Source organism: Schistocerca serialis, chromosome 7 (genome assembly GCF_023864345.2).
Source record: "Schistocerca serialis cubense isolate TAMUIC-IGC-003099 chromosome 7, iqSchSeri2.2, whole genome shotgun sequence".
Lineage (NCBI taxonomy): Eukaryota > Metazoa > Arthropoda > Insecta > Orthoptera > Acrididae > Schistocerca > Schistocerca serialis.
In genome coordinates, this window is record NC_064644.1 from 34,169,986 (window position 1) to 34,458,343 (window position 288,358).

The 288,358-nt window shown below is 40.6% G+C and overlaps 2 protein-coding genes across 5 annotated transcripts; both read right to left on the reverse strand.

Annotated features, from left to right (window-relative positions):
• Positions 1 to 7,413: 7,413 nt before the first annotated feature.
• On the reverse strand, positions 7,414 to 8,650 carry LOC126412607 (uncharacterized). Its single transcript, XM_050082275.1, has one exon. It carries the CDS (start codon positions 8,644 to 8,646, stop codon positions 7,414 to 7,416), a length of 1,233 nt encoding a protein of 410 aa, XP_049938232.1. The 5' UTR covers positions 8,647 to 8,650.
• An 82,939-nt stretch (positions 8,651 to 91,589) lies between these two features.
• Positions 91,590 to 217,553, reverse strand: LOC126412476 (glucosamine-6-phosphate isomerase). Of its 4 annotated transcripts, none has more exons than XM_050082092.1 (7): positions 217,535 to 217,553; positions 198,376 to 198,512; positions 185,344 to 185,445; positions 170,652 to 171,019; positions 163,414 to 163,587; positions 133,125 to 133,188; positions 91,590 to 91,856 (listed from the first exon to the last, which is right to left on the reverse strand). In XM_050082092.1, exons 2-7 carry the CDS (start codon positions 198,497 to 198,499, stop codon positions 91,834 to 91,836), a joined length of 855 nt encoding a protein of 284 aa, XP_049938049.1. In that variant the 5' UTR covers positions 198,500 to 198,512; positions 217,535 to 217,553; the 3' UTR covers positions 91,590 to 91,833. The 4 variants fall into 4 exon arrangements, with proteins under 4 accessions (XP_049938049.1, XP_049938048.1, XP_049938047.1 ...); XM_050082091.1 differs by lacking the exon at positions 217,535 to 217,553 and adding an exon at positions 217,130 to 217,331; XM_050082090.1 differs by lacking the exon at positions 217,535 to 217,553 and adding an exon at positions 217,118 to 217,330.
• Between the last annotated feature and the right edge of the window lie 70,805 nt (positions 217,554 to 288,358).

Here is a 288,358-nt window from a genome sequence, read left to right on the forward strand (position 1 = left end):
CGGCTTCTATAAATTTTTCCATTCGTCTGTAAAGAATTTGCGTTAGTATTTTGCAGCTGTGACTTATTAAACTGATAGTTCGGTAATTTTCACATTTGTCAACACTTGCTTTCTTTGGGACTGGAATTATTATATTCTTCTTGAAGTCTGAGTTTTTTAATGACAATAAACTGATGACTAAACCAAAATAAGTAGAGAAACGAGATTTAGTCAGAGACTGGTCTCATGAGAAAATGATATACTTTAATATTTAGTGTTTAGTATTCCAAACGTTTTGTAAGTGTTTAAACAAACCCTGTAATATTTACTTTCAAAGGTACTAATACAGTATTTTACACCAAACTGATCAACATAATTTTTTCTATTTACTACATTGTGCGTTTTCTTCCCTTAATAAAATAATCTGATTGGTGTAAAAATTTGGAGTTATCATTGGTGTCCTGTATTGAAATGTTGTAGAAGTTGGCGATATCAGCGCATAGATTTGTGGGAAACAGACACATGGAAGTTAAGGTGGGAAGTATTTGATCATTTGTATATATGGCTATGTTATTGAATATATAAAAATTAATTATAAGACGTCTAGTGGCGAATTTTTCATGTTGATCAGAAGTAAATCTACGAGATCAGACGTCAACTTATGAAGCTCGTGTGAATATCCGTTATTAGCGTTGATACCAGGACGCAGACTAACTTATAATCGTCCTTATTACATATACAAGCAGATTCGTATTGAACCAACGTGAATGAGTTGTGGTTTCTCTAGAATAAACAGACTTTGATTTGTGAATTACGTCAATTTGAGAGTTAACATAGTAATACAATGTGTTGTTGTTGTTGTTGTGGTCTTCAGTCCGAAGACTGGTTTGATGCAGCTCTCCATGATACTATGTCCTGTGCAAGCCTCTTCATCTCCGAGTAACTACTGCAACCTACATTCCTCTGAGTCTGCTTACTGTATTCTTCCCTTGGTCTCCCTCTCTACGATTTTTATCCCCCCACCCCCCCCCCCCACCACCCAATATCCCCATGCAGTACTAAACTGGTAATCCTCAGATTTCTCAGAATGTGTCCTATCAACTGATCCCTTCTTTTGAACCGGCCGAAGGGGCCGAGTGGTTCTAGTCGCTACAGTCTGGAACCGCTATGGTCGCAGGTTCGAATCCTGCCTCGGGCATTGATGTGTGTGACGTCCTTAGGTTAGTTAGGTTTAAGTAGTTCTAAGCTCTAGGGAACTGATGACCTCAGAAGTTAAGTCTCATAGTGCTCAGAGCCATTTGAACCACCTTCTTTTGATCAGTTTTTGTCACAAATTTATTTTCTCCCAACTTCTATTCAGTACCTCCTCATTGGTTGTGTGATCGACCCATCTAATCTTCAGCATTCTTCTGTAGCACTACATTTCAAAAGCTTCGATTCTCTTCTTGTTTAAACTGTTTATCGTCCATGTTTCAGTTCTACACATGACTACATTCCACACAAATAGTTTCAGAAAGGAAGTCCTGACACTTAAATCTCTACTCGAAGTTAACAAACTTCTCTTCTTCAAAAAGACTTTTCTTCCCATTGCCTGTCTGCATTTTATAGCCCCACTCTTTCGGCCATCAACCGTTATGTTGCTTCCTAAATAGCAAAACTTATTTACTACTTTCAGTGTCTCATTCCTAATCTAATCTAATTCAATTCGACTAGAGTCCATTATCCTTGTTTTGCTTTAGTTTATGTTCATCTCATATCCTCCTTTCAAGACACTGTCCATTCCATTCCACAGCTCTTCCAAGTTTTTTGCTGTCTATGACAGAATTTCTATGTCACCGGCAAATGTCAAGGTTTTTATTTCTTCTCTATGGATTTTAATTCCTACTCCTAATTTTTCTTTTGTTTCCTTTACTACTTGCTCAATATAGAGAGTGAATAACGTCAGGAATAGGCTACGACCCGGTTTCACTCCCCTCTCAACCACTGCTTCCCTTTCATGTCCCTCGGCTCTTATAACTGTCATCTGATTTCTGTACAAATTGTAAATAGCCTTTCGCTCGCTGTATTTTACCCTTTCCGCCCTTAGAATTTGAAAGAGGGTGTTCCAGTTAACATTGTCTTCTCTAAGCTTTCTCTAAGTCTACAAATGCTATAAACGTGGGTTTGCCTGTCCTTAACCTATCTTCTATGAGAAGTCGTCAGGTCAGTATCGCCTCATGTGTTCCTACATTTGTCCGGAATCCAAATAGACCTTCCCCGAGGTCATCTTCTAACAGTTTTTCGATTCTTCGGTAAAGAATTCGTGTTAGTATCTTGCAGCAGTGACTTATTAAACTGATAGATCGGTAATTTTGACATCTGCCAGGACCTGATTTCTTTGGAACTGAGATTATTATATTTTTCTTAAAGTCTGAGATTATTTCGCCTGTCTCATACATTTTGCTCACCAGATGGAAGAGTTTTGTCATGGCTGGCTCTCCCAAGGCTATCAGTAGCTGAATGGAACGTTATCTACTCCCAGGGACTTGTTTTGCCTTAAGTCTTTCAGTGCTTTGTCAAATTCTTTACGCAATATCATATGTCCCTTCTCATCTTCCTCTACGCCCGCCTTCATTTCCGCAATATTGCCCTCAAGTACATCTCCCTTGTGCAGACCCTCTATATACTCCTTCCACCTTTCTGCTTTCCCTTCTTTGCTTAGGACTGGTTTACCATCTGAGCTGTTGATATTAGCACAGGTGATTCTCTTTTCTCTGACAGTCTCTTTAATTTTCCAGTAGGCGTTATCTGTTTTACCCCTAGTCATATAAGCTTCTACATCTTTACAAGCCATTCCCGCTTAGTCATTTTGCACTTCTTGTCGATGTCATTTTTTAGAAGTTTGTATTTCCTTTCGCCCACTTCCTTTACTGTGTTTTTTGTATTTTCTCCTTTCATCGATTAAATTCAATATCTCTTGTGTTATCTGCTTGATCCTCTGGTGCCTTCACTATTTCATCTCTCAAAGCACCCCATTCCTCTTCTATTGTATTCTTTTCCCCTGTTCTTGTCAACCGCTCCCTGATGCTCCCTCTGAAATCCTCTTCAACCTCTGGTTCTTTCAGTTTATCCAGGTCCCATTTCCTCAAATTCCTACCTTTTTGCAGTTTCTTCAGTTTTAATCTGCAGTTCATTACCAATAAATTGTGGTCAGAGTCCACATCTCACCATGGAATTGTCTTACAATTTATAATCTGGCTCGTAAATTTCTGTCTAACCATTATACACTCCTGGAAATTGAAATAAGAACACCGTGAATTCATTGTCCCAGGAAGAGGAAACTTTTTTGACACATTCCTGGGGTCAGATACATCACATGATCACACTGACAGAACCACAGGCACATAGACACAGGCAACAGAGCATGCACAATGTCAGCACTAGTACAGTGTATATCCACCTTTCGCAGCAATGCAGGCTGCTATTCTCCCATGGAGACGATCGTAGAGATGCTGGATGTAGTCCTGTGGAACGGCTTGCCATGCCATTTCCACCTGGCGCCTCAGTTGGACCAGCGTTCGTGCTGGACGTGCAGACCGCGTGAGACGACGCTTCATCCAGTCCCAAACATGCTCAATGGGGGACAGATCCTGAGATCTTGCTGGCCAGGGTAGTTGACTTACACCTTCTAGAGCACGTTGGGTGGCACGGGATACATGCGGACGTGCATTGTCCTGTTGGAACAGCAAGTTCCCTTGCCAGTCTAGGAATGGTAGAACGATGGGTTCGATGACGGTTTGGATGTACCGTGCACTATTCAGTGCCCCTCGACGATCACCAGTGGTGTACGGCCAGTGTAGGAGATCGCTCCCCACACCATGATGCCGGGTGTTGGCCCTGTGTGCCTCGGTCGTATGCAGTCCTGATTGTGGCGCTCACCTGCACGGCGCCAAACACGCATACTACCATCATTGGCACCAAGGCAGATGCGACTCTCATCGCTGAAGACGACACGTCTCCATTCGTCCCTCCATTCACGCCTGTCGCGACACCACTGGAGGCGGGCTGCACGATGTTGGGGCGTGAGCGGAAGACGGCCTAACGGTGTGCGGGACCGTAGCCCAGCTTCATGGAGACGGTTGCGAATGGTCCTCGCCGATACCCCAGGAGCAACAGTGTCCCTAATTTGCTGGGAAGTGGCGGTGCGGTCCCCTACGGCACTGCGTAGGATCCTACGGTCTTGGCGTGCATCCGTGCGTCGCTGCGGTCCGGTCCCAGGTCGACGGGCACGTGCACCTTCCGCCGACCACTGGCGACAACATCGATGTACTGTGGAGACCTCACGCCCCACGTGTTGAGCAATTCGGCGGTACGTCCACCCGGCCTCCCGCATGCCCACTATACGCCCTCGCTCAAAGTCCGTCAACTGCACATACGGTTCACGTCCACGCTGTCGCGGCATGCTACCAGTGTTAAAGACTGCGATGGAGCTCCGTATGCCACGGCAAACTGGCTGACACTGACGGCGGCGGTGCACAAATGCTGCGCAGCTAGCGCCATTCGACGGCCAACACCGCGGTTCCTGGTGTGTCCGCTGTGCCGCGCGTGTGATCATTGCTTGTACAGCCCTCTCGCAGTATCCGGAGCAAGTATGGTGGGTCTGACACACCGGTGTCAATGTGTTCTTTTTTCCATTTCCAGGAGTGTATAACCAATCTGAAACCTTCCAGTGTCTCCAGGTCTCTCCCATGCAATCAAACATTCTCTCGTGATTCCTAAGCCAAGTGTTAGCTATGATTAAATTATACTTTGTGAAAATTCTATCAGGTGGCTTCCTCTTTCCCCTAGTCCATATTCACCTACTACTTTTCTTTCTCTTCCTTTTCCTCCTATCGAAATCCAGTCCCCCATGACTATTAAATTTTCAGCTCCCTTAGCTATCTGAATAGTTTCTTTCATCTCATCGTACATTTCCTCAATATCCTCCTTACCTGCGTATCTAGTTGGTACGTAAACTTGTACTACTGTGGTGGGTGTGGGTGTCGTGTCTATCTTGACTACATAATGCGTTCACCATGCTGTTCATAGTCGCTTACCCGTGCTCCTACTTTTTTACTCGTCATTAAGCCTACTCCTGCATTATCCTCCTGCCACCAAACTTCACTAATTCAAACTACACTCCTGGAAATGGAAAAAAGAACACATTGACACCGGTGTGTCAGACCCACCATACTTGCTCCGGACACTGCGAGAGGGCTGTACAATCAATGATCACACGCACGGCACAGCGGACACACCAGGAACCGCGGTGTAGGCCGTCGAATGGCGCTAGCTGCGCAGCATTTGTGCACCGCCGCCGTCAGTGTCAGCCAGTTTGCCGTGGCATACGGAGCTCCATCGCAGTCTTTAACACTGGTAGCATGCCGCGACAGCGTGGACGTGAACCGTATGTGCAGTTGACGGACTTTGAGCGAGGGCGTATAGTGGGCATGCGGGAGGCCGGGTGGACGTACCGCCGAATTGCTCAACACGTGGGGCGTGAGGTCTCCACAGTACATCGATGTTGTCGCCAGTGGTCGGCGGAAGGTGTACGTGCCCGTCGACCTGGGACCGGACCGCAGCGACGCACGGATGCACGCCAAGACCGTAGGATCCTACGCAGTGCCGTAGGGGACCGCACCGCCACTTCCCAGCAAATTAGGGACACTGTTGCTCCTGGGGTATCGGCGAGGACCATTCGCAACCGTCTCCATGAAGCTGGGCTACGGTCCCGCACACCGTTAGGCCGTCTTCCGCTCACGCCCCAACATCGTGCAGCCCGCCTCCAGTGGTGTCGCGACAGGCGTGAATGGAGGGACGAATGGAGACGTGTCGTCTTCAGCGATGAGAGTCGCTTCTGCCTTGGTGCCAATGATGGTCGTATGAGTGTTTGGCGCCGTGCAGGTGAGCGCCACAATCAGGACTGCATACGACCGAGGCACACAGGGCCAACACCCGGCATCATGGTGTGGGGAGCGATCTCCTACACTGGCCGTACACCACTGGTGATCGTCGAGGGGACACTGAATAGTGCACGGTACATCCAAACCGTCATCGAACCCATCGTTCTACCATTCCTAGACCGGCAAGGGAACTTGCTGTTCCAACAGGACAATGCACGTCCGCATGTATCCCGTGCCACCCAACGTGCTCTAGAAGGTGTAAGTCAGCTACCCTGGCCAGCAAGATCTCCGGATCTGTCCCCCATTGAGCATGTTTGGGACTGGATGAAGCGTCGTCTCACGCGGTCTGCACGTCCAGCACGAACGCTGGTCCAACTGAGGCGCCAGGTGGAAATGGCATGGCAAGCCGTTCCACAGGACTACATCCAGCATCTCTACGATCGTCTCCATGGGAGAACAGCAGCCTGCATTGCTGCGAAAGGTGGATATACACTGTACTAGTGCCGACATTGTGCATGCTCTGTTGCCTGTGTCTATGTGCCTGTGGTTCTGTCAGTGTGATCATGTGATGTATCCGACCCCAGGAATGTGTCAATAAACTTTCCCCTTCCTGGGACAATGAATTCACGGTGTTCTAATTTCAATTTCCAGGAGTGTATATCTAACTTTAACCTATCCATTTCCGTTTTTAAATTTTCTAACCTACCTGCCCAATTAAGGGATCTGACATTCCACGCTACAATTCATAGACCGCCAGTTTTGTTCCTCCTGATCACGACGGCCTCCTGTGTAGTCCCCGCCCAGAGACCCAAATGGGGGACGATTTTGTCTCCGGAATAATTTACCCAAGAGGATGCCACCATCATTTAACCATACAGTAGAGCTGCATGGCCTCGGCAAAAATTACAGCTGTAGTTTCCCCTTTGCAGTACCAGCACAGCATGGCCTTTTTGGTTTATGTTACAAGGCCAGATCAGTCAGTCATCCACACTGTTGCCCCTGCAACTACTGAAAAGGCTGCTGCCCCTCTTCAGGACCCAAGCGTTTGTCTATCCTCTCAACAGATACCCCTCTGTTGTGGTTGCGCCTACGTTATGCCTATCTGTATCGCTGAGGCAGGGAAGCCTCCCCACCAACGGCAAGGTCCGTGGTTCATGGTTCAAGTACATCATTTACTGCAGTGAATGCTTGTTTACACTGGCTATTAATTTTGTGAGTCAGTTAATTACAGCCATGTCGCGGGCAGTAGGCACACGGGTTCACCTATCACCTGGCATAAACTGTTTGCAAGTCGTCTTCGTTCGAAATATCCGATTGCATTCAAATTAAACGAGTTGTAATACTTCGATGATAGGATGAGGAGCGAACGAGATTGTGAATTATATTCAGATAAGAGGAACGGTAAACGAATAAAACATATGCGCTTCTCGTGAACATGTGGAAGATATTTTATTTGTTTATAGAATTGTAGGAGAACATGAACATCCAGTCTCAAGATAAGTAGAAGTCCACGCTAGCTAGTATAATTATCTTGTAACCAACCCCTTGCATCATAATCTTGGAGGGTAATTAATAGTTTTTTTCGATACATTTCACTCGAAGAAAACGTAGGACCAGAATTCTGCATGTCATGTGCAGAAAACTTCTCATGGTCCTCGGCACAAATTACATTCAGTATCATCAGTATGTGTATAATCTCTGTCGGGGCGACCCTGTCGATTTCCTTCCTAAATTCTGCTTCCGTGAAGTCTTTCGTGTTGCACCCCAGTTTCTTCAGCCAGGTCACAAAGGTCTCATAGTAAGCACCTGTTAGTTGATCGACACTGTTTCCAACCAGATCGTATCGTAGGCTGGTATACAGGAAAAATACGAGGTCCCTTACAGGTGAAGAGTAGGTCAGAGTCTGGAAGTCAAAAAATTTGACGTCCGTTGGCTCCTCACTGTCCTCGTACCGGAAGACCATGTTGTTAACCCACAGGTCATTGTGCGATAGCGAAACAAATGGTTCCACAACTTCTGCCCAAAGTTTCTCGAAGTCGCTCATGTGTTCGCAAGCAATTTTCACTTTATCACAGTACGGAGCGACCTCTGGAAAACGGCTGATGTGTTCCACTATAGCGTCGATGATACGCTTCCCTTCATCTGGCGGTATGCTGTCGAATTTACACTTGCCTTCGATAACGTCTTTAAATACTTGTGGTTTGAGGATCCTGAGAGCGACAGCTGACGCATGGAACTGGGCGATCTTCCTGACCAGCATCCTGGCGTGCGGAAGGTCGAGTCCGGTCATCTGGTCTGCCATCCGGTAGCCGCTGGAGGTCAGGTTCTCCAGCAGGAGCACCGCGTTGTCATCGGCCGCCGCCGAGTCGTCGCCGGCGCTGTTTACCTGCGATCCGTAATACCGCGGCAAAGGGTCGCACACTTCCTCAGCCGGAACGCCCCTCTCACGCTGCAACTTAATTAGTTCGACATTTACGGAGCGGTACGCGTTTATTTCTTTTAAAAATGTCGTCGCGCTACCGAAAACTTTTTTCTGCATTTCTGTTGGAGGCATGAATTTGCCGACAAGGTCCAGCGTTTCACCATCTCGCAGATGCACCTGAATACTCAGTAGCGTGCTTCCGTAATTCTGGCCGACCTTCGTCAGACGTTTCACAGATAAAGTTCGCACGGTGCCTTGTGGCAGGCCGAGCAGGTGATCAAACTTCGCAGCGGTCACAGCCTCCGTCCACGGAATGTCCTCCATCGGAAACCTGAAATAATATTTGCAAATGTTTACCTTCGTGATTTTGACAGAATTTCAGAGGAAATACATTCTTCAACATACTTTATAAACATTTATCAAGTTTTTTTCTATGTTTGTTTTCGTGGCTATTTCACTCCCTTCGCCCTGCCGTGGTGGTAAACAGGCTGTCAGCAGTAGCAGTTTTGCTCTTCGGCCAGTGTGGGTTAAAGTATGTAAAAGTGTTTTACGAAATTTTAATAATATCTTAAATTACATATGGTTTATTGTTGATGTGGTAGCCATCAGTCCAGGAATACAATAGGTGTGCATATGCTCATGAAACACAACGGCTGTAGTTTCGTCCCGCGTTTAGCCGTTTACAGTACCGACACCGCAAGGTCAGGTTGGCTATAGCTATTAAGCCAGTCGTCCATATTGCTGCCTCTGCAGCTGCTGAAAAGGATGCTGCCTGCTTTAGGAGCCACTGTTAGATTGGCTACTCTGCTGATACCCCTCCGATGCTGTTAAAATATCAAAGACCTTCTTTGAATTTTTCTGGTTAAGCTGACGCTGACTCTTGTACAAGTACGATTTGTGATGGCAAGCCGCGCGGGATTAGCCGAGCGGTCTCGGGCGCTGCAGTCATGGACTGTGCGGCTGCTCCCGGCGGAGGTTCGAGTCCTCCCTAGAGCATGGGTGTGTGTGTTTGTCCTTAGGATACTTTAGGTTAAGTAGCGTGTAAGCTTAGGGACTGATGACCTTAGCAGTTAAGTCCCATAAGATTTCACACACATTTGAACATTTCTTTTGTAATGGCAAAGCGGATGGAGGAGGACGACAGCAGTAAAATCAGACGAGGACAGGGGATACTGCAAACAAACTGATAAGGGCTGCATGAATTGTCGCATATTGGAGAGCGATACGGAAATGTTGGAAAAAGTTATACGGGTTGAGTCTTTCACAGAAGAAAGCTACCAGCCACTACTGACCACGCTGTTTATTTACGCAAATAGCGCCGCAACAGGTCTAGAACCGACAGCTTTATCTTCACATGGCTGGCCATATCAAAATGCACATTTTTTTGGAGTTTACTTAAGTTTGTGGGTCTTTATTGCCCCTTGCTGGGAAGGATTCTTGGGAAGGCGCTGCCGTACGGTGAAAAGCGATGTTAGAAACGATCTATTTAAACGTAACTATCCTTCATAACGATCGGACATATTGTAAAAAAATTTTAAGACTGTGTAGTTCCAGTTATATTTACGTAGGTCAAAAATCCCGCGTTATTCTGCTGGAGTGTTGTTGTCTTGCATTCATGAAATACTGTAGAGAGCGTGCAGTACTTACGTGATTTGTATACAACCACATTGCGTAAAACACCACATACTGCCAGCAAAAAGTTTTTGCCACATGGGAAATGCACACAAAGATGGAGATATCGCAGGTAAAACAGTGCCAAGTAATTCTCTCTCAGGGATATTACGATATAAACATTCATTTGACAGTAGCAAATTAACAAGGAATAAATGTTTCATTATATGCATTTAACATTCAATGAACATTAATTACAAACAAAGTCAACAGATGTAGCAACCAGTTTGTTAGAAGTGTTACTTACAAGATATAATGTGAATATTCAGATATACACAGGGAACGAACTAAGAGATGAAAAATTAGTAAACATTACGACAGTAAAATTATGTTAACGTATAACGGCAAGTTGACAGTATAAATTAATTTAACAGTTGTATTAATGTGTGTCTGAATATTCTGCTATATTTTAATGTTGCATTTATATTCGATTACTTACTGCATCTTGTTATAAAAAAGGTTTAACGTTTATCTTTGTTTTGAATTGGAATGCATGTGAGTGAAACTTTACAGAAAAGCCTCTGTGTATCACAGTACTTACATATAGTTAACTATCATTTCGTGAGAACTGGTACTACACCTGTTGATTTTATTTGTAATTAATGCTCCTTGAATCTCAAATGAACATAATGTAGCGTTTATTCTTTGTAAATTTTCTGCTGTAAAATCAATGAATGTATTGTAATATCTCTGAATGAGAATATTTTGACGCTGTTGTATTCGTGATATCGCCATATTCACATTCATTTTCCAAGTGGCAAAAGAGTTTTGGTGTGTGTGTGTGTATGTGTGTGTGTGTGTGTGTGTGTGTGTGTGTTTTACTTTACGCAAATGATTATATACAAATCGTATAAGTGCCGCAGATATTCTACAGTATTTCGTGAGTACAAGCCAACGTTCCAACAAAATAACGCGGGATTTTCGACGTAAGTAAAATATAACTACAACTTCTCAGTCTTACATATATGTTTACTCCAGTCGCTGTAGTGGATAATTACTTTTAAAAAGGTCGCTTCTAAATGTGCTTTTGTACTGTATGACGCCACCGTCCGAAAAATCTTTCACCACAATGTGAAATAAAGAGCTGTCTGAAGAAAAAAAACTTGTTGGTTCGAAACTGGCCACGGCGGTATTTTAGTCAGGTAAATGAGAACGCACAAAAAATGCAATGTAAAAAATGCCTTGATGTCAGGTGAAAGGGCGTGTGAAGTAAGAGCAATGTGTACCTTGATCTTCGATGAAATGTGAATAAAAGGTGTAACATTAGTTTTGGAATTAACTTGATCTGTTAGCAATTGTATGGCTGTGTAGTTGTTAACTTTACAGTATGTTTTATAGTTGTGTTAAACTCAAACGTTCAATATCATATTAAAGCGAACTGTGGATGAATAAAAAAACTTACTAATCTGACACAACTAACAAATTAAATAAATTTCAGACTGTTTCTGGGGACATGCAGCAAAATCTAAAACAAAAGAAAACAAGACCATATTACTTGAGTACTGCAGGGCTGTGCTCTCTCTTTCTTGTATCCTGGTAAAGATGAGTACTGGAATGGAGTGAGAAGCAGAGGAGAAGAAATCACATCTCTGTGCATGTGAAAGATGTTGCGAGATTCTATAAATTACACAATGTAGTTATTTATAAATATCTAGAAATACAAACTCGCATTGTGTAAAATGGACAGAAACGTCAGGAAGGAGAAACAGTTTTATATACGGACCACGGCAATTCAGCCCGGAAGTTTTAATTAATGAAGACGCCGGCCGTGAAAGCATACATGTTACGATCTGTAAACAAAGTTTCATAATATTCTTTATGGATATCCAAAAGCTACAACAAAGGCAGTGGCTGGAACAAGTCTTTCAAGGTTAAAAATTTCCATCGATAACAAAGTGATAAAAGAGATAACAGACTTTATGTGTTTGTGCTGCCATGTTTTGTAGTTCACAAACCAAACAGACATAGAGAAGAACTTAACAAAGTATGATAAATTAACAGTGTGTTAAAAAGAAACTATGATAAACAAATGAGACAAGAAATAAACATCTAATTTACAAATCAATCAACGTTTTTAAATGCTGTCTTTGACGTAATGGCGCATTGTCATCGTACTCGTTACTAATCGATGGCTTCTGGAACCTTCGGAGGAGCGTGCATTTTCTCTGCGGAAGTCTTGTCCTGTAGTTTAACGACAACAATGCCCTGTCGCTAGTGGTCACGCACGCGCTGTCTTGGCCTAGGCAGAAGAGACCGTGTTGAACTTTTCATTCGTAGCGCTCACGCACTGCCGAGACGCGGATAAATAATGTGCAGAATTTGTTACAAAAGTGGGATAAATAGTTAAAAGTGTTTCGTCGGTTCGTAGAGAAAGGTATTTCAGTTATTTCTCGGAAAGGTGGTAAGGGGGAGGGGGGCGGGTGGATTAAGAGGTTGATACTGTGTCGTGTTTGAGAATCAGTATTTGTCATGGAGGAACATATTCATTGGAGAACATGAGTGAAAAAGGCGGCCATGATCAGACATTACTTTACAATGAAATGAACACCCTTAGCTGCTTACAGGCTTTGACATACGTCGGGCACTGTTTGTGCATTCGCACAGAAGAAGAAGATGGTCAAGTGGCCGGTGAGCCTTAAGTATATATGTACGAAGATGGTATCTGTTCTTTCGGACATGTCAGAAAGAACAGATACCATCTTAGTATATATATATAGTTAAGGCTCATCGGCCACTTGACCATCTTCTTCTTTTGTGCGAATGCACAAACAGTGCCAGAACTCTTACGGGAATCGGCAACGTCCCGCGAGTAATGAGTATAATGGGCGGGGGCACTACGAATGTAGTGCGGGACAATACGTTGAGAATGTGGGTTTCGCGGGAGGCGTGCCAGAGATAAATCCCTGCGGTCGCGCTATCCTCTGTGTCCTCGGTGGCTCACATGGATGCCGGCACGGTAGCTCAGCGTGTTTGGTCAGAGGCTCAGCTGCCATCTGCAATAAAAAAACTGAGTTAATCGATCAGCAACGAACTTAAACGGATGTCTTACGACGTCCGCCCCGAGCAGATGCAACGAACAAAATGAACCCGGTCGGGGGCATATACACTCCTGGAAATGGAAAAAAGAACACATTGACACCGGTGTGTCAGACCCACCATACTTGCTCCGGACACTGCGAGAGGGCTGTACAAGCAATGATCACACGCACGGCACAGCGGACAGACCAGGAACCGCGGTGTTGGCCGTCGAATGGCGCTAGCTGCGCAGCATTTGTGCACCGCCGCCGTCAGTGTCAGCCAGTTTGCCGTGGCATACGGAGCTCCATCGCAGTCTTTAACACTGGTAGCATGCCGCGACAGCGTGGACGTGAACCGTATGTGCAGTTGACGGACTTTGAGCGAGGGCGTATAGTGGGCATGCGGGAGGCCGGGTGGACGTACCGCCGAATTGCTCAACACGTGGGGCGTGAGGTCTCCACAGTACATCGATGTTGTCGCCAGTGGTCGGCGGAAGGTGCACGTGCCCGTCGACCTGGGACCGGACCGCAACGACGCACGGATGCACGCCAAGACCGTAGGATCCTACGCAGTGCCGTAGGGGACCGCACCGCCACTTCCCAGCAAATTAGGGACACTGTTGCTCCTGGGGTATCGGCGAGGACCATTCGCAACCGTCTCCATGAAGTTGGGCTGCGGTCCCGCACACCGTTAGGCCGTCTTCCGCTCACGGCCCAACATCGTGCAGCCCGCCTCCAGTGGTGTCGCGACAGGCGTGAATGAAGGGACGAATGGAGACGTGTCGTCTTCAGCGATGAGAGTCGCTTCTGCCTTGGTGCCAATAATGGTCGTATGCGTGTTTGGCGCCGTGCAGGTGAGCGCCACAATCAGGACTGCATACGACCGAGGCACACAGGGCCAACACTCGGCATCATGGTGTGGGGAGCGATCTCCTACACTGGCCGTAAACCACTGGTTATCGTCGAGGGGACACTGAATAGTGCACGGTACATCCAAACCGTCATCGAACCCATCGTTCTACCAATCCTAGACCGGCAAGGGAACTTGCTGTTCCAACAGGACAATGCACGTCCGCATGTATCCCGTGCCACCCAACGTGCTCTAGAAGGTGTAAGTCAACTACCCTGGCCAGCAAGATCTCCGGATCTGTCCCCCATTGAGCATGTTTGGGACTGGATGAAGCGTCGTCTCACGCGGTCTGCACGTCCAGCACGAACGCTGGTCCAACTGAGGCGCCAGGTGGAAATGGCATGGCAAGCCGTTCCACAGGACTACATCCAGCATCTCTACGATCGTCTCCATGGGAGAATAGCAGCCTGCATTGCTGCGAAAGGTGGATATACACTGTACTAGTGCCGACATTGTGCATGCTCTGTTGCCTGTGTCTATGTGCCTGTGGGTCTGTCAGTGTGATCACGTGATGTATCTGACCCCAGGAATGTGTCAATAAAGTTTCCCCTTCCTGGGACAATGAATTCACGGTGTTCTTATTTCAATTTCCAGGAGTGTATTTTCATCTGTCTCCGTTGACGTATGTCAACGCTTGTAAGCAGCTTAGGGTGTTCATTTCATTGTAATTTCATTCTAACGAGCTGCGTGGTCACCGAAGGTATCTGTCCGAAAGAACAGAGAGGCATTGTTAGCGAAGTGTAACTTTAAGGCGACCTGGACGCCATGAGGTCCAAAAAAAACATTGGATTTTTTTTATTTAATAAAATTCTGTGACTCTTCCTGACTATAGAAGTACGTGTTTTATGTGTAGTGCCTCATGATGTGGCCGTGTATTTAACCACTCCACATCGTTAACAGGCCAGAAAATGTAGTTTAACTGCAGCCGTAAATTTTTGCAATAAGCACGTTGTTGAAAATGAATAACTTACGCCGCAGCGAAGAGTGGTTGGGCTTGTAAGTTCGCCAGGCAGCGCTTAAACAAGCAAGTTGAAACATCTTACTTAAACGAATGAAATATTAGTTGTAAATAGTGAAAATCTGTTCGCCCTTTTTCCACGAGGATCGTTGGTTGTCTCGGAGTGTGTGTGTGGCACACGGCGCCGCCGCCGTAGTCTCTACCTTCTGCCGGGGCAAGGGAGACAGCCGGGGCGAGGAGGCGGCGCGGTGGCCGCAGTAGTGCTGGGACCTGCGTTAGCGGAGACTGGCCACCGCGCCACCTCCTCCGCCGGCTGTCACCCTTGCCCCGGCAGCAGCAGGACGCTGACGTGGAGCGCGCGGGGCACAAGCGCTACGTAGCCTAGCTCTTCTTCTCACAGCAAAACCCATTAAGTACCAGTGTCCTATTTTGAGAACAGAGCACATATTTATTTATAAATACACAATAAATTATTAATTTGCAACTATTACAGTTCTACGTCTTTTGTTGATGCTTTTTATAACAAATGTATGCTTACAGGAAATTAAAAGCAATAAATCCTACCAGTAATTGATTATTGAATACTAAGGCACACTTTTCGTTATTACAGGTATTCACTTTATCGACAATTTAGTAATATTTGAAATATGTGGCAAAGATCTTTTTGCGATTATTTATAGTCAACACTGTGTCTTTTAAACTACTTGCATTGTTAGCTCAGAGCTATCTATCTATATTCATTGTTTTCCATTGGTATAAAATTTGGTGTACTCGAAATAGGACACTGGGACTTGGTGTTATCATTTCAGTTATCTGTATTGCTGCACGTTAGAATATGAAACTCTGTTAATGCTGATGTATTTTCTTTTTATAACGTGGTAATTTTACCAAATTTTGTTGCTGAGGTAAGAAACGACCCCTCTTATATATATATATATATATATATATATATATATATATATATATATATATATATATATAGTTACTTTGAAATTTACAATGTATTATGTAATTATATTAATGAATATGTTACCCATTAGTAAATAATACAGTTCCAGGTGGACAGTTTATCCGAGGCAAGCCTATTAGATTTGGCTATAAGTTGTTGTCTCTTTGTGGAGCAAGTGGCTACTGTTTCAAATTTGATATATACTGTGGAAAGGATCCAGAAGATACTGCAAGGGATGACCTACTATTGGGATCAAGAGTAGTCCTAAACATGTTGGACTGCATTGAAAAACCTGAGAATCATTGTGTGTACTTTGACAATTTCTTCACTAGCAGAGATCTTCTGATGCATCTGAGAAATTTGGGTTTTCGAGCAACTGGGACTGTCAGAGAGAATCGAGTCGATGACTGTCCACTACTGAGCAGCAACGAACTGAAAAAGACAGTTCGAGGAAACAATGACTATCAGTTCGACAAGGATGGTGAAGTCTTATTTGTTCGATCGCACAACAACAGATGCGTTACAATTGGTACCTATTTTGACCAAGTTGAAACCTTTGGGAGCAGCTACGCGGTACACTAAAACAAGCAAGTAAGAAGACACAAGTGCAACAATCTGCCATTTTGAAGTCGTATAACGTGTACATGGGAGGTGTTGACCACCATGGCTGGTTAGTTGGAAAATATGCGACGGTAATCAGAGGGAAAAAATGGCACTGGGTCCTATTACACGTTTGCCCTCGTAAATGCCTGACTCTTCTACAGACTAGTACATGGGAAAAATGCACAGGATTTACTGGATTTCAGACGTGCTGTTACAGTTACATACCTGAAATTGGACACTGGAAGACCGAATATTGGACGTCCAATGGAATACTCATCAAGTCAGTTGAGAGTGATACCAGACATCAGGTTTGATGGAATTGGTCATATGATTGACAAAAGAAGCACGCAAAGAAGATGTGTAAGAGCTAAATGCAACGGGAAACCAAAAACATATTGTGTTAAATGCCGTGTAACACTGTGTGTGAAGTGTTTTGTACAAGAAATAAGCAGTTAAGATCTGAATACTGTTTAGTATGGTATACGATACTGTTAGATACCAGTGTCCTACTTTGAGGACGGCCATTATATCAGCATTTATAAATATTCTTTGGCTATTTTTGTACTTATTGTGGTTCATACACTATGTACATTATAATTAAGGAATAAAAAAATTAATTTGGGACTTAATGGGTTAAAATCGTTTTCTATTACTGGACATCATCACACCTTTTCGTGCAAATTTGGCAATGTTCCTACCTTTTTCAAGTATCTGTAAGAGAACTTTTCAGCTTTCTCAGCTTTGTATCCCAGTGGCACACTGCACCTGCAAAAATTTAACGCACAGTAACCAACCTATTTATCAGTTTTAAATGGCGAAAAGAAGAAATAATCTTTCCGTTCATAACTAAAGGAATGTGTAGATTGCTTATTTTAACTTTGCCACACCCACTGAGACGTCTTCGTGCACCTTGGGATGGAGTTACCCTCTGTCGTAATACCACTTCATCTAATGTGTGGAACCACAACCCCAGGGCATCACAGTTGGCAACGGAATGGCAAGTTCCTTCCTGCTTGACGCTGAAATCAGTCAGGAGGGGTCTGGCAAACCCAATGGTGCATGTCCACTGAGCCCTGCCTCCAGCGACTCTGGACTTCGAGCGCCCTCTGCCGTCGTAGTACAGGGTGTACATAAAATCCGGGAACACTTTCAATTGCAACAAATTCGTTACGACAGGTTGCTTGTGCCCGGCAAAGAGAAGCGGACGCCCCAGTGTGAGTGAAGTGAATGTGGAGCGCATACGAGAGACATTCATGAGGATGTTCCTATTTGGACATGTTGCAGCAGTGGCAGATGCCTCAAATGCAGTCGGACTCTCCGTTCATCTTTCAGCAGGTTGGGGCTCCACCCCATTTTCATCGTGAAGTTGGTGGGTACCTGAACACGGAGCTGCCACACTGGACTCGCATTCGGGAGGACGACGGTTCAATCCCGCGTCCGGCCATCCTGATTTAGGTTCTCCGTGATTTCCCTGAATCGCTCCAGGCAGATGCCGGGATGGTTGCATTTAAAGGGCACGGCCGACTTCCTTCCACTTCCTTCCCTTATCCGATGAGACCGATGACCTCGCTGTCTGGTCTCCTGCCCCCAGAAACAACCCAACAACCAATGGAGCTGCCGCATCGATGGATCGGCCATGCTACAGAAGGGGACAGCTGTTTCATGAAATGGCCTCCCCGATCACCAGATCTCACTCCGTGTGACTTTTTTCTGTGAGGACACATTAAAGATATGGTGTATGCGCCGCCTCTAGGACGTGAAGTAACATAGCTCCGGGAGAGAATACGGGAAGCGACTGCCACAGTCGACGATGCCATGCTGGGGCGGGTATGGCAAGAATTCGATTACCATATTGATGTCTGCCGCATATCGAATGTTTGTAAAAAGAACTTTCAGAGTTTCTCTTCAAAATGCAATATGTATGACATCTGTACGTGTTTAGTTCTTGTACAATAAATAATTGAAAGTGTTCCCGGACCTTGTGTACACATTGTATACAGGATGTTACAAAAAGGTACGGCCAAACTTTCAGGAAACATTCCTCACACACAAAGAAAGAAAATATGTTACGTGGACATGTGTCCGGAAACGCTCACTTTCCATGTTAGAGCTCATTTTATTACTCCTCTTCAAATCACATTAATCATGGAATGGAAACACACAGCAACAGAACGTACCAGCGTGACTTCAAACACCTTGTTACAGGAAATGTTCGGACTGTGCGGCTGGTCCCGGCGGAGGTTCGAGTCCTCCCTCGGGCATGGGTGTATGTGTTTGTCCTTAGGCTAATTTAGGTTAAGTAGTGTGTAAGCTTAGGGACTGATGACCTTAGCAGTTAAGTCCCATAAGATTTCACACACATTTGAACAGTTTGAACAGGAAATGTTCAAAATGTCCTTCGTTAGCGAGGATACATGCATCCACCCTCCGTCGCATGGAATCCCTGATGCGCTGATGCAGCCCTGGAGAATGGCGTATTGTATCACAGCCGTCCACAATTCGAGGACGAAGAGTCTCTACATTTGGTACCGGGGTTGCGTAGACAAGAGCTTTCAAATGCCCCCATAAATGAAAGTCAAGAGGGTTGAGGTCAGGAGAGCGTGGAGGCCATGGAATTGGTCCGCCTCTACCAATCCATCGGTCACCGAATCTGTTGTTGAGAAGCGTACGAACACTTCGACTGAAATGTGCAGGAGCTCCATCGTGCATGAACCACATGTTGTGTCGTACTTTTAAAGGCACATGTTCTAGCAGCACAGGTACAGTATCCCGTATGAAATCATGATAACGTGCTCCATTGAGCGTAGGTGGAAGAACATGGGGCCCAATCAAGACATCACCAACAATGCGTGCAGATTCTCGTCAGCCCACATATTTCATCACGTTGGAATAAAGCCTCATCCGTAAAGAGAACATTTGCACTGAAATGAGGATTGACACATTGTCGGATGAACCATTCGCAGAAGTGTACCCGTGGAGGCCAATCAGCTGCTGATAGTGCCTGCACACGCTGTACATGGTACGGAAACAACTGGTTTTCCCGTAGCACTCCCCATACAGTGACGTGGTCAACGTTACCTTTGACGCTGATTCTAGGGTTATCGTCAACTGCACGAAGAATTGCCTCGTCCATTGCAGGTGTCCTCGTCGTTCTAGGTCTTCCCCAGTCGCGAGTCATAGGCTGGAATGTTCCGTGCTCCCTAAGACGCCGATCAATTGCTTCGAACGTCTTCCTCTCGGTACACCTTCGTTCTGGAAATCTGTCTCGATACAAACGTACCGCGCCACGGTTTTAATAAGCGAGTTCGCGAGTATCAAAATAGATACATAAATGGTCATTTTTTGTTGCATTGAGTTAGAAGGTTCAATTTTTTACACCGCCAAGGGACCTTGGTATATGACAAATTTCAACTTTATACGTGTATATGAGTCCTGAGAAAATAGCGAACAGTGGGACAGACAGACCAAAACAAACGATAGTTATGTGCCGCATAGTAAATAATTAATGGCGAAGTCAAATAAATAGAGATAGACCACATAGCAAAAACAGTTAAAATTTACTCACAGGTAAGTCTTGGTTATCATCTCTAGTTTCAAAATTTTGTCATCGTCATTTTGTGATAAGATTATCGCAAGAAGTAATAAGATCCTCGACACGAACGTGGTTTTGCAGTCAGTGCAATGTTTACAAATGCGGAGTTGGCAGATGCCCATTTGATGTATGGATTTGCGCGAGGCAATAGCCGTGATGAACACTAACCTGTTGATGCTACGTACTGATGTACTTGATGCTAGTACTGTAGAGCAATGAGTCGCATGTCAACACAAGCACCGAAGTCAACGTTACCTTCCTTCAATTGGGCCAACTGGCGGTGAATCGAGGAAGTACAGTACATACTGACGAATGAATGAATAACAATCCAGCCGAAACGCAAAACTATTGTTTCCATTCAGTTGCTTCCATAGATTGTTTCACTGAAGTGAATGAATGAATAATTCAAATGAAATGTAAAGCTACAACTGAATGAATTTGTGTTTTTATTTGGTTGTCCTCATCATAAATCCCTGGATAAAGCACCTCTGTCTTCGATGTTCATAACGGCGTGCAGTTGAATATGAAAGGAAAGGAAGTTGGAGTTTGACGTCTCATTGACGGCAAAGTCATTAAAGACGCAATACTAGCTTGGAATGTGCCGAGATGGGGAAGAAAATGTGAGGTGTGTTCAGCCTGAGGACTGCCACTCCAGTGAGACACTTTACGTTATGCATAATGTGCAGGCTGCAAGGTTACTGTTGTCCGAACATCGATATGTTCATACGCACCTAGCAATAGCATCGGTGAGTTGCGAGAATATATACCACGACGTCTTTGGCCTCAAGAATAGTTGTATTTTGCCCAGCGTTTAGCACTGCACGCATATAAGACTTAAGAGTCGGTCGGCCCAGTCGTTGGCGAGCTGTTGTAGTGAGTGTACGAGTCAGTCACAAGCTTTTGACTTTGAGATAATTCGCTAGGCTAGGATAAGAAAGTTGGTTGTGTGAAGCAATTGACAGATTAACTAAAATGCTAATAAAGTAGCTCAGTTGAGAGCTATCGCATATTCAGTGAAGTTTGATTGTAGTAAAAAGAACTGATAATAAAAGGTCACTCTGAAGCGGAGACATCGTGTAAGACAATGAAATCTATTTTTCAGATCGTACTGTCATCATGCTTTTTAGTTGGTTGGTTGGTTGATTCGGGGGAGGGGACCAAACAGCGAGGTCATCGGTCACATCGGATTTTTTTTTTTTTTTTTTTTTCAGCCGGCACGGTATCTCAGCGTGTTCGGTCAGAGGGTTACGTGCCCTCTGTAATAAAAAAACTGAGTTAATCGATCAACAACGAACTTTAATGAATGTCTTACGAACAAAATGAGATTTTAAAAAAAATAAAATAAAAAAAGATTAGGGAAGGACGGGGAAGGAAATCGGCCATGCCCTTTCAGAGGAACCATCCCGGTATTTGCCTGGAGTGATTTAGGGAAATCACGAAAAACCTGAATCACGATGGCCGGACGCGGGTTTGAACCGTCGTCTTCCTAAATGCGAGTCAAGTGTGCTAACCACTGCGCCGCCTTGCTCCATCCTGCTTTAATACAAGAGAACCAACAGGAATACAATGGCAGGAACGTTATAAGGTATATTATTTAAATGTCAGAAGTCTCATCTTAAGAGTACGTTCCTGGACTGTGTTTATTCCTCCGCGTGCGTTTCTGGCTGAGATCACAAAATGATGGAGGTTATGCCAAAAAAAAAAAAAAAAAAACCGCACCAGATGGCAATATCCCAGCACTTCATTCGTAATGGAAACTGCAAGTATCTGTGTTAGAAAATCCGTTATGGCATCTTTTAAAAAAACCTATACGTTTGCGCTTCTGTTGTTATTCATGTTGTCATCAGTCTGAAGACTGGTTTGGTTCAGTTCTCCACGCTAGTCCATCTTGTACAAGTCTTTTCATATGTATCTACAAACTGCTGCATTCTACACCTATTTAAACTGGTTAACTGTGCTTAAGCCTTGATCTCGCTCAACATGTTTTACCCTCCACTTTCATACCCTCTTTACGTTTCTCGTCGCTAGGTATTTTTCTGCCCAAACAGCCAAGTTTGTCTACTATTGTCAATGTCTCATTTCCCAATCTAAGTCCCTGAGCATAGCCCAACTTAATTAGACTACTCTCCAGTTCTTTTTTTTGTTTTTTTTTGGGAGGGGGGGGGGAGGCGTTCACCTTATAACATTTCCAGGCAGAGCCCATTCAGGTTCAGTGTAACCGCTCTTGCATGCACTTTTATCAGAAGCAGTACCGTATAAGCAAATGTTATGCAAGGAAAGTTTTGGACTGGATCTACTTCAACAATCGATTAGATAGCAGATGAGCCAAATTTAAATAAGTGGTTGGTCTCAACGTTCAATAAAGACCGCTGTAGATCTGTTCTGGGAAAAACTGTCGAAGCACATGGGAGCTATGCTTTTCTTTGATGAAATGCTTTCTCTCTCCCCGTGACCTAGTTGGAATGCAGGGAGCGCCAGATTTTGACTGCCCACATTGCTTCTCCTGAGTATGAGCTTGTTTTAAGGCACTTTGGTATTTTATAACTGAATAGCATGACTTACGTATTTCCTTAGGACTGTTCCACATAATCGACAACCCTACAGAATTAGAAATACTATTTCTTATGTGACGGTCTTCTGTGAGACCTCAACGACGAAGTTTATTGTTACTGCAGTACAGCGAATAGACTGTCCTTTGGCATCAGTGTGACGTAACTCGTACTTAAATGAATAGTCGGAAACCAAACGGAATGTAAACATTAAGAAAATGAACAGAAAATGCCAAAAGCTGTTCGCATTTTAACGAAATAAAAGTCGTTCAACATTTGTGCCTGGTTGCTGTTATTGCTGTTATCTGAGGCGACTTTCTTTTTATATTTACATCAACACAAACTGCTACTCCAAGATAACTGCAGAGTCTATGGCGGACGGTACATCGTCCTTGTTCCATGCGCGAACTGAGCAAGGGTAAATTCGTTGTTCATGTGCCTCTGTACGCCGCTAATCTCTCTTACGTCAGTCTCTCGGTTCCTACTCGAAACGTACAGTCGCACAGTCTTGTTCGAATACAGGTTATCTGAAGTTACCCAACAGGGTTTCACGACAACTACGTCGTCTTCCTTCCGAGGATTCTGATTCAATTTCCCCGACTGTAACACTCTGGTATGGGCTATACGACCTGTTACGATGCTAGCAGTGGGTTATCAAATTCGTTCGACTTCTGTAGTCATGTCTATTCGATAAGAACTACAAATACCGGAATCTGGCACCGTTTCCAGTGACTTGGTTGTCTGCGGGACGTTAAATCACAGTCTACCTTCCTTCCTTTCCTTCAGTTTGCTCCAACAGTTTATCGTGTGTTGCTGGGGCAACGAAGCGTACAAACGCAACAGAATAAAAGATAGGCAAATTCCGTGATGTAGGTATGTAACCCCATCCACAACGATATAATTTTGCAGATGCGCACAGTGTTGTATAGGGATACTGTCTGCAAAATACATTTCGAATAGAGTTGTTAGTAAAGAAGTACTAAATTAAAACGTCACATCTGATGCTGAAGTTTTGAGGAGGGGGATGAGGAGATTAGTGTTTAGTACCCCGTCGACAACCAGGTCACTAGAGACGGAGCGCGAGCTCGGAATGGGGAAGGACGGAGAAGGAAATCGGTCGCCCCCTTTCACAGGAACCATACTCTGCCTTAAGCGATTCAGGGAACTCACGGAAAACCTAAATCTGGATGACCGGAAGCGGGTTTAACCATCGTCTTCCCGAGTGCGAGTCTAGTGTGCTAACCACTGCGCCACCTCGCTTGTTGCTAAACTTTTACTGCAGTATCAGAGAAAATGAGAAAATGTAGTAAGTGATAAACTTTTTTCTTTCGTTATTGTGTCAGTGAGAAAAATTTTTGTTGGAGGTTGTTAATTGCTCTGTCTCTCTAAACTAGGTCATGGGGTGTATCGGAAGACTACGCACACTGATCTGTATTTGCACGCAGACAGCTGCCACCACCCTTCACAGAGGAATGGGGTACTGTAAACTCTAGTACATAGGGCGCGCACTATCTCTGACGCAGAGAGTCTACCCCAGGAATTGGAACATCTGAGAACTGTATTTCGAAAAAATGGGTACTCAGAGTGGCAGATTCAACGTGCTCTCCGCCCAACCACTGCAGCACAACCTGTTGAGATGGATGAAGTCACGAGGGAGGAGGTAGGCACTGCATTTATTCCATACACAGGCGCACTCTCGGGGAAAATCGCCCGCATTCTGAAGAAACACCGTGTCGGAACTGTGTTTTGTCCTCCAAATAAAACTCGTGCACTGGTGGGGAGCGCCAAAGATGACCTCGGTTTGAGGAAGGCCGGCGTGTACCAGATTCCGTGTCAATGTGGCAAGTCGTATATTGGTCAGACGATGCGTACCGTCGAGGATCGATGCCGTGAACACCAGAGGCACACTCGACTGATGTATCCGAGCAAGTCGGCGGTCGCTGAACATTGTTTGTCGGAAAATCACGCCATGGAGTATGACCGCACGAGGATTCTGGTACAGACGTCGAGATACTGGGACAGCGTTGTTAGAGAGGCCATCGAAATACGCACCAATGACGACCTCATAAACCGTGACTGTGGCTATAATCTTAGCAAGGCTTGGGAACCAGCGATCGTGTTAATCAAGAGTAAATCGAGCAAACGTATAGTTGTGACGACCACGGCGGACAGAGCCATGACACCGGCGTCATCTCAGACGCCGTCGCAATCTGTTCCACCGCGCGACCGTGGGCGGGGCGCGGACGGCGGAGGGAGCGCGCCGCGGGCGGAGGGTATTTAAATCGGCCGCCGTCGGGACCGAACCCAGTTCCCTCTGAGCATCCATAGCGTACGGATCTCCGTGCCGGCACGTTCACAGGAGCTCAGTCCGTCAGTTCACCTGATGATGGCGACATGTATGATCGCCGAAATATTGTGCCCGTTGGACACTATAGACCGGCAGCATACCCGTGGATATTTTGATTAGATGAATATAGTCTGGGTGATTTGTGCGCTGTGGGTCACGCTGCGTCAAGATACACTCATTTTCTAAGTTTAGTATTTGACTTAATGTTTGTAGTTGACGCTGTCGTTCACCGTCTAATAAAGTCATCAGATGATCAAAACCAATTGCAAAATGACTTAGGCATCATATCTGAATTATACAAAAAATGGAAAATTACTCTAAATAACGAAAAGTGTGAGATCATCCACATGAGTACTAAAAGGAATCCGTTAAATTTCGGTCACACGGTAAATCAGACAAATCTAAAGGCCGTCAGCTCAATTAAATAGCTAGGAACTACAATTACAAGCAACCTAAATTGGAACAATCACATACCATAGATAATGTTTTGTGAAGACTAATCAAACACTGCGTTTCATTGGCAGAACACTTAGAGGATGAACTAAGTCAGCTAAAGAGGCAACCTACACTACATTTGTATGTCCTCGTCCGGACTATTCATAGAAGTGTAGATCGTTTTATATTGTCGCGAAATTGGTGCTTCACGTACATAATACGTGAGTTGAGATGGTAATCATTGAAACAAAGGCGTTTTTCGTTGTGGCGAGATATTTTCACGAAATTTCAATCTCCAACGTTGTCCTCCGAATGCGAAATATTTTGTTGACACCCCCCTACATAGGGAGAAATGATCACTGTAATAAAATAAGAGAACTCAGAGTTCGCACTGAAAGATTTAAGTGATCGTTTTTCCTGTGCGCTGCTAGAGACTCGAACAGCAGAGAAATAGTGGGAAGGTGTTTCGATGAACTCTCTGCCAAGCACTTAAGTGTGAATTGTAAAGTAGTCATGAAGATGTAAATATAGATTGAGTTAAGCTTTGAACTGAAGTTGTACCTCTTGAAGAGTCGATTTGACAGCATTTTAAATATTTAAATTCGGTCAGTAAGTATACGAAACATTAAAAATCAATTTTTTGTTGCCCCAGGAAGCTGTTAGGTAGGCAACCTGCAGCTAGTACTGCTCACAGTGGAACATACTGGCTTTTGATAATATAGGTACGGACATAATATGCACCAAAATCCTCGTCGGAATCGTGCCCATTAACTAATGCAGCTTTCCCGAATATGTCTTGCAGCTTGACAAAGTACATTAAATTTGACAACGAGCATTGAACGTGGCGCGAACGTTACGATTAGTCAACGCTACAAATTAATCTGTTAGCAAAACCTTTAATTAGCATTCACATTCGGTGGCCTCACCATCTCACAACCAAATTTACAACTGTGAACCTCACCTACATCTCAGACCACACTCGTGGTCAGTCTGTCACCAGAACCAAGATTTCACACACTAGACACTCCTGTTTTCAAGAACGGGCGCCCGACAGATGCACCGACGTGGGGCATTCGGTAAGCAGTGCAACACATTTTTCTTTTCTGAAAGCAGGTTGGTTTTATTCAGGATTCCAACGCATCATATTATTCCTCACTCTTTTGGCTACAAAACCCTATTTTCAACATAATATCCGTTCAATGAAATGGCCATACGTCACTTTGCTGGTAGCCCGTACTTTACCACTCTACTGGTCTACGTCAGAGCCAACGTCTCGCTGCACCAATAACCTCCCCATCATTCGCGTACTACTTCACGTCGAGTCCATCCTTCATTGGGCCCAAAAATTGTCACGACCAGTCTCGTAAAATGCACTTTTTATGGTCTTTGAGTATCCCAACTGGTGAACGAGTGTGTCAGCAACAGGGTCGTTCAGGTGTGTAGCGAGGTGATCGACTGTGATCCATCGATCACGTCGAACGAGACTGGCCGCACGTTCCAACACTGCAGGAGTCACAGCTGTCTGCGGCCGGCAGCAGCCTGCGGGAGATCAGATGCCTAGCCCAACGACTCACCGTGCTTTTGTTCACTGCCAGTTCTGCAAGCGCCTATGAATATCTGCCACGCTCTGGTTTTGCAGCAAAAGAAGCTCAATGATAGCTCTCTGCTTGGAACGCGCTTCCGCTACAGACGACATTTTAAAGTTTACTTGCAGCGCCGCCACCGATCGGAACTCCACGGAACTATAGGGGCTGAAGCGAGAATATTCCACAATGTCGCACAAGAAATTACCCAAGTTTTCAACCGATTCTGGCCGAGAAAAAAATGTGTTGCATTACTTACTCAGCGCCCCTTCCATTCATTAATTTCCCTATGGCGGTAACAGAGCTGTGGAACACGTTTTGTGCTCATCCATATTCTTTTTGGAGAAAGAAAATCGCCTTACTGGGACGCATGGATTCGCAAACGGAGATCTTGTGCACTCGGATCTCTCCGTTCGTCCCTGAGTGCCAAAGGGTAGTGGGCAACGGCTGCCTGACGGAGGCGGTGTTACTTCATTTCCGGAAGGCAGTCGGTACAGATCCGCACTGTTGCCGAAGGGACAAAATGCGAGTTTACCGAAATTCATACCAGCTTTACCACTGGATTCTAGACTTCCTAGCAGGTAGGACTTAAGTCTTTCTAAACCGGACTAAATTTTCGAATGTAAAAGTAACTTTTGGAGTATTCTAAGGGGCATCACTATTTACAATATACATATCTTATAAAGTGTACTGGTTCCCCAACTATCTTCCTTACCAGAGTCCCTGTTACGTTAGAATTTTTCCACGACGCCCTAAGCTGAAACAGTGGACTACTTGATGCACGTATTTTAAATTATCAAACGGTTAACTAAACATATTTTCATTAATAATAACGGGTAGAATGGTTGACCTTGTTACTCGCTGTACAATCTTTGTGATCTCAGAACCAAACTGGTTACATCTACCTTCTTTTCCTGGTCCACATTAATCTATGCAGCAGAGAAAACACGGCTCCGTAGAAATAGCTTGTGTCAAATGGAATCAACGTTCGTTGCGCTTTACCACTGAGCAGCGCATATTCACCTCTTACTGGCGCAGAAAATTAATCAAATTCCATGTTGTCAACTTTTGTTTTCAATGAATAAGAATTCTGTCTTCTAAAGAACTAAATTGAGATGGAACATTGCCTCTCAACGAGGCTCGAAGCCAACCGAATTTGTCCAGTATTACCCGCTTGGAAATATTCCGGTGAGTTGTGACAGCTGATCATCAAAAAGAACTTTTGTAGTGGAAGACTAATCTACTTTACTGGAGATTCCAAACTCGTGCAAGTTGGGCAAACAATCAGCTATACTGTCTCGTCTACATTAATATTTATCCATAATAAAGTTGTGTGTTTTCCGAAATATGGAATCTTCCATGTCAATTTTAAAATGTGATTGTTGCGTTCTTTCAGAGAGAGATCCTGCAAATTTAAAATTTCAAGGACACCACCACACTCATAACTGCAATCAGGTCTTCGAAGAAGCACTTGGGATACAGTTTAGAATTTACGACGTCCAGGAGCATATGGCCCAGTATGCCAGTATCGTTCATTTTTTAAAGATACGTTGGTTGTTGTTGTTGGTTGTTTTTTGGGGAAGGAGACCAGACAGCGAGGTCATCAGTCTCATCGGATTAGGGAAGGACGGGGAAGGAAGTCGGCCGTGCCATTTGAAAGGAACCATCCCGGCATTTGCCTGGAGCGATTTAGGGAAATCACGGAAAACCTAAATCAGGATGGCTGGACGCGGGATTGAACCGTCGTCCTCCCGAATGCGAGTCCAGTGTTTAACCACAGCGCCACCTCGCTCGGTAGAGATACGTATATGCCCTGAAGATGGCATAATGGAATGCCGAAACTGGTAGTAAAAATAAAATAACATCTCAACTGAACGGCTGTTGGCGAATTTCATTGTTAAATCATACAATTCTGTTTTGTTCTGTCATTACAGGTTATCCGTCATGAGCTACTTCAATCTAATGAAAAAGAATTACAGCAGACGTGTTTCACTTTATTTATAAAGCATCTTCCGTGGTTATTCTGTAAATTGGATACATACGTTTGTATATTTTTGGTTGTTTTATCGCTAGGGGTAAGATAGATACTGCCTACAGGAGAATTAAAGATGCCTTTGGAGAAAAGAGAACGACTTGTATGAATATCAAGAGCTCAGATGGAAACCCAGTTCTAAGCAAAGAAGGGAAAGCAGAAAGATGGAAGGAGTATATAGAGGGTCTATACAAGGGCAATGTACTTGAGGACAATATTATGGAAATGGAAGAGGATGTAGATGAAGATGAAATGAGAGATACGATACTGCGTGAAGAGTTTGACAGAGCACTGAAAGACCTAAGTCGAAACAAGGACCCGGGAGTAGACAACATTCCATTAGAACTACTGACAGCCTTGGGAGAGCCAGTCCTGACAAAACTGTACCATCTGGTGAGCAAGATGTATGAGGCAGGCGAAATTCCCTCAGACTTCAAGAAGAATATAACAATTCCAATCCCAAAGAAAGCAGGTGCTGACAGATGTGAAAATTACCGAACTATCAGTTTAGTAAGTCACAGCTGCAAAATACTAACGCGAATTCTTCACAGACGAATGGAAGAACTGGTAGGAGCGGACCTCGGGGAAGATCAGTTTGAATTACGTAGTAATATTGGAACATGTGAGGCAATACCGAACATAAGACTCGCCTTAGAAGAAAGATTAAGGAAAGGCAAACCAACGTTCTTAGCATTTGTAGACTTAGAGAAAGCTTTTGACGATTTTGACTGGAATACCCTCTTTCAAATTCTAAAGGTGGCATGGGGCGAAAGGCTATTTACAATTTGCACAGAAACCAGATGTCAGTTATAAGAGTCGAAGGGCATGAAAGGGAAGCAGTGGTTTGGAAGGGATTGAGACAGGGTTGTAGCCTCTCCCCGATGTTATTCAATCTGCATATTGAGCAAGCAGTAAAGGAAACAAAAGAAAAATTCGGAGTAGGTATTAAAGTCCATGGAGAAGAAATAAAAACTTTGAGGTTCTGTCAGAGACAGCAAAGCACTTGGAAGAGCAGCTGAACGGAATGGACAGTGTCTTGAAAGAAGGGTATAAGATTAACATCAACAAAAACAAAACGAGGATAATGGAATGTAGTCGAATTAAGTCGGGTGATGCTGAGGGAATTAGATTAGGAAATGAGACGCTGAAAGTAGTAAAGGAGTTTTGCTATTTGGTGAGGAAAATAACTGATGATGGTCGAAGTAGATAAGATATAAAATGTGTACTGGCAAGGGTAAGGAAAGCGTTTCTGAAGAAGAGTAATTTGTTAACATCGAGTATAGATTTAAGTGTCAGGAAGTCGTTTCTGAAGGTATTTGCATGGAGTGTAGCCATGTATGGAAGTGAAACATGGACGATGAATAGTTTGGACAAGAAGAGAATAGAAGCTTTCGAAATGTGGTGCTACAGAAGAATACTGAAGATTAGATGGATAGATCACATAACTAATGAGGAGATATTGAATCGGATTGGGAAGAAGAAGAGTTTGTGGCACAACTTGACTAGAAGAAGGGATCGGTTGGTAGGACATGTTCTGAGGCATCAAGGGATCACCAATTTAGTATTGGAGGGCAGCGTGGAGGGTAAAAATCGTAGAGGGAGACCAAGAGATGAATACACTAAGCAGATTCAGAAGGATGTAGGTTGCAGTAGGTAATGGGAGATGAAGAAGCTTGCACAGAATAGAGTAGCATGAAGAACTGCATCAAACCAGTCTCAGGACTGAAGACCACAACAACAACAATGTTAAAAACAGCGTTTTCTTTATAAACTTGGTCTGCAAGTTAGTTACGGTGTTTCTTTGTGTATTCTGCTCCTTTCCTCTATGCTAGCAGCGGTTGGTGTAGAAAGGCTTTATTTCACATCTGCACTAGGCGGTTTCTGGCATTCTGTAGTATTTTCTCCGCTGCACTATTTACAATTCACTTTCTTGAACTGTTTATCATTCTGCACTGTCTGTTCGTTTGTTTTCGTTCACGTTGTGAGTGTCAAGCGATTTGTGTGTGTGTGTGTGTGTGTGTGTGTGAGAGAGAGAGAGAGAGAGAGAGAGAGACAGAGAGAGAGAGAGAGAGAGAGAGAGATTGTGTCGTATGTAGGTTTTTTTTTTCATTAGGGAGGCCACGCAAACAAAGGTATTAATTCTGTTTTTATTTGTGAGGCACTCCAGCCCGTCAAATGAAAATGCTTAATAACTGTACAAAAATCGGTTTTCTCCATTTTCAGTCGCAGTTGCGCACTGGCCAATTCAGACGGCTGCCAACAATGAACTGTATGTTGCACATTACTGAAATTCTTTGTACGATACTTGGAGCAATCAAGGTTACCAACCATGAAGGCGCAACAAAAACGTTCTATTCTTTCATGGATATTTTTAGACTTATCAAACCACCGTCGTATGTATATTTCTGGCTACTGACGACGCCTTTGAAATAACAAAGGTGAAGCGCTTATGAAATGAAAAATTAGTTTTATTTAATTATAATCAGGCAACCATAAGTCATAACTATCAACATAATATAAGCTATTGTTTTTAATTAATGGAGAGATACATTGTTGTTCATTTACACTAATGGCAATAATTCACTGAAAACTGTAACAGCCGCAAATACCTAGCAGTAACCGTTCGAAGCAACCTAAAGAGGGGCGAACACTAGTTACAAGAGGTGCGGATACCGGGGTGAGAATCATTGCAGGAATCATAAGAAATATAATTCATCCACGAAAGAATTGGCTTACAATACACTCCACCGATTTATTTTCAGGACTGCTCATCAATGTGGTAGGTGGGATTAATAGAAAAAAAAGTGAAGAAGTAACGAAATGCAGCACGTTCCGTTAAACATTCATTCAACAAGAGCGACAGCATCGCGGAGATGCCTATTAAACTCCATTGGCAGACATTACAAGAAAATGGGTTTACCGTTAAAATTCCGAGAGCATACGTTCCGAGAAAGGATAAGCACCGTATTACTTCCTCCGATATGTACACTACTGGCCATTAAAATTGCTACACCAAGAAGAAATGCAGATGATAAACGGGGTATTCATTGGACAAATATATTATACTAGAACTGACATGTGATTACATTTTCACGCAATTTGGGTGCATGGATCCTGAGAAATCAGTACCCGTAATAACGGCCTTGATACGCCTGGGCATTCAGTCAAACACAGCTTGGATGGCGTGTACAGGTACAGTTGCCCATGCAGCTTCAACACGATACCACAGTTCATCAAGAGTAGTGACTGGCGTATTGTGGCGAGCCATTGACCAGACGTTTTCAGTTGGTGAGAGATCTCGAGAATGTGCTGGCCAGGGCAGTAGTCGAACATTTTCTGTATCCAGAAAGGCCCGTACAGGACCTGCAACAAGCGGTCGTGCATTATCCTGCTGAAATGTAGGGTTTCGCAGGAATCGAACGAAGGGTAGAGCCACGGGTGGTAACTCATCTGAAATGTAACGTCCGCTGTTCAAAGTGCCGTCAATGCGAACAAGGAGTGACCGAGACGTGTAACCAATGGCATCCCATACCATCACGCCGGGTGATACGCCAGTATGGCGATGACGAATACACGCTTCCTAGGTGCGTTCACCGCGATGTCGCCAAACACGGATGCGACCATCGTGATGCTGCAAACAGAACCTGGATTTATCCGAAAAAATGACGTTTTGCCATTCGTAAATCCAGGTTCGTCGTTGAGTACACCATCGCAGGCGCTCCTGTCTGTGATGCAGCGTCAAGGGTAACCGCAGCCATGGTCTCCGAGCTGATAGTCCATGCTGCTGCAAACGTCGTCGAACTGTTCGTGCAGATGGTTGTTGTCTTGTAAACGCCCCCATCTGTTGACTCAGGAATCGAGACGTGGCTGCACGATCCGTTACAGCCATGCGGATAAGATGTCCGTCATCTCGACTGCTAGTGATACGAGGCCGTTGGGATCCAGCACGGCGTTCCGTATTACCGTCCTGAACCCACAGATTCCATATTCTGCTAACAGTCATTGGATCTCGACCAACGCGAGCAGCAATGTCGCGATACGATAAACCGCAATCGCGACAGGCTACAATCCGCCCTTTATCAAAGTCGGGAACGTGATGGTACGCATCTCTCCTCCTTACACGAGGCATCACAACAACGTTTCACCAGGCAACGCCGGTCAACTGCTGTTTGTGTATGAGAAATCGGTTGGAAACTTTCCTCATGTCAGCACGTTGTAGGCGTCGCCACCGGCGCCAACTTTGTGTGAATGCTCTGAAAAGCTAATCATTTGCATATCACAGCATCTTCTTCCTGTCGGTTAAATTCCGCGTCTGCAGCACATCATCTTCATGGTGTAGCAATTTTAATGGCCAGTAGTGTGTATGTCGCGAAATGACCGTGATGGGAAAATCAAGGTAATGAGAGGTCATTTTTAGGTGTGCCGACAAGAGTTCTTGTCACACACCATTCGCTTATGGAACAGGAAAGGCGGGAAATGCAACTTGTACTAGAGGTACTCCTCCCCCACGAAACACAGTAAAGTCGTTGGTAGACATAGATGTAGAAGTAAGCAAGAGCTAATAGTGACGCCAACAGTACCTATTTTCATTTAGTTAGCAACGTACCTTTTTCAACGCCTTGTGAGAATAGTGCAGTCGGCAGCGGTTGCTGTGGCTGACTGAGGTCAAACTCAGGCACAGGGCTAGCTATCTCGCTCCGGCGAAGACACGAGTTGACGGCTGGAGCCTATTGTGGCGTAACCTGACATAAACCTCTCCTAAAACAGTGGCAGCGTACGTCACAAGTTGACTCATACAGTTCGCTCGGCAGCACTAAAAAAAGAGGCTGATACAGTCGTCTTCACACTGCTCTGTAAACAATGCGGTGGTACAATTTATGTTTTAAATAAAGATAATTCTCATTTATTGTTCAGTCTCAGTTGCACATTTTTAATTAGATGACATGTTTCGATCACTGTGACTCATCTTCACATCTAAGTAGTAGCGTCAGCAACCCGTCTTGTCTACTCGGAATCACGTGTCACAGTACTGTACTCTGATATGTGTTTCTGAGAAGACGACACTGGTTGCTGACGCAACTACTTAGATGTGAAGATGGTCCAGAGTGATCTAAACATGTAGTCTGATTTTTAAATATGTGCAACTGAGACAGAATAATAAATGAGAATTCTTAATTATCTAAGCAGTTACTGAATCTCTCAAGACGATTATGTTGACTATAGTGAAAACTTATCTTTATTTAATTTTGCTTGCAAAATCTCCCGTGAGTTAGGACCAGGGGGACGTATTCAAACTGCTGTCACTTTCCCGGCTCGCACTTGGCTGTCGCCACTTCTTCAGCGAAACTGAGCCAGGAGGAGCACTGGTGCCATACTGACTCCCATTGGGGAGGCCGACGGTTCAACTCCGCGTCTGGCCATCCAGAATCAGTTTCTCCTCCATGGTTTTCCTAAATCCTTCAAGGCAATTTCCAGGATGGTTCCCGTGACAAGCAGATGGCCGTTGTCCTTCCCCATTTACAGCTTGTGCCCAGTCTCTAATGAGCTCATCTTCTTCAGCCGGTAGTACCAGATTTGACCTCAGGGGCTGAGTGGAAAGCCTTCCAGGCCATCCAAAAAGGAAATGAGACTAGGTTTGCCACTCAGGCAAGAACGGAACAGACAAAGTTAGCAGACATGGACTGTAACATCAGATGCACGAGGTACTGGGTCATTCAGCAACAGATACCACACCAACCTTGGTTTCCCAACCCGACGCCCACAGGAAGATAAATAAATACTATTAAGAGATGAAGAGCAGTTCAAACGAATACGAATAAAAAAGCATTTATTACACTTAATTCCCTCTCCAGGCTGTAATTCCTGCCACATCAATGACGAAAATGTACAAAGGCATGCTGAAAAGTAATGCCTCCCATTTTTCATTCTGTTATCAATCTTGGTTGAGGTATTCCATGCTATGCATATTACTTGGTCGACTTTCCCGCTTCGCTGACGCAAGTTGCAACACTCTTTAGCTAGAGGGCTCCGAATTGTAGCGTGTAACATGAAGGTGTGTAACGTAATTACGTCGGTCCGTGGGAAACAGCGTGCTGTAATCTAGCTTCTAACCGCAGAAAACTTGCCTCCAATTCAAATCCGTAGAAGAATGAAAGCTGTGTACTATTAGGGGTTCCTGTCTCAGCTGATTAAACGGCTGTACATATTACTAAATAAGATGTTTTGGAAACATAATAAATGTAAAATATTACTGACCAAAGTATTTCTCGTCTCTCTTGTCTCGACTACATATTTTAAGAACCGGTCTGCAGCTTCAAACCAAGCAAGGCTGGGTTTATAAATACCGTCTGTAGACGCACCACTCTTAAGTGATTTCAGTACTTTTTTATGTTCACTCATGTAAGCATTTCGAATGCTTCGAATTTTTAATTTTGTTGCAGCTACATCAATTCCAGGTACATATTCACGCATACTGTTTACTATTTCAATTAATGCAGCATCTCTCAAATTTCTGTCTTTGTATGATTCGCTTTTGTGGTTCCAAAGGCATTCTCTTTCTTGATACACCCCCAAGAATCTCATAATTGTCGCTGTTGACCACTTTTTCGACGTATTAATAACAAACGCACAAACAAAAGCACTATCTGCGAACGAATACGCACTAGAAAGGTTTGAATCCAGCCGCGAGGTAGCAATCGAATGACGTTATTCGATTGTGAAGAAGGCAAAATGGCGCAACAAAGTAGAACCAAGTTCAACTTATTGTGGCGTGACAAAAGTTGCGCTTCTTAAATGGCGCCACCGAAAACTAGGAGTTCACACATGCAACTACAAAGCAACTGCAGTTCGCCATTAGCAGTGGCCATACTTTTGTTGCCTGTGTGAACCCGGCTTTAGGCGCCAGCTCATCTCGGCATAGTGGCGTCGGCGTAACGCCCAGCGCCACCGAGGCGCCGTCCCTCGAAGGCCTGCCTTGATGTCCGGCGGCCGTCTCCCCCAGTGGGACGCTTTCGCATGCCGACTCGTAATGGTCGGTTGTAAACTTCCGCACCCCTCTGCCCTGCCTTTGAGCGGTGCCGCTCGTCCGCTCCAGCAAAACTCTGTGAAAATATCACCTGAACCCCGACTTCATGCATCATGCGAATTTCTTAAAGTTAATACGTGTCTTATGCCGTCTGATACTCCCTACATTAATTTCAATAGGCTGAGTGCCTCATAAATAACATAATAACCGATATCTAACTCGTCTTTTCAACAATTATTATATTGCAGTAAGGTGCAAAATACTGCTACCTTACACCTTTCTTGGCCCCATCCGATTTTCATCTGTTTCCATAATTTAATTAACACCTTCGATGACTTCACTTTCATAAAGATTAAGCAGTGCAAGCAGAGGTGAGGTTGTGGCTCTGTCAACAGTCAAATATTCTACAGTGACGGTAGTAAAAAACTGGTCTCTCGTTGCGAGAAATGTGTTCGTCGCCAGTGTAACTAATTGTGGTGCTGTGTGTCCTTGGTAGCACTGGATGATTTGAAGACTCGTTTTGTGAAACAGGTTGGACTTTTAACCCAACAGGCCAATGATGGACTTGACAGCGATGAATTAGACTTGAGATTACTTCTCATTTATTAGCGTCAAAGCACATTTTGGCAAGGTATCAATTATTTTTATATTTCCAATTAACCATGTTAATAACTACACTGGATAAACTGTAGACAATGGCAATTTCTTTAGTGCAAATTTACACAATCTGAAACAAAACTGATAGTCATAAATAGTTCTCCGACTAAGTCACTGAATCTTTACTAACACATATACAAAGAGAGGTGATGTTACACTGACTACCTGCAACAAACAGATCTGCACATATTAACGACGCTGACATTCAAATGTCGATCAGGTTAGAGCAACCCATGAGTTTTTACGTCGAGCCACGAACATGAAAATTGCTAATCATGGACTGCATCATGTAGATATTAACCACGAAAGTGATTAAGGCAGACTTCCGAAACTATTTTTCGGTGGTTCTATATATAGAAGAGCGTAAGGATAATTGGTGAAACCAGTAAATACATTTTACTTTATAATGAAGTGAAAATCAAAATTAGAAGTGATGGCATTCTAGTGAACCGAGTAGTAATTCAGTTTAACTGTATCTTAGGTAAAGTTCGATGTACTATTTTGTTGATACAGTGTATACCTCCGCGAGGATTCACCAAGTTTCGTGTTAACTTTCACACGATCGTAATTTTGGTAGTATGTTTAATTAATTAAATAATACGTAATTATTATTTCTTATTGGATTCACCCACCGACGAACGTACGAAATAATTAATGTCTTCTCTCTTTTCTCCTTACTTTCCAGCAGTTATTCATCTTTTCCGTATGTTGTTCTCTTCTTTCTACTGTCTGTATTGCGCCTGGAAGCTCTTGAAACTTTTCCTTTTGCTCTGCACTTTTCTCAGTCTCCTCTTTCTTCCTTAGTTATTTCCATTTCCCTCATGTCTGCTTAAACGTCTTTGATCCATAACATTGATGTTCTTCGGTTCCCGTCAAAAAAATTAAAAATTCTTTTTTTTATCGTTACTTTCGTATTCACCAGCTGGGATCACATAACAACTTCAATTCCTCTCCTTTGTTTGTTGTTTCCTATTTTTCCAATGATCCCTCATTTTCTCCCTGTGATGTCTTTTCTTTTCATCTGTGTGCGTCTTTGAAGAGGCCTACAATTTGGCACACCCAAGCATTCGTCCAAGCACTCGGCCTAGTGACAGACAGGTTTGGATGGCCTAACGTAAATAAGGACTGTAAACTCTGTACCTGTCAGAAGAGGAAAGTCTCACGTCACATGCAATCACCCACAGGCCGTTTCGAGATCCCTGAATGGTGCTTTCAACACGTACATATTGATTTCCTCAGCGAACTACCTGCCTCTGACGGCTACCGCTATGCTCTCTCGGTGAAAGATCGGGGTCATATGTTGAGCTGAAACAACGCCACTAAAAGATATAACCGCCGAATAAATCCCCAAAACATTTATTGAAATGTGGATCTTATGCTTCGGCTGCCCCACTTCTATCACGACAGACCTGGGCAGACAGTTCGAATCTGCACTCTTCCTCGAACTATGCAGTATGTCAGGCAATAAGTGATTCAGCAGCACATCATACCAACTTCAGAGGAACGGTTTAGTCGAACGGTGGCACCGCACGTTAATGGAGGCACTCGTGTGCCATGGAGGACTATTGACTGAGGTGCCCCTTTGTGTTCGCCTGGAAGTTCGCACTGCTCAGAAACACAACCTCGGAGCCTCACCGCCGATCATCTCGGCGTTGAGCGCCCGTAAGCTCCTTCTTCGGAGCCTCACTGTCCGAAATTTTATGCGGCGGGACATTATCTCCGCCAGCATATTTCGTGCTCCAAGAACCTTCACCTATGCCCCAACACCAACCGGATTTAGTTGCACATCTCAAGAAGCACACCTCCATATAACACACTTTCTCCCACACTCGGCGAATAGAGTCTTTGTTCGCAAAGCACTCACAGATTGTGACTTCAAAGTGTTAAGAGATGACGCGATATGACCTGTCCTACACGCTCCCTACTCGGGCCTCCACAAGGTGCTCCAAAGGGATGATCGAACATTCCACATATTATTAAATGGAAAATGTACAACGTGTTCATCGACCAACTCAAACGTGTAGACACTACAAGACGCCTCAATGGACGACAATACGTACCAAGCATCCATCTCCCCGACTGTTACCAATTCACTTGTATCAACGCCATACCGCTGACTTTCAAATTACGACTGGACGTCCTCGACTTCCTCCCCTAAGACATCAATGTCCATCTCATAGGCAACAACATACTCATCGAAGGTCAGCAAACCGATCGGCAGACTGCAGATGGCTCCATCACGTGGCACTTCCCTAAGATCATTAAACTGTCACATGACATCGATACCATCGCCCTCACATCTAGCATTTCCAGGGAAGGTTTCCCAATCACGGTGCCACACTTAAAGTGCGATTAAAACTACTTTGTACTTGACATCTAGCCGAGCGCGTGACCGTGAGTCAGTGCGGGCCAATAATCGCACGCTGACGTTCAGCACCTCCCCCCCCCCCCCCCCTGCATAGTTGCCAATGCTTACGCGTCATGGTTCAGCCCCCCCCCCCCCCCCCCTCCGCATAGTTGCCAATGCTTATGCGTCATGGTTCAGTAACTGCTAACACCTGATCTTGTGCGCGTCGTGTTGTGTGAACTGCATTATCTCAGTGTCTGCGTCTCCTTTGTTTCCACTACGAGTGTGTGATAAATTACTGTAGTGACTTCTGTGTACAAAATGTCCGAAAATAAAAAGCGTGGTCGTCCTAGAGTTCGTAGTCCGAAATCATCTTCGAAGAAAGTTGGGCAAGGAATAGTCGAGAGGACAATCGCGAGAACACGTCTGCAACGTTAAGACAATATTTTGAGATGGAAAGGGAGAAGGGAGGGCCTCTTCTTTCCGTTAATAAGGTAGTCGAGAGGACTGCGGCAGCATTAAGAATAAGCAGAACAACCGTTATAAACATAGGCAAAGAGCAAAATGGAAAACTGAATACACATTCCGGGCCATCAAATCTTAACTCCGAACCACCAAGTCTGGAAACTCCGGGGAAAAAAACGACGCGTCGAGAAACGTGTGACGAATGTTGATTCTTTAGAACAGGATGCGATTCGCAGACATTTGTATGGATATTATCGCCTTAGAGAGCATTCAACGTTACAAAAACTGCATGTAACGCTTAAAGAAACTGGTCTTTTTGTTGGCAGTAAGTCATCTCTTCGGCTGGTTTTATTAAACCTGAGATTTAATTACGAAAAATTAAGTGGCCGTACAGTTCTCTTGAAACGGCAAGATATTGCTGCTTGGCGATGCTGATTTTTGCGGCAGGTAAGCCCGCATCTCGTGGTCGTGCGGTAGCGTTCTCGCTTCCCACGCCCGGGTTCCCGGGTTCGATTCCCGACGGGGTCAGGGATTTTCTCTGCCTCGTGATGGCTGGGTGTTGTGTGATGTCCTTAGGTTAGTTAGGTTTAAGTAGTTCTAAGTTCTAGGGGACTGATGACCATTGATGTTAAGTCCCGTAGTGCTCAGAGCCATTTTGCGGCAGGTAAAGGACATTGAATTCGATGATTTAGTGCGGCTAGATGAAACATGGGTGAATTCTGGTCATACACTGAAGACAGGTTGGACTGACGGATTACAAGAGGAAATGGCAATACCTGTTGGCAAAGGAAGCAGAATTATTGTTGTTCATGCAGGTACCGCCCGTGGGTTTGTTCCTGGCTGTTTACATGTTTTTAGGTCAAAGAAAACCTCAGATTTTCACGAGGAAATGAACCACGCCACCTTTTTACGATGGTTTGAAAATTCACTGTTACCGGATTTGGAGAAACCGTCATACATCATTATTGACAATGCGCCATACCACACTGTTGTAAAGGACAAAGCCCCAACGCTATCTTCTAGAAAAGACGAAATTATTCAGTGGTTACGGCGAAATAATATACAATTCGATGACGAAATGAAGAAAGTGGAACTATTGTATCTTGTGTCACAACATAAGCCACGACACCCGACATACGTTGTACATGAAGTTGCCAACAAACATGGACATTCTGTAATTAGATTACCTCCCTATCGTTGTCACTTTAATGCTATAGAGCTAATATGGGCCGAAATCAAGGGGTACATAGCGCGTGAAAACAAGACATTCAGGCTTTCAGAAGTGGAAAGACTTTTACATGAAGCTGTTTCTAAAGTAACTGCGGAAAACTGGAGTAATGTTGTAGTACATACAAAATCTGTCATTCAGGAGGCATGGAAGAACTAATCCTTATTGGAAGATAGTGTTTATGAATTAATTATTGTCTTTTGGTGGTGTTGGTCTCGTCTTGGTATTTTGAGTTTTGTGTTTCGTTGCGAAATTCATGGCACAAGTAACTAATGGCGGTGTATGTGCTGCTTTCTCCCACCCCGCGTACGTTATATGTAGGGTGACCAGACGTCCGGATTAATCCGGATATGTTCTTTTTAGCTCTTTGTCCGGGGTCCGGGCGGATTTTTACAGTGTCCGACTTTTTCGCAAAGTTGAGCTTAATACAGTTAAATTTACAATTCGTCTCGTTCTATTGCTCTTTTCTTAAATACTTTAACTATTGGCACAGCCTTCGTGATAAACTTGCATGAAGGCGGCGTTAGCAGGTGGCACCAGGACCGTCGATGTTGTCGTTGATCTACCTATAAGCGAATGCAAATATCGATTATTTAAAATTTTCGTTTCGTATCTTCACTTTGTAGTGGCTTGGCTTTCTGTAGTGCACGTGTGATTTGTGAGTGTAATTTTTAACCGAGTGAGTTACGTAAAATATTTGGCTATGCCTAAACGAAAGTGTACATTTTCTTATGTCCTTTCCTGCAAATATCCGGCTTTAAGAAATGGAGAAGTGAATTTGAAGCGGAATGTAAGATATGTGGAACTGGAACGTACGTCTCAGTGGCCAATAAAGGTAAGAAATAACTCGACAGATTAACTGTCATGGCTTTATTTTATTGTTTCATAGTCATTCAATTCATTTGTATTCAGAAGGTTAAAGTGCAGTTTACATGTCGTCAGGTGCTACTTGAATTGTAGATGTTGGTAACGGTGCGTCGAATGAAGGGACGTGAATGGTCTACGTTTTTCGCTTTGTGAACAATTCCGTGTTGTTGGTTGGTTTGGGGGATTAAAGGGACCAGACTGCCATGGTCATCGGTCCCTCCGTGTTGTTGACATAACAAAACAATTGACGCCACCCTGTCACCACAATCAATGTTCTTAATTTTTTTATATTGCTCAGTTAACCACCACCCGACCATCAGTAAAAATTAACAACTAGTTTTACCGGTAATTACCGGCAGTCACGTGACTTGTCCAAAGCTGACAGGTGGTAACCTCATCTGCAGTTGACCTGTTTGATGTGTACTATTTTTTCATTCTTTGTCCTCCTTTTTGAAGCTATTTGTCCTCCTTTTTAAACAGTTGCATCTGGTCACCCTAGTTATATCAGTACTTCAACGGTACGCACAATACTATTCTCGTCTTGGCGAAACTGTAGCACCCACCCACTTCCAACAAGCTCTAAAAATAAATTCAAACCTTTCCGAAACTTTTTCTCGCTTTGACCTCCCACGAAAAATGTAAAGGGAAAAAGTTTGTCGCTTACTACATTTCTGATGTTGATTTGGAAAAAGTTCCGCGTCAGACGTGAGATTTTAATTTATTACTTCACTATTACTGGCTGTATTGCTCAGAAAGTTTGCAAACATTATCGAAATATGCCACTGAAGACAACATTAAAATTTTGTTGTTGTACGACACATGGTTTAGGAGATAGGGTATGATTAATATTGAGTAGCGTGAAAATTCAACTTTTCGTAAAAAGTTAAATATTTCTCTATTTCAGTAGCACAAAATTTTCACTGAGTTAAAAAAAAAGTGTCAGAAGGCAGTCCTCGTATCACCCTACCATGTACAGTTGCCGAATTATAAACTGCAGCTGGCAACATTGCACGGCCGCTCAGCGAACTGTCAAGTACAAAGTAGGTTTTAATCGCACTATACTTCCGATGAACCCCTTACCATCGCCAATGCCTCCCCGCAGGTTGGGGCTCTATGGGAACACTGCACTGACAAGTAGCATCGTCGGCAGTCAATTGTAAACCTGCGCAGAAACTCTTTGACAGTCAGTCTTTCTTATGGCTTTGTTGTGTTCGGTTGCTTGTCTTGTGTATTCTCTGTGTGATAAAGAAAGTGTTCTACACTGTATTCACGGTGCGTGATTATTCTCCACCATCATCGCCTGTACCCTGTAGAACTATACACCCAGTTGTCTGACTTAAACGAAAGGCACTCTGAAGCATAAAGGGATTCTTGTCTAGTGAGAGAGTTGTGCTGCCAGAATTTTTCATTTTTGGAATAAGTGTTGTTGTTCCACATGCTTTTTGTTAATTGAAAAGTAACTTCCATTTTCCTTGTCCTTGCTAAGTTAGCATAATTGTCCAAAGCATCTGGTTGTTCATAAAGTGAGACAACATTGTGTACAATCGTGGTATCACGTGAACAACCAAGGAGCCATCGGCACCAGCCATAGGGGGCCTAAAACATCTGAGGATGGCTTTAACATAAACCGAAACCGGTAATAATAAACAAATGTCATTGTGATCTTGATTGTTGTTTTAATCATAAACATCTTTCATAATCAGTTTCCGTGTATTTTGGTACCACTTTTGTAGCTGTCTCTTTGTAGGAGATTAAACTGCATTGTTCGATCTTCCATAGATTCGGCTAAGGTGGCAAGAACGTCTGCAAAAGACAGTGAATTCCCACATTATCACCTTTTATAATTTTTTAAATGCCTTCTCCTTCTTTTCTTTTCCTCCATTCCCTGACTACCTTTCTAGTACACAATTGAGCAGCAGCTGGATCAGTCCATCTCTTTGTCTTACACCAGTTTTGATCTCAAGAGCTTTGGAAGTTACACTTAAAAATTTGATTTGGCATTTTGTATTTCTTAGTGTGATTTTTATGATTGTCGCTGATTTGTTGTCATCTCCAAACTCAATGTGTTGATTAATGTCTCCCTGTCAATTGAACCGTAAGATTTTTTGAAGTCTGCAAATATTGCATAAATTCCTTTTGCTCTCAGTCTTCTATACTTGATTATAAATTTCAGTTTTAAAATTTATTCCGCATACGATCGACATTTTCTAAACCGTCTTTGACATTTCTCCTAACTGCTGATCCAGTTTGTTTTCCAGCTTGTATTGTAATACTTTTGAAAGAATTTTGTAAGTCACTAGAAACAGGGAAATCCATCTATAGTAATTCTTCAAGCTTTCCCGGCTACCTGTTGATATCTTTGAGTTGTCCTGAATTAGGCGCTATCTGAGACTACTCTTCGAGTGGAACGGGTCCATTATTTATATCTGCAGCCTTCGCCCTCCATGATCGGTACGCAACAGCCAAGTACTTGAAGAAAATGCTGTTCCCATATGTGGGGAAGTGTGCTCGCCATATCTGCAGCTCAGAGGACTTCTTGCAACGTCTCAGGCAACTACATATCACGGTATCTGATACTATGGTCAGTTTTGATATGGTACCCTTGTTCACCAGGTGTAGCCGTGGGCAACCCTTTGACTCCAGTGGTTGCCAATATCTTCGTGGAAGGATTTGAGGAGGTAGAATTAGGGACAGTTAGATATGAACCCACATACTTCTTCTGGTACGTGAATAATACATTTACGATATGGTCAAATGGTAAGGAGAGGCTTAACGAGTTTCTTGAACATCTGAACCCAAGCCACCCAAACATTAAGTTTACTATGGAACAGGAAAGGGCTGGTCAGCTTCCTTTCTGGATATACTTGTCAAAAGGAGAGCTGATGGGTCGTTTGGCAACAGTGTGTATTGCAAACCCCCACCCACTGACTCACACCTCAAGCCAGCAGCTGCCACCACCCAGAACTGAAAAATTGGCTATCACTACCCAGTACAGAAAAATGAAGTTCTGAAGACATTGGTCCACAGGACACACACATTGTTAGAACTAGATAGTTAAACAGCAGAAATAGAACATCTGTGGTCAGTGTTCTGCAAGAATGATTACAAGACCAAAGAGATTCAAAAGGCGCTTCTGCCCATCATTCTGCTACATGACACGAAAGAAGATCAAAATGATCTGCCCTATGTAGGGTCTGTTGTTGTTGTTGTGGTCTTCAGTTCTGAGACTGGTTTGATGCAGCTCTCAATGCTACTCTATCCTGTGCAAGATGCTTCGTCTCCCAGTACCTACTGCAGCCTACATCCTTCTGAATCTGCTTAGTGTATTCATCTCTAGGTCTCCCTCTACGATTTTTACCCACCACGCTGCCCTCCAGAACATGTCCTACCAACCGATCCCTTCTTCTAGTCAAGTTGTGCTACAAACTCCTCTTCTCCCCAATTCTATTCAATACCTCCTCATCAGTTATGTGATCTACCCACCTAATCTTCAGCATTCTTCTGTAGCACCCACATTTCGAAAGCTTCTATTCTCTTCTTGTCCAAACTATTTACCGTCCATGTTTCACTTCCATACATGGCTACACTCCATATAAATACTTTCAGAAACGACTTCCTGACATTTAAATCTATACTCGATGTTAACAAATTTCTCTTCTTCAGAAACGCTTTCCTTGCCATTGCCAGTCTACATTTTATATCCTCTCTACTTCGACCGTCATTAGGTATTTTGCTCCCCAAATAGCAAAACTCCTTTACTACTTCAAGTGTCTCATTTCCAAATCCCCTCAGCATCACCCGATTTAATTCAACTACATTCCATTATCCTCGTTTTGCTTTTGTTGAATGTCAGCTTATACCCTCCTTTCACGACACTGTCAATTCCGTTCAACTGCTCTTCCAAGTCCATTGCTGTCTCTGACAGAATTACAATGTCATCGGCGAACCTCAGAGTCTTTATTTCTTCTCCATGGATTTTAATACCTACTCCGAATTTTTCTTTTGTTTTCTTTACTGCTTGCTCAATTCTGCCAAAATCGGCAGGATTCTGAAGATGCACAACATCAAATGTGTGTTCTGTCCACTTGCCAAGATCAGAGGAGTATTGGAGAATGTGAAAGGTGACCTAGTACTGAGAAAACCCGGAATTTATCACATACCTTGCCAATGTGGCATGCCATACATTGGCCAAACAACCACAGCAGCGGATGTCAGATGTGAAGAACATCAGAGACACACATGACTAATACAGGTATTTAAGTCAGCCATTGCCAAGCAATGTCTGGAATGCAGTCATTCTATGAATTACGATGAAACAAGAATTTTGGCTCAGATCCCCAGATACTGGTGCTGTGCTACGAGAGAAACAAAAGAGATAAAGGTGACAGGAAACCTCACGAACTGTGACATTGGGTATCAGCTTAGTAGAACCTGTGATCCACAACTGGATTCCTGAAAATGCAACCAGGGCAGCAGCACTCCACAAGAACAATAATTGAGGTTGTGTACATGGAAAATGAACACCAGACAGAGCACCAGGTTCACCAGACCAAAGACGCTTCTAGTGGGCGCAGATCGCAGGGGGAACGCCTGGGATCGACTGTGGAGGGGGAAGCTGCAGATATAAATACTGAACCTGTTGTGGTGTTCCTCGGTGTACTGAAGGGAACTACATCTAGTGATATAGGCATAAAGTGCCTAAATAACGACGATCTTCTCAAAGTGCAAGGCGAATCCTGGAGCGATTATGAGGTTCTCTCACTTCTCCTGGTCAAGTACATTGTCTTCACATCAGAGTCCTTGGTGCAGAAGAAGAAGACGACGGCGGCCAAGGTTGTCCTCTGAGGGTTACCTTAGATATGCAGTGAGGACATGGCTCGCCAAGGATTGCTGAAGGCTGGATTCGCAGATATGGCAGTCCAGCTGCAAACCAAGACAAAAAAAGAAGCCCTGCTGTTCATCGTTGTGGCTGACATAGCGGAGAACCAGCGACGTAAGAAGGCAGATGACACCATCTTCGAGATGTACCAGCGGCTCGACTTCCAAGTGCAAGTCGAACATCTCTTAGTGGGACTAGACATCAAGCCACAATGCTTTAGTTGACAAGAAGAGGGACATGAGGCAAAATATTGCTGCAGTCAGCCGAAATGTGCTGCCAGATGCGTCAGTCCCAAGTGCCTAATGAAGAAGAACCATCAGCGACATGTGCCGCAGGCCTTGTGTCGCCAACTGGCGCTGCAGCGAAGAAGGCGCCCAGTTATAACAAGGTGAAATCGGCGTAAGCCGGCCGAGCCAGTAGAAAACCCACACCACTCAGGATGAAAACGTCATATAGCCTCGGCCTCGGCCCAGGTGACGAGCTGTGGCTGACGAGAGCCAGCAGCGGCCTCCCCTCCAGTGCGGCTGGGGCAGCCCCCATCGCCATTGAGAGTGGTTGGCGGGGGGAAGTGGGGGGGGGGGGGGGGGGGAAATTGGGCGGAAGCTGGCTGCCAGGTACAATCATCCCTGACACGCCGCGAGGATCAAGACGTCACAGTGACAGTGGGCGGCGCAACAACCACCGAGAAAGGAGACTGGCACGTAAGGGGCAGAGTCCCGCTCCAGGACGGCGCTCCACACGGAGATGGAGACTGCCTGCCTTCTGCCGAGGGAGGCGCACCACCGTCGGCCGCAAACGGCGTTACGAGCGTGCCAAACCGGCGCTCGCCTGCTCGTCTCATCGTCCTCCCAAACAGAGGGCCGCCTTCAGCGCCACTAGAGACAAACAACAACTGACGCCCACGAGGGACGACGTACAGTGAAGACGACCACAACAGACCTATCAGTTGTTCAGCAGGTTTAATGCCCTGATGAGCCCTCAAGAAATGAAATATTTCAACCACAAGGACGCATATTATTGCCGGAAGCAGCCCTGGCACAGTACTTAAGGTATCAAAGCCAGCAGCTCAACCCAGGGTTTCTGGAGGTTTGCCCTCGGCCGTAAGGCGAATACCAGAGCTGTTCCCCCCAATGCCCTCTGCAAAATTCTTAATTAGAAGACATGCCGTCCCAGGCCAGTCCCCTTTACATAATAAATAGAGCCACAACAGAAGAAACTTAGAACAATGGCCGGAAATAGTCTGAGAACTCTAGCTCGACCCATCCTTCTCCCTCAGGGTTGAGAATGAAAGGATTTTTTTTAAAAAGAAAGACTCGAAGAGAAGACTAAGGTAGCACCAGATGAGGATATGTCTCTATAGGCCCCTGGCTCAGCGGCTGTTGTAGCTGAGCACCTGAAAGATAATTTGGAAAATATTTCGAGTAGATTTCCCCACTATGTTATAGTTCTGGGTGGAGATTTTAATTTGCCGCATATAGACTGGGAGACTCAAACGTTCATAACGGGTGGCAGAGACAAAGAATCCAGTGAAATTTTTTTAAGTGCTTTATCTGAAAACTACCTTGAGCAGTTAAACAGAGAACCGACTCGTGGCGATAACATATTAGACCTTCTGGTGACAAACAGACCCGAACTATTTGAAACAGTTAACGCAGAACAGGGAATCAGCGATCATAAAGCGGTTACTGCATCGATGATTTCAGCCGTAAATAGAAACATTAAAAAAGGTAGGAAGATTTTTCTGTTTAGCAAAAGTGACAAAAAGCAGGTTTCAGAGTACCTGACAGCTCAACACAAAAGGTTTGTCTCAAGTACAGATAGTGTTGAGGATCACTGGACAAAGTTCAAAACCATAGTACAATATGCGTTAGATGAGTATGTGCCTAGCAAGATCGTAAGAGATGGAAAAGAGCCACCGTGGTACAACAACCGAGTTAGAAAACTGCTGCCGAAGCAAAGGGAACTTCACAGGAAACATAAACATAGCCAAAGCCTTGCAGGCAAACAAAACTACGCGAAGCGAAATGTAGTGTGAGGAGGGCTATGCGAGAGGCGTTCAATGAATTCGAAAGTAAGGTTCTATGTACTGACTTGGCAAAAGCCTAAGAAATTTTGGTCTTATGTCAAAGCGGTAGGTGGATCAAAACAAAATGTCCAGACACTCTGTGACCAAAATGGTACTGAAACAGAGGATGACAGACTAAAGGCCGAAATAATAAATGTCTTTCTCCAAACCTGTTTCACAGAGGAACACTGTACTGTAGTTCCTTCTCTAGATTGTCGCACAGATGACAAAATGGTAGATATCGAAATAGACGACAGAGGGATAGAGAAACAATTAACATCGCTCAAAAGCAGAAAGGCCGCTGGACCTGATGGGATACCAGTTCGATTTTACACAGAGTACGCAAAGGAACTTGCAGCGTTGTACCGTAGGTCTCTAGAAGAGCGTAGCGTTCCAAAGGATTGGAAAAGGGCACAGGTCATCCCCGTTTTCAAGAAGGGACGTCGAACAGATGTGCAGAACTATAGACCTATATCTCTAACGTCTATCAGTTGTAGAATTTTGGAACACGTATAATGTTCGAGTATAATGACTTTTCTGGAGACTAGAAATCTTCTCTGTAGGTATCAGCATGGGTTTCGAAAAAGACGATCGTGTGAAACCCAGCTCGCGCTTTTCGTCCACGAGACTCAGAGGCCCATAGACACGGGTTCCCAGGTAGATGTCGTGTTTCTTGACTTCCGCAAGGCGTTCAATACAATTCCCCAAAATCGTTTAATGAACAAAGTAAGAGCATATGGACTATCAGACCAATTGTGTGATTGGATTGAAGAGTTCCTAGATAACAGAACGCAGCATGTCATTCTCAATGGAGAGAAGTCTTCCGAAGTAAGAGTGATTTCAGGTGTGACGCAGGGGAGTGTCGTAGGAACGTTGCTATTCACAATATACATAAATGACCTTGTGGATGACATCGGAAGTTCACTGAGGCTTTTTGCGGATGATGCTGTAGTATATCGAGAGGTTGTAACAATGGAAAATTGTATTGAAATGCAGGAGGATCTGCAGCGAATTGACGCAAGGTGCAGGGAATGGCAATCGAATCTCAATGTAGACCAGTGTAATGTGCTGCGAATACATAGAAAGAAAGATCCCATATCATCTAGCTACAATATAGCAGGTCAGCAACTGGAAGCAGTTAATTCCATAAAGTATCTGGGAGTACGCTTTAGGAGTGATTTAAAATGGCATGACCATATAAAATTAATCGTCGGTAAAGCGGATGCCAGACGGAGATTCATTGGAAGAATCCTAAGGAAATGCAGTCCGAAAACAAAGGAAGTAGGTTATAGTACACTTGTTCGCCCACTGCTTGAATACTGCTCACCGGCGTGGGATCGGTGTCGGGTAGGGTTGATAGAAGAGGTAGAGAAGATCCAACGGAGAGCAGCGAGCTTCGTTACAGGATCAATTAGTAATCGTGAAAGCGTTACGGAGACGATAGATAAACTCCAGTGGAAGACTCTGCAGGAGAGACGCTCAGTAGCTCGGTACGGGCTTTTGTTGGTTTCGAGAACATACCTTCACCGAGTAGTCGTGCAGTATATTGCTCCCTCCTACGTATATCTCGCGAAGAGACCGTGAGGATAAAATCAGAGAGATTAGAGCCCACACAGAGGCATACCGACAATCCTTCTTTCCACGAACAATACGAGACTGGAATAGAAGGGAGAACCGATGGAGGTACTCAAGGTACCCTCCGCCACACACCGTCAGGTGTCTTGAGGAGTATGGATGTAGATGTAGATGTAGAAGATAGTTAAATTCTCGAAATATCGAACAAGAATGGCGCTGATATCCAGCAGACTACCCCACACCTCAAAGAAGTCATATATAGTTGTTGAGGTCAGTTTTATATTCTTCTTTAGTTTAAACCGTTTTTAAGATGGACTAAAAAGTATAAAGAATTTATCCTAGCTCCATACAGATTCCTAACGCCATACAGATAGTCCTTGCTGTGATTTTTGCTTGTGATCTTTTAACAACTATGAAAATACCTGAAGCATTCAAAATGTAAAATATGAGGCGCACGCAGTACACAATTGATGCATGAATAGTTCACCTCCTTACTATTATCTATTGCATATGCCTCACATTTTCGTTTTAAATTCTACAAGTACTTTCATACCTATTAAAAATTCACAAGCACAAATTTTCAGGACTACCGGCGATGGGTACATCATCAGTAAAAGCAAGACACTCCACTATGATTCCCTTCGACTTAGTTCCAACTCTCATCAGGCTACAGTCGATTTCCATCAGTGTCGTTCGCCATATCCCGACGATTTTTTCAGGAATATACTTGGAGAGCATCTGAGACAGTCCATCGCCTTGTTTGAAACAAATGTATTTTCGAGGTTAAAAAAATTAGGGCAACAAAATTATAACGTCAGTTTTTAGAATCAAACATGTTTGTGGATACCTCACCATCGATAACACAAGTATGACATAATAAGATTCTTTGGTCAGTGGCTGAACTCTTGCGTGGAGAATATACTTGACGTTTACAGTCTGCCTTATGGTGTTGTACCGTGTAAACGTGTCTTCTTGTATCTCCATATCAAGCAATAATCTGCCATGTGCTTCGCAGTTTGCAGAGTCGTAGATGTAGAAAGACTGAGTGAATTCCACTCATCTTCTCTCCGCATTTCACTACAAGCATTTCCTCAAGTAAATCCCACAGTGTTGGCCACACGGTGAACAACAGCAGCTTAGTGTAATTCGCCTGATTGCCCTCGCTGTGGCGGTGGAGTCGCCCCACGATTGCTGTTCTTGTGAGCGACAGGTACAAGAAAGTGGCTCTCCTGGCACTTCGCACAGCATTATTCATTACCTGTGTCAGCGTACGTTGTAAATCTCCTGTCTCGTTAATGTTAATGTCTGTTCTTCTTAGTTTTTTATTTATTTTGCAGCTGTCGGACTGTCAGGCAGGGAGCTTTGCATAGAGAAAATGCTTCGTTATGAAATAAACCTGGACATTTTACATTCTGCTATCAATATTTTTTTCTCAATGACAATTACTGATTCACAGACGTGACACTGTTTCAACCACTACCACCACCACCATCATCATCTTGAACAGTTTCCGGTCCAAGGCTGCGTCTGTTTGGAACACAAGCTTCGTCATCTAGTACTGTTTTCCCACCATCTTTCCGTGTTCACTCTGGTCCAGTCCGCACTTCTCTTTTCAACGCATTCCTCCACACCTTTCAGCCATCTGTCCGTTGGTCTTCCTCTTGGTCTTTTCCCTTCCAACACCATTTCGTGTATCTTCTTGGGGATCCTTTTGTTTTCCAAACTCCTTAAGTGCCCATACCATCTTAGCCTTAATGTTTTGAACTTGTTCTGTAACGGTTCCTTCTTCACTATTTCCCTCACCCTTCCATTCCTCATCCTGCCACTCCTTTTTAATCCTATCCTACTTCTGAGGAACTTCATTCCACGTGCCTGTAATCTGCTTATATCTCTTTTCTTCTTTACCCATGTTTCACATGCACAGGTTAGTATTGGAATGTAGTTACTTCTATATTATCACTTCATTTTCTTGTGGTATGTCTTTACTCCTAATTAGACTCCTAACACTTTTCAGGAATGCTTCTGCCCATCTGGCACGTTCACTGATCTCTTTCTCATTTCTTCTATTTTCCTCTATCGCACTCCCCAAGTATTTGACACTTTCCACCTTCTTCAGTTGCTCACCTCCAATCATTATTCCGCTAGTCTGTCTATCTTTTTTTCTAGTTTAAACCAAGATTTCAAAGAAAAATGTTCAAATGTGTGTGAAATCTTATGGGACTCAACTGCTAAGGTCATCAGTCCCTAAGCTTACACACTACTTAACCTAAATTATCCTAAGGACAAACATGCACACCCATGCCCGAGGGAGGACTCGAACCTCCGCCGGGACCAGCCGCACAGTCCATGACTGCAGCGCCTAAGACCGCTCAGCTAATCCCGCGCGGCCCAGGCTCTCACATTTGCTCATATTCAGTTTCATTTCATGCTGTCTCACAGTTTCTTCCCAAGCAGTTGGTTGTTCCCTGTCCTCATAGACCATGAAGTCATCCGCACACACCATTGCTTTCGTCTTGTCTTCTTTAGGTTTTCTGTTTCAACCATAAATCTCATAATTAATCCTGCATGCCTTTCCACAAAATAAGTGAAATATTTTTCTTCCACAAAGATTGATTACCTCAAATTACCTCCACCTTTTCTTGTTTACTATCGAACTCAACTCCTGCAACATTAACTACTGGTATTTGCGCCCTTTCTGACGACATGTTTACACTTGATGAAAGTCAAAAGTACAAAACACGGGCCTAACCAATTTCTTCCACCCAAAAATCCATCACACGCCGGATAAAGGAAAAGTTTTGCCAACAGTAGCAATTTGAAACTATGTGGAATTGGCATTATTGCAACACTTACGTTTGTTTCTGTGACTGTTGGTTGCTGTGCTGTGCCGTGAGTCTCCAAATTGCACTACTCCCTTATGGTATAGAGACAGTCGTCTCGAACCAATGCAGTTCAAAATGATGTAGAATTCCTCTTCTTGTCCTGAAGCACTGCAGTCTACGATGCCATAGATTCCTGCTTTATACATGATACTGTCGGTAATCATGTGCTCTTATTACTCTGTCCACATGTAGATTCGTAGCTCTGTTGTTCACAGTTATTTCTCGCTGTCGCATTTCCATCACTGTTCTTCAACGAAGAGCAGTCGTCTTGTCATAGTCGCTAGATATGAAGCTCCTGATTCGTTAATCGCAACGTCTTTTCTTCTTAGTTTTTTATTTATTTTACAGCGCTCGTTTAATCAGACTCAAGCATAGTAGCTTTAAGTCGAGAACGCGCTTTCTTACAAAATAAATTGACCATGTTTCTAATATGTACACTACTGGCCATTAACATTGCTACATCACGAAGATTACGTGCTACAGACGCGAAATTTAACCGACATAAAGAAGATGCTGTGATATGCAAATGATTAGCTTTTCAGAGCATTCACACAACGTTGGCGCCGGTGGCGACACCTACAACGTGCTGACATGAGGGAAGTTCCCAACCCATTTCTCATACACAAACAGCAGTTGACCGGCGTTGCTTGGTGAAACGTTGTTGTGATGCCTCGTGTAAGGAGGAGAAATGCGTACTATCACGTTTCCGACTTTGATAATGGCCGGATTGTAGCCTATCGCGATTGCGGTTTATCGTATCGCTGCTCGCGTTGGTCGTGATCCAATGACTGTTAGCAGAATATGGAATCGGTGGGTTCAGGAGGGTAATACGGAACGCCGTGCTGGATCCCAACGGCCTCGTATCACTAGCAGTCGAGATGAGAGGCATCTTATCTGCATGGCTGTAACGGATCGTATAGCCACGTCTCGATCCCTGAGTCAACAGATGGGAACGTTTGCAAGACAACAACCATCTGCACCAACAGTTCGACGACGTTTGCAGCAGCAGCATGGACTATCAGCTCGGAGACCATGGCTGCGGTTACCCTTGACGCTGCATCACAGACAGGAGCGCCTGCGATGGTGTACTCGACGATGAACCTGGGTGCACGAATGGCAAAACGTCATTTTTTTTTCGGATGAGTCCAGGTTCTGTTTGAGGCATCATGATGGTCGCATCCGTGTTTGGTGACATCGCGGTGAACGCACATTGGAAGCGTGTATTCGTCATCGCCATACTGGCGTATCACCCGGCGTGATGGTATGGGGTGTCATTGGTTACACGTCTCGGTCACCTCTTGTTCGCATTGACGGCACTTTGAACAGTGTGTTACAACCCGTGGCTCTACCCTTCATTCGATCCCTGCGAAACCCTACATTTCAGCAGGATAATGCACGACCGCATGTTGCAGGTTCTATACGGGCCTTTCTGGATACAAAAAATGTTCGACTGCTGCCCTGGCCAGCACATTCTCCAGATCTCTCACGAATTGAAAACGTCTGGTCAATGGTGGCCGAGCAGCTGGCTCGTCAAAATACGCCAGTCACTACTCATGATGAACTGTGGTATCGTGTTGCATGGTCAGCTGTACCTGTACACGCCATTCAAGCTGTGTTTGACTCAATGCCCAGGCGTATCAAGGCCGTTATTGCGGCTAGAGGTGGTTGTTCTGGGTACTGATTTCTCAGGATCCATGCACCCAAATTGCATGAAAATGTAATCACATGTCAGTTCCAGTATAATATATTTGTCCAATGAATACCCGTTTATCATCTGCATTTCTTCTTGGTGTAGCAATTTTAATGGCCAGTAGTGTATATGTGTCTCCGTTGCCTTTCAAATCTTAACGTTATTCAGTTAAAGAATGGATAACGTCACTTCGAAATAATAGTACAACTCGAGTTATTTTGTGTTATTGCCCCTGGAACATGTAACAGATTACCCTAACAATGCCTACAATCACCCAGTCTCGTTTAACACAATGGTCGTTCCACATTCTCACTATAATAACGACTGTTACATTGAGTTTCCGCACTAATTAACCAGGTAATCACTGATCATGGAAGCCTTTTCATTTACGTCCTACTGTTAACATGTTTCCTCCACGGCAATTAGTGATTCAAAAATACGTCACTGTTTCAACCATAAAACTCGGAATTAATCCTGTGCACCTTTCCTTGAAATAACTGAATTACTGAAACACTTCCTTTCTACAAATTGACGCAACACTATCGACTATTAATTATCTTTCTACTCATACTGCCAATTGAGACGATACAGCCTCCAAAAACTTGTCCATAAACTTTGAGAGCGGACGTGGCTGTGCTTGATCAGTTTGTTGTGGACTGAATGACAGACCAAGACGCTGGAGCGCGCGAGTGTTGTCAGAAGTCTCTGCAAATAGATCATACAACCCACTACAAAAACATCAAACAACTCTTTTAGTCGACTGGATACTGAATTGTGGTTTCTTACGGTAGCATTTGGCCCGTCTGAGCCAAAACCAGTGAAGATTTCTGATGGAGTATTACATTGTACTAAGGCTTGAGTGAGGTTCTGATACAAGTTAGCCCCCGTTCAAAATGGTTCAAATGGCTCTGAGCACTATGGGACTCAATTGCTGAGGTCATTAGTCCCCTAGAACTTAGAACTAGTTAAACCTAACTAACCTAAGGACATCACAAACATCCATGCCCAAGGCAGGATTCGAACCTGCGACCGTAGCGGTCTTGCGGTTCCAGACTGCAGCGCCTTTAACCGCACGGCCACTTCGGCCGGCTAGCCCCCGTTGACCCAGTTACAGACACTGTCATTATTTTCGTCAGACTGAAGAGTTTGCTCAATATTTAGCCTTCCTTTGTGTCATAATGGCACACAACAATGCAGGCAGAACTAACTGAAGCAATATCGCTACTTTCATTTGTCAAAATGAAGAATTTTACTTTTTGAAGCTTGGAAATGCGATCTTTTAATGAGAAGGTGTAATCGCATTTCTTGTAATAGCCGTGCTTTTGTTCCTTCCCCCAACAACGTTTTTTGCAATCTTAGATACAGGAAACGAACATTTTAACGTGGCTGCCAAATGGCCAGCGGTATTAAGAAGTGCTAGGAAAGCAGCAGTTTTAAGCTCGGCTTCCATAGTTAGTTGTTGAGCGTTGTCGCGCCTTTAGACAAAAATTTTTCAAAAGTTGCGCATTATTTTGCAGTGATACCACTCAGTTTATTAATATGCTTTTTTTTTAAATTGCATATGTTTCTTTAAAACAGTTACGGTAGCTACCACACAATCAGTACAGTGTTTGCATTTTGCCTCATAGCCTTTGCTGTTCATGAACAAAATGGTGGATCCTCCTCCATGCTGTGCGATATTGTTAAAGCCCGTGCTGAAGTCTCTCACTTTTTGCCAACTCACCTCTTTGCATCTTCTGTTTCTTTGGCGTAGAAACACCGCACATCTCTTCATCACTACTTGACATTACACCTGCCTAATAAATTGCCCAAATTAACACAAAATGTAAATTTTGTATGTCGCTTGACAAGGCGTGCTACGCACCGAACTAGAGCGCGAAGAACTGAGAATGGCTGTTAAATAGCTCACAGCTCAGCTGCCGATATAGCCATGTGAAATGAGAAGTCATACCTGCAGGAAGCACCTAGCCGAAATCCATTATTAGTTAAATATTAAAGTGTTAAGCCGCACATTGCAAAAGTGAACTACACTGCTCAACGAGGCACCAGCGGGGCGAGTGTATCGAAAGACGCTTACTCTCAACTACATAATCTTAACGAGATTGTTGTGTACGTGTTTCGTAATCGCTTAGAAGCAACCTATTAAGGTTTCTTGCTCAGAAAGTAAAAATCCCAAAACTGTTGTATCTTCGCGTATAATCATTCACTTACGATCATGTCATACAGGACTTGAAATTACAGTATGCAGATGTTCTTTGTCATACACCTAAACGACCCTGAGAGCGCGTTTGGCGGTAAGAGGGGCGGCGACAAGCCACTTGAGGCCGCTCCCAACTGCCCACAGTGGCACCACTTTGAAGTTCCACCGCTAGATGTCAGCGCTCTTTGAGCTTCTGCTATTGAGTCGTTCAGGAACTATGAGGAATCCTGGTGGCCAGCAGACGTTCAGGATGCTCTGAAAATGAGTGGTCGGAATTTCTCGTGCTCGCTGGCCACTGGGGGCAAAGAATGGAGGAAATGGCCGCCGTGATTGGCCAGAGGGAGCAGCTAAATGGTGAATATGAAATATAGCAATAAAACAGTGAATCCATTACGGTACTGGAAAGCCTGTGCCACAAGTAAAAGAGGAGAAAATTGTGACGAGCGCGATGGTGTAGACGCGCCCTCGTTACGATGTACGGAGCTTGTTTCTAAGTTACTTTGTGAAGACTAAAAACTTTGAAAATTAATAGCTGGTCGATGCCTTTACCGATTGTTATAAATGAAGTGCCTATGTATAAGATTCGTAGCAATCTATCAAATAATCAAAACTGGATTGTTACAAACATTACTAGTTCTGAAACAATGGATGGGATGTGCTTTCCACACAGGAAAATAGTGAATTTTAGCCATAAGGTTCATTAATATGTTGTAAGTAACAGCAGTATTGTAAAACAACCATAGTTAGGGAAGTGTGAGTATGTTTATTTTTCATTGTTTATATTTATTAACGACAATATAACAACAAATAACGTTTTCCATAACAGCATTATAATTTACAAAAAGAACTAGTGGATATAATGAAAAACTGAAGGCAACAATGAAAAGTTGAGAATATTTTCATGGAAACTCATGCATAATATTTATAGTTATTGTATGTTCTGAAAGAAAAAAGTATGTGTTAACTCATGTTACAGTGCGAGATTATAAATACCTGACAACCATCTTGGTGCGAACAGTCTGATTTTGCTGGCGCTTGGAGGCGAATAGTCTGATTCTGGCAGTATCCAGAAAAATGCAGTCATTGTGGTGAATTTTGTATGCGCAGCAAGATAGTCACTTCACAAAAGCGTTGAAATTTGCTGAAGTGTCTAAACGTAGACTTATAAAATATACACTCCTGGAAATTGAAATAAGAACACCGTGAATTCATTGTCCCAGGAAGGGGAAACTTTATTGACACATTCCTGGGGTCAGATACATCACATGATCACACTGACAGAACCACAGGCACATAGACACAGGCAACAGAGCATGCACAATGTCGGCACTAGTACAGTGTATATCCACCTTTCGCAGCAATGCAGGCTGCTATTCTCCCATGGAGACGATCGTAGAGATGCTGGATGTAGTCCTGTGGAACGGCTTGCCATGCCATTTCCACCTGGCGCCTCAGTTGGACCAGCGTTCGTGCTGGACGTGCAGACCGCGTGAGACGACGCTTCATCCAGTCCCAAACATGCTCAATGGGGGACAGATCCGGAGATCTTTCTGGCCAGGGTAGTTGACTTACACCTTCTAGAGCACGTTGGGTGGCACGGGATACATGCGGACGTGCATTGTCCTGTTGGAACAGCAAGTTCCCTTGCCGGTCTAGGAATGGTAGAACGATGGGTTCGATGACGGTTTGGATGTACCGTGCACTATTCAGTGTCCCCTCGACGATCACCAGTGGTGTACGGCCAGTGTAGGAGATCGCTCCCCACACCATGATGCCGGGTGTTGGCCCTGTGTGCCTCGGTCGTATGCAGTCCTGATTGTGGCGCTCACCTGCACGGCGCCAAACACGCATACGACCATCATTGGCACCAAGGCAGAAGCGACTCTCATCGCTGAAGACGACACGTCTCTATTCGTCCTTCCATTCACGCCTGTCGCGACACCACTGGAGGCGGGCTGCACGATGTTGGGGCGTGAGCGGAAGACGGCCTAACGGTGTGCGGGACCGTAGCCCAGCTTCATGGAGACGGTTGCGAATGGTCCTCGCCGATACCCCAGGAGCAACAGTGTCCCTAATTTGCTGGGAAGTGGCGGTGCGGTCCCCTACGGCACTGCGTAGGATCCTACGGTCTTGGCGTGCATCCGTGCGTCGCTGCTGTCCGGTCCCAGGTCGACGGGCACGTGCACCTTCCGCCGACCACTGGCGACAACATCGATGTACTGTGGAGACCTCACGCCCCACGTGTTGAGCAATTCGGCGGTACGTCCACCCGGCCTCCCGCATGCCCACTATACGCCCTCGCTCAAAGTCCGTCAACTGCACATACGGTTCACGTCCACGCTGTCGCGGCATGCTACCAGTGTTAAAGACTGCGATGGAGCTCCGTATGCCACGGCAAACTGGCTGACACTGACGGCGGCGGTGCACAAATGCTGCGCAGCTAGCGCCATTCGACGGCCAACACCGCGGTTCCTGGTGTGTCCGCTGTGCCGTGCGTGTGATCATTGCTTGTACAGCCCTCTCGCAGTGTCCGGAGCAAGTATGGTGGGTCTGACACACCGGTGTCAATGTGTTCTTTTTTCCATTTCCAGGAGTGTATATGTGTGTCCCTTGCGCCGGCCGTTGTGGCCGATCCTCTGTAATAAAAAAAACTGAGTTAATGGATCAATGACGAACTGAAATTGGTGTCTTGCGATGTCCGCCCCTAGCAAATACAACGAACAGAAACAGGAGCGCCGTGGTCCCGTAGTTAGCGTGAGCAGCTGCGGAACGAGAGGTCCTCGGTTCAAGTCTTCCCTCGAGTGAAAAGTTTACTTACTTTATAACCGGCCGCTGTGGCCGAGCAGTTCTAGGCGCTTCAGTCCGGAACGGCGCTGCTGCTACGGTCGCAGGTTCGAATCCTGCCTCGGGCATGAATGTGTGTGATGCCCTTAGGTTCGTTTGGTTATGTAAATGGATCAACGAACAACCTGAACGAGTGTCATCGGGCGTCCGCCACGAACAAATTCAATGAACAATATAGAACAAAATGAGTGATAAGTGCTTGGTGCCGGCACGGTAGCTCAGCGTGTTCGGTCAGAAGGTTAGCTGCCCTCTGTAATAAAAAAAAAACTGAGCTAATCGATCAACAACGAACTTAAACGTATGTCTTACGACGTCCGCCCCGAGCAGATGCAACGAACAAAAGCGAACAAAATGAGATTTAAGAAAGAAAAAAGGAAAAAAAAGCGGTTCTAGGCGCTTCAGTCTGGAACCGCGCTGCTGCTAAGGTCGCAGGCTCGAATCCTGCCTCGGGCATGAATGTGTCTGACGTCCTTAGGTTAGTTAGGTTTAAGAAGTTCTAAGTCTAGGGGACTGATGACCTCAGATGTTAAGTCCCATAGTACTCAGAGCCATTTGAACCATTTTGTTTTTGTGTCGCTTGCAAACGCTTAGAAATATTTTGGAACTGCGAACTTTGAAGATCTTAGATAGTGGTTTTTGGGAATAGTAAATTTGCAAGTTCGCAACTGAGGAACTTTAACTTGAATTTTAAGCGAGTAGGATTCAGAATTGTTGTGAGATTTTAGAGTGCAAAGGATACTGCCTGGGTTTATTTAAGTTATTGAATTCGCATAACAGTCAGTTCTGACGTCTGTCCCGGTTAGCTGAGTGGTCAGCGTGGCGGAATGCCACGCCAAGGGGCCTGGGTTCGATTCCCGGCTGAAGCAGGACATTTTCTCCGCTCAGGGACTGGGTGTTGTGTTGTCCTCATCATCATTTCATCCCCGTCTCCGGCGCGCAAGTCGCCCAATGTGGCGTCGAATGCAATAAGTACTTGCTCTTGGCGGCCGAACTTCCCCGAATGGAGGACTTCCGGCCTACAATGCCGTACGCTCATTTCCATTCAGTGCTGGTAATTGATAAACTTGTTACCGTGAAAAAAAAACAGGAACTAAATCAAATTTTTATAAACTTTAATCTGTGAATGCAGTGAACTCTCTTTACACAAATTCCCGCAAGCATTTAACTGGAAGTTTCTTTTTTGTAATTGAGGATTTTAGAGCTAATATGAGGAAAGACTGGTTGGCGCCAGACTTAAATACATTCAAATTATATACAGGGTGAGCACAAAGTCTTGCCCTGACTATAACAATTTATTACAGAATAACCGTTTAACATAAAAAAAAATAACATTTGATGTCGTTACATAGGTTAGTGTTACTAGCTTTCTTTATGACCACTTACGTTAGTAAATCTCAACGTGTGCTACCTTGGTAGCTCGGAGAATGTCGAGGCGGTGTCCCAGTTCCCGCCAGGTGTTTCGTAACATGTGTTCTGTCACAGTACCCACAGCAGCTTGTATCCTAGCCTTCAGTTCGTCGACGCCAGCAACTGGTGTGACGAAGACTCTGTCCTCGATATAGCCCCAGAAAAAAGTCAAGGGGCGTAATGTCTGGAAAAGGGAGTAATGTCCGGATCGGTGGATTGGAAGGAACGGTCCAACACCCTGGCCACCCTGCCCTCCAGACATTACGCCCCTAGACTTTTTTTTCTGGGGCTATATCGAGGACAGAGTCTCCGTCACACCAGTTGTTGACGTCGATTAACTGAAGGCTAGGATACAAGCTGCTGTGGGTACTGGGACAGAACACATGTTACGAAACACGTGGCGGGAACTGGAATACCGCCTCGACATTCTCCGAGCTACCAATGGAGCACATTGAGGTTTACTATAAAAAAAATTTAAAAAAACTGGTAACACTAACCTATAACGGCATCAAATGTAACTTATTATGTCAAAGGGTTATTCTGTAATAAATTGTTATAATCAGGGCAAAACTTTGTGCTCACCCTGTGTATGGTCGAATACTAATAACTAGAACACTGATAATCTCTGCACTTTTTTTTTTTTCAAGTTAATGTGAAGCTGAATTGAACAGTCAAGTTACACCATCCACGATGGTTTTGTATGACCACTCCATGCGGGAGCTCAACACTAACTTTACTGCACATCCCAAGACGGTGTGCAATGACTAGTGCTGGGTCATTATTGTTAATATGCAGCAAAAAAATGCTCCCTCAGAGAAAAGATTTTCTCAGCTTTGGAAGTTTCAGAAGCCAGTGATTAGTAAGGAATACAGTATCGATATGTTACAACTGGAAGACAGCAGTACTCATTACAATGTTACACATGAAATATGCAAGTGAGTTTCTATTGAGTCGTATCATACACTGCAACAACGATGCCCATGCACACCGATAATGTGTAATGACTTCCAACCTCCTCAGTGATTTAAGTGATGAATTCACTGCTTCCTCACACCAACAAGTCATAATTCCGCCATCTACTCGATGTCTACACAGCAGCAACTTGCACTATTTTACTGGTGAATCTGCGTTGGGCATAACCCAGCTGTATCCATTCATAACCTCAAACAGGACCCAGTCACCTGAGCCATAGGTGAAGGTAATCAGATTGTCATCTGCACTGTACGTGGTCCCAGGGGTTTCATCCACTACTGCCCTCAGACCACATGAGCCAGCAGATCAACAGCAAAATTTTTGAGAAGCATATGAACAAACACGTTTCTATCCCAAGCTACAGTTATTCCAAATGGATCACCCAGCAACATGGTTTGTGACCATTGACTTCATGCTACAGAGCCACAACATCTTCTATGATGCTTTTAAGTTTGTCGCTCTATTGAGCACCGTGGGAGAGCACACTCACAATATCAGTGACATCGTACTAGCGCCTCCAACTGATCACAAATTTGATGCCACCAAAGTGGTGCTACTCCATCGGCTCACAAAAATATCGGAACAGTAGTGGGGGCAGATGATTTACAAGAATACACTGGGCAAGAGAACTCCATCTCAGCTTTGGAGACATCTTCATACATCTATCACTTCGGCTCTCATCCGTGACATCGTGCTTTGGACTCTATGGCTCATCAAACTAATGCCACAGCTACAGATGTCAATGACCTCACACTAAGGTAAAGTGGTGGAACGCAAGTTAGTCTTGGCAGTCGAACTTTTTGCAATCCTGCAGCAACAACAATACACGAAGGCGCCAGACAATAATGATCGCTGCCAGTACATTCCTAGTGCGACACACTGCCCGCAGTTGATAGCAGACGACATGCTTCGAATGGTTCCATACACTCACGACACTGACATCACTATCCTGTGTCACGAGGCCACTGACCTTCAGCCAGCCATACCAGCCACACCAATGGCAAACAATAACATTATGCACACAGCTGGGCTGTCATGTCCACGACTTCGTTGGTTCCAAACTCGCTTCAACGACAAACCATGCTGGTGCTCCACACTGTGCAACCATTCAAATACAGCATGCAAGCCAAATTGCAGCACATGGCGTTGTCCTCTACAGTTGGAAAAGTTAGTTTGGCCCCAGGTCTAAGCAGCAGCGACAGACTCTTTATGCTAGATCACTCAACAAATCAGTACTTTCTGATTGACAGGGGTTTGGAAGCGAGACCATTTCCAGGGAGAACCCACCAACAGAGATTACTACATCAGCTGTCCAACTACATGCCGCAAACGACCCTCCCATCAAACTTCACGGAATTGTAACATTGATCTTGGACCTCAGCTTCTGTGAGAAATTTTGATGGCTGCTTTTGTTCGCTGATGATTCAGAACTGATCTTAGGTGCGGATTTCCTCAGTCACTTTCATCTCTCCCAAGGCATGACAAAAGGAGCCTGTAGTGGAAAATCTGTACCTGGCATCACCGGTATTTGGCCACCTTACACACAGCTGCCTACAGAACATCCTGGTGGTATCTCCCTGCATGATCCACTTGAAGGAGACTGCAGCTGTCATGGTGTGAGTAGCAGACACACACGTACAGCCGAGACAGAATGCATGTCTGTTCGACCGCAGACACAGGTCTGTTCGATGACTTTTTTCTCACAGTATGCGTGCATGCTGTATATGTGACTTCCCTGCCGTTCAAGACTCAGGTGCGACATTTCAAAAAAGAGGTATTTGATGTGAAACTGTGTGTCTAAAGGCTATCCCAGTGACGTCGAACTGGCAACGATTACATCAAGATTATCGGCCGACAGGTTCCTAAACACCACGCCTCCTAGGATACAACACTTGCCCCTAAGCATGCAATCAGAGCCTGATGGCAGCGCATCCATTACCTCAACATCTCTACAGGCCAGCATTTCACCACCACAACTTTACGATCTCAACACAGAGCAACAACCCCGATGCACCCGTCGCTGGCGACCTCCAGCCTACCTCAGACCATATCACCTGCATCAATATGGGGCGAGGATCACATCATGTTCCATCTTTTTTCTCTTGCTGAGAAAAAACCTAGCTGTGCCCTACATAGCAGCCAGACATAGACGCGGTTGGTCAAATGCACCAGCGTGTAGAGGACCTCAGCAGCAGCATCTCTGGTGACCTCCTTCCCCAGTACTCCACACCTTTGGGAGAGGAAAGGAGGAGTGTCTGTGGGAACCTCACCACCAACAACATGAATGTGAGATAATAAGACTCTTCGGTTGGTGGTTGAGCTCCTGCAACAATACTGTCTTTGATGTAACGGTCTCCTGAACGCTACTGTATTGTGTACACGTGTCTAGTATCTCCACATTAAGCCAAAGCGTGTGTGAATTCCATTCATCTGCATTTCACTATGAGTGTTCCAACCAGGAATCTGTAGATGCTTATAGGTCTAAATAACGGAAGTATTCTGACATGGGTGAGAACTTTGCTTATGAATAATGTTCTAGTAAATTACTTTTCAGAAAAAATAAACTGCTTAATGAAAGAGAGGAAGTGGAGCTTTTAAATGAGCTTTTTTACTTTGGATACAAATAATATTTAGGTAGCTCACAACATTTTTAAGATGACATGGCATGTGAAACTTTGTAAACTACAGATTCCTCCCAAAAGAAAATGTTTCCTGAAAATCTGACTATACCCTTGGAACTTGCGTAGTCAAATAAACTGATAAGTAATATACTTTAATGAAATACTGCCTAGATAAGTATTTTTATGTTTTAGGTAAATATGGTATGGTGATAACCAATGTGTCATAGGAAAAAAAAATTGTTGTCTAAGCAGAATGATTGTAGGAAATGGCGGTGTTGCACTTTGCTATGTTTCAAAGACTTATCAGTTCTGTCTGATAACTTGGAAAAGAACAGTGAACTGCTGGCTGAGAAATTAGAGGCGAAATTGTCTCAGAACTTTCAGGAAAATCAGGTTTACACGCTGAGGGATGAAATCACCAAACTCTGAAAGAGGATTCACTGGCTTGAAGGTTAACGAGATGCAGAAGAACCTATCCACGCAGATTTCCAAGCTCATGAGTAAGTATGTTCATAACTATTACGAGATGGACCAGAAATTTCCAGTTTTAACGCCAGATGAGGATTGATTGTAGTCAAACATGAAATAGCAACAGTGACAGAAGGTATTCGAAAACTGAGAGGGAGATGTTAACTTTGGTCCAGGTATTTATAGAGGTAGCTTTATTTATCAACAGGACATTAGAATTATCTTTCGTTCGGATCACAATGCTAAATATTTTAACACAGATTTAACTTCCGTTTGGATGTGCTCTCTTCTTGCAAGAATTTAAGAATTTAATCTTATGGTGCCGGTCATTACATCACAACAACATCAAATTCTCAGTAAGTTTACTACAGCACTTTTTACATTCTGTGTATTTATCATTATTTTACTGTATGGTACATGTCAGCAGAACATATACAAATATAAATACAATGGTGAACAATGATACAAATGAGCATCATACTTAAGAGAATATAAAGAATGGAATACGTATCACATAGGAAACACACACAATTAAGACATGTAACATGTGAAACTTGCTACGGGCCCCACATCGATTTACAGATATTGTACCTACTTCATGGAATGAGGTGTGGCTTCTATAAAGTTGTCAGCTGATAGAAGGTATTTCCTTAAAGAGTTTCACTATTACATAGAGAAATATTACAGAAAGGGTATTAATTCAGAAATTTTTATGAATGTTGTGTGAGAGAAGATCCTACTAAGCATCGTGTGAAAAGGGGAAACGCCGAGTGGCAAGCGTTGTCGGAATTCGTGAGAGGTACGATGATAGCCACTGCCGCAGTTACAACCTGGTGACGTCTGCAGAGTAGGGGCCCAGCCTACTGGCACAGCGGGACAAAATGGCCGCAAGTAGCCCTATGCCGTGGCCCGAGGCACGCCCATTCTCGCGTACCTGCCATTTCTGCTGCGCTGTAATAAGTGTTAATGAAGAAGCTGCTAGTAGATTGTTACTTACTCTTGATGCAAGAGATACACTAGTTTTATTAACTCCTTCAATTTTGAATTATTTTAAAAATATTTCGTTGAAAGAGCATGATAAATACAATCAACGGACCTAAGTAAAAAGAAAACTTACGCCATGAAGATATATACGGCTGTCAGCGACTTGCTACTGCTACATCTCCATCTATACCCCGCAAGCCACCTTGCAGTGTGGGGCAGAGGGTAATTTGCATACCACTGTCACTTCCTCCCTTTCATGTTCCAGTTGTGAGTAGTTCGTGGGAAGAACTATTGCCAGTAAGACATTCATGGTCTTTTTGCGAGCTATAAATAGGAGGAAGCAATAAGTTTGTTGGCTCCTCTAGAAATGTAATCTCTCTGAGCTTTAAAAGTAAACCACATCATAGATGAGGACAAGTTAAACTGGTCTGGTCATGTTCTAGATCTTCATAAAAGACTAAGTGTAGCAGCTTGTGCCCTGCGTGTAACAAAGCAGCTTACTTTTTCTATTTTCACTCTGTCATGTCATATTGTATAATTTTTAGAGTAATCAACCTTAAGCCAAAAAGATCTTTACTGCACAATAGAGAGCAATTAGAATTTTGAGTGATGTTCATCCAAGATATTCTTGCAGAAACCTGTTCCGTAAGCTCCAAATATTAACCGCCACATGTCAGTACTTATTTTCCTTGATGATTTTTGTCTTGAATAACCATTCTCTTTTTACATCCAATAATGCATATCGTTATCACAATACAAGGTCTAAAAATGATTTACACACAGATCTAAAACAGCTAAGTATCATACAAAAAGGTGTTCATTATTCTGCCACAAAACTTTTCAATTCTCTTCCAGCTGATATCAAATCCCACGCTAATTCCCTACCTACATTTAAATTTACATTAAGAAAATACCTTATAAATAAGTCTTTCAACTTTCTGGGTGAGTACCTGCAAAATAGGCCTAATCAGTGACTGTCTTTGTATTTTCTTGTTGTATTTCCTATTTATATTCTGGTCTCTGTTTATATTATGTTGGCTGTAATTCATCTTCACTGCCTAAGATGACCAATGTATGAATTTTCTTTTTTCTGTACCAAAAATATTTTCAGCAGTTTACGTCATGTTTATCTGAACTCTATCTATTTAATTTTAATTCACCCTTTAAGGGGGGTAGGACGTCAAACGGGCAACCAGAAAGAATTCAGGATTCACACTCGTAGCAGCGGAAGTTCAAAAACATAACAAAATAGTTTTTTTTTACATGTGAAATTTCATCATTTTTTCACTTACTATTGGCTGCATTTGTTGCTATAGGTACACTTTTCTTCAGAAGTAAGAGACACTGTTCGATGAATTTTGCAGAGCATACAAACCATACTTACAGGTGTCTGAAACTCTAGAATCTATTTAATTTATGAAAAAATGAATGAGCTGTTACGTTTTAAACTCTATGTTTGGAAAAAAAATCAAATTTTGTAGTTAATTATCTCAATTTTTACCACAGTTTTTAATAGATTTGGAAAAATTCTAGACTTTCATACACCTATAAGTATGGTTTGTATGCTGTGCAAAATTCATCTAAGAGTCTCTCAAACTTGTGGAGAAAAATGTACCTGTAGCAACAAATGCAGCCAAGAGTAAGTGAAAAAATGATGAAATTTCATATCTACAAAAAATTTATTTTGTTATGTTTTTGCACTTCCACTGCTATGAGTGTGAATCCTGAATCCTTCCTGGTCATGCTGACAAAGTTTTATAAATTTATTTGTAAAAGTGTAGACTGTAGAAATTAAAATATCCTGTGATGCCTCTCCTGCTCTAAGTCGGCCCGTTTGACGTCCTACCCCCTTAAGCTTACATAACCAGATTGCTACATTCTTGTCACTGTACTAACATTTGTTGTATATCTATAAAGGACGTGAACCTGACTCGTTCCACATCCTTGTGATTCATCACTGTATGGATACATGGAATTTGAAATAAATAAATAAAATAGAATGCTTCTGGCTCTAAGCACTATGGGACTTATCATCTGAGGCCATCAATCCCCTAGAACTTAGAACTACTTAAACCTAACTAACCTAAGGACATCACACTCATCCAAACCTGAGGCAGGATTCAAACCTGCGACCGTTCCAGATTGAAGTGCCTAGAACCGCTCGGTCACGCTGGCCGGCACAGAGTGCTTCTCTTGTATTGTCTGCCACTAGAATTGGTTGATCATCTCTGCATTCCTGCTTACTAAATGAACCTGTAATGAAATGTACTGCTCTTCTTTGGATCTTCTCTATTTCCTCTATCAAACTTATATGGTACAGATCCCATACTGATGAGCTGTATTCAAGCATTGGTCGAATGAGTGTTTTGTAAGCTACCTCCTTTGTTGATGGCTTACATTACCTGAGGATACTTCCAAGGTATCTGTCTGGCACCCGCCTTTCCTGCAATTAGTTTCAAGTGGTCGTTCCACTTTAAACCGCTCCATATGCATACTTCTACATATTTTATGGAAGTTAACTGCTTCCAGTGACTGTTCTGCAATCATGTAGTCATACAACAAAGTGTGTTTCTGGCTATGTATTTACAATGTGTTAAATTTTTTATCTGAAGCATCAATTGCCACTGCAGGCGCCAAGTATTAAATCCTCTGCTGGTCTTTCAGTGTTTTGCTACAAGCTTTTGGTGTTGGGACTCCTTTGTATATGACAGTGTCATCCAGGAAAGGCCTCACTAAATTTCGATGTTGTCTACTATATCGTTTATTGATAATGTGAAAAATAATGGACCTATAACACTCCCTCGAGGTATGCCCAAAATCATTTTTATGTCTCTACTTATCTTAACTGAGAGTGACATACTGTGTTCTTCTTGTTGGAAATTCTTCAATCAGGTCACACAATTGGTATGATATACCATATTTCATATTTTGTTCATTAAACAGCAATGCAGAATTGTATCGAATGCCTTACGGAAGTCAATGAACACGGCAGATGCCTAGGAGCTGATATCCACCACCTTATGTGTCTTGTGGATGAACAGAGTGAGCTGGGTTTCACATGACTGTTTTTGGAACCTTTGTTGGTTTCTACGGAGATTTTTGGTCTCCAGAAATGTCATAGCATGAGAACAAAAAACATGTTCCAAAATTCTATAACTTACCAACATCAGTGACATAGGCCTATACAGTTCTGTGCATCTGTTTGACAAACCTTCTTGAAGCTGGGAACAACCTGTGCTCTTTTCCAATCATCAGGAACATTTTGCTCCTCCAAAGAACTACGGTGTACTGCTGCTAGAAGAGGAGCAAGTTCTTTTGCATATTCTGTGTAGAATCGTGTTGGTAGGCCTATCCTGTCAGGTCCAGTGGCCTTCTCTCTGTTGAGCGATTTCAGTTGCTTTTCTATCCAATGAGTACTTGTTTTGATATCAGCCATTTTGTTGCTCATGCCCGATTTAAAGGAGGCAATACAGTGTGGTCTTTCTCTGTGAAACTGTTTTCGAAAAAGACGTTTAGTATTTCGGCCTTTTCTGTGTCCGTCCTCTTATTCAGCGTCATTATGGTCAGTGTGTGTGGACAGGTCGCTTTGATGCATTTACCAAAACTTCTTACAGTTTGCTGCCAAGTGACAATCATACTTTCGAATTCGTCGAATGCTTCTCACATAGCTCTCCTTAACGTTAGTTTTAGCTTTGTTCAACTCTTGTTCGTCTGTGAGGCTCAGCTAGGTTTAAATTTGCAGTGAAACTCTCTTTGCTTTTGTAACAGCTTTCTAACATGGATGTCCAACCAAGGCAGGTATTTTCCATCCCTCGCAACCTTCCTCGCCACATACCAGTCTAAAACGTATTGTACAATGCTCTTGAACTTTGTCCATTGACACTCAACGTTGTTAGTGCTGGAGATGAACATTTAGTGCTGATTGCTCAGGTGATTTCAAATGTGTTTCTTGTTGCTCTTGCTAAGTAGAAAGATCTTTCACCAACCTTTCCTTGTATTACCATCTACAGCCGTATTCAGTGAGGTTGTAACGGTCTTATGATCACTGATATACTGATCTACGCTAACTGCATCCAAAAGTTTCGGTCTGTTTGTCACCAGCAGCTCTAAAATGTTACCTTCATTAGTCGGTTCTGTGATTAACTCTTCAAGGTAATTAAAATATTTAAAACAATTTTTGTCACTTTGGGTCTCCCAGTCTATAGCTGGTAAGTTGAATCCTCACCTAATACTACAACGAGACCAGGAAATTTACGTAAAATATTTACTAAATATTTCCTCATACGTTCTGCCACTACTACTCCTGATACAGGAGTCTGTAAAAGAATCCCATGACCGCATCTGATCTAACTTTAACACTTGTTTTCACCCAAATTATTTAGCATTCGGAATCTGTACTAATCTCACTAGATATTATCTCGTTCGTATGGCTATAAAAGTGGCTGTGATTAATCTTCCTGCATGTAGTGTCCACCTGACTTATTAAGAAGAACCCAACAATTCTCCACCCGATAGCAGAGGTCAAGAAATTTGAATCCGGTATTGTTGCAGAATAATCTGAGCCTCTGGTTTAGACCTTCCACTCTGCTTCAAACCAGAGGATCTAGATCGGTTCTTGGAATGACGCTGCAAGACGGTATCTCTGCTTCAACCCCCCCCCCCCCCACTCCCACCAGCCACCTGCCTGTAGAAACTGAGGATGAGCCTGAACCCAGGTAGCAGGCATCATTTGTGCCTGCCTACATGAGCCATATTTGCAGCTGGGTATACCCAGTGTGTTCAGTCACTGCCAACTGAACTTCCTCCACATCTTGAACAAAACCCTCCAGCACTGTGGTCATGAATCATAGTGGTTGGTTGGCTGAGAGTCTCTGCCAACTTTCCTACACCTCTGCATACAAGCCCTAAAACCGCGATCCTATCCCAAAAGACCAATACGACCTCCAGCAGCTCCTCAAGGCCTTAGGTCTGTCCCAAAACCTTACATCTGAATCCACATCTGTCCTCACACCAGCAACTTCCTGCCCTACTACCTTTTCCTTCTACCCGAACTCCAGAAACCTGACCCCACATGTCTACCTATTGGTTGTCCCACTGTGGCTGGTTACAATGCTTTCATACAACAAGCCTCTGCTTATGTTGATCAACACCTAAAAACTATTGCCCATAACTACCTTCCTATAATCGAGAGAGAGAGAGAGAGAGAGAGAGAGAGAGAGAGAGAGATTAGTGTTTAACGTCCCGTCAACAACAAGGTCATTAGAGACGAAGCGCAATCTCGGGTTAGGGAAGGATGGGGAAGGAAATCGGCCGTGCCCTTTCAAAGGAACCATCCCGGCATCTGCCTGAACTTTTAAACTTTTCCATGTCCAGATCAAATTTTATTTTTCCAATAGTTAGCCACCGCTACGGCTTTGTCGTTGGCTTGTAGCAGGTCACTAAAACTGCAGGGCTCCGGCAATAGTCGGCACATGAGCAGATGTGCCTCGTCTTGTAACTCTCCGCATCCGCAAAGAATGTTGTCATCGTTAGTCAGCAGTCCCCACTTGCACAGATTAGTTTTGCATCTGGGTACACCAGCCCTCAGCCTATTTAGTGTTCTCCACACTGTGTAAGGAAGTTTGTTTCCAGGTGCCATTTGCTCTTTCGGTATTATCTGCAGTGTGGTTTGTTCATTCTCCCACTTACAGACTCTATTATCTTCCTGTGAACTGTCAAGGATCTTGGTTCTTGCAATAAAGCTATTTCTAGACCTAAGCCTCTGAGCCTGAGTGACGTGCCCATTCAGTGGGTGTCGAGAATCTGTTTCTTTCTTTGTTCTCTCAGCGTCTGCTGCCACCTGCCTTCTGATCTTGGGTGGGGCAATTCCAGCAAGTAGGTACAAATTACCCGTTGGTGTGGGTCTGAGGCAGCCTGTAAAAATTCGCATTGTCTCATTTACACTTACATCAACCTGTTTAGCACGTGCAGATGCTTCCCATACTGGCGCTGCATAGTCTGCTGCAGAAACACACAGACCAAGCGCTGATGTTCTCAGTACTGATGGTTGAGCTCCCCATTCATAGTTTGTCAGCCTGCAGATGATATTATTCCTGGAGCAGACTTTAGCCTTGGTGTTTTGGCAATGCTGCTTGAAGGAAAGCGTTCTGTCAAGTACAAACTCGCTTCAACGACAAAGCATGCTGCTGCTCCACACTGTGAAACCATTCAAATACAGCATGCAAGCCAAATTGCAGCACATGGCGTTGTATTTAGGTGTTGGACAGTGCTTTAGCTTCTTACCTTGCCATGTAACGTCGAGCCCAACTCCAGCATCTCTATTGCGCAGATGGAAAGCACATACTTGGGTTTTGTCAGGGTTTGGCTTGAGGTGATTGGCATCGTAATATTGAGCCAGTTCTTCAAGCGCTCTAGAGAGATTTCCAGATGTTGCATCAAAATTGGACCCCTGGACCACCACAGCTGTGTCATCAGCATATACGAACAGTCTTGCATCTTGAGGTATAGGTTGGTCATTAGTGTACACATTATAAAGGATGGGAGAAAGTACACTTCCTTGTGGTAAGCCATTCTTCTGCAGTCGCCATCTACTGTTCTTACCATTTAGGGAGACATAAAATCTTCGATTCTGCAGAAGACTACCAATAACCATCGTCAACCTACAGTCCCCTGTGAGGTGATATAATTTGCGCAATAGCTTTCTGTGGTTTACCGTGTCGTATGCAGCAGTAAGATCTATGAACGCTGCTCCAGTTATTAATTTTTTTTCAAACCCATCTTCTGTATGTTGCGTCAGATTAAGTATTTGCCCACAACAAGATCTTCCCGGTCTGAAACCAGCTTGTTCCTTTATGAGCTTTCCGTCTATAGTTTCTGCCACCTGGTTGAGAATCATCCGCTCCAGTATCTTATAGAGATGGCATAGAAGTGACACTGGTCTGTAACTTTTGGGGTCCTTTATCTCCTTGCCAGGTTTTAGAAAAGCCACCACTCTTGCCTGTCGCCATAGTTTTGGAATATTCAGCTCTTTAATACAGGTGTTCATCATTTGTAGTAACCAGTTTCGAACTTTGGGCCCAAACTGTTTTATCTGCTCTGTTCTAAGGTCATCAGTTCCATTGGCCTTATTCAGTTTCATACTCTGAATCATGTCTTCCAGTTCGGTTGCTGTGAATGAAGCATTGAGGAATCCGTAATCTTTTTGTTCTTGGGGTATAACTCTTTCCCTTTCTCTTTTCCCTTTGGTTTTCTCATTCTTCAGAAGTTGGCTAGCAATCTGATTTGCTGTTGCCCCGTTGTTCTTCTGCTGGTGGTCAGTTAGATCTCCACTTAAGTTTTTCAGTAATTTCCATGCACGTCTGCTGTTTTGTTTCATGTCAAGATTCTCGACTAGTTTGCACCACCGTGATCTCTTATCCTCAGCAATAGCCTGCAGTAGTTCCTCCCCAGCCTCCATCGTATCTTCGCTGAAGATGTCCTGAGTGAAAAGCTTTTTGTACCTGTCAAGTAAGACCTTGCTGTTGGCGGTCAGACCCTGGATGTACTGGGTACGGCAACCCCTTGGGATGTTTTTCCTTGAGATCCTTTTCACAAGATCGATAAATCTACCATACTCATCTGGTCGAGGAGGGATTTTCTCAATCTCTTCATCCAACTGCTCTTTGAATTTCTGCCAGTCTGCCTTTTTGAAATTAAACCGTCTTCGGAAAGGCACCTGCTCTGGTTTAACCACGGCATTCACAACACAAATGACAGGTCTGTGTTATGTACTTGGGATAGGTTCTTCAACAAGCTTCATGCACTGTGCTGCCAAATTCCTACTCACAGAGATGTTGTCAGGATTATATCCCCTTCTCCATCTTCTGCTGTTGAACGATGCTGGCTGTTTTGGGTCATGAATGAGTTGTAGGTCATTAGTGTCAGCCCAGCTGACACCATTCTCATCAGTCTCATTATATCCCCAAGCTTCACCATGGCAGTTGAAATCGCCCATGACAAAATTATTATGGTCATATGTAAAATTGTTTGGTTCATGGAAAACAAAGTCCACATCTGGTGGTATGTACACAGACGTCACAGAGAACTTCTGAGCGCGAATGGTAAGTACTTCAATGTTATTTACTTCTGTCGTTGCGGCTGATGTTACGTTGAGGCCGGGTCTGACGAAAATCGCACTCCCATACTTGTCGTGAGGTCTTTCAATGGCCAAATCCATTCCTGCTATTTTAGGTCTGTGGCTGGTGGCTCCCCGGTGTGTTTCCTGCACCAACAATACGTCGCATTTATGGTTATGGCACATGTCTGCTAATAAAACACTCTTATGACTAGAGAATCCCTCAATATTTATCGAGATCATCACAAGGGGTGGTCTTCATAAAGGCCGTTGCATCTTGATGTTAATTTGGTTTTGGACTTTAACTTGATCGGGTGTTAGAAGGATTAGCCGATGAAATTTTTCACCGTTTCCAGGGTACGCCCGATTGTGCCTGTCTTCAGTCTTTAGGCTCACAATCTTCTAGGAGGCTCCTTCTTTGTACCCCTGAAAGGATTTAGGGAAATCATGGAAAACCTAAATCAGGATGGCCGGAGACGGGATTGAACCGTCGTCCTCCCGTTATATTCAAGATATTGCTTACTTCCTTCACTGTCTTTTCAAAATTTCTGTCCCATTACCACCAGACTCCTTGTTGGTCACTGTGGATTTGACATCCTTATACAATAATATTCACCATGCCCACAGCCTTGCCTACCACATCTTGACCCACAATTATTTCACTTTTGAATGCCAAATCTATAAACAAATCCATGGCAATGTCATGGATACTCACATGGAACCATCTAATGACAACTAATTTATAGGCCATTTGAAGGAATCCTTCCCGTACATTTTCATGATGTGGATATTTTCATGATCTGGGCTCATGGCATAGGTAACCTTTGCTCTTTCATCTCTACCTCTAAAACCTACGCCCAAATCCACTTCACCAGATCCTTCTCAGCTTAATGAATCACCTTTCTGGATGTTGATCTCCACCTCTCAGACAGGCATATAAATATGTCTGTTTATATGAAACACATCAACTGCCAATACTACCTCCAATTTGACAGCTGCCACCCATTCCTGGTGAATAAATCACTTCCTCACAGCCTCAGTACCATTGGACACCGCATCTGCAGTGGAAAATAGGAGTCATCAAAATATGCTTTTAACATTACCACAGCATTTACTGACAGACAATATCCTATCCAGCCCATCCACAAACAGATCTCCTATGCCATCTCCTCCTATGAACCAGTAAACCTGTTAACCAGCTGCTGAAAGTACTCCTCTGATCACCCAGTATCATCCAGGCCCTGAAAGGCTGAATCATATCCCTCACCAGGGCTTCAACCAGCTCTCATCGTGCCCTGAGATAAGAGGGATCCTACCTGAAATCCTACATTACTCAAAGTACTGTTCCACTGCCCACTCAACCTACAGAATATCTTTGACCACCCCTACTTCAACCTTACTCCCAATACTGAACCTTATGGGTCATTGCCTTATTGATGATCTAGTTGCAGGACCCATCCCATAACCCACCCACCACTTCCTACAGCAATCCAATCGCAGGCATCTCCTACCCAATAAAATGTGACAGCAGCTGTGTTATACACTAACAGCAAAAAAAATCACAATACCAAGAAGCAATTGCGCACCATAAATGAAAGTTGGTAGGCATGTTTCTACATTTGAAATTTGTCTATTTAGATTTTGCACCAGTCACATATGAGGAAGCAAATCAGGTTTCCTTTAAATATGGATGTAATGATTGCAAGTGTCAGTCACCTTTGAGACTGGACATGGTGAGTTGATGTTAGTAAAGATAACAAAGGTGACATTATAAACACCTCACTAAGTTTGAATGAGGTCACGTAACAGGGTTATGAGAATCTGGATGTTCCTTCTGTGATATTGACTTGGCGGGACTGTAGCCACTGTACATGACAGCTGGCAGTGGAGGTCATGAGAATGTACAGTCACAGGAAGACAGGGCTCTGGCCAGTCATTAGGCATTGCTGAGAGGGAAAACCATTGTGTTCGGCTTACGGCTCTGGTTCATGGTACTGCATCTGCAGTAGCAATTTCAGCAGTGTTGGCACCACAGTGACACAGCAAATGGTTACAAATCGGTTACTTCAAGAACAGATCTGAGACAAATGTCTTGTAGTGCACATGCCACTGACCCCAAACCACTGCAATTTGTGACTCCAGTTGCGTCAACCAAGAGCTCATTGGAGGACAAGGTGGAAATCTGTTGTTTTTTCTGATGAAACTTGGTTCTGTCTAGGTGCCAAAGAAAGTCATCTGTTGGTTAGGAGGAGGCCAGTTGAAGGTCTGCAACCAATTTGTCCGTGTGCTAGACACACTGGACCTACACCTGGAGCTATGATCTGGGGTGCGATTTTGTATGACAGCAGGAGCACTCTCATGGTTATCCCAAACACCCTGACTACAAATTTATGTCAGTCTGGTGATCTGACCTGCTGTGCTGCCATTAATGAACAGCATTCCATGGGGTGTTATCCAACAGGAGAACACTCTTCCACATACTGCTGTTGTAATCCAACATACTCTACAGAAAGTTGACATGTTGCCTTGGCCTGCTCCCTCACCAGATCAGTCTTCAATTAAGAATGTATCGGATATCATTGGAAAACAACTCCAGCACCATCAACGAACAACATTAACCATTCCTGTATTGACCAAGCAAGCACAACAGGCATCGATCTCCAACCCACAAACTTGGCATAAAGCATCTGTGCAACACAATGCAAGCAAGTTTGCATTCAACATTCTGGTGCTTACACCAGTTATAAATGCACCAGAATTTCATATTTGCAATGCTTTATCTCATACTTACATTAACCTGTGGTCTTACAATGTTAATCACTTAAATATGTTACCTAGACAAATGTAATCCTGAAATTTCATTACCCTACATTAATTATTTTTTGGAGTTGCAATTTTTTCCCCATCAGTGTACATCAGCTACGCTACAACTACTGTGAATAATTCTTTGTGGCAATGAGAGGTAACCAACTGTGTGTTTGCCTGAATGGCCACTGCCAAACTATGGCAAACCTCAAACTTGACCATCCAGTTACTGAACATACTGCGCACCGCAACACAAATAACTTTACCAGCTGCTTCACTACACATTCCACTTGCATACTCCCTTCCAGCACAACTTTCTCTGAACTATGCAAGTTGGAGCTGTCTCTTCTCTGCATTCTTACAAACCCCCTGGCCTTGTTTGGATACAGAAAGCACACACACATTCACACAAGCAAAATTCGCACACACATGACCATTGTCTCCAGCAGCTGCGGCCAAGTGTGTGAGAGCTGTGCTTGTGTAAATGTGTGTTTGCTTTCTATTTCTGAGGAAGGGCTTTGGCTGAAAGCTTATATATTTAGCAGTCTTTTGTGCCAGTCTGCAACTCAATGTCTTCTCTAAGTGGCGACTAGCAAGCTATCCTTTGCGTAATATTGTTGTTTGTACTTTGTCAGAAGAAGATTGAGGGCTTAAAAGCTATTTAATACTGTATTCCATTAAGTGTGTCTATGCACTACACATCAGTCTGCTAAAGCTGAGTGGTTGCCCTTCCTTTAGGTAACATAATTTACTTTTTGATTAAAATTATCTGCTTTTTTACTAAGATGTTCCACAAGAAGATGGCAAAATAAGCATTTGACATATTCTGTGCAAAAAAAAAAAAGTGTTTTATTAACCTCCAGTGCCTATTTTAACATGAACTGAAGATAAATTAAAAAGACAATGGAATAAATTTTGCTTGTGTGACAGTCCACTATTGTCAAACACTTCTACATTCAGTAAAAGTCGAAGGATACTCCTTAGTTAATCATTAGTTAGCAACTCTACTATAGGAGCAGTCCAACAACTTCAAGACAAATGCATGTTTTAATCTCCTCTTAACATACAGTGACTGACTTGTACTGAGTCTAAGATTTAAGTGATAAAAATGAACATTACAAAAACAGTCTCTCTGCTGTACCACTTCCCACTAACCCAAAATTCATCATCTTTGTTGATTTATGTACTATTACAGTACAGGAGTTTCCAACCAGTACAGTAACTTTAGTAATAATTGTTATTAATGGGACTATGGAAAAATTATACCCTCATCTGCTGCTTGTTTTAAATGAACAAGCATCAAAATCATTACTCAAGTATGATAAACTATAAGATAGTATTAAACTAACTTTGGTCCTCTACTCAACAACTATCAGACTATTGTCAAGCATATTTGCTATATTGGTTGAGGAGGGAGATATATGCAGTAATTATCAGTAAGTCACACCAAAAATTGTCTGCCCAGAAACACGCACAGGCATAGGTGTGTTTTGAAACATTCATCTAATATTAATGTCTTAGTTTTGGCATGCAGCTTGGTAATTTACCTTTTCTCCCCAATGATGCATGGCTGTGATGGCTATTCTTTGTAAATAGCTTTGTCTCCAAATGCATCCATTTAAAAATGCAGGTTCTTGTCGCAACGGGAGAAGGAAATTAGGATGCAGCCCGATAGTAAAATGAAAACTTGCGACTTCCGCTTATTATAACTTTTACTTCACACAGCACAATAACATACGACTTTATCACACCAGCTCAAAAGACCAACAGATACTGAGATCGGTGAAAAACGACAAATGAGGTACATAAAATAAGTGCTGTTTTTGTTCTTCAATTTTCTGTCAGTGTAGATATAATCATACATTCCCAATGATATCTTTGCTGTACAGAGACAGCGCGCGCGCACACACACACACACACACACACACACACACACACACACACACACACACACACACACACACACATATATATATATATATATATATAAAAACAAAGATGAGGTGACTTACCGAACGAAAGCGCTGGCAGGTCGATAGACACACAAACAAACACAAACATACACACAAAATTCAAGCTTTCGCAACAAACTGTTGCCTCATCAGGAAAGAGGGAAGGAGAGGGGAAGACGAAAGGAAGTGGGTTTTAAGGGAGAGGGTAAGGAGTCATTCCAATCCCGGGAGCGGAAAGACTTACCTTAGGGGGAAAAAAGGACAGGTATACACTCGCACTCACGCACATATCCATCCGCACATACAGACACAAGCAGACATATTTAAAAGACAAAGAGTTTGGGCAGAGATGTCAGTCGAGGCAGAAGTGTAGAGGCAAAGAAGTTGTTGAAAGACAGGTGAGGTATGAGTGGCGGCAACTTGAAATTAGCGGAGATTGAGGCCTGGCGGATGACGAGAAGATAGGATATACTGAAGGGCAAGTTCCCATCTCCGGAGTTCGGATAGGTTGGTGTTGGTGGGAAGTATCCAGATAACCCGGACGGTGTAACACTGTGCCAAGATGTGCTGGCTGTGCACCAAGGCATGTTTAGCCACAGGGTGATCCTCATTACCAACAAACACTGTCTGCCTGTGTCCATTCATGCGAATGGACAGTTTGTTGCTGGTCATTCCCACATAGAATGCATCACAGTGTAGGCAGGTCAGTTGGTAAATCACGTGGGTGCTTTCACACATGGCTCTGCCTTTGATCGTGTACACCTTCCGGGTTACAGGACTGGAGTAGGTGGTGGTGGAAGGGTGCATGGGACAGGTTTTGCATCGGGGGCGGTTACAAGGATAGGAGCCAGAGGGTAGGGAAGGTGGTTTGGGGATTTCATAGGGATGAACTAACAGGTTACGAAGGTTAGGTGGGCGGCGGAAAGACACTCTTGGCGGAGTGGGGAGGATTTCATGAAGGATGGATCTCATTTCAGGGCAGGATTTGAGGAAGTCTTATCCCTGCTGGAGAGCCACATTCAGAGTCTGGTCCAGTCCGGGAAAGTATCCTGTCACTAGTGGGGCACTTTTGTGGTTCTTCTGTGGGGGATTCTGGATTTGAGGGTATGAGGAAATGGCTCTGGTTATTTGCTTCTGTACCAGGTCGGGAGGGTAGTTGCGGGATGCAAAAGCTGTTGTCAGGTTGTTGGTGTAATGATTCAGGGATTCCGGACTGGAGCAGATTCGTTTGCCACGAAGACCTAGGCTGTAGGGAAGGGACCGTTTGATGTGGAATGGGTGGCAGCTGTCATAATGGAGGTACTGTTGCTTGTTGGTGGGTTTGATGTGGACGGACGTGTGAAGTTGGCCATTGGACAGGTGGAGGTCAATGTCAAGGAAAGTGGCATGGGATTTGGAGTAGGACCAGGTGAATCTGATGGAACCAAAGGAGTTGAGGTTGGAGAGGAAATTCTGGAGTTCTTCTTCACTGTGAGTCCAGATCATGAAGATGTCATCAATAAATCTGTACCAAACTTTGGGTTGGCAGACTTGGGTAACCAAGAAGGCTTCCTCTAAGCGACCCATGAATAGGTTGGCGTATGAGGGGGCCATCCTGGTACCCATGGCTGTTCCCTTTAATTGTTGGTATGTCTAGCCTTTGTGTGTATGTTTGTGTTTGTTTGTGTGTCTATCGACCTGCCAGCGCTTTCGTTCGGTAAGTCACCTCATCTTTGTTTTTATATATAATTTTTCCCATGTGCAATGTTTACCTCTATTTTTTATATATATATAAGCAGACATGTCTGCTTGTGTCTGTATGTGTGGATAGATATGTGTGTGTGTGTGCGAGAGTATACCTGTCCTTTTTTCCCCCTAAGGTAAGTCTTTCCGCTCCCGGGATTGGAATGACTCCTTACCCTCTCCCTTAAAACCCACATCCTTTCATCTTTCCCTCTCCTCCCCTCTTTCCTGATGAGGCAACCATTGGTTGCGAAAGCTAGAATTTTGTGTGTATGTTTGTGTTTGTTTGTGTGTCTATCGTTTGGCCATTTCACATGCCTACACAACTGCCCCCTCCCCTCCCTCACTGTGTGATCTATATCACTGGACATCAGTATACAGTGGTGGTGCGTTACACTATTTGCACCTTTTTTGTATCTTAAGCTCTTGGCCTGTCAGGGTATTGAGACCTGTATTTATGGCCAAGTCTTTAGTCTGAGTATTGAATCTAACCACTGCTATTGTGCCATTTTCCAGGACACGCACCTCACGTAACATGATCTGGTACTGCACGCCACGGAATTTGAATCCCCGCCAGACGTCATTAATGCCAAAGACCCCTAGAGGTCCCTGCACCATCGCACTGTAAGCTGTGGCGGCGCGCGCCTCCTGGCCCGCATTTAGTGTGAGGGCGCCACAGTGGAACACATGGTTCCAGCGGCCAATAGCAGCGCCCCCGATAAGAGTATTTAAGTGCCTGCCTCTCACTCAGCCAGCCAGTCAAGCCTTGCATACATCTCTGGAAATTGTTAAGGCTTTCGTGGCCACTTGTTGACAAACTGCCTATTGGCTTCTGTCTCGGGTTCTTCGGCCGACGTTCATCTAATGATTTTTCTGACGTTTCGCCATCACGAGTGGCTGGCATTGTCAAAGCTTCACCCTCCAGTGCCGGTGGTGAACTGGAGGCGAGCTCGCGGCCGCATACTATATGTACCTGGCGCGCCAACGTCCGAGGGCTTCTCCGCGGTCATTTCCGGTGCGGTTCTCCTCTTGCTACCTGCAACAGTCGTTCGCTGCAGTACGGGCAGCCAGGATCCGTTTACCTTAAGGCTTTCCTCTTTCTTGTTGAAACTGTTCGCGTGTTTTTGCATTTCTACAGCTTCTCTGAACAAGCGCGTGTGATAGTGCTTCTCTACAGCCAGAATTTCCGTGTCGGCGAATTTTATTACGTGGTCGGTCTCATTCAGTGCGTGCTCTGCCACGGCCAATTTCTCCGCCTGCCCCAACCTGCAATGTCGCTTATGCTCTTTGATCCTGGTGTTATTTGATCGTCCAGTCATTCCGACATAAACTTTTCCGCATGTGCATGGTATACGGTATATTCCCGACATTGCAAGTGGGTCTCTTTTCTCCTTAACAATTTTGTATTACGCCTCTACAGGGAGGAGATTTGCAGATTGTACCAACGCCTTGACCAACAACGGAAGAAGAAAGCGCGACTGATGTCCTCTCTCGCCTTTCTGTCACGGTGCCGAGATGAATGTGCTACACCGAAGTTCTTGAGATGCAAGCGCCTATTCACCACCGCCCAAGCACATCGTATCTACAACAGAATGGAACGAGCTTTTCTTCGTGAGCGAATACATACAACACGGAGAGACTTGGCAAGAACGGATCAGGAACTTCTGGACATTTTCTATCAACTAAGTAGCAGAATGCATCAAGATGACTGGGACAAGATCGACAGCATCACTCACAGGAGCATGCAGAACGAACTCGAGCACTGCACCGAGCGGCAAAAGAAAAAGTTTGAAAGATGCCAGAAGCAGACCCACAAGGCGATTCCCGACATGTCACACACAGTGGTCAACCTCACTGAACGACAATTGACCGAAGAGGAAGTGTCTGTTCTTCAAAAAGGAGGGAATTTCGCTATCATCCTGAGAAGTATACCTATGGAGGACATCATTGCCAACACCGAAGCAGCCATTCGGACCCTTCCTTGTGAAAGGGCAGAGGAAATACGCACTGAAACAGCCAGGATACTGCGCCGAGCAAAACCACCAGCTTGCAACCTGAAGAAAGAAGAGGTACTAGCCATTAAGAATCTCAACGCTGACAAGAGTATATTGGTACTGCCTGCCGATAAGGGGAATGCGACCGTCGTAATGAAGACCGAAGATTATGAGCAAAAGATCCGAGACCTATTAGATCCAACGACGTACCGAAAACTAAGCGCAGATCCGACGCAGCGTATCACTCGGAATACGAATCGATTAATCAAGGCGTCTTCTCTGCCGGCGGACATACAGAGAAACCTGCGCAACACAGAAGCCCTACCGCCTCGGCTGTATGGATTACCCAAGATCCATAAGAACAACGTTCCACTGAGACCGATCGTTAGCGCTCCTGGATCACCAACGTATAAACTGGCGAAACACTTGGCCTCTCTGCTCCAGCCACACGTAGGGAAGACCGACACATACATTAAGGACTCAGGACATTTCATGGAGTAGCTGAAGAAACTGAAACTTGCACCAAACGACATCCTGGTCAGCTTTGATGTTGTTTCGTTATTTACGAAAGTGCCACTCAGTGACGCTCTGGAGCACATTGGTTCCATGTTCCCGCAAGACATCAAAAAGCTCTTCCATGCATGTCTCACCACGAGCTATTTCACGTGGAATGGCGATTTCTACATTTCTACGAATAGCTGGAAGGTGTCGCCATGGGTAGTCCTCTCAGTCCAGCGGTGGCCAACTTCTTCATGGAACAATTCGAAGCACAGGCACTGGACTCGGCGACTTGCAAACCTAAGGTGTGGTACAGGTACGTCGATGATACTTTCGTGGTGTGGAGCCATGGTGAAGAACAGCTCGGTGAATTCCTGAGACACTTGAACAGCCTCCATGCCAACATAACATTTACCATGGAAGTAGAAAAGGACAAGAAACTGCCATTTCTAGATGTGCTGGTCACAAGGGACGGCGAAAACCTGGGACACAGCATGTATCGGAAACCGACACACACGGGTCGATACCTGCACAATCTGTCAAACCACCACCCGAGTCAGAAAAGAGGCATGATTAGTACACTCGTAACGAGAGCAGGACGAATATGTGAGCCTCAACACCTTAAACGAGAAATGCAACACCTGGAAACTGTTCTGCGGAGCAATGGGTACTCCACAAATTACATTGGAAGTGTAACAGAGCAAAACACTCGGCGAAGTAAGGAACCAGAAAAAGAAATGTCGGGTACGGCCTTTCTGCCATACATTCCCAGAGTGACGGACAGAGTCGGCCGTATATTGTGCAAACACGGCGTAAAGACGATTTTCAAACCGACAAGGAAAATCAAAGAGTGTCTTAGACCGGCGAAGGAGAAAAGAGACCCACTTGCAATGTCGGGAATATACCGTATACCATGCACATGCGGAAAAGTTTGTCGGAATGACTGGACGATCAATTAACACCAGGATCAAAAAGCATAAGCGACATTGCAGGTTGGGGCAGGTGGAGAAATCGGCCGTGGCAGAGCACGCACTGAATGAGACCGACCACGTAATAAAATTCGCCGACACGGAAATTCTGGTTGTAGAGAAGCACTATCACACACGCTTGTTCAGAGAAACTGTAGAAATCCAAAAACACGCGAACAGTTTCAACAAGAAAGAGGAAAGCCTTAAGGTAAACGGATCCTGGCTGCCCGTACTGCAGCGAACGACCGTTGCAGGTAGCAAGAGGAGAACCGCACCAGAAATGACCACGGAGAAGCCCTCGGTCGTTGGCGCGCCAGGTACATATAGTCTGCGGCTGCGAGCTCGCCTCCAGTTAACCACCGGCACTGGAGGGTGAAGCTTTGACAATGCCAGCCACTCGTGCTGGCGAAACATCAGAAAAATCATTAGATGAACGTCGGCCGAAGAACCCGAGACAGAAGCCAATAGGCAGTTTGTCATCTCTGGAAACATCGCCTCGCCTTAGACAGCTTATTTAGTTTCTTGTTCTGTGTACGAGTGGACGTGGTTGTTAGGTTTTCTTGTGACTCCGTTGTTTCGATCTTGTTGTTTGTTCTGTCCTTCGTTGGTCATGTCCGTCCTCTCCCGTTGTGTTGTTGTTCACGGGCCGCCCCCTGGGTCCCAACGCACTTTCCATCACTTCAACCCCACGACTGTTGAGGTCGCCGTTACAACATATATGCTGTGTGCGCACTTGAGTTTGTTAAAACTGTAGTTGAATTAAGCTGTTCATGAGCATGCTACGATTTTACTTGTTTACCAAAAGTCAATAAAAAAATTCACCCCACTGCTGCAATGTGGTGTGCTGAGGCTTGTGCATAGTGGAACCAATGATGCTGTGGCAAGGTGGTTCATCTTCTATGGCCCAGGCATTTGTTCCTGTTGTAATCCATATGTTTCAGTGGTTCAAGCAGGCTCATGCTATCAGCATCATGAAGACACTTGAATGGGTTCAAGTAAGTCTCCAATGCCTTTATCGTTTCCATACCCTCTCTGTGGTAGGATGCCTTGCAGATACTCAAGTCCACCAAGGAGATAAACGTTCATTACTGCTCAGGACTGGCACAATTTTTGCACAGGAAGACACAGAATTATGGGTTTCAAACCTTGCAAACCTTCACAAAATGTTCATAGCATATTTACAGTTATTAGTTCACATATGCAGTCCTGGAAAACATATTCAGCTTTACATAGTCTTTACATTTCATAATTGTTGATAACCTAGGTATTTACATTTAAAATATACTGACATGCTGGGTTTGCATATTTCTTACCCTGTGCATATATATTTTCATATTGCATTTACATTTCATTACATAGATATTATACAAAAATTTACATAAACACTGTACAGAAATTATATATACAAGACAGCTGATATTAAGCAAATCTCTTGTGATTTTATGTCATGTAACATCTCTCCACTTTTACATTAAAATTTTTTATCACATTTTGCTCTCGGCCATTACCCTTTTGAATTTTCATTTGTGAGCAATCTGTATTCATAGTCTTATCTTACTTAAACATTTTTCTCGATCTCATTTTCCAGTATTGACAAAATATCTGCATACAACACTATCACATGATGTACATAAGTTCTGTATTCATACACCACACCTGACACAAGTATCCATCATTACAGATGCAGAGGAAGGAAAGCTTCACAACATGAAATCATGATATGCCTTCATAACTGTTCTGGTGTAACCACAAGCACCGGAACAAAGATGAAGAACGTAAGAGAAGAGAAGGTGGTGAAACGGCATTGGCCAACAGTGCACTGATAAGGACTGCGCCACGACAGGAGCGGTCTCTACAAGAGGAGAATATAAGTGCCACTCCTGTCAGCCTCGGCTGCTCAGTATCGGCTCAGTATTCAGACAGTATACGAACAGGCCTAGCAGAGAATGCTATGATAGCAGTTGTTAGTGATCCACACACTGTATGTCAAACTTGCATGAACGTTATATACAGCAAACGACTCGGATTTACGTTACATGTAGTCCATTGCTTGCGACACAATTGTTATTTCAAAGATAAGTATTGTCAATCTGCTTTATTGAAATAAAACTACTGTTACTTGCTCGAACTGTTGTATAGCATTCTGAGAATGCAGCATTCCTTAGGCACCATATACAAGATGAGAGGGCAGGACCCCACAATAACTAAGCTTTACTATGCATCTGTCAAGTTTATTAGTGCTGTCTACTGGTCTACAGGAAATGTTATAGGCAGAAAGAAGCTTTCAGTTTTTACTCTACTACTGCAATAATTCATTCATCATGAGAAAACTATTGAGTGCATCATTTCATGAGCATCTTCTCATGTTGATCCATTTATTTCAGGTTTACTATCTATTGATACATTCTGACAGTACAGAATTGGGCTTTACAAGTGTCATTATCATCTGTAAACAATGCACTTCAGTGTTGGTGACTTACACTTTGCTATATGATATCACTCTTGTGTATTCTGTTGTGCACGAGTACGTTTCTACGAGAATTGTGCCAATGAATAAGTGTACAACAATGTCGAGACACCTTGTGTTCATGTGTAAATGTAACGTAACTATAACAAGTATTTTCCACAAATAATGTAGTGAAACACTTTTCACTTCACCAAAACACAGTGTGCAAACCACACTCGTAGGTACTGTTGATGGGTTGCAAACAGTGTACAAAGATCTACCTGAATAGGTGCAAGACCTGTCAGTCTAACTAAGTAGCATAAGTTTAAATACTCATTTCATGAGAATGGAGCACTAAAGGATAGATAGAGACATTAAGGAAACAAAGAATAGAGCCAAGGCTGGTATCCTCGACCAAGGCAGTACTCTGGTGCAGAAGGTAGTCTAGGAACACAAGGGTTATGTAGATGTGATCGAGGAAGCAATGAAGGTACAGAAGGCAGAACTAAGAGCTGAAATAGACCAGAGGTTGAAAGCGGTGGAGGAAAAATTGCAGAATAAAATTGTTAGTAACACTGAAAAGGAAAGGGACATTCAACCCCAAGCTATCAAGTGTCAACAGACAGGATAGATAATCGTAACATCTATCCACACTTGAAGCCTAATCCGTCAGGTGAAATAGATCGCAACTCCAACATGCAGCAGGCACTGCTGACTTCTGTCCCTGTCACACAGAGGTATTTGGAATAAGACCAGATACATAAAAAAAAAAAACGCCACACTGGCAATGGCAGTGCTGCATACCTTTCTGCTTTGCATGCATCTATGCCTGCACACATTTCTGGGCAGACAGTTTTTGATGTGGCTTACCGATAATCACTACATAAAATGTTCAAATGTGTGTGAAATCTTATGGTACTTAACTGCTAAGGTCATCAGTCCCTAAGCTTACACACTACTTAAACTAAATTATCCTAAGGACAAACACACACAACCACGCCCGAGGGAGGACTCGAACCTCCGCAGGGACCAGCCACACAGTCCATGACTGCAGCGCCTTAGACCATTCAGCTACTCCCACGCGGCAATCACTGCATATATCTCTCTCCCCAACCCATATATCTGCGACTGTGATAGGATGTCACCATTGGGAGGGAGTCAGCACATTTGTAATAATTTAAAATAATTATACAATTTTGTAAATTTTCTGTTATACTAATTGTTGTCTTTCTCTGTTTCATGAATGGGATACTTTATCACAAAAAGGATGGAGATCACACGTTGTGCATAAAATTAAACGTAATCAATTAGAGAATTAATTGCAGAAGGGGTGAGAAAGCCAACGAAAAGGTGGGAAAATTCACGATCCATTGCATGCATTACTAGAGTAAGTAGTGTCTCTGCCAATAGTGATTGTGGTTCCTTTCCTAATCCAATTCCCAAATTGAAGCATTATCATAAAATACGTAGACATTTGGACAGAGAATTAATTTTAGGGAGAGAAATGTGCATACAATTGAGTTAAACTGGCAGTGTATTTTGATACATGTTAGTGAGGCACCACTGAATAGGTTTCGTAGTAGTATCCTCACTATTTCAAACAGAATTTCATTTCCAAAAATATTCATTTATCTTGTAATTTTGTAATATTAACAAAAAAAAGTGCACACAATAGGTACATTGTTGTCAATCCATTGCCGGATAGCCAGGCACAAGATATTACCAAAATGGACAGGGCAACAAATGAAATCGAAACTGAAAACATCAGTCATAGTGAAGAATACCAGTTACATTTTTTAGTTAACATAGAGACAGATGATAGTAACATTATTGTTGAAAATGATACAATGATGACAGTAGATGAGACGGGGTCACTATTTTTCCCAGGGAGTATTTTTTCCCCGAGTGAAAATGTAATGTGTGAAAGTGTGGACTTACTAAATCATCATTTGCCTGCCACACTTATGCCTAATGCAATCATGATTGGGCAGAGTGCACTGTGCACAGCAGAAACCCCTACCACAATTCAGATGTTACAACAGTTATCTAAACAAAGCTTCAATGATTTTAAGAACAAGTTTAAGGAAGAGCAAAAACACACACTCAAAGGCAAAGCATGATGAAAAATTAAGTGACTTTTCAAAACAACAGATAGATACACAAAAGGAATTACTTGAACAGCAAAGGGATTTGGAATGGTGTAATCATAAGGTGCCCAACATCACCTCAAATTGTGGTAGATGAAAAACTGAAAGTGTTAAAGAAAAAATACTGTAGATTTCAAACTATCAGATTCTAGCATCTTTTTCTCAAGGTTTGCATAAACAAACTGACCACCAATGGTGACAAGACATTACCCATGATGATATAGTGAGTCTGCTAAAAAAACTCATCACTAAATTAAAAGTGGAGGTGAATCGAAAAGCAGGGATGTCTTCCATTCTTTGTCACAAAAATGACGGCACCTTGGGACATGCTGTTTACAGAAAACCAACTCATACACACTCGTATTTCATGGCATTACGTATCACCCCAGAAGAGTGATGTGTAATCCTACGTTTGTCTTTCCAGTGAGTGATAAAAAACAAATTATTTAATAGGAGAGTCCAACTACTGTGCTTATTTATTATTTACTTCTGTGATGAAGTAAAGTCGAGGGACAGCACATCTCCAAGATCATACAGTGAATGCCGCAATTTAGCAAGAGATGTGTGTGTGTGTGTATGCTTCATGTACTGCTGGACCTGGCTGGAGCAGTGCACTGGCCCAGGTATAAAAGCCAAAGCCAAATAATGGTGCGGTTGATTTTGGAAGATCAAGGAATATTGTATTGTAGTTAGTATTCACAGCTGTCAGTCAAAACTTTCAAGTTGACATTCACATTCTTAGTTACGATATTATAGTAATGTTCTCATGGAACAACCATATCTCATGAGAAGATTATTGTATAAAATATGAATAAGTCCACAATTGATGCATTCATGGTGAACTAAAGGTGAGCAGAATAATACTTAGCATTCACTACTTAAGATGATATCTAAACTTCAAGGATAACGAACGAGAACATTACAGTTTTCAAGTTCATAGCTGCCACAACCCTTTCCAGAAAAAAAAGGGTACTGAAAACTTTGGTTCACAGTGCATGTAATACCATGGACAACACTCTCCAGGATGAGTCTCTACAATTAAAAAGGATTTACAAAGCATACCAGTGTTCTCCACAATAGATATGTAAAGTGCTACAGATAATACTGAAGATAGACTTCAGGAATGAGGACGGTGACAGAGAGATTTAACCTTTAGCTTTCATGCCATATGTGGGAAGATTGCCACAAAAATAGGTCAGATCCTCACTAAGCACAAAGTTAGAAAGATTCTGTGCTTCGGTTCTGTCAAAGATGATGAACCTCCACATGGCTGGAATTCACCAGATCCCCTAAGAGGGTGACTTTCATACAACAGGCAGATGACACGTATGACACACGAAAGATGTGCAGAACATAAAATTACACCAGTTTCTTACAGCCCAGTAAATCAGCTGTGGTGGAGCACTGCATCAACACTGGACACTATGCAGTACAATAATGTAGAAATTTTAGTGTTGACTCTACCCTTTTGAGATCAGTGATAATGGAAGCAGCAGTAGAAATTAGTTTGTCAAGGAATTTAATGAACAAAGATGTTGGTTTCAGCATGGACAAAGCATGGAATGCAGTGCTTTCTTTAATAAACTCTCAATGACATTGTTACAATACATACTGTAGCCCCAGCCAGTGGCCTGTGATACAACGAACCATACAGGCACGGACCACTGGTTCCTGCAGCTACAATCCGCGGGAAAAGATTGTATACAAGCAGCCAGACAATAACGTAAATAGCCTGGGTTATTTTCAACTGATCTTCCCACTGTCGGCATGGTACCAGGTGACACAAGCTTCACTGCTGACGGCCTTTGTGTCACAGTACACACTACTGCAATCGCGGGTACCTCTTTCCTTCCATGAGATCACATGCCCACTGTTTGCGTGCCTATACTCTTCTGTAATCGGGTATTTAGAGTACCTCCTGACCGCTCCATGGCAATGTGTGTAATGGGTGCTAACCACGTATGTTGATAAGCTGGTCGAGGATTAATCTCCAACTTGTTCTGGCTATTGGCTACTGCCAGCTCACTGAAGACTGTCCAGGACACTCACTTTGCTGGATGCCACCTAAGACCGTCCAGCGTTTTCACTTCGCTGGACGTCAACCGTGGCTGTCCAGAGCTCTTGCCTCACTGGACACCATCTCTGACCACTCAGGTCTCCTGCCTTGCTGGACTCTGACTGCTAATCATCCTCATAAAGTGGTGCTACTGCTACCAGCTGACCACTGCCTCACAGACTGCATCTGTGTTATTCTATTTCAGTTCATTAGTGGCAATAAAAGTAAAGTTGTTCTTGGCTAATTGCACACCTCATTTGCAGTGCCTCGCTCCTTCCAGTCACAAATACAAAATTACAGCTCCTAATGAAGCATCAATATCCCAGCACAGATCTACAAGCTAACTACAGATTATGTTTACACACAGTTCGTCACCAATGAACAACATCTCTGGCACTTGTAATTCTGTGGCCACACGTGCAGTGGTGCGGTCTGCAGATTTATGAGGACTGACCAAGTAGTGTAGCTTCAGTCCACTGACTCAATCGGAATTGGCCAAAAGATGAGGTGAAGAGATAGGGTCTCTGTGGTTGCACACCTGAAACTTAATGGATCAGTTACTATTTTTTTAAAAACTTGAAGAAAAGCTGAAAGGTAATTAAAAATACTATCCTAGGAGAATAAGCAAGGAAGTACTTCATAGATAATTGGAAGACAAAGAAATGGCTTTTTAAAAGTCAAAAATATTTATCAGTTGTGGGTCAATACAGAAACTTCAGTTTCTAATACGTAATAAATTGTTTTCATGATTGGAATGTATTATTTAATCCATAAAAAACATAATTACACCTCAAAACAGCACAATAAACAGTATATATAAAATTTCAATAGAAAACATTATTATTTCTGATAAAATTCTTGGCTTTTGATCCATTGTTGTGATGATATGAAGTAACCCCAACTCAGATTTACCAGTGTTAATGTGTAAAGGCACTTCCTTGCATTACTTATCACCATCTGCACCCATCATCATTCCAGCATCTATCAGCTTACTGTGTACATTCCACAGATTCTGTAAAATAGAAAATAAAAAGAGTTGTTCTAGTAATTTGACAACATTGAAAAATAGAGATCAAAATGTGACATTAGATTTTGATGAAAACTCAAAATGATTCAATAGTGAAAAAAGTGAGCAGGAATTTGTTTCAGTGCAAATTTATGTAATACCGTAAATATAAATCTGCCACAAGTGAAGAATATTCTAGATTCTGAACACATTAAATTATACTGTCCGTTGTATTAAATTTTAAAAAATGAAATACACAAGACTTTACTTTCAGCAACTATTATCAGCATATGTCTCCACATACAATACTCTATGAAGCTATCAACAACAGCAGTCCCATATACTTCAAGCTAAATTTGGAGATGACAGGGATTAGTCAAAAATGTGGAAATACGAAGAGAAATGCATGTTTGAACATAAATACAGATGCCAGCCAAACCTGAAGGTTGTGATGTTTTATGTGATGAAGAACATCTGTGCAATGTCCTCAAGACATTGCATGTATCAGTCATGGTCAGAACAGTGTCCTGTGCAGTTGCGAGTGCACTGTGTGTGACCTACACGAAGTTGAACGTAGGACATTGTTGGTGCTCCTATGGTGGGTGCTTCCTTAGCCAAGGTAGTTGAAGTGTGTGCTGTTTTCAAGAGGCACCATACTGAAGATTTATACTGCATACAGGGAAGGTGGTGAAACACCATCTGCTACACGACAACAAATATGAAAGAGCATGTTGAGTGACTGCAACAGATGGCCACTGAAGAAGATTGCAACAAAAAATACGATGACAACAGCAGCTAAATTCACAGCAGAACTGAATGTTGTACTTGTGAACCTTGTCAGCACCAAAACAATATGTAGAGAGTTTCATCAGCAGGGAGTTGTAGGGCAAGCCAGAATTTCAAAACCACTCAACAGTCATGCAAATACCTATAATAGGAAAATGCAGTTTCAAAGCCATAAAACCTCACTATGGAGCAATGGAAGAAAGTAATTTGGTCCAAGAGTGAAACATGACAAATGTTTGGTGATGATTATGGTGGCCATACCATGGTATTCTATGGTCCCCATGGTTACTCTGCAAGGTCACATTACTGCTGAGGATGATGTGACCATTTTAGCTGATCAGGTGCAGCCCATGGTATAAAGTTTGTTCCCCAATGGTGGTGCTGTGTTCCAAGATGACTGGACCCCCATTCACACATCTCACATCGTCCAGGGCTTGTTTTGTGAGCACACGGATGAATTGTCACATTTCTCCTAGACAACGCAGTCACCAGATCTCAATTTCAGACAACTGGAAGCTGTTTTGAATGCCAAAGGTTTTCCTACACTGTATAATGCATAGTATCGTGCTGGGTTTTTGGTGTTTCCATAGTTTTGTCCATCCCCCATAAGTTACCAACATATTTGATGCAAAAATCTCTAAAAAGTAAATACCAGCCACACCTGTAGTGTATTATTTGATCTGATATATTTCTCAGTGCAGACAGTATGAAAGAAAAACAGTACAGCATTCGGTATCATTATGATTTGTCATATTATCAGACAAGAGGCAGGAAGCTTCAAGTAAGCATGAGACATAAGCTAGACTATAAAAAACTATCTGGAAAGTTGTTTAATAAATTCAAATGCCTTTCTCTTGTTGCAGTCCATTGTATTTGTATTTATAAAATGAATATTTATATAATTGCTGTGGAAAATGGAAACAGAGCAAATATGCTATTAGAAATATTTTCAAAAGGATGTGACAAAATACAATAAAAATATATTAACATAAATGACTGAAATAATAAGATAATGGAGAAACAAGAGGAGGGTACAGGAACTAACCCATAGTGATAATAATAATAACATCCTGGAAGTAATGCCAGATGAGGTATAGTGGGCGCTTCAGACCTTCCACACGGGCACATTTGCTCAGAAAAGATTCATCCAGTCTTTTTTGAGTAAAATACATTTTATACAAAACTATAAGTGTGTATATAATGGTGAACTTTTAAGTTGTCTAGAACCTGCAGAGAATGGAAGAAACAAACTCAACTACAGAATTTCAAATGGGAGCGTGAGAAGAAGTTGGTACCATTGAAAAGAACACACTAAAATATTTGATCAGAGAACTCTTCCTCACAGTTCCACACCATATTATGCCACTCTGTGGAAGTGAATGGGCACAGTTGACAAAAAAGCTTTCATTTCTTCATTGCTAGTGCCATTACTTTTTTAGTTTGAATATGCTATTCATTCAGTAATGCCATGTTCTAATGAAGAGGTAGGCCTATTCAGCATAGACATAGTAAATGGAGAATGTAGTCACAAATATTTACAATGAGAGCGGGTTTAAACAAATAAATATGAAGATCGCCCATGCAAGTCACAGCATGTTTCTGACAACTGAAGGCACAACTCTGCCAGAGTGGCAAGGTGCAACCGACTCACTATCATAACAACGCAGTCGGTGGATGTGATGTGTTATCAACCACTAGGACAGAATCAGTGTACTCTAGATAGATGCCTGCATCTAGAATAAATTCCACATGTAAGCCTGAGAAATTCTTTTAAATGTTTTTGTAGCAAGTGCATGAGGCAGGACATGGATACCAGTCTGGTGTTCACCTAGTGGGATGTGGGAAACTGCCTAAAGCCACATAGGCTGGCCAGTAAACCAATCCTTGTCATCTAACTGTTGGACAGATTTAAACTGGTGCTGGCATGCCTTCCCTTATCTCAGAAACTGGTGCATTGTGGACTGATAGAAGAGGGTCAGTGACTTGATCATCACAGTCATCAAATTTAGTTCCCCAAAATGATTTCTTTCGAGGATGCATCAAAGACACTGTGTATCAACAGTGTTGTTCAGCATAGAGAGCATTCTGTTCATCTATTACCGCAAAACCAAAATGGATTAATGCAATCTTTTCTAATAATTTGATGTGTTAAAACAGCAAATAAAGTTTATTCAGAATTAAGAGAGTAAGGAAAAGTTATTCCCTACTGCAACATTACACAGCAATTCCAATATCCTACAAACTTTCCTTTCCTTAAGCACTGTTTAAATCATCATTTTCAGGAAGTTTTCTTTGTTGATGTCACCTACATGGCAGAGTAATGAGAGAGGGGGGAAAGGAGGAAAGGTATTCAGATTTAAGAGCTCCTTTCAACAGTATTTTTTTCTTGCATGTTCTCATAAGAAACTCTCAAAATGAGTTTGTTTTCTTCATTTTCCAGCATCTTACAGGCAATGTAAAGTCCACCATTCTATTTACCCACAGAGATTAGCATAAAAACCATTTCATCAAAAAAAAGAGTGAATGTGTCATTTGTGAGAAACACTGGCTGACTCACCTCATATAAAGCCAGGCAGTGACAGTGTTTTGATGGAAATTATTTAAGTTGGAGAAGAGTAATGTGGAAGGCACTATCGTCTGCAGAAAAAGTAATTGTCTCTCACCCTTGGGTCTGAATGAGCTGCCTTTCCCTTTAACCTCCCCCTACCTATCCCTCTCTCCTCCATGAGGAAGCAACAATTAGTTCAAAGAGCTAGGAAACATATTGCTTACACTATTATGTGTCTCTCTCTGGAGTGCTATACATTTTGCTTTCCATTTCTTGAAGGTAAGTCCTGACCAGCAAATGGAACTGACACAATATGACAATGTTATCATAGAAAATCCTTGGTAGTATACAGAAGAACTGAATCAGAAAGTTGTCACAACTGTGCCATTTTGCTGTAGTGACAAATGGCATTGTATATTAGCCAGTTAACTTCTTAATTCCCCTCAATGACAAACAGCCATGTGCTATTTTACCATTGCTAAATTGTTAAAATTACAATTTAATAAAGAAATATCCAATGCCATGAAAAATTCTTCTTCGCAGTTAATCTGAGTGTGGCACAAATGGAAAGAGTTGTGAAGAACTGTTATTGAAGACATCCAAACCTCGGTCACATTAAGAGTAAGATTATGAAGATCAATAAAGATGAGTAACAGTAACATGTGATACTGACAATTTGGATCTGTATAACATAACCCAGTAGAAGCAGGACTGAACTTTGAGAAAAGTCTTACATTATATTATATTATATTGAGATGCAGAGAGTAATATAAGGAAATTAAATAATTTGGTCAGGATCATATTCAGCTTCAGTGATGACAACAGACCATCTAACAATAGAATCAGCAAAATTACAGTGTTCAATCTATTGCGAAGAACATAAGAATATTTCTCAACTTCCTGTGTGACCAGCATTCTCCTAACACAAAGCAATCTATTACTTAACATTGTATAAAGTGAAGTTTGTAATTAATCCTCACGTCTCTTTTTATTCGTGGTGAGTGCAGAGAAAAGTCCTACAATGGAAACTATCAGATGGAGCTCTGGCTTCAAACAGTGCAGAACTGAAGGGGATGGATATGTTACACAGAGACAGCTTCTTTTTAAACAATGTATAATAAGACAACAGGAAATCTTCAGTGCTTTTGCTAAATGATTTTTCACAAAGCTGAAGGTAAAGTAGAATGTCATGCAGAGAAGTTGTAGACAGAAGGGAAAAAATTCATGTTGCAATACAAATAATACCATTCTGGAATTAAATTATTTAACTGCAAAGTGAAATGATGTACGTTTTGTGCTGTATAAGAACATGTGATGCATAATCTCTCTCTCTCTCTCTCTCACACACACACACACACACACACACACACACACACACACACACACAGCACCTATATTCTAAGGATAAATTATATGAACACACGTAAGTTATTCAGGTATTAGTGTAGTGTCAACAAGAAAATACAAGATGATAAATCTATGCAAACCTTTAATAGTTTTCACATAAAATTCACACATTAAAAAACAAATATGTTAATTACAATCACAGTTATTGTTATTATTATTATTATTATTATTATGTAAGGAGTAACACACAATCACTGGAAGTATGAACTTAGGAACAGACTTTCACAGTGGTACAATCTAATGAAAAGTTCACAGAATTTCAGTTGCATCAAATAATGTGTGCACTCCATCAATATTCTCTTAGTCAAGATCTGAAAAGAACATGGGTAAATTTTCATGGACATACAACTCCCTACTGTGATTAAAATGTGAAACATTTCATGAGAATTTTCAACTATAGGAAGCAGTTACAAAAAAAAAAATGGCCCTGGGTGTCTATTTCAACAACTATGAAGTGCTACTGTGTAACCTGAGACAGTAAGATTAGGTCAAATTGACAACAAAAGTTTTCTAACATGCTACTACTACATCATAACTAATTTTACTATTTGAATACAAAATGCGGAAACTTCGCCAAATTAATGCTTCAGAAAACAAATACCACTGACACAGTGTGACAAAATGCGTCACTTTACAGCTGGTGAAGGTTTGTGTGTGTTTTTTTGTTGTTATTGTTGTTTCACAATATTTCGTATTTTTCACAGCAAAGAAGTGAGACAATAACTGTTTGGAACAGTACCACTACTTTTCTATTCATTCATGTCACTCTGTGATAAAAGAAAGATAAGGATTTAACACTCTGCCAATGACAGGGTTTTTAAAGACATAGGACAAGCTTGGATAGGACTGAGATTGGGATGGAACCATCTTAACATTGTCTCGAGTGACTCAGGGAAGTAATGCAAAATCATAAATCTGAATGGTTGGTCGAGTTTGAAATCCACTCCTCCTGTACTCTGTAAGTTACTCTGAATGTTTTATACTATAAAGGGAATGAACAACAAAACAACATTACATGAAACATTACACAGCGAAAGAGGAACTTCAACAGTAAACACAAAACTATTCGTTGATGGTCATCTTTCAAGCAGCATGAATCAATTGAACAACACGAATAACTGGCTAAATAAATCTGAGGTGAAGAACTGTGAACAAGATGGCAGTGCATAGGAATAAAAAAGGGAAGGGAAGATATATAAAATAGACAACAAGCAGTGTTGTTGTTGTTGTTGTTGGTGGTGGTGGTCTTTAGTCCAAAGGCTGGTCTGATGCAACTGTCCACACTAGCTCTTTCTGCAAATCTTTCCATCTCTGCATAACTACTGTAACCTACATTGACTTGAATCTGGTTGCTGTAGTGAAGCCATTGTCTCCCTTTACAACAATTACACCTCACATTTCCTTCGATTACAATATTAACTATTTCTTGATGGCACTGGATGTGCTCCACCAGCCCATCTCTTCTTTTAATCTAACTGTGCCATAAATTCTTTTCGTCCCCAATTTGATTCAATACCTATTCACTAGTTATCCAATCTACACCTCAGCATTCTTCTCCAGCACCACACTTCTGACACATCTCTTCTCTTCTCGTCTGTGCTGATTATTTTCCATGTAAGGCTACACTCCACACAAATACTTTCAAAAATATATTGGGAGAATTTTTTGGGTCACCAGTCTCCTGACGGGTTTGATGCGGCCTGCCACAAATTCTTGTCCTGCACTGACGTCTTCATCTCAGAATGGCACTTGCTGCATAAGCCCTCAATTATTCATTGGATGCATTCAAATCTCTGTCTCCCTCTGTTGTCTTTACCATCTACAGTTCCCTCTAGTACAAAGGAAATTATTACTCATATCGCCCTGTCCCATCTTTATGTCCATTTTCTATGTGTTCCTTTCTTTGCTGATAACTTCCTCGTTCTTGAGCTTATCAGTCCCCCTACTTTTCTACAACCTCCTATAGCATTTCATTCACTGGATTCTAATGTTCCCACAGATGGTGATTCAATTCAAAATTATGCTATAGTGCTTTTAGAAAAAGGCTTCCTAACACTGAAATTTATATTTTAAGTTGATTTATTCCCCTTCTTCAGAACAGCTTTTCTTTCTATGAGATGGAAGGAGTACGAGACAAATGTTTCTACGGAAGGGAGTTTAAAAGAAACAGGTGAAACATAATGTAAAAACTAAAACTTCAGAGCAACATGAACCAAAATTAAATGGGGTGGTGGAAGAGAATAGTTCTAGAGGTGTGAGATGATTAAGAGGAAGAGATGGAGTGAGAAGACAACAAGAAAAGTGAGAAAAGAAGGCTGCACAGGAGAAGGGGCAGTAGTATTACCTAAAATGAGGGCTCCACATATGTGTTGACAATATCAACATTTCACTTGTTGGTAGATATATCTTATTTATTTACCCTTACCTTCACTGTAGACATTTCCTGACCAACAGTCAGTTACTTCAACTTCAGTACCTACTTATTTGCAAAGCTGCTACTGAGCTAACTGTGTTTCAGATGAAAGTAATGGGCTGCCTACTTGCCAGCTGGCAAAACAGGACCAATTGGAACTGAATTCATAAATTTGTAAGTGCAAAATCAAAGTATAATATTTTTGTTCTATTATGTTAAAAGAACGAAGTGCCTCAAAAGGGATTTTACAACTCAGAATGACATAAAGCTGTTCTTGTCATTCTTTACCAAGATAAATCAAGTTTTTCCCTTCTAGTTTTCTTAAGGTTCAGTATGATGTCTAATTAGACGCACAACCCAGATGATTCCACTGTATGCCAAATGCACTGCAGCATGCAGGCACAATGGCTTCAACTGTGGAATACAGAGCTGGCTGAGGTAGTGTAAAAGCTCTATCTTTAAAAAGTCCCGAAAGTGGAAACCAGAACTAACATCTGAAGTGACCATACAGTTAGTCCAATACTCACAATGGAACCATCAATGAGGTAACTTCAGACTTTGTTAGGATAAGAGAGGTGAGAAGGCATCTCGACAGGCACACATACAGCATTCTTTATCATCATCATAAATCTGTCGACTAAAAAATTTTGCAGCACATCAAAATATGCTAGTCTATTGGTTGTTATGATTTGAGAAATCATCAAGTTTGCTCTTGCTTAAGGTACATAACATAATAAGTTTTGGACCAATGCAAATATTTTCCAATTATTGCTATGGATTTTCAGTGCCCCAAGCCAAGCGTTATCTCTTCATGTTGCAATATAACTGAAAACTGACTCACTATTGAAATTCTTTTTTGAATAAACTCATAGTTTTCATCCAACCAATTAGCACCTCTCAATAAAATTTATTGTGAACCATGTTATCTGTGCCTTTCACTTCTTACACTGAAGTAATTCTGCATGGTTTCAGATGCAAACATTTCCTCAGTACTTGTCAAAAAGTAACACGTAGAATGCCCAGCTAAGGAGCAGAAATATTGACAAATATTTTCTCCAGACTTCTCCAAAGGTTACACTATTCAGCTACACCCATTCAGGCTACTTCTGCATGTTTTCCAGTGGCAACTTTCATTACATCTACATCAACATGGCTACTCTGCAAATCACACTGAAGTGCCTGGAAGACGGTTCATCGAATCACATTCACAATAATTCTCTATTATTCCACTCTCACACAACGCACAGAAGAAGAAGAAGAAACCTATATCTTTCTGTGCAAACTCCAATTTCCCTTATTTTATAACGATGATCATTTCTTCCTATGTTGGTTGGCATCAACAAAATATTTGTGCATCCAGAGGAGAAAGTTGGTCCCAATTCCTGTACCACGTCCATCCCACTCTCTCTCCTATTTCTCGATAATACAAAACATGCTCTCCTTCTTTGAAATTTCTCAGTGTACTCTGTTAATCTTATCTGCTAAGGACCCTGAAATGCATAGCAGTACTCTAAAAGTGGATGACAAGTGTAGTGTAGGCAGTCTCTTTAGTAGATCTGCTGCATCTTCAAAGTATTCTACCAATGGAACACAGTCTTTGGCTCACCTTCCCTACAACACTCTCTATGTGTTCTTTCCAATTTAAGTTGTTTGTAATTGTAATTCCTAGGTATTTAGCTGATTTTTGGCCTATAAATTTGATTGATTTATAACACAACTGAAGTTTAAGGGACCCCTTTGAGCACTTATATGGATGACATCACTCTTTCATTTATATAGGGTCAATTGCCATTTTTACACCTTAAGGATGTCCTTCCTAAATCATTTTGTAATTTGTTTTGATATTCTGATGACTTTACTCAATGATAAATGACAGCATCACCTGCAAACAACTTATGATGGCTCAGAAATCACTCCTGTTTCACTCAATGACTTTCCGTCAACTACTATGAATTGTGACCTCTCTGACAGGAAATCACAAATCCAGTCACATAACGGATACAATGTTCCATAAGCATGTAATCTGATTACACGTCACTTGTGAGGTGTGGTGTCAGAAACCTTCTGAAAATCTAGAAATTGTCGATAGTGCTCAACATTTTGTATGAGTAAAGAACTAGTTATGTTTCGAAAGGACAATTTTTTTTAGATCTGTGATGACTATGTTTCAACACATCATTCTCTTAGAGGTAATTCATAATGTTCAAACACAATATATGTTCAAAAATCTTGCTGCATATCAACGTTAATGATATAAGACTGCAATTTAGTGGATTAACCCTACTGCCTTTCTTGAATATTGGTGTGACCTTGTGACGAAGCAAGCTGGGATATTTTTACTTACCCTGCCTCCTTAAATCCGTTTTTTTTTTTTTTTTTTTAACTTTTAAATAGTTACTATTAACATACGTGAGTAATCTGCATTTTCATAAAACAGAAAGGTTGGGCTTCAGTTTTTAAAGAATATAACACCAGATCTTATTTTGTGCTTAGTTTTATGTATGTAATTGATTTTCTAATTTATTTCAACTATTCTTAGTTAGTATCTTTTGTTATAGGGTGAAATCAGTAATTCAGTAATTCTATTGTTGACATATTCTGCAATAATTGTAAACATTTGGAAGACAAAATATGAGCATTCTTTAAGTATTTATTTGGCTCTATTCGAAAACATGTTAGTAAAGCCAGCTATTAATTAATTTCAAATTAATTAACATTTTTGTCAAAAGTATTGTTTGTGTAACAATATTGTGTAACAATATTGGTTAATTTCTGATTTAAACAAATAATTTGGCCTAACTCTTGTAATAGAAGAAACTGTTAAAAAGAACCAATTTTTTGATGTATTCAGTTAATTTAATGAGTTAAGTTTTAATTGTAATTTCTGTAAATTTAGCTTCAAACAATGTATAAGTTCAGTACCTATTATTGTGAGGATATATAAGGGCCCAATTTTTGGTCATAAGACAGTCGGTACACAGCTGAGTTTCAGACGAGGAACCTGTGTTGGTTAGAATGACAACAATGCATCAACTTAACAGTGAAATAAGTGTTACAACAATAGGCCTTGTGTTAAAGCAATGACAGTGACTGTTCAATTTATCTGAAAGACTGTGAACTGTGTGGTTAGACTTTTACTGCTCGTAGATGTACAACAGTAAACTGTAGTAGCAGTATGTGGATGTTCACCTGGACACTATTAATCAGGCTTATGGAAAGTTAAACAATAGTGCACTAGCCACATTAAATGTGTATATGGTGGCAGTTATGAAAAGTGAAAGTAAAAAAGACTGAAATGTAACTGTGCATCTGTTGGCTACATCATTTAAAGTAGTCTGTGTTAGACTTCCACACCCCATTTTTCAGCCAGTACATCGACGCCGAGGACAATCAAATCAATAAAGAAATAAAGTAGGCGAAGCGCTACATGTGGTGCCCCGAAATGAGTACTATTGGATGTGGGCACAATAAACTAGAACTCACGAACTGTGACAGTGAAGTGTGAACTCGTGTGGTTTACAGTACAGTTTTAAATGGAAGAGATGATACAGCCAATCAGTGCTGGGGTTTCATAACGAAGAAGGTGCAGCAGCCAATCAGTGAGCAGGTTCTATGGAAGCAGCCATTGAATACTGGAGCAGCCAATCAGCACGCAGGTGGACACAGCTGACTGCAGGTAAACAAGACGCCTTGCTGAGAGAATTACAACTTGCCGCAGCTGTGCACTTCCAGGTGACAACCACAAGAAACACAGCAGGGCAGCAGCAGCAGATGAGTAATTAAAAACAAGGTAATTCATTGCAAAAGCTGTGTTGTATTAAGTGATACATAATGAGTGATCTTAACGAACAAGGGACAACAGGAGACTGGTTCTGTATACGGTAGTAATTATAAATCAGACATGAATGTAACTTGGAAGGATGGGGAAAGAAAGTCCTATTGTAAAGAGCAAAATGGACAAAAACAGTAATGATGTCGGTGTTATTATTAAGATTAAGGAGGAGGAATCTAGTAGCGAAAATCAGCAAGGGCAAAATTTTATGGCAGATGGAAATTTGGAAGCGATGTTAAGGAAGATTTTCAGTAATACCAGTAGCATGAAAGAAGACATTAGTAGTATGAAAAAAGGCATTAATGCAGTAGAAAAGAAAACTGATAGCATTAGATCTGACACGGTTAACTTAAAAGATGAACTGAAGAAAGAAATTAAAAAGGAAAATAAGATAGTTAACACTGATCTTTCAGAATTAAATAAGTAGTTTGATGATTGTGATAATACTAACGAGAAATCATCATTGGGTAGTAAATGTGTAGAAGAGAGAGAGAGAGAGAGAAACTTTGTGATGACAATAGCAGGAAGGTGGAGGTGTCCAAGAAACAATGTGCTGAAAATAGGGTTAAACTTGAGAACCAAAGCAATCGGATTAAAAATGATTTTGAAACAGATGTAGAAATCAAGAGTGCAGTAGTGGTAGAGGAAAAACTGGTAAAAGTGAATGAAAATGTAGATTCAAAATTGACAGAAATGGAGAAGAAGGTGGAAGAAGTACAAAATCTAAAGCATAGAGAGAGTGAAAGTGGGGCTGATTCTGACAGCAGTTGTAATGATGCTAGCAATGACGAATCCAGTAGTGATGAGGATGAGGTATGGGAATTTATAATTGATAATGATGGCAATGTGTTAAGTAAAGAAAAAATAAATGAGGATAATGTTAGGTCTAATGAAGAGTTAGGGTTTGAGAGCAGTACAGAGGACCTTGCTACCTGTTATTTGACTGTGTCTGATGGTAAGCAGGATGATAGTTTTTCCAGGGAAAGGATTAATGAGGATTTGTTGTAGGAAGAAGATCATATGGTAAGTAAAAAGGAAGTGTGGCACCCTGTAATAACAGCAAGGGTACAAGGGATAAATGTTAAGTGTTTACTGGCCAGTGGTAGTGACTTGAATGGCATTTCACAGGCATTTTTGGAATCTATCAAGAACACAGAGGGTATAGTGGTGATGCATGTTGCTGGAATAAAAATTATTGGTGCTACTTGCAAGCTATTAAAGAGTGTGAAACAAGATATAGTATTAACTGTGGAATAGGCAAGACAGTTGTTGGAGTGCAATTTCTTGGTAATTCAAAATCTCAGCTTTGATGTAATATTTGGGAATAATTCCTTGTGCAGTTAGCAAGTAGGGGGTTCAACAATCTGTGCTGGACTCATTATGTGGTTATAACGCTTACCCCAGATGTCTGTCTCATTTTTCATGTTTCCTGAGGCAGTCAAACTCTTCTACTATCCTATCTGTAATTTATAAGTGAATCAGAATTATTCTATCTTCTACTTTCATGCAATTTTGTGCAATTGGATACTTTTAAAGAATTTGTCAAACAAAGAGGTAAGGTAAACAGAAAATGAAAGGTGTTAGTATGTGTAATGAAGTAATCAGCTTATTGGTGCAGAAGCAGAGGCAATATGCATTACAAACCATTTTAAATATGAGATATTAATATTAATTGTGGTATAATAGAAGTGCTTGTGTTCAGTGCAGTTAGTATATGGAGATAACTATCTACCCATAGAAGTGTCATGGTACAGCCTTGTTTAACATTAAGGAATTACAACTTTAGACATAGTTGCCTGGAGCAACGTATGTGAAAAGAATAAGCAATGTTTGTATGTATATCAATATTCAGGCTAGAATCTTAAGCAGTTTGATAGAATACAGTGAAATAATATTATTTCTGAGCAATAATTTTGCCTGATCAGTAATGAGAGTTAAGTTTGCCTTAGCATAAGGATCTGTTATTGTGGAGTGTTTTTCAGTAGAGTCAATTTTGCATTAGTTAAGCAGAGCAGGTGTTTATTTATTACATAATGAAGCAACAAGGAAATAATAAACTAATGAATAATGTTAGTCTTAATGGTTAGGGAGCCTGTCTCTCCAGTAGGGATATTTTTTGAGAATGCACTCCACTAGCTAATGAGATAAGAAATGTAAGTGAAATAATGGAGTGACAGACATGATTAATGCAAACAGTAACTGTATACAAACAAATGTGGTGCAACTATATTGAGGATCTAATTGTGAACTAGGCAACATTGGCTACTGTGTATATTGTGCAATTCATGACACTGCTGCTGGGAGAATGAGAGCTTAACAGAGAGAACAATATTTTTGTGAGGTACAAAACATATAATGCTGCATCACTGGATCTATAGGTTATCTGAAAACTTATATTCGTGTTCTGAGGAATTATGAACTTGAGGAGGTTAATACTGGGATGAAAAACAATAAGTTTGCTGATTAACTGATAACTGTGGTGCTAGACTGATGTGAATATTCTGATCGGTCAACCATTTGGTAACATCTTGTGATTTTGTGAGGATTTAATTTTCTGTTTGACTGAGAGTAGTGCTCAGAGTGGAATGGAGAAATAGAGCAATGATTTGGTACAACTTCAATCCCTTTTATTTTGATTTGAGAAGTAATTAAGTTTTTTAATGGTGACTCTATTCTTTTTTTCATAATGTAATAATTAGTAAATCTATGCTATTGCACATCTTGAGTTTTTGTTATTTTGCAAATGGGAAAGAAAAAAAATCTTTCGAGTTCAACCAGTTTCAGACAGTTACGACTTAGAGTAATGTTTGGTAGTGTAATGTGCACTTGATTTTAAAATTTTTCCTACTCACCACCTTTCATACTATAGTCAATTTTAGTGCTAATTGTTCTAATGTCATGAGAACTAGTAATGTATATATTTATGAAATAATGACTATCACTTTTAGTGTGAAACTTTTTTTGTTAGACTTAAGTTAGAAGTAAAGTAGCTGTGCTAAAGTAGGATATTTGTCTGATTTTTTCACACACTGTGGCAGAGGAGAACCACCTCCAAAGGAACTGATCACAGTGCATTTCCTAAGTGACTGCCACTTGGGTATGTTGAAAACATGTACAGCTTGGTGAGAAAGTGTGTTAAAGCTCATTGAAAAAGTGAAAGTGCTTGTGAAAATTACTAAACATTGAACAAGTGAAATTTTTTGTCTAAACATGAACTGCAATTTGCAGTGTAATTCAACTTCTTTGCGACCCACAAGGATTAATTTTTTATTAAGCAAGACAGGATTTGTATAAAATGATATGTACCTTTAAATGTAATCTTTGCTTACCCAGAAAAAACATCAGTTATGAAGACACTGTATGTAATTATTTTGTATGGGGATTTTTGTATGGCCAGTTCATATAAGTATAAATTTGAAAAGACATATGTACTGTAGCTTCTGATAAGATTTCTTATGTAATATTTTTTGTGTGTATATTTTAACCCAATGTCTGCGGTCACTTGTGGTCACTGAATTGTCCAGTTAGCTATTTGCAATATCTATCTGGTCAATCCAATGAGGGGGTGATGTGGCAAAGCAAGTTGGGATATTTTTACTTACCCTCTTGTTTTGCTATCTGCCTCCTTACATTCGTTTTTTTAACTTTTAAATAGTTACTATTAACATATGTGAGTATAATCTGCATTTTCATAAAATAGAAAGGTTGGGCTTCAGTTTTTAAAGAATATAACACCAGATCTAATTTTGTGCTTAGTTTCATGTATGTAATTAATTTTCTAATTTATTTAAACTATTCCTAGTTAGTATCTTTTGCTATAGGGTGAAATCAGTAATTGTTTCGTAACTTAAATTCTATTCTTGACAAGTAAACATGGATAAATTCTGTAACAACTGTAAACATTTGGAAGACGAAATATGAGCATTCTTTAAGTATTTATTTGGCTCTATTCATAAATATGTTACCAAAGCCAGCCCTTAATTAATTTCAAAGTAATTAACAGTTTTGTCAAACTATTGTTTATGTAATGATATTTGTTAATTTCTCAATTTAAACAAATAATTCGGCCTAACTCCTGTAATAGAAGAAACTGTTTAAAAGAAACAATTTTTCAGTGTATTCAGTTAATTTAATGAGTTAAGTTTTATATGTAATTTCTGTAAATTTAACTTCAAACGATGTGTAAGTTCAATACCTATTATTGTGAGGATATATAACGAGCCAATTTTTGGTCACAAGACAGTCAGTCCACGGCCGAGTTTCAGACGAGGAGCCTGTGTTGGTTAGAATGACAACAATGCATCAACTTAACATTGAAATAAGTGTTACAACAATAGGCCATGTGTTAAAGCAATGGCAGTGAATGTTCAATTTATTTTAAAGTCTGTGAACTGTGTGGTCAGGCTTTTACTGCTCGTAGATGCACAACAGTAAACTATAGTAGCAGTATGTGGATGTTCATCTGAAAACTATTAATGAGGCTTATGGAAAGTTAAACAATAGTGCACTAGCCACATTAAATGTGTATATGAGGGGTTGTGAAAAGTGAAAGTAAAAGACTGTGAAACATAACTATGCATCTGTTGGCTACATCCTACAAAGTAGTCCACAGCTGACTTCCAAGCCCCGGCCAGCATGTCAACACTGAGGACAATCAAACCAATGAAGAAACAAAGTTAGTGAACCACTACAACCCATGCAACTTTCCACTCTTTGGAAACAGATCTTTCATCAAGGAAGTGTTGTATGTGACTGTTAGAACCCAACTGGTATACAATCTGGATCAGAAAACTTGATTTTATTAAGATATTTAAGCTGCTCCACTACTCCGAGGATATCTACTTCTAAGTTAGTCATGTTGACAGCTGTTCTTGATTCAAATTCTGAAATATTTACTTTGTTTTCTTTGCTGAAGGAATTTGAGAAGGCTCTTCTTTAGCAGCATTGTCATCGACAGTATTTCCATTGCTACTGTGCACAGAAGGCATTGGTTGTGTCTTGCAGCTATCATACTTTACAAACGACCAGGACCTCTTTGGATTATCTGCCAGGTTTTGATACTAATAATAGTTTCCACAATAAAATTTTGTATCTCACATTGATGACTGTGCTAAATTTCGAGCTTCTGTAAAAGAGCGTCAATCTTGAGGATTTCATGTTCATTTAAATTTGGCATGCTTTTTTTTTATTGTGTCTGCAACAGTATTCTGATCCTGTTTTGTGTACCATGGGGGGATCAGCTCCATCGTTTGCTAATTTATTTGGTGTAAATCTCTCAACTGCTGCTGACACTATTTTTTTAAATTCAAGCCACATCTGGTCTACAATTGCTTGTTAATTTGGAAGGACTGGAGATTGTCTCTCAGGAAGGTGCCAAGCAAATTTTTATCTTTTTTTAACAAATATATTTTTCATTTATTTTTAGTGAATTTGGGAGTTACGATATTCAGTTTCACTACAGCAACTCTGTGCTCACTAAGCCCTGTATCTACTTTGGTGCTCATTCAGCTCAGGATTGTTTGTTGCTAAGAGATAATGTGTGTTTTCACAATCATTTACTATTTGTGTGGGCTCATGAACTAACTGCTCAAAATAATTTTCAGAAAATGTATTTAGCACAATTTCAGATGATGTTTTATGCATACCTCCAGAATTAAACATGTGTTTCTGCCAACATATCAAGGGTAAATTAAAGTCCCCACAAACTACAATTGTATGAGTCAGGTACATGTCTGAAATCAAACTTAAGTTTTCTTTGGACCTTTCACCAATTGCATCATCTGAATCGGGAAGTCGATAAAAGGATCCAATTATTATTTTATTCCAGTTGCCAAGAACAATCTCTGTCCATACTAACTCACAGGAACTACCTACTTCAATTTCACAACAAGGCAAACTACTTCTAACAGCAACAAATGCGCCAGCTAAACTGTGTTCAGCCTATCCTTTATTTAGGCTATCCTTTTGGAACACTGTTAGGTTCTTCACAAAAAATTCTGCTGAACTGGTCTCCAGCTTTAGCCAGTTTTCACTGCCTATAATGATAGTGCTTGGAGCTCTGGTACTTTCTGAACACAGCTAGGACAATTTACAACTGTTATACCAATGGATCCTGTATTTACGTTCTTCCTGTGTTTGGTCCATATCCTTTGCGACTGAAGCCCTTTTTGTGTTTTTTCCCCGAGACCCTCTAACCTAAAAACTGCCCAGTCCATGTTGCACAGCTCCTGCTACCTGTGTAGCCCCCTCCTGTGTGTAGTGGACTCCTGACCTATTCAGTGGAACCCAAAAATCAACCACCCTATGGCACAAGTTGAGGAATCTGCAGCCTACACCATCACAGAACCGTCTGAGCCTCTAATTCAGAACCTCCACTCGGTTCTGTACCAGAGGTCCACAGTTAGTCCTGTCGACTATGCTGCAATGGTGAGTTCTGGTTTCATTTCACAAGCAAGATTGGCAGTCTTAGCACTTCAGATAGCCACTTGACACCAGAGAGAATGTCCTGTGATCCAAAGTGACAAATATCATTGGTGCCAACATGACCACCACCTGCAGTTGGCTGCATCCTGTGCTCTCCATGGCATCCAGAAGGATCTGTTCCACGTCTGAAAAGACTCCATCCAGTATGCACGCGGAGTGCACAATATCCCTAAGGGGGCCCATAACATGCCTAACACTGGAGCTCTCAACTACCTATAATCCAACCCTATGTGACTGCCCGGGCCTTGCTGGTTAAGAGGTTTCCTCTGAAACAGGACAAGTAACTGCATGTGGCTGAGGGACACTGTCTGCCACAGATAGTGCCTGGAACCTGTTTGTCAGACTAACCAGTGAGGCCTTACGTTCGGCCCTCAGGGAGTTTTTCACAGCCTGCCACGCCCTAAGGCGACCTTCCATTCAACCACAGGTGAAGGATCAACCTCAATGCAAGCAGCAACTGGATGGCAACCAGTGAGGGCCAATCGGTGGACTCGTGGATCATGTTGAACGTCCATTGGATCCCCTCATCTGGTCCACAACAGTGATGCACATCCACTGCAGCCTCAAGCCATGTAACCAAAGCCACCACAGGCTGGAGCTGAGAGCGATGTGCCACCAACTCAGCTCGCATCCACACACAGCAATCACAGTCCCTGTGCATACTAAAGACCATGGAAAACTACACTACACAGACAGACAAACAAACAACTATTGACATGCACTGCAGAACTCTACTGTATGTGGGACTCTACTGTAGACACAAGAAAATGAAAAAAAAAAACAAGTGTAAATTAGATTAATACACAGAGATTCAACAACTAAAGTACCAAAGCACACAGGTGAAACTAATAATTCACGCCTGGTTAGGAACCTGTAAAATGTCAGAAAACCGGTTACCTTTGAAAACAAATCAAAACCTGTGAACTGTGTCTAGTAAATATTACATGAACACGCAGAAATTCAAAAACAAAACTACCAAAGCACACAGGTGAGACTAATAATTCACTCCTGGTTAGGAACTTGTAAAATGTCACAAAATCAGTTATTTTTGGACACAAGCGAAAATGCTGTAACTGTGTCTAGTAACTACAAGGTCAGTATTGTTTTTATCTCTCACACCCCAGAAAAGTACATCCATGGTCCATCCACCATCAATTCACCTGGTTATACTGTATGTCCAGCTCACCTTTACCCGATTTTCATTATAATCATATCATCATCCTCCCACCCAATTTCTTCCCTGATTCAGTTACTTGTCTTCTCACCTCTCTTTATAAACCTCAACATGCATCTCCTGTTGCTCACTGAGCAGTCCTTGGTTTTGACTGGTTTTTCAATTAAAATGCCATGCCTCACTACTACAAGTCGAAGCTTGTAATACACACTGATAGTGGCTTTCCATTTAAGACAAAACATAAACTTAGTTTTGAAAATGCAATACATGCCATGTTAACTCTTAATTACTTTTACTGTCCATCTAATCATCATCTAACATTTTTTCTAAATACAAAAGCCTGTCAAGGTTTCCTAAGGCTTTATTGTTAATTAGTGCAGTCTTTGCAAATTGTTCTATTAGTTGTAGAAATTTACATCTACCAGAGAGTAATCTTGAGAATAATGTCACCAATATGCAATTTCCTCATAACATCACCACAAGAGACCTCTCAACAGCATGCAACAGCCTCATTGTTTTTCTTGTTGTGTTCTTAGATGAAGAATATCATACCAAAAAAAATCAGCCAAGTAATATGCTGTTGCCCATCTACACAGTATTCTATCAATCCCTACATCTACTCTGCTACTAATCTTGTAGCATATGGGTCATACACATTTTGCCTATGAATGCCTCTGGTGCAAGACTTGCCTTATACATCCACATACTACCTCCAACTACAGTCCAGTCACTGGCATACACACCCTAGAAAAGGTGGCACAACATGTGAAACCAGCCATGTAAAAAATGAGCTCTACTGCAATTACTGAGCAATGTTTTACACAGGAATGGCAGATAACCATGTGGCTATGCACATGAAAGTGCTACTGCCAAACTGTGGCAAACAGCAACTTGTATCATACAATTACTGAACATGCAGCACAAAACAGCAAAGACTTCAGCAATTACTTCGGTAAGAAAGCAAAGACTTCAAATACTTGTGTCATTCAGAGCACCTCCTCCCCCCTCCCCACTACCAGATCCTCTGAACTGCTACACAGCTCTAACCCTACCCATACCTTGTAATTACCCCCCCCCCCCCCCCTATTGCTACTCTTCAGTTTGGTGACAGTAGTTATCTCTTCACTCCCTATTTTCCTACTTCTTATGATGAGGGCCAGCTGTTACCCTCTCCACCATGCTTCCTGTTAACCCCCTATCCCCCCCCCCCTCACTCCTTGTCCCATAAATCTTACTGCCTCTCACTTAGCTGATCAAAAACAATAAGTGATGCTGCAGCCACGGATAGGTGTACTGGGTTTCTACATGGTCATGTGTGCTGAATGACATTTAAATCCACACTCTGCAAACCACTGTGAAGTGCATGGCAGGGGATTTTAAGTTTTGTAACCTTATTGTAAAGACTATATGGGAAGTAAATATTTGTAACATTTAACAATGAATTAGTTGAATTACTTACAGTTCCTGTCAAAAATCAAATGAAGAAAAATGAGGAAAGTTAGAGCTTATCGTCTATAAATAGCTACATTTTTAGTAAGGATAATGAGTCAAAAACATGGGACTTGGTAAATAATTCAGAGACAATGCATTAAATGGTAGTTAATGTGTATTTCTCCAGTTTTAACAAATTTATATGATGTTCGCATTAAAGGAAGGAGAGTATGCTTGATAATGGCTGAAGAAATGTCAAAAAATTTAGGGAATGTAAATTAGTACCTGGTAACTTCAAAAGTTTTAGTGTACCCATCATGTGGCAAGTCAGTAGACAAATGTCATAAAATGGAGAGGAGAATAAAATAACGTTTCTGAAGAGGTGTTAATTGGTGCAACTCAAGAACTTACATATTCATAATGGGCACCACCATGTTAAAACAAAACTAACACACTGAAGTCAGTTTCAAGTCTGTTCAAGGCGAATTTCAACTGTGGCACAAGAAAATTCACTGACAAATCAAACATTGTGCTAGGAAAGTGATTATGAAGATTACTGATATAAGACTAGATCTAAAAGAAAATACAATGAAACTTGAAGCAACTGACATAGCCTTGCACATAATCGGAAAAAAAACATGTATGAAGAAAAGCACAAACAAAAAAAAAAAGTTTTAACCCATTGCAGATGTTATTGTAAAAGAGATGGTGCCACAAATGATGTCACAGAAAAGATAGAACCAGTGTCGCTGAATGTGAAAAGTCTCTCTTCATGTGACTGCCTTAGAATGAAAGATGACGTGAGTCAGAAGTTTCTGGCACTGGCGCAGGACATGTGTGGCAGTTTGAAGACCATTTTATTGCCTGAAACACTCACATTACAGTTGAAAGCTGCAGTTGAAGGAAATACTGGAAGGTCAAAACTGTAAGAACACTTGATTCTGGTAATTTATTCAACCAAAAACCCAATAAACTGATTCTAGCTTTCTCTGTTGACGAGCAAATGATTGCAAGGGAAAATAAAACAGAGGGATCATCCATAAATTGGGTGCTGAATTTATAATTACAATGTGTATTCTGAGTAATATTTTAATGATGGGGACTAATGCCTGTATGTGGACGTTATATGGAGATGATGTTGAAGTGAAGATCTTGTTGTTGTTGTTGTTGTTGTTGTTGTTGTTGTTGTGGTCTTCAGTCCTGAGACTGGTTTGATGCGGCTCTTCATGCTACCCTATCCTGTGCAAGCTTCTTCATCTCCCAGTACTTACTGCAACCGACGTCCTTCTGAATCTGCTTAGTGTATTCATCTCTTGGTCTCCCTCTACGATTTTTACCCTCCACACTGCCCTCCAATACTAAATTTGTGATCTCTTCATGCCTCAGAACATGTCCTACCAACAAGTCCATTCTTCTTGTCAAGTTGTGCCACAAACTCCTCTTCTCCCCAATTCTATTCAATACCTCCTCATTAGTTATGTGATCAACCCATCTAATCTTCAGCATTCATCTGTAGCACCACCTTTCGAAAGCTTCCATTCTCTTCTTGTCCAAACTATTTATCGTCCATGTTTCACTTCCATACATGGCTACACTCCATACAAATACTTTCAGAAACAACTTCCTGACACTTAAATCTATACTCGATGTTAACAAATTTCTCTTCTTCAGAAACGCTTTTCTTGCCATTGCCAGTCTACATTTTATATCCTCTCTACTTCGACCATCATCAGTTATTTTGCTCCCCAAATAGCAAAACTCCCTTACTACTTTAAGTGTCTCATTTCCTAATCTAATTCCCCCAGCATCACTCAACTTAATTCGACATTCCATTATCCTCGTTTTGCTTTTGTTGATGTTCATCTTATATCCTCCTTTCAAGACAATGTCCATTCCATTCAACTGCTCTTCCAAGTCCTTTGCTGTCTCTGACAGAATTACAATGTCATCGGCAAACCTCAAAGTTTTTATTTCTTCTCCATGGATTTTAATACCTACTCTGAATTTTTCTTTTGTTTCCTTTACTGCTTGCTCAATATACAGATTGAATAACATCAGGGAGAGGCTACAACCCTGTCTCACTCCCTTCCCAACCACTGCTTCCCTTTCATGCCCCTCAACTCTTATAACTGCCATCTGGTTTCTGCACAAATTGTAAATAGCCTTTCGCTCCCTGTATTTTACCCCTGCCACCTTTAGAATTTGAAAGAGAGTATTCCAGTCAACATTGTCAAAAGCTTTCTCTAAGTCTACAAATGCTAGAAACGTAGGTTTGCCATTCCTTAATCTAGCTTCTAAGATAAGTCGTAAGGTCAGTATTGCCTCACGTGTTACAATATTTCTACGGAATCCAAACTGATCTTCCCTAAGGTTGGCTTCTACTAGTTTTTCCATTCATCTGTAAAGAATTGGCGTTAGTATTTTGCAGCTGTGGCTTATTAAACTGATTGTTCGGTAATTTTCACATCTGTCAACAACTGCTTTCTTTGGGATTGGAATTATTATATTCTTCTTGAAGTCTGAGGGTATTTGGCCTGTCTCATACATCTTGCTCACCAGATGGTAGAGTTTTGTCAGGACTGGCTCTCCCGAGGTCGTCAGTAGTTCTAATGGAATGTTGTCTACTCCCGGGGCCTTGTTTCTACTCAAGTCTTTCAGTGCTCTGTCAAACTCTTCACGCAGTATCGTATCTCCCATTTCATCTTCATCTACATCCTCTTCCATTTCCATAATATTGTCCTCAAGTACATTGCCCTTGTATAGACCCTCTATATACTCCTTCCACCTTTCTGCTTTCCCATCTTTGCTTAGAACTGGGTTTCCATCTGAGCTCTTGATGTTCATACAAGTGGTTCTCTTATCTCCAAAGGCCTCTTTAATTTTCCTGTAGGCAGTATCTATCTTACCCCTAGTGAGATAAGCCTCTAAATCCTTACATTTGTGCTCTAGCCATCCCTGCTTAGCCATTTTGCACTTCCTGTCGATCTCATTTTTGAGACGTTTGTATTCCTTTTTGCCTGCTTCATTTACTGCATTTTTATATTTTATCCTTTCATCAATAAAATTCAATATTTCTTCTGTTACACAAGGATTTCTACTAGCCCTCGTCTTTTTACCTACTTGATCCTCTGCTGCCTTCACTACTTCATCCCTCAGAGCTACCCATTCTTCTTCTACTGTGTTTCTTTCCCCCATTTGTGACAATTGTTCCCTTATGCTCTCCCTGAAACTCTGTACAACCCCAGGTTTAATCAGTTTGTCCAGATCCCATCTCCTTAAATTCCCACCTTTTGGCAGTTTCTTCAGTTTTAATCTACAGGTCATAACCAATAGATTGTGGTCAGAGTCCACATTTGCCCCTGGAAATGTCTTACAATTTAATACCTGGTTCCTAAATCTCTGTCTTACCGTTATATAATCTATCTGATACCTTCTAGTATTTCCAGGATTCTTCCATGTGTACAACCTTCTTTAATGATTCTTGAACCAAGTGTTAGCTATGATTAAGTTATGCTCTGTGCAAAATTCTACCAGACGGCTTCCTCTTTAATTTTTTTCTCCAATCCATATTCACCTACTATGTTTCCTTCTCTCCCTTTTCCTACTCTCGAATTACAGTCACCCATGACTATCAAATTTTCGTCTCCCTTCACTACCTGAATAATTTCTTTTATCTCATCATACATTTCATCAATTTCTTCATCATCTGCAGAGCTAGTTGGCATATAAACTTGGACTACTGTAGTAGGTGTGGGCATCGTGTCTATCTTGGCCAGAATAATGCATTCACTATGCTGTTTGCAGTAGCTTACCCGCACTCCTATTTTTTTATTCATTATTAAACCTACCCCTGCATTACCCCTACTTGATTTTGTATTTATAGCCCTGTATTCACCTGACCAAAAGTCTTGTTCCTCCTGCCACCGAACTTCACTAATTCCCACTATATCTAACTTTAACCTATCCATTTCCCTTTTTAAATTTCCTAACCTACCTGCCCGATTAAGGGCTCTGACATTCCACATTCCAATCCATAGAACACCAGTTTTCTTTCTCTTGATAACGACGTCCTCCTGAGTAGTCCCCGCCCGGAGATCCGAATGGGGGACTATTTTACCTCCAGAATGTTTTACCCAAGAGGATGCCATCATCATTTAACCATACAGTAAAGCTGCATGCCCTCGGGAAAAATTATGGCTGTAGTTTCCCCTTGCTTTCAGCCGTTCGCAGTACCAGCACAGCAAGGCCGTTTTGGTTAGTGTTACAAGGCCAGATCAGTCAGTCATCCAGACTGTTGCCCCTGCAACTACTGAAAAGGCTGCTGCTCCTCTTCAGGAACCACACATTTGTCTGGCCTCTCAACAGATACCCCTCCGTTGTGGTTGCACCTACGGTACGGCCATCTGTATCGCTGAGGCACGCAAGCCTCCCCACCAACGGCAAGGTCCATGGTTCATGGGGGGGGGGGGGGGGGGGGGGGGGGTTTGGAGATCTTGTAGAACATAAATACTTTTGGACTGAAGGAGATGCCCACCAAAATGCAGAAGCATAATGTAGTCGATAGGCACATACAAAAAAAAGAAAACTTGCTACCTTTCGGAGGTATCCTTTGATTAACTAGAGTAAAATTCTCTCTCTCTCTCTCTCTCTCTCTCTCACACACACACACACACACACACACACACACACACACACACACACACACACACACACACACACACAGAGAGAGAGAGAGAGAGAGAGAGAGAGAGAGAGAGAGAGAGAGAGAGAGAGAGAGAGAGAGAGGGGGGGGGGGGGGGAAGGAGGGCGAGAGGAGAGAGGGGGGGGAGGGGAGATGTCTATGCCTCTACATGGTACAGACTGGTCTAACACTGTATTTCGGCAGGTGGACTGGTTGCAGTGGGATTAGACTCAGTTGTGGTGGGTAGAGGGAGAGGGAGGTGGGAGGCAGGGAGAGGGACTGGGGATGGCCGGCTAGTGCCTTGGAGGGAGGCAACCAGTTTGCTCGCTACAGAGGGGTGGCAGGTATATGGACTCGGCATGTAATGCACAAGTGTAGGGGCCATTAGGCAGCAGCACATGTTGAAAGTGACATGGATTGAAAGAGAATGACAGGATAGAGGAAGGGCTACTGTTAGATGGCATGTGTGGGAACAGTGGGTTATCTGAGATTAAGGGGAGGATGATTATGGGAGCAGAAGATGTGTTTTAAGGATAGTCCCCATCTGTGTACTTTAGAGAAGCTGGTGGTGTAGGGAAAGATTCGGGTGGCTTGGATTGTGAAGCAGCCGTTAAAAATCAAGAATGGTGCTGAGCTGCATGTTGTGCCACTGGATGGTCACCTTGTTCTTGGCAACAGTTTGCTGGCTGCCACTCATCATGGTTGACAGCTAGTTGGTAGTTGTACCCACATAAAAGGCTGTGCAGCGTTTGCAGCAGAGTAGGTATATGACATGGCCGCTTTAGCAGGTGGCCTGCTGTCTGATGGGGTAGGATAAGCCTGTGACAGGACTGGTTGGCATTAGGAGGGTGGACTGAGAAGGTCCTGCACCTGTTCATTTAACATAAGGTGTAAAATGCTGATGTGTGAACAGAGAAAGGTGCCATACTTTGACTTAATCAGGCATTTGGAATTAAAACCTTTATCTTATCAATGGCCTATCTGGCTGTGGATTTTTTAAGAAAGAAGATTCACAGTGAGGGAAGCTTTTCAGTGATGCAATGGAACACGTAATAGTCACTGGCAAAGAGACAATAAGAAATAAACATTTCGCAACAAGAATTTTACACAAGGATAGAAAACCACATAAGCAATCACTATCATAGTTCTGTACCACGAAGAAAGTAGAATAAGTTATATATCCCAAACAATATACCTATCAATTGTAGAATCTCAGTTTATTGATTCACATTCTGAGGAAATTCCAGCGTAAATCTGTAGTTGTCACTTGGCATCCCCCCCCCCCCTTTTCTCCATAATTAACCACACAGAATCTAAGTCTCAATGACACCCCATAAAACATTGATCTTGCCACGATGAGGTGACTCACTTGCCCCAATATAGATAGCTGTACTGTAAGTGCAACCACATTGGCAAGGGGGCTGGGGAGAGGGGAGGGGTATTTATGAGGAGACCAGATTAACACATGGTTCCTGAAGAAGGGTATAAAGCCTTTACAGTAGTTACTGGGGAACAGTCTAGATGACTGACTGATCTGTCCACCACGGGCTTGCTGTGTTGGTACTGCAGATAGCTGGAAACAAGAGGTCACTATAGCTAATATATTTACCAAGGACTGTATGGTTTAATGACAAAAGCTCATTCTTGAGTAAAATATTCTGGATTAGTCACTCGCTAGGATCTCTGGGCAGTGTCTCTCAGGATGATATATTCAGAAAAACAAATCTGACATTCTACGGCCCAGAGTGAGGAGTATTAGATCTGTTAATCAATATGTTAAAATTTGAAAAGAAAAATATACTGACTGAAGTTTAAGGTATAATGGGAATAAGTGTAGTGCAGTGGCAGGAAGGAAAAATTTCTGGTCAAGTGAGTACAGGGTTATCACCACAAAATCAAGTAGGTGTACTGGAGGAGTAGGTATAATAATGACCAAGAAAATAAGAATACAGGTAAACTACCATGAAAAGTATGAAGAACCACATAATGAAATAAAAAATTGTTCATATAGTGAAGGAAGACAAAAGTTTAATTGTGATGGGGGACCAAAATTCAGCAGCACAAAAAGGAAAAGAAAGAAGAAAAATAGTAGGTGTGGTAGCCCACACGGCCAACATCTCCAATGTTGGCCATCATCGCACGAGTGACACTTATGACGTGACAAGTCACTCTGCATCCACTACTGCAAAGTACGGCTGCCAGGGCCGAGAGACTCTGAACAATGGCTGCACAGGCATCTCCCAGTACCACCTGCGGCAAGTCTTCTACATATGCAATTGCTGCCCAGCAATTGCTCTCAGCCGGCTCTCACTCATAATGCTATTTAGTAAGCTAGTTGGACTGTACTGTACCTGTCCTGCAACATGGATACCCCGTACATTGATCTGTTGTGAACTATTGTCCTGCGAGATTGTTAAATACACTTGACCTGGAGGTGCTGTCTCGTGTCTTGTGATCTACAAAGATATTGGTAACAATTGTGGACATTTCTCATGTTTATTATGTAACTGTGGCCCCTGCGCAATAGGCTACCTTACTAGGTGTAACAATGGAAGTTGTGCAACAGCAAATTCTACAACAGCAGTTAGAAGGACAGAAATGTTAGAAAGCCTTGTTATCCCTGCTGCTCTCCTGAACACTGGCTACAAATCCACCTTATAGTGGGATGGCGGATGAGTGGAAGCATACAAGAACTGCCACTGGCAGTATTTTGCCCCATGCCAGGTAATGGATACAACTGTGGTAAAATCACTTTTTCTGTCGTGGAACTCAGCCAGTACGTATCAGCAAAAACACACTGGCCCCTCTTATGGAACCTGCACACCTGACCATCAATGAAATGTGTGCTCTATTACCTAACTACTTTCACCAACACTGCCATACCATTACATCTCATACAGAATTTTATCAGTGTCATAAACAGCCAAATCTGTCATACCATGCATGAGCAGCTGAACTGCAGGGACTCAGTAGGAAATGCTATTTTGTGACTCCAGTAAATAAGGAATTGTATGCAAAGGTAATGATTGGGGCCGCAATCATTCGGGTGGCTCTAGATAAGGAGGTGCATCAGAAAGCTCTACAATTTGAAGACCCCATTTTGGAGGGCATTTTAAAATGGGCCCTGTCCTTTGAAGTTTGCCAGGCTGCGAGCCATCAATTAGAATCCTGGGGCAAGATAGCAGCTATGGCATCAGACATGGGAGGGACAGCCAACTTTGCTGACACAGCAAAGGTGGCAACGGTAGAGCTGCAACACTGGCACACTCAGGCTCTGTCTTGTAAACAAGAGAAGAAGTTTCAGCCTTCTGGCCAGCACTCTTTTTTGCCATCACTTGACTGTTTCCAAACATGTCACATAAGACTCTTCCAACAGATGGGCATAGTGTGAGGCAGGCTCAAAGGAAGGACATCTTGTTTCTGTCTGTTAGCTCCACACAAAGAAAACACTCACCTCGACAGGACCTGATGGACATTAATTTGATTTCATTATGGTCTCCCATCACAGTGGTGTCACCTACAAAACTGTTCATCACGTTCACTTTGCGCAATTAACAACTGCAACTAGGGGTTGACACGAGTGCCTCTGCATTCCTGTTAAACACTCCAATATATCTCTAGTTGGGAATGCCACTCCTTCAATCTACAGTTCGTTACTTGGTGGCATATAACAAACAACGTATTCCAATCAAAGGCCAACTCATAATTGCGGAAACACACAAAAATGTCGTAGGACATCTCATCATCTTTGTACTACACAGCGTGGGTAAGTGGAATCTATCTGGCCCTGATGCTTTGTCTGCTTTCTGGTTTGTCATCCATCACTTGGTCTACCTGGTCTAGGAACAAATGAAGTTTTCGGAATTGGAAACTGTCAGTCAGGAGTACCCTGACATCATCTCTGGCAGTCTAGCATGAGCAAAGAACTTTGTGGTGTATGTTGCATTAAATAAATCTGTGCACCCTAATTTCTTCTGTGGTCAAACCATGCTCCTCACAATGCGGGATGCCATCAAGAATGAGCTACATAGATTGACAGCCTTGGGTACCATTGAACCCATGTCTGCAAGTGAGTGGATGACACATTTGGTTGTTGCGAAAAAACCATTGGGGAAACTACACATTTGTGGTGACCTTAAGGTTATGGTTAATCCCCAGTCCCCAGCCTGTCCCATTCTGAAACTGAAACCAGACAAGTTTTTCTCTGCACTTGTGGGAAGCCAATATTTTTTGAAGGTCAGTCTCTTCTAAACTTACTTACAACTACCCCTGGATGAGGAATCACAAGAAATCCTAGTAGTAAACACACTGCCTGTATTATGCAATTTAAAATGCTTAGTTTTCGTGGTGGCCAGTGCCCCAGTGATCTTTTGTAAGTTCCTCGAGCATCTGCTGCAGGATGCTCTGGGCTGCATAAATTATCCAGACGACACTGTGGTCACAGGAGCCACGACAGAAAAACACTTAGGAAACTTTTGGTAGTTGTTCCTAAGCCTCCTGTCCACAGGCCCCAAATGCTATCTTGAAAAATCTCTCCTTTTCAACTGTCAGTGGAATACTTAGGATACAACATCTCTTAACAAGGTATTAAACCCACGCAGAAGCTGGCCAAAGCCATCATTATACTTCCTCACCCCACAAATTTAAAGGAGCCCCAGCCCTGCTTGGGAAAGATAATGTACTATGGAAAATTTATCCCAGGTGTGGTATCGATTGTGCATCCATTCAACAACCTGCAGAAGAAGGGTGTACCCGTTCTATGGTTGGAGGCATGTGAACAGGTGTAGAACCCGAAACGGGACATCTTATCAGCACCATGTCTCACTATATTTCAAATGGGCAAACAACTAGTGGTGGCAGCCTGCACCTATTGAATGGGGCCTGGTGGATGTCATGGGACATGGAGACAGCTGCTAATATCTGATTGCGTTTTTATTGAAGATGCTCAATGCCATGCTGAATAGGTATTCACAAATCAATGATCATCTTTATGCTGAAGAAATTCCATGTATTCATATATGGACCAAAGTTTCATCTAATTGTGGATCATTAAGTTGTTGATCTTGAGTTCTGCGGCAAAGTTATCTAGGGAACTGTGCACCGACTCCAGCACTGGACACTTTCTTTTTCCCAGCAGGCACAATTACAAAATTAACTTCCTAAATACCACTAAAGATGCTAACATGGGTGCCCTGTCCCATCTCCTGATGGGGCCCAATCTGGAATTTGATCAAAACAAGATCTTGTGCTTCCAGTTGGATGAAGAGGTTCAATAGGTAGTGAATGATTTTCCTGTCATGAACGCCCATGGAGCTGCAGTCACAGCCAAGGACACCATCTTACAAGAGGTGCGGCAGTACATACAAAAGGGCACGATGGACCGCTTTCCTGGTCGGGACTCCAATCCACTGCAGCATTATTTCCACCTCAGCCACCAGCTAATCCTGATGGACAGAGTTATCCACCTAATCAAGGAACAGTGGTCTGCCCGTATAGTTCTGCTGGAACATTTGCGCATGACAATCTTATGACTTTTGCACTTAGGTCACAGGGTTGTTTCACGAACCAACTGCTTGCCCAGCACACACGTGTACTGGCCAGGCATAGAATGGCAGGTCAAATATATCTAGTCTACAACTGTCATCACTGTGAACAACAGCATGAGGCTCTTTGGCAAACATTCTCACCCTGGCCGGCACCTTCTCTCCCATGGGAGCGGGTTCATGTAGACTACGTGTGCCCCTTCCTGTATATTATCTGGACGATTGTCCTCAATGCATACTTGAGCTTTCCATACATGGTCAACACTGGTTGTCCACTAGCACTGAGGCTACAGTCACAGTGCTCAGCAAAAGTTTTGCTCCTGAAGGAATTTCTCTCATACTCGTGTCAGACAATGGATCACAATTTCGTTCCCAGATTCAGATGCAGAAAATGCATTCAACACCTGCTGTCTCCACCCTTCCACCCCTAATCAAATGATGAGGCTGAAAGACTCATGCAGACTTTTAAAATACAGATGAAGGAATATGTGGCCAACACTCCTATGGACCAGGTGCTAACACCTTTTTTGAGTTACTACAGGTTAGTACCAATGGGGAGAAAGTCCACCGGAACTTCTCCTTGGCCGTCAGCCCTGCACCCTACTCCACCTCGTGCTGCCAGCACCTGTTGGGCCATCCAAGATTCTGTTTTCATGCTTGCGTCTGGGCGCCCACATGTGGGTGTGGGGCTTTGGACACCGGACATGCAGATTCCAGCAGTCGTCAAGTAGCAGCGACACCATGTCTTCACTATGGCTATGGGGGACTGGATGCTAACAAGACATCAAAATCAGCTTCGCCTGTGACAGGGGACTCACCTTCAACAGCCTCCATGCTCTCCAGTGGACACACATCGCAATGATCACACCTTTCATTTCTCTTCTGCTCGACCCTCCGCTATTTCCCCTTCTGCTCCAGAGCTGTTCCTGCCCCCTGATTCTTAGCTCTGTTCACCACTGCCACACACTACCTCATCTCCCTCTGTTTATATGCCACTCGAGATGGACCTGATGTTTGCAGATCAGGCTGCAGTATTGGCCCCACCCCCACCACTGCAGCTCCCTTCCATGTCAGGACTCGACTTAGACATGGAGCCACCAAACCTAGGACTGTGCCCCAGGCGAGAACCTTTGAGCCATGCCCTCCCGTCCACTCTGATGGGAGCTGGTAAAATTGGATGGGCCATCTGATGCTTCCGAAGACAACACCCTGGTTCCGAGGGCTGCCTGGGTGCATGGCCAAGCAGGTGTCAACTTGACAATATACAGCTCACTGCTTCCCCACCAAAGAAGGGATGTGGTAACCCCCTAAGCTACAACTAGACATTGGACATCACTCATTGTCTCTGACAGGCGAAGCATGGGCGCCAGGGGCAGACACTGCGGCCAAGCAACTGCACATGACAGCTGCACAGATGCGTCCCAGCACCACCTGTGAGACTTTACGTCTACGTTTCAATTGCCGCTAGCAATCACTTTCAGTTTGCTCTTGCTCATTGTGCTATTTACTACACTACCAAGAACTGTTATATACCTATCCTACCACATGGCTATGCTATACGCTACATCCATTGTGAATTATTTTCCTGTGAGATCGTGAAATATAGTTGTTCTGGAGGTGCTGTCTTGTGGTTTTTTTGTATGTGTATTGCAAGTTACAACAATAGGAAAACAAGGAGTGGGGAGAGGAACAAATGGGAAAGCCATCCAGTAAAATTTTGTACAGTGCATGATTTAACCATTGCAAACAGAAAGAAGACAGTATATATGAAACAGATATGGAAGCACCAGAAGGGTTAAGATAAATTACATAATGATAAGACCAAGATTTTGAAATGAGATTTTAAACTGTAAAACATTTTCAGGAGTAGATGGGGATTGCGACCACAGTTTATTAGTTGTGAAATGCAGATTAAGCTGGAGATATTTGAGAAACTTGGGAAATTAAAGATATTGGACGTGGGTCAGCTGAAATAACCACAAGTTGCTGAAATTTTCAGAGAAAGCTTTACACAAACAACTGATTGAAATACACAAAAAATACAATAAAAAAAGGTGAAGTTCAAGGGGGAAATCTCCGAACCCTTTGATATCAAGACAGGCATTTGTCAAGGTAACGGACTCTCACCACTCCTCTTCAACCTAGTGCTGGATAAGGTCATCAAGGAATGGGAGAAAGAGCTGCAAATAAAAGGTCACTGGAAGCCAGTGCGACTTGGACGACCCAAGGACAAGCTGGAGGTCAGCTGTCTAGCCTTCGCAGACAATCTGGCACTACTCACAGATAATGAAACTACAACACTCAGACAGATAGAAGTACTCAAAGAGTACACAGAAAAAGTAGGGCTACAGATTTTCTTTCAGAAAACTGAGTTCTTCTACATGAAATTAAACACTCCAAATTTGAACACAAAGTATGGCAAGATCAACAGGGTCACACACTTTAAGTACCTAGGTGAAGTGCTTGAACTGACAGGAAAGGAGAAAACTGCCCAGAACATTAGGCTATTGAAAATGAAGAGAGCCTTATACAAAACACAGGGTATTTACAACAAGAAATGTCTGTCCACCTGCACCAAAATTCGTCACTACAACACTGTCATCAAACTTGAGGTGCTATATGCCAGTGAGGCTAGTGTTACACACAAAGGCCAGCCTTGAGAACATTCTCACACAGGGGAAAAAAAAAATTATGAAAATTATTGGGCCAAAACTCACAGACAATGGATATAGGCTTCACTCCAGGGATGCCACAGAGAAGTTCTCCAACATCGCAGCAGACATTAGAAAGAGGCGACTAAAATTTTATGGACACATAAGCAGACTCCCACAGACCAGACTCGCCAACAGAATCCTCAGGTACATCCAGAGACTCAAGACCACTACACCCTGGATGACACAAGTCAAAATCGATCTGGAAAGAGCTCAGATAGATTCAGCAGATGTCATGGACATAGGCATCTGTAGACACAAGGTGTACAAGTGGGAAGTGATTTTGGAGGAAACAGCACCTAAAGCCCAAAGGCCAATGTGGATGGAAGTAGGAAGAGAGCCTTTAGTGAACGAATGAAGGAGAACAGGAAGAACAAGGAGTAATGAATGTTTCGCTTGGTCAGATAAAAGGCCTGTAACATGTGTAATAATAATAATAATAATAATAATAAATGAATGACCAACTGTGGGAGATGATATAGTGAAAGCAACAAAGGAACAGCTGAGAAGAAACTCAGGGCCTATGAATCTTCAGATAACACAGAAATAGTAACTTGAATTGATTAAAAGTGAAGGTATGTATGAATATAGGAAACACAGATGCTGCATACAGTACAATTAAATAAATCTTGGAACAGAAGATTGTATTAACAGCAAGAATTCAGATAACATGTCATGCTAGGCAAAGAAAGGAAGGCTGAAGAGTGGGAGGAATGTATAAAAGAGTTTTGTAAAGAAAAGAAACTTGAAGGCAAAGAAAATGTAATGGGAAAAACAATACGGAAAGAATAATTTGATAGAGTACTAAAAGACCTATGCTGAAAGAAGATGTAGGGAGTAGATGAGATTCCCTCATTAAGTTTTTTAGCAGAACCAAATATGGCAAAACTGCTGCACAAAGAATGTAAGAAATACAAGACGGGCAAAATACCTTCAGACCACAATACCAATAACAAAAGGAAGCAGATGAGTTTTACCAAACCATCAGTTTAATAAGGCTTGGTTGCAAAATACTATCACTAATAACTAAAAAAGCATGGAAAAACTGACAGAGATTGACCTGGAAGATCAGTTTTGGCTCCAGAGAAATGTAGGAACACACAAAGCAATACTGACACTTTGATTTATCTTAGAAGACAAGTTGAGCACAGGCATATCCAGATATATACTGTGTGTAGATTTAGAAAGATATTTCGACAGTGTTGACTGGAACACAATCTTTGAAACTCTAAAATTATCAAGAATAAAACACAGGAGCGAAATGCTATCTGCAAGCTGTGCAGAAACCAGATTGCAGTTACATGAGCCAAAGAGCATGAAAGCAAAGCCCTAACTGAGAAAGGGTACAATAGGTTTGCAGCTATTCCACATGTTATTCAGTCTACGCATAGACCAACCGTCAAAGGAAATCAAGGATACATTTGAAATGTAAATTAAAAATTTGGGCAGAAGAAATAAAAACTTCAGTAAAAGCCTATACGCTAATGTAGCCATTACCATTGAAGGTAAAATCTTCAGAATTGTTAGGCTGCAAAATGTCCCTCTTCAAACTATTTCTGTAGCCAATGTTTTGACATCTCTGCTGGACACTTCTAGTGTTTCCAGTTGTCTGAACAATGTTGAAAACTGTAGCAATGTTCATTTGTAAAAGAATGTTCATTTGCAAAAGAATGTTTTTTACACTTATTCAGAAGAAGGGGAGTGGTTTGGCATAAGTTATCCAGTTACAATTGGTGGACATGAAAGAAAGCTCGAATGTTTAAGAAACTATTGTCACACCATGAAAGTGGCTTCGTAATAATTGTTTGTATCCCTCATGCAACGAGGTTGGACTGAGTGAGTTGGTGCAGTGGATAGCATACGGGAGGATGACAGTTTAGGTCACCACACAGCCATCAAGATGGAGGTTTTTTGTGGGTTACTTCAGGTGACAGTCGAATGGTTCCTTTGAAAGGGCACACGTGATTTCCTTCCTCATCTTCACTAATCCAGCTTCTGCTCTGTCTAATAACCTCACTGTCGGCAGGATGTTAACAACTTCTTCCTTTTTCCATGATGGCTGGGTATTTATTTCCTTTGTGGAGAGGAGCCATGAAGCTGGAAGCCAACAACCATAATCACTACTGAAAATTCTTTCATTTCTAGAGATCTCAATCACTCCTTGGACCTTCCTTCTATGAACATAAAATTATTTGCCAAGCACTATTATGTTGTTGAAATCTATATCCTGGCTACAGTCCTGATGTTCCTCTCCTGAAAATCTCACACTTTGTTTTAAATGCATGATGTGTTCACGCTCTTCAATCTGCTCTGTAATTGTCCTGCCAGTTTTCCCTATCTACACTTTCCCACAGCCACATCCCTTCATGGACTCCTACAGTGTTAGCTCAAAAACAGTATTTATATTTTGTACTGACTCAAAAAACATGGTTTCTGTATCATTTTTTGAAGAATCCTGTATATATGGTCAGTTACTTGCAAAACAAAGTCTTGGAACACTGGCAGATCTTCTACAGAAAATTTCATTCTCTATCTGCAAAGCGAAAAGTTATTTTGGGATAAATTTAAGATGATGTGGAATTATATAACTCATATTTACTGTGTAACCCTACAGCAAATGTGTTATTTACAAAGTGGGGTTAGCAAGAAGGATTCTGTGGTACATTATTTAATTATGGTTGTTCAAAACGATCCATAAAAATGTTAGCAGCTACTGGTGACAAAGGTGAACCCATAGCAACACTTCCAGATCGTTCATAACATTCTTCTTTATATTTAAAATAGCATAGACAGATTTTGATAAGTCCACAAATAACTGGAGCACTTTTTTTACGTTTGTTGATAATGTAACTCTATCAGATGTTGCAGGGACTTGGATGATCAGTTAAATGCAATGGATAAGGTGTTGAAAAATAGGTAATAAGATGAACATAAAAGTAAAAAATGTGAGTGGAATGCAGTAAAAAAGAAAGGGGTAAAAACTGTACAGGGAGACAAAACCTTGACTACAGACAGCAGGTTCAAATAGATGTATGTTGCTGTAGTTACGCATAAATTATTTAAATGGATAGCTAAAAATTGTACTCGCGAAGTACCAGCAGAATGCACACACATATAAAAGACTGTTGTGACTGGCAAGCTTTCGGGGCCAGTGGCTTCTTCTTCAGGCAGAAGGGTTTAAGGGGAAGGAAGAAGGAAAAGGATTGGAGAGGTCTAGGAAAAAGGGGTAAATTTTGGGAAAGTCATCCATAACTGCGGGTCAGGGTAGACTTACTGTAAGGGTAAGTCTCTCCTGACAACCTGTGGTTCTGGGTAACTTTCCCAAAATCTACCCCTTTTTCCTAGACCTCTCCAGTCCTTTTCCTTTACCCTTCTTCTTTCCCCTTCAACCTTTCAGCCTGAAGAAGGAGCGCCACTGGCTCCAAAAGCTTGCCAATCACAACAGTCTTTTATATATCTGTGTGTGTGTCTGTGAGAAAGAACTAATTGTCTACAAGTAAGTTTCTCACATTTCTTTGACTAATAGCTCTCACTATAAGAAGGGGTTAATAAAGCAAAACCTTACTTGAACTGAAAACAGAAAAAAAAAGAAACTGACTTAAAATACCTGAAACATCTGTGTGAGTGTTCCTCATATGTCATGCATTGTCGCAAGAGCCATACAGAAGAAGGTATTCTGAAGGCCAAGTGGACGAACACAGTGAACAAAACGAAAATTTGACACACATAAATTGGAATGTCTATGAAAACAGATTCCAAGAAGAAGCTGTCATTTGCATATTACACCACATGTACATAGTGCACTTTACTACTAATAATTCTGTCTGAAAATATGACTGTGTACAGTGATTTTGGATAATAAAATCAGAATATTATAAATACAAATATTTAAGTTTGTGGTCCTTCATTTATGACTGACTCATCATGAGAAACATCTGAATTTGTTTCCTTGTCAGGTTGCATGCAATTAAAGACATAGGTCAAGACTTTTAACAAGCATAACTTTGTGGTTTATCAACCACTACCAATTAAAACCAAAATGAAATAAGGGACACACACACTACATTATGATGCAAAACTATACAACATGATGATAATTATGAGAAATGTTTTAAGTGTGATTTTGTATATAAAAGTGATTCTTTAAGCAAAATTATCATGTGAATCACCAGTGCCCAGTACTTCCATATTTTTAGTTTGGTTATTGCTGTGACTGTCCTACTCAAAACAATGAATTCTAAATTAATGAATTTTTTCCTTCATTAGCAGGGCATAAAAATATGAGCCCATTACCACAATGGAATAAAATAGAAATCAAACATTGCCCAAACTGTTTCCAAAAGTTAGAATTCTAGCTTTGTACTAAGTATTTGGTTTCCTCTTCTTTATTTTGTGTTTTATAAAGAACAGTGTTTTCATTTTCCAGGGGGTGTGGTTTGTCTAATGCAAATAAATGAAAATCTGTTTGTATTGTGCCATACACATTTCCCTTTTTCTCATTTGTGTTGCATTTTCAGTGGCCTAAATATATGTTTGTTTTTGTATTTGGTAATTGTGTTACAAAATAATTACAGATTTGTTACTACATTCTTCTTTTTTCATTGACACTACATCCTAGGATCGGACTTGGCCTCTTTGATAATTTTCCACTATTCCTCTCTGGGTTTTGCTATAGATCTCCTGTTACAGCACCAACTCGGGCAACGTCTTCTCCAACCTCATCACTCCATCTCAACCTCAGTCAGCCTTTTGCTCTTCCTCCAGGTTCACTGCAGTAGCCTTTCCTTGCAGGATCTGTCTCATTGAGTTGTCCAGCCCATTTCAATTTATATTACTTTATGAACTTTACCACGTCATCATCCTTATAGCAGTCATAAAGTTCATCATTTCTTCGTCTTCTCCAATGCCTATATTCATACATAGGTCCAAAGATTCTCCTCAATACACTTCTTTTATGTGATCTCAGTCTGATTTCACCTTGCTTTGTAATTGTCCACATTTATGAGCCAAATGTATATATTGGACGCACCAGCATTAGAGTTGGCGCTTAGTCTCTCATGATAAAAACCTGGATTTAAAATGTCACAGCATTCCAAAATACCGTCAATTAATAGCACTTATGCAGGCCATAATTTCAATTGAATTGCTGCCATTTGTTTCTACCTTTGAACCCAGATATGTGAAACATTCCACTTGCTCAAGTCATTCCATCAAGGTTTGCTGTGGACCGTGATTTGTACCATTATACATATAATTGGTCCTTCCTTCATTAATTTTGAAGCCCATCTTCTCTGCACTCAGTTGTAGAGCTGACAATGCACTTTGTAGATCTCTAAATGTTCTACTCATCAGGTCTAAGTCATCTGCGTATCCCAATAGTTGTACTGACTTATACTAGATAGTACCTCTTTTCAGGATACCTGATTCATGCACCACTTTTCTGAACACGAGACTGAAGAGTAGGCACGAAAGCCCATCCCCTTGTCTTAACCCAGTTTGTGTGGGAAACTGGGGTGATAGCCTAGACTGCACTCACGCAATACACAAGGGGTGCCTTAGGGTGACCTCTATGAAACGCACCAACTTTTCACATATCTGAAACTCCCACATTGCCTCATCAAAGTTTAGCCCAATTTACTGTGTCATGTGCAGATCTGAAATCAATGAAAAGATAGTACACACTAACATTAAATTCAATGGTCTTTTCTACTATTTGCCACAGGGTAAATATCTAGTTCATAGTTGATTTTCCTGGTCTGAATCCACACCGATAACTTCCAATAATGTTTTCTGCTATGGGGGAGAATCTACTAAACAAAATATTTGACAACACTTTATATGCAATATTTAGGAGTGTTAAGGCTCTAACAGCTGCATTTAAATATATATCCTTTCTTGTGTATCAAACACACTATCCCTAAATTCCATTCTTCTGGCAACTCTTCCTCTTCCCAGAGGAGGCATAAAATCTTGTATACTCTGCTGTTTAACTCAGCTCCTCTGGCTTTCAATACTTCTGATGTTAGATTATCAGTCCCTGATGCTTTATTGTTCTTCAGTTGGACAACTGCTTTGTCTACTTCTCTCTGAGAGAGGGGAGGGACTGAGGCCTCAACCTCTTCTTCTGGCTGGATTATGATATCTTCAAATAGGGGGCTCTGGAGGAGCATCCAACAGTTCACTAAAATACTCTACCCAACATTCCAAAATCTCCTGGTCATCAGTTAGTAATTCCCCATTTTTTCTTTTATGTGTATTAATAAATGGCTTAAATGTTCTTCTAAGACCATTAATTTTCTGAAAGAATTTTCTGACATCATTTGTTTCTCCAAAGGTCTCCAATTTTTCAATCTGCTGTCTTCCCCATTCACTTCTTCCTATGCAGTTTCTTCTCTTTTTCCCTTTCATCTTGATAATTTCTTATCACTAGGCATTTTCCTATAAGCCAGGCTTTTCTCATAACTTATTCTCTTATGATTTTCAACAAACCAGGAATTCCTTGGTTGTTTTCCTTCTTTCCCTAGCACTTTTTCTGCTGCCTTAATGACTGTGTCCCTGCAAGCACTCCATTCCTGATCCAGAGTATCACTTACACTAGGAGTGTACAGTGCAAGATTCTCAGTAACATTTTCAGAGTATCTTTTAGCAATCTCTTCATTTTTTAGCTTTGATACCACAGACTTCTGTGAAATGTTTCTTTCACATTTTTTGCATTACACATTCGAACTCTTAGTTTCACAATTGCAAGATGGTGATCTGAATCCACATTAGCCACTCTGTACGTACATACAACTAGTAAGTTTGAGAAATAGCTGCTATCAATAATTATATGATCATTTTGGTTCAAAGTATGCTGATCAGGGCTACATCATGTTACTTTATGGATCCTTCTGTGTGGGAACATAGTGCTACTAAGAGCCATGTTATGTGCTAGTGCAGGCTGAACAACTGTTCGTAATTACCATGTGTGTACTCATGGAGGCTATGCTTTCCTATTGCTGGATGGTAATGATCTTCTTTCCCAATCTGTGCATTGAGGTCTCCAATAATTATTTTAACATTATTGCCCAGGGCATCCGCCATAGGCTCCCTAGTGGTTATCATAGAAGGCATCTTTATCCTGGTCATCTGCTACGTCTGTTGGTGCATGTGATTGATCGATGAATAGTTTGCGAATCAGACCTTCAAGCTCGTTTGTGAGATTCTAGATGTTATTCCAGTAAATCCAAGCCACTATGTTTAAAGTTTTGCCTTACTGAAAACCCTGTACCAAATTCATTGTTGCTCTCTGGAACATGGCAGAATATTATCCAGCTTCCCATTCCATTGCATTTCCTGTATGGCAACGATGCCCGCCTTGGTTTTATTAAGCTATTCTAGCAGTGACCTCAGGGCTTCCACCCTGTATAATGATATTACATTTCACATTTCAATAGACACATCATTTTTCCTTTTTCATTTGCCTCCCCCAACTTCAAGGACCAGGATTTGTATTGGGTTTACTCCTTTAGGGCAGTTGGCTTCACCATGCATCTAGGGCCCTCCCAGCCCTATGTTGTGGGACACAATTTGTCTGACTCCTCCACCAAGACCACTCCGTCTTAGGTGACCCTCCCAGTAGCTATGCTACTGCTGGCACAGATCTTGACTTCGACGGAGCACACAAGCCCTCTTGCCCGGCACTGAAGGACCCTTGGAAAAGGTAGCATCTCCTGGGAGGGTATTACTGCATTACAATTCTTTCTTAACAACAAGAGAATAAGAAAAAAATTGTAACACAGTATCAATTCTGTAATTATATAATGAAATTATCACATACAAAAACAAATATTACAAACCACTGAAGATGTTTCACCAATAAATTGAAGCAAAATGCATATGACACAATACAAACAGCCTTTATTTAGTTGAATCAGATGAACTAGCCTCTAAGACAATAAAAGCAACTGTGAAACAACAAAAACCTAAAAAATGATGATTGTTTTTATTATTTATTCAGTGAGGGTATGGTGATTCCTTTGCCTTGCAAGTGTTTCATCCACATTTTTTTTTTCAACTGATATTAAATGAGGAACACTGAATTAGTTTATAGTTTTAGAGGTGAAGTAATAAAGCTTACCAGATAAAGTACTAAGTTAGTGTACGAAATGATCAAATCAGCTGTTAAGAAGCCTGTTATTGACAAGGCAAGACAGAGACACAAATAGCGTGCAAGCAACAGCCCTGATGGCAAACAACATTAAGATTTTTGCCCTTCTCCAATACCATTATGTTTATTCCATCCAGAACCATCTTCTTCAATCAGTTTGTGATGAACTTCACTCAGTGCCTGTACATAAAATAAAGCTTTAGATCTCCAATCACACCAACAGTATTACTTAGAAAATGGACTTCTAAACTGCATACTTGAAAAAAAGGGTAACGTGCAGTCTCATTTACATTCATCCATAATTAAACCAAATCCAAAATAAACTACTTTAACCACAGTGTAAAATTATCATGCACATGAAAAATTAGTCTAAATAAAAACTACACCTGGATGAAATATTCTGTCAGTACCTGGAGGACCATAGACAAATTAAAAACTGAAATACACAATGCTGATGCTCCACAATAATACTTATTTAGGAACTGGTTTTCGTCTTTCTAGGCCATCCTCAGACAAGTTAAGACTATAAACAGCAAGAGTTTATAGCTGTACAATTGTCGTTTTTCCAGATATATGTGACCTTTCATGACTAGACATGTATATGAAAAACTCAATCATATTAAAAGTACTTTAAGAGGCTATTATCAGATAAACCATACCACATTATACTCACAGATTAAAAGTATATGCATGCAAAGACCAAGACAGTATACAAGTTAGTACTGGCACAGACTGCTGTGTTATACTGGCAAATGTGATGAACAGGAAAAAAAAGGGAGGAGACAAGAGGAAGGAGTCAGTGGAATGTGGATGGGAACAGATATACTATTTACAACAAGCATATTATCTTAGGCTGAGAAATATATTAACTAGCTACTGCTACTTTAGAAGTGTGAATAATGACACCATACTTGGTCATTAAGAATTAAATCAGGGTTCTGTGACTGATGTTTATTGAATTCGGGTAATGTTTATTTTCTGCCTTTATTTGCTGTATAGACATCATCACATTTAATATCGTGAGAATGGGATTCAGTCAGAGTGTGTTCAGCATATGTGGAATCTTTCTTTCTCAGTTTATAACTTCTTTCATGTTCAGCAAAGGCAGACCAACTAGATTGTCTGAGTACGAACAGAGTTGGAGATGAAAAAGAAAGATTCCACCTCTGATGAATATGGTGATACAATCAAGCCTCATACATATTCTGAAACCTTTGGTAGTAATGGGTATCAGTAGTTCAAATAAAACTGTTTCTCTAAAATTCATTATTTCAGGCATAACTATTTATGTTTTATGTAATTATGATGATTTTTGAAGTTTTAAGAAGAAAATCTGTAAATTTAATTTTAAAGTTTTGTTAAAATATGTATCAGTTAATTGAAATAATGTCTTTGACAACAATGTAAATCATCTAAATCTCTTTGCCTCAGTTGCAGTCTTTGTACTACTTGTTTGCACTTGATAAGAAGTATTTGAGTAGTGGAGTCATCATATTTTGTGATGCTGTAGAAAGGAGACATGTTTAGCTGGAATTAGTGGCTCAGGGGAGCGAATGGGTGTTAAATGTTGTCAATTTGAAATTTGAAGAGCTGAAAACACGAAAGTTAAATGTGCAGACATTTTCTTTCATTTTGTTGTTAATGAGTCATTCGAACATTCACAACCCTGGAATCAGTATATATTCTTCGCACAATCACGACCTGTGGCCAAAGTCATACTCCTAATAAGAAGACAACAAGACCAACTTCAAGACTACCCGCTATGTGAAAAGTTATTTTTAGTACAGTGAACAGTGCCCTTCAGTGACAATAATGGCAAAAGTCCATTCAGAGGACAAGTCATTGTATGGATATTAGTGAAGACGTGTGTTACAATGTGCTACAATTGAATCCTGTTCTTGTGATATTAAATGTGATGTTCTCCATAGAGCAAATAAAGATAGAAAACAAACATCATTTGAAAACCAAAGGCCTGTTGACTATGAACTATAAACTATTATTGTGTAACATCATGCTGTGTAATTCATGTTTTATATGACATCTTTAACAAAATTTAACATGCATTCCAAAAATACATCATGCCTTACATTTCCATTATCATTTAATCACCATACATCAGTTTATCGGATTAGATTAAATTATATATTTGTAGATCCACTGTGAGAAGATCTTCACAGAAATCACATAGGTTGTTTGGTTTATAATTCATATACACAACCAACAAAATATAGCAATGGTTTCAAAGTTTTGATTCAAATCTAAAATAACAACATCTTCACATTTCATGTTAAGTGAGCTAAATCATCCAGTCTCTTTTGGTCAATAATATTTTACTATGAAATAAATTGTTCTTTCCCTTATTTCTACTTTACTGTCAGTTTTTATAGTTGGTATCATTCATGGCCGAGATATTCCTTCCTGGAATGAAACCCAGGTTGGAAAAAAATGAGATTATGCCAGACATTCATTCAAGAAATTAACAAAATGAGTGTAAAAACTGCAGGAAAAGGATGAATGAAAAATGGAAACTGTATTGTAAAAGTTTGGTAAACATATAACAAAGCCAATTCTGAACATGCATATCATCACAAATATGGAACCTAAACACAAATTTAGAGATTTACTGAGGTCAGAAAGTGAAAATATCAAGTTGCTTGAATATGGCATAAAAATTAATCAGCAAATATGTTGAATTATAGACTGCACTCAGGGATTTAGACATTACAATTGGTTTTCTCCATGGAAACCAGGATGGACCCTAAAAGCATTAATCATGCAAAACCCAATATTTACTCCTGAACTCCTGACACTGCATATAAATGTAACCAGGTGAATCCAATGTTCTTATAGTTTCAAAAAGCTTTTGATTCATTCCCCATCAAGGCGTACTAAAGGCAATGCTTAGGTATCGAACATTTAGTCAGTTATGTGACTGCACTGAAAATGGCTTGACAGGCAGAACACAGAACAGCATCCTGGACAGAGAGTTATTCACAGATAAAGAAGTAATTTGTGCCATGGCTCAGCAATTTGTGACAGGATCATCACTGTTTATGACCTTTATCAATGGATCTTTTTATATGTTTACTTAAGCTTCAGGAAAATTCAAACACGTGCACCTATTTTTCTACATGGTCTACTGAATGGGAAACACATTTTTCCCAGAGAGTAGGCAGTGCATTGATCCTGTTTTCATACAATCAATGGGGCTGTGGCAGCACCCAGTTGAGCACAAATGCTTCAACAGTACCATCATCATCAAATCCGTGTCCTCCGACTGCTTCATTTAGTGGCCCAAGCAAATGAAAATTGTAGGTCGATAAATCCAGAGTGTGGGGAGGACGTGGTCCTGGACAGTTCCTGAATTTTTTGTTGAGTTCGGGCAGCTGTGTGTGTTCGAGCTCAGTCATGACACACAATCACACCCCAGATAGGAAATGTGCACCTTTTGTTTGATTCAAAAATTGCAAACAGTATTTAGCATTTACAGTATGATGTCCATGGAGAAAATCAAGGATAAGAACTCCTTTAAAATTAAAAAAAAAGACTGTTGCAAAAACCTTGCCCACGGAGAGATTTTTTTTTTTTTTTTGACAGGTGCAGATTCATCCTTTTTGCCCCATTCCATGCTGCCTTTTTTTGTGTGTAATGGTGCATCCATGTTTCATCATAGGTCAAAGTCCAGTGCGAATATATTCCCCTTCAGTTTGGTAGTGTGTCAGTAGCTGTTTCCACACTTCGAGACGATGAAATTTGTGCTCCATGCTGGGAAAACAGGGCACCCATCTTTTCCTTATGCCAATCTCAGTAGCTATTTCAGTAACTGTTGTTCGGTGATCATCTTCACAAAGCTGGCTAACAGCACTGATCCTCAGGCAATGTCGGTGAGCTGCATTCTCAACCATTTGTTGTGCTTGTAAAAACTGTTTGTGCCATATGTACTTCAGTCTCTATCAGGATCTTGACCCGAACAGTGTCGCAAGTCTTTTTTAAAATTTTTGATGGTTTTACACCCTCTGTTGTGAGAAACTTTATTATAATGAGTTGTGCAGCAGATGACTGAATCTCTTCCTCTGATTTGGCGATTCTGACTATAGAAATGGTACAAAAACATTCTAGCTTGAAGAACAATCACTGGAAATAAAAGCAACAATGAGCAGAAATTACAACACTCTCCGTTTACAAAAAGGCACACAAAACAAAAATTCCAGTTTATATTTGATTCACCCTCATAAAATTAACTGGAATCTTCCATAGTTTTACTTAATGACAAAAGTTGTATCAACTTAGTGCCGAGACTAGCAACTGGCTCTTAATACACAGAAACAAAGTTTTGTGATTCATAAAATCAAAATTATAGTAGTCTTGACAACAGGTCACTGAGCCACAACTGGAGTTTGCCAAGTCATATCAATACTTGCAGTAACAATGTGTTAGGATATAAAGTCAAACAGCTATACAGGGTGTTACAAAAAGGTACGGCCAAACTTTCAGGAAACATTCCTCACACACAAAGAAAGAAAAAATGTTATGTGGACATGTGTCCGGAAACACTTACTTTCCATGTTAGAACTCATTTTATTACTTCTCTTCAAATCACATTAATCATGGAATGGAAACACACTGCAACAGAACATACCAGCATGACTTCAAACACTTTGTTACAGGAAATGTTCAAAATGTCCTCCGTTAGCGAGGATACATGTATCCACCCTCCATTGCATGGAATCCCTGATGCGCTGATACAGCCCTGGAGAATGGCATATTGTATCACAGCCATCCACAATACGAGCACGAAGAGTATCTACATTTGGTACCAGGGTTGCGTAGACAAGAGCTTTCAAATGCCACCATAAATGAAAGTCAAGAGGGTTGAGGTCAGGAGAGCGTGGAGGCCATGGAATTGGTCCGCCTCTACCAATCCATCAGTCACCAAATCTGTTGTTGAGAAGCGTACGAACACTTTGACTGAAATGTGCAGGAGCTCCATTGTGCATGAACCACATGTTGTGTTGTACTTGTAAAGGCACATGTTCTAGCAGCACAGGTAGAGTATCCCATATGAAATCACAATAACGTGCCCCATTGAGCGTAGGTGGAAGAAACTAAAATGAGCTCTAACATGGAAATTAAGCATTTCTGGACACATGTCCACATAACATCTTTTCTTTATTTGTGTGTGAGGAATGTTTCCTGAAAGTTTGGCTGTACCATTTTGTAACACCCTGTATAAACTCAGTTGGAGTTAATGCAAGTGACAAGCACTAATTTGCTGTTAGTTTACTTGGAAACTGCTTGCTGCTTATCATGAGCAGTTGCCTTAACCATCTGGATATCTGAGCATGTCTACAGGCCTAACTCACTGATGTTCCCGCCTACAATTTCTAAATGCTACTAATGCCATTGCATCTTAGTTAATTAATTTGATTTTAGAGTGCATATAATTCATTTCAAATATATCCTTGTGACAGGGTAAGCTACTGTCCTCCACTGACTCCATTCACCCATTCGTGTTATTCCTGCAAACCTTGTAGGAGAACCCCCTTTCTCTTTCATATTGCTGGTTTAAACTTGTATTAAGGGTCTGTATAAATATACTGCAGCTGTACACAAGTTTACACTCACTGTTGAAAATAACAAATACCATGAAGAAATAATCCAAAGTCAGCAAAAATACACACACACACACACACACACACACACACACACACACACACACCATAGGGTATGTGGAGATTTATTACACTCAACCGTAACAGCTAGAACAGCCACTACAATGCATTAGCACAATCATGGCATGACCATGTTATCAGATCTGACAGGGAGATTAGTGAAGTACTGTGGAGAATGCTGCATGTTTACACAAGACAACATTACCAGTAGATGACAAAGTTTGAAAGGAGCATCAAGTGGGGCTATCTGAGGTAGGTAGGCTGACTTGAGCAAGCATGCAGGCATCTGCACCTGGCATCTGGCAACAAGTAATGGGTACACAACCACACGCCACACCATTTCACCACTTCTGGTTGAAGACAAGCAAACGTCGTGCTAATGAATAATCGTCCAGTGAGTAGTTTGCCATTAACATCACAACACAAGTGGCTTTTTTTGGAGTGGTCCTCTACTTGGAAGACCGGGATTATTGATTACCTGTGTCAATATCATTTTCAGCTATGAATTTCAGTTCTGTACCACTTTCAATGACTACCATCTGTGAATGTAACAGTGCTGATGTGAGAGAAGACAGTCTACTAATGTTTTAGAAAGATACACTCATGTTATTCCTACAATCAAGGTGCAGAGCCATTGTGCATGACTATGTGTCAATTAAGGCAGTGAGTGAGGAACCTCGGATATCACAGACATACTGCATCCTCATGCATTAAGCACTCATGAGACAGTACCTACATACCATCTTTCAATCAGATAATGTTTATCCTCACACAGCATGTCTCTACAAACTGCCTGCATGATGTTAAGGTACTTTTATGACCAGTAGGGTCCACTGACTTGTTGCCAATAGAACTTGTGTAGATCAGCTTGGACATCAACCCCATCCCAGAGTGAATTTTCTGGATATCAAGGGCCAGTTACAACAGTTATGCACTAATTAACCTCAGGAGATGATACAGTGAACGTGTGACATCCTAGTCAATTAAATCAGTGAATGCCTCAAGGTCCAAGGAGGTTCAGCATCCTACTGACAAGGGACCAGCAGTGTGCTCATAAGTTGTTTTTGTGATCTTTGAAATAAAGCCACATAACATCTCAACATGTGAAGTTTCTATCACTTTCAATGCCATAGGGTCTGCAGCTGCGATGAAATTTTTGAATGATTTCTTGAAGCGTTTAGCAGCCATTTTCTTTATTTCCTGTACGATTGTACAGTTTCGGCCTTAGGATATTTTCAAGTATTTTACAGATGATTTCATTTCACTTCTTCTTCTTCTTCTTCTTCTTCTTCTTCTTCTGCTTCTCATCCTCCCCCTCCTATGCATGGATCTACATATGTATCATATAAAAACAAATCACATAAGAATGCCGATAATGCAAATAATCACTACTAATGGTTTGGTTCTTCATGATCTGCCAAGTTGTTGTTTCCATTTTATATACAATATTTTGATGATCGACCCACCTCTCTTCTTCAGGTGCTGTGAATTTTACTGCTATGAATAGTCACTGTCTGGACTCCAAGCAGACAATTAACTATTGTTGGTATCGTGCCACTATTTATAACTGAGTTCCATTTCCAGAATTCCATTCCAACTGCCCACTACACCCTTTCAAGCTCTTTTCTTTTCCGAGCCCATACTGATATTCCGTGAAACACAAATTCTCTCAGTGTTTTCCAGCCTGGTGGATGTGACAGCTGGTGAGATCTTACTAAATTGAGTGCCAAATCTCAAGCCTTGTTTAAACTGAAACCTTCTGTCATTGTTTATTAGGTTTTCCAACATCTTTATTTCAATAGACCCTTTAATTATGCTGCCCCAGAAACTTGGCTTACCATTAATCAGTCAGGCTGGGAAAACTTGAGGAATCAAATTACTACAAACTCTCCCAGTACATTTCCAAATACTGTGTACAGTTGAGCCAGATAGTAGGGGATTCTATCAATAATTTATTTCAAAAGGTTAATTTCATTCTCTCATTATGGTCAAGCACTAGCAGGCAGCTTTGGCTGCCTATAATTTTCTCGTCCCACGGTCTGGCAACAGCAAGTCAGGACTGGGGTGGGCAATCTCGATCATGTGCCTCCCTCGTGTGCTGATGAGGTACGCCGCCTAGGTGACACTGACCAGGCCACGCTTCGGAATTTTCCATACTGCCCCCACAGGCTTCTTGACTTCTGACCAATCAGTGCGGGGGAAGCTGCGTGGCCGTGCTGGATGTACCCCGCCGCCCATTGGTGAGGATCCCTCTCTGCCGCGTGCCCTGTAGCTGTCAACACCACCTGCCTCTCCTGGTGCTGCAGCGCCGTGGACTTTGTCTCTGTAGCGGCCACGCCATTTGGACTCGTGCGAATGGCAGACACCACTATTTATTAACTTTGCCCAGGTTTGATGCAAACTATGCATCGCCTACCACTACGTTCTGGCTCACCCTCGCCTCCCTAGGCCTGTCTCATGTTGCCCATTTGAATGCATTTTCTGCCAATAAATGGCCTTTTCACAAAAATTGTCCAAATGATTTATTTCTGCCCACCGCCTTAGCCGCTCCTGCGATACTGAACAACTGTAAGCGTCTGACTGGAATAAGAAAAACAGGATATGAAATGCCACAGGCATGACAGATTCAATTCAGTACCTAGGGGACACTTACTGGTGCAACAATGCAACACTTGAAGATTTGCTGCAAATTTCACTTGCCATAGCTGAAAAGTTAATAGTATTTTACTCCTGCTACTGATACAGAAACACTGGCACTGTTTTCATTACATTAAAACATTATTTCTGCCACACAGAAAAGGGATATGTTGCTCAAGCACAGTAAGTCTATTATTACCTTAATTACTGCCTGGAAATACAGCTCACAGCTATCATACCTGATGTGAACACATATGAAACAGCACATTTCTCCATATTATGTAATTATACGACAACTCTTCAAAATTTCATCAATGTTACTTTTACAAAACAATTTCAAATTTCAGTGAAGGTAAGAGTTATATCAAATTTCTGGCATAGCTGAAAAGGCAACACACAAATTTCAGACTGCAGTAAATGGAGTTTATTTGTAACAAATCATTTCAATATTACATAATTACATGACTACTAAACAGCTATATGAGGATTCAGTGTACTAAAGCTGTTTCATGAATAAATTAACAATTACAGAGTGCAGAAAGGCATTACATGAACAAAAGCAGTAATTGTGTAAGATGAAGTTCAGTTAAATTTTCATCTTCATGTTACTGTTTGCATCAGTAGTTATAAAATGAACAGTTACTCTGAACACTAAACTTAATAATTACAGCATTCTGAATTATCTGGAACAGTGGAAATTATCTGGAACAGTGGAAATTGCTCCTTATCTGTCTCCTACTGCCCATTTCTACACAAAATGTATAATTACAGCCATCACTTGAGGCTTTGTCAGGAAGTTTGCTTGCAGCAAGTCCACAAACAAATAACAAAAATAATTTGAGGAGTATACTAATTCAGAAGAAGTGTGTGTGTGTGTGTGTGTGTGTGTGTGTGTAGGAGCAGGAATGACTCAGAAAAATTATTTGATCAAAGGTGTGTAAGTAGATGATAATTAAGTGCTGATTATGTTGATTATGTATTAGTAGAACCTTGTAGTCTTACTTTCTTACTACTGCTGCAATGAATACTACTTGCCCATTACAACATAAAATAAGCCCAATAATCTCAAACCACAACAAATTGACAGAATAAGAATATATTGTTTTGATAGTAAGTTAATAGCCTTTATGCTGTGATCCTTCAGCTTCTCCTAGCATACATCATGATGAAGTAGTTCATGGGTGATCAAATGGATATCAGTGTCTACCCGAACTGCTGCTCTATCCGAAATCTGTAACCAGCATCTCATCCCCCACTCTTTTCGTCGAGGCATCGCTCCCACCTATGTTCACAAACAGGTATGTGTGCTGGCAACAACACTGCTGTTCCTCTGCTTGCTCCAAATTCCGTACATTGTAGGATATCTTCTTCCTCTTCTTAATCAAACTAATTGCTGATTGTCAGTCCTTACAAAGGATGCAGCCACTATCACAGTTGATCCACTATCACAGTTGATCAGCAGTTCCATTACTCAAATCTTGATAGATTCTTTAATAATACAGTCCCTAAAGTTAGACACCTATGCCAGAACTTTAGAATGATTTTCAGGTTCTGACACAGATGTCTAACTTCTGGGACTGTGACCTGGGTCAGTATTCCATATTTGGTTCAGAAACACAGATAAAAGCTACACCATGCCATATACAAAAAAATGGTTCAAAATGTTGACCCCCAAGATGAATGCAGAGAGTACATCAGCAGTTTACCAACTGATAACAGTGAAGTAATTGTGTCTGTTGTTCAGATTTGTGCAATAAGATGATACAGGAGTAGTACACACTGTAGTCTTCATAGTCTTTGGAGAGAATACACAATAGGTATGAGATCTACATTTGCATCAAAATGAGCTGGAGCTCTGTCATTTTGCAGCCACATTATCTGACTATCTGACAAAATGAAATGGAACAGATCGATACTCATCACACAGAGGAGGTACTGTGTAGCAGGGCATTTAAAAGTGAACTAAGCTATTGGGCAAAATCCTCCTTCAATAGTACAAAAAAAGAAACACACACAACTTACATTCATACACTACCAACTCACACACACGTATGGCCATTGTTGTCTCTGGGAACTAAGTGCAAGGGAGAAGTCTAGTGCTGTTAGATGTGCCACAAAGTGCATGTTAAAGAGCAAACTATCATGGCACTGAGTGCTAAAAGGAAATCAGCAATTCTTGCTTTCTCTGTGGCCACTTGACCATATGCCTTGGCAGCAAACAACATGAAAAGAAAGCAAACATCATGGCTGAAAGAAATGATGAGCTACCAGGAGAAAAGAAGGAACTTTACATTTCTTTATGTAAGTTTTATTTTAAATAATTTCTTTTAGAAGAAAGCACAAGATTAACAATTGATTTCTGCTGGATCTTGTGCAACAAAAATTAATGAAGCAGACTACTCTGATAAGAAAATCAATTACATCTTTAGAGGAGTTAATGGCTACATTAAGATCCCATGTCAGTGGTGGACTGATGCCTATCAAAATGCTATATTTTTGATATGTAAACACCCTCACTGGCAGCAACACTTCTCCTCAACATGTTGTAATGTATACAGAATTATGCTATTAAATATTTTAGACTAAAATAATTGTATCAGTTTATTATATATTTTGATTAAACATTGGCTTTCCTAATTAGTTGTTGGTTTTGTGCAATATTAGCCTATCTTTCTTTCACCACAGCAGTTAGATTTATTACCAAAATCTGAACATCATTCAGGTGTCCATCACAAACAAGAAACACACTGAAGCCAATTGTCTTTTTTATTAGTTTCATAAAAGATTTCACCACACCCAACCCATTCATCTTCATCCCATTAATCAAAGTTCTTTTGCAATCCTCTACAATGTTTTCAATGTAAAAGCTTTCTGCATCTGATGAACATGGTGAGCAATTTTGAATATTTTTCTTTTTTAATTTCTTTGGTCTGTGTTCTCTTCACTAGTATTTTCCTTTTATGATCTTTTTGTGCCTTTTTTCCTTTCCTTTCTATTCATATACCTCTTTTTCTTTACAGTTTCACTATTTTCAGCTGAGGTTAGTACTTTGGATATAGTTGCTGCCTTCCTCTTAAATTCCTGGATGTATCAACAGAAGAAACAGGTGATACTTCTTCAAAAGCATTGTTTGTGTTCGCTCAGGAATAGCCTGTTTTAAATTGGTAATCTTGGAAGTTTTTAGGTTGAGTCAGAATGGAATCTGAAGTCATGTCAATGAAGTAATTTGACTTGGGCATATAATTCTGCTCTTTTGCTGTGCTTGGGATCACTAGATCTTTTGATGACCTTTGAAGTGGTTGGTTGGCCTGTGTGTGAAATTCTGCCCTTCTGACAAATAAGCATAGTATGTGACTGTGGCTATTTTCGGTGGGATTATTCCACATGCCTTGAAGCTAAGTCTAATTGTGGCCAATCTCTCCCACATTAAAACACGTGGTCCACCTCTCCCAAATAACACTGGTCCATTTATGCTGACTGTCTAGGAGACATGAACCACACCGACTTCTATCTGCAGGCAGCGAACTCTGTGGTCATTATAGTTTAGTGTCATGCCTACACATCTGTCAAGATCATAGTAAAAAAACAGCATCAATATTATGCAAACTAAGTCTTAATAGTAAAGTTAGGCAACTACACGATAAAACTTTCCGCCTTACCGAAACAGAGAATGTGACTTTTCTCCAGAAAAACATGAAAATAACAGCAATACTTTTGCACCACATTTGTTCACAAAACAGCTTCTTCAAAAGTAGCAGGAGCTGCTGTCTAGGGTCACATTTGTAAAATACGCCACTGGTCTGCCTCTCTCAGTGGTCAATTCTCCCGGACTTACCCTACTCTTTTCATACGGAGCATATTTTACTTAATGCTGCATCATGTTTGTTCCTGATAAAAGAAGACAGAGTTCCAGTTCATATTGTTCAGTTAAAATATTCACTTGTTCTTTGCACCAAGTTACCATATTCCTACCCAAAATTGATTTCAGAATGAGATTTTCACTCTGCAGTGGAGTGTGCGCTGATATGAAACTTCCTGGCAGATTAAAACTGTGTGCCAGGCCGAAACTCGAACTCGGGACCTTTGCCTTTCGCGGGCAAGTGCTCTATCAACTGAGCTACCCAAGCACGACTCACGCTCGTCCTCACAGCTTTACTTCCGCCAGTACCTCGCCTCCTACCTTCCAAACTTTACAGAAGCTCTCCCGCGAAGGAGGCGAGGTACTGGCGGAAGTAAAGCTGTGAGGACGGGCGTGAGTCGTGCTTGGGTAGCTCAGTTGATAGAGCATTTGCCCGCGAAAGGCAAAGGTCCCGAGTTCAAGACTCGGTCTGGCATACAGTTTTAATCTGCCAGGAAGTTTCAAAATTACTTTGTCAGCATGTCATGGGAAGCTGTGAAATGCACGGCAGCAAATGACTTCACTGCTTGAAAGCACACACATGCTTCAGGTCCTATCAGCAACATTCATGTAACACTGTAAGTGCTTTCACACACAGATATAGACTAGCCTCTGGTTCTATTGAACATGTGGCAGCAAGGTGGTGGTTCCTTATGTGCTGAAAGAAATGTATAAATACATCTTCAGGCTTTCCTGAGTCCCGTATACACGCCTACATGGGGCTAGGCTCTCTGTCATCAGTCTGCAATGCACCAGGTGCTCCATCCTTGGTACACACCAGTCAGTAACAGCAACCATAGTATTTTCTACCTGTAGCTGTTTTGACTGTTGTGTGCATACTTTTTGGCTGTTATCAGTTAATAATTCTGTCATTTTACACTGTGTTCCACTTCGAAGCTGTACTGGGTGTTCAATCTTGTGATTGCCATCATTTAAGATTTCATGTGGACTATGTTGTTCTGTTACCATAGCTGGCCACATCAGGTGCTCCGTGTGAGGTACACACCTGCTAGGGGTGGCTGTCGGATTATTTTCTGGCTGCTGGTGTTCAAATTGTCATTTGTTCTCAAAATGACTGTTCTCAGGTACTTCATTTGCTGTCAAATTACCACCATATGTGCACCCTGTGTTTTGTGTGCTGGATGATTTGCTCTGCCACCATATTCAAAGTTATTTTCCCTGCAGTTTGGCTGTTGCCTTTATTGGGTCTTTAGGAGATCGAGTGTTGGATTTCAGATGGAACTAATCTGATATCCCAGTTCACGGCTGATAAGTTTCTACATGACTTTTATTTCAACAGATTCTTTAATAATGCTATCTTCGTATCTGGGTGTCTGTGTCAGAATATATAGATCATCATAATTCATTGAATGATTTAGTTCCAAACAATGTTCCGCTATAAGTGACTTGGAAGCCTGTTTGAGTCTGACGTGCTGTTGGTGTTCCTTACACCTAATGCAATGGTTCTGGTGGTCTGGCCAATATATGACGTACCACAGTGGCATGGTATGTGGTAGATGCCGAGTTTCTGTATGCCCAGATCATTCTTTACACTTTCTAACAGAGCCCTGTCTTGGTTGGTGGGCAAAAAATGCTCTTGATCCTATATCTTAGAAGACTTCTGCTAATTTTGGCAAATAATGGTGTGGCATACGGGAAAAAAATACCTTTGGCTCTTCTTGTACTTATACTGACCCCCTTTGGCAGAGAAGAATGGCACAGTGCCTTCTGAATTTCTCTAGAAGAATATCCATTTTTGCAGAACATAGACTGCAGGTGTTCTGTCTCTGTTGTCTGGATCTGAAAGAGTTCATGTGCAATGAACCAGAGTTCTGAGTGCACCATTCTTCTGTGCTGGATGGTGGCAGCTACAGGCTTGCTGGTACACTCCGATGTGAAAAGGTTTTTGGTAAATTCTATGAAAAGTGCCATCTGCCTATCCCTGAACAAGAACATATAAGAATGGGATTGTCCATTCTTCTCCACTTTCACTGTCAATTTTATGTTAGGGCAGTGTGAGTTATCTGTTTCGGAAAAACAAGGCGCCTCTCCCTGCCGTGGGGTCAAATGACAAAGGTGTCATCCATGCATCTGAAGAAACACTTCAGTTGATCTGGGGCCGATACAAGTGCCTCATCTTCAAATCTCTCCATAAAGAGGTTCGCCACCACTGGTGAGGGTGGTCTGCCTATTGCCACCCCTTCTGTTGTAGGAAGTACGTTGAAGTTAAAATGTGCTTGAACAAGTCCAGGAGAGCACTGTCAAACTTGTCCTCTATCGACTCTAGCTATTGATTCAGTGGCACCCACATGAACAAGGAAGCCACATCAAAGCTAACCATAATGTCAGAATCAGTGATGAATAGCTGCTTCGGACAATGTAGGAAATCCTCCAAATTGTGAAGGTAGTGTGCACATTTGTCCACATAAGGCAAAAGCATCTTCTTCAGGTGCTGACTGGTGGGGTTGGTGGCCATGCTAATGTTGCTAACTATAGGATGCAGAGATTCCCATCTTTGTGCATCTTGGGCAGTCAATAAAGCCAGTGTGGTACTGGAGCTTTTGGCCTCAGCTGCTTCAAGAGTTTTTCCAGTATGCTTATTTCCTTTAGAAGGCCATGATCTGTCTTTCCACCTTGTCGGTGGAGCCCTTTTCTATTGGTCTATTCTGGGTCACCCAGAAGTTGTCAAACTCTTCTGTCATAGTCTGCTTTCTGTACGGTAACAGTAGCACTCCCCTTATCTGCTGGTAACACCACAATGCTGTCATCCTTTCAGAATTGTCCGAGAGCCATCTTCTTCTCTTCTATGAGCAAATACAAGAGGTAGCACTGGGCAACCCGCTTTCACTGGTGTTGGCATACCTCTTTATCAATAGCTTTCATGATGAGGCACTTCCATCAGCCCCGGATCAACCAAATTGTTTCTTCAGATACACGGTTACACCTTTGTTATTTGATGCCACAGCATGGGAAAGCTCCTTGTTTTCCTGGAACACCTGACTCACGCCACCATAACATTAAATTCACAATGGAAATGGAGAAGAATGGACACCACCCATTCTTAGCTGTTCTTGTCCACAGGAAGGTAGATGGCACTTTCCGTCATAGTATTTATCAAAAACACACTCACATCAAGGTTGGTTGATCGATTTGGGGGAGGTGATAAACAGCGAGTCATCAGTCCCATCGTATGAGGGAAGGAAATTGGCATTGCCCTTTCAAAGGAACCATCCCGGCATTTGCCTGAAGCTATTTAGGGAAATTGCGGAAATCCTAAACAGGATGGCTGGATGTGGGTTTGAACCATTGTTCTACCAAATGCGAGTCCAGAGTGCTAACCATTGTGCCACCTCACTCGGTCCACTCACACCAATCTGCACCTGCAAGCCAGTAGCTGTCACCATCCCGTCAGATGAATGGGGTACTCAGAACTCTCATTCATCAGGCACAAACTCTTTTGGATTCGGACAACTTGACAACAGAGTTAGAACCTCTGTGGTCTATGTTCTACAGAAACGGATATTCTTCCTGAGATATTTGGAAGGTACTGTGCCCCAGGTTCTCTGCCAGAGGGGTCAGTTGGGTTGGGTTGATTTGGGGGAGGAGACCAAACTGCGAGGTCATTGGTCTCATCGGATTAGGGTGGTATGGGGAAGGAAGTCAGCCATGTCCTTTCAAAGGAACCATCCCGGCATTTGCCTGAAGTGATTTATGGAAATCACGGAAAACCTGAATCAGGGTGGCTGGATGCGGAATTGAACCGTCGTCCTCCCGAATGCGAGTCCAGTGAGGGGTCAGTAAAAGTACAAGAAGAACTGAAAAAGGTTGTTTTTTGCCATATGCCAGACCAATATCTGCCAAATTTAGCAAAAGTTTTCTCAGACATAATGTCAAGAGAGGTTACTGCGCACCAACCAAGATAAAGGCTCTGTTAGGAAGTATAAAGGATGACCTGGACATACATAAACTGGGCATTTACCACATACCATGTCACTGTGGTATGTCATATATTGACCAGACCACGAGGACCATTAAAACAGGTGTAAGGAGCACCAACAGCACACTAGACTCAAACATGCCACCATGTCAGTTACCATATTTACTCGAATCTAAGCCACACTTTTTTTCCGGTTTTTGTAATCCAAAAATCCGCCTGCGGCTTAGAATCGAGTGCAAAGTAAGCGGAAGTTCTGAAAAATGTTGGTAGGTGCCGCCACAACTAACTTCTGCCGTCGAATATATGTAGCGCTACGCAGGCATGCTTTGCAGGCACAAAGATAAATACTGGTGCCAAAACCTCTGCGTCAGTAAATAAATTTTAAAAAAAAAAGTTGGAAGACGAGCTTTTTTTCTCCGCCACAAGTTTTGACCACTGCATTTTCATACATTATCCAACGAAGTAAATACAAATTCCGTTTTGTTCATCTTCGAATGCAGCAGCATTTCAATGTACTACGAAAATCTGACTGGCAAGACTGTTTGGGATGTTTTTTGTCAATATGGCCAACTTTACATTCTGATTTCTGAATTTTTTTCCTACCTGTGAGAAGAGATGGTTGCTAATAGGAACTATTATGAATTGTGAATCACATGCAGTATTCTCTTTACCATAAGAATAATACGAATATAAACATTTTGCCATGTATTCTTTCGTGTTTGCTGCTATCTCATTTAAATCCTGTCTGCCTAATAAACTACGAAACTAGAGTGAGACAACAGCAAAGGCGGAAGAGTATACATATCATGTCATGTTTATACTCGTATTATTCTTATGCCTAATAGTTATACAGTCAGAAATGAAGCACGGCAATTGACTAGATTTTTAAATGTAAGATGACTAAGTTCTGTGCAGAATTTAATGTACTAAAGAGGCGTCTGCAAAGATTTTCAAATGGAGAAAAATTTCTGCTAAACTCTCTTTCAGAACATCTTCTATCATATGCAGTCTATTATTTGGTTCTTGTTGATCATTATCAAAGAAAGCAGTATTGTAAGTAACAGTAAATAGCAGTCTCTTGCCATTGTTTCGCCAATAAGCGGCGGTAGCGTGCACAAGAGCAAGCCATGCCGTGAGCGGCGACAGGTCGTAAACACTCATTATCAGAATGCGACAAACAGTGCATGACACAGCACAGTAATGCATTTTCAGCTTAGAGTGACGTAAACACCTATAACAAAGAGAATGGCACTTATCAGATCAAAGAAAAATAAGCAATCAATTCAAACCCGACAAAGCACGCGAAAAAGGAAGGGTACCCGTATAAATACAGACGGAGTGCCTGACGCATAGCAATGGCTACCTGGTAAAGCTAACTGCTAAGCTTACAACTCGAACCAAACAACTGTAGCTGTATCGTCATTCATTCGACCTAAATTGTGTTTCATATTACAGTGGACCAACTTTGTTTCGATTTGGAGGTGCGGCCTAAAACTTTTCTCTCCCCTTGAATTTCGAGTCTCAAATTTCAGGTGCGGCTTAGTTTGGGAAAATTTTTTTCCTTGATTTCGAGTTTTGTTTCTGAGGTGCGGCTTAGATTCGAGTGCGGCTTAGATTCGAGTAAATATGGTATAGTGGAACATTATTTGGAACTACATCATTTGATAAATTACAACAATGTCAAGATTGTGACACACACACACTCAGATACTGCAATAGCATTATTAAATAATCCATTTAAATAAAGGTAACACAGAAACTTATCAACTGTGGCATGGGATATCTGAGTAGTTACACCTGGAATCATCTCCTAAAGACCTAACGAAGTCAACATCCAAACTCTGGGGGAAATAGCTTTGGAAATGATGGTAGAGCAAAGAACCCAATACAACCAACACAGGATGCATATTAACTACCTGAGGACAGTCATTTGGAGAATGAACAACAGTTTGAACATTAGCAGCCAGAAAATAATCCAACAGTCATCACTGGCAGTCACATACCTCAAACGGAGCAACTGATGTGGCCAGCTTTGCTAATAGAACAAAATAGTCCACAGGAAAGCTTAAATGACAACAGCCAAGAAGTACACCTACAGCATTAGGAACAACTACAGCTAGAAAATACTACAGTTTCTGCTACTGACTGGTGCTTGCCTCAGATGGAGCACCTGACACAACGTGTACCAATGACAGAGCACCTAGCCCCACACAATCATAAATATTAGACAGGTTAATCACACTAGATTCAGCTGCAGCAAGCACATGAGGAAGACTGATTTATGCAACCAAAATATTGCACAAGTAGAATGCCGATTACTGGCAAAAAAGGTGACAGAGAGTGAGTGTGAGTGTGAGTGTGTGTGTGTGGGGGGCGGGGGGGGGGGGGGGGGGGGGAGGGGGGGGGGCGTGTTTTTTTCTACATCTAAAGAAAGACTTTGTCTGATAGCTTAATTTACTTTTAAATATCACTTAAATGAGTCTGTCTGATACTCTTCCTCTATGTCACGAGTACTAATTTATACTGTTTTCTACTGTTGTTATTCCATCTCAGATTTTCCACTGTTTGAGGAAAACACAGTAGATTGTTTCTATTAGTCTGATGGCATTATATACAACCCAGTGATCTGGTCAGAAGTTATCCTACCTCATATGTTCACAACCAACTTATGTTGGTTACTTTTAATTACTTCTGAATATGGATTTTCATTTTACCGAATGTGCTGTCATCAGCGAATATGCATTCATTACAAAATTGTAGCATGGGTATGCAGTACTGTAAATACCATTGCACATTCTGTACTCACTGTAGGCAGTTCTCCTCTAATATTGACTGCATTTCACGCAGATGGTTTGGATGTACAATTCTCTACCCATCAGTACATGTACCCAATGCATTCACCACTTGGAGGATGCTGGTAACAATTCCTCACTGAAGTGTTCCAAAGCATCCTCTTCAAAGGAAAACATCTGATCCGAGCATGTATCGCTGACACCCATTTTTTATACCAAATACCCCGAGAGGAATGCAGAACAACAGATAAAACACCTACCATACAAAGAGTAAATCTCCCAATACTATATAGTATTATTGTATGTAAAGGAAGTTGTAACTGCTCAGAAAACACAATCTGCTGTTCACACATACTCGCAATTTTGGGAAAAATCTCACATGGAATATACAGTACTTATTTGTAATTTCTCGGTCTCTTATAGCCTTCTCTTAAATGCTATGAACGCATAATTGTGCATAGTGTTTCTGTTGGGAAACCTATCATGAAGCAGCTCTGACATCAATTTTGTGATATGCTAGCAGCAAATCGATCATTTTGTTTCTAGTGTACTGGCGTATGTTGTAAAGTTGTCAACAAAATTACTGTGTGGCAAAGAATACAAATACCTTGTTATGGAGAGAACAATGGACTGTGTGAAGATGCAACACATGTGCAGGAAAGCTATTATGTGCAGATCACTTTTATCAAAAATACAACTCAGTGCAACAATTTGTTACTGTGAGTGAGACATGGACTCCACCATTTCGTACTACAAATGAAGCAGAAAGCAAAGTAGTGTTTGGCAGCTAGAGCCTCAAATCCAAAGACAGTGGCACCTGTTTGATCTGTTGAAAAAGTTAAACAGTGTTCTATGGGGTGCAAAAGAGATTCTCTGTCCTCATTACCTTGTAAAGACCAATGGCAGTAAAATACTATGCAAGTCTTTTGGATTACATTAAAAACAAAATAAATGATGATAAGCCTGGACTGGTGGAGGAAAATGTCTTTCATCTGGATAATGATCTGCTCACAAAAGAACTTCAGCAATGGGAAAATTGGGAGATTTTAAGTATAAGTTGTTGGAACACTCTCCCTACTACTAGACTTGCCAACTTGTAACTTTGAATTATTCCTGCATTTAAAGAAATTTGAGGAAAATATTTTGAGACATATTAAGATGTTTGACAACAGTAGATGGGTAATTTGCAAACCATCTAAAACAGCAGGTCCTGGATGGGATGTACTCCCCAAAAACATTGGTCGAAGGGCATGGCTTATAAAGTTCACATTGTTGATGTTGTTGTTGTTGTTGTCATTGTGTTTGTTGTTGTCACTGCTGCTGCCATTAGTCCAAAGACTAAGTTGCTGTAATTCTTCACACTAGTCTTTACCAGACTTTTTTTTAAAAAAAAAAGAAGAAGAAGAAGATTTCAGAATTTCAAAGAGATTGTTCCAGTCAACATTGTGAAAAGCCATCTCTAAGTCTGCAAATGCTATTAACACAGGTTCGCTTTCCCTAACGTATGTTCTAAGATAAGTCGTAGGGGCAGTATGCCTCACATGTCCCTATATTTCTCCAGAATCCAAACTGATCTCCCCGAGGTCAGTTTTTACGAGTTTTTGCATTCTATTATAAAGAACTCTTGTTAATGTTTTGCGACCATGGCTTGCTAAACTGATAGTTCAGTAATATTCACATCTATCAACACATATTCTCTTTGGAATTCGAATTATTGCCTTCTCATTGAAGTATGAGGGCATTTCATCTGCCCCATACATCTTGGACACCAAATACAAGAGTTTTGTCAAGGTTGGCAGATGACAGAATGTCATCTACTCCTGGAGCCTCTATCCCTTACAACTCCAGAATTCCAAACAGTGTATACCAGTGGACTATATCTAAGAAATGAATCAATGTTTGTTCTGAAAAACACTGCCTTTTACTACATCAGACAAAGAACTTTTCAACCTGCCACATACATCATGGTAAAGGAGGCAAAAAACTCACTGGCACATGAACTGTTCAAATATGTGAATCTTACCCATGCAGTTCAATAATACTGCTATTTAGGCAGTGGCAGAGAAGGCTACACATCAAAACCAATTTATTTTGTTAACAGTGACAAAAGATGCCAGACTATGTATAGGACATACAGGGTGTTTCAAAAATGACCGGTATATTTGAAACGGCAATAAAAACTAAACGAGCAGCGATAGAAATACACCGTTTGTAGCAATATGCTTGGGACAACAGTACATTTTCAGGCAGACAAACTTTCGAAATTACAGTAATTACAATTTTCAACAACAGATGGCGCTGCGGTCTGGGAAACTCTATAGTACGATATTTTCCACATATCCACCATGCGTAGCAATAATATGGCATAGTCTCTGAATGAAATTACCCGAAACCTTTGACAACGCGTCTGGCGGAATGGCTTCACATGCAGATGAGATGTACTGCTTCAGCTGTTCAATTGTTTCTGGATTCTGGCGGTACACCTGGTCTTTCAAGTGTCCCCACAGAAAGAAGTCACAGGGGTTCATGTCTGGCGAATAGGGAGGCTAATCCACGCCGCCTCCTGTATGTTTCGGATAGCCCAAAGCAATCACACGATCATCGAAATATTCATTCAGGAAATTAAAGACGTCGGCCGTGCGATGTGGCCGGGCACCATCTTGCATAAACCACGAGGTGTTCGCAGTGTCGTCTAAGGCAGTTTGTACCGCCACAAATTCACGAAGAATGTCCAGATAGCGTGATGCAGTAATCGTTTCGGATCTGAAAAGTGTGCCAATGATTCCTTTGGAAGAAATGGCGGCCCAGACCAGTACTTTTTGAGGATGCAGGGACGATGGGACTGCAACATGGGGCTTTTCGGTTCCCCATATGCGCCAGTTCTGTTTATTGACGAAGCCGTCCAGGTAAAAATAAGCTTCGTCAGTAAACCAAATGCTGCCCACATGCATATCGCCGTCATCAATCCTGTGCACTATATCGTTAGCGAATATCTCTCGTGCAGCAATGGTAGCGGCGCTGAGGGGTTGCCGCGTTTGAATTTTGTATGGATAGAGGTGTAAACTCTGGCGCATGAGATGATACGTGGACGTTGGCGTCATTTGGACCGCAGCTGCAACACGGCGAACGGAAACCCGAGGCCGCTGTTGGATCACCTGCTGCACTAGCTGCGCGTTGCCCTATGTGGTTGCCGTACGCGGTCGCCCTACCTTTCCAGCACGTTCATCCGTCATGTTCCCAGTCTGTTGCAATTTTTCAAACAGATCCTTTATTGTATCGCTTTTCGGTCCTTTGGTTACATTAAACCTCCATTGAAAACTTCGTCTTGTTGCAACAACACTGTGTTCTAGGCGGTGGAATTCCAACACCAGAAAAATCCTCTGTTCTAAGGAATAAACCATGTTGTCTACAGCACACTTGCACGTTGTGAACAGCACACGCTTACAGCAGAAAGACGACGTACAGAATGGCGCACCCACAGACCGCGTTGTCTTCTATATCTTTCACATCACTTGCAGCGCCATCTGTTGTTGAAAATTGTAACTACTGTAATTTTGAAAGTTTGTCCGCCTGAAAATGTACTGTTGTCCCAAGCATATTGCAACAAACGGTGTATTTCTATCGCTGCTTGTTTAGTTTTTACTGCCGTTTCAAATATACCGGTCATTTTTGAAACACCCTGTAAATCAATACATGCATTATCCAACAACCACATACTACAGGTTCCAGCTGCTGGTCTTGCAGACTTAATCAATTCACATGCATTTTCCTTCTTGTTACACCATATTCAAACATTAACTAGCAAATAATTACTTGGAGGTACCCATTATTCTACATATGACTACGATGACTGAAAATAGTGTATTAACACTAAACCATCACAACTAAACGACATGCAATACTAACCAACCCAAGGGCATAAGAGTGCTACAACACTGCAGACATGTTAGATGTATTCTGTTAGTATGGCTAACTTATGTAACAAACCATGCCCTCTGCAAGCTCCAACAGTTATATAAAAATAAAACAAACTTCTGCAAATAATATCCACAAAATGAAAATGCTGTTCGCAAAAAGTCTGGCACCAGAAGCCTCTGTTGCTGGTGATAGGTCATTAAAAGTATCAATGACACTGACTGGCTCAGTAACTTGTGTAACTTTTCAATTCATATTTGACTACAACACTACATTTCTCCCAACCTTGTATGATGTTGGCACAATGTAAATTCACATGACTAAGTAGAAATATTTGGGAAAAAGATATTGTGCGACTTGTTCATTGATACAACTCGAGAGTAATGAAACAACTTTTTTTTTTTTATCTTCTTAGAGGACAATGTGTCAGCTTATGATGCCTCAGAGACTTACAGAGCTAAGATTCCTCTTGTATTCCCCCATAACTCCATTACTGCACAACCCCAAGGATGATATTTTTGTTTATGTGACATTTCCAGACATATTACAACTGTGTATTAAACAAGGATACAAAACCAGTATTTCTCAGACAATGTTCTATGAAAAGAATTTTTATTTGCCATCAGCAGTATGAAACATATTTTTAATAATAAATGAAAAGCACCAGTTTGCTTTTGTTCTACAATATTATTTTTATTGCTAACCGGTTTTCGGCTTACAAGGCCATCTTCAGACATTTACTGGTGCTTTTCATTTATTATTATAATGTTGTTCTACCAAGAACCGACGGAAGATTCTGTTAATATAATCATATTTTTCTTGACCTATTTTGGTTGCTTCAATCAACATCACTGGAAGACTGAACACACAAAAGAAACCATAAGTAATATACACAGACAAAAATCAAAAAATTAGAGTTTTACCTCTGCAGATCAGCATCATACACAGTACTTACAAAATTATAACATCTGTTGGTTTAAAAGTGTATATTTCTCATAGAAGACACTTAGGTATACCAAATGTAATAATGACAAAATGGACAATATCTTGAAAAGCTTAGGTAAGTTACACGTACACTCCTGACAATTAACAAGTGACTGCCATCTCAGACCTATGTACCCTCGGATGACCAAAGAGTATATCATCACAGAGTAAAAAATAAGATGATCTATAACACTATCATTGGCATAGTCACAGGCAGTACTAGTCAACAAGATTAACTTCAGTGTTGTCACCATGTGGTACTGTCAACAAACAATATCATATGAATGTAGCATAAGGAAAACAAAGACTAAACAATGTTAATTTGCAAATGCCAAATATATTGTACATACAAAAATAACGTCTTGTACAGCCATGTAATGGTATAATAACAGTGTTGATAAAATACATTTTTAAAAAGTAATAATGATAATTGAGACTAATTTTCAATGATGAAATATCTGGGTTACAAATTTTCATTACAATATCATGTGTTTTCTTTATCATCAATAAAATTACAAGTCAACAGCCATAACAGATAATGACAGTGAATTTTTTTGCCAACTACATATTATATGGGGAAAATGAGCTTTTCTGTAAGACATATTTGTTCGCACCTTAGACATCAAGTACTCAACAATAGCGAGGTCAAATTGTTGTATATGTAATATAAAAAAGTTAATACACAACTGTAGAAATGAGGAATGTCACAAAATTATGTTAGATAACACACCTATATTACAAATCTATGTGTCAGATATGTGGCACAGCGTAGACCTTGGGTTACAACTGACATAAAACTGAGACCTCAGGCTACCAACAACACAAAACCCAAACCTTGCACTACAGCCGTAATATACACTAGATGTATCTGACTATAAATCACAACAGCAATATTTGCTCAACATTAGCAGAAGCATGTAAGAGATAATACATACAGATATATTATCTCTACATCATTGTGTCAATTACAAATCACATATCAAGAATAAAATTGTGTACATATAAAAACTGGTCAAAACAATTTACACATATCGTAACACTATCGCTGTAATGTAGATGTACTGTCTAACATTTATTTCCTGATCTTCCCTGTTTCTACAATTGTATATTAACTTTGTATTACATATACAACAGTTTGACATAACTACTGTTGAGCACTAAATGCCTAAGGTGCGAACAAATATGTTATACTTTCATAATTTTACATAAGAGCTCTTTTCCCATATAATATGTGAGTTGGCAAAAAAATTCAGTATCATTATGTTTTATGGCTGTTGACCTGTCATTTTATCGGTGATAAACATGACATTTGATATTTTAATGAAAATTTGTAACCCTGATATTTCCCCATTGAAGATTAGTCTCAATTAATGTGATTACTTTTTACAAGTGTAGTTTATCAACACCATTATTTTACCATCATGTCTCTTACAAGTGATTATTTCTGTATGTACATTTTATGTGTCATATTTGCAAACTAATGTCATTTAGCCTTTATTTCCTTACACTACACTCGTAGAATGTTGTTTGTTGACAGTATCATGGTGCCAACATTGAAATTAATATTGCTAACTAGTGTTGCCTTTAATTTCACCAATGGTTGTATTACTGATATTCTATGTTTTTACTCTGTGATGTTAGACACTTTGATCATGCAAGGATACATAAGCATGAGATGGCAATCACCTGTTAACTGCCAGGAATATATGTGTAACTCGTCTAAGCTGTTCAAGATATTGTCAAAATATGGTTATGTAGCATTCTACATTTTGTCAGTTGTTACATTTGGTACATGAAAGTGTTTTCTACAAGAAATAGTAATTTTTAAACCAAATGATGTCATAATTTTGTAAGTACGGTGTATGATGTTGATGTGCAGAGGTATAACTCAAATTTTTCAATTTTTGTCTGAGTACATTACATATGGTTTCTTTTGTTTGTTCAGTCTTCCAGCAATGTTGGTTGAAACAACAGAAACAGATCAAGAAAAAATATAATTTATACTGTTGATGGCAAATAAAAATGCTATTGTATAAATACCTGAGAGCTGTAGCCAGTTACCTACACAAATTTTTAATGTTCTATGAACTTCACAAATAATAAGTAATCCATCTCAATTGCCATGTAAGTCACTAATCGAGTGTAAAAGCCAATTCAGGATTAAAGACAATGCTGTGTTATGTACACTTCAGTCATATAGTTAATAATATTGTTTCAAATCTTGTGCTCATCAGGGCCTGATTGTGGAGTTCATTTTTTAATTCAATTGTGTCTGATAACTCTGTATCCTACACATAATTTTGCATGTTCAAATTATGTATACTGACAGCTAGTGTGAAATTCCAGACCTATCAGAGATATAGCTTCCTGTACCAGAGGCAGAGCCACATATAAAAGTCTGACCAAGGTTTTGTAGTGGTAAGACACTGGACAAACATTTGGGAAGACACTGGTTCCAATTTCTGCCCGGCCATCCGGATTTAGGTTCTCTGTAGGTTCTGAAACCATTTAAGGCAAATGCTGGGAAGCTCCCTTTGACATGGCCAATTTCCTCCCCATCCTTCCCCAGTCTAAGCTTTTACTGTATCCCTAGTTACCTTGTTGTCAATGTGATATTAAACACTGATTTTCCTTCCTCCATTTACATTATACACAAACCCCACAGGAACTATTGCACAACTAGCCTGCTTGATCACTAGTTAACTACACACCAATATCAATGGTTGCAGCCAAGCTCTTGCTGGAGAAAGTTTGTGACACACATTCTGCTAAACACAGATTGCTAAACTTCAGTTGTTGCTTCACAATCAGAGCTGTCTGGATCTGCCCCCAAACACCAGCTTCTCTTATCTGCTTAGGACCAGGAATCCATCAGACCTCAGCTCTATATATCCTTGTCCAACACCCAAATCTGTCTCTGTTCCAGGGACCTGCACAGTGCCAGACTATGCCATGTTGGCAGTGCCTCGAGCAATGTTTCTGCTTCAGCTGCAAGGCACTGCACAGCTTTGACTTGTGCCTATGTATCCCTTTATTAGCCAGCTAGTGTCAAACCACACAAGCAATACTGTTAAGCCCTTTCTGCCAGAGAAGTTGGATAGCAGCAGGTGCTGCCACCTGCCTGGTAGGTAGCAGCAATCTCTTTAAAATTTATACACGGAAAAAGAGTTTCTTTAAGCCGACATGAAATATAATTCTGATAATAGCTTCCTCAAAGTAAATAGGATCTTCAAACAGAAAAAAATAATGGTTCATTGGGGAAAATTGGTCGTCTGAGAAATTAAATGGAGTATTTCAAGTTTAACTTCACAGATTAAGTGAATCTGTTATCAATTGAATTCACACACAATGTCTTATTAGGAAACTAATTATAAGAATGAAGATCAAAGAAAATATTCATCCCATTTAGTGCTTCAAGTTAAGGAAGGACCTGCTGGCTTCTTTCTTCTGATAATCAGTAACATCATAAACCATCAGAGATTTCGATTAATTATCCTTGACTTGTTTATTAACCTTGACTTATTTACTTGTATTTTTCCTCAGTTTTTATCTTCTCTACAATGTCCTTTCCACTTTCTTTAACTGTCTCCAACTCAGAAATCACCACTGTATTTCTGAGTTCTTCATTTGTGCTGTTTTTGTCAAGAATTCAGAACTACCACCTACAAATACATACTGTGAATCAAGTAGAAATGACAGAAATGCAAAGGGAGCCCACCAGCCTATTCGCATATGAACAAGAGAGTCTACTTTTTGCAGTGTTCATGCAAGCACTATTTACAAATGTGTAGCGGGCTGCCTACAAGGAGTATGTCTCACAAACATTGCAGGTTATCTTCTGTACCTAAGGTACTAGCCAGCACAGTACTGGGCAGCAGGGCTCTACTCTGTTCTCACCCACTACACAGTGTTGAGCTACTTACCACTCATTACTTCAGTCAGAAGCTTTCACACTAGTTCAGTTAACACTGTAATAAGTCTACAGATATTTATCCAGACCGTTCTCTCAGAGAGAAGTAAAAAGACTGGATGCATTGGTGGAAAGAGAGCTGTGTAGTGCTGGAATGGGAACTAGGAAGGGGCTGAATGGGTGGGAAAAATTACTAACAATGGTTGAGGTCAAGAGGGTTATGCGAACATAGGATATATTGCAGAGAGAGTTCCCACCTGCAAAATTCAGAAAAGCTGGTGTTGGTGGGAAGGATCCATATGGCACAGGCTGTGAAGCAGTCACTGAAATGAAGGATGTCGTGTTGGGCAGTGTGCTTAGCTACAGGTTTGTTTCTTGACCACAGTTTGTCAATGGCCATTCATAGGGACAGACAGCTTGTTGGTTGTTATGCCCACATAGAATGCAGCACAGTGGTTGCAGCTTAGTTTGTAGATTATTAAATGACTGGTTTTACAGGTAGCCCTACCTTTGATGGGATAGGTGATGTTTGCTGGACTGGTGTAGTTGGTGGTGGTGGTGGTGGTGGTGGTGGGAGGATGTACGGGACAGGTCTTGCTTCTATGACTATTACAGGGATATGAGCCATGAGCTAAGGGGTTGTGTAGGGATGGACAAGTATATTGTGTAGGTTCGGTTGATGGCAGAATACCACTATGGGGGGGGGGGGGGGGGGGATGGGAAGGATAGTGGGTAGGACGTTTCTCATTTCAGGGCTCAACGAGAGGTAGTCGAAACCCTGGTAGAGAACATAATTCAGTTGCTCCAGTCCTAGGTGGTACTAATTTACGAGGAGAATGCTACTCTGTGGCCTGACGGTGAGACATTGGGAGGTTATGGGAGACTGGAAAGATAAGGCACAGGAGATTTGTTTTTGTACATGGTTGGGAGGATAACTATGGTCTGTGAAGGCCTCAGTGAGATTGGTTGAGGGAGGTTTGAATGTGGAAAGGGGATACGTCACATAGAACTCAGGTTGAGACTGACCCCACTGTTGTGGCAAATATTGCCCTTTATCCACATATCAGATGGGCCCACTTTACACATAAATACTACACAAGCTGCAGTACAGCCATAGCAAAGAGTACTTTTTGCCAAAATTAGTGATTTTCTGCATTTTTCTATTTGCATATTAAGCAAGGGAACAATAACTGTCCATACATTTCTACAATTACCTTAATCTATGTTACATCAATAATATAAGCAAAAGGATAGAGTGCAACTCACAGTACAGATGACACATTCAGTACCAGATGGGCATAACAAAAAGACTGTTACAAATTTAGCTTTAGGCTAAAGGCTTCTTCAGAAAAGGAAACACGTACACATGACCACCATCTCCAGCAGCTGCAACCAGAATTGCTGGAGGTGGCGACATGAGGCATGCTTGCTTGAGTGAATGAATGTGTGTGTGTGTGTGTGTGTGTGTGTGTGTGTGTGTGTGTGTGTGTGTGTGTTTCCTTTTCTGAAGAAGGCTTTGGCTGAAAGCTAAAAGTGTAACAGTCTTTTTGTTGAGCCTGCTTACCACTCAGCGTGTCATCTATACAGTGAATAGCAATCTATCCCTTTCCTTGTATTGTAGATATTCTAACTTGGAGTTTCCACTGTCTAATCTATGGAATCTTAGTCTCATGATTCCTATGCAATATGTATGGTCCTGGGAACAGGGCTGTCCTTGAATGCCAGTTCTCAGAATTTACTCAACAGAGTTTTAAGGGGAAAAAAATGTTGCCTTTCTTTTAAAGATTCCCATTTAAATTTCCCAAACATCTCTGTTACGCTTCAGTATGGGCTACACTGACCCGTTACAATCCTAACAGTGAATCTTAAATTTGGTTGGTGTATTCTGCCATGCCTACTTGATAAGAATTCCTAACACTGCAGTAATACTACAGAATTCATCTTGTATGTCACTTCCTTTACAGATGCACTGCACTTCCCCACAATGTTTCCAACAAATCTGTCTTCCTTTGCTTCCCTACTACTGATTTCATAAGATTGTTCCATGTGATATCACTTCTTAGAATTACCTCTAAACATTTAAACAAATGTCCTGTGTTCACGCTCTTCACCACTAATCTTGTATTTGGATTGTACCAGCTTATTTTTCTTTGTAATACACTTTAACTCACATTTATTCACATTTAAAGAGAACTACAAGTCAAAATGTTGTCTTAATTTTATGTTCTTCCTTCTGAATATTCAATGATGATATTATCCTATTTTACCTGCAAATGCTCTAATGCTGACACCATATGATAAAATGTTTATGTTTATTGGCAGCATTATTCCTATTACATTCCCTTGGGGCACATTCTAACCTAAGTTAGTCTGGGTGGTCTTCCCACTCAAACTTACCCTCCTGCATGACCATACCTCCTTTCTCCTACGAGAAAAAACATTTTGTTATGGAACGTTATTTTCTACCTTAACTGTTTCTGTCAGCAAGACTCTTATGTGTTATGACTACTGGCCAGCCCGTCTGCCACTTTGTAGTTTTATTCTGTAACTGTTACTTCTAGTTTTCTGCAAAAGTATCAGTATCTCATATTCCATGCATCAGCAACAGTGGTAAGACTGCCACCTACTGCATTTTAATTTTCTTTAAGGTGCAACCATACCTTGAAGTATTTGACAGTCTTGACACGGAGTTCCAGTGTTGCATCTTCATCACATATCATAATTGTTTGCCGGTGTTGCTGAAATGCTGACACAGTCCACATGTGATTCACACCTTCTTCTATTGCTTTATATAAAGCAAATGCTTTATGAGCACCAGTGATAAGAATCATTACCTAAAAGCAGTAAATGTAAACAACAAAATATTAAACAAGTGTAGAAAAATTCAAAACTTAAATCTTATTTTGAATTACATACATGTTTAAGAAAAACTGCAGTGATTAATGAGAAACTGAAATAGGAATGTTACATTATTCATGTCATGCTTGGGGTGCCGTGCTCTGGTTCACTCTGACAACGGAAAAGTAAGACAGAAGTCAGTATTTTCTTGATGTACAAGGTCTTCTATAAGTGTACCATAGTATTAAGCACATATAGGAAGAGGAGAAAAGAAAAACTGTGGGAAATCTTCTACTGAAATTAAGTCTTTATTGAAGTTTGTTGACATGTTCTGATTAAAATCAAAATTAATTGACAAAAGGCCAGCATGGAATATACTCATAAATGTGTCATCACAACCACCACAATATCCACCTAGCACCCACTACTGACAGTGCAGTGTCTGAACACTGTGTTGACTATCAACAGCTGCCTTCAGCTAAGAATTAACTCACAAATTGCGAGTATGGTTCTGCCTCAGCTGCACTGCAATATTTCTTGCAATAGCAAGGCAATGGCAAGAAACAACTGTGTCTCACCCTGTGTAGGAATCACAGTAATATAGTGCAAGCACAAGGGAAAGTAGACATCAGGACAAATGGAGTCTTGGGCCTCTCCTGGAAATGTGCTCAGATAGCCGAAATGGTTAAGGTGACCACTCACGACAAGCAGGAAATCTGGGTTCAAGTACTAGTCTGTCACAAATTTTAATTTGTTCTAAAATATTCTACAGCTGATGTGTGAACCATAATCACAATTTGCAAGTTCATTCTCAACCTACGATAAGAAATAAGCCCAACATAAGTAATAGAATTCAGTGTGTTGTCCTTTGCAGTGAGAGTTCATCAGAGACAAGGGTATCGTCAAGAGCCCAGGGAAGTGAGATAGGATCACTCTTATTCTCTAAAACACAAGTGATTTGATGGACAGGGTGTGCAGAAATCTGCAGCTGTTTGCTGATGGTGCTATGGTGTATGGGAAGGTGTCGTCATTGAGTGACTGTACGAGGAAACAGAATGACTTACACAAAATTTCTAGTTAGTGTAATGAATGGCAACTAACTCTAAAAGTAAAAATGTAAGTTAATGCTGATGAATAGGAAAGACAACACCACAATTTTCAAATAAAGCATTAGTAGTGTGCTGCTTGACACGGTCACTTCAATTAAGTATCTCGGTGTTGCAAAGCAAAATGTAATAAATGAGTATGTAAGGATTGTAATAGGGAAAGTGAATGGAAAAATTTGGTTATAGGGAGAATTTTAGAAAAGTGTTGTTCATCTCTAAAGGAGACCCCACGGAGAACACTAGTGTGACCCATTCTTGAGTACTGTTACAGTATTTGGGATCCCCACCAGGTCGGGTTAAGGAAGGCATTGAAACAATTCAGTCAGGCTGCTAGATCTGTTACAGTAGATTCAATCAACACACTTATACTATGGAGCTGCTTCAAAAAATAAAAAAATTAAAAAATTAAAAAAAAAAAATATGGGAACACCTGGAGAGAACGTGACATTCTTTTCCGAGGAACACTATTGAGAAAATTTAGAAAACCAGCATGTCAAGCTGACAGCAGAACAATTCTGGTGCCACCAAATTACATTTTACATAAGGATTACAAAGGCAAGATAAGAGAAATTAGTGCTTGTATGGAAGCATATAGACAGTTGTTTTTCCATTGCTCTATTCGTGAGAGGAATAAGAAAATAAAATGACATACAATGGTATGTATCTGTAGATATAGACACCATAAACTATGAACCTTGCTGAGTTGGGGTAGCTTGCAAGCCTCGGCAATAAAGACAGCCGTATCTTAGGTGAGACCACAACAGAGGGGTATATCTGGAGAGACCAAACTAAGGCCTTATAACATCAGTCAATGTGGCTTTGCTGTGCTGGTGCTGTGGACAGCTGAAGGCACGCGGACGCTAGAGCCATAATTTTTCCCGAGGGCACACAGTTCTACTGTATGGTTAAATGATGATAGCATCCTCTTGGGTAAAATATTCTGGAGACAGAGTACTCTTACATTTGGATCTCTGGGCAGGAATTACTCAGGGAGATATAGTCAAAAGGAAAAACAAAACTGGCATGCTACGGGTTGTAGAATGGAGTGTTAGATCCCTTAATTAGGTAAGTGGGTAAAAGAAATTAAAAGGGAAATAGGTAGGTTGAAATTACATACAGCAAGAATTAGTGAAGTGTGGTAAAATGAAGAATGTGACTTCTGGTCAGGTCAGTAACGGGTTATCAACACAAAATCAAATATGGTAATGCTGGAGTAGGATTATTATTGAATAAGAGAATAGCTACGTAGGTAAGATTATGAAAAGTGCGTTGAAGACATTATTGTAGCTAAGATAGACACAAAGATAAGACACACCACTGTAGTAAAAATCCATATGCAGCTAACTCTCCACATGACGAAGAGATCGAAAAAATTTATGAAGATATTGTGGCAACACTAGTATTTTGTCACCAAGTGGCAGACAAAGACATGAGAGTAGTGTGTTGTAGTGTCAAGGTACTTGTATATTTTATTAACAGTTTTTTTGCTTATTCCTTTATTTTGTTGTTCTAATGTGGTTGTTAGTGAGTGTGAAATAATTATTCCCAGTTATCATAATTTGAGAGAAGAATACAATAAAGTGGTGACCCTGAGACGATTTGTTGTAAATGAAGATATTCTTTTCACAAGAATGATCAATGCGATGGTACAAGCAACTGTGATGGAAGCCAAAACGAATCAATCGGCAGCTGCAAAGCACAGACACCAACTTCCTTCATCGAGATGCATATTCGATGAATCATCTGGAGCACGTTGAGCATCCACCCTTTTAGTCCAATCACAAAATGACTTGGTTTACACACAGTGAGTGTACTTTGCACCAGCACAGCATACATAGAAACAAAAATATGTGTATTATCACAGTGGCGCATTTAGAAGGTGCTGTGATAGAGGAAATATAAGATGTCCTACTGCAAAGTTACTACTTTGCATTAAGCAAGGCACTTACACAATGGTATACCTTCTTGCTGGAGCTCAGATTATAGAGGGTCTCTAACGATGAACTGATGGGCAACAGATCCTGTCTCAAGTGATGTGGGCCTTATGTGCACTGGCAGAATGAGATTTGTTGCTGGAATAGTCATTGAGTGTGCTATAGCTGCACAAGTTGCCTGTAGGCATTCACTCAGCAATTGCTGCATATCAAGGTTTGTCACTGCGGGAGCATACGGAGAAGGCATGTGCCACAGCGAATAGTCTGGCTGAAGTTTCCCTATGCACCACCATCAGAAACGAGTAATAATGATCAAGGAAGAGACATGGAAGTGGCATATGCTGACAATGAGTCATGTAGATTGTGTACAGAGCCAATTACACAAGAAGAAAGAGCAGAACAGTTAGTGGAACAAATAGCACACACAAATCTAAAATTACCAGCATGCCAGTGCAAGATATGACGCGGTTCTGAGCATGCTGCGGAGAAGTGGACAGGGCACAAGAAAGATGATTCACATGAATCAGAGATGCATATAGACCAGTGGTACTGATATCACAGGCATTTTGGGGAAGACGCATGCTGCTGTACTGTACCCTGCTGTTACCCAAATGCCGTGATCAGACATTCAAGGACTCTTGATGTCTGCCACCAGCAGCCTGTGGGTCTACAGAGTGTGCAAAGACGCTGGTAAATGCAATGCTGATAGCAGGGCATAGGCCACAGAGATAATTTGTACACAACCGCATCTCCCGCAAGAGGTTTTTGGTGGATTCTGGCTCTGAGGTGAGCATCTATCCAAAACAGCTACATGTTAAGCCCATCATGCTGACACAACATAGTCTCACAGCAGCAAACGAGTCAGTCATAGAAACTTATGGGCAACTGAGAGAGATCTTAGACTTGGGTCTCTCATTTGTGCCCATGTGGACATTCATTGTTGCCAGTGTCACCAACCCCGTACTAAATTTTCTGGCACATTTTCAGCTGTTCCCAGATCTAGTCAACAGAAAGTTAATTACAGTGACTGCAGTTCCGATCGAGTGAGTGTGTCTTCCATGTTGGCAGATGAAGTGCTTGCTTGACTGGGCAAAAACCAATCAACCACACCACACAACAGGATGTCTGACAGATTGAACACTTTTAGGTTATTGGGAATGAATATTACAGCGTACGAGGATGAGTCATTCAATCAGATAATACAAGAGTTTCCATTGCTCATCCACAAATTCATCACCACAGGGAGATACAGACACTCTAAGAGGCACCACATCTTAATGACACCGGGCCAGCCCGCTGCAGCTCGTCTGAGTAGATTTCCAGCAGACAAGCTCTTGGCACTGCAAGCTGGGTTGAAGAGCTCCTGAAAGCACATATTGTATACAGATCACACATTTTGTGGGCATCTCCCTTACACATGGTGCGAAAGAAAGATGGATCATGTCAACATTAGTATTTTGCTGCAAACCAGCAGATGAGGAAGTAAGAGCAGTGTATTCTAGTGTCAAGGAATTTGCATATTTTATGAACAGTTTTGTTGTTTATTCCTTGGTTTTGATGTTTTAGTATGGTCACTAACAAGCATGAAATAAAGTTTCTCACTAGATTATCTAGCATTTGTGTTGCTCAGAGTTATCATAATTTGAGGGAAGAATCCACCAAAAGATAAAAGTAATTATTCAGAAAGTTTAGGGAGACCAAAATTGTGATGGGTGATTAGAAACTAGCAGTGAGAAAAGGAAGAGAAGGAAAAATGCTACGAGAAACTGGACTTAGGGAAAGGAATGAAAGTGGAAGCCAGCTGGTAGCATTTTGCACATAGTTGAATTAATTATTGGTAACATTTGGTTTAAGAATCATGAAAGGTGGTTGTATAGACTGAAGAGACCTGGGGACTATGGAAGGTTTCAGATTGATTATATAATGTCAATACAGAGATTTCAAAACCAAGTTTTAAACCATAGACATTTCCTAGGGTAAATATTGACTCTGACCACAATTTATTGGTTAAACCTGGAAACTGAAGACATTTAAGAAGGTAGGAAATTAAAGCAATGGGACCTGGATAAACTGAAATTGAACTGGGAATTTCAGAGACAGCAATAGGTAAAGTTGGACTGAAATGGGGGTAAGGAATACAACAGAAAACAGAAGGGTAGCTTTGAGAGGTGAAATAGGGAAGTCAGCAAAAGATAAGAATGTAGGAAGGAGGTGCAATGGGTGAGCAGCATGGGAATGAGGCACCATCACTAGTGAGCTCGTTCTTGCAGCTGCCAGAAAGGATTATGCACAGTACACGATGATGTGGAGCATGAGTTGGGAGTGGAGTAGAGAAGAGGAAGCGGTGACTGCAGGGAAAAGGCTGTGGATGCAGGATGAAGGAAGTTACAGTCCTGGGGTGGTGGGGAGGAGGGGGGAGGGGGGGGAGGGGGGGGGAAGGTAGTTGTGTTGCAGGTCCTAGCAGAATCCAGGACCAGGAGGACTATGAGATTGAAATATGCGTTGCAAGGACAACTCCCACCTATGTAATTAAGGGAAGCTGGTGTTGAAAATAATGATCCAGATGACCTGGAATATATAGCAACCACTGAAATTGAAAATATGATTTTCAATAGCGTGTTCCGATACTGGATGGTCAACTCTGTTCTTGGTCACAACTGGGGGGTGGTCAGCTGGCTGGTGGTTACAGTCATATGAAATTCTGCACAGATACTGCAGCCAACGTGGTATATGACATGACTGCTTTTACAGGTAGCTCTGCCTCTGATAGGACAGAATACAACTAAGGCTGTGATGAGATTGGAGTAGGATGTACTAGATGGGTGCATCAGACGGATCTCACACCTAGGTCATACACTGGTCAAGGGATTGGAAGTAGGCATGGTACTGCGTAGATTGGGTGAATAGCAAAATACCACCTTTCTCTTTCATGCAGGGCCATTGCTTGTACTACAACTTTTTCCCCTACTAATTTTATTGTATAGATTGAAATATTCAATATTTTATAATGTGGCATTGCACTCTAAATGGTTACTTAAGTTATTGTAATACTTTAAAATAAATACTGTGATTGTCTCGAGCACACAAAATGTTGGTGTCCTATCAATGCTGTTGATCATACCTGAATTTGGATATATGTACCTCAATTATAATGCTCGTAGTCAAATGAAGTGACTCAGATATGCAAATCTGTCTGGACTCTGGAGTGCTCACACTTGCAAAATGAAACTAGTTCATCTGAATTGTTTCACAGTTACTTGCTCACTTCTGTGTAATAGTCCAAATCAGATACTAACCAGAAACCATTATAAAGTTGTATATTATATGGCAAGGCATAAAAGAATGCCCTGGTTTCCCAGTTTCTTCAACAGGAGGTCACATATTATGAAACTATATACCACCAAGCAGTGATCAATAATCTAGTGTGTATTTGTTTATCTAGATATTTTCCAAGCAAATGGAAAGGAATATACTCGACTGAAATGTGTTCTCCACTACCAAGTGAATACACTGATGCCTTTTTTAAAATGTGTATGTAAAAGAGGAACTTTGTATCTGCTACTTTGTTTTTATCTGAAAAAATACTCTATACAGGCAGTTGAAAATGCTATTCAATATGGTGTCTCTCTTTCTATGGATTTAACTTTTTCTGAATGTATGACAAGCACCTATTTTGCCGCAACTCAAGTCTGCTCTATATGGTGAGTAGCAATCTATCCTTTTAATATTAATGTTATTATTCCATGGTTGATTTTGCATGACAATTAATTGTTTCATTCTTTTCATTTACTGAAATTTTCAGTTTTTTGGATGTTTACCTAAGATTAATGAGAACACTTCTAGGTTTGCATGTATCTGAATTTGGTGTTTCATGAGAAACGGTGTCTACAACATTGGACAGTTTTTATCTAAAATCCACAGTCATAATTAAATCAAATGCTTCAGTTTCTGAAAAAAACTTGTCTCTCTCTTCAGTATAAACATACCAGCAATAAATTAATAAATACCGACTCTACAAACCTCTTTAGAATCCATAACAGTACCAACACCAACTGTGAGAGCCTGTTTTGGCACCTTGGATATATCATTGCCAAAGAACCGGGCATTTGCCTCAAGTGTATCTTGAGCCAGAGTCTTCACTCTTGTCCTTGAAACTAATGATGAGCCTGGCTCATTGAATGCTATATGTCCATCAGGTCCAATACCACCAATAAACAGTTCCACTCCTCCTGCTTCTGTAATTTTCCTCTCATACTCTTCACACTCCTTCACTAAATCAGGTGCATTTCCATCTAATATATGGACATTCTTTGGATCAATGTCAATGTGTTTAAAGAAATTGTCCCACATGTAAAAATGGTAGCTTTCAGGGTGATCCCTTGGAAGACCTGTAAAATTATAAAAGAAGGAAGTTTCACAAATACAGACTTTTTGTCTAGAAACTGAATATTATTTAAAATACTGATGTAAAGATATGTACTAAATTTGCACTTGTACTATGTTTGTGTATATGCTCATCAATGTGTGATGAACAGAAACAAACGGAAGGTAGATTAATGATTGAGTTCTGTTTATAAAAAGTTCTTCTTGACCTGCAATGGAAACTAATGTGAGTTAAACACTGCTAAAATGTCTCAGTCTGCTGCACTCACCAGTTTAGCAAAGCACAAGAGTGGTTTGAAAAGTTCTCGGAATAGAAAAAAAGTACTTACATCACTTAAACTTTTTTTTATTTTTCAATGTAGTCTCCTTGTAGATTAATGAATGTGGTCCAATGATGTTCCAGTGCCTTGATCCCATCTCGAAAATAAGTTTCCTCCAGGCCCGCAAAACAGTTGTCAACTCCGACTATCAATTCTTTGTTTGAAGGGAATCTTCGACCACCAAGAAAAATTTTCAGTTTTGGGAAGAGATGGAAGTCTGACGGAGTCATATCAGGTGAATAAGGCAGGTGTGGCAACAATTCATACCTTAGTCCATGCAGTTTGGCCATGGCAACAGCACATGTGTGCGAGTGCGCGTTGTCTTGATGGAAGATGCCTTTCTTCCTTGCTAAACTTGGCCTATCTTTTGTTGCAATTTGTCCAGGAGGTTAGCATAGTATTCTCCAGTAATTGTTTGCCCAGTATGGAGATAATCTACAAACAGAATCCCCTTCGCATCCCAGAACACTGATGCCATGACCTTTCCGCCAAAGGAAATGTCTTTGCTTTCTTTGGTGGCGGAGAATCAGCATGTTTCCACTGCTTTGACCTTTGACTGTTGTCTGTCTCTGGGGTATAGTAGTGCACCCAAGTTTCATCTGTGGTCACAAACTGGCACTAAAAATCTTGTTCACTTATCCTAAAACAGGCCAAACATTGTTCCAATATATCCATTCTCATGCGTTTTTTATCGAGCGTCAAGAGTCACGGTATCCATCTTGCAAATAATTTTTTCATTTCTAATTCTTCACTTAAGATGTGATGTACCCTTTCAGATGACATCTAGCAAGTGTAAGCAATTTCATGCACTTTCAATCGGTGATCCTCCGTGACCATTTTGTGCACCTTTGCAATGATTTCTGGAGTAGTGACACATCTTGGCCGACCACTGCACGGATCACCATCTAAGCTCTACTGACCAAATTTAAAGTCATTTTTCCACTTGGCAACAGTTAAATATGAAGGAGCAGAGTCCCCTAGTGTATTCTGGAAATCTGCATGAATGTCCTTTGCTTTCATACCTTCCTTTACAAAGTACTTAATCACGGCTCGAATCTCGATTTTTTCCATCTTCACAAATCACTATGTGGGAAGAACAACAGAGCAATGTCACCACCACAGATCTCTTCCAAGAGCACTGACTTGGCAAGTGTTTACAGGCAACAGTCCAATGAATATCACGTGAACAACTTGTTGCGCTAGTGCTGACCTCTTGTGGTGATTCCGAGAACTTTTTAAACCACCTTTGTACTATTGCAAAATAATTGAATAGCTTTCTAGTCTCTCTACAGTACTAGCATTCAAATAAGACTTGCTGATATGCACGGAATACAAGTGTCAACAGTCTTGTCATTCTACCTAATACCTGCATATTCCAACAGAAGACAGTTTTTTGTTTTCCACTGCAGTAAGTCTTTCAATGACGTGGATCACCAATGACTTACATCATTACCAAAAGATGCATTAAAGAGGATAAACACATGTGTGAGCATCCTGTGAGACTGTGCGAATGGTGCACTGCAGTTGCCAGAATCAGAATATCTGCAGCACATAGCTTCAGAGGTCCACAATCACAAAGAGAGCACTCTCCTTAATGCTCCCTGTACCTGCTCCATTGGCCTTAGATGACTGGGATTGTCACTATCTTCTGAAAATAGCCTGCATGAAAATGTAGTACATGCTTGATTACATTATATTACTTGAAATCCTCTTTCATTGAATTCTTGTTGAGGAGCTCTTCATAGATGTGGTACATGCCAAACTTTATTAATACCACATAGCGCTAAAAATAAAGTCTCTCACATGCACAACCCCTTCATCCAACTTGTAGGAGATGGGTAAAGGCACAGAATAAAAGACTGGCTTTAGGGGTGAAGTACAGTGGGGACTCTGTGTGCCCTAAGATTGCTATGGTAGCTGTCAGGGCGTTAAAGGAACCTCGAAAAATGGCAGTTAATGGGTCTCTTGTGCAGACCTTGATGACAGCAACATAGGAGAAGATTGACTTTGGATCAGTGGAGCTGACAAAGGATACCTTAACCACTGCCTTATGGAGAAGAAGTATCTTCAAAGGACACGACAGTAAAACTTACCAGAAAATCATGCAAACCAGAAGGCATAGAGGTGGCAGTCCCACCAGAGGGGTTACGACGCAAATTGTATATAATCCTGACAGGGGACAACTTACATTCTGGCAGTCCTCACAATAAAACCTCAGATCGCTAACAACAATGACCACCAGAGATGGAAGGAGGACAAGAACTTGGTATACAATACTGTCTTAAATTTGTTACATGAGATGTAAGGAGAATAATAAAAAAGACTGAGGATCTACAAAGAATACTGAGTGAAAGAGAGGTAGATATTGCTTTAATAACCAAGACAAAAAAATAGAACTGAATGGATCTAAACATCTAGGAGAATATTCCATTACATACACCGACATCCTACTCAGCAAGAGTAGTAAATAAATGAAAAACAGAAAAATAAGATACAATCAGACACAGGCATGAACGAAAAGACAGTACATGTAAGATTTAAAGTAGAAAGAGTGTATCTACCTATAGTGTGCACCTACTCCTCAGAAGGAAGAAGAGAAAAGATACACAAAATTATAATGAAACACTGCAAGTAAAAGTAAATACTATTAAAAAAACCAATTACTTATGTAAATTGAAGGGGGAGGTGGGAGAAAGGAAAGGAAAGGAAAGGAAAGGAAAGGAAAAGAAAGGAATTAATGATATCACTTGCATCAGGACTCCATGCAGAATCAGTGGCAATGAGTGAAAATGTGCGTGGGACTTGTACTTGAACCCCAGATCTCCTACTTACTGGGCAATTGTGTTAACCACTGCGTCACCTGGACACAGTGTTTTTTGCAAATGTGTGGACTATCTCGGCATGCTCCCTGGCCAACAACATTCCCACCTAGCACCAGCTGCCAGCAATCGCTGTCCATGTCCACTATGATCAATAATTTTAGATTCCTATTGGAGGTTGAGTTCACTGACACTGAAGATTGTGGCTTCATTGGCCTGCAAGGCAACACCACACATTCATATAAAACAAACGTCATCATCAATGGTGGTGGCATGAATGGAAGTATGGGAAATAACCCAATAGATAACATTGTGGGAAATAATGGAGAAATATTATAAATAATGGGAAGTTCCTGAGAGATTTTTCATGCTTCAAATAACTTCCATATTATGAATCAACTTTTTCCTTTTCTTTATTCAGTCTCCTACATCCCTTATTTAATTTGTTTGCTTTCACTTCCGTATCCAATAACCTCTAAGGCAGCTTTTTCTGTTATAGTTTGTCTCGTTTCACCATTATATTTATTCAGATGGTCCTTGTATAATTTTTTTAATAGAGGTTTCTTTGAGCATGTTAAGTTCTCCATTGCTTTTGGTGATTACTTTTATTAGACTTTATTTTCATCCATCAGGCTTTAATGTTTACTATTGTCATTAGCATACAGTGATCTGTATTTAGTTCTGCTACTCTGTATGCTCTTACCTCTGTAAATGTTTAGGCTGGTTTCTGAATGCCAATAAAATAGTCTATTACTGATTACTACCCTCTCTCTCTGCCTCGCTTACTGTGCGTATCTTAAATGGCTACAAAAGAAGACAGCAGGAAGTAAAGATGAATACAAGAGCATAACAACAGGAATGAAGTTACTCTGCAGTTCAATTAAACAAGATAAATGGGACAGATTCATTTCACAAATAGTAAACAATATTCACAACAGATAAGAATTTGCATATAAACTTCTACATCTACATCTACATCGATACTCCGCAAGCCACCCAACGGTGTGTGGCGGAGGGCACTTTACGTGCCACTGTCATTACCTCCCTTTCCTGTTCCAGTCGCGTATGGTTCGCGGGAAGAACGACTGTCTGAAAGCCTCCGTGCGCGCTCTAATCTCTCTAATTTTACATTCGTGATCTCCTCGGGAAGTATTAGTAGGGGGAAGCAATATATTTGATACCTCATCCAGAAACGCACCCTCTCGAAACCTGGCGAGCAAGCTACACCGCGATGCAGAGCGCCTCTCTTGCAGAGTCTGCCACTTGAGTTTATTAAACATCTCCGTAACGCTATCACGGTTACCAAATAACCCAGTGACGAAACGCGCCGCTCTTCTTTGGATCTTCTCTATCTCCTCCGTCAACCCGACCTGGTACGGATCCCACACTGATGAGCAATACTCAAGTATAGGTCGAACGAGTGTTTTGTAAGCCACCTCCTTTGTTGATGGACTACATTTCCTAAGCACTCTCCCAATGAATCTCAACCTGGTACCCGCCTTACCAACAATTAGTTTTATATGATCATTCCACTTCAAATCGTTCCGTACGCATACTCCCAGATATTTTACAGAAGTAACTGCTACCAGTGTTTGTTCCGCTATCATATAATCATACAATAAAGGATCCTTCTTTCTATGTATTCGCAATACATTACATTTGTCTATGTTAAGGGTCAGTTGCCACTCCCTGCACCAAGTGCCTATCCGCTGCAGATCTTCCTGTATTTCGCTACAATTTTCTAATGCAGCAACTTCTCTGTATACTACAGCATCATCCGCGAAAAGCCGCATGGAACTTCCGACACTATCTACTAAGTCATTTATATATATTGTGAAAAGCAATGGTCCCATAACACTCCCCTGTGGCACGCCAGAGGTTACTTTAACGTCTGTAGACGTCTCTCCATTGATAACAACATGCTGTGTTCTGTTTGCCAAAAACTCCTCAATCCAGCCACACAGCTGGTCTGATATTCCGTAGGCTCTTACTTTGCTTATCAGGCGACAGTGCGGAACTGTATCGAACGCCTTCCGGAAGTCAAGAAAAATAGCATCTACCTGGGAGCCTGTATCTAATATTTTCTGGGTCTCATGAACAAATAAGGCGAGTTGGGTCTCACACGATCGCTGTTTCCGGAATCCATGTTGATTCCTACATAGTAGATTCTGGGTTTCCAGAAATGACATGATACGCGAGCAAAAAACATGTTCTAAAATTCTACAAGAGATCGACGTAAGAGATATAGGTCTATAGTTTTGCGCATCTGCTCGACGACCCTTCTTGAAGACTGGGACTATCTGTGCTCTTTTCCAATCATTTGGAACCTTCCGTTCCTCTAGAGACTTGCGGTACACGGCTGTTAGAAGGGGGGCAAGTTCTTTCGCGTACTCTGTGTAGAATCGAATTGGTATCCCGTCAGGTCCAGTGGACTTTCCTCTATTGAGTGATTCCAGTTGCTTTTCTATTCCTTGGACACTTATTTCGATGTCAGCCATTTTTTCGTTTGTGCGAGGATTTAGAGAAGGAACTGCAGTGCGGTCTTCCTCTGTGAAACAGCTTTGGAAAAAGGTGTTTAGTATTTCAGCTTTACGCGTGTCATCCTCTGTTTCAATGCCATCATCATCCCGGAGTGTCTGGATATGCTGTTTCGAGCCACTTACTGATTTAACGTAACTTATGAAGTACTGGAATCCAGAAGCAAAAGATAATATGAAATTGACGTGATAAGTAACTTACGACAGCTAGATGACTATAAGAAGCTCTCAGCAGAAGAGTATAAAACAAATGGAAACTTAGAAGAACAAGTTTTAACATCTGAAGAGGAGGAAGAAGGAACTGTACACAAAATAGAAATGACAGAATTAAAATATGTGCTGCAAAACATGAAAAACAGGAAGGTACCAGAAAGCAACATGAACACTGAACTGGTGAAGTATGCATCTCCTCTCATGAAATCTAGGTTCAATCAGCACAATGAGCAATGTTGTGACACTGTGTGTGTGTGTGTGTGTGTGTGTGTGTGTGTGTGTGTGTGCTGGGCGCAGGGGGGGGCGCACGCACGCACACATGTGAATGCGTTTGTGAGCATGTTCTAGCTCGACAAAGGATTTGTTCTGAAAACTACCAAGTTTTCTTTCTCTTTTGTGTGTGCCTGTCAATGACCCAGGTCAGTTTCTTTTTCTTTTTTTTTATATTGCCTGTTTCAGTTTCTTTATTTTAAATTTTGTAACTTATGTAAATTTTAAACTTTAACTTAAAGAATCAGCTGAACACTAAGAGTGTTCTACCGATAGTGCTGTGTGTTGGTGGTAAGTATTTTCCTTACTCATTCTGAGCAAGTACTAATGTGACTGCTTGTGTTACAAATTTAAAAAAAAGGTTTTGGCAATACATCCTGCTGCTTCCAATCCAGGAATCTCATTTCCAGCCTTGACTGGCTCTAATTTCAATTTCCTTTCACCTTGCATAAGGGAATTTCAAAACTAATTAACAAGTATTAATTTCATTAATTCAGTAAAACGTGATTCTCAACCACTATGCACAAAAAATAAAATGTGTCAAGAATAAAGTAAAAACTGTTTGGAACATTATTAAACAACAAGGAAATGAAAATAGCCGGCCAAATGAAACTGAGTCATGAGGAAATAGCGGTGACAGAAATGGTGACAATTTCAAGCAGCTGGCCACAAAATTCAATAATTATTTCCTCACAGGGGCAGTACATGTTGTAATCACAAATAAAGTAATGAATACAAACACATTAGATTTACTTCTGCAGACACTGCATGCATAAGAAGCAGGCATTAGTTTAAAAACTATGATGTCTGGGAAATTACTAGATTTGCAACTGTAAAACATTTCCTGGGGCAGATGTGGGCTTTGACCATGATTTATTGCTAGGGAATCACATATTAAAGCTGAATAAATTGCATAATGGAAAGAAATTAATGATCTGAATTAGCTGAAAAGTTGCAGAGGTTATTGAGAGTTTTGAAGGAAACACTGGACAAGTACTTACTGAAGCAATGAAAATGAATACAACAGAGCAGGGACAGCCAAGGGCCATGTGTGGGGCGTGAGTGCAACAGTGTTCAGCCTCGCTTCACATTCCTTCCCCCCCTCCCCAAACACCATGCCATGCTGTCTGAGTGTGAAGAGGGGGAAGAGGAGAAAATTGGGAACATGTTGCACTTAAATGAGAGTCCAGTTGCACTGCATTCTACTTGGTTTTATGTTCCACATTTCTTAACATCTTCACAACAACATAGGTCACAAAGAAAACAAATTTTCAGTATTATTTAATTGTTTGGTGCACTGAAGACATAATATAATTTTTATCTGGTAAAAAGTGTCAAAATAAGGACAGACACAGAGAATTTCACAGAGTTTTGCACTCAAGTTTCCACATATCATGACTTATGTAGTTTCATAACTTACAACAGGTCTTTCACACAAATGTAGCACTTTTGCAACCTCATTGTAGAGACTTGTAAACTCTACCTGAGGAAAGCAATGTAGATAGCCTGGACATTTTTAATGTAAAAAGATTTGTCATTAAAACTGGTATTACCTTGCAGGTTAATCAGTTACATCAGTACATGCACAGGGGCACTTTCAACTGAAACACACGGAAACAGATGCAAGATTGACAGTGTACTCAAAATCTTTATAAGACTATCCTTGTAATTCTTTCAGGGCCACAATGAATTCTTCAAACCTCACATTTTCTTTAATGCCAATGAACTTAGGGAAGTGAATTGTCTTTGTCAGAATATGTCCCTTCTACAACATGATTTCCAGTGTCTGATTGTGGGCAGTGTACAATCAAGTCTACTTAAAATGTGAAGTCTGTGATCCATTCCAGATGTTCTAATTTTTGTTCCTGCACTCCTTTTTCCTTCATAAATTAAATAATAGCAAGTTTTAAATTGAAAAATCATTCCAGGCAGGCCCCAACGTACTTTCCAGTAATATATGAAGTCTCCATACTCTTTGTTCAGTTCCATCGAAAATGCTTGCAACTGACAATTGAATAATGCATGCGACTTCAGAAATTTCACTATTTGCACCACTCATTTCTTCACATGCTCCAGTCCTTCAAATTTAGCACTAGGTGCCTTTTTATGTACAGAACAATGAATCCTTTTTTGTCAACCATTTTCAGTTTTTGCTCTTTCATTGACAATTAATCTTTAAATTCTTCCTGCATGATATTGTAATAATGCTTCATAGCAAATATGCAATATCTGTTACTTATGCGAACTCATAATTCTCATCCCTCACTTCTGTCATTCCCATCCATTTTAAATGACTGCAACGATAGATCATTAGACTGCCTCTTTATTTTGTGCAACCAACCACTGAATCTGTGACTGTGGTTCATACTACGAACGAACAGCAGAAGTTAAACAGCACAATTCTGCCAAATTCAGAGAGTTGTGCCAGCCGAAAAACGTTTCACCGCAATGCTAAATGAAATGTTGCACTATTCCATGTACTTCTGAGAAGGACCAAGCAAAGCTGAGTGAGAGGTCAGCCCCTGGCCTACCCGCAACCAGCGCACCCTGCACGCATGAAATCTGGCATGCCATGGCTGGCCCTGCAATAGAGGATAAATGAGTGGTTCTGAAAGGTGAAACAGTGACTGAAGCAGAGGATCAACTAGGCAAAAATACACAATCCAGTAGAAATCCTTTGATAACAGGTGAGATACTGTATTTAACTGACAAAAGAAGAAAATACAAAAAAAATTCAACAGATGAAACAGACAAAAAGGAATATATACATCTTTAAAAATATATACAGATAGTGAAAAATGGCAAAGCAGGAACTGCAAGAGGAGAAATGCATAACTGTAGCAGCATGCATGGTTATGGGAAATATAGATACCATGTACTGCAAATTTAAGAGAAACAGTTGTATGTATCTTAAGAACTAAGATGGCAAGGAAGTACTAAGGAAAGATTGGATTGGATAGGATTGTTTGGGGGAAGAGACAAAACAGCGAGGTCATCGGTCTCATCAGATTAGGGAAGGACGGGGAAGGAAGTCGGCTGTGCCCTTTCAAAGGAATCATCCCGGCATTTGCCTGGAGCGATTTAGGGAAATCACGGAAAACCTAAATCAGGATGGACGGATTCGGACTAAGGAAAGAATGGAAGGCTGGAAGGTGGAGAGAATATACAGAAAGGCTACAAAAAGGAAAGAAGCTTGAAGACAATATTATAAAAAGGAAGAGGAAGTGGATGAAAATAAGAAGGCAGATGCGAAGCTAAAGAAGTACACAACATACTGAAATTGTTGTATTCCATCCTGGATTTTCCATTGTTTGACAACATACTAAAAGACGGAAGTAAATATAAGACTACTGGAGCAGATGACAGTCCCACAGAATTGTTAAATATCCAGAAGAACAACCATGTCAAAATTATTCCACCGGATAAAAACGATATGGGAGACAGGCAATATATTCTCAGACTTCAAGCAGAAAATAAATAACCCCAATACCAAAGACAGGTGTGAATATTATTGAACTACCAGTCTGCTAAGTCATGGCTGAAAAAAATATGTTAACTCATATTATTTACAGAAGAAGAATGAAAAAAACTGGTAGAAGTTGACCTAAAGGAAGATCAGTATGGATTCTGGGGAAATGTAGGAATGTGTGAAACAGTACAGACCTGACAGCTTATCCTAAAAGACAAGTCAAGGAAAGGCAAACTTACATTTATATCTGCTGTAGATTTGGTGAAAGCTTTTGACAATAGTGATTGCAACTTGCTCTTTGAAATTCAAAAGTAGTAGGAGTAAAATATAGGGAGCAAAAGGTTATACACAACTTATACAGAAAACAGATGGCAATTGTAAGAGTCAAGGGGCCTGGAAATGAAGCAGTGGTTGAGAAGGGATTCAGACAGAGTTGTAGCCCACCCCCAATGTTATTCACTCTGTACATTGAGCAAGCAGTAAAGAAAACCAAAGAAAAATTTGGACAAGGAATTAAAGGTCAGGGAGCAGAAATAAAGACTGGGGGTTGCAGATGATGTTGCAATTCTGCCAAAGATAGCGAAGAACCTGGAAGAGCAGTTAAACAGAATGGACCATGTCTTGAAAGTAGGGTATAAGATGAATGTCAACAAAGGCAAAACAAGGGTAACAGAACACAGCCGAATTAAATCAGGCAATGTTGAAGGAATTCTATTACGAAATGAAACACTGAAAGTAGTAGATGAGTTTTGTTATGTGGGCTGTAAAATAACTGATGGCTGAAGCAGAGAGGAATGGAAAGAAAAACATTTCTGACAAAAAGAAATTTGTTAACACCAAATACAGATTTACGGGTTAGGAAGTCTTTTCAAAAGGTACTTGTCTAGTGTGTAGCCTTGTATGAAAGTGAGGTGTGGATGATAAACAGTTCAGACAAGAAAAGAATAGAAGCTTTTGAAATGTGGTACTACAAAAGAATACAGAAGATTAGGTGGGTAGATCATGTAACTAATGAAGATGTACTGACTAGAATTGGGGAGAAAATAAATTTGTGACAAAAACTGATTAAAGAAGGGATCAGTTGATAGGGCACATCCTGAGACATCAAGGGATCATTACTTTAATATTGGAGGGAAGTGGTGAGGAGGGGGTGGGGAAGGGAATTAGCAGAGGGAGACCAAGAGATGAATGCAGTGAGTATGTTCAAAAGAATGTAGTTTGCAGTAGTTATTTGGAGATGAGGAAGTTTGCACAGGATACACCAGTGTGGAGAGCTGCATTAAACCAGTCTTCAGACTGAAGACCATACCAGCAACAATTAATGAGATCTTCCCAAAGCCTTTGCTTGTGTAGTACACAACTTGACCAATTAATAATGGCATCCGTCTTGCACAGATGGAGTCTTACATAAAACACAGAAAGCTGAGGTGCAGACATGAAATTAAACCGTGAATGGCAATCACTACAGGGTCTATTGTTTCTTAATCTCAGTAAATGACCTCCACATGAATTTGAAGGGGAGTTTAAAAACCGTAAAATTTCCTGATGACACAGTCATTATAAGGAGCCCAACCCCAACTACATCAAATAAATCTCAGTGGTAACTGAACAGACATACAACTGGCTTACAGCAAGCAATTAGATCTTAATCTCACAACAATTCGTATTATTCATTTTAAATCAAGCAAAAAACATTTGCTAGTTCCAGAAATAGACATTCATGATCATACATTGGATGAAACACTGTGTGCGAAATTTCTTGGGGTGTGACTGGATAAGAAGTTAAAACCAAGTCAAGACATAGATAAAATAAGTAACAATCTCAATTCACCATATTTTATACTTAGAAGTCTCTCTCATTGTGCTGACCTAAAGAAAAAGAGCATTTAGCTTATTCTGTATATTTTCTTTTGCTGTTGTCTCGTGGAATTACATTCTGGAACACTTCACCTAAAGTAAATAAAGTTTTCATACAGCAGAAGTGAGCAGAAAGAATATTGTTGTAGATAACTGCACATCTCAAAGAGGTCTCTCAGGAATTTTGGAATTCTTAGACTCACTTCTTAGTACATGCGCTACTTAGTGATTTTTGTTGTGGATAACAAAAATCATTTTCACCTGAGCTGAATTCTGATCTACGAGATTACAACACAAGACACAATAACAGATTTCATACAGACTTGATCTCTTTGCCTGTGGCTCAGAATGGAGTTATGTACTCTGGTGCAAATATATTCAACAAGCTGCCACCCAACATAAATAAAGAAACTGAGAATTCCAAACAATTCAAAAAGAAATTGAATCATACCTAACTAGTTACTCTTCCTACAAATTATCTCTATATCCAGATTCTAGAATTGGAAAGTTCTGTTAGAAACAGGGAAACTAGTAATGTATTGTAAACAGGATCATTATTATTATTATTATTATTATTATTCAAATTTGGGCAACTCAAAACCACATGAAATAGAAGATCATGACATCATATTCTTCCCCTTTTTTGGCTTTTCAACAATTCTTCACTGACAACTCCTTCTATTCTGTGCAAGAATTTCTATTACTGTAATGTGTAAAATGTGGTGTGTAGGAACACACACACGCGCGCACACACACACACACACACACACACACACACACACACACACACACACAACAACAACAACAACAACTTGTACATGATAAGCATGTATGCATGTATACAAAATAATTGTGACTCATTCTGCATCATTATTATTTATCGAACAAATGATCCATGGAACATGAAACTAACTATCTAACTAACTCTTTTCTTTTGTTCTCTTCTTTCTTCTGTCCTTGTCCCACCTCTCTTCTTTTTGTTTTTTCTTCTGGAAACTCTTGACTTTCTGTACCTTTTCTCAGAATTCATGTCTGTTTTCTGTGTCTTTGTTTGTTATTCCCAAAACCTGTAGGTCTTTCTTAACTTCTATAAACCACAAAATTTCTGGATTTTTGTCAAATAAGTTGAATATTTTTTATTAGCTTCTTGTTATCTGTTCCTTTTACGTGGTCATAAAATGTAATCATCTGCTTTCTCATTGCAGCTATCATATTCTCAGTTTTCTTTTTCAAACATTTCCTAGTTGCTTTTCAGTTTCCAAATCCCTTTTCCATACTTTATCCCCAATTTTTTAAACTTATTCTTCTTTCTTTTCTTCTTCTTGAAATTATTTATTTGTTTGGCTGTGTTTATGGTGATTTTGATCATAAAGACACCTGCTTTTAATCACATCATGAATACCTCAGTATGAATAGATCAGAATTGTTTATTGTATGTGCTCTTTGTTACGTGGAATACCATTTACATTTTTATAGTCTTGTTTATGTTTGCTGCTTTGTCCAGAGAATCTGGTGGATTATTTCTACCAAGTACTTTAATTCTGAAACTTCCAATATGTTTCCATTCTTTGGTTCCACATATTTCTGTGCCGCTTCCACATTGGCCATGTGTTGTTTTTTCAAAGAAAGTTTGTAATCCAGCTTTTTCTGCTGCCTCTTGGAGAGTGTTTATCTATTTCATTACACCTTGAAGCTCCCATAATGGGAAGGTTGCCTCAACTTTCACTTGTACTGGAGAATATATCCAAACTATGTTAAAATTCTACGAACTGTTTCTTGTCTGTAACCACCCCACCTGTACCAGTGCATTCATACATCAAGTTTTGGCAGAAACACCAGAAGTATGACAAGAAATTTGACACTGACATGGTCAAGATAACAGGAGCTAAGAGACTGTCAGCAAAAGACAGCCAAGATTTACAAAATTATATGGACTGCACCCTAAAATATGGCATACAAAACATAAAATAAAAACAGCAATTACAACAAATATTTCTCATAAAAAAAGTGAAGCAACTGTCAACCTGATAGTCTCTTTCAAGTCCAAAATGCTTTAATATTCCTTGTGGCAGGATAAGTCGCAGCCGTCCATCAAATCCTTTCACCATGTACCCCTAGACCTGTTGTTCAGATAGCACAGTTAGAAATATCAGTGGCCATGAAAGTTTAAGTTGACCGTGGAGGTGAGATTAGGCAGATTGATTATTAAGGTGTTTTCTTGTGAAAAGCAGGAGAACTGGGTATGAGTCCTCATCTACATTTTCGATTATCAAAACATATTTTTTATAACAAGCAGGAAGTTTTTAAACAACTAGTTGCAGACAATGATGCACCAAAGCCACTTTCATTGGGTGCTTTGGAGCCAGCAACTTTGTGACAACTAGGATGGTTGGGTTAGTGGATCTTTGAGAAAATGTGGAAGATTGAGTAAATGGGATGGATAGGGTAAGCAGCTCGATGGACTCAGGTGGGAGTCATCTCATTTCAGGCTTGCCTATTACCCTCTCTGCCAGATTTTCAACCCTATTCAGTACAATAAGACCTTTCCTTCCTTTCATCTTGTCTGGGTAAGTCTCCCTTGACTCTTGGTTGTTTGTAGACAATTTCTGTATACTTATGCTGCAACAGTCTGTTTTCCACCATCCCTTCTCTCTCTTCAACAAAAACTGGAGTTCTTGATTCCGAAAGCTAGCAATTTTGCAATACAATACCTATTTATACATATAAACAGGACGAGAACAGTTCTAGTGTCTGAACTATCATAAAACCCATGCACGTAAAGATGCAGCCTTCTTGGGATTAATGTGACCAATAAGAGCAAATGTCAAACAAATATCTACATACCAACATATTCATCCATGTTGAAAGTCTTCACATATTTGAAGGATATTTTTCCAGCTTTGTGATATTCTATAAGCTTTTTGTACATGCCCAGTGGTGTTCCACCTAAAAATTAAAATTCTTTATGAATGGAGTGTTTTTCCCATTGACATATATACACTCTACCATCTAAAATGTGCAACTAGCATGAACACAATTTCCATTAATAGCTCCCTTATCATTGAAGTTCTTTGTTCTGCAGCTGTGGAATATAGTAATAGCAGTAACTGCAAATGCAAAACTGTTACTGACAACTACTCATGTGCAGATGTCAGCATAAATAAATTTTCCAAATCAAAATTTTACAAACATATTGTTTCACCTAAAAGCAGTGAGAGCCAGTTTAAATATACCTAAGAAAAACTGGTATAAACTCTAGAATAAGAACAATGTTTGCCATAAAAAATTAAATTTACCTCAAGAAGAAAATCGTTAGAAATCCAGTAGTAAAACTAATAAAATTATAAAGCATTTAAAATCTTAACAAAAATAATCATATAAAGAAAATGCCATGTAACATAACATACAATTAGCAGATTAAGTGAAACAGAAAATCATAAGGGATGTTACCGAAAATGAAACAAAATAAGTACAATATCACAAAAATTCCATCCTCTGGTGAAAGGACTTTCTGAAATAATAATCCACAGAACATGTGATTTTTACTTAAGTGTGGCACAAAATCAGCAACTTTCAGAAAAAGGCAGAATTATTCAAACACACACACACACACACACACACACACACACACACACACACCAGCTACAGCAACCAGTCTCAAATACATAACTCCACCCACAGTATTGAAAATCACAAAATTATAAACATTAATCACTTCTTCCAATCACAATTCTTGTAATCTTGATGGACATATTAATGCATCAATCAATAAAATGAGATGTTAGGTGCAGCAAGGAAGGCTACATCTGCCAATGTCAGGTCACGTAGAAAAATGCCTGTGGCAGATTTAAGGGCTGCTGCTGTCCCATCACAGCATCATTTGCCACAAACAGATGATGTTTACAGCAAGGTCTCCAGCGTACATAACAATGATGACCCTGCACTATGGGGTTTTTTCTGGACTACGATTTGGACATTTCTACCTACAGTTGTCGTTTAGCTACCACATGTATTTAGCTGTCTGCCTAATTCAACTGACAGCTGTGTTTTCAGTTAAGGAACTGATAACATACGGGTACACTGAGAGTGTGGTTCATATACGGTTGCTTCCCCATCAAACTGACAAACAGTGTTCTCCTGCACTAACGTGGGTTTTCTTCAGCCCACTTCCAGAGTGTTGTATTGGCATAGAGGTATCCACCTACAGAAGCTCCCTGTTTTGTTCATTTTCAAAAGAAGCGTTACTTGCTGTGATTTATTTGTACATAATTTGTTCTTGGTGAACTCTGTGCTGCTGAAAAATTACACTGACAACAATAAGATTGGCTAATATTGTGTGCACACTTGGTCCACCATAAATTGTTGAGAACTGCTCAATGTAATTAAAGATCAAGTCCAATACAAAAGTGTATCCAGGATTTGTGCATAATAAACTTGGCTGAGTGGTGTAACAGGCAGTGATTGAATTCACACATTCCAATAACAACTCTTTGTTTACTAATCTTCAGCTTCAAGGACAAAAGTCCACAACCACAAAGTCCATCCTGACCATGATTAATGGGTGCCCACTATGACGAAGTCAACAACTGTCAGAAGTGGTGGTGGGCCAGGAGGTACTGTAAGCGATCAGGCAGCACTGTACCACAAGGCTGCAAACTCGTGGCTATAGAGACACAGGCCCAAGTGCAGGTACAGCAGATGGATGTCCAGCAGCTGACGATCCTGGTGAAGAGGCAAGACGGCACTGACCGACAGGCAGCACCAGTGGCAGTGGCAGGTGTTGTGGTTTGAAGCGCAGACTCAAAGGCATACCATCTGGAGTCTTTAAGTATAGCTCCAGCAACTGGCAGTCAGTTCGGAGCCTGGACAGTGACGCACTGTTGAGGGGCAAAGTGTCAACCCGAGTACTCATCAGCAAAGGAATACTGGCACAGTGCTACGCGGATGTGTGACCATGCAGAAGCAAACATTTGCCCACAACAGCAGTGCCATTTACTGTGACCTGCACGCCACGTATTGGCGTGGCTCGTTCCCTCAGCACTATACTACAATGGTTTGCAAGAGCGATTCATAAGCAATCTCTTTTGCAGGCTGATAGTTTTTCCCCAGTATTCTACCAATAAATCTAAGTTTTCCACCTGATTTACCCACAACTGAGCCTATGTGATCATTCAATTTTATATCCCTACAAAATGTTACACCCATGTATTTGTATTAGTTGGACGATTTGAACTGCAGTGGTCTAATATTACAGTCCTAGGATACTACATTTTTTTCACTTTCTGACAGGCACCATTTTACATGCCTGACCACTTAAAGCAAGTTCCCAATCTTTGCACTACTTTGAAATGTTATCAAGATCTTACTTAATATTAATGCAGCTTCATCCAGACAATACTGCACCACCTGAAAAAATCTGACATTACCAATCCCATTTTCCACAAGGTCATTAATATACAATGTGAACAGCACGTGTCCCAACCCACCTCCCTGGGGAAAACCTGAAGTTACTTCTACATCTGTTGATGACTGTCAGCCAAGATAACATGCTGTTTCCTCCCTACCACAAAATCCTCAATCCAGTCACATATTTCACCTGATACGCCATATGATCACACTTTTGAAAATACGTGTAGATGTGGTACTGAGTCAAATGCTTTTCCAAAAATCAAGAAATACTGCATCTACCTGTCTGCCTTGATCCAAATCTTCCAATACGTCATTGAGAAAAGCGTGAGTTGGGTCTCGCATGATCAATGTTTTCGAAATCCATGCTGGTTGGCATTGAGGTGGTCATATTGCTTAAGATAGCTCATTATATTTCAGTTCAAAACAATGTCAAGAATACCGGACAGTAGTTTTGTGGATGACTTCTACTGCCCTTCCTGTAAACAAGCATGACCTGTTCTTTCTTTCAACTACTGGGCACGCTTTTTTTCCCCCAAGGGATCTCCAATAGATTATAGTTAAAAAGACAGGCTAAATCAACTGCAAGTTTAGTATAGAATCAGACTCTGGAGCTTTGTCAGTTTTAATGGTTTCAGCTGTTCCTCAACAACACTGACACTAACACTTATTTCATTCATCCTTTCAGTGGTACAATGACAAAACTGGGGCAATTCTCTTCAGTTTTTCTTTGTAAAAGAACTTTTGAAAATGGAGTTAATCAATTCAACTTTTGGGTCAGATAGAGCAGCAATCAGTCGTGGAATTAAGTTGCTTTAATATGACATTTATAGTCACAACGCAGATCAGATTTCGACCTGTGTCAGGTCATTATCAATGCAGTGCGAAATTGTAGCAGTTGTTTGGGCTCAAGTGAATGCTTACACAGTTCAACCAATAGATTTTAGTTAAAAAGACAGGCTAATTCAACTGCAAGTTTAGTATAGAATGTTATATGTATTCCATCAGACCTTGGTTGAACTGTGTAAGCATTCACTTGAGCACAAACAACTGCTACAATTCCACACTGCATTGATAATGACCTGACACAGGTCGAAATCTGATCTGCGTTGTGACTATAAATGTCATATTAAAGCAACTTAATTTCACAAGTGATTGCTGCTCTATCTAACGCAATACAACCACAGTCGTTGCGTGCATCCACCCCATGGAGGGCAACCTGATTTCCACTTTTGTTTTGCTGCCCTCAATTTCAGTTATTCTTTCATTTTTAAGAGACTGGACACTAACATCGGGACCAGTAACAGGTTTTACATACAACCAGAATTTCTTTGGGTATAGTCAGAGACAATTTAACAATAGTCTGCAACAGTAGCTACTGAAGGCTTCACATACTGCTCTCGTGACAGCCAAGTACATTTCATTTAGTATCTGTCTACAGCCCTATACTTTATTTTACACCTATTATGCAGTAGCCTCTGTTTCTTTAGAAGTTTCTTTACAGCTACTGTATACCATGGTGGGTCCCTCTCATTATGAGCTGTTGTACTGAGTACATATCTCTGCAGTGCAAGGTCAACTTTTCTTTAAAACTTGAGTCTTAGTTCATATGGTCCTGTTCTGTGCTCAGAGTTTCAAGTCCCTCACTGAGATAAGACTCTACCACTTTTTTGTCTAGTTTACTGAACATATAAATCTTTTTGTTTGTTGTAGTAGTTGTTTGTACTTTGTTAATTATTGTTGGCATTGTTGGCACAATCGTCTCCTGGTCTCTGATACCAGTATCGATGTGAACATTGTGAAAAGGTCTTGTCATTTTGTTGCTATTAAATCTACATGTAGTACATTTCCAACATGAGAGGGGTTCAAAACTGCCAGTTCTAAGTTGTTTTCAAAAAGGCATTTAGTGATGTTACACCAGATGTCTTGTCATGTCCACCACTAACAAAAATGTAATTTCCCTAATTGATTGTTGGATATTTAAAGTCTCCACCGATGATTACAGTATGATGGGGGAAATTAACTACAAGTGAACTAATATTTTCTCTAAATTTTTTGGTTACATGCCCACCCCTGATACTGAGTCTAGTCCAAACAGTCTCACATGCAGCTTCAGTTTCTATTTCAGTGGATTTGAGTTTCTTGCTACTGTGACAAATACACCATCACCATTTCCCATTAGCCTATACTTTCGTCATGCACTTAAATTTTCCCCAAAAATCTCACTGCTATAAATTTCAGGTTTCAATCAGCTTTCTGTACCCGCTATCATGTGAGCTTCACTGGTTTTCAGAAGCATTTCAAACTCTGGAACTTTGTTGTGAATGTTTCGGCATTTAACTACTAGGATTTTAATACTATCACCTGTGACGGCATTCTTTTGCATCTTACACTTACATTTCTGGGTCTCCTAAAGCTGTCATTATATAGGCTGGACAGTGTGTCACCTAACATATAAAAAACTCTTGTGTGCACCCTACAGTGTGCACAGCTACATGGGTTGCAGCCTCTGATGTGTAGTGCATACCTGAGCCATTTAGGGGGACCTTACAGTTCTCAGCATTACAAAGCAACTTTCAGAAGTTGCCGCCCAGCTTTTAGCATAACTTTCAAAGTCTCTGGTTCAGTCCTTCCACTCAACTCAAAAGCAAGGGGCCACAACCAGTTCTGGGGACAATGCTGCATACAGTGAGCCTTGTTGAAACACTCTGCACAAGCCTTGTCTTCTCAACCTTCTCTGCCAGTCACTGGAATGATTCAAGTATGACCTTGGAGTCCAACAACAGGCTTGTTTGTTCCATCCAACCGACACCACAATCTGCAGTTGGACACACTCTTTTTCCTTCAATGGCTGGTGGAAAAACCTCTTCAATGTGTCGAATGAGCTCCTACGCATACAAAGTGAGTGTACTTTGTGTTCCTTTCCATCCCTTGCTGCCATTTCCCTTAGAGGTACCATTATTTGCATACATCTGAACTGCTGATGATTACTAGAACCCTTACCCTCTTGTGTTTGTCCCCTCGTGACACAGAGCAAAGTAGGTTTCCCAACAGGTGAAGGGAGTGCCTTTGGCTGAATTATACTATTAAAAGGATTATTTATATTTTTTGAACTTATAAGTTGTTTCAGCATTATCACAGTGTTTACAAAACTGTTTCAAACTATGAAACTATGAGTAAATATTCACAATGTGCAACAAGCGCATGAGTTATACCTAGCTTTCAGAAATGTTCATTATTTTCTCAGGGAGGAAGGAGGGATAGGTTCAAAGATTAGAAAGGAGAAGCAGGTGACTCGGACCACAAGCTGAGAGTGACCAGCCTGTTTTAACAAAGGTGTGGGGAGAGGCATCAGATAGAGGAGTCAGTTTGGGCCATAAGAGGTGGGGGTGGGGACTCTCAACATGAGGTCTGTGTAAGCTGCCTCTCACTTCCAGCCTTCCTCAACATATCCCTCTGTCCCCCTGAGAAAGGAACTAACAGTTCTGAAAGCCAAGAATTGTTCTTTTTTTTTCGTGCTTTTAAATGTGCCTGTCACAATACTTGGAGTAACAGAAAATAAATAATTTAATATCTTGTGAAAAAAATGTGCACACTTTTTAGGGCTGCTCCAATGTTTTCTGTGCATTGTGATATTCTAGATTTGCAAGATGAAATAAATAAATAGAAACTGCTACAAATCTCACTACAAATCTTGAATATAAACATAACATTTTTCCAGTAGTGATTTTAGAAGTTACAGAATAAGTCAAAATGCTGTTGTCATGTGATAAAAGTGTGTCAATGATTAGAAACAGAGTTTATTGCAATGATTAAATATATCCATTTAAAAAATTAAAAATGCTGATGGGTGCAAGACAAAAATTGAGATGGATGTGTTAGTTACAGTCTCAAAAATTTCATTAACAACATGCACTTTTGGATAAATGACAGACACCAATTGACAATACAGCATTATCTGTACATATGGCTGAGGTTTCCATACCTGAAACGGCTAACACTTTAAGGTAGGCGCCGAGTGTAGAACAATGAAATTACTGACAATGTCCACTGCCCCATCTGACTGAGTCGAATTGTGGATGGCAAGGCACTGTGCCACAGAGCACGGGAGGGAGCTAATCTACTTTTTCTTACACCACTCCTGACATTAATCTTTTTTCTTGTCTTATTCTTTTTGTTACTAGTACATATACAATAGTTACTCAAAATTCCAATTTCTTATATAAATAGGGATTATCAAAACATTCATTCTATAGGTTCTCAACTACTGGCGATAATATCGTAGTTAGTTCACCTGAAGACATCCAAACCACGCAAAGTTGAAATTTTTGATGAGCAAAGAGTTTTTTTGTTTCCATATTGGTATAACTCATTTGAAAGCCGTCGTTCTCCTCTTTTCAACAAACATTTTACTTTTTCCAGAAGCTTTGTGTGTCTTAAAATGTCACTGCTTCCAAAACTCAGCACCACAATTTTATAGCCCTGATTTTTCTGGTTGGTTCCAAAAATGCAAATTTTCACTAAAATAACTTGTCAGTTTAATAACTATTCTAATTAGAAAATTTCACTTTCTCAATACTTTTTGGCGAGCTTTGAGAATTCCTGTGTAAATTAAAATCATCCTCATTATAGTGTTATTAGTTGAACAAACTTACTTCACTACCTAATATACCTTTGTTCCTTTTAATTTTCTGATTTTTATACTACTATCTAACATGTAATAAGCTTGTATTCCAACAACTTATAACGTTTGATATGACGCATGTCTGTAAATAGGCATGGTGCACAAAGTTTCAATTAGTCAGTGCCCAAGCAGGGAAACATAAACATTACATAATTTTCAGTTTGTGTTCAGCAGTCAATACCACATAGTCAGCCCGGGATTAGCTATCAAAATGTGGACTCCTTTGTGAGTTGTCTCAGCATTGACATTACAAACAACCTATCTGTCATTATTTAATTTTCAGTTCAGTACACACTATGCACTCCAGGTCCACCAACGAATTGTCAACATTATGTATTAGTGCCAAACTGCCAAAATATGAGGCTATGTCTATCAGTCATGTACAGCAATATTGGTCTGCCACCAATGAACAACTGATAATTAGTATAATTTACTGTTCCGGTTCAACACTGAGAAATCATGCATGTTATAAAGGTTGTCATCAAAAAAGTGGCAATAAATATGAAGAGAGAAAAAAATCATTCACTGAAGTTTTATGTATTTTCTTTAACAAATATTCACTTCATCCATTAAATCAGGATGACGATTCAAGCAAACAGGTTGTGAGACTACCAAAGGCAAAGTTCCAAATCGGTAAACTTACAACTGTACTCTATTGATGTTATGACTGACTGGTTCACATCAAAATCTCAGCAAGTGGATGTTTCACATCAAAGTTCATTTTGGCTTGTACACATTTCCCCTAATTTGTAATGTCAGTCCATCATTGTAAATGAAACAGTAATGAACTATTAAACTCAGAAGTAAAAAATTTCAACAGCCAAGATCACTAATTATAATTTACAGATCATTGGATCCTTAAATAACATAGATCGAAAATTACAACCATAATCAAGTTAGATCTAATAAGGTAAGGAACATATTTTAACAAAATGGACATATACAACATACCTTATGCAAATACACACTAATAAATCTTCATTATATGTACAACATATCGTGTCAAATCTTAACACATCATCCAAGAGTATGGAGAAAAGGATACACTGGCATGTCAATAATGAAACAAGATTTACATAAAATAAGATGCATATTGCACTGACTACCCCAGCTTATAGCCAGAGAGCAGATGAAAGAATAGCGAAGAACACAAGTCAAGGCAAAGATGTTACAAACTACTAGCAGGTGGCACTGTAATAATAAACATACAGAAAAAATATTATGGAAAGGATAGTTGCTACTCAACAAATAGCGGAGATGCTGAATCACAGATAGGCGCAAAAGACTGTCAGAAAGTGAGCTTTTGGCAACACACACACACACACACACACACACACACACACACACACACACACACACATGCACACATGACCACAGTCCCTGGCATCTGGAACCAGACTACGAGCAGCAGCGCATGATGGGAGAGGCGACCGGAAGCAAGAAGGAGGCAGGGGTGTGCTGAGCTGCAACTACTGTGCGGCATTCTATGTGTGCTGTCTGTCAGCATGAACGACCACCGACAAACTGTGGCCACGAAACAACTGGACCTTACCCATCTAGCCCCTTCCCTGCTTCCACTCCGGCACTACACAACACTATTCCACCAACACACCATTCTTTTTACTTCTCTCCTTTTCCAATAAGTCTCCCCCCCCCCCCTCTCCCCCACTCTCTGTCTAACCTCTTGACCCCCCCCCCCCCTCTCCAACTTGTCCCTGCACGCTTCCACTAGCAGCATTTTACTGCCCCCTATCCCTACCCTGCTATCCCTCCCCCTCCCCACTCCAGCCTCCTCCTTAACCCACACCCAGTTGCCTTTCCCATCATGCACTGCTGTTCGCAGTCTGGTCCCAGCTGCTAAAGACTATGGTCGTGTGTGTGTGTGTGTGTGTGTGTGTGTGTGTGTGTGTGTGTGTGTGTGTGTGTGTTTTTTTTGTCTATTTTCGACACAGGCCTTGTTGGCCAAAAGCTCACTTTCTGACAGTCTTTTTGTTGCGGATTTTTGTGACTCAGAATCTCCGCTATATGGTGAGTAGTAACTATCTTTTTCATAATATTGTTACGTTTCATCCTGGATTTTCCATTGTTTAAACATACAGAAATATGATCGTAACACATAAAGCATATGGAAGAAGTTGCATCAAATGAGTCGGCAAAACAATGCAATAAATAAATTTTATTAAGCAATTATATAACAGAAGAAAATTAAACCACAGTATACTACAGGGTGTGGCAGAATGAACTAACTGTTTTAAGGAGCAATAAAAAGTAAATCTGGATCTATAGAGAAAAAATGTTTTTATTTTCTAAATTAATACAACATATCATTTTACAATCATTTAGTTTTGAAAATAATGTCCTCAAAATGGCAGGCATTAGTATCAATACATTGTTGTAGATGATCCCTGAAGTTTCGAGTAGCTCTTGCACACATGTTGCGGGGTATGGCATTCACTTCATCAATAACCCACTCTTTTAACTCTGGTAGGGTGTGAGGGCAGCTTTTGAAAACCTTTTCCTTCAGATATCCCCAAAGAAAGTAATCACAATTCCTCAAATCTGGTGACAATGCAGGCCACATAACATCACCCCTCAAGGAGACGAGACATCCCGGAAACATTTCTCTTATAACATCAAGTGACATTCGAGCTGTGTGAGCAGCAGCTCCATCCTGTTGGAACCACAAGTCCCCTAGTCCATGTTCTTCAACAATCTCATCCATTCTGGTTTGCAGAAAATTTTGCGACATTGAAACATAGCGTGTGGAATTCACTGTCATGGTCACTCCTCCCTCCTCAAAAAAGTAAGGGCCTACCACGCAAAATTATGATATGGCACACCACATTATCACTTTAGGAGTACATTGTGGTCTTTAATGACTTATTCAGGGGTTATTTTCAGCCCAGGGAAAGTTCTGCTTATTCACGCACCCACTAAGATGAAAATGTGCCTCGTCACAAAACCACAATGTGCACCAGTCCAGACCATGTTGGCTACCGAAATGGGGTCAACGACTGAATGAAGGCAGACCAGGTGCAACTGCCCATCCCCACCACAGCCCCAGTGGTAAGTGACAGAAACTGCTTAGTCGGTTCCGCTGCACCCTGTATAATAACAAAATTCCTTTTCTAATTTAACTTTCTTTTTTAGAATTAAAATTCTTATAAATTATAAAAGAAAGTGTTGTATATCAATTTTATGACCTACTGCCTATATAGTCAAAACAGTTATAAGGCAAGTACAATGTGGAAAATATATCGCCACTGAATAACAAGATCACCCGATGTCTAGGTGATAAGAACACGGAAAAATGCATGAAACGTCTGTCATAATGTATGTAGGTAACAAACGGGAACAACTAAAAATACCATGTAAAAATCATGGTATTATAGACAAGCACCAGTACAACACAAGGTCTAGGTGCTAACGTAAGGCGGTATTCGAAATCTTGGTGTAACAATCATCTACTATAAGACCAGGAATTAACTAATGAATACATATATGCAAGTAATTTGTAACATAGTGATATAAGTACAATACCAAAGAAACTGGGATTAAATTATATACAAATATTTAGAAAAAAAGGAGGCATAAAAGATATTAAAAAAATTACATGGGAGAGTATCAGTTATGTGAAGTATATGTGTAACAATTTGTACAACATTACAGTGTTCAACTGACATAATATCAAAAAAGAGGAACATGTAATACTATAACAAAAATGCAGTCCAACACAATGTGCTGGTACACCTAGACCTTGAGCTACAACGATGTTTCATGATTGTTGCGTAATATCTGTTTATAATTTAATCACAGTTACTATGATATTCTTCTTATCACTATATCACAAGTTATTTGTAGACACTTGTTTTCCGAAAGCTTTAATTGTGAGAGTCTTTTTGTTGTGCCTATCTGCGACTCAGCATCTCCGCTATATGGTGAGTAGCAAGTTTCCTTCTCATAATATTGTTACGTTCCTCCCTGGATTTCCCATTTTTTGATTTTATGTTAGCATCTAGACCTTGTGTTCTACTGGTGTTGGTCTGTAATATTGCGATTTGTATACAGTAGTTTAAGAAAGCAATATTTCAGTTGCTCCCCTTTGTTGCCTACATACATTACTACATGTTCCTGTGTTCTTAACACTCAGATCTCGAGTCATCTTCTGTAGGCTTATTCAGTGGCGATATATTTTCCACTTTGTACTTGCCTCATAACTGTTTTGACTATACAGGCAGTAGGTGATACAACTGAAATACAACACATATTCTTTTAATTCGTAAGAATTTTAATTCTGAAAAAGAAAGTTAAATTAGAAAAGGAATTTTATTATTATAATATACTCTGGTTTAAATTCTTATGTTACATAATTGCTTGTTAAATTTTCTTATTGCATTGTTTTATTGACTCATTGGATGTAACACTTTCTATATACTTTATATGTTACAGTCACATTTCTGTATGATTACTATTACAGTACCACCTGCTGGTAGTTTATAACATTTTTGCCTTGACTTGTGATCCTCAGTTTTCTTTCACCTGCTGTGTGGGTACAAGCTAGGGTACTCGGTACAATATACATAATATTTTATCTAAATTTGTTTCATTATTGACGTGCCAAAGAACCATTTTCTTGATCCTCCTGAAATGACATGTTACGACTTGAAACTATATATTGTACATATGATGGAGACTTATTGATGTGTATTTGCATAAGGTATGTTGTACATATCCATTTCGTTACAATATGTTCCCCACCTTATTAGATGTGACCTGATTGTGCTTGTAATTTGCAATCTCTATGATTTACAGATCTGATGACAAAAACTCAGATTTGCTGGAACCAGTCATCATATTTAAAATTATAGTTGGTGACCTTGGATGTGGAACTTTTTACTTCTATATTTCATATGACTCTAGAATGCCCTCGTACTTGAGTGATGTCAAGAATATATAGTGTACTATTACACTTTCTCAGCTGAAAAACAATCAAATGAATGGATTGTAAATTGCAAAAGCATGCAGAAAAACTCAATGCTGCAGCACATTGGTAGCTCCAGGACACTGTATTCAACTGCAACAATATACCCATGCATTTTTAGTTAGACCATAAGGAAGGTATTAAGGACATTGTCTGGAAGCTCAGCTACATTTTCCATCTTGTTTATGTGGTTGTTGACACTCAATGCCTCAACTATACAGTGAAAGGTTACCTCAACTCACTCCATTATCTGTATTACACTCAGGATTTTGATGTATTATACTGATTAGATTTTTTTTAAAAAATCACAGAAAATTCAGTTACTCAGGAAGACAAATTATGCAAAGTACAATGTACAGTATTGTGGCATAGAGCACCGTCAAAAGTAGGCAGCAAAAAGTACTCAATAAGTATGCTGGGTCTCCAGCAGATAAGGTACACAATGCTATCTTTAGAGAATGCCTCACACCAACAGTGTGGCACCTCAAACATGCACTGGTGCACAAAATTTAAGGATAGACGTACCTTTTGCATGTTGTGTCACTGCCACGTAACATAGCTCAGTGAAACTTGTACCATATATAGAAAGCTCTGCTAGAGCATAGTACAGAAGATAACCACCCAAAGAAATATGCAATGAGCCAAATTGAAGTGACATTTTTATTCAACGACAATAATTGCAATACAGTCACCACAATTTAGGATGGGCTCCTGGACATCAGACAATTCAGGACATGGTTCTTTGCTTCCTGCTAACTTTATGTTGGGCACCTACCTTTGGTGAATACAAAATACAAAAAAGTACCTGTTGGAAGACCCAGAACAAAGTATCTTTCTGGACCCGGTTTGAAGTCATTTATTCTTTTCATCACATATCTGGCTGACCATTCTGCCACCTTATCTGCAGTCTCCAGGATAACAAGCCGCATGGTGTTCTTTCACCTGTTACAAAAATAGAGAAATATGGTTAATAAATGTCTCAACAAGGAAAACATTCCTCTGTTTTACTCAAAGTATACAACTAATTTAACATTAAGAAGGTGGAAGTCTGAGATGGTTGGTTGGGATCCAAGGGAATAAACAGCAGGCTCATCAGTCTCACATTCATGAGACAACCCATATGAAGTTAGTCACATCTGGCAGAAATTCACTAAAATGTGATAGTATCTATGAGTGGTTAAACTGACGTAATGAAAGCAATATTGACCCCATAGATGAGAAATAGTTGCAGAAGAGGTAAAAGTACATGGGGGGGGGGGGGGGGGGGGGCACGCTGCAGGCCCAAGAGCAGGGTAGGCCTGCAGAGCTTAGATGCAGTGAGAGGCACTTCACACCTGAGCCAATGCTGATCAAACCAGTACGACCAAGAAAAATAAAATAAGGTGAGAGAAGTAATCGGGTCAGTGGGCATAGTTGAGCATCCCCCGTGTCTTGCCACACTGCAGGAGGTGTCCATTTCACATCTGTCCCATCCCTGATATGATACAGTCAAGATGGGAACAGAAGCTACTCTCTTGTAGGAACCGTAAGAGCTCATTCAACTTTTCTTGTTCACTGGCTACCGTCCACGAGCCAGAATTCTTAAGGTCTTACCTTCATCGGAGAGCTATAAAAAGGGGCATTCCTAACAAAAGTATAACAGGGTGTGGCAGCAAAGAGGGCTAATCACATCCAACAGTAACTAGAAAAACAAAAAAAAAAAAAAAAAAAAAAAAAAAAAAAAAAAAAAAAAAAAAAAAAAAAAGAGTACAAGAGGGCACTGGTCATCCCCCCCTCCCCCTCCTGCCCAGCATGTGGTGAAGGCACTCTAAACCCTACCACCATGGCCACGCCCTGAAAGCAGTTTAAAACTTTAAGATCCTCTAGGAAATAACTTCCACAAGTAACTTCTGAATGTGCTTGCTGAGGTGTTTACATTAGAACAAAAACTCGTGCAGGCTTACTTCTGCAAGTCATTTCAGCGAGTATTTCAGGAACTTGCTGCAAGTATTTGCAGAAGTGTTTCCAACATATTTGCATCTTGAGATAAGCAAATGTAAGTTTTCAGTGTTGTGGGTAAAAACAGTGCAGCCACCACATTTGCTGCATTACTATTATTGAAGAAAAATCCTTATGAAAAACAAAGTCAAGAAAAAAGAAATGTTTGGTTGAAGCAATGCATACAGAGGTGTACCTATTTTAAGTTGTTAAAATGCACTTTTGAATGAAATAAAATCAGAGGACTTGAATGAAAACTTGCTCATAATGTTGTAAGATAGTTTCAAACATCTATTTTCTATTGAACAAAGAAAATATTCCAGAACAGGAATCAGAAACAAGGCAAGCTATATGACCAAGATATGACCTTTCAATTACTCTTCAAATTTTGCAATGAGTACTCATTAGTTTTACAACAAATTTAAGGCATTTATGTTTCTGCGGACATTAAAAAAACTGTTAAAATTTAAAAAGATAGCTTTGCTGTAATTCTACTTTCCCTTGGCGAAACAAAAAAAAAAAGAGTCAGTAAATTCATTTCACACTTTCTTGGTTGCAGTGGCCAATTATATACGTTTAGGGGTTCCATTGGTGCATCTGTTTTGACCCATCTGTCTGTGTGTCATTCTCCTTTTTGACATTGATATCTTTGCACCAGTAGTGAATGCACAAAAAACTTTTACAAGTTTGAGAAAATCTTCCAGCAATTGGCATGTTTAGTAAGTACTTGCAGCAAACTGCAAGAAACTGTTTCCATTAACTTGCAGAAGACACTTCTGGATCATTCCATGGTTAAGGACTTAAAATATGTACAATTTACATTGTTATATTAACTTGAAAATAAGCAAATGGCTCTGCATACGGTCCTGAAAGTGACACTATATACAAGAAGGTCACAAGGCCTATATACAAGAAAGTTTGATGATGTGAGCCGTGTTCATTTGCTACTAAAAAAAATGAATAGGAAGTGTTACAGACATAGCAAAACCTTCACTTTTCATGGAATGATCCTTCTGTTAGTTGACAAAACCTGAGGATTTATTGATCTTTCACCAAATCAAAAAAGATTCTTATCACAAGTAAAGGCTGTTAGTGGCACCAAAGTTAATATCCGGTCACTCATGGATGAAACATGAATTGAAATTGAGGGTAGCAAAGCAAAAGCAGAACTGGCAAACTCTGTTTTCAACTATTTCTTTACAAAGGAAAACTCAGGAATAATGCCGCAGTTTAATTCCCATACCACTGAAAACATGAGTAAATTTTGTATTAGTGGCAGTAGCATTGAGAAACATATGAAACTGTTAAAATTGCACAGAGCTCTGGAACCCAATGGAATCAATATCAGACTCTAAATTGAAGCTGCAGATGAGTTAGCCCCTCTTTTAGCTACAATTTATCACGGACCCTCAACAAAAACCGTACCTAGTACAAGAAGGGTAGCAACTACCAACCAATATCCTTGACATTCATTTGTTGTAGAATATTAGCATATACTATGAGCTTAATGTAATGAGATGTCTCAAACAGGATGACATCCACACCAACCAACATGGATTCTGAAAACATGGATCATGTGAAACCAAACTCGTATATTTTTAACATGATATAGGTACAAAAACCTTGGAGCAAGACAGCCGGGTAGAGTCAATATTTCTTGATTTCTACAAAGGGATTTGATTCAGTATCACATCTACACTTATAATCAAAAAGTATGATTGTATGGGTATCAAATAAATTTGTGGCTGGGTTGAGGATTTTTTGGTAGGTAGGACGCAGCAAGATATCTTAGATGGAGAGTAATCGACAGAAGAAGTACCTTCTGATGTACCCCATGGCACTGTGTTCCAACACTTGCAATTCATTTCATATATTAATGATTTTGTGAACAATACTAATAGTAACTTCACATTTTTTGCAGATGGTGCAGTTACATACAATTAAGTGCAGTCTCAAAAAACTGCATAAATATTCAGTTGGACTTTGATAAGATTTCAAAGTGGTGCAAAGATTAGCAACTTGCTTTAAATGTTCAGAAAGGCAAAACCTTGTAATTCATAAAATGAAAAAAACATGGTAATCTATGACTATAATATCAATGAGTCACAGATGGAATCTGTAAACTCATACAAATACCTGAGTATAACACTTTGTAAGTATAGGAACTGGAATGATCACATAGGCTCAGTCATGTGTAAAGCAAATGGCACATCTCGGTTTATTGGTAGAATACTACAGAAATGCAATCAGTCTACAAAGAAACTGCTTATAAATAACTCGTGCGGCCCATCCTACAATATTTCTGCATTGTGTAGGACACATACTCAATACAACTAACAGGGGACATTGAACATATACAGAGAAGGGCAACATGAATGATCACAGCTTTTTTTTGACCCGCGGGAGAGTATCACATAGGTGCTGAAGATATTGAACTGGTAGACTCTTTTGTTTATTTATTTACAACATGCTCCATAACACAATTTGTAATACTACATGTATGTATTTTCAGTGTGTGTGTGTGTGTGTGTGTGTGTGTGTGTGTGTGTGTGTGTGTGTGTGGCGTAATGTTTGTGATGTTGATGAGAGCAGGGAGAGGCTAAAATTTGGTGCCGGCACATGGTCTACTCCTTGTTAATAGCATCACAAGGCCACCAACTTTAACATCCCCGTCTGACGGACGGGTCACCATCAATAGTGTCACACACCCTCAATTCATAAGACACTGTGGAGAGGTTTTGTATTTAAACCAAGACGTTGGCACAAAGTCTGGTGATCAGGAACTTCACGCCACCACCTCTCCTCCCCTTGTCAGCCAAATACTGGCAGTGATAATGTTTTCCACCATCAGTATTTAAACCTGCTTACACCAGGGTCGGGCGCCACCACACAAGTGCGTGTTGGCACATCAGCCTCAGAGGTAGGTTCAGTGGCAGACTCTTGAAGGTAGATTCAAACTATCCTGAGAAAGTGTACTTACAAAAGTTTCAAGAACAGGCTTTAAATTATGGCTCTTGGAACATACAGTATAACAACCCTTTACATGTTGCTCCTGTCAGGATTATGAGGACATGATTAGATAAATTAGAGCATGCACAGAGGAATTTAAACAATCATTCTTCCCATACTCCATAAATGAACGGAATGGGAAAACACTTCTGGATACCCTCTGCCATGCGCTTCACAATGATTTGCAGAGTATAGATGTAGAAGTAGAAATAATTCATCAAAATCTGAGAACAATAGTGATGGTCCACGCCTATAACACTAGAGGGAAAAATTACCTTTATGATGCACTATTAAGGCTGTCACTGGCTCTGAGTTCAATATGCACCAACAAAAATTTTTGATCAATTCCCAAACAATGTGAAATATCTGACAAGTACAAAGTAAATTTTAAATCTAAGCTACAACTACTTCTTCTGGCCAACTCCTTCTATTACAAGGAGGAACATTAATTTAAAAACTGGTAACCTGTAGGATAACATCTAGTTTTTAAGTGTAGTTGCAAAAGTAGGACTTAAAAATAATATGTTTATTAATATTAAAATTAATCAAATATATATATATTGCAGACTGACTCTTTTCACAGATTTTTTGATAAATAAATCATTCAAATGACCTATGGATTGTGCAACTAATTACATTTGATATTCCCTGTGAAACCTACACTGATGAGATAAAACATTATGAGCAGCAGCTTATTAGTGTGTTTTTCCACCTCTAGCAAACAACATAGCAGCGGTTTTATGGAGCATGTATTTGACACTTCCTTGGTAGGTTTCCAGAGATATGTGGCACCAAACATCTATGCACAGGTCATGCAATTCCTGTAACCTATGGGCCAATGATTTAAGTGCATGGAACTGAGGCCTGATAGAGTCACACGTGTTCCGCCGAGTACAGATAAAGCAAATTTTCTGCACAAAACACCAATGTGAGTTCACTATCAAGCTCCTCAAACTATTGTAGCAGGATCCTGGGCTTTCAACATGGTCAGTTGTCCTGCTGGAAGATACCACACCATCACGAAAGACTTCAAGCATCAGTGGGGTGATTACTGAATTGAGTGGTCCAACATTTATCCTGCAAAGTCAGCTTCTATCAGTTTTTTCATTCTTCTGCAAATAATGTGTGTCAGTATTTTTCAACCATGACTTATTAAAGAACTAAACAGCAGTATTGGAACCTGACAGTGTACATCTTCTTTGGAGTAAGAATTATTACATTCTTCTGGAAGCCTGAGGATATTTAGCCTGTTTCATAGATCTTGCACACCAGATGGAATTATGTTGTCATAGGTGCTTCTCCCAAGGGTCTCAGTATTTCAGAAGAACTGTTGTCTACACCAAGGGACCTGTTTTCACTCAGGGCTTACCGAGCTCCACCAATGTCTTCTCGCAGTATCATACTCTCTCTCTCTCTCTCTCTTAAAAAAAAAACACCATGAAGGAAGTATCCAAATGGGACAAAAATTGGATGATTTATTAAAGAGAGAGAGCTATACTAATTGAGCAAGTCAATAATGTGTCGGTCCATTTATGGCCCTTATGCAAGCTGTTATTCAATGTGGCATTGATTGCCAGAGTTGTTGGATGTCCTCCTGAGGGATGTTGTGCCAAATTTTGTCCAACTACCATGTTACATCATCAAAATCCCAAATTGGTTGGAAGACCGTGGCCACAATGCTCCCAATGTACTCAACTGGGTAGAGCAAGACAAGGGTTTGGCAAGCACAAAGACAAGCAATAGAAACTCTTGCCACGTGTGGGCAGTTGTTATCTTGCTGAAATGTAAGACCAGGATGGCCTGCCATGAAGGGCAATCCATATGCCAGGTGACAGTCAGGTTGGTATCCCACCACTATCTGATGCGTGTATAGCCTGGAGTCTCACTGACTAGAGTAGAGTTGTCTTCAGTGATGAGTCCTGCCACAAATTGAGGCCTGATGACTAGTGAAGACATGTCTCTAGATGCCCCAGACAGCAGAGGGATACCAACCTAATGTTGCCCACCAGAAGGCCTGACAACCAGAAGTGATCATGCACAATGCCATCTCTTTTTACAGCAGAACCCCTTTGGTTGTCATCAATGGCACCCTTACAGCACAGCGATACATTAATGACATTCTACGGCCCACTGTTCCCCTTTATGGCATGCCATCCTAGGCTTACATTTCATCAAGATCATGCCCGCCCACACACAGCAAGAGTTTCTACTGCTTGTCTTTGCACTTGCCAAACCCTACCTTGACCAGCAAGTTCACTGGATCTCTCCCCAATTCAACAATTTGGAGTATCAAGGACAGAAGCCTCCAACCAGCTTGGAATTTAAAAGATGTAATGCATCAATTGGATAGAATTTGGTACAATATCCCTCTGGAGGACATCCAACAACTCAATCAATGCCAAGTTAATAACTGATTGCATAAGAGCCAAAGATGGATCAACACGTTATTGACTTGCTCAATTAGTGTAGCTCTTTCTCTTGAATACATCATCCAATTTTTCTGAAATTGCAATCATTTGTTTGTCTGTACTTGTACATCACACCACTGATTTCCAACCCATTACAGATAATTCCTTTGTGGTGCATGGTTGTTTCTTTTTTTGTCTTAAAGTATTTCCTATCTCAACTTCATCTATTCCCTCCTCTCCTTCTACAATAACATCCTCAAGTTTATTTCCCTTTTATATAGACCCTCTATATACTCCTTCCACCTTTCAGCTTTACCTTCTTTGCTTAGATGACTATAGCAGAATACAGAGGTAGTGTTATGGTAGATAACTTGTGAAGAACCTCTCCATTTCGTTTCTGAAAAACTATCCCTACAGAAATAGTCATGTTCCAAACAAAGTTCTGATAGAGTAAAATAAGATAGAATATCATGTTGATATTTTCTGTACTCTTTCCAAAAGCTCTGATTTATTCATTCACACATTATGTTCCTTATGTTCCAGTAAGACGGAGAGCCTTCAGGAATGAGGAATGAGCTGAGGTAGCCTATACATTAAGCAATGAGAAGCAACTATTAGAAACTTATTACATGAGCCTACACTGGCTACATGTACCCTAGTAAATAAAAAAAAAAATATTGCTGCTTCCTCAGTTATGTAAAACAGCTGTTGCTCATCTTCTATTGGTGGCTTAATATTCACTTGATGACATTTGAATTTTTCCAAGAAAACAGTTATCTACATCTATAATTACAGCCATGTTTACCACACATCACTACTCCCCATACAGCTAACAGAGTGTTTCAATCCTTCATTATAGATATTCAGATAATTTGTAGAACTGTTCTATGAGACAAGTATTAATTTTCTTTTGAACTGATAAGAACACTTTTTTAAGAGAGTTTGCTGAATACATTTGAATCATGTGCAACTCCACTCTGAACCCTTGAAAAGGAGATAAAGACTACATCAAAGATACATGTATATCTTGTATAGTGATTATACAAATCACTGGACAGCAACAAGAAAGGATAAATAAACAATGACATACTCTAAGAATACATAGAACCTAGACAGCCAACATGGAATCCGAAAATATCATACTTGTGAATCACAACTAGCCCTTTATTCACACACAGTAATCAGTGCTATCAACAGGGGACGTCACATTGATTCATATTTTCAGATTTCCAGAAGGTTTTTGACACCGTTCCTCAGAAGCAGTTTCTAATTAAATAGCATTCCTGTGGAGTATCATCTCAGCTGTGTGACTGGATCCATGATTTTCTATCAGAGAAGTCACACAGTTCATGATAACTGACAGAAAGTCATTGAGTAAAACAAAAGTGATATCTGGTGTTTACCAAGGAAGTGTTACAGCCCCTCTGTTGTTCCTGACCTACATGAACAATTTAGGGCAGATTCTGAGCAGCCCCCTTAGATTGTTTGCAGATGATTCTGTAGTTTACCATCTTGTAAAGTCAGCAGATGATCAAACCAAATTGCAAAATGATTTACACGCAGTATCTCTATGGTGCAAAATCAGGTAGACGACACTAAATAATAAAAAGTGTGAAGACATCAATAAAGGTACTAAAAGGAACATGCTAAATTTCAGGTACACAATAAATCACACAAATCTAAAGGTTGTAAACTCAACTAAATACTTAGGGGTTACAGTTAAGAATAACTTGAATTGTAATAATCATACAAATAGTGTTGTGGGGGGTGCAAACTAAGACTGTGATTTGACAGAACGCTTAGAAAATGCAACAGGTCTACTAACGAGACTGCTTGCCCTATGCTAGTCCACCCTCTTCTGGAGTACTGTGCATCAGATAGCTTTGACAGAGGACATCAAAAAGTTCAAAGAAGGGCAGCTCATTTTGTATAATCATGAAATAAGGGAGAGAGTGTCATAGATATGATAAAAAAATTTGGATGGCAGTCGTTAAAACAAAGGTGTTTTCTGTTGCGGTAGGGCTTCCTCACAAAATCTCGATAGCCAACTTTCTCCTCAGAGTGTGAAAAATTTTGTTGGCACCAACTTAAAGATGATCTTCATAATAAAAATAAGAGAAATCACAGCTTACACAGAAAGATTTAAGTGTTCATTTTTCCCATATGCCATTCAACAGCTGAGCAATAGAGAAATAGCTTGTAGGTGGTTCAATGAACCCTCTGCAAGGCACTTAACTGTGAACTGCAGAGTAATCATGTGGATGTAAAGGAATTAATTTACTGTGGTATGTATGACACAACACTTATGAGCATACAACTAAGGAAATAATATCATGGCTTTATATCCCGCTGGCAATAAGGTCATCGGAGAGGGAGTAAAAGCTGACAGGACATAGAGGGAAATGAAATCCACCACACATTTCAAAGGAATTGGTCTGTCACTTGCCTTAACCAATTTGGGGATACAATGGGAAACCTAAATCAGAGTGGCTGGACTAACATTTTAACCACCACCATGATGGAGGGTAATTTCCACTGCAATACTTATTAGGTCAGACCCATTCCCCCTGCATATGAAGCACAGAACAAAATGACTGCTAAAATGCCCCTCTGCATTCTGTAAATATTGTAATCCTGACTTTTTATCGCTATGGGAGAGATACATAGTGGGTTGTAGTATATTCCTTGATCCCCAGAGTGTTCAAAAAATTTTAGTAGGTTACTCACCATCTGTCTTCAAGCATCTACCAGTTCGAGTTTTTCAACATCTTTGTGACAATTTACCATGTGTTAAACAAACCTGTGACCATTCCTGTTGCCCTTCTTTGTACACATTCAATATTCCCTACTTATGCTATTTGATATGGGTTCCCCACATTTGAGCAAAATTTTAGACAGGAGCACATTAGTGTTTTGTAATTAATTCCTTTCCAGACTGATTGCACTTTTCCAGTATCCCACCAATCAAGCAAAATCTCCCATCTGCTTTACCTGCAACAGAGCCTATGTGACCATTCCCTTTAATAAATCTAAGGACTGCTAAGTCCACATATTTGTGTGAGTTTACGAATTCCAACTGTGACTCACTGTTGTTGTAATCATGACACACTGCTTTTTCATTTGATGAAGTGTACTACCGCACATTTCTAAACATTTAAACTGAGTTGCCAAACACTGCACCACTCTGAAATCTTATCAAGAGCTGACTGAATATTTGTGCATGTCCTTTCAGCCAGTACTTCATTTTACTTAACTTAGCAGTTGCAAAAAGACTAAGGTTACTATTCACATTGTCTGACAGATCATTAATATACAATATGAACAGCAAATATCCCAACATGTGTCTCTGGAGCAAACCCAAAGTTATTTCTACACCTGCCAGCGACTTTCCATCTAGAATTACATGCTGTGCCTTCCCTACTAAGAAATCTTCAGTCAACATCATTTAGCGTGGTACCCTGTAGGATCATACTTCCAAAAGTACTGGTACAGTGCTGACACAAATTCTTTTAGAAATCAAGAAATATTGCAACTACATGACTGCCTGTATGATGGCTTTCATGAAGTCATTTAAAAAAAAAAAAAAAAGTTGGGTTTTGCATGACCATTTTTTTTTTCTAGATCAATACTGGTTGGCATACAGGCCATTCTGTTTGAGATACCTCTCGTAGCACTCAGTAAGTTAATTGATGTGCTACTGTTTTTGATCCAAATTAATTACCAACAAAAGTCTTGTGACATTTTGCCAAATACAATAATGATCACTGAATACACAAGCAGCTTGAAGTCAACCATAAAACATTCCCATCACAGTAGGTGATATGCCTTGTGATTGGTTCTCAAGAAAACGATAAACTTTGCAGGGTCATTCCACATCAAATCACCCAATAAAAAATAAATTTTACACCCACCTCCTTAGATATTCATGAAATTTGGCTCAAATGGTTCTAATACCATCCTGACAACACCTGCAACATTTTTTTGCTGTATCTCTTATAGGTTTTTTTTATAAATTTTTTAAGTTTTTATGTTTTGCGTTTTCCGAATCTTCCGAAATGGTAAATTTAATTTGTATTCAAAACTTTAAAATTGCTTATCTTAAAAACTCTTCTAGATAAGATCATGAATTTTTGCAGCAAATTTATTTATTATACATATTTGAAGATAAAAATGATACTATTAAAATATATTAATATTTTCTATGAAAAAAATATATATATGTATTTTTTTTCTTTTCTTTTTTTTTACGGATATTTTGTTTTATAAGAATTGCAATATCTAGAGTCTCAGACCTGATAGAATGCTCAAATTTGTTTTAATTTACTCTTAAACATATAGGCTACTTGATAAAACAAAAATAATGATGGCTTTTTAACATGTTTATTAATGGGGTGTAAGGTACAGTGAAGCGACTCTAACAGCCTCTCCTGTACAAATGTCAACCTCACCTACCCGAGTTGCAGCTAAGGATTGCTGCACGGTACACCCTGTTATTGCTAACGAGGCTCTGACGACCGAGTGTTTCCCGGGATAAGGAAACGCCCCCTATCAAGTGCCAACGGTCTCAAAGAGAGCGGATGAGCGGATAGAGGCAGGGCACTCTCTTGTCCTTGGAGTGAGAAATTGCTCCTAAAGGCGGAAGAACTTCACAGTCAACGGCATAGGATGGAGAAGGCAACGGGAAACCACTCCATTAAAGATCACTCAAGATATCCCAAGAATCAGTAGCGCACCATGCCAGAATCTTCTGTTAAACATAAATCCGGAGTAATAGTCCCCCAATCGGATCTCCGGGTGGGGACAATGGAAGGCCAGGCAAAGTTGAAGAATACACTAAAAATAGCAACATGGAATGTAAGAACACTCCTCCAATGCGGGAAATTAGAGAACCTCAAACTAGAGATGGACAGAATGGGAACAGACATAATAGGAATATCTGAGATGCGATGGCCTGAACCAGGAGACTTCAGATCAGGAAATTATCGTATCATTCATACAGGTACTAACCAAGGAACAACTGGAATCGGTGGAGTTGGAATAATTCTAAAAGGAAAACTCGGGAATCTAGTCACAGGATATGTGCAATTTAACTCTAGGATAATACTAGTCAAAATTGGAACCAAACCAAAGAACACGGTAATAGTACAAGTCTATATGCCGACATCGGCAGAAGAAGACGATGTAATAGAAACAGTGTATGAAGACATCAACAAAGTTATAAATTATGTTAAAGGTGAAGAGAACTTAATTATAATGGGAGATTGGAATGCTAGTGTTGGAGAAGAGAAAGTTGACGGAATTGTAGGGAAATATGGTCTAGGAGATAGAAACGAAAGAGGAAGCCGGCTAATTGAATTTTGTGCCAAAAACAAGTTGGTCATAGCGAACTCCCTTTTCAACCACCATAAAAGAAGAAGGTACACGTGGAAAGCCCCAGGAGATACTAGAAGACACCAAATCGACTATATATTAGTAAAATCGCGTTTTAAAAACCAAATCAAGGATTGCAGAAGCTACCCGTCTGCGGATATTAATAGTGATCACAACCTTGTAATGATGAAATGCTTACTCAAACTCAAGCGATTAGAGAGAAAAACGAACAAAGTATGGAACAGAGATAACCTAAAGTCTGAAGAACTAGTGATCCCTTATGCACGGAAAACTGATGAGATGGCATCAAACATTATTCCCGGGAGTACTAACGAGGAGTGGAAACAAATCAAAGAAGGCATACATAAAGCAGCAGAAGAATTTATTGGGAAAGCCAAACCTGTAAACAGGAAAGAGTGGATAACACCTGAAATAATTTGTCTAATGGAAGAAAGAAGACTATACAAAAATGCCTCTGACGAGCAAAGCGAAAACAAATATAGAAAGCTTAGAAACCAAATAAACAGAGAATCTAGGAAAGCAAAAGAAAATTACCTCAACAGCATTTGTAAAGAGGTGGAGGAAAACATGGTTAAAGGAAAAACTGACTTGGCCTACAGAACAATAAAACAAAACTTTGCTAAACGGAAAGTAAAATCTTCAGGAACTATAAAGAACAAAGAGGGCAAGGTACTATTTGGATATGACACGCTGAAGAGATGGCAAGAATACATTGAAGAGCTATATCAAGGAGACCCTCTAACAGATAATATGATAGAATTAAGCGAAGAAGTAGAGAAAGAAGAACTAGGGGACACAATTCTGAAAGATGAATTTGAAAAAGCACTAAAAGAACTACCAGATAAGAAAGCGGCAGGTGTTGATGATATACCTTCTGAACTAATTAAGAAATCAGGAGACAAAATGAAAGCTACATTACTGCAACTCATACAGAAAATATACAAAACAGGTGAAGTTCCTGAAGACTATCAGAAATGCATCATATTCCCCATACCTAAGAAAGCATCTACTATGGACTGTGAAAACCATCGAACACTCAGTCTTCTTTCACACGCATCAAAAATTCTAATAAGAATAATTTTGAAAAGAGTTGAAAACCAATTGAATAGCACTCTAAGTGAAGACCAATTCGGTTTTAGAAGCGGTGTAGGGACGAGGGAAGCAATCTTATCTTTAAGACTAATAATTGAGAAACAAATTTCCAAAAACAAACAAGTATTTATAGCCTTCGTAGACCTCGAAAAGGCATTTGACAATGTTGTATGGCCAGAAATGTTTAGAATTCTGAAGAAGGCTGGTCTGAAATATAATGATAGAAGGATAATCTTTAAAATATACCAAAATGAAACAGCCTTAGTTAAGAAGGAAAACAAAGAAGAAACAGCAAGAATAAGGAAAGGAGTGAGACAGGGATGCCCACTATCTCCAGTAATTTTCAACGCATATATCCAAGAAGCAATAGACAAAATAAGAGAGAATATTGAAGTAGGAATAAAACTTAACGGAATGAAAATAGATATGTTGCGATATGCAGATGATATCGCCATAATTACAGAAAGGAAAGAAGATTTAGAAGCCGCACTCAATGAAATGGAAAACACCTTAAAAGAACAGTATGGAATGAAAATAAATAAGAAAAAGACTAAAGTGATGGTGAGTGGCGCCCTGAACTACAATGAACCCATACGAATAACAATAAAGGGAGAGAAACTAGGGCAGGTTACAGAATTTAACTACTTAGGTAGCAAAATAACAGCAGATGGAAGGAGCAAAAGTGACATTAAAAACAGAATACAACTTGCCAAAATAGCATTCAATGGAAAAAGAAACTTACTGACGAGTAGAAATGTTAGTTTAGACGTAAGAAAGAGAGTCATGAAAACCTATGTGTGGAGTACAGCCCTTTACGGATGTGAAACTTGGACTAGTGGAAAAGAAGAAAAGAGAAGATTAGAGGCATTCGAAATGTGGTGCTACCGGAGAATGGAAAAAATCAGCTGGCGAGACAAGGCTACAAACGAAGATGTCCTCAGAAGAGTGAAAGAAAACAGATCTCTTTGGCGAAATATACAGAAAAGAAGAATAACCTTCATAGGTCACATTTTACGGCATAACAATTTCATTAAGAGAATATTAGAAGGAATCATTGAAGGAAGAACTCGCCGAGGACGACCTAGATTAAGCTACATTCAACAAGTAATAAATGACATCGGGTGCCAGACCTATGCAGATATGAAGAAGAAAGTTGACAAAAGAACGGAATGGCGTGCTGCTGCCAACCAACCTGTGGGTTGATAACCGAAGAAGAAGAAGATTAATTATAGTAGATTACATTAGAATTATGTACAAAGATATTGTACTTACGACACTTATGTATAACCCAACTGATTGCTTGAAACATTGAATTTTTTGAGTAATTTTGTCTTTTTAATAAACATTAATGCTGATTCAACTTGTTTTTCCACTTCATCCAAGAGCTTTCAGTTCTTTTGATACAGTCTTTATTGAAGTAATACATTCTTTCAGTGCCGCTTGATGGAGGTGCGTCTACTACACAGACTAAGTGCTCCAAAGGCACTATGCAAGAATCTTCTCTTTCAGGCCAATAAAATGATGCAGCTGGCCCTGAAGGATGTAGAAATAGAATTTCTGCATCTTCTTCATCATTGAATATTGTTTTTACCAGTCCAAAGTACCAGTTACCATCATAATTTACAGCCACATAGCTATTTATGGATGGTTCAACACGAATCCAATCAGAAGATGAATGGAAAGAAAAGAGTAAGGAGGGATTTACACTATCTGTAGTCCTTCTAATTTCAAGGTTGTTTGTTGCAAGTGGTTCGAAGTTATGAAAACTTGTTCCAGGAATGGTTCAGGTTGCTGAAAAACGGTTTTCTAGTTTTAACCGTAGCAAATCAGCTTCTTTTTTGTCAATAAAGTGAAAATGAACACACATCAATTACTGTCATTATTTGTTCTTTGTCTGAAAGCTGTAGACCACCTTTCCTTAAAATTCTTTTAATAGTTCCTCCTAGGCCATCACAAATTGACTTTCCATGACTTGTTGCAAAAAAAGTGTTGGGCCTTCAAATTAAAGTCTCTCAAGTGTTCAGTCAAATTTTTAAAACTGTTTCTATTTTTGTATTGCCCAGCACAACCATCTGTAAAGTAGTGAACTGAGTCAATGTCAGTATGATGCGATGACAGACACTTTGTAATTTCTTTTTGTACAAAGTTAACAAAACCAGTATCACATTCTTGGTCATCACTAATAAAACATTGGTTGGAAACAAAAACATTGTTTTCCTCATTTCTTAGAAAAACTCCAACTGGGTGTAGAGTACAACCACCTCTATTCCAGTGGTAACTTTGGATCTCATTTTGTATAACGAAGGAATAATTTTCACTGAAACCCATCACAATAATTGCTGTTTTGGGTGGTGGGTCTTCTTTCAATCTTTTAAAGGCTGCTGATTGGGATTTTGCTATAAACGAGTGCGGGGTGAGCTTTTCCAGTGACCTAACCAATAAAGAAATGTAGTCTTCAACACTGATAGACTGTTTGATCATTTCTGCCCTTTCTGTGTTAACCCACTGACTGATTACAATTTCTTCTTCTAAATCATAATCTTCACTTAGTTTTTCAGATAAGTACTCAGTTAGTGCAGTATTTGCAGTACAGCTGCCGCAATGATGTAGCATGCAGTTTTGGTTTTCCGTGTTGCACACAAGCATCTTAATTAGGTCTTTATAAGATTCTTCAATTTTCACAGCATCCAGTAATAGTTTAACATTCTGGTGGATACTGCATACACATACAGTGTGTGTGCCTGCAGCACCAGCAAGGATACACCATTTAGGTCTGAAGAAACAAAATTTTGAAAATCCTACTTCTACCTCGGGATTCTCCCATTAGAAAGAATAATAGAGTTCTCTCAAGTTACACAAAATGAGTCTTTTTTGCATGTACACATTTTTTTGAACACTTACTTTGTCTTTTGTTCCAGGTAGCACTCTGGAACTTTCATCCTTTTCATAAAAATCTGTTACAAGTCTTACTGCATTTTCAGAAAGAGTTTTACCTTTTTTTGGACCAGGAGTTTCCAAAATACCCTTTTCAGATTTTAGCTTTCTAGCTTGTCGCACCATGTACTCACTTACATTAAATTCTTTCATCACTTTATTTTGACTGCAAGAATCTGGAGCCAAGGTCAGAATCTGGATTTTTCTAGACCTCCCAACAGATGAAATCTTCTCTTTCATAAGAGAAATCATTACATCGAAATCCTTTAATTCAATCATGACTTCATCATCTGTTTCACTTTCATTGACTTCAACTCTTTATTTTTCCTCACAAAAGTTACGGCATGTTGAGCAAAACTTTTGTCCAGGTTTTATGCTAATATTTTTTGTCAGTAATTGTTTAGAAAGATCCAAGCCTACACTTCTCAACGATTTTTTGATGGGCTTTTTGCGTTTTTTTAGTGGGTCTACACATGTTTGATACTTTTCAAAAACATTTAAAAAGTAGTAGCTGTGGTATGAACATATATTCTTAAATTCACACTGATTAATTCCAGATCGTAAGTGGATCAAATCTTTTTCTTCCTCGCTCAATTCAGATACTGGCTGTAACTGTTTTGAAGGTGTGTAGGTTGTTTGGAAACAGTCAGATTTTTTAAATAACCCTACGCTACAGGTTTGAATATCTGACGTACTGATTTCACTTTTGGTCTGATTACTGTTCTGGTTACTTTTATAGGATATTGGAAAAGAATCTCTGTAAACTAAGTAACAGTACTTACTGAAAGTTCGAATAAACTTAATAAAATACTATCCAAGCACTATTTAACACTGTAATAATTTTTTACTTCAAAACACAGGAGTAACAAAACAAAATCCAAGCGTACATTGTTACTCGAAGAAGACAAAAACTTATTTTCGGTGTATAAGTCACTTGGTACTTTTTATTTTTAAAATATAGCCTAATTAATATTATTTTAAAAATTAGATAACTGTTAAACAGGTTAAAAAGCCAACATAATTTTTCTTTTATCTAATAGCCTATACAATTAAGAGTATTCTAAAACAAATTTGAGCTTTCTATCAGGTCTGAGACTTTAGATATTGCAGTTTTTGTAAAACTAAACATCCGTTAGCTAAAAAAAAAAAACTTGTAAATTTTTATTCATTTGGAGGGTTTTAATATATCTTTATGGTAATTTTTTTTAACATTTATATATAATACACAAACTTATTCCAAAATTTCGTACTGATATCTTGAGTATTATTTAATATACAAATTTTTTTAGTTGTGAGGACACGTTTAAATTACGATTTCCGACTGCTGAAACAACGCCAAATCTAAAAACTTTAAAAATTTATAAAAAAAACTATAAGAGATAGAGCAAAAAAATTTTACAAGTGCTTTCAGGATGATAAAAGAAGTAATTGTACCAAGTTTCATCAAAATCTGACATGGTTGGTGTCAAGGCCTGGGTGACTTGACATGGAATGACCCTGCAGTTACAATATCCGTTTTTCACAAATCCAAACTATTAACTTGCTAATTAAACCAAGTACTCAGTTCAATTATCTTTACATTAAAACCTATTTCTCACCCCTTTCACCTCAGGAATTAATGGGTCAATCATTGCATTTTTTTGACAAGCTGTTTTCATTGACAATACTATTTTTGGTATATGGCAGCTTCAAAATAAAGCAGGCCTACTTATTGAACAAGGGCAAACAACAAAAGCAATGCATTACCCTCTCTGAGGTGTCTTTTCAGCAGGTCTTCAAATTCTAAAACTTCCATGAAAATACATTTGAAGGGGGTTGGCAGAAGGCTGAGCTATCCCTCAGTTTTGTAACTATTACACTGATCACTTTATCTGTTGTGTTATTTAATGCGTCACTTTATGGAAAGTAACACTTCCATATGTATCGCTAGAAGGCAATGTCTGCTATATAAATTGTTCCGTCTTACTGTATATGTGTTCTTATCTTGCCTTAGTGTCCCTACACAACTTTTAATCATCAAATGTACCAATCAGTTAATAAGAACATGTCCATACTGAATGTGCACAGCACGCAAATAAAATGAATGTTTGACGCTTGTCAAACTCGTTCATCATCAAACTGCCCTAACAAAACTATACCATGCATTATTTAAACGGCTGTTTAGACATTATAAAATGTTCCAAAACGTGCTGATGATGTTGTTTTCTTCAGCATGTAATTGCATTCATTTATGGATGCCAAACTTCTTACAAATATATTAAGTTGTATAATTAAATCAACTATCTGCCTACGAATCAATTCAGTCATTGTCAGAACTAGGATTATACTGAGCCATTTTCTCAGCATATAGGTATGCTACGATTTTCAATGCTATCAGTCTATTACTTAATTTTTGTCCTTAGCTGTCGGTCTCATTACTGTGAACTATTACTTTCCTAAAAAAAGAAAACACGACTCTTTCAGTCACAAATCGTGATTTTTATTGGACACTTCATTTAAATAAAAATCAGAAATAACTAATGAGCACTTCCTTTTTAAACATGTATGTGCTCTAGTACCTGTATGCGACTGACATTTAGCTCTATATATGTTCTTCGACAATTTCACATATACACTTAGCCTCTTTTGAAGCAAGTGTTCGTCTGTAGAATGCAAACAACGAAGCTGAATAATGTGGCTATGTGACATCTGTAAGTAATTATTGCTGTTCCCTGGCCAATACAACATTTCACTTACTTTATTACCCACCGTCTACACAGATGGAGCCGGGATTGAGAGTTCACTGAACTCTAATCACAACAAACCACTTATCAACTTATGTATACACCAGTCCCGATAACTCATGATGGGCAAATTCCAGGCAAGGGAAATTAAATAAAGAACAGTAGGATAACTTGAATTATGTAAAGTCTGTATTTGCCTTCTGCTGACATAGTGAATTTACATTTTAATTTTAACTACACTCATTTTGTTTAAAAATACATTCAGCTGTTTTTATTTGTTTGTTAATCAAAATCTTTGATTTCTGTTTACGTCTTTTTATATCACTCACGGACATACGCCTGTGATATCACGAAGCTTTACATCTTTGGTTAGCGATTGACCAAAAAGTGCGCGTCATATTTAGAAGCTAGAAAAGAGAGAACAACTTACATTTTGATCTTTAACGGACTGCAGTGGGTAAACCGCTGTGACCAGCGGAGATTACGGAGAGGAAAGACAGTGTGGTCTACTGGAAAATCTTAAAACACTGAGGCGACTGTCGCCAATGATGTACAGGACTTGCAGGATGAGAACATGATCATGGATATTCAACATACGGTAACACCGGGAAAAAATCAAGCTCAGACCCAAAAGATGCCAGGTAAGGGCCCGTTATCTGTGGCTACTCACAGCTCACGTAAGGTATCCGCTTCTGCAATAAATTCTGTAGTCGGGATAATCTTTCAAGAGTTGATAGACAGAGAACACACAGAGGCGACGGCCGCCAAATCTGGCTGAACGATGAACACGGCAGAACAAATATAAGAAGACAATATGGAAACATACGTAGAGGACATCGAAAGTCTCGACACAACCGTTGGTAAACTCCACTCAATGGCTGTGGGTAAACAAGTGTTTCCAAAACTATCGATCGTGGAGTTTGATATTGTGCATGTGTCTGCTGTTGGCAATACCCGTATTAAAATAGCACTTAAAAAAGGTGCGGAAACAAACCAGTTAGTACAGGAAAAAGTTTTCAAAGAAAAAAATTGGGATTCGTAATCCCAAGGGGCAATTGGGGATGCTGAAATCTTATTAAGCGATGACGAGTGATTGGAGGTACTTGCAAGTGAATATAAAGGTATGGAGGTTATCGAAACGAGTCATGTAAATGTTAAGGTGACCGTATATTCTAGACATCGAGTTGCATTACATTAAAAAATGTTGATATTGAAAAAAATAAATACATAAATAAATTTAATGTAATAACTACAAAATATCACTTTAATATTTGACAAAAAATACAGTAATTTAATTTTGTTAGTACCTTCTTACATGAAAGAGTGCGGGCAGACACACTGTATTTATCGTTGCTGTGTATTTTCCTCATCATGTCTGTATTCAGTGACAGCATATGAAAAACTTCAACATAAGTTTCATCATAATTCGCACAATAAAGCAATATAACCTAACACTACATAGCACACAATACTGTCTGATATAATTTCCTGTGTACGGATAACGTATGGTTGTATGAATCAGTTTTGAGATCTGTACACAGCCATAAAGCTAAGATATACCTCCATGAACACAACAATGTAAGTTGGTGTTCTTTGCTAACAGTAGAATCTCTTTGTCGAACAGTTCCACCAACTTAACCAAAGCTAATAATAAAACATACCAAAACAGGTAAAATAATTATCTAACACAGAATAAATCGTTTCTCAATTGTTAAATCAGAGACAAATAGGTGTGTAACATTCTATAATAATATTTATTATTTGTGTTGGTTATTCGATATACAATACATAATGTTCATCTTACGGAAATTTACTGCGTATTGTGTTGTTGAGCAAATGGTGTGCTTAATCAGTCTTACTATAATCCAAAGAAAAATTAAATCACTTAACCTAGAAAACCAGTATGTAATGCCTATAATGAAATCAATGCCTCTGAAGTTTACTCAGTCTCGTGAGCAACGAGTTCTATAGCCCTGTACAACAAACTGATAAATTCCCTATGCAAATACACAATGAAATACCTTTTTCTTAGCTCTTGCGTCGCAATGGATGCAATATTGGTATTCTGATCTCTCCACAGTAGGCATAAATAATATTTCATCTTGGCTTATTGAAATGCAATGTCAGCTGTAAAATAGGTTCATACAAATAACGTCAGTAGATTAGTTGATAAATGAATAACCTTGCAAATGTTCAGTGATAATTTTGGATATTTGCTCAGCGCTGTGCAATGCTGCCCACATTGTAACTGTTACAAACATCAATACTTTTCTGATTCTGGCACATTAATATTTCCTGACTCTGATTGAAAAATCATTTCTTTTAAAAAATACTCATTGGATTTATACAAACATGACATGGAAGAGGATAAGATACAGATAATGAGATATGCTAAGACCGAATGCTTCAGTTTGAAAATTGTATTCAGAATAAAGTTTCTCCTTCACAAAATCTAATATGAAACATTTTACATTAACTTCAAAATCAGTGAACTTCTAAACTGTTCTGCAATTCTCACTTACTGATGTAATTTAACACTGACAAGAAGTCTAACATCGTTTAACAAAATAGATTCCAAAAAATTAACTTGTCTATATCAGGGTTACAAAACACACAAAATATTACAAATCGGATATACCTAATCAACCTATACATTAAACCTGGTGGCAGATATTTGGTTCCTACATTGAATGGTCAGTACTGTAAAATTAGCAAGATCCACATTGCGTTGCTGCATACTTAAAGCTAAATGTACAAAATTTCATTACCTTACAAAACTGTATTATGCTGTGTCCATAGGTCAACAGCTAAAGTCTCACAGCTAGCCACTAGCTTTCAGTCTTACAACCTACCTTTAACCGAATGCAATGGCAACTGCTACTACCCTCCATGCAGCCCTACTTAAATCGATTCTTCCACTCAGGCAACATCCTACGTGCATACATACATGCATACATACATTAATCCGTTTTCCATAGATCATGAATATGACATTTCGTATTGATGTGGAATGTGTCACTTTAACATAAGTTTTCTTTACACAAAATAATTAATTAATTTTTTTTACAGTTTCTACTTCATATCTAAGAATTCATCTATTGAGTAGTAGGAGCTGCCTCTCAGAAATTCTTTTAATTTGCTTTTAAATGTTGGTTGCTATCTGTTAGACTTTTAATACTATTTGGCAAATGACCAAGGATTTTTGTGCCAGCATAATTCACCTCTTTCTGTGCGAAAGTGATATTTAATCCAGAATAGTGAATGTCATCCTTTCTTCTAGTGTTGTAGCTATGCACTTCGTTGTTATTTTTTAACTGGGATGGGTTATTACTCACAAATTTCATAAGTGAATATATGTATTGCGAAGGTACTGTGAATGTCCAGAGTTCCTTAAATAAGTGTCTGCCAGGTGATCTTGGATGGGTTCCTGCTATCATTCTGATTACACGCCTTTGTGCAATGAATACTTTCTTTCTTAATGACGAATAGCTCCAAAATATGATGCAATATGAAAGCAGTGAATGAAAATAGGCATAGTAGGCTAATTTACTGATACATTTATCATGAAAATTTGCAATAACCCTAAACGCATAAGTAGCTGAACCCAACCATTTCAGCATATCATCAATGTGTTTCTTTCAATTCAATTTCTTATCAACGCACACACCCAGATACTTTGAGTATTCTGCGTTGGCGTTCATAGTCTATATTTATCGATGCTGTTATGCCATTTACAGTACAGAATTGTATAAATAATGTTTTCTCAAAGTTTAGTGAGAGTTCATTTGCGGAGAACCACTTAATAATTTTCTGAAAGACATTATTTGCAATTTCCTCAGCTGATTCTTGCTTCTTGGGTGTGATTACTATACTTGTATCAACAAGGGAGCCAAGACTGAACCCTGTGGGACGCCATTTTGTATATCTCCCCAGACTGAGGACTCTGCTGCTTTCTGTAGACTATCTGTACTGTTAATTTCAACCTTCTGCATTCTGACAGTTAAGTATGAATTAAACCATTTGTGCAGTGTCCCACTCATCCCACAACACTTAAGCTTATCTAGAAGAATTTCATGGTTCAGTGGTGTCAAAGATAAAATCTCTTCTACAAGTGATAACCATGTCACGTCATTTCATGAAATATATTACAAAATCTGGCTCCAAGCACAAGTGGACCCCTCACAGGTGTACCGAATTATTTTCGAAAAATTGGGAGCAGAGTTACAATAATCGTGATTGTCCTGACAAAAATGGGGAATCGACAGTCACTGTAGCAAAGCAGTGTATTAATATTTGAACTCAAACTTTATCAGCATGTGCATGTATCCATGGAACGAGGTATTCTGTAGAACCGTATAAATATGCTGTCAGACAATGTTTCAAATCCCTATGCTACAATGACATTAGTAACCAATGCAAATAAGACAAGATGCAACACACACCGCAAAAATGCTCGTCTCTGTCCATTGTTGTATATGACTCCAAGAAAATCATTCACCCATAGATAGAAGATGCTGTGAATTTAAGAAAACAAAAACGAAGTCTGTTCAGTAAATAATGAACATTCGTAATTTTGCGCCAGTGGTGCGTTGGAGCGAAATGCGGTAGGCATGCTTGTACATGCCTGTGTTTAATGCGTAACAAACGGAAATTTTATTGTTGTATGTCTGTTAGTTATTGTTCAGTTCTTTGTTGACTAGAACGTTGCGTCGCACAGTTTGCGAATTTCGCGTGAAACTAAGGAAAACCTTTATAGAGGCATACCAAATGATGCAGGAAGCCTATGGTGACGAGTGCTTAAGTCGTAAAGGTGTTACGAATGGTTCACACGTTTTAAAAATGACCGGATGGAAGTTAAAGATACCCCCATTCAGGACGCCCTTCGACGTCTGCCAACGACGCTCATGTCAGGAACGTCAACGAAATTGTGCGTGCCAATAGAAGACTAACTGTCTGAGAGATTGCAGAAAATGTATTATTTAAGTTGGATCATGTCATCAAATCCTCACATAGCATCTCGGTTGGTTGGTTTGTGGGGTTGAAGGAACCAGACTACAAAGGCCATCGGTACCCAGCATCTTGGAATGCATCGTGTTGCCATCAAATTAGTCAGTTCCATGGCTCATGAGTCAAGACCAGAAAGACCTTCGCCTCGCAGTCTGTGAAGAGCTTCTAGATTGCTCAAATGAGAACGAGATCTTCCTTAAAAGAATAACTGGCAATGAGAGTGGGCCTACGGTTATGACGTTCAGACCAACGTTCAGTCTTCACAGTCATTCGGGAAAGGTTCTTCAAGATCAAAAATATTTGTCAGGTCAGGTCAAATGTCAAAGCAACGCTGATAGTATTTTCTTTTAACCCTGAAGGATTTGTTCACCATGAATTCGTACCACAGGGACAAACTGTTAATTGATGGTACTAGCTGAACATGTTGTGAAGCCTGTGAGAAAGTGTGAGAAGGGAACGGCCTGAAATATGGAGAGACAATGTATGGTTCTTGCATCACGATAACATACCTGTACACTCATCCGTGTTGGTGGGTGACTGTTGCACAAAAAACGAAATCACTGTGCTACCTCATCCTCTGTACTCTTCAGACATGGTCCCTGTGGACTTTTTTATCTCCAAAATTGAAAGGACGAAGATTTGCAACGATAGATGAGGTAAAGAAAATGCACAGACAGCGTTTCGCGTAGTACAGCAAGAGGCGTACCACGACTGCTCCTGGAAGTGAAAATGACGCTGTGAGCGGTGAGTCACTTGTGGAGGAGAGTATTTCGAAGGAGAACACACACAATAAACAAAAGCTAAACGTAGAAAAAAATTATGGACAAAGTTCTGGAATGTTCTGAACAGACCTCGTACGAGAAATATCTACCTAAAGTAACAGTTTGCACAATGAAGCATCATATTAAACTCACACAGCTATGACACTGCTGCATATCATTCAACGGAACAGAATATTCTAAACAATACAGCTGCAGTGCAGTGCAGAATAAACAGCAGAAGAATTTCGTCCACTGAAAAGGGTGAGTAACATGAACCAGGAAATGAATGTAGGCTTATGACCACAACCGAAAGCAACCTAATGCGATAACACCTGCAACTGGAGTATTGTTCAGTTCACGTACTTATGAGCGACCGATATGGCTAATAATTTCAAATCCGTATACAGCTTCATTTCATAAGATAAAGGACACTGAGACAAACCATAGGTGATCACTGGTTAATGAATTAATGAACGATATCTTTAGTTTAATACTTCTACATCTGTACTCTGCAAAAGCACTGTGATGTGCATGCCACAGGATATAGCCCATTGCACCAATTATTATAATTTCTTTCCTTTCCATTCATATACAGATCACACAGTGGTGTAACATGGAAGGGCTGGGGAATGATGGCCGCATTCATCACAGATATCAGGTGCCGCAAGCAGTGGCCAAGCTGGATTGTCCTATTTGCATGATCACTAGATCAGATAACTGTGTTCTCATTGGGATGGCATAGTTATTTATACAAAACGTCAAGTGAATCAGACAACTGGAAGTGGTTCAACATAGAACTGTAACATTTTACCTAAACAAATACACTGTAAACTCGGGCTACTTGAACCCTAAGGGTTATCATCAGTCCAAAATGTAAAGACATTTTGGTCTGTTGTCAGAGGCAACAGATACTGATGAGAGTATTAGTACTATGATTTTTAATAGTGTGGACACATTTGTTAGTTCACATACTGGCTACTGTAGGCTCTGTTCTAGCTCATTCATCACAATGAAAAATTATTGTTTCGTTTACTCCTCAATTTCTCTCTATACATACACCATCAAAGGATACATATTATATTCTTTGGGGGACCCACAATTATTAATAGAATTTTTCGTGATGAATAAATCCACTTGAGTTGTACTTAACAAATCCTTTATTTGGATGAAATTGTGCTCACGACCTGCATTTCAGGAAGCAAATCCCATGTTCAGGCGCTACAAAAGCCTAGGGAAAGTAAGAAGGTTGCTATATAGAATTAGATAACGTTAAGAGGGTCCATACGGATGTGAATATCAGTCATACCTTGATTGCATATGAGAAAATCGTATCAGTCATTTAAAAATTCCAGCATATTTTTCAAATATCAAGGATACAGATTGTTGGTGAGTGATTATTTTCCAGTCTCATACCTTTCACAATTTTATCCATTCTAAGTTTAATGTTTTTATAAAATAACCCATATAAACAGGCAAATTTAAAAACTTTTTAACATAAAACTCAAGAGCTGAGTGCTGCATCATTGTAAGAGGTACCGAGGCATGCAAGTGTGCCGGGGCTTACCCCAGTTCACTACTACTGGCGCAACGTCATCATAATGTGCCTGTGCATAGCATACAAAGGATTGCACCATAATCTAAGAGTGAAATTAAAAATTAAAATAACTTTTCCAAACTTAGTCAGTGTATGTTCCAGTATATTAATGTTAATATTGTGAAGTCTCAGAATGATCTAATGGGTATGTTTGACTAAATACATTATTTTAAGAAAAAAATAAATGGCGCCAAATAATAAAGCTAGAATTCTAAAACTGTTCAGAATGTCTAATGTGTCACTATTAAAAGTTACAAGTCTCCACTTGGTCAGAGCAATATTTTGTCCGAAATTGGCGTTTTTACGAAATATTGAAGGCGCTGAATATTAAACTCAGGAGGATGAAAATTCGTATGTAATCTCAGTTTGACATAAAAACATTAACTATGTGACTCCCTTATACTACCTCTAGTAGTTTCCAAGATACTTACTAAAAAACAAATTTGGAACGGAAATGTTCTTATTCAAAATAGATTAAGTATCATTTGTATTTGTAATAGAAAGTTCTGCTTACAACACATGACTACAATAATGCTATAATACAGCTGTATGAAGTTTCAAGAATGTAATATAAGTAATTATGGAAACAAGATATCTGAAAGAGGCAGTGGAGAGGTCATATTCTTCTGTCAGTTCCGTTCTAAATATTATAGCTGGCAAAGTATACATGAAGTCGAGCTAAAATTTTTTCAGTAACTAAAGTCAACTTAACTCTTCGAATATAAAAATTAAGAAGATTGTAAATTGTTCAATGACAGAGATATTAATTAATATTTGTCTGAGAAATGGGCCATATAGATTCTTTCTACATGTGCCTAAAGTGGTTAATAGCAGGTGTTCTGTTCAGTGGCCCACTGCGCCCAAATTTAAATAGAGCCTGAGAGGCAGTAAGATGAGACACTTCACACTAAGACATCAATCTGTGCATGTCAGTCAAACTTCTTCACACACTGTGCCTCAGATTACATCAGAGCTAGGTAAAACAAGGAAGTGAACTGGTGAGGGCTGTACACTGTCCTGGAGCACTCAGTTTTCACAGAAGTTACCGTTTGTGCACCACCCATAATGTTGACAAAACCCCGTGGCAAGTGGCGAGACTGTTTTCCACATTTAAGGCGAACAGGTAACTTTTGGTGGTTAGAAGTCAGGGAGATAAACTATTTTATCTGGGACTTCCCGCAGAGGTCGCCTCTGAACTCCTAATAATTGTGTTTCAGACAGGGACATTATTATTATTATCAGGTTATTATTATGTTTTGTGAGTGTGAACTTCAACTGATTATATAAATTACTTGAAACTCAAACTTTTATCTATAATCGTATTTCCCGATTCTACTGAGCAAATAGCAAGAAGTAAATTTTATTTCAATGAATAGAATACTTGCAGACTGGAAATTATGCTCAGTATGTCCTCCATCGGCTCTGTCTGATCGCAAAAATATTTTTCAGGCTCTCATAAATGGCGAAGATAATCTACCCACCGCCCCATAACTTCTTTAGCCCATTGTTTTTGTCTTGTGATTTGGGCTCAAGTGAACATGAATCACATTTCTAAGCTTCAAATGCCCATAAAATACATTTATTTACAAAACTAGATTTACCCAAAATGTTTTTGAATCAACAGTTTTCGTATGCGGTAGTTCCAATCCTAATTGTGATGTGGTAGGGGATGGAAATCACCAACAATTATCAAGAACTCTAATGAAACATAGAAGCAGAATGCAACTGCACAACTCTTAATCGTGTGCAGACACAAAGACAAAAAGAGCAGAGTCAAAGATCATAACATCAAAAATGAACGATAGCGTTCTAGTAGTCGATTGTCGCCACAGAGCTCCTCCCTGTGAAGTGTGGAGCACGGGGTAGACGCACAGCAGGTGATGCCATCGACGACAAAATCTCGCAATCATGCACATGGACAGACTGGACATCCTACGATGGTGTAGCAGACGTCGTGGGCCGGAGCGATGTCGGTAATCAGAGGTTGAGAGGCGACAATGATAGAGAGTCAGCCAATAGCAGAAATCCTCAGTGAAATAAAATCCTGAACGGCACTGGGAGGACGCTCGAAAGAGTTCAGGAGCCGGACATGCATGATTGAGGCTGCAGTGGTGAGATGACAAAGATGAAGATTGTGCCGTTCCTGATCTCGACAAAGAAGCCGTCGATGTTGACATCTGTGACATCGACAGTGAACACAGCAGGAGTTGGGTGTGCAGGGGTTGAGGTGGGGGCGACACATGGTATTTCACAATTGTTGCACACATCACTCGAAACACTGGGTGGCGAAATTGGAAACTTTAGGGAGAGTGATTCACTGTAGCCTATGTATTGTTTATCAGGTTACAGAAAGATAAAGCTGAGGCCACAGAAGGTGGTCAAGGATCGTCAGGTGGTTGCTGATGGATGGTAGGAGCAGCCAGACTAAGGTCGTCAGGGAGCAACCAGGCAGGTTTCAATCGATTCACCAAGTCTGTCTGACATTTGCCATAAAGTGTGATGCCGGACGTGTTCTGTCTACAAGTGAGGACTTTGTGAGGGTCTGGGTAAGGAGGCTGCAGTACGCACGAATATAGTCATTGCAGAGCATCATATAACCACAAGTAGCCAGGTCTTTGTGGGCAAAAACTTGGGTGGAGGATGTGATTGTAGTGGTGGCATACGGATTTGTGTGATGAGTGTGTGTATGTAGTATCAGAAGCTCGTCATCTTATGGGGGAGGAAGAGGGACAAAGAATTTAGCAGGCAGGACAAGATGACTGTGAATCACGTCTGAAGGTCCTTCTTATAAGCAGCACCTATTCCTAAGAGGATCCAAAGTAGGACTTCCAACGAGGAACCATCATGACACACGAACGTCGCTGCAAGTGTGCAGTGCCAACGTTCTATAAGACCCTAGCTTTGTGGATGATCAGCACTGATGTGAAATTTGTCGACACCATGCAGCTCACAAAGTTTAGAGAAGAGCAAGTACTCAAATTAGCGGTCCTGGTAAGTTCTAATTGACAAGGGGCAGCCAGAGAGGGCAGGAGTTAACGAAAGCATGGGTAACTGTTTCAGCAATAATGTTGGAGAGTAGAATGGCTTCAGCCCACCTCGTGACTCGGCTGGTGATAGCCAGAATGTAGCGAAAACCATCTGAGGGTGCTAGTGGCCCCACAATGGACATGACATAGGCGACCATTGGGGATGTTGAGTTATCCAAGAGAGGACAGGGTGTGCCATCCCACCTTACTCGTCTAATTTGGGATACATGTGTATTTCCGAGTGCGATAATCGTTTTTTATTAGTTTTGTAGTAGCTTTGATACCTGGGTGGGCCATTCTGCGTAGGGACCTGGTGTAGAGGAGCAGACTTAACTGGGAAGAGCGTGCCTGTAAAGATGTCGCACATGATAGGTGTGGGGGAATCTGGGGGAAGGTGGAACTTGATTGTTAAAGAGCATTTTGTGTCTGTCAACATTTCAGATACCTCGGGATTGTCTGTCTGTAGGTGTACCAGCTCGCTCATGACAGTGGGAGTCGAGATAATGCTTACACAGGACAAACAGTTTGCGACATTGTTATCTGAACTGCGTATATGCCACACATCCATTGAATACTCGCAGACGAGGTCCATGTGATAGAAGACGCGAGGAGAAATGTCTCTCCCAGGATTACTGATAGTATCAGCCAGTGGGCAGTGGTCTATGAAGATGGTGAATAGCATTCCTTGATACCATCGTAGAAGCATTTGATTGCCTTGTAGAGTGCAAGAAGTGCGTAGTCCAACGTTGACCATTTGTGCTGAGAGGGCAAAAATTTCTTGGAAAAGAACTGATGAGCCTTGGTTGTCTCGCTGATATGCAGCTACAATACTGAGCTAGTCAAATAGTCACTTACATCCCTGGTAACCGAGATTTGAGCATTGGGCACCGTGTGAGCCAGTGTGACAACGTGTGTGAGGGCAATCTTAAGTGACTCGAAAGCTGCCATCATATCGTTTCCAATGCACCTTCCTAGTGTCTGAGATGTTACCAATGAGGGCTTCTGTAAGGGGGTTGTCTCGATGGAGGCAGCATATGGGTAGTGGCAGCAACAGAAATTTATGATACCAAGGAACCTACATGCTTCAGAATAATCTGTTTGTAGAGGCAAGTTGTGATTGAACTCGATGCGGTCAGATATCGGTCGAATGCCAACAGACAAAATGGTATAACCCAGGAAGGTGGCACAGTTGCAGGTCAGTTGTAACTTTTTGTGATCGATTTCAACACTGTTGCAGTGCAGTGACGCCTGGGCCTGTGACAGATGCTGTTCATTCTCCTCAATAGTAGATGAAGAAATCAAAATGTCATCAAGTTAGGTGGATGCGAATGACAAGTTGAACAAGAGAGAGTCAATAAATCTCTGTCACATTTGGGTTGCATTTTTGAGGCCATAAAGCATTAAGTAGTACTCATAAAGCTCAAAGGGGCTAATCAAAGCAGTTTTTGGAATGTCATCAATGAACATGGGTATTTTATGGTAAGCCTTATGGCAATCCAGCACAGTAATCACCCATGTGCTTCAAGCAATTGGGCAAAGTCTTTGATGTGAGTAGTTACCTACGATAATTCGACAGGTCACGACCCGGTAATCCCTATATAGACGAAACGAGCCATCTTCCTTCTGAACAAGTTCTATGGGGGAAGACAAATTGCTTTGCAGTGGGCAAATGATTCCAGTGTCGAGTAATTCACTTATAATTGGCTCGGCACATCGTACCTTTTGGGGTTTAACGCAGCGAGCCTTATTATGTTAGGGTAGTAACAATGTGTCTGTGCTACAGGATGCTATATGTTTCATCTGCAGGGTTAACTTATTTTTCAGCGGACTGGGAGCATGTGACAGTAACGTAACTACAGGATTTGACGAGCCACAATGTTGACACACAATGTGTGGTATGAATTTGGCATCAACTGACAGATGGAGGTGCCGCCTAAGTTCCTGACATGTATAGTATTATGTATGATCTCAGAAGGGGGACCCAATAAACGTTCAATAATTGTAGTTTTAGCCATCAAGTATTTATGATGGGCGGGTGCAGAAATGACTAAGTCATCAATAAGCTCTGTGTGGTCATGCAAATAACTAACCTGGCAAATGAAATGGAAAGAGTAACATGGGGCATTTCACAGAATTAACAATCCTCCATCAAAACATGAAATCAATAAAAAATAAAATATAACTTTTAGAAGTTGAGCTCCAATCTTTGAACTGCACAGTAGTTCGTATTACTGAGCACTGGTGTAGAGACACAGAAATCCAACATGTAGTATTATCATTGTATGAAAAGGCAAACCTTTACTGCAGAACTACTTCAAGTGGTGGAGCATCATGCATTTATATCAGAAATGGAACTCCGCTAAAATCTAGACATGACCTCAGTACTGTAAGTGAGGAGAAACACTATGAAATATCAGGTATTGAATTAACAGGGCTTGATATCACCAAGAAATTAATCATTTTGTATGTGTATAGATCTCCCAGTGGTAGTGTGGACAATTTTTTCAATAAGTTAACAGAAGTTCTAGATAAAGTCTCAAGTACAAAGGTCAACATAATTCTGTGTGGGGACATTAACATCAACACTAACATCATAAATGAATCCAGAAGCACCTTCATAAACATCCTTCAAGGTTTTGGCATGTCCCTATTGGTCAATAGTGCAACAAGGGTTACCACAACGACTTCATCAGTAATTGACCATGTGGCCACAAATATGGACAGGGATAAATGTGTTGTAGCTGTAAAAGATCTCAGACTATCAGACCACCTCTGCCAAACAACAAGTCAGGCATCAAATCAGTCCGTAAACTACAAGCCTACAAACGACACCTACCAGAAATCAAAATAAAAGGTTTTAAAAAGAACTAGAAAAACAAAGCTGGAATGAAGTGTGTAAGGAAACCAATGTGAATATGAAATTCTCTAAATTCTCCACATTGTTTAAACTGAACTTTGAAAAGGGATTTCCAAAAGTATGCATGTCTGTATCAACTACTCACAAAAACAGATGGATAACAACAGCTATTAAGAAGTCCTCCCAAACACTTAAATACCTCAGTTCCATCCAAGAGATTCGCAATGATCCAGAATTCTTAAATTTTTATAATAGATACAGAAAGATCTATAGGAAGGTGCTGATTGCTGCAAAAAAGTCATTCAATGACAAAATAGTATATACTGCAGAGAATAAAAGCAAAGCAGTCTGGGATGTTATAAAAAAGGAAGCGGGGAGAGGCAAACAAATTCAGAATAACATAGTGCTAAGAGAGGGGGATAAAGTGACAAATGATCCACAGCACGTAGCAAACTATATAAACGAGCATTTTTCAAGTATTGCAGATACGTTACAGCAAAAATTCCCCCAGACAAATATAACACCTGTAATTAATGTTGGACTAAATACAATGATGTTATTTCCAATCACAGAGAATGAAGTCAGTGAAACAATCCAAAAACTAAAAAATAAAAAGTCAGTAGGCATCGATGAAGTACCAATGTGTCTACTGAAACAATGCATAAGGGTTATAGAAGGCCCCTTAAAAAATATAGTAAATGAATCCTTCACATCAGGGACATTTCTAGAGCAATTAAAACAAGTAAGGGTTGTACCTTTGCTTAAGAAAGGTAATGCAGAAGACATAGAAAACTACCGGCCCATTTCCCTGCTGTCAGCATTCTCAAAAATACTAGAAGCAATTATGTAAGAGAGATTAATGAATTACCTGAATAAATACAATATTTTAAGTGAATCTCAGTTTGGTTTCCAAAGTGGCAAAAATACAGAGTCAGCCATAGTAGAATTCACAAAAGTTGTACTTGATTCTATTGATAAAGATGAGTGTGTCACAGGCATATTTTTGGATCTTTTAAAGGTGTTTGATACAATATACCACAAGATTCTGTTAAATAAATTAGAAGCATTAGGAATAAGAGGGATAGCTAATGTCTGGTTTCGATTATACCTGAAAGATTGGGTACAAAGAGTAGAGATAACACACACTTCAAATAGATCTAAACATTTAGTGAAACACTTATCAGAACCAAAATACATTAATATAGGGGTTCCACAAGGTAGTATATTAGGACCAATACTGTTCCTGATATACATCAATGACTTTCCTACTAGTGTTACTCATGGTGAAAAAATCCTCTTCGCTGATGACAGCAATATTATAGTCACTGAGAAAACAAGAGAACTTCTTACTGAGAAAGCAAATGAAACTGTCAAGGAAGTTTATGGTTGGTTAATAAGTAATAAAGCGACATTGAACATAAAGAAAACTAATGCCAAGAAATTAGTGAAAAAAATGATAATGTTAAATTAAATGTAGATGGCATCTCTATAGACTGTGTAGCAAATGCAAAATTTCTAGGAATGAATATTGATTCTGAGTTGAAGTGGTATAAACACGCAAAGATAGTTGCAAACAGAATGTCATCAGCATGTTATGCCCTTAAAATCCTATCATCAGTGTGTAACATGCAGTGTCTTCTAGTTATGTGTTATTCATATGTTCACTCAATTCTTAGCTATGGCATTCTTTTTTGGGGAACAAATGCACAAAATATGAACACAATTTTCAAACTCCAGAAAAGAGCCATAAGATTAATAACCAAAAATACTAATCGAACTCATTGTAAAGATCTGTTCAGAACAGTGGGGATGTTATCTGCTCCATGTGAATACATTTATCAGTCAGTTGTACACATCAAAAATAACATTCGTAATTTCTGCACATGCAGCTCTGTCCATGACCATGCAACAAAAGATAGACTCAACTTACATTTACCAAGAAAAAATAAACATAAAACTCAAAACAGTATTTTCTACCAAGGAATGAATCTGAACAATATTATTACTAAAACAGATTAAAGAAATCGCAGAAATACACTTATTTAAAAAGGCAGCTAAAAAGTACCTGTTATGCAATACATTTTATACATTGAAGGATTACTTAGATAAAACAGAGTAGGGGTTTGATAAAAAATGTTATACAAATAAATAATAATAATAATGATTATAGAAAATCCATCATTCCACATAGTACCTTCACATTATCTTTTTTCCTTCTATTTTACCTTTCTAGAAATACTTACCCCCAAGTTATACATAGCACAATACTAACACCTCTTCCTGAGTTCAACATCTCACTCATTATGGAAGGATGCTGACTCAGTTTTTCAGGATGGCAAATGGGAAGTTACAGTTCAGAAAATGGGCCAGAGATCACCAGGATATATATATATCCCTTTGTTATCCTCTGCTAGCCCTTGAAGAGCAAGTCGCATAATCTTCTTTGCTCAGTTGCTCATTTTTACCTCTATAAAACGGAAATAAAATGGACCTAAATGTATTAAAAAGCCATTTTTTTCACATCAACAATGACGCAAAGAACAGCTATGACAAAAAAGTTATTTAAGAGTAGAGGAAACAATGATGCTATGAACAATTATGATGCAGAAGTTATTCAAACATCGGGAGAACAATGACACAATGTACACTTACGTCATCATTGCACCAAGGATTTTTGTTGAAATGATTCTCGGTCTGCAGTATTCATAACGTGTGTCGTTATTTCACTGAAAACGTTACTACACTCTCCAAACTGAAACACGCAACTGACAATTATGGCAATGTGCTTCCCAACCCAAGTCACAACAATCGATATTTCCAACAAGACGCAACTATCCTCTAGAGGTACTTCGTATAACTATTGTTCTGACGATCTTTCACTGCATGCTCTACCTTTTTCTGAGATGACTGGTGTAATAACCTCGATTTTGTCAATTTTGCAGTTGTGTCATTATTCCTCTGGAACAGCGACATCATGTCTGTCTTCAGTATGTTCACACAACGCTATCTTCGACAACCACTGTTGTCCCTGCTGCGCTGGCATACCATGCTCTCGCATCTTCCACTTCATGTGCTGCATCATATCGACCCCCCATGACATCTCACTGGGACATCTTCACCAGTTACCACAGGTCTACCTCCTACACCGAAACCTACATGAAACCTTTCATATGGCAGCTTTCTTAAGTTACATCCTTTACTGAAGGACAGTCCACATATGTGATTTGCCATAGCAGACAACATCTTCGACCTTCTTGGCATTAGGGACGAAGTAGTAGTAGCTTTATTCATCTGTAGATCTCTTTTTACAAGGATATAGGACATGTCAAAGTATTTACAAATTTAGATCAATTTAAAATAAGCTAATTCGTATACACATAGATTTACAGACTTCTAGTTAGAGACAATCATTAGCTTTACTCCTGGTTTACAATACTTTTTTACAAATAACTTATTAAATAATGTAATGTCATATGACTATCAGTCACATTGTTTCATAACAATTCACTCACTACACACACACAGATATATTTCATAGCAATTCACTCACTACACACACACAGATTTATGTATATATGTCTGTTTGTGTGCGTGTGTAGTGAGTTAAGTGTTATGAAACAATGTGTGTATAGTGTGTGCAGGCTCTGATAGTGAGATATGAGGTTCAGAACTGTCCCTTTGTTGCAGGAGAGCAACGGTTTGCCGAGCGATGTGTGGGCGAGCATTGTCATGAGGAATGTGTGTGCCCTTGCTCCACATTCCTCTTCTCTGGTTCTGAATTGCCCATTTGAGTTTTTTCAGAGTCTCACAGTACCTATCAGTGTTAATTGTGGTCCCAGCGATTCAGCTTCGACGACGAGGTGAAAGAGGAGGTTCATAACTTTCTGAACAGCATAGCGGCGAGCTGCTATGACATGGGCATACAAAACCTTCCACAGCGTCTACAAAAATGAATCGACAGAAATGTCGAAAAATATCTAAATGTTCAAGCTGTAAACTGACGTAAACCATTGTAGAAATAAATAAGTCTATGCACTTATAAAAAAATAGAAGACCTTGCTTTTGGGATTACCCACACATTATTACTCTTGAAGTCTGTACTACTTATTTTCGTTGTTTGTTGCAGGTCACTGAGATTGGAAACGACAACACTACCTTTTTTCTGAGGGCATTGGAAACAGAGGCATGGTAGAAATAGCAACTTGTGTCTTACAATATCTTGAAGAGTTATCCAAGAACCGTCCTGGGACAGATGTCGTATTTTACTCTGGCAGTTGTGGAGGGCAACAGAAGAACAAGTAAGTACTGTAAACTCAGACTGTGATTCGCAGAAACCATGTAACAAAATGTTTCTATTGTAAAAAAACATATTGATTAAAATGTTCATTCCCTTCTATTTCAGATACATGGTTGCAACGTATTTGTATGCAGTACAAAGGCTGGATATTCGGTCCATTATGCACAAGTATTTGATTCGTGGTCACACCCATACCGAGGGAGACGCAGTTCACAGTATCATTGAGAGAACAGTTAAGAGTGCTAAGAAGTCAGGACCAATTTATGTACCCGATCAGTACATAGCAGTCATCCAAAATGCAAAACAGAAGGGAAATCCGCTACATCTGAGAGAAATGAGTTTTTCAGATTACAATATTACTGCTTTGCATGATGAGATTGCTCCTTACATGGTCCAGGACGTTGACAGAAGTATTTTCAAAACGTCCGAAATAAATTATTTCGTTGTGAAAAGGGAAGTGATGTGTTTCAGTACAAGAACAGCTACAAACAGTCCGAGTCGGGACAAGTTCAGTTAAAAGGGAGAAATAGGCGTTTAACAGGGAATGTAGATGGGAGTAATTTGCATCTGAAACCTGCTTATACTACAAAAATGACCCTCTCAAATTCAAGATTTAAACAATTTGGTTAACAGCAACATCATTCCGAAATATTAGAAGGACTTCTATGATTCTCTGTCCACATAAATGTAATTTGTTGCTTTTATGTCATTTGGAAGTTCTTTATTTCACTTAGTATATTATTTTATGTCAATTATAATATGCAAATAATAAAAATGATCACAAAACAATGAAACTGTAAGAGTGAACAAAAAATTATGGGTTGGAGATATATTTCTTTTTTTCCCACACACCTTCTCTAGTTGTATTTGTTAATTTCGATAACAATGTCGGAAAGCAATTACACATTTACTTCAAGGGTTGCAAGGGGGTGAAAGGGATGCTGTTTGAAGGAAATAGTTTTTGTATTTTGTAGAGAACAGTTAGTGTCACAATTATACCAACTTTCAATTCAATATATAATTTTATTGTTGTTTTATGAAGTTTGAGGAAAATGTCGTTTGGTTTCCTGCTTCTCCTGTAAACTATTCATTTTGACAGTTACATCATTGTTATTCTGAAATGGTGATGTGATGTGCCACCTAAGGCCCACGTGGAGGGGCTGAAGATGTGGGACACCGCAGGTGCAGCAGTGCAGTTAACCATTTCGGGAGGTACAGCCATAGCTGCAGAATGTGAAAATGGAGAAGTCAGAACATATGGAGTCGAAGAGCAGGCAGTATCTATAGAAGGCAAGTAGTGCATAGATCCGAGCCACTGAGAGGCAGGGGCGAAGTATGTAGTACAGTAGGTGCACATTGTGAGGTAACATCAGTTCCAGAACATACATTACCAACAGCCTGCGCAATATTCGAAATACTGGAATCGTTATTACTCTGTGGAAACACTGTGACCGATGCACTTTTTCGCGCCATTGGATCGTGAGGTAAGAGTGTTCGTTCGAGTCTGGTAAGGGCGAATTTTTCATGCTCCAGGTTAAGGTAGGATGTGAAGAACGACACATCTGAGATTCACAATCTACTGGCGCTAAGTAATGGGGTAGCACAGATTTCGACGCATTGTACAATGCAGGATTCATAGATAGTAAGGTGCACACGCAGAAGTAAACAAACACAGACTAACATTCGACAGAATGTATGCGAGTCTAGGGTTGTACACACTCAGGTTGAGACAGCACACACCAGTACACATGAATGACACTTATACTGCATCCAGATATGACGAGTTCTAAAACTGGTAAATGTAGCAGTCCGGCAAAAGATAGCCGAATTGTTAGTCCAAGACTAAGTGCAAATACACGATGAATGCGCCGAAAATGATGTCCATGATCGTCGTCAGGGTCACCAATGTGGTAATTCCAATCCCAATGACGATATGGTAGAGGACGGAAATTACCAACAAGCCATTCATTATCAAAAACTCTAATGAAATGTAAAAGCACAACCCAACTGAACAGCTTTTGGTAGCGTGCAGACACAAAGAATAGAGAGGAGGATCACGGGTCATGACGTCAAAGATGGACAATAGTGTTCTGGCAGTCAATGGTCACCACAAGTGTAATTGCTGTATAAAAGACTAGGGTGCTCCAATCAGCTGCATGAACGCCACCATCAAGATCTGGAAATGGTCAAAATAATTCATTAAATATTATTTATTTTATTAAGTGCTGTTCAGTACAACATGCCACATGTATAATGCAAAAACTGTACTCGACCTCAGGTGTCACGAAATAAATGTAGATAACAAATCATTTAAATCAAGTTTATCGGAAACATCGCAATAAATATGCAATATAACAATATGACTGAATTGATCTTACAATAGTGTTGATCTTAAATAAGATTTCAATGGACATAAACAAGAGAAACTTCATTTAATAGAACAGTATGGTCCAAAAAATGCAATAAGCAAACAAAAGAATAACACAAACTCTGGAATTAGTCCTCTGGTCCAATCATATTTTTTAAGAACACAACTTCACTTAAGTTCTTTACTTGTTCATATCTCTATCGCTTATCAGCATCTTTCCATCAAAACCAGTTTTGTAAAATTTTATCAGTGCCTCCAGGACTTACAAGTGTAAATTTTTCCAATGATTTTAAAAAAATTTTGCAGTATCAGTGCCAAATCTGCTCTTGAGTGATGCATTAAGTTGGTTGAAAACGCCAAGATATGTGTTTCTGAAAAATTCTTGAGGCATTTTAAATCTGATATATTCTTCATTACCATGATCGAGATGTTTTAGAATTTTGTGCTGATATGGAAGTTTAGGCTTGTCAAGATAAAGAATAGCAAGAGTTTCATCACTTCTAAGAGAAAATTCCTCAAAATGAAAAGCACAACAAATGCTTAAAACGTCAATAATTGTTTCCATTTGTTCATAATATTCGATGACACATAGATTAGACTTATGTAATTCTATATTTAAAATTTCTACTGGATGGAAAAGTTCAGCAGGCACTGTTAAATTGAAATAGCACATGAACGTTAGCAAATCGTTGCAGCAATTCGATTCTTTGGACAATACCATTCTATCAGTTTGCTTTAAAACGGAACTCAAAATTCAATAAAATTTGTAATCGAAATACATATATACCATGTTGGACAGTAGATAAGCATTTTTCCGTTTCTTTCTCAACTTCAATGTACAGGTCTTTCAGTTGAGTACAGTGCTTCAATAAGTTCGATGTAAGATTTATTGAACCATTCATTATTTCAATAAATTTTCTTTTATTGGTGAAATGTTTTCCATCACATACTGCATGATCAGATTAAGATTATGAGTATTACAATGCATAAACAATGTTCAAGGCCCTTCTTTGTGTGTTCGTGACTGCAATACTGAGATTTAGGCCCTTTTGTTACACTGGCCTCTGAGATTTACGAGTGATACCTTGTGCACGACTGAAATGCATTTGATTTGATGAAACAAGGTTGCTGCCAAAGTACTATTCATAGAAAAAATCCAGTAAAATTACGGACAAAAGATTGTGAGATAAACAGAGAGTTGCTCACTTTAAGATAAATCACATGCTTAGCCAATAAAACTGCAAAATATTCAGTAATTTTTATCTCATCCATAATCCCTGACAAGACTGTAGTGGTCATCAGCTCTGAACCTTCATTTTGATTATCATTGTGAAGCCATTTGTAATCACCTCTTTGTAACCACATCTGCTCATCATTGTTGAATGCTCATATCTCCCCAATGCCTTTAATGGGCTGAATATTTTCAGTAACGTGGGGTAATGATACATCCCATTCCTCGAATGAGAGGTATCATGTCCCTAAATACATATGCCTGAGAAAAAAAATTCGAGCTAAGAGATGTCGACTAGTGGATAGTGCTCCACTCTTGAGAAGTGTTTTTTAAGGTGCTGATATCACAGCTAATGACACAGTGACTGTGCTGAATTGGGTAGCAGTGCAGAAACAACAGGTTCATGAAATCTAAGATGCGAAATGTCAAATATAATACATATATTATAATTGTTAATTACCAAGCCGAATATGAGATCTGTTATGTATGTAGTACAGAGAGACAGTATACAAGTTGGTAGCTGTCTTCATTTAGCATGTATTAAGTTGTAATTTTGAAGATAATATAAGAAGGCGAATTGAATCTCAGTTCTTATTTATGTGGTCAAGTGAATGAGAGCGATAAGTTAGTTTTCAGCAGATTTACTGCAGCCAGTAAGGAGGTGAACTCTGAGCCAAGTTGGAGGAAGAAGGCACACGGGTTCAGGGCACAGACTGGCTGGACCCTGATTAAAAATAATACTTAACAGCGACTGAATATTCAGTAAGCAACATTCACTGTATATACAAGGAGTTTTTAGGTGGCCACTTATTCAAATGTTTTGTGCATGAGGTGAAGTATAACGAACCACCACGCAGCCCAAGCCGACATGAAATACTTAGTGAGGTGAACCTAGTTGCTAAAAGACAGATGAGTGTAATGAAAAGGCCAGATCACTAGAAAATTTCGTAAGAAAGCGCCAAGGCGAAAACGAGTTGCCAAGGGCAATGGGAATAAAACAACAAAACATACTGCACAGCAAAGGCGTCAGACTGAATCAGAAACGTATAATGAAATTGAGTGAAACAGGAAGAAGAAAAACTGCCTCTTAGCAGAAAGCGAGATACAGAAATGTGCTGAAATTACAAAACCAATAGTTGTAGTTACAATAAGCAATTGTGAAGTAAATATATATGTAGATTTGCGAAGTGAAATTTCTATTATATCAGAATCATTATTTGATTTTTTAAGACAGAAAAAAGTGAAACCAATACGTCCTGTAACTGGTGTATATGTAGGTAACTGGTGTATATGTAGTAGGCATTACAAAAGTTAAGACTAGACAGATTAAACAAGCAGTATAATTACCAACAACACTGAATAATTTTACGTTTATGCAAACATGTTTTGTAGTACCTAATGTGAATCTTCAATTGCTATTGGGGGTGGATTGGCTGATGACTTACAGAGTAATCCTTAATTTCTCCACACAACTTTTAATGTGTAATTGTAGAAACAAAATATACTTATTACCGTATATAGGAAACATTAGTTGTAATATAGACGGAGATAACATCTGCTCAATAGCGACTAGTACTGTTATGAACTTAGTGAGTACAACTGGGATGTAAGGTGAACTACAAGAACAAATTAAAGCTAGAGCTCATGAGGCTGAATTATTGAACGATTTACAAAAAGATGATTTGTGCATAATGTTACTAAAATACATTACAGAATTTTCAGGTAACTCTGGAATACTGGGTGATTATATATGTAGTTTTAAGATCGACGATGAAACTCCTTTCTTTTACAAACTGTATCCTGTACCCTTAAGTGTAAGCCCAACAGTACAAGAAGAAATCAATAAGGTGTTGGAGGAAGGAATAACAGAACATATCTCAAGTGTATGTAACAATCCAATACTGGTCTTGCATAAAGCCAAAGGGGGATATGTCTGGTACTGGATGCATGGACTCTGAATAAAACTCTGTATAAACATATTCTGACTGTGTTTTTTCATTTTCTTACTTCTCAACTTTACGGACCAACTCTAGATTCTCTCTTCCCATATTCATATGTGTCTATTGTTGAGACCCTTCGTTGTTTTCCATAGCTACAGTTGTTGTTGAGTGACTATAAAGTTTCCTTCAGTGAACTGACCGAGGATCAGTGCACGCATGCACACACACACACACACACACACACACACACACACACACACACATACACTCACACACACACACACACACACACACACACACACACACACACACACACACACATGCAGACAGTGTACAATGATGCACACGATCTCAAACAGAAGTCGGAAACATTATAGGAGCAAAACTTGTTTTCTTTTAGGAGTTATTATTGCCACTTATTCGAAGGGAGGAATAAAGTGGCCAGATGGCTGAATAACATAAGGATAAGAGTGACAAGCTAACATGTAGAAAGAAAAGGGTTTTGGAGTAGAGTAGTGGTAGGAAGAACTGTCAGGCAGGAGAACTGTCTGGAGAAAATTAGGGGTCTGTGGGAGCCTGGTGAGGGATGTAGAGATGAGAAAAAGAAAAAAAAGCAGAGGGAGAAGTAATTTAGTACTTAGACTAATAGTAAAGAAACTATGTGTTGCACTTTACAGGAGTTTATTGGTAAATTACCCCACAGAAGGGAAAGTATATCATGTTCCCATAGACCCAAGGAAGGGAGGACCCTAACCACTTTGTAGCAGTTCATGGGTACATAGACCCAAGGAAGGGAGGACCATAACCACTTTGTAGGAGTTTGTGGGTAAGTTGCCCCAGAGAAGGGAACTTATACCAGGTTCAGGTAGACCCAAGGGAGCGAGGATCCCAACCAATTTATGCACATTAGCAAGGGTATGAAGTTGGAGAAAAGAGTACTTAATGCCTGTAAAGACAGTGTTGAGAATTATTTGTGGCCATTATTATTTGCACAAGGGTAGATAGGGAGCATTTCCTCAAGAGTGATTAAATAAAACTATTGAAGTTAAGTAACTCAATTATCTCCAAGGACACAATGGAACCTCAGAGTGCTCTGACGTTCGGTCCTAGAGTTATAGATAATATTCATCTTCTCCAAGAAAGAAAGAAATTTTCATGATAAGGTATAATTAAATATGTGTTAATGGTAAGACCAAACACAAGGAAATACTTTCAACAATGATAAACGTAAAGAAAAACTGAAACTGACAGCAAAGCTCTCATGTCTATTTATGTAACACTTGTATAATAATTAAAGTTGAATTTGTGGTCATGACATATCTTCGCTTAGTGGAAGTATATGTAGTGATACATCCCATTCCTCGAATGAAAGTTATCACGTCCTCAAATACACATGTTCATCACTGAAAATAGTTGGTAAGTAGTGAGCACCCCAATGTTGGGAGGTATTTTATATTGTATGTTCTGATACCAGAGCTAACAACCGAGTGGCTGTGCCGAAGAGGGTAGCAGTCAAAAATCAAATGGTTCAAATGGCTCTGAGCACTATGGGACTTAACTGCTGAAGTCATCAGTCCCCTAGAACTTAGAACTACTTAAACCTAACTAACCTAAGGACATCACACACATCCATGCCTGAGGCAGGATTCGAACCTGCGACCATAACGGTCGCGGTTCCAGACTGTAGCACCTAGAACCGCTCGGCCACCCTGGCTGGCGGTAGCAGTCTGATGACCCTATCTGCTGAGATAGAAATAAAAGTTCCGTGGAGTGGGTGGTGTGGAAGATGGAAGCCATGAAATCTAAGAACGCGAAATGTCAAAGTTAATACATATATTGTAATTGTTAATTAGCAAGTTGAAAATCTAATCTGTTTCTACATAGTGCAGAGAGGCAGTATATGAGTTGGTAGCTGTCCTCATTTATCATGCATTAAAGTGTTATTTTGGAGATAATGTAAGAAGGTGAATTTAATATCACTTCTTATTTATGTGGAGGAGGGAAGAAAAACGACAATTAAATTTTCAGCAGCTTTATCTGCAGCCTATAAGAAGGAGAAGTCTAAGCCAAGTTGGAGGAAGAAGGCACTCAGATTCAGGGCACAGACTAGATAGACCCCGATTGTTTGTTGTTGTTGTTGTTGTGGTCTTCAGTCCTGAGACTGGTTTGATGCAGCTCTCCATGCTACTCTATCCTGTGCAAGCTTTTTCATCTCCCAGTACCTACTGCAACCTACATCCTTCTGAATCTGCTTAGTGTATTCATCTCTTGGTCTCCCTCTACGATTTTTACCCTCCACGCTGCCCTCCAATACTAAATTGGTGATCCCTTGATGCCTCAGAACATGTCCTACCAACCGATCCCTTCTTCTGGTCAAGTTGTGCCACAAACTTCTCTTCTCCCCAGTCCTATTCAATACTTCTTCATTAGTTATGTGATCTACCCATCTAATCTTCAGCATTCTTCTGTAGCACCACATTTCGAAAGCTTCTATTCTCTTCTTGTCCAAACTATTTATCGTCAATGTTTCACTTCCATACATGGCTACACTCCATACGAATACTTTCAGAAATGACTTCCTGACACTTAAATCTATACTGGATGTTAACAAATTTCTCTTCTTCAGAAACGCTTTCCTTGCCATTGCCAGCCTACATTTTATATCCTCTCTACTTCGACCATCATCAGTTATTTTGCTCCCCAAATAGCAAAACTTCTTTACTACTTTAAGTGCCTCATTTCCTAATCTAATTCCCTCAGCATCACCCGAATTAATTAGACTACATTCCATTATCCTTGTTTTGCTTTTGTTGATGTTCATCTTATATCCTCCTTTCAAGACACTGTCCATTCCATTCAACTGCTCTTCCAAGTCCTTTGCTGTCTCTGACAGAATTACAATGTCATCGGCGAACCTCAAAGTTTTTATTTCTTCTCCATGAATTTTAATACCTACTCCGAATTTTTCTTTTGTTTCCTTTACTGCTTGCTCAATATACAGATTGAACAACATCGGGGAGAGGCTACAACCCTGTCTTACTCCCTTCCCAACCACTGCTTCCCTTTTATGTCCCTCGACTCTTATAACTGCCATCTGGTTTCTGTACAAATTGTAAATAGCCTTTCGCTCCCTGTATTTTACCCCTTTAGAATTTGAAAGAGAGTATTCCAGTCAACATTGTCAAAAGCTTTCTCTAAGTCTACAAATGCTAGAAACGTAGGTTTGCCTTTCCTTAATCTTTCTTCTAAGATAAGTCGTAAGGTCAGTATTGCCTCACGTGTTCCAGTGTTTCTACGGAATCCAAACTGATCTTCCCCGAGGTTGGCTTCTACTAGTTTTTCCATTCGTCTGTAAAGAATTCGTGTTAGTATTTTGCAGCTGTGACTTATTAAGCTGATAGTTCGGTAATTTTCACATCTGTCAACACCTGCTTTCTTTGGGATTGGAATTATTATATTCTTCTTGAAGTCTGAGGGTATTTCGCCTGTTTCATACATCTTGCTCACCAGATGGTAGAGTTTTGTCAGGACTGGCTCTCCCACGGCCGTCAGTAGTTCCAATGGAATATTGTCTACTCCGGGGGCCTTGTTTCGACTCAGGTCTTTCAGTGCTCCGTCAAACTCTTCACGCAGTATCATATCTCCCATTTCATCTTCATCTACATCCTCTTCTATTTCCATAATATTGTCCTCAAGTACATCGCCCTTGTATAGACCCTCCATATACTCCTTCCACCTTTCTGCTTTCCCTTCTTTGCTTAGAACTGGGTTTCCATCTGAGCTCTTGATATTCATACAAGTCGTTCTCTTATCTCCAAAGGTCTCTTTAATTTTCCTGTAGGCGGTATCTATCTTACCCCTAGTGAGATAGGCCTCTACATCCTTACATTTGTCCTCTAGCCATCCCTGCTTAGCCATTTTGCACTTCCTGTCGATCTCATTTTTGAGACGTTTGTATTCCTTTTTGCCTGTTTCACTTACTGCATTTTTATATTTTCTCCTTTCATCAATTAAATTCAATATTTCTTCTGTTACTCAAGGATTTCTACTAGCCCTCGTCTTTTTACCTACTTGATCCTCTGCTGCCTTCACTACTTCATCCCTCAAAGCTACCCATTCTTCTTCTACTGTATTTATTTCCCCCATTCCTGTCAATTGCTCCCTTATGCTCTCCTCGAATCTCTGTACAACCTCTGGTTCTTTTAGTTTATCCAGGTCCCATCTCCTTAAATTCCCACCTTTTTGCAGTTTCTTCAGTTTTAATCTACAGGTCATAACCAATAGATTGTGGTCAGAGTCCACATCTGCCCCTGGAAATGTCTTACAATTTAAAACCTGGTTCCTAAATCTCTGTCTTACCATTATATAATCTATCTGATACCTTTTAGTATCTCCAGGGTTCTTCCATGTATACAACCTTCTTTCATGATTCTTAAACCAAGTGTTAGTTATGATTATGTTGTGCTCTGTGCAAAATTCGACCAGGCGGCTTCCTCTTTCATTTCTGTCCCCCAATCCATATTCACCTACTATGTTTCCTTTTCTCCCTTTTCCTACACTCGAATTCCAGTCACCCATGACTATTAAATTTTCGTCTCCCTTCACAATCTGAATAATTTCTTTTATCTCATCATACATTTCTTCAATTTCTTCGTCATCTGCAGAGCTAGTTGGCATATAAACTTGTACTACTGTAGTAGGCGTGGGCTTCGTATCTATCTTGGCCACAATAATGCGTTCACTAAGCTGTTTGTAGTAGCTTACCCGCATTCCTATTTTCCTATTCATTATTAAACCTACTCCTGCATTACCCCTATTTGATTTTGTGTTTATAACCCTGTAGTCACCTGACCAGAAGTCTTGTTCCTCCTGCCACCGAACTTCACTAATTCCCACTATATCTAACTTCAACCTATCCATTTCCCTTTTTAAATTTTCTAACCTACCTGCCCGATTAAGAGATCTGACATTCCACGCTCCGATCCGTAGAACGCCAGTTTTCTTTCACCTGATAACGACATCCTCTTGAGTAGTCCCCGCCCGGAGATCCGAATGGGGGACTATTTTACCTCCGGAATATTTTACCCAAGAGGACGCCATCATCATGTAATCATACAGTAAAGCTGCATGCCCTCGGGAAAAATTACGGCTGTAGTTTCCCCTTGCTTTCAGCCGTTCGCAGTACCAGCACAGCAAGGCCGTTTTGGTTATTGTTACAAGGCCAGATCAATCAATCATCCAGACTGTTGCCCTTGCAACTACTGAAAAGGCTGCTGCCCCTCTTCAGCAACCATACGTTTGTCTGGCCTCTCAACAGATACCCCTCCGTTGTGGTTGCACCTACGGTACGGCTATCTGTATCGCTGAGGCACGCAAGCCTCCCCACCAACGGCAAGGTCCATGGTTTATGGGGGGGAGGACCCCGATTAATAATACTTAATGGCAACCGAATATTCAGCAAGCAACATTCATTGTATATAAAAGGAATGTTCAGGTGGCAACTTACGTAAATGTCTGGTGCATGAGGTGAAGTACAACAAACAACCAATCAGCATGCGTCAACCTGAAACACTTCAACAATTCAGTTACGTATCATTTATTTCAACTGAAATGAAGATATTGACTGAATGACATTAATAGTTTTGGCATTTTCCAGTGCTTTGGTGCAATTAGTATTGAAAGAACTTGTTGTGTGAGTCGATTATCCGCTCTGCTCCATGTTTCTAGTTTGAAAATTCATTGGCAATCTAAGCTTTTTTTTCAATTTTGTGGCCTGCCTGTCGAAAGTATTGACTTTCACTCACACACTTCAGTACAGATATGACTAATTCTTTTATTATGTCTATGTAGTTGAAGCTATGAATTATGCTTCATCTGATAAAAACATCACAAATGATGCAGATTTTCTGTATTATTATAAATTTTTCATTAATATTTCAGGAACATAATATTAGTTCAAAGTCGTGTTTGTCGAAAATGACAAACTGCTTACTAAAATCACTAAAATCGTTTTTACAAAGCAGAAATTTATAATGATAACAATGCATTCTTGGATTTACGGTGTAGTTCTCAGGTTTCCGTAAATAAGACTAATATTTACACCAGGCACAATTAGTCAAAATTTTGAAGAAAAGAAAACTCAATGATTTGATAGTACACTTACATTTTTCGCTGTTGGATATCTCAACAAGTTCATCACTAAAGGCTCTAAGGCTCGTAGTTTTCAGAAATGGTGCAGGGTTCTCTTAAGTATTCTGCTACCTAACAGCTTTATCTGTGCTCTGCTGGTTTTTCTTTTGCTTCTCACCATGAATCTCCCCAGGCTGTTTTAAATGTTTCTACAGGGAGACTTTCTACAATGAAAGGTAAAATGTTTTGTCTATTGTAGAAAGTCTCTTATTTTTTTATAGTATTCTTGAATAAGAAGGATAAATTTTACTTGGTAATACAGCAATAAGAGTATTATAGAAAAGACAAATGTTTTCTAGTGTCCTCATTGTTCTGGTGTAACCACAAGCGCCGGAACGAAGATGCGGAACATAAGAGCAGAGAAGGCGGTATGGAAACGGCGGCCAATGGTGCGCAGAATTGGACACCAGCAAAAAGGGAATATAAGCGACACTCCTGCTAGCCTCGGCCGCACAGATCAGCACCGGATCGTGCGCAATAGTTATCAGTGACGTGTCAAATTGCCTGAACAGTTCACATATCAAGGACTTTAAATTACATTGCAAGTCGCCACTCGTTTGTGATTGCTATTTATAAATCTCCAAAGTTAAGTATTGTCAATTGCTTTCTAGAAATAAAACTACCAATGTTATTTGTTTGATATTATTGTATAGCTTTCGAGAACACTGCATCCTGTAGGCACCCTATTAGTGATGAGAAGGCAAGATCCCATGCTTATGTTATACATTCCCCAGAAAATCGAATTCGTGGGGTCAAGGACAAACAATGTCTAATGTAAATTTATTTCACTAATTACTTCTAAATTGCAAAATTGGCGCCACATGTTTTAGCTAATAAGCGTTTAATAGCGTTAAAAACGGATTTTATTGCTTTCTACAGTAAGTGCTCAGAATAAACATCCGAATTTCGCGAAATTAAAAAAAATACACAAACAACGTATAGCGCTTTTCTGAGCCATTACCCTTGTTCCTTTTGTTCAGATAAAGTGCAGGGGTTACACGTTTTCATAAACGCAAGTGTTCATATTCTAAGAGCTTTGGAAGAGCTGCTGTCTCAATAAGAATGGCCACTACACCTCACAATGAATAGCAGCGATCTCTGACATATCATGTATCAGTACCAACCCACAGGTGTCATAGTGAAAGAAGTGCAAGTTTCCATCTGATGTCGACAGCGGTCGCTTGAGGCCTGGTGGACCCAATGGTACGCACCTGCTAATCCACGCCTCCATTGGCTCTGTACTTGGAACACCCCCTGTCGCCACAGTACGGGACGGCCGGCGGCACGCGCTCACCCCACTCACGCTTGGAGCCTCCCTACCATGTGAAGCAATGCAGACACCGCCAGTCGCGGCTCGGCCTCCGTCGTTCATGCTTCTGTACAGAGAACATCATTGTTGTTGCTATTGCAGGAGTTAGACTCTGCATTTTGCTTTGTTAATTGTAATGGGTCTTCATACACTTGGAACAATACAAGTTTAGTAAATATTCTATATATTGTGTTAACTTATACACCAATCATTTCTGCTGATGACAAGCTTTTCTGTGAAGACAGTTGCTGCACCACTCTGTAGCCCACCTGTCATTACCATTGTGTGCAAAGTCATTCACAACAACCTCATTGCTTGTAGAAACTGCTCTTCCATTTGGGATTGTAGCATTCTAAAATAGGCGGCAGTGGCAATACTAACATGTGAGGTTAGCAACGCCACTACATGTATGTTATACTGCTGACCTACTTTGGAATGGCTGCTGTATTATTTGAGAGACTAGCTCTCCCAAAAGATGCATGGTAGAGCAGTGAGGTTTCTATTTGGGACAAAAGCATGGAAACACCAAAAACGGAACACATTATCATGCCTAATACAGTGCAGGAAAACCGTTGGTATTCGAAACAGTTTCCAGTCATTTCCGAACAGATAAACACAGGTTCAGCATGGTCTGAAATGTAATCTTATAGCGTTGTTCGAGCAAAGTAGTGGCTAGTTCCCGTAACAGTCATGGAGATGGATAGCGATCACCCACCATTGTCTCGAAGGTAAACCACAAAGGCTCAATAATATTGAGATCTGCTGACTGTTTTAGTCAGGGGAGATGCAACTATTTATTCTTGTGCTCACAAAACAAGGTCCTAGACGAAGCGAGCTGTGTGAACAGAATCCCCGTCATCTTGGGACACAGCATCACCACTGGGGAACACACATTACACCATCGTGTGGACCTGATCAGTGACAATTGTCACATAATCCTTAACAATAGTGCGACTTTACAGAGTAAGCATGGGGCCCGTGGAATACCACAGTATGGATGCCCAAATCATCACCAAACCCCTGTTATGTTTCACTCTAGGGACGTGAACTCGACCAGAAGTTGGAAACAGTATGATACAAGACCATATGACTTTCATTGTTGCACCGTGTCCAGGTTTTATGGCATCAGCACCACGTTTTCCTGTTATGGGTATTTGCATCCTGACAGTGGTTTTGGAATTACATCTCATCCTGTAATTTCCATTGTGTTATTTTGGTGCTGACGGGGTTCGCAGTTGCGACATTCAGTTCTGCAGCGACTTTTGCAGCTGTCGTCCTCTTATTTTTCTGGTAACTGAAGAAAATTTCGTAAGCCAAGATCGCTAGAAATGAATTTTATTGGATGATCGGTTCTGACTGAGCTACACTGTCATCATCATTTCGCATGCTTCTGAATTTTTCCTCACTATCCACGGCAATAACTCAATACACGCTTTCATCTGCACTCTGGCTTAGAGGATGATGTTTTGCCACTTTCACTGTACGTGGTATAAATCTTCGTTTCAGTGTCTCTTGACACACCAAACATTTTGGCTACCCCTGTTATGCATCACCCACCATAAGAGCACCAACAATTTGCAAATGTTTAAATTCACTTAGCTCTGACATGATGCACTCACGTGATGAAGTTTTTCCACTTCCCCTGCAAGTGGTACAAATGCTCCTTGAAACTCCAAACACTTTGGCTTCCTCTTTATGAATCGTCCACTATACGAGCACCAAGAATTTTCCCACATTCCAATTCACTTCGCTCCGACTTGATGCACTCACAGCTGTGCAGAACATGGTTCTGACCAGCACTGATACTTGCAACCTATTGAGGGCATAGCACAAGTGCCATTCGTGGTCAAATACAACAGTGCAACCTGCAGGCTTGCCTAGCTTAACCAAACACTGTACACAATTGTAGCTGCATTTTGAACAGTGGACTTCAGGACATCTGTAAAACTAAAAATTAAAAAAAAATTATTGTAATCTTAATAAACAATAATTAACCGATCTTATCATTAGATCTGAAGCTAAAATTAATAAAAATGACAGTAGGAATTATATTCGAAAACTTCTAGAAGACAAATATCAAGAAATTAAACAAAAAAATCAGAAAAATTTATCAGGTTTCAATTTTCTACATGATGACAAATTTTTTAGATCGCCTAAACGAATTTATCAAAAAGCATCTGCTTTCAAATCAAGAGTATATACTTATAGATTGGATAATATAGGTATTACTGTAGAGCCACAAGAATTTTTATCAAATTAAAGAAGAAATAATTACCAAATAAAAGAACATTTTAATTCAAAGAAGATAAATTAGAGTTAATATGAAATTTTATTGTAATTTTAAAACACAAGACGAAATAAAAGAATTTAACTTTAAAACTTCTAATAAGGTTTTATTCAGAACGACAGATTTAAAAGATTATCATAAAAATTTAACAAATAAACTAGTAATTGAAATGGAAGAAATACAAAGAAGAAATCTGGTTAGTCTCTATTTTATATAGACAATATAGAGTTAAATGTTAATAGACAGAAACCAATTTGTGGTTCTTCAAATATCGATTTACCAAAAGCAATTACAGATAAAATCGCAGTAATTATGTAAAAAACACAAATCAAAAATGTTTTCTTTATTCAGTAAAATCATCTTTATATCCAGTAAGTGTCAATGTCGAAAGTGTAAATATTTATAAAAATATTGAATTAGAATTAGATGAAATTTTTGAAATAGAGAAAATTAATTTTCCAGTTCATTAACAGATATTCCAAAATTTGAGAAGAATTCAAAAATTTCAATCAATGTTCATTCATATGAAAGAAGTAGTTGAAGGAGAAGATTAAATTACTGTGTATCCTCTTTTTCATACACGAAATACACAGGAAAAACATGTAAATCTTCTTTTAATTCGAGATGAAAAGAATTTGCGTTATTGCTGGATAAGTAATCGATCTATATTAATTAGATCACAACAAATTAACATGAAGGAATAATTTCTTTCTGCAATAGATGTTTAAGATATTTCCATTCACACGGAAAATTAACAGAAAATCGATTGCAAAGAACACAAAGAAGTAAAAACAAAAATTTTCCATATTTGTGGAAAAGAATTTGAATTTGGAGAAAAAAGAGTTAGAGATAATGGAAAATTTCGAGGAGCTGCACATGAAGATTGCAATCTTAATTACAAAAATCTAAAATATCTTACATTTAATATTCACGATTTAACAAATTAGGAAGTTTATTTGTTTATCAGAGATTTAGTAACAGATAAGAAGACATTGATGCAATTCCAAATAATGAACAAAAATAAATTTTCTTTAGTAAATATGTTGCAGATTTTCGTCACTTTTAGATTTATGCCATTAAGCATTGATAAACCTCACAAAAGAACAATTTATGGAAACAGAAAAATATTTGGCAGGCGAAGAACTAGATTCAATAATTAAAAAAGCAATTTATCTTCACAAGTACATGGATTCAGAAGAAAAATTACAAGAAATAAAATAACCCAAAAAGAAGGTTTTTGTTAGAGGCTTAATAAATCAGATATTTCTGATGAAGATTATAAATGACCAAAAACAATGAGGAAGAAGTTCAGTATCAAAAATTTAGATGAATATACAAGATTATATAAGAAATCAGATGTTCTTATTTTAGCAGACATATTCAAAAACTTATTTTGATGAATGTACAAGACTATATACGAAATCTGATGTCCATATTTTAGCAGACATATTCAAAAACTTCAGAGATACATGCATCAAATCTTATGAACTCGATCCATCTTGGATTTCACAGTTTCAGGATTGCCTGGGGATACCATGTTACAAATGACGAAAATCAAATTAGATTTACTACATGATTATGACATGATTTTATTTCTTGAGAGAGGAATACGAGGTGGAATTTCGCGAACTATTAAAAGATATGCAAAAGCAAATAACAAATACATGAAAAATTTTGGACAAAAAAACAATCAAACTATATTGCATACTTATATGCAAATAATTTGTATGGTTGGATGATGTTTCAGTTTTCGTCATTTAAAAATTTCAGTTGGATGGAATCAAAGTGCTTTACTGCAGGAAAAATACTTGAAATTCCAGATGATTAAAAATATGGCTATATGCTTAAAATAAACCTGAAATATCCAATAAAATTCTTGGATTTACAAGATTTGCCTTTAGAGCCAGAAGGAGGAAATAAAATGTTGACAACACTGAATGCCAAACAATAATATGTGCTTCACTATATAAATCTTAAACAATAGTTTAATCTTGGATTAATATTAAATTCATAGAGTCTTACCATTCAAGCAATCAGGTTGGTCGAAGAAATACATTAATCTTAATACAGAAATGAGAAAACAGGCTGCAAACGATTTTGAAAAAGATTTCTACAAGTTGATGAACAATTCAGTCTTTGGAGAAACAATGGAAAACATTAGAAATAGGCAAGAGATCAAAATCACAACAGATCCAGAAAAATATACAAAATATATTTCAATACCAAATTAGGAGAATACTACAATATTTTTCGGATAATAAAGTAGCAGTTCACATTAAAAAATAAAAATAATGTTCAATAAACGAATTTATGTTGGAATGAGCATTCTAGATATTTCGAAATTAAAAACCTATGATTTCCATTATAATGTGATGAAGCCAAAATATGGTGAAAATATCGGTCTATTCAATATAGATACTGATTCTTTCACTTACAATATAAGATCTGAAGATTTCTATAAAGATATGAAATCAATGTTAGATGTATTTGATACAAGCGATTACCCGAAAGACAATACTTATGGAATTACAGAAGTAAACAAGAAATCATTTTTGATGATTATAAAAAATGTTTATATGACAAAATAAAACATTAAAAAAATTAAATAATTTGATCATTTAAACATGAATTGTATACTGTCGAATGCAATAAAATTCTTTTAAGTTCAGATGATGATAAACGAGTTGTATTTCAAGATGGAATTAATACAGTGCCATATGGACATTACAAATTATCTCATATTAAAGACAATGAAAGTTATTTCTTATAAGAATTGAACAGCTTTACAGAATATTAAAGTAAAAAATTAATTAGCTTTTAATTTTTTCATGATATGGTAATTTCTGATGCGTTTCCAAGTATTATTTACGGACAAATTTTCCACAAAACAGATAACTTTCCGTTGTTTTCTTTTTTTATGTTTTTGATAAATTAAAACTAATTTCTCATTTTTTGAATGATCACAGTTATGATTATACTTAGAGGTATTTTTGATTTCTATTCCACATTGTTCACAAAAAAGTTTTTTTGTGCCTTATATCAACACATCGTTTTTGCATCTTTCTTATACAATGTTTACAACCCAATTATGAAGGCAAATTCAGTTATTTTATTTTAATTTCTCCATGAATTTCTTTTTCTTGTTGAAAAGTAGACAAATAATTATTTTTGCTCTCCATTTATAAAGAAACAATAATACAATAAAAATAAGTTTTTTATCTGCTTTCTATATTTTTTGTCAATATTTGTTATCTCTATAAGCAATGTCATGTTCTTTGCATGCTTCATCTAATGTATTAGTTCCTTGATCTCCTCTAGCTAATCTTTCTTCCACTTTGGTCCCCAGACAAAAAATCTATAGCCTGGAAGATGCATTTAAAATGCCAATTTGTTAATTAAAGTGTTAACTAAACCTTTTCCAACTTTTCCTACTTTTACAAAATGTATGAGGAAGATTATTCAAAATATGCTCAGTTATGGAATTCCTTTAGGATTATTGATGATGAAATCGCTAAATTTGTTTGATAACATTTGCGTTATTGTTGAACATCATTCATCCAAATATATTCGATTGTTTATTCTGTACATTTTTTATGAAGCCTTTGCCAACTTTTTCATACAAATCATGAAGATTTCTTCCTGAAAAACTGGGAAAATATTCTTCAACAATTGTTTTAATGAAAGTATTATATTTGTTTCCTCTACTTTACTTTATTTTATTTGGATTCCTTTCATTATAATGTTGCATAATTTTGTAAATAACGAGAATCAAATTCTGTTTTTAAATCGTCCCTTAGTTATTTATTTCTAGTTAAAGTTCCATGAATCCATCAGTTCCTTCATATACTTTATCACCAATTATTAATTTATCACCAATGCATTTTAATGGCAATTTTCGAATATTTTTAAAAGTGCCAAGTGGCCGAAATCCAGAAACATTAACTTCACTGTGATTGATAAATTCTAACATCCTTTGACTTATATGTTTTTAACATCTTTGTTGTTTATTTTTTCTTTCTTGATCATAATCTTGCAACAAATTATTTATTTCTGATTCACTTACTGTGTAATCTCCTTTACAGCTTCCATAATGATTAGTTGTTGGATTATCGTTAAATTCTTCAAAATGATGTTTTTCTACTTCTCTGTTTTCTTCAATTGCTTTCAATACTTTATCACCAAAACTTTGAATTCCTTCTTTAACTTTTTCAATTATGCTGATAACTGGTTGATCTTCTTTTTTAAATTTTTCATCCTCTGTTCTTGGTTGTTTTTTCCCTTTTTTAAACTGTTCTTTTAATTGCTCTTTTACTCTTCTGTTTTTCTGGCTTCTTCAACGATATCTGGATCGTATTTTGTGAACATTTATTAAGAATAAAATTATTATAATCTTTTTTTATTTTACATACATGGTTTATGTTCAATGTTGAACGTTTATGTTCAATGTAAATGTTCATCAATCGTCATTTATGTTCAACATTCATGTTCACATTCAACATTAATGCTCATATTCTACATTACTGCTCACATTCAATGTTCATGTTCAATTTTTATGTTCAGCTTTCAAAAAGTTCTTAATTTTTTCTCTATATTGATCTATATTACTGTTTCTTCAAATATCTATTGTGAAAAACCAACTTTATATATATTCCAATATTTACTACATAAGTCTTTAAAACCATCAAACTTTAAATTTCCAGCATCAAATTCATAATAAAAAGGATTTAAATTTGTGTCATCCTGTCTGAAAATATTTAGAAAACTGATATTTGTTTTTAAATTTTTGAGTATGTTTGACTTAAGTAAAAACAATCTCTTCCTTTATGTCTTCCTCTTGTAATATATTCTCTAACTATATCTTGATTTATGGAAATATAGTCATCAAAAATAACAACTGAATTGTCTTTACACACATCCAATGGTATAATGTCATCATTATGTTCAAAAGGACTAACAATTAATTTTATCCTCAATTTTTTCACATCTTTTTATAAATTCTTTAACTATACTGGTGTAAAAATATGTGTGTCAATCATTAATGATGTTTTTCCACATCCGCTTGGTCCTATTATTTCACATCGGATTAAATTTGGTAAAAGTTTACCATGTTTGTTCTTTGATTTTTTCTTGGGATTATTTAAGTGTCTGTCGAAAGGATAGGCAAATGGGAAATGGGATGGTGTATTTGTTGCAGCAGACAAACTCAAATCCACCAAGATATAAATTGAAGCTGCATGCAAGATAGTTTCGGCAAGAGTCAGTATCAGGGTTGGGCATAAAATGATAATTATAAATTGTAAATTTTTGATCCTATGGGACCAAACTGTTGAGATCATCAGTCCCTAGGCTTACACACTACTTAATCTAACATAGACTAAGTATAACACACAGACATGCCCAAGGGAGAACTTGAACCTCTCATGGGGGGGGGGGGAGTCATGCAAACCATGGCAAGGCGCCTCAGAACTTGCAGTTATCCCGCACATCAATGAAAATTGGATCCTTCTATCGCCCACCAGACTCATCTCCCAGTGTAACTAAAGACTCAAGAGAAAACCTCACTTCATTTGTATGTAAGTTCCCCAATCATACTGTAATCATTGGTGGAACTTTAACCATCTTACAATTAATTTGGGAAATTACAGTTTTGTTAGTAGTGGGCATGATAAGACATCCTGTGAAACTTTCCTAAATGCCTTCTCTGAAAACTACCTAGAACAGATAGACACACATCCCACTAATGATGGAAATATATTGGATGTAATGGAAATAAATAGACCTGACCTCTTTCAGGATGTCCGCATCAGGAGTGGTATCAGTGACCATGATGCAGTTGTGGCAACAATGATTACCAAAGTGCAAAGGACAACTAAAAGAAGCAGGAAGATGTATATGTTCAGTAAACTAGATAAAAAATCAGGTTCATATCTCAGTGAGGAACTTAAAACTTTCACCACAGGAAAGGAGCATGTAGAGGAACTATGGCTCAAGTTTAAAACAATAGTCGACCATGCACCGAATAGATTTCAGTCCAGATTGTATACCAGTCAGGTTCCTCTCAGAGTATGCTGATACAATAGCCCCATATTTAGCAATTATATACAACTGCTCGCTCACAGAAAGATCCGTACCTAAAGACTGGAAAATTGCTCAAGTGACACCAATACCCGAAAAGGGAAGTAGGAGTAATCCATTGAATTACAGGCCCATATCACTAACGTTGATTTGCAGTAGGGTTTTGGAACATATACTGTATTCGAATATTATGAATTGCCTCGAAGAAAACGACTTATTGACACATAACACGGATTCGGAAAATATCGACCTCGTAAAACACAACTAGCTCTTTATACTCATGAAGTAATGTGTGCTATCGACAGTGATGTCAAACTGATTCCATATTTTTAAATTTCCAGAAGGCTTTCGACACCGTTCCTCACAAGCATCTTCTAACCAAACTGCTTGCCTATCGAATATCGCCTCAGTTGTGCGATTGGATTCGTGATTTCCTGTCAGAAAGGTCACAGTTCGTAGTAATAGACGGAAAGTCATCGAGTAAAACAGAAATAATATGCAGCGTTCCCAAAGGAAGTGTTATAGGCCCTCTATTGTTCCTGGTATATATTAACAACATAGGAGACAATCTCAGTAGCCATCTTAGATTGTTTGCAGATGATGCTGTCATGTACAGTTTTGTAACGTCATCAGATAACCAAAACGAATTGCAAAATGATTTGGATAAGATATCTGTATGGTGCGAAACGTGGCAATTGACATGAATAAAGAAAAGTGTGAAAGTATTTACATGATTACTAAAAGAAATCCGCTAAATTTCGATTGAGCGATAAGTCACACAATTCTGAAGGCTGTAAATTCAGTTACATACTTAGGGATTACAATTACAAATACCCTAAATTGTAACGATCACATAGATAATCTTGTGGGTAGGGCCAACCAAAGACTGCTATTCATTGGCAGAACACTTAGAAGGTGCAACAGATCTTCTAAAGAGACTGCTTACACCACGCTTGTCCGCCCTGTTCTGGAGTATTGCTGTGCAGTGTGGGATCCACATCGGATGGGACTGACAGAAGACATCGCAAAAGTACAAAGAAGGGCAGCTCGTTTTGTATTATCGCGAAGTAGGGGAGATAGTGCTGCAGACCCGATGCGTGAATTGGAGTGGCAATCATTAAAACAAAGGCGTTTGTCGTTGCGGCGAGATCTTCTCATGAATTTCAATCACCAGTTTTCTCCTCCGATTACGAAAACATTCTGTTGGCACCCACCAACATAGGGAGAAATGATCATCATGATAAAATAAGAGAAATCGGGGCTCGCACAGAAAAATTTAAGTGCTCGTTTTTCCCACGCGCCATTCAAGAGTGGAAAGGTAGAGAGACAGCTTGAAGGTGGTTCACTGCACCGTCTGCCAGGCGCTTTATTGCGAATAGCAGAGTAATCACGTAGATGTATATGTACCCTATAGAACAGTTCATAATGGGATGGAAAATCCATCGTATACAGTCACTGTTAAGGAACTTCTAAAGAAACTGAGATTACTTTCTAATAGGTGTAAAACAAAGCATAGGGCTACAGATAGAGAGATGCTAAATGAAACGTGTTTGGCTGTCAGGAGAGCAACATGTGAGACCTTCAATGACTATCATAGCAGAATATTGCAAAATGTAAATTGCGTGTGACTAGGGCCTCCCGTCGGGTAGACTGTCTTGCACTGGGTGCAAGTCTTTCAATCTGACGCCACTTCAGCGACTTGCGCGTCGATGGGGATGAAATGATGATGATTAGGACAACACAACACCCAGTCCCTGAGCGGAGGATTGCAAAATGATACTTCACGAAACCTAATGAAATTGAGGTCGTATGTAAAAGTTGACAGTGGCACCAAAGTAAGTGTCCAGTCCCTAGTGAATGAGACAGGAACTGAAACTGAGGGTAGCAAAGCAAAAGCTGAATGCTTAACTCCATTTTCAAACTTCCTTTACAAAGAAAAACCCAGGAGAATTGCCCCAATTAAATCCTCATACCACTGAAAACATGAGTGAAATAAGTGTTAGTGTCAGTGGTGTTGAGAAACAGCTGAAATTGGTAAAACTGAACAAAGCTCCTGGCCCCAACGGAATCCCTTTCAGATTCTGTACTGAACTTGTGGCTGCTTAGCCCCTCTTCTAGCTACAATCTATTGTAGATTCCTCTTAAAACCACGTGCCTGATACTTGGAGGAAAGCACAGGTCACATCAGCTTACAAGAATGCTAGTAGAATTGATCCGCAAAACTACCATCCAGCATACCTGACACCAATTTGTTGCAAAATCTTAGAACACATTCTGAGCTTAAACATATAAAAGTATCTTCAACAGAATGACTTACTCATTGCTAACCAGCATGGATTCCACAAACAAGATTATGTGAAACTCAACTCGCACATTTCTCAAATGACACACTGAAAGCTTTGGTTGAAGGCAAACAGGTAAATACAGTGTGTCTTGATTTCTGAAAAGCACTTGAGCATGGAGAGTCGTCGTCAGATGTAGCAGTAACGCAGGGTGTGTCCTAGCAAAGAATGCTGGGACTCTTGATTTTATGTTGCATGTTAATGACCTTGCAGGCAATATTAATAGAAAATCAGGCTTTTTGCAGGTGAGGCAGGTGTCTATAATGAAGTACTACCTGAAAGAAGCGGCATAAATATTCAGTCAGATCTTGAAAAGATTTCAACGTGTTGCAGCAACTGGCAACTTGCTCTAAATGTTCAGAAATGTAAAATTGTGCACTTCACAAAATGAGAAAACGTAATTCCGATAACTATAATATTAATGAGTCACTGTTGGAATCGACCAACTGATACAAATACCTGGATGCAACACTTCGTAGGGATATGAAATGGAATGATCATATAGGTTAAGTCGTTGGTAAAGCAGGTGGTAGACTTCGGTTTGTTGGTAGAATACTGGGAGAGTGTATTCAATTTACAAAGGAGATTGCTTACAAATCACTCATGTGACCAGTTCTAGAACACTGTTCAAGTGTGTAGGACCTGTACCAGGTAGGACTAAGAGGGGATATTGAACATATATAGAGAAGAGCAGCACATATGGATACAAGTTTGTCTGATTTGTGGGAGAGTGTCACAGAGATACTGAAGGAATTGAATTGGTAGACTCATGAAGATAGATGAAAAATATCCTGAGAAAGTCTATTAACAAAGTTTCAAGAACTGGTTTTAAATGATTATTCTTGGAACATACTACAACATCCTACATATCACTCAAATAGGGATTGTGAGTATAAGATAAGAATAATTACTGCACACACAGATGCATTCAAGCACACATTCTTCCCACGTTACATATGTGAATGGAACAGGAGGAAGCCCTAATAACTGTTACAATGGGACATACCGTCTGCCATGCATCTCACAGTGGTATGCAGAGTATAGATGTAGATGTAGTAGTGAACTGGGGTAAGCCCTGGCATACTCGCTCGTTTCTGTATCTCTTACAATGATACAGGGCTTGTTTCACCTCACAGTTACTAATTTTGCTTGAATCCCATACGATTATTCTTCTGAAAATAACCATAGATGTGCTATTGAATCAAACACTTTTCAAAAATCAAGAAATGTTGAACCTAGTTGACTGCCTTGATCCGAAGCTTTCAGTACGTTATGTACGAAAAGTGTGAGTTGGGTTTCGCACAGTCAATGTTTTCAGAATGCATGCTGGTTGGCATGGAGGAGGTCATTCTCTTCGAAATACTACATTATACTTGAGCTCAGAACATGTTCTAAGATTCTACAACAAATCAGAGTTAAAGATAATGGACAATAGTTTTGTGGATCATTTCTACTACCTTTCTTGTAAACGGATGTGACCTGTGCTTTCAAATGGTTCAAATGGCTCTGAGCACTATGGGACTTAACTTCTGAGGCCATTAGTGCCCTATAACTTAGAACTACTTAAACCTAACTAACCTAAAGACATCACTCACATCCATGCCCGAGGTAGAATTCGAACCTGCGACCGTGGCGGTCGCGCGGTTCCAGACTGTAGCGCCTAGAACCGCTCTGCCACGCCGGCCCGCTACCTGTGCTTTCCTACTAGTATTGGACACATTTTTTTTCAGAAGAATCTAGGATGGATTATAGTTAGAAGAGGGCTAACTCAGTTGCAAATCCAGTATAGAGTCTGATAGAGAGTCCATCTGGCCCTGGAAGTTTCTTCATTTTTAACGATTTCATGTGTTTCTCAACACTCATTTCACTCATGTTTTCAGTGGTATGAGGATTAAATTGGAGTAGGTCTCCTGTGTTTTCATTTGTAAATGAACATTCTAAAACTGAATTAAGCATTTCAGCTTTTCTTTTTCCATCATCAGTTTCAGTTCCTGTCTCATTCGTGAGTGACTGGACACTAACTACTGTACTGCTAATACACTTTAAATATGACCCGAGTATCTTCGAGTTTTGTGAAAGATCATCAGTACTGAGGTTGATGAAAAAAATAAAATCAATCGGAGTTGAAAATTTACAATTACAAGAAATAAGAAAAAACAATGAATACCTTGTAAAAACAGGACAATGCTTACAAAATTGTAGTAGAATGCACAACAACTACAAGAATTACAGCGAAATTAAATGAATGTAACTAGAAAACGTGGCACATTAATTGCGAAATACTAAATTCTACAGTGGAATGCTCGCTCAGTGAGGGCAAAAAAAGATGTCCATCATCATGAACTTATTGGAAGAAACGTGGTTCTGACCAGGATTTTCAGTACATTTGAGACTATCATGCATGTAGACACAACTGGGAAGATGCAAAATAAGAAGGAGCCACATTACAAGTTCTTGATCAAATAGCAAAAAACGAAAATCGATTTCTCAAATATTAATGGTCTTCAGGTTGTAGCATGGTCTGATACACACAGTCACGATGTTTGTTGGTGTGACAGCTAGAGTGACACCGGTATTCCAAGCAGTGAGAAAACACAGTCACATGCTTCATATGGATAAAGTTTGTTTTTAATTATTTTCTATTTAATTAACGAAGTAGTGGTTATATCATGGCATTAAAAGTACCAAGAGACATGAATCATCGGAAATAAATGTAAAACAGCCAAATCACACTGATTCAATGACTTGTACAGACTCTGCCCTATAGCAACACTAATCGCTCTGGAGTGAAGGTGTAGTGTGGCAGCATCACTGATTGTGAAGTCTGATCTCTGACTTCGATGTGTGTGGATGTGTATATCAAGTTTTAGTATAAATCGCGTGTGTACAGAGTGTATATGTGTGTTTACCTCACTACTGATACCCAATCAGTATCCACATTGGTGAACTCGAGTGCACTTCTCCAATGAGCTTTTGCGAGAGCACAGCCTTTGTGTGTTTTCTGTGTTTCTGATCTTACGATAATGCTGTATGATCAGAACTGGTTATTACGCAACAGCAGCAGGGCTGCAGGAAACTACTCGCAAAACGTTACAAACGCACCGGACAATGTCTTCTTCTTTGAGAACTTCAGTGACTTGCAATTGCCTATTGCAATGACACTGTACAGTCTACATCTCAACAATGCCTGCATCAACCCCCATTACCAGATTATGTTAAAACTGAGTCCACATCGAATACAATGGCTTTGGACAGTCACTTCATGTCAGTTTCTCAACCGATATACTAGTCTGACGAATGCATACCAGGCTGCTGCGATGCATCAAGACGCCCAATCTCTAAATCACACTTCAGTACCTGTAATGTGGCTCGTTTGTCTGCCTCAAGCACGTTGTATCTTAAAGACTGCATAACAGGAAGACTTTATCCCATGGACACAGGTTCTGACATAAATATACTCCCTCCTCCATTTTATAGCACACTGACGAGTGCTTTATGACCTGCTAATAATTCTGTAGTCGAGGTTCACGGATCTACTGCTGTCATTATCGACCTAACATCCAATCTATAACTACACTGAGGCTTCCTATGCACCACAGTCGCTGAACTGGCCATTGGGGCTGACTTCATGGCTCACCACGAGTTGGTTGCACACTGCATCTTGTACTTGTCCACTGTGGCGCTTGGCGTCACAGCACCAAGTTACAGCACCTGAAAATGGGCATATAAGAGCCCAAAACCGGTAGTATGTTAAATGAAAGAACCTTACAACTGTAGCAGTATTTTCAATCTCTGGTTGGTCCCTGGCCTTGCATGATGCAAGGTCACACATGTCTCCACTGAATTAATTATCTGGGGATTTGCCCCCGCTACAGACACTGAAACACCATCTGCTACATCGCCATGCATGGACCTTGCAGTAGGCCCACTCTCTTCACATCTACATATGCTGATGGAATTTGTGGATTTGTTATTCCAGTTGTGATGTTTGGAACTATTATACACTCCTGGAAATGGAAAAAAGAACACATTGACACCGGTGTGTCAGACCCACCATACTTACTCCGGACACTGTGAGAGGGCTGTACAAGCAATGATCACACGCACGGCACAACGGACACACCAGGAACCGCGGTGTTGGCCGTCGAATGGCGCTAGCTGCGCAGCATTTGTGCACCGCCGCCGTCAGTGTCAGCCAGTTTGCCGTGGCATACGGAGCTCCATCGCAGTCTTTAACACTGGTAGCATGCCGCGACAGCGTGGACGTGAACCGTATGTGCAGTTGACGGACTTTGAGCGAGGGCGTATAGTGGGCATGCGGGAGGCTGGGTAGACGTACCGCCGAATTGCTCAACACGTGGGGCGTGAGGTCTCCACAGTACATCGATGTTGTCGCCAGTGGTCGGCGGAAGGTGCACGTGCCCGTCGACCTGGGACCGGACTGCAGCGACGCACGGATGCACGCCAAGACCGTAGGATCCTACGCAGTGCCGTAGGGGACCGCACCGCCACTTCCCAGCAAATTAGGGATACTGTTGCTCCTGGGGTATCGGCGAGGACCATTCGCAACCGTCTCCATGAAGCTGGGCTACGGTCCCGCACACCGTTAGGCCGTCTTCCACTCACGCCCCAACATCGTGCAGCCCGCCTCCAGTCGTGTCGCGACAGGCGTGAATGGAGGGACGAATGGAGACGTGTCGTCTTCAGCGATGAGAGTCGCTTCTGCCTTGGTGCCAATGATGGTCGTATGCGTGTTTGGCGCCGTGCAGGTGAGCGCCACAATCAGGACTGCATACGACCGAGGCACACAGGGCCAACACCCGGCATCGCGGTGTGGGGAGCGATCTCCTACACTGGCCGTACACCACTGGTGATCGTCGAGGGGACACTGAATAGTGCACGGTACATCCAAACCGTCATCGAACCCATCGTTCTACCATTCCTAGACCGGCAAGGGAACTTGCTGTTCCAACAGGACAATGCACGTCCGCATGTATCCCGTGCCACCCAACGTGCTCTAGAAGGTGTACGTCAACTACCCTGGCCAGCAAGATCTCCGGATCTGTCCCCCATTGAGCATGTTTGGGACTGGATGAAGCGTCGTCTCACGCGGTCTGCACGTCCAGCACGAACGCTGGTCCAACTGAGGCGCCAGGTGGAAATGGCATGGCAAGCCGTTCCACAGGACAACATCCAGCATCTCTACGATCGTCTCCATGGGAGAATAGCAGCCTGCATTGCTGCGAAAGGTGGATATACACTGTACTAGTGTCGACATTGTGCATGCTCTGTTGCCTGTGTCTATGTGCCTGTGGTTCTGTCAGTGTGATCATGTGATGTATCTGACCCCAGGAATGTGTCAATAAAGTTTCCCCTTCCTGGGACAATGAATTCACGGTGTTCTTATTTCAATTTCCAGGAGTGTCTGTGGACAACCTGGCTGACGCCGTTTGATTGCAACAAGAAAATGACACCCTGTATAACCAAGCAGCTGCAGTGGAAGCCTCGCTTGCCACTGCACATGACATCACTGCAAGCAACGACTGCACACACACTGCTACAGCTGCACCTACGCTCTTCCAGACAGAGGTTAGTACAGTGATTAGTGCAGTGGGTGGCCATGAAACAGCTGCATGTGACATTCCACCTCCGTGAAACCCAAGCCAATTCACTATTAATAATGGTACACTCTACCACATTATAACATTTCGTGGACTCATCTTATGGCAAAAAGCCCATCACTAGGCTTCTGATCGCATTAGAGCTGCCAAAGAGGTAGTGAACGAAATGTTAGCTGCTCAAAAAGTCTGCCCGTATGACAGCCCCTGGATGTCTTCGATCTGCCTCAGATCTAAAAGAGACGGTACTTTTCGGCTACGCAGGGACACAGGCATCTTAACGTATGGACCATTCCCGACTCTTACCCTGTTCCAAATATCCAGGACTTGATGCATCTCCTGGTAGGTTCATCTTTAGTGTAATGGATTGCTGTGGCATACCTACAGATGGCGATGTGGCCTGAGGGTGTCACCAAAATTGCTATAATTACACCGTTTGGGCTCTTTGAATTTTCACATATTGGTTTAAAAAATGCTGTTCTCATCTGACAGAGATCCATCAATGGCATGCTTCACATACTGATCAGTGTTATGCCTACTAGTATTTTCATCTTCCCAAGACGAACATGAACTACACCTCAAACATTTAGGGAAGGATGGGGAATGAAGATGGCCATGCCCTTTCAGAGGAACCATCCCAGCATTTGCCTGAATCAGTTCAGGGAAATCACGGAAAACCTTAATCAGGATGGCCAGATGCCATCGACCTCCTGAATGCAAGTCCAGTGTGCTAACCATTACGCCCCCTCGCTCGGTGCTGACAAGCTTGTCACAGATTATCTGTCTGGAGTGTCTGTGATCATCAACGACCTTGACTTCATTGTGATGACCCAGGTCCAGATTACCGATACTGAACAGTAGACTCATCTCGGATCTGACTTCCAGTCTTAATATCTTGTGTCAACAACTGCATGGCACTGATGATTATCTTCTCTGCAATGTTGCCACTGGTAGGACGCACACTCTGTTCCTACATGATTTCTGATGCCTGATGTTTGACAAATTACATGGCCCTGCAAACCCAGGTGTAGGCACAACCATTAAACTTATTACTGAACACTTCATCTGACCCAGGACCAAACAAGACTGTAAATTATGTACCAAGACATGCACCCCATGCCAGGAGGTCAAGGTTAGACGCTACACTACTCCACCTCGAGGCAAGTTATACTTTCGAAAGGAATGCTTTTTACACATGCACATGGACTTGGTAGGACCCCTAGTGAAATCCCTAGTGTCCTGCCACATATTATCCGTCACTGAATGGGTACTAGATGGTTGGTGGCGACATTGTGGTGGAAACTATGGCCTGAACCTTCATAGATACTTGGATAGCCTGCTTCTGCTGCCCAGCTGTCCAAGGGCAGCAGTTTGAAGAAGGCCTCTTTAGTGCATTTTCCACAAATGTGGTGTCCAGAGTTCCCACACCACTGCCTACCACCCCCACCGCACCTAAAGTAACGGTTTAGTGGAACACTGGCATCACATACTGAAAGCCACACTCATGTGCTATGCCTGAGAATGAAGTGACCCTCTCCCGTAGGTTTACTAGGCACCCACATGGCGTTCAAGAAGGGCCTAAATGCGTCATTAGCTGAGCTCACCTATGGTGAATCCATTCACCTGCCAGCTGAATATTTTGCGTCTACACCAACTGTCACAGCCATGGACCTGCCTACACTAATAAGAAACATCTCACAGTTACGTACTCCCACACGTCTGATGCACTCTACTGCTCACACCTTTGTCCATAAGGATTTGGACAAGTGTCAGTACATAATGTTATATGATGCCACTGTACAACCATCACTCATCCCCCTGCCGCTATACTGGCCTGTTCTGAGTGCTGGACTGGGAGACAACACTCACAAAATCCTCTATTGGAACAAGTCCATCAATGTTTCCACTAACTGACGCAACCCAGCTTACGTGTTTCACAATACCACTTAGGTTGATGCAGAGTGGAGTGAGGAACTTCCTTGGTCTGACCCCTCATGGAGCATCACAATCGACTTGGAAGGACATGAGCCCTAGTCAGTCTCCATCTCATCTGACGAAGGCTGCATCACAGTGAGTGCACCACTGTCTGACAACCCTCTGCTATTTCCTCTGTTTCATAGTACCAGGAATCTCCTGATGTTGATGAATCGTCTGATACCTCGCTACTCCATCTCAGTGGCACACTCTCCATTTTTGCACAGCACTGCACTGCTTCCACCTCAACACTACTGGAAGGTGGCTCATGGTTACCAGACGGCAACACTGATTCAGCCAACACACCCTACGTGATGATGCTGCAACCACAGGCGCCACAAGAATGCCCACGTTTGGTCGACCAGATCACTTCCAGGAGTACTATCTGTATGGTATTACAGCACCCTATGCTCAGCACTCCAAATGCTCTGCACTAACGGGGGAAGGGGGGGGGGGCTCTGTGCAGTCTCTGCACTATAGCAAGACTAACTCCTTTGGAATGATGGCACAGTGAGCAGAGTCGCTGAACGTTTAGTCCAGTCTCTGACCTTGATGTATGTAAATGTGTATATCAAGTGACAGAATAAACTGCATGTTTATAAAGTGTATGTTGATCTTTGGCTCACTACCAATACCAAATGTCTACAATCTTATTTATGAAGAAATACTTTCGAATATGTGTTTATTTAAAGCTTAATCAACTGAAAGCAAGAGAATATAAAAAAAGTATTTCAAAAGAAGTATGTAGTTCCATTGTTGTCTGTTGTTATTGTCATTGGCACTTTCCTTGACACTTAAAAACTTTTTATGGAGTATAACGATTCGCCCAGACTTTCACTTTACTCTACTTTGTAATACACACATGTTTTTACAAATATAATTACTTTTGCTTCAAAAACGAATGTTTTGAAGATTATTGCTGTTTATGGCCCAGATTTACCAACAACTGTGGAACTGGTTTCTTTTGTGTTTCGAAACAGTTTTACTGTTTTTGGCGATTTATTATCACATCTGTGTGGTTTTTCCTTAAGCTATAGGAGTGGTAGCTTATTTGGTACGTTAAATAATGCAGTATTACATTCCATATCGGTTTCCTACGTTCCACTTCACTGATTTGGCTGAAAGTGTAGCGAACAAAACTCTGCTTTGTTGGGCTGATATAGGAAGTTTTTCTGCAAAAGATCAATCAGTTCTTTTGGTGTTTACCAGCAATATTTTGTTATTAAGGGAAAATGACATTGTTCAGTAAATGTCTGTACATTACCTATACAAGAGAATCATGAATAAACTGTCATTTCATGTACCATTTTGTACCTCCCAGGCTCCTTAGGTAACTAAAGAATGACATCTTCGGCCTGGAATATCATTGACTGGAGCAGAATTGTCTTCAGGAATGATTCTCACTTCGGAACGAGCCCCAATGGCCAGTGAAGATATGTATGGAGATGCCCCAGACAGCCGTAGCGATACCAAACTGACTGTTGTCTGCCATATGCCTGACAACCAGGAGTGATGATCCACGGTGGCATTTCTTTTTATAGCAGGACCACTTCGGTTGCTGTACTCAGTACCCATACAACATAGTTGTATGTCGAAGATATTCTAGGCCCCGTTTTGTTCTGCTTCATGGCAAGCCATCCTAGGTCTACATTTCAGAAAGATGATACCCGCCCACACTTGGCGAGAGTTTCTTCTGCTTGTCTTCGTGCTTACCAAACCCTTCCTTGGCCAGCAAGGTCTCCAGATCATTCCCAGCTGAAAACGCGTGGAGCATAGTGGGCAGAGCCTCCAACCAGCTTGGTATTTTTAAGACGTAAAACGCCAGTTGGACAGAATTTGGCATGATATCCCTCTGGAAGCCATCCAAAAACTCTGTTGATCAATGCCAAGCTGAATAACTGCTTGCACAAGGGCCAGAGGTGGACCAACGTGTTACTGACATCCTCAGTTTGTAAAGCTCTTTCTCTTGAATAAATCATCCAATTTCTCTGTAATTGTAATCATTTATTTATCTATATTGTGCATAAAATCTTCAGTTTCCGTCCCATTCAGATAATTCCTTCGTGGTGCGCTTTTTTTGTCTGTCTTAGAGGGTGTATAGACATTCCACTCGACGGTGGGAGTGGCGTGAAGAATGATTGTACTACACGTTGTGAGCGTTAGTAGCTTGACTTGTTGGCATGGACCAGTCGGTTTGGGAAGCTGCAGGGAAGTCGACGGTTCCATGTGATGTTACCAAGCTGAGTGTGGTACTAACAATCTCAAAAACCTTCATGTGATGACGGAAGTCGGAGAATCGTTGCCAGCTAGTCTGGGGGTGGTGTGAGAAGGGCGGCAAAGTGGGTTCTGCTGCACATTGTGGGTTAGTTGCATCAGGGGCAAGTATACATTCAGAGGCTATTGCTCTCTTTTAATTGATAGGTACTTAACCTATTGTTCTGCTAAGAGGATTAAGACCCCCTGGGGGTAATCCATCCTTCTCATTGGCAGTTTATGACCTCCCGTTATAATCCCCCCTTTTGATTGGCAGGTCCTTAACGTCTTGTTCCCCCACCCCTCCCTGTCCTCCTCCTCTCTCTCCATCTCCTCCTCCCCGATCCTTCAGAGAACTCCTCTCGCTGATACAAGGACACTTTTGATACCAATTTCATTGACTACTTAATTAAATCTATCAATTAATTAAATGCACTGTCTGGAAACCCCCCCAGCCCTCCCCCTCCCGGAAATTGGCGGGAAAAAGACTCAGGTGACCGGTAATTTGGAGGCAATTCCATTGCAGTGTATGGAATATTGGTTAAATAATTTAGACAATGAGTGGAATATTGTTTAATTAAACAATTTACAGGATACTAGATGGTGTATGAAATATAGTTTATTTAAAGAATTTTTCAGGAAATGGATCGCAGCATTTATACAATTGCGGCGCTTTCTTATTCTGATCGCGCTTGGAAATGCTGAGTAGGCTTAGTTTATATCTGCTGCCGGAGTAAGGAATGCTAAGGCTCTTATTGTTGATTTTCCTCACTTTTCGAAGCACAATTGTGTCTAAGTACAGAAAGGAAAATCAGAATAATTACATTTCTAAAAGTTCATGACGTATTTCGAAACCAACTGTCACTTTCGCAGTGGGCGCACTATTTTGTACAGATCGAGGAACATACAACAGTCATATTGCACTAACAATTAAATCCTGCAAAAGAGGTCTACAGATAATGCGGTATAGTAGCCACTGCTTGGGGTCTCCCATGCATATCTCTATTGCAAGGGCACCACAACGAAGATCAAAACCGCCCAATGTCCTAATTCCATATCACATTACTAAATGCCCCCAAATGAGGCTTCTGTTGATCACAAAATTCCAGACCTGCTTCTTGTCTCTGTCTTTCTGAAGAGGCCACTCCCTGATTGTCTGTGTGGACCAATGTCCTGAAACATGCAGATGGAGGTATGCGTATCTCCTCAGAATACAATGTTCCTATTGGCTAATGCTGGAGACAAAGGGAGAGCTGATACAATTTCGATATAAAAAATAGAGTGAAATAAGCCATTTGCATTGCCCTTTCAAATTAATTGCTTAACAATTTACAGCAGTCAAATAGATCACTTTAAACAGTCTCCTCCACCTTAGGAAGATCCTTCTTGGTAACAAAACATATTTTCAATGTTTGAGTATCACACACAAACATAATGCAAATCAAGTAATTAAATTTTCACCACAAATAGATAATAATGCTAAATATATCTGAGTTCTTGTATGCACCAACGCTTGAGAGCACAAACACCATTCTCCATCACAACGTTCCACTAAACATATGTGGTCAAAAAAAATCCTGCCAATCATCAAACTAGCGATCATAAGGTGCGCTCCGTCTGCCATTTATAGTGTGGCCCCCACCTACACCGTGTGGGAGAGAGACTCATACCTGAACGAACAATCGGAAAAGCGATGGGGTTTTGAAAAGTACTATATGATTCCTAAATTGGTTCTCTCTGCTACATTTGGAAGGATGATCCTGTGCTGGCGTAAGCTGGCGCCAGCACTCCAGGTGCAAAGAGGCTGCGAGAAGATAGATAACAGACGCCAGAGCAAGTGAGCCTAACAGTAGAGAGGACAAAGACAGACTCGCAACAAATGCGCCACCAGTATTTAGATCGCCGCTGCTGACCAGAGGGCCCTGTCAGTCAGTCATACAGCGAGCAAAGCAGTCAAGCCAGCATTCACAGCCCAATGGGAGTCACCAGTCGCAGTCGGCTCAGCCTCTAGCTCAGCTTCAGTCAGTACGTAGCGGCCAGATTAGTGTCCATAACGGGAGTTGTACTTCACCAGCAGTGAGGCTAACATGGACTATTATGGCTTGGTTCAAATGGTTCTGAGCACTATGGGACATAACTTCTGAGGTCATCACTCCCCTAGAACTGAGAACTACTTAAACCTACCTAATCTAAGGACATCACACACATCCATGCCCGAGGCAGGATTCGAACCTGCGACCGTAGCAGCAGCGCGGTTCAGGACTGAAGCGCCTAGAACCGCTCGGCCACAGCGGCCGGCCGGACTATTATGAAATAGCTTGTACGGCAACACCTGGACTGTCTTCATGATCTAGTAAATAAATAACCCTGTTAATACATGTGTGCAGTTTGTGTTATAGAAAGAGGATACTGACCTCCAAACAACATCCTCTCCTTGCTTCCTATGATACAAGCCTACAATGACAACAAGACGACACAAAAACAGGCGACGAGTATAGCTCAGTGCAGATTTTTCTTGCCTGTCTTGTGTTTTAGCTTGCAGTGGCGCACATTTCTCATTTCTAAATTTTTATTGTGTTCTTGCACGTATGCCAGGAGGGGAGCCACAGAACTAATCAACTTTCTCGTTTCAGAGGCTTTGCTTGCTTTTTGCTATAACATATTTGTGTAAACCATGGCTACCTCGCCCCCCTCCGCCCCTCGCCCCCGCGCCTCAGCCACAGATGGTCAATGTGATGGATCTAACAAAAATTTTGCAGTTTCAGAACCAACAAATTGCTACCTTGCTGATGGCGGTACTACAACTTCTGGCTGCACAAGCTGCGTCGGCAACGCAACATACCACTGTTCTGGCAATTTAACGACACAGAAGATGAATGGCTCGAACACCTGACATATTTCCAAGTACATTGTCCCATTCGTCATGTTGAAGGTACTGTAAAGCTACAATACTTTCTTTCAACTGCGGCGTCCCCAGTGTTCAGGTTAATACAAAAACTAGTTCCAATCGTGTCTCCCGACGAACTCAGCTACACTATGTGATCAAAAGTATCTGGACACCAGGCTGAAAACGACTTACAAGTTCGCGGCGACCTCCATCGGTAATGCTGGAATTAATATGGTTTTGGCCCACCCTTAACCTTGATGACAGCTTCCACTCTCGGAGGCATACGTTCCATCAGGTGCTGGAAGGTTTCTTCAGGAATGGCAGCCCATTCTTCACGGAGTGCTGCACTGTGGAGAAGTATCGATGTCGGTCAGTGAGGTCTGGCACGAAGTCGGCATTCCTAAACTTCCCAAAGGTATTCTATGGGATTTAGGTCAGGACTCTGAGCAGGCCAGTCCACTACAGGGATGTTATTGTCATGTAACCACTCCGCCACAGGCCGTGCATTATGAACAGGTGCTCGATCGTGTTGAAAGATGCAGTCACCATGCCTGAATTGCTCTTCAACAGCGGGAAGCAAGAAGCTGCTTAAAACATCAATGTAGGCCTGTGCTCTGATAGTGCCACGCAAAACAACAAGAGGTGCAAGCCCCCTCCATGAAAAACACGACCACACCATAACACCACCGCCTCCGAATTTTACTGTTGGCACTACACACGCTGGCAGATGACGTTCACCGAGCATTCGCCATACCCACACCCTGCTATCGGATCGCCACATTGTGTACTGTGATTCGTCACTCCACACAACGTTTTTCCACTGTTCAATCGTCCATTGTTTACGCTCCTTACACCAAGCGAGGCGTTGTTTGGCATTTACTGGCGTCATGTATGGCTTATGAGCAACCCCTCGACCATGAAATCCAAGTTTTTTCACCTCTCGCCTAACTGTCATAGTATTTGTAGTGGATCCCGATGCAGTTTGGAATTCCTGTGCGATGGTCTGGATAGGTCTGCCTATTACACATTACGACCCTCTTCAACTGTTGGTCAACAGACGAGGTCGACCAGTATGCTTTTGTCCTGTACGTGTCCCTTCACGTTTCCTGTTCACTATCACATCGGAAACAGTGGACCTAGGGATCTTTAGGAGTGTGGAAATCTCGCATACAGACGTATGACACAAGTGACACCCAATCACCTGACCACGTTCGAAGTCCGTGAGTTTCGCGGAGCGCCCCATTTTGCTCTCTCACGATGTATAATGACTACTAAGGTCGCTGATGTGGAGTACCTGGCAGTAGGTGGCTGCACAAAGCACCTAATATGAAAAACGTATGTTTTTGTGGGTGTCCGGATACTGTTGATCACATAGTGTATGACCAAGTAATTGCTGCATTAACCAAGTGCTATGATCAGCAAGTCCGCGTAGCTGCAGCCAGTTACAAGTTTTTTTGTTTGCACAAAAAGCCGGAACAGACGTACCATCAGTGGTACACAGAATTAACGGGCATGACTAGGAAGTGTAAATTTAAGTGTAGCTGTGGCAGGGATGTTACAACATTCAGTGTCACAGGTAGCAGAATATGGGAACAGATCTTAAAGTACTCTGATCCATCATTTCCTCAAGTATGACAAATCTTAGAGCAATATGATTTGGGTGCCTTAACGGCCGTTAAGTTTGACCACGCCCCAATTCGTCGGATCGAATCGCCCCTTGCTCGCGACTCCCCTAAGCAGCAACAACAACGAGCGTGTACACAGCCGCGTGGACAGCCACGAAGACAGGTTAACAGACCTGTGAACTTACTAAAGTCTTGCGCTAGATGTTTTGCTCGCCATAAAAGACAGGATTGCCCATCACGTAAAGCAATGTGTTGTACGTGTGGGAAAAAAGGCCATGTCCAAGCAGTTTGTTCGCAACGGCATAAAAACGCCAATTTTGCCCGCTTCCAGAAAGGAACAGGCTCGTGCAGCTGCAGGGAACGTTGTGTTCTCCAAACCTACAACAAATTCTGACAAAAGTAATGTTAAGGTTGTGCCTCATTCTCCCCCTAATTTGTGCATCAAGGTTCTAACAAACTATTTGTCTCATTACGCATTGCCGGCCATTGTGTGAACTTTCAGTTAGACACAGACTCCTCACAAGGGAACCTCCTCATCGCACCCCCCTCAGATTTAGTTATAAGTTGGCACAGGGATAGGCCTTGAAAAACTGTACACAGATCAATCGAGAAACCAGGAAGAAGTTGTGTGGAAGTATGAAAAAAATAAGCAAAATATACAAACTGAGTAGACGATGCGCAATCTAGGCCACACTTAGGAGGGTGTTGGTTTACGAGCGCCGTGGTCCCGTGGTTAGCGTGAGCAGCTGCGGAACGACAGGTCCTGGGTTCAAATCTTCTCTCGAGTGAAAAGTTTAATTTTTTATTTTCAGATAATTATCAAAGTTCAGGCACTCACACATAATCAACTTCGCTCTCCAAAATTCCAGAATTCAGATTTGCTTGGACATATACAGGATTTGACGGTCTACACAGGGAAACATTTGAAAACGTAAAAAAACATGTTTTGACAGAGCACAGGGAAAACTGTGCGACTGTGAAACTGTTGCATTCATTTGATGCAGTTTATGTGACAAACTCTTATGTTTTCATCACTTTTTTGGGAGTGATTATCAGATCCACAAGAAAACCTAAATCGGGTAAGTTAGAAGAATCTTTTTACCCATTCGCCAAGTGTGCAAGTTAGCTGGGTCGACAACATATTCCTGTCATGTGACGCACATGCCGTCACCAGTGTCGTAAAGAATATATCAGACGTGTTTTCCTGTGGAGGAATCGGTTGACCTATGACCTTGCGATCAAATGTTTTCGGTTCCTATTGGAGAGGCACGTCCTTTCGTCTACTAATCGCACGGTTTTGCGGTGCGGTCGCAAAACACAGACACTAAACTTATTACAGTGAACAGAGACGTCAATGAATGAACGGACAGATCGTAACTTTGCGAAAATAAAGAAAGTAAAATTTTCACTCGAGGGAGGATTCGAACCCAGGACCTTTCGTTCCCTACTTTTTTTTTTTTTTGTAACCATGTATATTTATTTAAATATTTTAACAACGATACATTTAAAAAAAAAGACATTTTATTCTATTAATCTATTATCCTAGTGATGGTTAATATTATTGTCATTTTATATGTTTTCGTTTTTATATTTTACTTTTTCGTTTTTCTCTTATTGTTTGTTCCTTAAACCCTTTTACATGGCCATTTGTCGTCTTTTTTTTTTTTTTTTGAGGGGGGTAGACATTCCAGGACAGGCATAACAGTTTATATTTGGCATCGTTGCATTGATTTGAGTTTATGTTTCTGTATGTGATGCACTTGTGATGACAAAGGCACATTGTGTATTCTGGTTTGATCTCTTCCTCTAGTTACACTGTTTAGTGGGACAGTATGAAGGAACGTCACCATGATAGGTGGAGCAGAAGTGGAAGAAACTTTTTTTTTTACGTATACTACAGAATATACCTAATTGAAGAAGAGAGAAAATTTTGTCATATTACATAAGAGAAGCAGAAAGGATAGTGTACTCGCTCACTCTAACCACGAGACCACGGCACTCATCGGCTAATGTTGTCCATTATGTTGCTTATCTTCCACATGGACTACTCAGTTTGTATATTTTGCTTATTTTTTCATAGTTCCACACAACTTCTTCCTGTTTTCTCGATTGTTCTGTGTTCAGTTTTTCAAGGCCTATCCACTGTGTCAATTTATAACTAAATCTGAGGGGGTGCGATGGGGAGGTTCCCTTGTCAGTAACTTTGCTATTCGTGCCATGTGCGAACAGTAAGGCTCACCACGTCTTTCTAAATCTGCTTACAACGGGCAGGAAATTCCAGTGCTTGGACAGTGTAGTTTGCCTGCAACTTACAAATCTCACACCAGGACAGTGAATTTTACTGTGTTGGAAACCAGAGACAGTGAGAACATTTTCGGTTTAGACGCCTTTGATTTGTTTGAACTTAGCGTCCACGAGAACGTACTTTCCATAACATTTACACCAAAAGACAATGTCGCTAGCTTGCTTAAAGAATTTTCTGAACAGTTTTCAGAAGGAATGGGAAAAGCTAATAACTTTGTAGCGCATGTTACATTGTGAGACAATGCACAGCCTAAGTTTTTCCGGGCCTGCCCTGTTCCAATTGCTTTAAGAGACAAAGTAGCCAGTGAATAGAAAGAACTGCAAGATAGTGATGCAATTGCTCCCATTCAAGCTAGTCAATGGGTCAATGGGCAAGTCGTCTTGTTTTGTTGCCTAAGTCTTGGGTCGCATTCGCGTTTGTGTTGACTTCAAGTCTCCAGTCAACCCACAGACAGTAGTTGACACTTATCCGTTACCTCGCCCTGAGGAACTTTTCTGAGATGCCTGGTTGCAAATTCCATTGGATGAAGAATTACAGAAAGTGTTTGTTGTAAATACACACAGAGGACAGTTCAAGTGTTTGCGTTTGCCCTTCAGCAGTGCTTCCGCACCCGCCGCTTTTCAACATTACGGGGAACAACTGACTGCAAAAGAGCTACTTTGTTCAAACTACGTTGACGATATTGTCGTCTCAGGTCGTACACCAGAGGAACACAATGCCAATTTGCGTACTCTTTTTCGAGTGTTGTCAGAAGCAGGACTCAAGTGTCGTCTCGAAAAGTGTGATTTTTTTCAAACCGAATTACAGTACTTAGGTCATGTGATAAACAGTCATGGTGTGCACCCCCTCCAGTCTCATTTGCTTGCAATCCATGACCTGTTTGTTTCTCGCAATATGTCTCAACTGCTGTCAGTACTAGGCAAGATGACATACTACATTCGATTCATACTGAATGCCACTCAGATCGCGGTTCCATTGCATCCCTTGCGTCGGAAAAATGTACCTTTTGTGTGGTCTAAAGACTGTCAACACGCATTTCAGAAACTCAAAAATGCCTTCTTCAGTGACAGATGTTTAATGCATTTTGATCCTGCCAAGCCAGTAGTTTTGTGAAATCGCCTCCTCCTGTGGGATCGGCGCTGTGCTTTCGCACAGAATTGGTGCACAAGACAGACCTATTGCTTTTGCCTCAAAGTTGTTAACTCAAACTTGGTGCAATTATTCACATATGGAAAAAGAAGCTCTAGCTATTGTGTATAGTGTGAAAAAACTCCATCACTATTTGTATGGCCGGAGGTTCTATTTAGTGACACATCACAAGCCTTTGCAGTCCTTTCACCCATCAAATCCAGTTTTTACACGTACTGCTCAAAAATTGCAATTCTGGGCTTTGTTGCTTTCACAGTATCGGTATTGTGTATAGACCTACGGCTAAGCATGGCAATGCAGATACCGTATTTCGCCTTCTGATTGACCCAGGTTCTGATTTTGATGCAGCTGTCACATCTTGTTGCGAAATTGATGCGCAGGACTCTGAACTGCTGGAATCCTTCCCCTTGCATTACAGAAAAATTGCACAGTCACGGAAGCAGTCCCAGATCTCAGATTTTGTTGAACTACATTCGCACGTCTTGGCCTCGTTCATGGAACAGGTATTCAGAACTCAGTTGTTTGTTGATATTTTGCACGTCGGCATAGCCTTTCAGTTCAACAGGTTGTGATTCTAGTTCAAAATACAGCGATCATCGCGTGTGCGTATTCCCAAAGTGTTGCAAGTGGATGTGTTGCAATTGCTCCACCAATGACATTGGGGAACTGTTCGCACTAAACAGTTAGCGCGACGGCACTGTACTTGGCAGGAAATGGACCCCCACATTGAACAGATGACGGTACAACGTCGCGTATGCCCGGAGAGCCAATCTGCTCCGCCACAGACGTTCGCAGCTTGGCCTAAGACTCAATCGCCATGGCAATGAGTGCACATTGACTTTGCAGGACCATTTTGGAACACGTGTTGGTTCATAGTGGTGGACTCTTTTAGCAAGTTTCCATTTGCGGTGCCTATGAACTCTAGCACATCACATAGTATCATTCAAGTGTTGTCCTCCATAGTTTGCATAGTAGAATTGGCAGAAGTACTTGCGTCGGACAATGGACCACAGAATGAGATTTTCACTCTGCAGCGGAGTGTGCGCTGATATGAAACTTCCTGGCAGATTAAAACTGTGTGCCAGACCGAGACTCGAACTCGGAACCTTTGCCTTTCGCGGGCAAGTGCTCTACCAACTGAGCTACCCAAGCACGACTCACGCCCCGTCCTCACAGCTTTACTTCTGCCAGTACCTCGTCTCCTACCTTCCAAACTTAACAGAAGCTCTCCTGCGAACCTTGCAGAACTAGCACTCCAGAAAGAAAGGATATTGCGGAGACATGACTTAGCCACAGCCCGGGGGGTGTTTCCAGAATGAGATTTTCACTCTGCAGGTCCCAAGTTCGAGTCTCGGTCCGGTACACAGTTTTAATCTGCCAGGAAGTTTCATATCAGCGCGCACTCCGCTGCAGAGTGAAAATCTCATTCTGGAAACATCCCCCTGGCTGTGGCTAAGCCATGTCTCCGCAATATCCTTTCTTTCAGGAGTGCTAGTTCTGCAAGGTTCGCAGGAGAGCTTCTGTTAAGTTTGGAAGGTAGGAGACGAGGTACTGGCAGAAGTAAAGCTGTGAGGACGGAGCGTGAGTCGTGCTTGGGTAGCTCAGTTGGTAGAACACTTGCCCGCGAAAGGCAAAGGTCCCGAGTTTGTGTCTCGGTCCGGCACACAGTTTTAATCTGCCAGGAAGTTTCAATGGACCACAGTTCACTTCAAGTGATTTTGAACAGTTTTGTGAACAGAACTGTGTTCTTCATCTATTAAATACTCCGTTTCACCAGCAGTCCAACAGAGAAGCAGAACGCTTCATTCACACATTCAAACAACAAATGGCCAAGCTTCGTACCATCCACACACGGGAACAGGCGCTGCACCACTTTCTCGCCTCCTATCTCTCCCACCCACGAGACGGACCATTACCAACGGAACTTCTGCAAGGCCACCGCCATCGCACGCTGCTACACTTGCTACACTCTCGCAGCCTCCGGCGCCGCTAGCGGTCCGCAAGTATCGCTTTGTGCCGCGTGACCTCGTTCTTTCCAGGGTTTATGGCAACTGCGGGCACTGGGAAAGAGGCGTGATCCAGGAACGCACTGGGTCTTCTATGTATTTTATTTCAGATCCTTATGCTTTGCAGCGGCGCAAACACGACCAAATTCACGCATGTCATTTGCCCCATGATTCTGCCGCTCTTCTTCCCCAGATTCACGGCCTCACGGGATCGTGCGGCCTTCGCAGCTGCCTGCTGGTGCCACAAGGGCAACCCAGGAGGAGCGGATGGACGGTGCTCCCTACCTCCCACAGTCCCCACTCGCCGACCCCATGGACCTGAACCCGCCATCTTCTCTAGAAGAGCGTAGCGTTCCAAAGGATTGGAAAAGGGCACAGCTCATCCCCGTTTTCAAGAAGGGACGTCTAACGGATGTGCAGAACTATAGACCTATATCTCTAACGTCGATCAGTTGTAGAATTTTGGAACACGTATTATGTTCGAGTATAATGACTTTTCTGGAGACTAGAAATCTACTCTGTAGGAATCAGCATGGGTTTCGAAAAAGACGATCGTGTGAAATCCAGCTCGCGCTATTCGTCCACGAGACTCAGAGGGCCATAGACACGGGTTCCCAGGTAGATACCGTGTTTTTTGACTCCAGCAAGGCGTTCGATACAGTTCCACACAGTCGTTTAATGAACAAAGTAAGAGCATATGGACTATGAGACCAATTGTGTGATTGGATTGAAGAGTTCCTAGACAACAGAACGCAGCATGTCATTCTCAATGGAGAGAAGTCTTCCGAAGTAAGAGTGATTTCAGGTGTGCCGCAGGGGAGTGTCGTACGACAGTTGCTATTCACAATATACATAAATGACCTTGTGGATGACATCGGAAGTTGACTGAGGCTTTTTGCGGATGATGCTGTGGTATATCGAGAGGTTGTAACAATGGAAAATTGTATTGAAATGCAGGAGGATCTGCAGCGAATTGACGCATGGTGCAGGGAATGGCAATCGAATCTCAATGTAGACCAGTGTAATGTGCTGCGAATACATAGAAAGAAAGATTCCTTATCATTTAGCTACAATATAGCAGGTCAGCAACTGGAAGCAGTTAATTCCATAAATTATCTGGGAGTACGCATTACGAGTGACTTAAAATGAAATGATCATATAAAGTTGATCGTCGGTAAAGCAGATGCCAGACTGAGATTCATTGGAAGAAAGGAAGTAGGTTATAGTACGCTTGTTCGCCCACTGCTTGAATACTGCTCAGCAGTGTGGGATCCGTACCAGATATGGTTGATAGAAGAGATAGAGAAGATCCAACGGAGAGCAGCGCGTTTCGTTACAGGATGATTTAGCAATCGCGAAAGCGTTACGGAGATGATAGATAAACTCCAGCGGAAGACTCTGCAGGAGAAACGCTCAGTAGCTCGGCACAGGCTTTTGTTGAAGTTTCGAGAACATACCTTCACCGAGGAGTCAAGCAGTATATTGCTCCCTCCTATGTATATCTCGCAAAGAGACCATGAGGATAAAACAGAGAGATTAGAGCTCACACAGAGGCATACCGACAATCCTTCTTTCCAAGAACAATACGAGACTGGAATAGAAGGGAGAACCGATAGAGGTACTCATGGTACCCTCCGCCACACACCATCAGGTGGCTTGCGGAGAATGGATGTAGATGTAGATGTAGAGATCGCCATCGCCGTCGCAGTCATCGCCCCAGGACACGTCCTTAGGCCTGGACGTGTGCCCTGGCAGCAGTTTTCCAGAGGATATTCCTGCTGCCTCGCTAGCCAGATGGCAGGGTAATGTTGGGAGCACGCCATCCTCCACAGCTACTGTTCCCAGCTCATCTCTAAGTCCAGTGTCCTGCCTCCCTCCCCATTGTCATTTGCAGCCTCACTACACAACAATAGTGCAGCATTTCGGGGGAGGAATGTGCTGGTGTAAGCTGGCGCCAGAACTCTGGGAGGTAAAGAGGTTGTGAGAATAGATACAAGAGCGAGTGAGCCCAGCAGGGGAGAGGCCAAAGACAGACTCACGAGAAACATGCCACCAACACCTTCTCGACAGTCAGTATTTAGATCGGCACCACGGGCCGAGGGGCCCAGTCAGTCAGCCACCCAGTGAGTCAATGAGTCGAATTATCAGTCCCAGCTCAGTGTGTAACACCATAGCTCTAATGCTGTAGTGATTTATTTTGCCTGTTGTTTACTTTAATGTTATATTATTGAGTTTCTGTAAATGTTGTTGTATTGAATCCATACCATGAGAGTGTTTATTCTTTTCTCTGGTAAAAACTTTGATGTCTTACAATATGAGGAAATTATGTTTTGGCTTTGTCATATAATCTCTTTGGTTATCTTTAAAATTAAATAATTTTATTTAAATAATTTTTTGTTGAAATGTCAGTATGTGCAAAAGTTCTGTTTTAATTAATATGTTTGGTTACTGTAATGTAAACTGCTGACCTTCACTTAGGGTTCTTAGTTATGTCATATCTAAATGTTGTTGTGGTTCCCCTCGGGAACGGAAGCATGCAGCGCGCGCAAATTGTGGTTGGCATGGATAGAAAGGTGGAACAAAGAGTCAGTCGGGGACGAGCTACCAAACTGTCAGCTGCTCATGTAAATGTTGTGTATTGTGTTGGTTCTGAGAGAGGCTTTTCCGTGCCACTTTCCAATGCCTCGGATGGATGGATAAAGAACTGGAGCTATTCTGGTTCAAAATGGTTCAAATGGCTCTGAGCACTATGCAACTTAACTTCTGAGGTCATCAGTCGCCTAGAACTTAGAACTAATTAAACCTAACTAACCTAAGGACATCACACACATCCATGCCTGAAGCAGGATTCGAGCCTGCGTCCGTAGCGGTCGCTCGGTTCCTGACTGTAGCGCCTAGAATCGCACGGCCACTCCGGCCAGCAGCTATTCTGGAATTGATGTCTATCATCACCACTAGGAAATGACAGATTCCGGCAATTTTACCCGCAAATCTACCTACCAACATGCAATTGCCACCACATTGCGCAATCACTGTAATGGAACGCTATAGTAATGTACAATGAAGGATCAGCTCAGTGGCTGTTTAGTGTACTCAAATACAAGGTAAGTTTTAATTGAACTTTTGTACCTACCGTGATTTATCCTCTGTGGCATATCCACTTAGGGTCCCTCCCACGCTAAAGTGCTTACCCAGTGTCCTTTATTGAAAGAAAGTTAAAGTTAATATGGTAAGAGAGTGAGCTAAAGTACGTGATGCTTGCTGAAATAAATTTTTTGTTAAAACTGCTTATTAATATATTGTTGCCAATTTCAAAATTAAAATTTCTTGAAGCTGAGGATGGTAAAGTTTTGCTTAGTAAATGATCAAATTGCTGCCTGTTGTAAATCGCAGAAGGTGAGTCAGTATCTTATAAATATGTTATTTTTGTGTCTCACTGTATTAAAGGTGGAAAACTGCAGTTGTGGAAAGTTGTATACTCATGCTTGCTGAGCACTTGTTTCTTTTGGGTATTGAAAGTGCATATTAAAAGCGTAATAGAATCCACAGGTTATCCTTAATGCTCATGATAAATAGCAATTAATAGAAAGACCACTATTTATGAAAACAATAATTTCTTTATTAAAAAAAAGCAGTGAGAAGTAAGCTGTTAGTGAATTCCATTTACTTTCATTCTAAATAGAAAAGTATTTAGCTGAGAGAGAGACTTAACTTATGACCAGTTCATAATTTTTCAGTGAACTATATTTACAATTTTTTTTATAAGATAGGAAAATGTTTGAAAAGTAATATTGAACCTATGCCTTTTTTATGATTCTACAGTGAATATTGATAGTAATATTATTGAGACCATTCAGTTTGAACAAGCCTTGTAGGCAAAAGCATATGTCGTTTTCTGTTGCCATTATGCAAATAGCCATGTTATCTTATAACTGTTAGCATTTTTCTTAATGTGAACATATGCAGGTGCCAGAGTTCACTTCTCTCGCGTGTGGCAAAATATAGGTTGTTTGTCCGTTAAAGTTACTCATAGTTATTTTCTTAAACAAGAATGTCAATAATTCTCTTGCCTAATTAGGCTGGCGACCGTTTTCCTTACTCCTTGAACAGTGTAGATAGGTAAAATATTGTTTGTTACTGTTGAAATGTTTACGTAATTCTGACTTTCACTTTCGATAAGCCACCTCCGTTAGGTACAACACGGTCAACATAACAAAATTCCTCTCAGAGGGTAACACTGCTCTGTTGCTTTATACCACAATTACTTTAACAAGACAGTATTTATTTCACGACCTGCCTCCAACTTTAAGGTTATGGTATAGCAGTAGCGGACAGGAGTGTTATAAGTGGAAGTCACCAGTCACAGTTAGCAGCTGACCCTCTAGTTCCGAGTCAGTCAGTACCTAGCGACCAGAGTAGTGTGCATAGGAGGGCTTGGGCTTCACCAGCAGTCAGGCTAACGTGGATTATTATTGAAGAGCTTGTACCACAACACCATAACTATCTTAAGTAACTTCATGTTCTCGCGAATAACGAACGGTTTTAATACATGCATGCAGTCTGTGTTACAGAAAGAGGATACTGGCCACCAAACAACATCCTCCCCTTACTTCCCGTGGTACAAGCCTACAGTAAAATGAGATAATACAAAAGATTCAGTGTATAGCAATAAGCTGTCATGGCTAGTTGTCAGAGACAGCTGAAAGAACTTGCACATACCACACACTCCTGTCCCGAGGTCCACACACAACATGCCCATCCCCTTGTACACCAACAGCGCCGACGTAAAGAGGTTAGTGAAAATTTCCGCCATGGCTACAGCCGCAGTCGCGGATGTGCATGTATGCCAAAGTGCACCACCCCTGGCCATGGAGGGCATCTGGGAATGATTGGAGTGATAGGAATTCGGATGTTATCAATACGCCCAGTGGAAATGTCCTCCATTTTGAATCTTCTCTCACGTAACACACACACATCAGCTACTGTCACACTCACCCAGTACAATGGTCACTTCACCAGCCTTCGCTGCCATAGGCAAGATCAGGCAGGCAGGCAGGCTGAGCTAATCCATTACTTCCAGTTGCCGACTCCTCGACTCCTCGTGACTGCCCTTGCAGGCAGCTGCGGTGCACTCCGAAACAAGCAGCCACAGTTTGGATACATACAGTAGTTCTAAACAATGCCGTCCCCCACTTACACGCGCCAGTTTAAAAGAATCTATGTGATGTTTAAAGGTTTCTCGGCGTACTGATTGTTCCATAAAAACACGGGAGAACTGTCGGATATCAGAAAACACGAGAGAACTGCCGGATATCAGAAACGTCCTGCCACGATACTCACCTGAAGATGGCCAGAAGACTCTGCGCCGAAATATCGTGGCAGGACGTTACTGATATCCGGCAGTTCCCCCGTGTTTTTATGGAACTAAAAGAATCTACTTTACCGATTCCGACGCAACGATTTTGTTGACCATACACCTCAAATGTCTCACGAGAAATGTAGATTCCTCCCGTTTATACGAGTTATTTTCGAAGATAGAAGAAATCGGACAATACACGCGTTTTCACGTCACTAAAGTATGGTTACTTGTTGTGGAAAACCTGTACAGGACTATGGCATAGGCCATATTCCTTCTAAGGTATTCTTTCATCAGGTAGAAAAATATCTTTCCTTATCTGTCGTGTCATGCATCACAGGACTAGAATATTAAACTCATTTTTGGGGGGGTGTTTTTTTGGGGAAGGAGACCAGACAGCGAGGTCATCGGTCTCATCGAATTAGGGAAGGACGGGGAAGGAAGTCGGCCGTGCCCTTTGAAAGGAACCATCCTGGCATTTGCCTGGAGCGATTTAGGGAAATCACGGAAAACCTAAATCAGGATGGCCGGACACGAGATTGAACCGTCGTCCTCCCGAATGCGAGTCCAGTGTTTAACCACTGCGCCACCTGGCTCATGACGGAGTGCTAAGATATACCACTGTTACTGGATGCCCCCTCACTTTCCAACTGTCTCTTAAGGTAACCAAAGGTCTCGCCACATACGAAGTCTGTTAAGGTAACATCACAGAGACGTTGTAAATATAAGTTTTATACTATGTATCACTTTATAAATTCAGTAAATGGCTCTGAGCACTATGGGACTTAACATCTGAGGTCATCAGTCCCCTAGAACTTAGAACTACTTAAGCCACACCGGCCGGCAAATTCAGCAAGACATCTGATTTTATTACGACGGTTGCCTCTCCCTGTATAGATGGCTGATTGAAATATCGTTAAAAGATATCCTGCAACGAAAGAAACACCCTGTGAAGAATCACATCCATGGTGCTCTAGCCATCGCCTACGCCCGACAGGCGGCATGCCACTGATATCAAATTGGTATACTAATTAATTAAATTGATCATAAAAGCCACTTTACATGGCGAGAAATTTTTCATTTTCAGAAGCCGGATTACACTCACCAGGTAGATCAAGTGGGAATCCTGGAGGGAAGACGATGTTCTTTGGGAGGAACACTACTGAGATCCGACCACAGAAGTATTTTACTGCCGGCAACATACATTGTGCGTAAAGACCGCACTATTAAAAACACGATCACAGCGACTTTACTGCCGTCACCGTGCATAAAAGGCGGTCTTGGTTCTACAGGCACACACAAGAGTCGCTGATAGTGTTACGCTTTGTGCTAAAAATGCTGTCAGCGATTTGGAATCAAGTCTCTCCATTCAGCCACGTACTTGAGCTGGACCCAATGGAGACGTCTTTTAATGATTATAGCCACTGTGAATAATATTCGTGTCAGTCTCATATCTCGAAACGAGTCACCTTTTTCGAACATATTTGCTGCAGCAAAACTCCAACATGGTTTTAGAAAGTCACTATGCATCGTATAACTGCTCCTCAGACTCGGCCCCGGTCTCCCTACAGCTTCGTCCATGTGTTCTTCCCTGTTTAAGTCGGAACTGAACGGAATTTGTAGAGCGCTATACCCACCACCTTCGGCAACCCATGCAGAAAGAGGCTGAGCTGAGTTAATGCAACAGGACCATCTTTTGATCATTCGGTGGAAATGAGAACATGCCGTAGCTCCACCAATGTAACTGACCATGGAAGGATTCTACCGCCGACAACATACGAGGGTGACGCAAATGAAAACCTTAAATTTGTAATAACAAATCGAAATTTCGCGCCGATATCCTGTAAGTTGGTAGGCGTGCTACAAACAGCGTGCAGAGTGGCCTGTAGGTGGTAGCATAGTGCAGATGCACACATACCGTAGCAGTATCAATATAAATATGGCCGCCCCACTTGCAACTTGCACCAGGGAAGAGCAGCGTTCGGTTATTCGGTTTTTGCGTAGTGAAGGTGTGAAACCTATTAAAATTCATCGACGAATGAAGGTTAAATACGGTGATGCATGGTTGTCACAGCAGCAAGTCTACGAATGAAGTAGGAAGATCGTAAATGGTGTGACTTCAGTGGAAGATGCTCCTCGTCCAGGTCAGGCACAACGAGTTGTGACTCCACAGAACATTGCAGCAGTTGAAGCCATAGTGTAGCAAAACCGCCAAGTGACACTCAGTTACATTGCAGCATGTGTACATATTAGTCATGGGTCAGCACACCACACTGTGCACGATGTGCTCCAGTTTGACAAAGTGTCTGCAAGATGGGTGCCACGGCAGCTGACTCCTGAAATGAGAGAACGGCGTGTTGATGCTTGTGCAGAACTTCTTCGGCGCTTTGAATGAGAAGGTGATGGCTTCCTTGCAAGAATCGTTACTGGAGACGAAACCTGGGTTCACTTCCACCAACCGGAAACGAAGAGAGCGAGAAAGGAATGGCGCCATTCCTCATCACCAAAACCAAAGAAGTTTCAAACAGAACCACCAGCAGGGAAGGTAATGGTGACTCTCTTTTGGGACGAAAAAGGCGTCATTTTGGAGCATTACATGCCTAGAGGGACCACTGTCACCAGTGCATCGTACACAGATCTCCTAAAAAATCATCTGTATCCTGCAATCAAATCAAAGCGACGTGGAATGCTGTCAGCAGGTGTCCTTTCGCAACATGACAATGCAAGGCCTCACACTGCCCGTACAACAGTTGCAACAATCACAGACCTGCATTTTGAGTGTCTTCCTCATCCACCATACTCACCAGACCTTGCCCCAAGTGATTTCCATATGTCTGGACCACTCAAAGACGCAGTGGGAGGAAAGAAGTTCCGTTCTAATGAGGAGGTACGCCACGCGGTGCATGAGTGGTTGCGCGGACTACCAAAAGAATTTTTTCCAAAGGAATTTATTCACTTTGTAAGCGCTGGAGGACTTGCATTGAGCGTGGGGCAGATTATGTTGAAAAGTGATACAGCTTATAGCACAACAAATAATATTTTAAAAAATATTTAAGGTTTTCATTTGACTCACCCGCGTAGTTATGTGTAAGGATCACGCTGTTACGAACATGATCAAACGACTATGTTACTGTCACCCTGCACAAAAAGCAGTCTTGGTTCTACAGGTCCACGCAAGAACCGCCGGTAGTGTTATGCTTTTTGATAGAAATGCTGTATGTGATTTGGAATCAAGTCTTTCCATTCAACCACATACCTGCGGTCTATCCTATGGAGAGGTCTTTCAAAGATTACAGCCACTAGTGAATCATATCAATGGCACTCTCATATCTCGAAAAACGAGCCACCTTTTTCGAATATATCCGCTGCAGCAAAACTCGAACGTGGTTTTAGACAGTCTCTATGCATCTTGTAACTGCTTCTCAGTCTCTCCCCGCCACCCCTGCAGCTATGCACTTGTAATCGTTTCAGTTTAAGTCGGCATTGAGGAGAAGTCGGAGAGCCCTATACCTATCACAATCTGCAACCCGTGTAGAAACAAGGTAAGCTGAATTAATGCGACAGGACCGTGTTTCGACCAGTTGACGGAAATGGGAACATGTTGTCTTAGCTCCACCAATGGCGTACGATGTGAAAGACCAGCGCCAAATGAAGCCTGCTCCGGCAACAAGAGGTAATATAAAGGACAGTACAAACAGTTACGGTGGTCCAGAATGAGATTTTCACTCTGCAGCGGAGTGTGCGCTGATATGAAACTTCCTGGCAGATTAAAACTGTGTGCCCGACCGAGACTCGAACTCGGGACCTTTGCCTTTCGCGGGCAAGTGCTCTACCGTCTGAGCTACCGAAGCACGACTCACGTCCGGTACTCACAGCTTGGAAGGTAGGAGACGAGATACTGGCAGAAGTAAAGCTGTGAGTACCGGACGTGAGTCGTGCTTCGGTAGCTCAGATGGAGCCGGCACGGTAGCTCAGCGTGTTCGGTCAGAGGGTTACGTGCCCTCTGTAATAAAAAAACTGAGTCAATCGATCCACAACGAACATAAATGGATGTCTTACGGCGTCCGCCCCGAGCAGACACAACGAACTAAACCGAACAAAATGAGATTAAAAAAAAAAAAAAAAAAAAAAAAAAAGATGGTAGAGCACTTGCCCGCGAAAGGCAAAGGTCCCGAGTTCGAGTCTCGGTCGGGCGCACAGTTTTAATCTGCCAGGAAGTTTCAGTTACGGTGGTGTTTCTTATTGGGAGAATTAGGAAGACTCCACATCATACAGGAACTACCGTCCGAAGGAGATTTGCGTCTCTCAGGGTGCGTCCACGTCTGTCACCCAAACATTCTATCATCGTTATTTTGTACCATCCAACAGAGAATAAAAAACTACGAACTGTAAAAGCTCCGCTAGCTTCGTCAGACAGACAACTCGATAAGATTTTTACCGAATATCTCTCTTCTGATATACGAAAACCAATACCGCTTGTGTGCGACCATTGAGCATCCATGGATATGCAGGTATCGAACCACCAGAGCAGGTGACCAGTGACCAAAGTTGCTTGCACAGAGCAGTGTAAAGTTTCATCAGCTGTACGGTAGGAGGATCATATACCACAGACTATCAGTCACAAGAGAGGGTCCCTGTTTTTTTTTCTTTCTTTTCTTTTCTCTTTTTCATGTAACATGCTTTGTACACCGCCATACATTTTCCATCTTTCCGGCACGATTTCGAAGTCTGTGTCAGGCTCTAAACTGACATTAACGTGTGTCAGTCCATTTGCTCTCACAGGAAACTGGACATCACA

What these genes read in the sequence shown, in the direction of transcription:
- LOC126412607 (XM_050082275.1), bottom strand. Translation starts at nt 8,646, where the DNA reads ATGGAGGACATTCCGTGGACGGAGGCTGTGACCGCTGCGAAGTTTGAT.
- LOC126412476 (XM_050082092.1), bottom strand. Translation starts at nt 198,499, where the DNA reads ATGCGGCTTGTTATCCTGGAGACTGCAGATAAGGTGGCAGAATGGTCA. An exon ending in TGTTCTGGGTCTTCCAACAG is followed by an intron (nt 185,446 to 198,375) that starts GTACTTTTTTGT and finishes TTTAATTTTTAG; the next exon opens with GTGGAACACCACTGGGCATG. An exon ending in CTGTTATGGATTCTAAAGAG is followed by an intron (nt 163,588 to 170,651) that starts GTTTGTAGAGTC and finishes TACTGCTTTTAG; the next exon opens with GTAATGATTCTTATCACTGG.